Source organism: Colletotrichum fioriniae (assembly GCF_027942845.1).
Source record: "Colletotrichum fioriniae strain IMI 355084 chromosome Unknown scaffold_2, whole genome shotgun sequence".
Classification (NCBI taxonomy): Eukaryota; Fungi; Ascomycota; class Sordariomycetes; order Glomerellales; family Glomerellaceae; genus Colletotrichum; species Colletotrichum fioriniae.
The window spans coordinates 2,394,711-2,609,901 of NW_027076838.1; the positions used below are offsets into that span (position 1 = coordinate 2,394,711).

The 215,191-nt window shown below is 53.8% G+C and overlaps 52 protein-coding genes and 2 non-coding genes across 54 annotated transcripts in view; 29 read left to right on the forward strand and 25 right to left on the reverse strand.

Moving 5' to 3' along the window:
* The window catches only part of N0V96_002462 (uncharacterized protein), a gene marked incomplete at both ends in the record, with an annotated part of 2,492 nt that extends 835 nt beyond the window's left edge, over nucleotides 1-1,657 (forward strand). Inside the window, 4 exons of the mRNA XM_053187495.1 lie at nucleotides 1-110; nucleotides 163-357; nucleotides 410-610; nucleotides 717-1,657. The exon at nucleotides 1-110 is cut by the window's left edge and continues 146 nt beyond it. Coding sequence (XP_053054999.1) covers nucleotides 1-110; nucleotides 163-357; nucleotides 410-610; nucleotides 717-1,657 — 1,447 coding nt within the window. The remainder of the gene's footprint in view (nucleotides 111-162; nucleotides 358-409; nucleotides 611-716) is intronic.
* Nucleotides 1,658-2,724: 1,067 nt separating this feature from the next.
* On the forward strand, nucleotides 2,725-3,297 carry N0V96_002463 (uncharacterized protein; the record flags this gene model as incomplete). Its single annotated transcript, XM_053187494.1, has 1 exon — nucleotides 2,725-3,297. The coding sequence occupies one exon, from the start codon at nucleotides 2,725-2,727 to the stop codon at nucleotides 3,295-3,297; it is 573 nt and encodes a 190-aa protein (XP_053054998.1).
* Nucleotides 3,298-3,812: 515 nt separating this feature from the next.
* Nucleotides 3,813-8,093, reverse strand: N0V96_002464 (uncharacterized protein; the record flags this gene model as incomplete). The annotated part of the gene is made up of 6 exons (XM_053187493.2): nucleotides 3,813-3,839; nucleotides 3,907-6,123; nucleotides 6,179-6,905; nucleotides 6,961-7,055; nucleotides 7,113-7,771; nucleotides 7,826-8,093. The coding sequence occupies 6 exons, from the start codon at nucleotides 8,091-8,093 to the stop codon at nucleotides 3,813-3,815; spliced, it is 3,993 nt and encodes a 1,330-aa protein (XP_053054997.1).
* Nucleotides 8,094-10,798: 2,705 nt separating this feature from the next.
* HTS1 (Cytoplasmic and mitochondrial histidine tRNA synthetase) lies at nucleotides 10,799-12,986 on the forward strand (the record flags this gene model as incomplete). The annotated part of the gene is made up of 7 exons (XM_053187492.1): nucleotides 10,799-10,850; nucleotides 10,933-11,057; nucleotides 11,173-11,330; nucleotides 11,395-12,081; nucleotides 12,143-12,197; nucleotides 12,274-12,444; nucleotides 12,516-12,986. The coding sequence occupies 7 exons, from the start codon at nucleotides 10,799-10,801 to the stop codon at nucleotides 12,984-12,986; spliced, it is 1,719 nt and encodes a 572-aa protein (XP_053054996.1).
* Nucleotides 12,987-19,164: 6,178 nt separating this feature from the next.
* N0V96_002466 (uncharacterized protein) lies at nucleotides 19,165-20,287 on the forward strand (the record flags this gene model as incomplete). Its single annotated transcript, XM_053187491.2, has 2 exons — nucleotides 19,165-19,365; nucleotides 19,418-20,287. The coding sequence occupies 2 exons, from the start codon at nucleotides 19,165-19,167 to the stop codon at nucleotides 20,285-20,287; spliced, it is 1,071 nt and encodes a 356-aa protein (XP_053054995.2).
* A 1,581-nt stretch (nucleotides 20,288-21,868) lies between these two features.
* On the reverse strand, nucleotides 21,869-23,313 carry CMK2 (Calmodulin-dependent protein kinase cmk2; the record flags this gene model as incomplete). Its single annotated transcript, XM_065756531.1, has 5 exons — nucleotides 21,869-22,261; nucleotides 22,316-22,701; nucleotides 22,755-22,911; nucleotides 22,973-23,180; nucleotides 23,237-23,313. The coding sequence occupies 5 exons, from the start codon at nucleotides 23,311-23,313 to the stop codon at nucleotides 21,869-21,871; spliced, it is 1,221 nt and encodes a 406-aa protein (XP_065614900.1).
* Nucleotides 23,314-25,926: 2,613 nt separating this feature from the next.
* On the forward strand, nucleotides 25,927-26,587 carry N0V96_002468 (uncharacterized protein; the record flags this gene model as incomplete). Its single annotated transcript, XM_053187489.1, has 3 exons — nucleotides 25,927-25,974; nucleotides 26,105-26,255; nucleotides 26,319-26,587. The coding sequence occupies 3 exons, from the start codon at nucleotides 25,927-25,929 to the stop codon at nucleotides 26,585-26,587; spliced, it is 468 nt and encodes a 155-aa protein (XP_053054993.1).
* Nucleotides 26,588-27,406: 819 nt separating this feature from the next.
* Nucleotides 27,407-29,702, forward strand: N0V96_002469 (uncharacterized protein; the record flags this gene model as incomplete). The annotated part of the gene is made up of 4 exons (XM_053187488.1): nucleotides 27,407-27,484; nucleotides 27,545-27,740; nucleotides 27,932-29,518; nucleotides 29,581-29,702. The coding sequence occupies 4 exons, from the start codon at nucleotides 27,407-27,409 to the stop codon at nucleotides 29,700-29,702; spliced, it is 1,983 nt and encodes a 660-aa protein (XP_053054992.1).
* A 2,127-nt stretch (nucleotides 29,703-31,829) lies between these two features.
* N0V96_002470 (uncharacterized protein) lies at nucleotides 31,830-34,002 on the forward strand (the record flags this gene model as incomplete). The annotated part of the gene is made up of 2 exons (XM_065756532.1): nucleotides 31,830-33,113; nucleotides 33,172-34,002. The coding sequence occupies 2 exons, from the start codon at nucleotides 31,830-31,832 to the stop codon at nucleotides 34,000-34,002; spliced, it is 2,115 nt and encodes a 704-aa protein (XP_065614901.1).
* Nucleotides 34,003-34,581: 579 nt separating this feature from the next.
* Nucleotides 34,582-35,825, reverse strand: ATP3 (atp3 gamma subunit of the F1 sector of mitochondrial F1F0 ATP synthase; the record flags this gene model as incomplete). The annotated part of the gene is made up of 4 exons (XM_053187486.1): nucleotides 34,582-34,710; nucleotides 34,779-34,912; nucleotides 34,977-35,569; nucleotides 35,770-35,825. 4 exons carry the CDS (start codon nucleotides 35,823-35,825, stop codon nucleotides 34,582-34,584), a joined length of 912 nt encoding a protein of 303 aa, XP_053054990.1.
* A 975-nt stretch (nucleotides 35,826-36,800) lies between these two features.
* TOP1 (DNA topoisomerase 1) lies at nucleotides 36,801-39,567 on the forward strand (the record flags this gene model as incomplete). The annotated part of the gene is made up of 3 exons (XM_053187485.2): nucleotides 36,801-36,989; nucleotides 37,051-39,381; nucleotides 39,430-39,567. The coding sequence occupies 3 exons, from the start codon at nucleotides 36,801-36,803 to the stop codon at nucleotides 39,565-39,567; spliced, it is 2,658 nt and encodes an 885-aa protein (XP_053054989.2).
* An 837-nt stretch (nucleotides 39,568-40,404) lies between these two features.
* N0V96_002473 lies at nucleotides 40,405-40,486 on the reverse strand. The gene has a single exon. It is a non-coding gene; the product is annotated as a tRNA-Ser (tRNA).
* A 461-nt stretch (nucleotides 40,487-40,947) lies between these two features.
* On the reverse strand, nucleotides 40,948-42,127 carry CRH1_1 (transglycosylase; the record flags this gene model as incomplete). Its single annotated transcript, XM_065756533.1, has 2 exons — nucleotides 40,948-41,963; nucleotides 42,034-42,127. 2 exons carry the CDS (start codon nucleotides 42,125-42,127, stop codon nucleotides 40,948-40,950), a joined length of 1,110 nt encoding a protein of 369 aa, XP_065614902.1.
* Nucleotides 42,128-44,148: 2,021 nt separating this feature from the next.
* ARO8_1 (Aromatic/aminoadipate aminotransferase 1) lies at nucleotides 44,149-46,188 on the forward strand (the record flags this gene model as incomplete). The annotated part of the gene is made up of 4 exons (XM_053187483.2): nucleotides 44,149-44,502; nucleotides 44,565-44,598; nucleotides 44,660-45,831; nucleotides 45,928-46,188. The coding sequence occupies 4 exons, from the start codon at nucleotides 44,149-44,151 to the stop codon at nucleotides 46,186-46,188; spliced, it is 1,821 nt and encodes a 606-aa protein (XP_053054987.2).
* Nucleotides 46,189-47,214: 1,026 nt separating this feature from the next.
* On the reverse strand, nucleotides 47,215-48,983 carry N0V96_002476 (uncharacterized protein; the record flags this gene model as incomplete). Its single annotated transcript, XM_053187482.1, has 3 exons — nucleotides 47,215-48,139; nucleotides 48,200-48,710; nucleotides 48,812-48,983. The coding sequence occupies 3 exons, from the start codon at nucleotides 48,981-48,983 to the stop codon at nucleotides 47,215-47,217; spliced, it is 1,608 nt and encodes a 535-aa protein (XP_053054986.1).
* A 3,178-nt stretch (nucleotides 48,984-52,161) lies between these two features.
* Nucleotides 52,162-54,050, reverse strand: NAG1_1 (Glucosamine-6-phosphate isomerase (Glucosamine-6-phosphate deaminase) (GNPDA) (GlcN6P deaminase); the record flags this gene model as incomplete). The annotated part of the gene is made up of 2 exons (XM_065756534.1): nucleotides 52,162-52,590; nucleotides 52,644-54,050. The coding sequence occupies 2 exons, from the start codon at nucleotides 54,048-54,050 to the stop codon at nucleotides 52,162-52,164; spliced, it is 1,836 nt and encodes a 611-aa protein (XP_065614903.1).
* A 2,931-nt stretch (nucleotides 54,051-56,981) lies between these two features.
* N0V96_002478 (uncharacterized protein) lies at nucleotides 56,982-58,537 on the forward strand (the record flags this gene model as incomplete). Its single annotated transcript, XM_053187480.2, has 2 exons — nucleotides 56,982-57,358; nucleotides 57,412-58,537. 2 exons carry the CDS (start codon nucleotides 56,982-56,984, stop codon nucleotides 58,535-58,537), a joined length of 1,503 nt encoding a protein of 500 aa, XP_053054984.2.
* Nucleotides 58,538-59,416: 879 nt separating this feature from the next.
* On the forward strand, nucleotides 59,417-60,580 carry HEM14_1 (oxygen-dependent protoporphyrinogen oxidase; the record flags this gene model as incomplete). Its single annotated transcript, XM_065756535.1, has 2 exons — nucleotides 59,417-59,893; nucleotides 59,945-60,580. The coding sequence occupies 2 exons, from the start codon at nucleotides 59,417-59,419 to the stop codon at nucleotides 60,578-60,580; spliced, it is 1,113 nt and encodes a 370-aa protein (XP_065614904.1).
* A 111-nt stretch (nucleotides 60,581-60,691) lies between these two features.
* Nucleotides 60,692-61,414, forward strand: HEM14_2 (oxygen-dependent protoporphyrinogen oxidase; the record flags this gene model as incomplete). Its single annotated transcript, XM_065756536.1, has 2 exons — nucleotides 60,692-60,699; nucleotides 60,811-61,414. The coding sequence occupies 2 exons, from the start codon at nucleotides 60,692-60,694 to the stop codon at nucleotides 61,412-61,414; spliced, it is 612 nt and encodes a 203-aa protein (XP_065614905.1).
* A 902-nt stretch (nucleotides 61,415-62,316) lies between these two features.
* On the reverse strand, nucleotides 62,317-65,776 carry RGR1 (mediator complex subunit; the record flags this gene model as incomplete). The annotated part of the gene is made up of 3 exons (XM_053187478.1): nucleotides 62,317-63,769; nucleotides 63,822-65,011; nucleotides 65,063-65,776. The coding sequence occupies 3 exons, from the start codon at nucleotides 65,774-65,776 to the stop codon at nucleotides 62,317-62,319; spliced, it is 3,357 nt and encodes a 1,118-aa protein (XP_053054982.1).
* A 1,610-nt stretch (nucleotides 65,777-67,386) lies between these two features.
* Nucleotides 67,387-69,336, reverse strand: ZWF1 (Glucose-6-phosphate 1-dehydrogenase; the record flags this gene model as incomplete). The annotated part of the gene is made up of 6 exons (XM_053187477.1): nucleotides 67,387-67,505; nucleotides 67,561-68,500; nucleotides 68,568-68,912; nucleotides 68,981-69,001; nucleotides 69,055-69,127; nucleotides 69,311-69,336. 6 exons carry the CDS (start codon nucleotides 69,334-69,336, stop codon nucleotides 67,387-67,389), a joined length of 1,524 nt encoding a protein of 507 aa, XP_053054981.1.
* Nucleotides 69,337-73,317: 3,981 nt separating this feature from the next.
* On the forward strand, nucleotides 73,318-74,118 carry RPL33B (60S ribosomal protein L33B; the record flags this gene model as incomplete). Its single annotated transcript, XM_065756537.1, has 5 exons — nucleotides 73,318-73,342; nucleotides 73,509-73,518; nucleotides 73,710-73,778; nucleotides 73,849-73,949; nucleotides 74,021-74,118. The coding sequence occupies 5 exons, from the start codon at nucleotides 73,318-73,320 to the stop codon at nucleotides 74,116-74,118; spliced, it is 303 nt and encodes a 100-aa protein (XP_065614906.1).
* A 1,655-nt stretch (nucleotides 74,119-75,773) lies between these two features.
* On the reverse strand, nucleotides 75,774-80,785 carry N0V96_002484 (uncharacterized protein; the record flags this gene model as incomplete). Its single annotated transcript, XM_053187475.2, has 3 exons — nucleotides 75,774-79,909; nucleotides 79,963-80,617; nucleotides 80,693-80,785. The coding sequence occupies 3 exons, from the start codon at nucleotides 80,783-80,785 to the stop codon at nucleotides 75,774-75,776; spliced, it is 4,884 nt and encodes a 1,627-aa protein (XP_053054979.2).
* An 890-nt stretch (nucleotides 80,786-81,675) lies between these two features.
* Nucleotides 81,676-82,629, forward strand: PUP1 (proteasome core particle subunit beta 2; the record flags this gene model as incomplete). The annotated part of the gene is made up of 2 exons (XM_053187474.2): nucleotides 81,676-81,801; nucleotides 81,943-82,629. The coding sequence occupies 2 exons, from the start codon at nucleotides 81,676-81,678 to the stop codon at nucleotides 82,627-82,629; spliced, it is 813 nt and encodes a 270-aa protein (XP_053054978.1).
* Nucleotides 82,630-83,453: 824 nt separating this feature from the next.
* Nucleotides 83,454-85,762, reverse strand: N0V96_002486 (uncharacterized protein; the record flags this gene model as incomplete). The annotated part of the gene is made up of 3 exons (XM_053187473.2): nucleotides 83,454-83,550; nucleotides 83,613-83,751; nucleotides 83,806-85,762. The coding sequence occupies 3 exons, from the start codon at nucleotides 85,760-85,762 to the stop codon at nucleotides 83,454-83,456; spliced, it is 2,193 nt and encodes a 730-aa protein (XP_053054977.2).
* A 7,299-nt stretch (nucleotides 85,763-93,061) lies between these two features.
* N0V96_002487 (uncharacterized protein) lies at nucleotides 93,062-94,170 on the reverse strand (the record flags this gene model as incomplete). Its single annotated transcript, XM_065756538.1, has 4 exons — nucleotides 93,062-93,709; nucleotides 93,771-93,886; nucleotides 93,946-94,071; nucleotides 94,122-94,170. 4 exons carry the CDS (start codon nucleotides 94,168-94,170, stop codon nucleotides 93,062-93,064), a joined length of 939 nt encoding a protein of 312 aa, XP_065614907.1.
* A 785-nt stretch (nucleotides 94,171-94,955) lies between these two features.
* Nucleotides 94,956-96,447, forward strand: ERV46 (ER-derived vesicles protein erv46; the record flags this gene model as incomplete). The annotated part of the gene is made up of 4 exons (XM_053187471.1): nucleotides 94,956-95,148; nucleotides 95,216-95,396; nucleotides 95,455-96,217; nucleotides 96,274-96,447. 4 exons carry the CDS (start codon nucleotides 94,956-94,958, stop codon nucleotides 96,445-96,447), a joined length of 1,311 nt encoding a protein of 436 aa, XP_053054975.1.
* Nucleotides 96,448-98,863: 2,416 nt separating this feature from the next.
* On the reverse strand, nucleotides 98,864-100,586 carry N0V96_002489 (uncharacterized protein; the record flags this gene model as incomplete). Its single annotated transcript, XM_065756539.1, has 2 exons — nucleotides 98,864-98,910; nucleotides 99,044-100,586. The coding sequence occupies 2 exons, from the start codon at nucleotides 100,584-100,586 to the stop codon at nucleotides 98,864-98,866; spliced, it is 1,590 nt and encodes a 529-aa protein (XP_065614908.1).
* A 942-nt stretch (nucleotides 100,587-101,528) lies between these two features.
* On the reverse strand, nucleotides 101,529-102,401 carry N0V96_002490 (uncharacterized protein; the record flags this gene model as incomplete). The annotated part of the gene is made up of 2 exons (XM_053187469.1): nucleotides 101,529-101,789; nucleotides 101,844-102,401. 2 exons carry the CDS (start codon nucleotides 102,399-102,401, stop codon nucleotides 101,529-101,531), a joined length of 819 nt encoding a protein of 272 aa, XP_053054973.1.
* A 1,497-nt stretch (nucleotides 102,402-103,898) lies between these two features.
* ALG6 (Glucosyltransferase-like protein) lies at nucleotides 103,899-105,759 on the forward strand (the record flags this gene model as incomplete). Its single annotated transcript, XM_053187468.2, has 2 exons — nucleotides 103,899-104,154; nucleotides 104,219-105,759. The coding sequence occupies 2 exons, from the start codon at nucleotides 103,899-103,901 to the stop codon at nucleotides 105,757-105,759; spliced, it is 1,797 nt and encodes a 598-aa protein (XP_053054972.2).
* A 336-nt stretch (nucleotides 105,760-106,095) lies between these two features.
* DIP2 (beta transducin) lies at nucleotides 106,096-109,037 on the reverse strand (the record flags this gene model as incomplete). Its single annotated transcript, XM_053187467.2, has 2 exons — nucleotides 106,096-108,961; nucleotides 109,021-109,037. The coding sequence occupies 2 exons, from the start codon at nucleotides 109,035-109,037 to the stop codon at nucleotides 106,096-106,098; spliced, it is 2,883 nt and encodes a 960-aa protein (XP_053054971.2).
* A 195-nt stretch (nucleotides 109,038-109,232) lies between these two features.
* ARC35 (Arp complex subunit) lies at nucleotides 109,233-110,536 on the forward strand (the record flags this gene model as incomplete). The annotated part of the gene is made up of 5 exons (XM_053187466.2): nucleotides 109,233-109,423; nucleotides 109,481-109,722; nucleotides 109,776-110,198; nucleotides 110,254-110,403; nucleotides 110,454-110,536. The coding sequence occupies 5 exons, from the start codon at nucleotides 109,233-109,235 to the stop codon at nucleotides 110,534-110,536; spliced, it is 1,089 nt and encodes a 362-aa protein (XP_053054970.1).
* Nucleotides 110,537-115,579: 5,043 nt separating this feature from the next.
* Nucleotides 115,580-119,330, forward strand: N0V96_002494 (uncharacterized protein; the record flags this gene model as incomplete). The annotated part of the gene is made up of 2 exons (XM_065756540.1): nucleotides 115,580-119,045; nucleotides 119,098-119,330. 2 exons carry the CDS (start codon nucleotides 115,580-115,582, stop codon nucleotides 119,328-119,330), a joined length of 3,699 nt encoding a protein of 1,232 aa, XP_065614909.1.
* An 11,845-nt stretch (nucleotides 119,331-131,175) lies between these two features.
* N0V96_002495 (uncharacterized protein) lies at nucleotides 131,176-132,455 on the reverse strand (the record flags this gene model as incomplete). Its single annotated transcript, XM_053187464.2, has 2 exons — nucleotides 131,176-131,303; nucleotides 131,372-132,455. 2 exons carry the CDS (start codon nucleotides 132,453-132,455, stop codon nucleotides 131,176-131,178), a joined length of 1,212 nt encoding a protein of 403 aa, XP_053054968.2.
* A 16,878-nt stretch (nucleotides 132,456-149,333) lies between these two features.
* Nucleotides 149,334-152,984, reverse strand: prp10 (U2 snRNP component prp10; the record flags this gene model as incomplete). The annotated part of the gene is made up of 1 exon (XM_053187463.1): nucleotides 149,334-152,984. The coding sequence occupies one exon, from the start codon at nucleotides 152,982-152,984 to the stop codon at nucleotides 149,334-149,336; it is 3,651 nt and encodes a 1,216-aa protein (XP_053054967.1).
* A 504-nt stretch (nucleotides 152,985-153,488) lies between these two features.
* OGG1 (8-oxoguanine glycosylase ogg1) lies at nucleotides 153,489-154,811 on the reverse strand (the record flags this gene model as incomplete). The annotated part of the gene is made up of 3 exons (XM_065756541.1): nucleotides 153,489-154,247; nucleotides 154,300-154,636; nucleotides 154,693-154,811. 3 exons carry the CDS (start codon nucleotides 154,809-154,811, stop codon nucleotides 153,489-153,491), a joined length of 1,215 nt encoding a protein of 404 aa, XP_065614910.1.
* Nucleotides 154,812-155,243: 432 nt separating this feature from the next.
* Nucleotides 155,244-155,809, forward strand: LSM2 (U6 snRNA-associated Sm-like protein LSm2; the record flags this gene model as incomplete). Its single annotated transcript, XM_053187461.1, has 4 exons — nucleotides 155,244-155,257; nucleotides 155,367-155,514; nucleotides 155,613-155,715; nucleotides 155,778-155,809. The coding sequence occupies 4 exons, from the start codon at nucleotides 155,244-155,246 to the stop codon at nucleotides 155,807-155,809; spliced, it is 297 nt and encodes a 98-aa protein (XP_053054965.1).
* A 302-nt stretch (nucleotides 155,810-156,111) lies between these two features.
* pso2 (DNA cross-link repair protein PSO2/SNM1) lies at nucleotides 156,112-158,861 on the reverse strand (the record flags this gene model as incomplete). Its single annotated transcript, XM_053187460.2, has 2 exons — nucleotides 156,112-158,628; nucleotides 158,856-158,861. 2 exons carry the CDS (start codon nucleotides 158,859-158,861, stop codon nucleotides 156,112-156,114), a joined length of 2,523 nt encoding a protein of 840 aa, XP_053054964.2.
* Nucleotides 158,862-159,339: 478 nt separating this feature from the next.
* N0V96_002500 (uncharacterized protein) lies at nucleotides 159,340-159,897 on the reverse strand (the record flags this gene model as incomplete). The annotated part of the gene is made up of 1 exon (XM_065756542.1): nucleotides 159,340-159,897. One exon carries the CDS (start codon nucleotides 159,895-159,897, stop codon nucleotides 159,340-159,342), a length of 558 nt encoding a protein of 185 aa, XP_065614911.1.
* Nucleotides 159,898-160,891: 994 nt separating this feature from the next.
* On the reverse strand, nucleotides 160,892-163,011 carry N0V96_002501 (uncharacterized protein; the record flags this gene model as incomplete). The annotated part of the gene is made up of 2 exons (XM_053187458.1): nucleotides 160,892-162,524; nucleotides 162,581-163,011. 2 exons carry the CDS (start codon nucleotides 163,009-163,011, stop codon nucleotides 160,892-160,894), a joined length of 2,064 nt encoding a protein of 687 aa, XP_053054962.1.
* Nucleotides 163,012-165,193: 2,182 nt separating this feature from the next.
* On the forward strand, nucleotides 165,194-165,774 carry N0V96_002502 (uncharacterized protein; the record flags this gene model as incomplete). Its single annotated transcript, XM_053187457.1, has 2 exons — nucleotides 165,194-165,290; nucleotides 165,497-165,774. 2 exons carry the CDS (start codon nucleotides 165,194-165,196, stop codon nucleotides 165,772-165,774), a joined length of 375 nt encoding a protein of 124 aa, XP_053054961.1.
* Nucleotides 165,775-166,213: 439 nt separating this feature from the next.
* N0V96_002503 lies at nucleotides 166,214-166,320 on the reverse strand. The gene has a single exon. It is a non-coding gene; the product is annotated as a tRNA-Ser (tRNA).
* Nucleotides 166,321-169,303: 2,983 nt separating this feature from the next.
* On the forward strand, nucleotides 169,304-171,597 carry ATG22 (Autophagy protein 22; the record flags this gene model as incomplete). Its single annotated transcript, XM_065756543.1, has 4 exons — nucleotides 169,304-169,592; nucleotides 169,647-169,652; nucleotides 169,815-170,605; nucleotides 170,689-171,597. The coding sequence occupies 4 exons, from the start codon at nucleotides 169,304-169,306 to the stop codon at nucleotides 171,595-171,597; spliced, it is 1,995 nt and encodes a 664-aa protein (XP_065614912.1).
* Nucleotides 171,598-172,668: 1,071 nt separating this feature from the next.
* N0V96_002505 (uncharacterized protein) lies at nucleotides 172,669-174,211 on the forward strand (the record flags this gene model as incomplete). The annotated part of the gene is made up of 4 exons (XM_065756544.1): nucleotides 172,669-172,957; nucleotides 173,018-173,332; nucleotides 173,383-173,513; nucleotides 173,570-174,211. The coding sequence occupies 4 exons, from the start codon at nucleotides 172,669-172,671 to the stop codon at nucleotides 174,209-174,211; spliced, it is 1,377 nt and encodes a 458-aa protein (XP_065614913.1).
* Nucleotides 174,212-175,313: 1,102 nt separating this feature from the next.
* On the forward strand, nucleotides 175,314-176,332 carry CAP2 (F-actin-capping protein subunit beta; the record flags this gene model as incomplete). Its single annotated transcript, XM_053187454.2, has 3 exons — nucleotides 175,314-175,345; nucleotides 175,431-175,858; nucleotides 175,941-176,332. 3 exons carry the CDS (start codon nucleotides 175,314-175,316, stop codon nucleotides 176,330-176,332), a joined length of 852 nt encoding a protein of 283 aa, XP_053054958.1.
* A 6,251-nt stretch (nucleotides 176,333-182,583) lies between these two features.
* Nucleotides 182,584-184,090, forward strand: N0V96_002507 (uncharacterized protein; the record flags this gene model as incomplete). The annotated part of the gene is made up of 3 exons (XM_053187453.1): nucleotides 182,584-182,785; nucleotides 183,058-183,358; nucleotides 183,466-184,090. 3 exons carry the CDS (start codon nucleotides 182,584-182,586, stop codon nucleotides 184,088-184,090), a joined length of 1,128 nt encoding a protein of 375 aa, XP_053054957.1.
* A 2,998-nt stretch (nucleotides 184,091-187,088) lies between these two features.
* Nucleotides 187,089-187,757, forward strand: N0V96_002508 (uncharacterized protein; the record flags this gene model as incomplete). The annotated part of the gene is made up of 2 exons (XM_053187452.1): nucleotides 187,089-187,142; nucleotides 187,227-187,757. The coding sequence occupies 2 exons, from the start codon at nucleotides 187,089-187,091 to the stop codon at nucleotides 187,755-187,757; spliced, it is 585 nt and encodes a 194-aa protein (XP_053054956.1).
* Nucleotides 187,758-188,248: 491 nt separating this feature from the next.
* On the reverse strand, nucleotides 188,249-188,881 carry N0V96_002509 (uncharacterized protein; the record flags this gene model as incomplete). Its single annotated transcript, XM_065756545.1, has 2 exons — nucleotides 188,249-188,667; nucleotides 188,776-188,881. 2 exons carry the CDS (start codon nucleotides 188,879-188,881, stop codon nucleotides 188,249-188,251), a joined length of 525 nt encoding a protein of 174 aa, XP_065614914.1.
* Nucleotides 188,882-190,821: 1,940 nt separating this feature from the next.
* On the forward strand, nucleotides 190,822-192,279 carry PIC2 (Cu/Pi carrier; the record flags this gene model as incomplete). The annotated part of the gene is made up of 4 exons (XM_053187450.2): nucleotides 190,822-191,130; nucleotides 191,281-191,490; nucleotides 191,570-192,148; nucleotides 192,211-192,279. 4 exons carry the CDS (start codon nucleotides 190,822-190,824, stop codon nucleotides 192,277-192,279), a joined length of 1,167 nt encoding a protein of 388 aa, XP_053054954.2.
* Nucleotides 192,280-199,848: 7,569 nt separating this feature from the next.
* Nucleotides 199,849-202,350, forward strand: N0V96_002511 (uncharacterized protein; the record flags this gene model as incomplete). Its single annotated transcript, XM_053187449.1, has 4 exons — nucleotides 199,849-199,887; nucleotides 200,021-200,167; nucleotides 200,239-200,252; nucleotides 200,304-202,350. The coding sequence occupies 4 exons, from the start codon at nucleotides 199,849-199,851 to the stop codon at nucleotides 202,348-202,350; spliced, it is 2,247 nt and encodes a 748-aa protein (XP_053054953.1).
* A 674-nt stretch (nucleotides 202,351-203,024) lies between these two features.
* On the reverse strand, nucleotides 203,025-203,539 carry N0V96_002512 (uncharacterized protein; the record flags this gene model as incomplete). The annotated part of the gene is made up of 4 exons (XM_053187448.1): nucleotides 203,025-203,080; nucleotides 203,170-203,277; nucleotides 203,384-203,443; nucleotides 203,512-203,539. The coding sequence occupies 4 exons, from the start codon at nucleotides 203,537-203,539 to the stop codon at nucleotides 203,025-203,027; spliced, it is 252 nt and encodes an 83-aa protein (XP_053054952.1).
* Nucleotides 203,540-204,242: 703 nt separating this feature from the next.
* ECM39_1 (alpha-1,6- mannosyltransferase) lies at nucleotides 204,243-204,662 on the forward strand (the record flags this gene model as incomplete). Its single annotated transcript, XM_053187447.2, has 2 exons — nucleotides 204,243-204,255; nucleotides 204,328-204,662. 2 exons carry the CDS (start codon nucleotides 204,243-204,245, stop codon nucleotides 204,660-204,662), a joined length of 348 nt encoding a protein of 115 aa, XP_053054951.2.
* Nucleotides 204,663-204,757: 95 nt separating this feature from the next.
* Nucleotides 204,758-206,145, forward strand: ECM39_2 (alpha-1,6- mannosyltransferase; the record flags this gene model as incomplete). Its single annotated transcript, XM_065756546.1, has 3 exons — nucleotides 204,758-204,776; nucleotides 204,859-205,285; nucleotides 205,350-206,145. The coding sequence occupies 3 exons, from the start codon at nucleotides 204,758-204,760 to the stop codon at nucleotides 206,143-206,145; spliced, it is 1,242 nt and encodes a 413-aa protein (XP_065614915.1).
* Nucleotides 206,146-206,944: 799 nt separating this feature from the next.
* On the reverse strand, nucleotides 206,945-212,623 carry N0V96_002515 (uncharacterized protein; the record flags this gene model as incomplete). The annotated part of the gene is made up of 2 exons (XM_053187446.2): nucleotides 206,945-207,136; nucleotides 207,191-212,623. 2 exons carry the CDS (start codon nucleotides 212,621-212,623, stop codon nucleotides 206,945-206,947), a joined length of 5,625 nt encoding a protein of 1,874 aa, XP_053054950.2.
* Nucleotides 212,624-215,191: the final 2,568 nt, after the last annotated feature.

Consider the following 215,191-nt stretch of genomic DNA (forward strand, 5'->3'; position numbering starts at 1 on the left):
CTGGTTTGGTACGGACAGGCGTATTGTGATTTACCCGTGCAACAACAACCAGCTCCTCAACTTTGTGTGCATTCACCCAGATACTGAGTCTCAAGCAAATGCCAGCGACGGTATGTTTCTTTCACGCCCCATCGTACGGCAAGAAGACTGACGAAGCATTAGAATGGAACAAGAAGGGTTCCATCGAACAACTACTCAAGGTTTACAAAGACTTTGATCCTGCTGTGTTACAGCTGATGAAGAAGGTCAACCCCGATGAAGTCAATGTCTGGCAATTGTTGGATATGGAGGCCATGCCGACGTGGGTGAATGGCAAGCTCGCCCTTTTGGGAGACGCCGCGCATCCTTTCACACCTCGTAAGTCTTGTTCCAAAAACCTTCCTACCTAGAGATACTAACAGTGCCGTAGATCAGGGACAAGGCGCAGGTCAGGCCATGGAAGACGGAGCAGCGTTGGCAGTCGTTCTACCCAAGGGAACATCACCCGACGAAGTCCCTGAACGTTTACGTCTGTACGAAAAGATCCGCATGGAGCGCGCGCACAAGATCCAAGAGTTCTCTCGTCAAGCCGGCAAGGACAGAATACCAGGCCAACCACCTGCCATACAAAGTTCGTGAAAGCCCTCTTTTCTCTCTCTCTCTCTCTCTCTCTCTCTCTCTCTCACACACACACACACACACACCGCTGGCAAACCAACTGACACGACGAAAAACAGTGATGAACTACACAAATTACAACTTTGGCCACGACGAGCACGACCACGCGACAAAGATCTTCAACAAGTACCTCCGGTCCAAGAAGCAAGACATGTATTGGCGCATGCCCATCGGCTTCGGTCCCTTCCCGGGTCCCCGACAAGACTTTTTCGGCCGCCGACAGCCGTCCGAGCTCGAGCGCACCTTCAAGACAATGTCGGTCAAGTTCCTCACGTCGCGCACGCTACTCGAGACCATCCTCCCCACGGACTCGTTCCGCTTCAAGGAACCCGGTACCGTCTGCGCCGTCTCGCTCTCCGTCACCCAGCTCAACAACATGTCCTGGCTCGGCGGCGGCGGCTACAACCACCTGGGCCTGTACATCCACGGCATCGAGTACGTCAAGCGCGACGGCACCGCCATCAACGGCACCCATCTCTCTGTGCTCTTCGAGTCCCTGACGGACCCCATTGTCTCCGGCCGTGAGGAGCTCGGCATGCCCAAGCTGTTTTGCGACATTGACCTCGAGCACCATGCCACGGCGGCGCGCGTCCGCGCCTCGTGGCGGGGCGCCACCTTTGCCGACATTTCGTTAAAGAACCTGCGCCGCGACGAACCCGAGACGGAGCACGGCACCATCGGCGGCGAGGCGGACTACGGGATCCTGACGTACCGGTATATCCCCTCGGTCGGGCAGCCGGGCAAGGCCGACGCCGAGTACGCGTGCGTGGTGCCGCACGAGGAGGAGGCCAAGGACGTTCCGGCCACAGTGCACGCCGTGTCTAGGGCCTCTGCGGCGGACGTCTCGGTCAAGATGGACGGTCTTGACTGGGAGAAGCTGCCGACGCTGCATCACGTTGCCAAGTTCTTGGCTGAGATGCCCATCTATGAGGTTGTGAGCGCTAAAGTTGTTGAGGGGACGGGCGTGCCGAATGTTTCTGCGGCTCGGAGGATAGAGTAGGGGCGATAGTTTTAGAGTTCTAGGGGCGAGGGGAAGAAATTGTTAAATCATCAGATCCAAGGATTTTCATGATGGAGGCATTGTGTATAATTTTTCCCAATAGTGGCATCCAGGCTTTAGGCTTGGTAAATACCCAACATCGTACTCCGTTAACCAAAACTCGTGACAACCTGGAAGTTTGAAAGTACCCCAGGTGAAGACGAGACCATGGGCATCTGTTCTGCAATCTCACTTCCAAAAATCATACACTGTCTATCTTCCTCTCGACCTTCTGAAATTGAGTTATTCTACGTTGTCTTCCCTAAGCTCCCTCCCCATATATACCCGGCTCTTACAGCCGTCCGTGAGCCCGAACCCAAGATGCCAGATCAACGATGCATAGGAACCTTCCTTGAGATGGTGTCAACGATTGAACGATGGTAAATGAACATGCCAGAGATCATGGTGCAGAGAGCAAACCTTCTACCCCAGCTTTCTGTAGCCTTGTTTTGCCTCAGATGCATAGCGTACAAACTCCAACACGTGTAAAGAAAATACAGTTTCATAGCGTCCGCCGAAGCTGTCTATCCTCCCACCCCGTCCCCGCACAACCCACCTCCTCTGTACGCCCCGGCCCCACCTCCACTTTCCGCCTACGCGCCTCCGGCTGGGATGAGAGAAGCTGGCAAAGCTCAAAGCCCGTACGACGTCGGAATGCCGACACGGCAACTACTTTCAAACATGGTGTCGAGGAGGGGAGAGGGGGTGGGATGGCGGGGAAAGGGATGATTAAACGGGATGTTACAGAGTATACTTTGCAGCTTTCATTTGTAAGCTCAAATGGTTCTTTAATTCGAGGGGAGTAGAAGACCGCCCATCCTTCTTCTTGAAAGCTTGCTCGTCTCAACTTTCTTCATCACATAGCTCTCCCCTCAACGTCCGCATAGACTATTTATACTTTTCACGTCTCTATAGAGAGCAGAACGTACACCATACATAGACAACTAGACACCGCAAAAAACCCGCCATCTTCTCGTACCAAAACTATATTGAACAAGACAAACAGCAACACTCGCATACTCCCAACAATGGCATCCCAAACCACCACCCCAGCCGACCTCCGCCGCCCCCACCGCTTCATAACAGACCACGACCCCTCCACGGGCAAAGCAATCTTCAACACCACCATCGCCACCGAAATCCCGCAACAGACCGTCGGCGGCGGCGCCAAATTCTACCTCGGCTACACCACAGAACAGACCCCCGTCACCCTGACCCAAAACGCAGACGTGGCCGCCTACGCCGCGCGCCTGTCGAACCCGCCCGGCATCGTGATCCCCGGCGGCAGCGTCGTGCGCATCGTCGACATGGCCCCCGGGTCGCTGAGCCCCATGCACCGGACCGTCAGCCTCGATTACGGCGTCGTGCTGGAGGGCGAGATCGATCTGGTGCTGGATTCGGGCGAGACGAGGAGGATGCGGAGGGGGGATGTGAGTGTGCAGAGGGGCACGATGCACGCTTGGAAGAACGTGAGCGAGACGGAGTGGGGGCGGATGTTGTATGTGCTGCAGGAGGCGGAGCCGCTCGAGGTTGGCGGGGAGGTGTTGAAGGAGGATTATGGCGTTGGGATGGGGGATGTGAAGCCTTCATCTTCCAAGTGAGAGGGAGTCGAGGTTCAAGTAGGATATCGCATCGTTGGACAGCATGGAGAGCTTATGGGCTCTGAATAAGAAAAGAGTCTGGGACCAACTCCTCAAAGCGTAGTGAATTCCTGTAAAACCACACGAATCATCACAAGATTCGATATTTTTCTGTCTCATCTTTGATGGTCCCTGGGCATGTTCCATCGCGTACAGATGCCACTCCGTTAACGAGGAATATCCGAGTACACTTCTCCTTCAATGCTCCAGACAACACTGGACCACGTACAATATCCAAGATAATTGTCCATCAGGGAGATGACAGCAAGCCTGTACTTGAGCTGTCACATCAAGAGACAATGTATGTTGATTTCCATGTATTACGAATCTTGGAGTGTAGTTCTCTAGTAATGTACACCATGCTCTGCAGAGAAGAGAAAACTCCATCCTTCTAGCTTCCAAAGCTATTCTACCTATCATGCAATACTCATACTCCTCCATTCTGCACAACGAGAAGCCATACATCCGTCGACAATCTATCGGTCGAGTGCTTGGCTGTGACACTACGCAAAATAAGTAAGTAAAACTTTCTGTCCCTCTGTTGCTGGCTGGGGAGCGATGAAAACTTACCATGTGCCAATACACACCCTTCTTCTTCAACAGCTCATTATGGCTGCCCTTTTCCAACAACTTGCCCTCGCCCAGAACAAAAATGACGTCGGCATTCTGCACCGTCGCGAGACGATGTGCGACGACGACCATGGTACGCCCCTGTCCTGCCCTCTCAAAGGCGGCCTGGACCAGCTTCTCCGACTCGGAGTCGAGAGAGCTCGTCGCCTCGTCGAGGAGGAGAATGTTGGGGTTCCTGATGAGGGCGCGGGCAATCGCCACGCGCTGCTTCTGTCCGCCAGATAGGGAGACGCCCTTGCTGCCGATATCGGTATTGTACCCCTCGGGGAGAGACGCGATGAACTCGTGGATCGAGGCGTCGCGGCAGACCTGGTGCAGCTGCTCGTCCGTCACGGTGCCGTCTTCCACGCCTAGGAGAATGTTCTCCCGGAGGGTGCCCTGGAAGAGTGTGGCCTCCTGGGCGACGAGGGAGAGCTGCTTGCGGTACTCGTAGACGTTGATGTCGTTGATGTTTTTGCCGTTGCAGAGGATTGCGCCCTTTTGCACGTCGTAGAAGCGCTCCATGAGAGAGACGATGCTCGTCTTGCCGCAGCCGGAGGCGCCGACCAGCGCGGCGAACTGGCCCTTTTCGATGGTCAGGTTGAGGCCCTTGAAGACGGAGACGTCGCGGGTCGGGTACTTGAAGTGCACGTCGCGCAGCTCGATCTTGACGCCGCCCTCCGCGTCGGGGATCCTCTCGGTCGCGGGGATGAGGTCCTGGTTCCGGGACTCGCGCATGTTGATGATGCGGTTCGAGGCGCCCGTGACCTGGGCTGCGTTGGGACCGAAGCTGAGGCCTTGTCCGGCGGCTTCTGCGCCTTGGATCACGGCCATGAAGCAGACGAAGAAAGCCTGTGCTTGATACTCCCCGGACGCCAGGAGTCGACTACCATACCAAAAGATAAGAGCCTGGCAGGCCATGGACACGGAGTCTGAGAAACCAAAGACTGCGCTCGTCCACCGAGCCTTCTTGAACGCATGGCTGACGTGGCCCTTAAGCAGGTTTTCGTACCGTAAGCAAGTCATGTCCTCCAGTGTCAAGGCTGAGACGGTTCTGAATGCTCCGATGGACTCGGCGGCGAATTTGGAGCTCTCTGCAAAGACCGCGGCGTTCATCTTGTCGAATTCGATCTCGTACTTGAAGCGGAGGTATCCTGATATGAGACCAATGGGCATCGTGACGCAGAGAGCGACCAGCGCCAGTTTCCAACCAAAAGCAAACGCAATAGAGATGGCACCAATGACATTGAAGATTGCCGTGTATACCATGGCCATATTGAGGCCAAGTAGCTCCTCCAATTGCTTAGGATCTCCAGCCACACGAGCTGTGAGACTGCCGTGAGCGTTCTCCTCCTCGTCGTAGAATGAGGTCTTCTGGAAAAGGATGGCCTCGAAATACTGCTGCCTGTAGACTGCGCAGATGATGGCCGCCAGATGTGTTGCCACGAATCCCATGAAAAAGTACGACAGACCAATACCGATAGCAAGCACCGCCCACATGAGTGACCAGAAGTTGCTGTCGCTTCGGATCTTGTCAGGTGAGTTCAGGGGGTTGAACACCACAATGACTTTGGCAAAGAGGTATGCTTGCAACGGAGTACCAGCCGCAGCACACGCCGCGAAGACGACTGTGAGGATGCAGAGATACCAACGGCTCTGTTGCTCGTACAGCAACCGACCAAAACTCTGGAAAAGGTTGCGATTCACAGCCTCGGACTTTTGGCGTGTACCGCTTGCCTCGGACATTGCGGCGCTCTTCTCTCGGCCAAGATACTCGCCAAGGTCTTCCTCTTTCGGGTTTTCGTCATCGCTGGCCTCCGTTTGGTCTCCGAGGGATAGTTGTTGGGCATGAACCAGTCCGTAGTAAACACCCTCGTCGTCCTCTAAGAGGCTCTCGTGGGTGCCTTGTTCAACCACCTTGCCCTTCTTCAGAACAATGATTCGATCGGCCTTTTTGATGGTGGAAAGTCGATGGGCGATGGTGATTGTCGTACGGTTCTGGGAGACCTTGTCGAGAGCAGCTTGGACGATTCTCTCGCCGCGCACATCGATGGCGCTGGTGGCTTCATCTAGGATCACGATCTTTGGCTTTCTGACGATGCTTCGGGCAATGGCGATGCGCTGACGCTGTCCGCCGGAAAGCTTTGCGCCACTGTCGCCAACAAAAGTGTCATAACCCTAGAGGCTCACGATTAGTTTGTGTTTGCGGGAACAAGACTGGGTGAATGCTTACATCCGGTAGACGATCGATGAATTCGTCAGCGAATGATTCCTGGCAAGCTTCCTTGACAAGAGCTCTCTTCTTATCCTCGGATTCGTCTTCCCACTGTGAACCAATCAATCCGTAGGCAACATTCTTGAAGATGGTATCGTTGAAAAGGAAAGGCTCTTGTTGAACAAGACCAATCTGCGACCGCCACCATTTGAGGTCGATGTCGTCGAGAGCATGGCCGGAAGTAGAAACAGAGCCTTTGAGCTCTACGGAGGGTCCGGTTTCCTCGGGCTCTGGCTTTTCCTCATCGTCAGAGTCATCCGCTGCGTTCTTCTTGCTCTTCTTCTTCTTCTTCTTCTGCGCTTCCTTCATCTTATCCTTCTCAATCGTCTTGGCGATGATGTACTGGTCTTGTAGGGTATACCATCGTTCAATCAGGCCTACAATTGTGCTCTTGCCGGATCCTGAGGGGCCAACAATAGCCGTGACCTTGCCCGCCTCGATAGTCAGGTCCAGATCGTCAAGAACTTTGACGTGTGGCCGGCTGGGATATGCAAAGGTGACTCCTTTAAATTCGATGTTCTTGTTGGCGGATACTTCAGGCTCCTTCAGCTCCCCCGTCTTTGGACGAGGAGCATCAATGACGGTCAAGAACTCGCATGCCGCGACCATTGCCTTGCTGATGGCGAGCAAAGGAGTGCTGATACGCTCGAGTGACATGACAGTAAGCATGACTGACATGAGGACACTGTCTCGTAGGTTAGGTCGTGATTCAAGGGTTTATGTGGCTCGGCTTTTCTTACATGATGACTTCGCCGACATTGTCAACTCTTCCGTCAACCCAAGAGTGTGTGCCGTACCAGAATGCCAGTCCGAAAGTACCGAAGAGAGCGAAGAACTACAATAGGTTAGAACGAATTACCGCTCTAGACCACGGAAGAGGGTGTGGACTTACGATCATGCCGAACTGTAGAGCCATCAAAGGCGCCGTGGCCTGGCCCTTCTGACGAGCAACGTTGACCCAACGAGCATACCGAGCAGCGATGCGATCTTCCGCCCCACAGGCAGCGACCATACGAATGCTAGAAAACGCCTCACTAGCAACAGCAGAAGCTTTGCCTTCCGCCCGTGTCACTTGACTGTGGCCCTTGATGATGAAAGGCAACAAAACGCCCAAGACCAGGAGGATAAAGAGAATCACTGACGCCGTCACAAGAGTCAGGGACCAATTGTAAGTGAAAGCCACAATAATGGCAGTCCAAATTGTGCCGTTGAACTCGAGGAAGACGCCGAGCTTTTCCGAAATACCAATCTGGAGCGTATTTGCGGTCGATGTGATGGTGCCGGCAGCGGCTCCAGCTGGCATCGAATCGAGTACGTGGATGGTCTGGCCGAAAAGACGTTGGAGATAGTGCAAACGAATAGCAGAAGACAGCCGGATGCCAATCATCCTAAACGCAAACTTGTTGACATAGTTGAGGGCGAATCGAGCCAGGAAGAGAATGAAGAGGTAAAGGGCTTGTTTGTCGGCAATCTTCTTGAAATCGTCTGGAGATACTGAGCCGTCTCCAGAAGTGAATCCGTTGAATTGGTTAACGAGTTGGCCAAAGATGACTGCGCATGTAAGTCAGATGGTCAGTCGTTACGGACAAGCTTCTGTTTCCTTACTGTTCATCAATGGCAACGTGGTACCGGCGGCGATGGAGGCGATGCCAGCTGCAAAGTAGGCGAAAATATCCCATTTCGTTGCGTACGTGAACACGCGCAAGTAGTCCTTGAATGTAGGTTCCCTTTCGGGCTTGATCTTGGTTTCGGGAGTAGGCGCATCATCCTTGCTTGAAGTTGAATGCACCGTATCCTTTTTGTCGTCGAGGACGCCTGCTACCACTGGAGGCAGTGCGTCTGACGGCGCCGTACCCGTCTCGATATTATGCATGCTGAAGTGTTTGTCTCTTGGAAATCGGACTCAAGAAGACATACTTAGTCGGTCGTTGGAGGGATGAAATGATAAAAGAGGCCTGCATCCAATGATGGTTCGGCTAGGTAATGGGAATGGCAGATGGAAAGAACCCAATCAAAATGTTCTCTTGGGTCTCATGAACATGAAGAGGAAAGGGTAGGCGTCGAGCAGACCGGGTTGGTCCTAAACGTGTTTATACATCTGTATTCGAGAGAGAATACACGTAGCCAAAAGGGAGTGATGGAAGCCTCAAGAGGAGGCGACTAGACGTCGAACCCCAAAAAAGAAGCGGATTCCTAGTCTATTACATCTCGTCGTAAAAAATGGCCTTCTATCCAGGCGTGGACTTTTACGAGACGTGCAGCAGCGCCCTCGAAGCAACCTTGACCCGACTCCTAGTATTACGGCACGTAGCGGTACCAACCGGGGGACTCCAAGTTCAACGGACGGTAGGTGGGTCCAGACTGGACCCACTTCGGATGGATAATCATCCCGCTTAGGAATGGTGGGAGCTGGAGCACGAGCCATCGTCTGCCCTACCACCAACATCCTACGAGTCTAATTGAGGTACCTGTTTGTGAGGGTCTTGTTTGGGGGAAATGGAAGTGTCTAGGCAGCCTGGCTGTTTGCATTTTCTGACATGTCCAGGTGACGGAGCCAAGGCTTGCTCTCTTGCTGCAAATCAAAACGGGTGGACGCCACGAGAAAAGGGTCAGAAGACTTCGTGGGTACTATGACCATATTGGATATTGGATGAACTTAAGACGATGCCGGCTGGCATTCTGGCATTTGGGTCGCAAAAACAAACCTCCCGGCTCCCGCTTCTAATGGACCACCGGTGTACCGAATACGCGGATGTGTTCTTGCTGGGTACCCAAGGTATTAACCAACGAGGCCGTTCTGATTGCGAAGATCGGTACTTACATCAATAAGCGTATCCAAGTGTGTCTCGCGGTCAACCTGGCCCGCAGCCAATGAGAGTCCACGTCGTAAAGAGCCTAAAGTGGTTAGCGTAGGTACCTTCACCATGGTGCTGGGCGTTGTCCTCGTTTGTCAGTGTCGTCCCACTTTTTAGCGCCGGGCAACTGTTTTACGATATTTACGGGCCGTGCATCTTCACACATCACCATGCCATCGAAACTTGGCCATCCGCATTTCATTTTTTCTACTTCAGCGTGGCTGACAAGAGGGGCATTATCATGACCATTCTCTCAATCTCGTCAAATCATTCATTTGTGGTCGCTTCCAGTGGATTAACCAATTGAACAGGTGGCGCTTTGCGTACGCCACAACCTTCGTCATCCCAGACACTTACTACACATATTCTTCAACCTTCATACCATTGCGGAGTTTCTGCCTGCTGCTGCCTGCCAGAAACCAAACTCCGACTGTCTGGGCATCGGGTTTCCATCAAATTTCATTGGACTGCGCTGGTGCGACGCTCCGCTGAAGTCTTCTCTCACTTATAGGTGAGGGGGGTACAATCTGGCTGGTCCCTTATCATGTCAATGGTCACTGCGAAACGGGGCATCATCGGATTCGGACTCTATGTAGGAACCCGACAGCAGTTAAATTGTGCTTCCGCGGCACTTCTCCGCAAAACCGAAGCGACAAGAGAATACTGGCCCGGAAGACTATCTAGATTCCTGGTTCGACCACTTGGACAGAGCTAACTGCTTAAGATTCGCGATAGAGTTGAAACTTGCAATCTTGAGGCTTGTCGACTGTTACATCTGGCTTTACTCCGTACATCATCCAGGCATGTTATAGAAACTGATTCTCGTTACCGTTTGCCTGCCCTGATTGGGTTGCAGACCCATGGCCAAATCTCACTCGGTGACCAGCTGTCAAAAGTGCTGAAGTTGCAACTTGATTGTGATCATGGCCGTACTAAAAAACCAACAAGGCTCGCAACAAGGCTGTCAAGTTGGACCAGCACGGCCGTTGCGATGAGTAGCTGCCAAATACTTACGTTGTTAAGATATCCATTATCTTGATCTTTCTTACGGCGAACGGTGCGACTCTGGATTGCTGTATTGTAAATTGTGGAGCAGCGCAGAGTCAACTAAAGCCGGATCGTCAAAAATAACTCATTATATTGAGCTTGCGATTATTCAATTTACATTTGGGGGCCTATCACGCGACGCGTACCATAGAAAAGGTCGACTTGTTACTTTCGGTGACATAGCGGCACCAGTCCAGTCAGCCTCGCCGAGCAGGGATCTGCCACCTCCTTTGCGGTACGTCATTGGATGGCGCAAAGGGGGTGCATCCCCGTCGAGTCACAGCCTTGCAGCCATTTTTCGACCTCACAAACCCCGTCCCTCCCCCAAAACCCGTCGCAAGTGCATACGGCCCCTCCAAAACTTGCGATTGAGTCACCTACCCAACCAAGTTTACCCGGCGCCGCTTTTTTTGTCCCTTTTGAAGTCGGTACCCCCTCTGCGCAACAAGCGCCCGAGATCTCGGAAGCCAGGTGAATGCAGATCCAGGTGAAGATTTTCTCGAGGTCCGCCCGACCGGCCTACCGACTGACTTTTCTTTCTCCAAGCCCAATTACATCCCCTCTTTTGCCTAGAACCCGCATCAGGCCAAGCAGTAGCAGCCGCGCGTTTTCCACGTCCAAGTCGTCGTCGTCGTCTCGTAACCAAAGCGATAGTCACGAACAACAACTGCCCAACATGGCGCCAAAATCAAAGTTTGAGCTCAAGACCCCAAAGGGCACCAAGGATTGTCAGTCCATATTTACTCTTTCGACCCGAGACGGCATCGTACGACGGACGCGCCGCGGACTAACACAATGTTTGCTTCAAAGGGTTCGGCAAGGACATGCTCATCCGCGAGAAGATCTTCTCGCAGCTGAAGGGTGTCTTCCAGAAGCACGGCGGCATGGAACTTGATACCCCCGTTTTCGAGTTGAAGGAGATTCTGTCAGGCAAAGTACGACATATTTCCGTGTTTACCCCTCCCCCCACCTACGAGAACCCCGCGATCCACTTCGGGTCCTCAACTCAACTACAAGATGGAAGATGCTAACCAACACCCTCTTCTATAGTATGGCGAAGACTCGAAGCTCATCTACGATCTGGCCGATCAGGGTGGTGAGATTACCTCTCTGCGATACGATTTGACCGTTCCCTTTGCGAGATGGCTCGCCATGAACAAGGACATCCAGAGCGTCAAGCGCTACCACATCTCAAAGGTCTACCGCCGGTACGATTTACGACATCCCTCTTCCTACAATACACTCGGCGGCTAGCTGACATACTTCTCACAGTGACCAGCCTGCCATGAACAAGGGCCGCATGCGCGAGTTCTACCAGTGCGATTTCGACATCGCCGGTACCTACGATTCCATGATCCCCGACGCCGAAATCATCAAGATCGTCGTCGAGGTCTTTGAAGGCCTGGGCTGGAACGGAAACTACACCATCAAGCTCAACCACCGCAAGATCCTCGATGGAATCTTTGAGGTCTGCGGCGTTCCCGAGGACAAGATCCGGACGATATCCTCGGCCGTCGACAAGCTCGACAAGCTCCCCTGGGCCGATGTGCGCAAGGAGATGACCGAGGAGAAGGGCCTTGACGGCGAGGTGGCTGACAGAATTGGCGAGTGGGTTGTCCAGAAGGGTAAGCAGGACCTGCTCCGGAAACTGCAGCGCGACGACAAGCTCGCCGCCAATGCCTCGATGAAGGCCGGCATGGCCGACCTCGAGCTCCTCTTCACCTACCTAGAGGCCTTTGGCGCCCTCGACAGAGTGTCGTTCGACCTCTCCCTCGCGCGTGGCCTGGACTACTACACTGGCCTCATCTACGAGGTCGTGACGGAAGGTTCCGCGCCGGCTGTTACCCCTGACGCAGACGGCAAGACAGCGAAACCCAAGAAGAAGAGCAAGGGCAAGGACGACGATGACCGCTCCGACGACCCTAGCGTCGGTGTCGGCAGTGTCGCAGCCGGAGGACGGTAAGGAGAAAACTAGATTGTTCTAGATCACAGTTCTCAGACCGCTAACAAACGATGGCAGCTATGACAACCTCGTGGGCATGTTCTCTGGCAAGACGCAAATCCCGTGCGTTGGTGTAAGTGATCCATCCCCCCCGTCAGAGCGCAGGAGTCAAAACAAGAGATGTCGTGGGATATTGACAGGTAATCTAGGTCTCCTTTGGCATCGAGAGAATCTTTAGCATTACCAAGGCCCGGATGCAGGCCGAGAGCGAGGCGCCGCAAAGTACGGTCGACGTCTTTGTCATGTCCTTGGGATCCAAGGCCGGTCTGATTAAGGAGAGACTCGAGGTGTGCTCAAAGCTGTGGGACGCCGGCGTCAAGGTAAGACTCAACATACGATGACTTTCAGTTGAACACAAAGAAGACGCATCGCTGACACCCATTCTCTCTAGGCCGAGTTCCTCTACAAGGTCAAGCCCAAGCTGCCGCCGCAGTTCAAGGCAGCCGAATCCAACGCCACCCCCTTCGCCATCATCCTCGGCGACGACGAGGTCCAAAAGGGCGTCGTCCGCATCAAGGAGCTGGGCCTGCCCGAGGGTCACCCCCAAAAGGACGGCGAGCTCGTCGACATGGCGTCGCTGGTGCCCGAGGTGCAGAAGCGCCTGTCGCGGAAGCGCGAGCTCGACAACCTCGCCACGCGAGCCGAGGGCCTGCGCGTTGTTGGCGGCATGAAGGGCGAGGACATCAAGTCCACCACGTCCACAACGGAGAAGGAGACGGTTGTCGAGACGCCTGCTGCTGGTGCTGCTGCCGAGGCGCCTGTCGCTGCTGTCTCGGAAGGAGAGAAGCCCGCGGAGGAGGAGGCGGCGGCGGCGGCGGCGGAAGCTACGGATGTGAGCAAGCCTGCAGCACCGAGCGCATAGATTATGGTGAGGTGGTGTCAAGATTTTTAGAAGCAGAAGCACAAAAAAAGGCATTTGAAAATAGAAACGGCCGTCCCACTACCTAGTCGGCGATGATTTGTATCCATTACCTTGAGGTATCTACCTACCTATTCCAAGCCCGAATTGTGATCTTCTAGTCGATTTATGTCTACCTACCATGGCCGCGCGGTACACACGCGCAGCGCAGTCTTACAAGTCAAACTATCTAAACCATAAATTTTGTCCGCGGCGAGCGACTCGAATATCTCACGATCGCACCTATATCAGATAGCGCACAGAAGCAAACCAGATCGACAGGGTCAGAATTTAGAGACCCCCCTCCCCGACAAGTTTATCGTTACAGGTTGGCGTGGATCATTTCTAAAACCACCACGTGGGGGAAGGGAAGAGAAACAACGAGGTAGCGTAAATAGGTAGTCAGAGCAGCGACCTTCTTTCTAGCATGTTACTCCGTACTTCACAAAGGAACGCGAGAGCTCAAAACAGAACGCCCCTAGCGGGTTGCAACGGCGGGATTGTCAGGCACCCGGCCGCACGCAAGAGAAAAGCTTGGTTCCGTCGCACCATGGAGGATCTAGTGCTAAAGTCAATGCGCGCAGGGACTTGTACTTCGTAGGTGAACTTGGTCGGCTAGTCTTAGTCTACCCAGCTATTCGATGTTGTTTGATCAGCTCGAGAGCTCGAGGATTCAGATGGCCTGATCTAGGAGACCACATCTCTTCTTGTAGCTCCGTCGATCATCGATAGGTGGTAGACGACCCCGGATCTCTGTACTGCCCCATATTAGTGTATCCGTCGCGACGCGAGAAAGAGAGAAAGAGAGAAAGAGAGAAAGAGAGAGAGAGAGAGAGAGAAGACCCAGGATCGGCAGGGCATAGAGAGAAACCGCCTGCGACAGACTGAGGCTATTCGCAGATGCCCGCGCTCAAGTGAGGCGTAACCACACTCAAGCAGATGTCCCGTCTTCTGTCTCTTTCTATTTCCCTCTGTTCTTCAAGCCGACCCGCGCTGGTTCCTCTACCCCTCACCGCTGGCCCTGGAGCCTGGACTCTACGATAAGCAGTCGGGTGGGGGTTTCAAGGAACTCAAGGCGCACAACCCCGCCGACATCGTGATAGGGCGAGCAGGGCTCAAGTCAAAGTTGACAGGGCCTCTGACCAGAGCCTGTCCAGAGGTGGCAGGGTCAGAGAGGAGCCTGAAAAAAGCTTTGCGGAACGCCGACATTGGAAAAATTGAGCGCATTTGTTGCAGATGAAAGAATGGATCGAAAGCTGCACGAATCGGTCGATTGACGGTTGGGAACTGGCACTTGTGGTGTGGTTTCCGTCCGCTACTGCAGGAGGGACCGGGCCTAGGTGCAGCACAACGTTCGTCTGAAATTTTAAGGTATTTTGCTTCTTTGGAAGAAATTCGTGCCTGTCCGTTGTGCATGGCTGGTTCCATGTTCCGTTGGCATGGCCATCCCGCAGGTTGTCGTTCTTGTTATGGTATCAATCACAACAAACATGTGGCGGGCGTCACATTTGTCAGTATTACCCGACGAGACTTACTCACCTATGTTATGCTCACAACTTGTTGCATTGCATTCAGCTTCAAACGAACGACACCTACACAAAACCTGTCTTCGACAAGTCTTCAAACTTGGAAGGGCGAATTAGGCTACTGTTTGATCTTGCGGTGAGAACCAGAAGTGGGCAAGCACGGACGTCCATTGTGCAGCAGCACCACGGTTGCAACCGTGATAAGGGATTGGAGGTGCATGCCGTCTGGAATCCTTGGAGATCTGTGCGGATGTCCACAACGTGGTGGTGATGGGAAGAGGAATTGGGGGGGGACCTCATAGGCGAGCGGGGAGAGGAGATGGAAATGTTTCGTTTCAGTCCCAATTTTTGATGGTTCCGAGTCCGTGAGCCTTGAGCCAGCGCTGAGGCCTCGTCCTTGGGATCAAGTTTGCTGCTAGGCACACGACCGTCGTTCTCTGGCGTCTGGCTCACCCCTGAATTGGTAGCTACGAGGACGAGCACGACCTATCTGGATCGTATGCACCGCGTCGGATTGTCGAGGAGGGCGACGCGAGATTATAGGCGCCAAGACACCCGAGGATACTTTCTGTCGATTCTGTGTACAATTTACTCTCACGCGTAAAGGCTTGGACTTGATTGATGCGGCGAGTTGGACCCATTGTATTGCTTTTCCTCGTCCGCTTCGTCCACTTGCTTTGCGTTGGCACTGCGTGGTTGCTTTTCCCTCCAAGTCCCGGTGGCGGTGGAAGAAGTTTTCTGTCACTTCTGTCACTTCTATGCTTTTGGTTTCTGTGGTCTGCGCGGGCATCAATGCCATCATGAGAATGAGAAGTAGTGGCGATAGCCCGACAGCTTGACTATCCAATGGAATATTCTGCCCATTGAAAGACCCTCGATGGGTGAACTGGAGCGAGTGACCATGGCGCTGGCACATGTGCCCGACGTGGATATCCGTACGGAGCACCGCATATTGAGGTTACCACGTTATTGGGACCGACGGGCGGTGCTGCTGGCGGACCGCGGCAAGGGCCCAGAGGGCATATTGCGGTATATGTCGGCGGAGATTCATTCGCTTGCGTGTCATATTACATGCTTTTCTGCATTACTCGAGTGCCGGTCCCGAATAGGTGAGGGAGGCCCAAGTGCACAAGGAGTAGGAGAGGGAGATCGTAGGCTAGCCAGGTTCTTGGACCACAGTTCCCAAGGAACGGTTCGAAGGTCGAAGGCCCATGGCGGCATGGAGAGAGTTGCAGGGTTACACCTGCGCGTTATGAACGTGGAAGTGGGTGTGATGCTGTCACTTGTCATGAACCTGGACAAGAAGAGGAGTTCGTGAGAATAGGGCGGGCCAAAACATCGCGTTGCTTGTGGGCATGATGTTCAATGAGGTGCAATGAAAAGCCGTAGAGGCGAGAGGAGCTTACGAGGATGGCGACAGGGGAGGCAGGGGGAAAAGAAGCGTGGAAAATGACAGCAACCCAAGGAAGGGAACGATGATGGAGATCTGATGCAGGGGATGGTGCCTTCCGTGGAGCATCTTGGGAGCCTCTTGCCCTCTTTGAGACTTGCAACACTGGGTACGTCTTCGTACGGATAGGTTTGGAATGGAAAGACCCGCTGTTCGGTTGTCGGTTCGTGGCTTCCGGTGCAGGGCAGCAGGTCGCCCAGTCACCAGTCCACCACGCCCAGGCAAGGAAGGCAGGCACGACGGGAAGTCCCTGGCTGTGCAGGTACGTCTCGACTCCCACTTCCCAATGGAAGCACAAGTTCTCAGTTCCCAATTCCCAGATCCCAGGGTGAGGGCAATGAGCCTCCCCTCTCTTCATCTCGTCACCCCTCAAAGCCTCAAACCAACCCCAGCAAGACTCCGGCAGCAAGCACGGCGGAATCGATGGCCAACCGGGGAACTGGAAATCAACTACAATTGGAAGGTCTGGAATGTCCACGGCCAAATTAAACCGTTGGTTGATTGAGTTATCCCACGGTGGATTCTACTTTGATGCCCGTTAGTTTTCTGCTTTGCTTATACTGTTCTACTCCGTCCGCTACGAAAAGAGAAAGGCATTGCGAGCTTTCTCCCGACTCTCCTCGGGTTGCTTTCTTTTTCTCGTCCCTTTCGAGCAAGGGTTTCGTGTGTCTTCCAACCGTCTTGCATCATGCTCCACCAACAGCTGGTCAAGAAGCCGCGCTATGTGCAAGAATCTTCCCTCCAAACTCGCCGTTTGGACTTCCGGTTCGTTGCTACTCAAGTGTCGAACTCTCTTCCTTGCTGACGAGACACTGACGGCGTTTCTCCAATGTGTCGTGAGCTGTGACTCGGAGTCTAGAGTCTTAATCAGCATCACCTCCCTTCGCAAATGACATCTAATAGTCGACCGGCGTGCGAATCATCTCCGTCCATCCCGTGCAATCCACAACGGGACCGCGCATCGCCCGTCTCCCCCCCCATCGCAATTCCCAGACCTGACACTGACAGAAGCCCATCCCTGCTTCATCATCGCATCTAATTACTTATCGCGTGCAGAACACGCTACGGCGCTCTCGGGATGCAATTAATAGCTTCAGGTACGGGCACTTCTGGTTCACACGCACAAGTCCCACAAACTTCGATGGCTTCGACCGCCCCGTCTTCGTCTTGGAATCTTTCCCCTCGTAGGCTCATACGGATACTTAGCGTGTCCGGTCTACGGGCTAACGGACTAGGGCGCTGCTGCGAGGTGGGAACTATTCGCACCTTGCAGATTGCACAGGGCGAGTCTCTCACAACTCTACCCGAGCAACCCAAGCCATCTCAAGCCATCCCACGCACCAAGCAACGCCTCGCAGCTCATAGCGTATCCACTCGAGGGCCGAGAGAACCATTTATGATTTGCTGAAATCTTGCCCCAAGGTACACAGCTGCGCAGCACAACGCGTAGCCAGGTACGCAAACTACTATGGGCAGAGTTACATTTGTACGCAAGAGACTTGCATTATGGGTGGGTTCAACACCATGGGCAGCACCAACGACGAGCAGGGTTAGAGGCAAGGGTCGACAGGAAAATCCACGCCGGTGCCAGGGGAACACACCACAGCGAGATGGAGCTCGATATGCAGGTCCTCGAAGGAGACGAGAAAATCTCATTGCGCAGGCCACTCACGCCTGAAGCTTGTTCCCCCTTTCTCCCTAGTCCAACGTCGATGCGCAAACACCCTGCCCAGGCCCCAAACCAAACTCGAAAAGTGCTCGAGCTTTGCTCTGCCAGACTGTGTGTACGGTATCCGTACGGATCCCCAAATCAAGTGCTTGAGGGGTCCCGAAATCACCTCCCCTGGATGCAATCCATGGCTCCATGAGGTACTTGAACACGGCCCATCCCCCCCCAGGCCCAAAGGGTCTCTGCTTTTGGTTTCGAGAACCTTTCCTGTGATCGATCCCCAGCCTCTTCCGTCGTTTCTTCTTGTGTTTCTTGCATCGTCTCGGCTGCCCACCCACTCGCTCACTGCCTTGGTCTATACTCGATGCTATCAGCCTCAACTGACAGTTTTCTCAAGCCGTCTTTTCTACTGGAGCTTCCCCAGCTCTCCTTCAGTGGCCACTTCGTCATTAATTCAGATACGTACGCTGGTCTCACCTTGTGTACCTTGTCTCGGTCTTGACTGTTCAGCCGCCACCCTCACTACCTGGCAACCACATACAAATCCTTACCATTGGTCTTCAACTCGATTGGTGCTGCCCTGTTTCTGTCTCTTCGACCTTCCGTTCATCTCAACGCCGGCCTCATACAGTTTGCCTTCCCCTTTCCGACAGATCACGAGCAAAATCGACTCATTTGCTGTACTACGTATCCGTACTACGACCTTGATCTACAGCACCTCGACGACTGTTACCTGGGCACGTCATTGTTTCCCAGTTCGTCCTAATAACCTTGCAAACCCAAAGGTTCACCCGCAAGCAACATCCGCGCCGTGGGAACATCTAGACGTCTGAAAAGCCCAACATTCCTGCCACAGGTTCTGACACAAACCCTGGACGAAGATCATTCTGGGTGCTAAGGTCAACCGTCGACCTGCACGCGACTTGCACGAAAGTTCAGACGACTTGAGACTGTTCCCGAGTCCCGGTACAACGCCTGTTACGCATTTCGGGGTAACCCACTTACACCCGAATCGTTGCCTCGTGCTTTATCGAACACGCCTAGCCTCTTCAGCCCTCGTTTGTCGCTCTCGTCTTTTCTGAGCCAACTCTGCATCTGCCTCGATACGTCGACCTCAGCATAAGTCATAAGTGCCACCGACGAACACTATTGCTTGGTTCAACAACGCGCCGACTTGCCATTGGCCCTTGGACTTCTACCCACACTATCGACTTTACGAGTAGACTTTGGCCCTGATCTCATCCAGCCATTGGTCTCATATCGGATGAAAAGGTGGCGAGCTGAGTTAGCCTTCCTCCATCACTCAGCCAACCTAGTATCGCGAACTCTCTTCACACGCGCAAGCACTCTAAATCCATCACGATGGGCGGTTTAATACCACTCCTTCTTAAGCCCGCTGCCGCCGGCTCTCGGGGCAGCGTTATTTTTCCTATCAACAGAGCACCATCGCCCAGCCCCCCAACCACGACACCACAGCCTGCGGCAACATCACCAACCATGGCTACCAGTTCAGTCGGACCTCCTAAGGCGCGAGTGCACAAGCGGTCTGCATCCCAGCCGGCACCACTCCCCGTTCTGCCCTATACTTCTGCTGAATGGAGCAAGGCTGTGTCTGAGGTCAAGCGTCAGTATATCAACCGCAAGTACCGACCGTGCTCTTTGCGCTGTTGCGAGATCCTGGACAATATTAAGGAATCCGTAAGTTGTATTCATCTGAAGTGGGATGAGACTGTACTAATCGAGTCAACAGGCAAACGTGGAGCCGGCGTATCTCATCTATCTTCACTTTTACGCCGCCAGCTCCTTTGACATGCTCTCCCGGCCTTTGCAATGCGCCTCGCCGTATCGGACACGGCTTCTCCAACAAGCTCGTGAACACTATACACGAGCCTCGGAACTGAGCAAGGCGGCGGATGAGACCATGGCTCGCTCATCACGGCCATCCTCAGCGGCAACCTCAAGTATGCATTCGCCGTCGAGTTCTACTTCATCCCGCGCATCCTCGCGGACGTGGACCAACTCAACCGCTTTCTCGTCACCCACGCCATCTGTCTGCTCCGTCGAGGACGCCATGAACAAACTCTCCGCAACCCAGCCCCCACCAAAGAAGCGTGTCACCTTCTGCGACGTCCCCGAAGAGCCATTCATCCGCCCCGACTCTCCCACTCTCGGCTTCGACGACTTCCTCTGTGCCCCACCACAGCCCGAACCGCCACGCTATCTCCCGGTTCTCCAAGAAGAGCCCGAGCCTGCTGATGAGCCCGCGGAGGAGGCTGCGAAGCCAGCGACGCCCGAGCCCCTGAACGAGGACTGCGATGCCTTCGACTTCCTCCAAGAGCGCTCCATCCATCGCTACTGCGGCTTGCTCTCCAGCCTGCGGTCGCAGATCGCCGTCCACATTTCCAACGTCGAGGAGCAGCTCGCGGCACCCCGGCAGAGCGATACGGGACGCCACTCCCTCCCCGCCAGGGCAGCGACCCCGGAGCTCAGCGATGAGTTGCGTAATCTTGACATCAAGGCCCGCATTGAGCGTCTGCGCCAGAACAACTGGCAACGACGTCGCTTCGATATCGGCCGTTACGAGGCGCTTCGCGAGAGTGTCCTCGCCGAGTTGGAATGAACCGTCACTCTCAGATGACCGATCACTCGTTTCCTCGTATTTTGCACTTTTACCCTTCCCGTTTTCAGTCTACTACAATGATACCACCGGCCTCCGGTCCCTCTTCTTATACTGTACCATGATTTGAATCAATCTTGTCCATTTATTCCACGGCGAAACAAAAGCATCTAGGGGGAGGTCTCACCCCTCCGTTTGGCAGCATTGCAGGGCAGGACGGCGCACTTGACTGGTGGTCTCTCTCTTTCTAAATTTCTCTCTCGATATACCTTGTACAAGCACAACAACGACTCGTTACGAAACCAAAACAATACAATCAGTAGTAGTAGTAGTAGTAGTAGTAGTAGTAGTAGTACAGAGCACAGGGGGTAGAAGGGCCAGCGGACAGTCTACGATGGACTCACCCCCCTTCTCCTCGACTTCAAGTAGCAGCAATGCCAAATAGCAAAGTTACATCTTGACAAGCATTAAAGTACCTCATTGAACGTCTTCTCCATGTGCCGTGAATTATTGGAAACGCACTCTCTACCTACGTCTGGACTTGCGCCTCGACTGAGAGTTGATTGAGAGTTGATTGAGTAGCAAAGACAAACCCGGAGATCGGGAAGAGTCAGGCGTGATAAAGTAAAAGTAGGGGCAGATAAGAAAGGGCCAGGACAGACGAAACCCAGTACCGCGGTCGCCGTACTGCCTACCCTACCTACCTGCTTGTTTGCTTGCTAACAATGGCTCGACAATGGCTGTGTGCGGCTAAGTCGACATACTTATCACCTTATACTGGACGGCTAACATCATAAAAAAGAAAAAGATCAACTCGATAACAAAACTGTAAACCGCCCTCCAAAAAAGAGTTCATCCCCGGTGGGACTCCAACCCCCCTTGGCGCTCAAGCTGGGAATCAGAGTCGAGAACTTAAAGAAAGCCTGTCGTCGTGTTACCTCAGGCTGCAGGCGTAATTTGATTGTTGTTGACCTTGAACCACTTTCGCGTTACCCACGCCCAATTTTGATCTGACCAACCGACCTAGGAAGGCGCCCGCTGTGCTGGTGACGGGAACGGCATTGGAGGGAGGGTCTATAACGGATGAACAGCCTGTTGAGCTTCCTATATATTCAGGTGGTATACGTTGCTTCTACAAAATCCCAAGACCGAAGGCTAGCGGCTGCCAGCTGCAACATCACCGGCTTGGATTATCATGTTCGAGGTTAAAAAGGGCCATTTCACCAAGTAACCATGTACGTGTGACATGACTGCTTAATTCACCAAGGCCAAGTACTGATGCGCACGAAGAGATTCGATTCTGGAAGAAATGATGGGTGTTGCTCAAAGTCATATCTGTCCCTGGCTTTTCTGTCCTCCCCGCCCGCTCCGGGAAAGCAACAAACATATAGCGCTCATCTAGCCATGTATCTTCGGCCTGAAACGAAATGAGTCCGCAACGAAAGGCAGTAAGAACTTAAAAAACTTCAAAGCCGCTGCTGAGCCGTGATCAGTGGCCCGCTGTATCATCCAACCCGTGTGGTATCATCTTCCCGAGTCCTGGCTGATCCGCCCAGGTCACCATACAGAGACGTACGTCGCTTCTCATCCCTGAAAGCTGCGTCTTCTGTGTTCCTTCTCCGCATCCTCCTTCACCTTGAGCGTGTCCTGCTGCTGCTTCATCTCGCGGACCTTGGCAAGAACGACCTCGCGGAAGATGGCGCCCTTGATCGTCTTGGAAAGGCTGCGCTTCTCGCCAGTGGCAACCTCGTGTGCGCCAACGTGCTTGGACTGGTCTGCGGCGCTGATAGCGTCGGCTGGGAAGTCCGAATCCTCTGTGTCCTCCTCCTGTGCCTTGAGCGTCTCGATTCTGTTGGCAAGCTTGACCATCTCGATACCGCGGCGAAGACGGGCCTTGGCCATGTAGGCCTTGATCTCGGGCAGCAAGTTGTGGTCGGTGGCATTCTCTCCGCTGAGCCACGGGTGATGGAGAGCCTCCTGTTGCTGTTGTCAGTGCTGAGTTCTCGACATTGATCCGTGTCTGGTACATACCTCACTCGACCAGCGCTTGACGGGCTCTGGTTGCAGAAGATGCAAAATGAAGTCCTTTGCATCATCACTGACATCCTTCCAGTAACGCTCGTGGAAGACGACCTGAGCGTTACTGCATTCATCGATAAGATCCTGGAGGTTCTCTGAGCGGAAAGGAGAGTAACCGCAAAGCAGAGTGTATGTGATGACACCCATGGACCACATGTCTACCGGCTTGCCATGACCCTTCTTCAACATGACCTCAGGGGCTGCATAGCCGAAGGAACCGGCCATTGTTGTGAGGACTTCGTCTTTGCGGTCGAGCATCTTGGCGATACCGAAGTCGGCCAAGACAAGATCGGACTCCATATCTCTGGTAAGGTAAAGGAGGTTCTCGGGCTTCAAGTCTGGTCTAATAGTCAGAGAGATGTGGGCGCCCAGGTTATCATGGTAAACTTGCCTCTGTGTACGACGTTGTTCTGGTGCAAGTAGTTGACGGCTTCGAGGACCTGCTTGATGGTTTGCGAAGCATCCTTCTCTGTGAACTTGCCCTGCTCGCAAATACGATCGAACAGCTCTCCGCCCGTAGCTAGTTCAGTGACGATGTAGTACTTGTCCTGCAAGATAATTGTCAGCTTTGACAGTCCAGGCATGGCTTCGTAGCGGAAGGTTACTCACACGCGACTCAAACCAGTCAACGAACTTGACAATATGGGGGTGCTTGAGACGCTGGAGCATGTCCAGCTCGTCGTAAACCATTCTCTCGTTGCCCTTCACATTCTTCTTGAGGATAATCTTGACGGCACACTTGCCAGTAGGACCGTCAGCCTCACGGACGATACCGTAAGTTCCAGCTCCGAGGGTGCGACCGAAGCGGTATTTGGCCCTGTAGAGAGGACGTCAGGATATGGTATTTAGATATTGGTCTGGGATTATTCGTACTTCTTATCGTAGCTCTCGGGTTGGCCCTGGAGCCTGCTGAGCATATTGGAGACTATAGGCGAGCGTGTGGTCAGCATTGCTTATGGATTGGGAACAGTAAGGCTGGAGAATTGTTGCGCGAGGCAGCATGTTCGCAATCACGGTAGAGCAGTACAACGGCCAGGCAAGACCACAGACGAATAGTATGATCCAAGAACTTACAACTCATTTTTCAGGAGGGGTTGTCGGTCGCAGCGAGTGTTGTGTGGAATAACCGGACAGACACAGCCTTTGGTGATGATGGGATTGAGAGGAAGCGGGCGTCAGCGGTGGGAGTGCAGACGACGTTTATGAGAGGGAGCTTGAGGCTGGCGTAGGTCTGGAGTAGAAAAATCGAGCAGAAAGAAGGCTCGACCCTGGACAGGACAGAGAAGCAGCGGTTGCTGATGGAGACTTCCCAGGTAGACTGGACGGGATTCGGGAGGGGGGTCGAGTCGGGGTGCTGGTAGCTCTTGTTGCTTGGGTTGAGGGGAGGTGGGGTAAAACGGGAAGTAATAGCGCGAGAGGGTACTTTTTCAGGTGAGCTTCACAAGCAAGAAGCACTCTTGGGATCAAGCACCTCGTAAACGTAGGTAAGTAAGGTAAGGAGAATAGGTACCTCTTGTCCCCAGGTTCGGAGGTGAAAGGCTCTTAGATAAAGGTATTTAGGCTACGTCTATCTGCAGAGACTATCTGTAGAGAGCAGGTAAAGGCACCAAGTCAAGGCCACTACACAGCAGACCTCCTGGAGGCAACCAAACCTTCAGGCTGTACAGCTCCAGCATGTGCACAGAAAAACGAAAATGGCGGTTCTGGCATCACAGGGAACAAGATTCAGGGGTCATGGCAGGCCGGAGTGAGCCTTGTGGGCTGGTAAGAATTGAAAAGGATGCTCAGCCGCAGAGAAATGAGGGGCAGGCCGCAGAAGATGAGGGAGGGCACGGACATGGCCGTGGATGAGCGACGGCATCCACGAGCATTAACGATGACGGACAAGGGTCCTGGACGTCTTGGAGTGGACCGCCGTATCCTGAACGATCAAAACGACTGGAGCAGTGGAGGCGCACACCGGAGGATGAGGGAACCGGCAAAGTGTGGCTGAGGAGGCCGCTCTTCCACCCTGCATCTGCTGGCTGCCCTGTCACTCCTGTGTGCCTGTAACAGGCATCGAGGTGACTCTCACTTCCAGGCTCCAATTCATTGGGTTTGCTGGGTCGCAAGGCTTAACCTCCGATCCGATCTGCTTGCAACGGCATCTTCAGAGATAGATGATCCCATATCTTAGACCTTAAGTGGACGATGTATGCTGGATATGGTATCCGATTGGTCGACAACTGCAGTGCCGATGGCTTCCTCCTGTCAATATCCAGGCATCCTTGGATCACACTTGAAGGGTTGCTCAAAGAAGCCTGGTCTACAATTTACATGTATTCTTCTCGCCTGGTCCATGAAGTGTTTCCGCCAGCAGACGTCATTTATAACAAGTTGAGTGTTTGAGTCTGGCGTGGTTGAACGACGGCCCTCAAGGAGAAAAATGATTCAGGCATAAAGAAGTTTGTTGATTAGAAACGGTTGTAACCTTCCAGAAGCACATGAATATTTGGTAGACTCTGCCGACATACACTCAGAAATCGTGTGTGACATTAGGCATGACGGCGTCTAGAAGGAAGTACAAGTGCATCCATCATTGCAGTGCCTTACTGTCTTTATGGTACATATACCCATTCCTGAGGGCTAGAAAGATTGGTAGCGACGGAGTTCAGAGTATCTAAGGCAAGGTAAGGTAAGGTATCTTAGGTAGGTACGCGAGGCTGTTGATAACAAGACTACACAATGAATATGGAGCTGAGGTACCCAAGGTAATGTAGGCTGTCTATGGCCATTCTTGCTCTTCAAAGATGCAATACACTACTTTTTGGGTTGTCACTGGCATCAAATAAAGTGGGTCCACCGGGCCTACGACCGGGTTACAGCACGCGCATTCGCATCGGTCCAAAATGCATTGAACCGCCGCTAATCCTCCCCCGCGGCGTCATTTGGACCTTGAAAGTCTTAGGTAAGGTGTTAGAGCTTTCCAGGTCGCTCATTTTCCCTCTCTCCAATTTACCTTGGGTATGTACTCTAGTCTGGGTCCATATACAGGTATTTCCTACGGTAAATAACAAAGCACCTTAGTGCTATGTGCTACGTAAGGAGCCAAGTGCCACCGTCTACGCCTGTAACTCGTGGACCATCTCCAACACGCCCGCGTGTCTCAACATTGTTAAACCGACCAAACAACTGACGTTGCTGCACACTTGCCTCGTTCACTCTCATTGTTGGGCACGTCTTTGCTTTGCTGTCCTTGTTGATTTGCATCCGGCTGTCTTTTTATATCCCCAGATTCAGACCCTGGAATTTGGCTCCCGCATCGGCTGCTTCCCACATTCCTGGACACTTTTTGGCTGCTGTTCTCGGCAGGAACCACCAATTCGTGGGGTCCTCCTCTCTGGGCAGCCCCTCCAAGCGACCAACAAGCCCCTCAGCAAGCCGCAACCCGCCTGCCTTGCCTGGGCTGCTCCTCGAGCCGCCGACTGACAACTTCTCCTTCGCTCAACTTCTCCCTTTTCCTTCCGTCGAGCCACTTTCGCCTGGGCTTCATCCTCCTCTAGGCCACTTGACCGCCCTTCAAAATGGCTTCCAGCTTTGCTTCCAAGCGGCTGGCCAAAGAGTTGTCCAAGGTTCGTTACCTCACGTCCAGCTCGCTACCTCAACCCGTCCTGCGATCGAAACATGTGCATCTTGTCGCATTGCGCGCGCTCGCGCTCGCGCTCGCCTTATGAAACTTTCTGACCTTCCTAACTCTCACAGCTCAACTCTGGTCTGCCTCCCGGCATCGAGCTCATTTCGGCCGACAACTTCGAAGAATGGACCATGGACATCAAAGTCTTGGACGACAATCCACTGTATAAAGACCAGGTTTACAGGCTGAAATTCAAGTTCTCGCAACAATATCCCATAGGTATGCCTCTCTACACCTACCAGCTCCTCAGTACCTCCCCAAGTAACATAACCTGGTCCATAGAACCCCCAGAGGTCACCTTCGTCAAGACCACCGAGCGACCGATTCCCATGCACCCTCATATCTACTCCAATGGCATCATCTGTCTTGATCTGCTCGGCAGCCAAGGCTGGAGTCCTGTACAGAACGTCGAGAGCGTCTGCATGAGTATACAGAGCATGTTAACAGGCAACGAGAAGAACGAGCGGCCGGCGGGAGATGACGAGTTCGTTCGGAGCAATCGCTTGCGCCCTAGAGATATTGACTTCTACTATCACGATAACACCGTTTGAACAACATAAGACGTTTGCGCGGCAGGGTTGGGTATGGCGTTGTATCGGATTTCGGCATACAGAAGGGGAAGCCCAGGACAACCATAGTATTAAGGAGCTGGTGCTCGGCTGAGGGGGAGAAGATGAGGTGACCAACACAGTTGCTGGCCCTCGTCAGCTTTCGTGGAGCGAGATCTTGAAGAGATCGGCCGGGAAAATTGTGTCACGAGCGGGATCGCATCCCCGTAGAGAACGGTATTGACATCCATGTTGATGTTTGGTAGGATCAGCGGACCATACTTTTTTGGCCAAGTAAGGTATACATCCTAGGTGGCCTCTACTGCGCATCATGTTAGCAAGTAGACCATATTCCAGAGCTTTCATGCTGCAAGTCTGCAGAACAAATCGTCGCGACCAGCGATCGCGAAGCAGTGTTTCTCGCAACTGGAAACATTTCCAGGTTGAGACATTCATCGACCTGACGGAATGGACGTAGCGCTGAGAGCGGGCCGGACACAGTGACTGGCCCCCACTGATCCGGTATGGAATTCCCCGAGAGAGCACCTGCACTGTGAGGTGGCACCTAAGGTAAATCACCCTGGCGGCCTGACCCCGCTGACGCAAATGCTCTCTGTGCATGGAAGACGTCCCGTGTTGTAACCAATCTAATCTCTCAACCCGATAGCTCCAGACCTTAGGCCCTTTGCGACCACAGCTCTCCGTCACCGTTCCATCTACCTTACCTACCTTACCTTACCCCGACCACGTCACCTCGCCTAGCAGCGGTCAATCTGCGCTCCACGAAACAACAATCGGTGCCAGTTGCATGGAGAACTGAAAATGGCTCCTCGGCCTGGCTTCAATACGGACCAAATAAAGGACAAAGCGCGCAAGGACCTCCTTTACCTGCTCGAGGCTGTAAGTAAGGCATTTCGACCCGGCTGCCTGTCCTTCGCGAGCTAACCCCGGCGTATTCAGGTCCGCGGGAAGAAGAACCTCATTCTTGAGCGCAGCTTAGCGGGCCCGATCAGCACCATCGTCAAGGTTGCTACTCTACAGGAATACGGCGTAGACAAGTTCTTCTTCCTCGAGAACAAGAACGCCGACACCAGCCAGCGGAATGTCATCTTCATAGCCCGTGGCGAGTGTGCTCGCCATGCGTCAGCCATAGCAGGTCAGCAAGCACCCTTATCCGAATCTCACATGTTCCCTCAGGTCCCAGCGAATTTTCACGAAGCGTCTTAAGCTTAATCGCGCGACTATCATCCGTGGCCTGCCGAGAAAGATGCTGCTTGATGGCCAGGCTTCTTGCAACCGACCTACAACCTGCTGAGTGAGCTGCACTTCATGCTAACGACCTCTCAGAGCAGATCCGTCGCTTACAGCGAGAGAGCCAAACAGGCCATGAATTCCACATCTTCTGGGTGCCTCGAAGGACACTCGTCTCCGACAAGCTGCTCGAGGAGGCTGGCGTCTTGGGCGACGTGAATATCTCTGAGCTGCCATTACACTTCTTTCCTCTTGAGAAGGATCTTCTCTCCCTCGAGTTGGATGAATCTTTTCGCGACCTGTATCTCTCGAAAGACGTCACACCGTCCTTCCTGCTCGCCAAGGCTCTGATGGAGATCCAACAGAATCACGGGTTGTTCCCCCGAATCATCGGCAAAGGCGACAACGCAAAACGAGTTGCCGAGCTTCTGGCACGAATGCGACAAGAGATACTTGCAGGCGAAGATGCGAATGAGACGAATCGTGGTGGCCTGACGCCGAGCACACTCACCGAAAGTGTCATAATAATCGACCGCGAAGTGGACTTTGTCACTCCTCTGTTGACTCAACTGACCTACGAGGGACTCATTGACGAAGTATTCGGCATCCAGAACAACCAAGCTGAAGTGGATACGACAGTTGTTGGTGCCCCTTCTCAATCCTCGGCGACGAGCGCGCAAGCCAGGAAACGCAAAATCCAACTAGATTCCTCTGACAAACTATACGAACAACTTCGTGACACAAATTTCGCCATTGTCGGTAGTTTGTTGAACAAAGTCGCTCGCCGACTTCAGAATTTACAGAAGGATTACGAAGGACGAAATAGTCACAAATCCATCGCTGAGCTTAAGGATTTTGTCAGTAAGCTGCCTGGATATCAAGCGGAGCAGCAAAGTCTGCGCATACATACGGGCTTGGCAGAGGAGGTCATGAAGTACACACGGACAGACCAGTTCAAAGGTCTCTTGGAAGCTCAGCAGAATCTAGCTGCTGGTGCGGACCCATCCTCACAATTCGAAGCCATCGAGGAATTGATTGCCCGAGACACACCGTTACCGGAAGTTCTGAGGCTGCTTTGCATTTACTCGTGCATATCAGGCGGCATCAAACCGAAGGAATTCGACCAGTTCCGACGACTTATCCTCGAGGGCTACGGCTATCAGCACATCCTCACCCTGAATAACCTCGAGAAGCTTCAACTGTTCTTGTCGCGCTCTTCTCCGTTGGCAGAAATGATCCCGATGACTGGCTCTGGTGGCAACACAACAGGGACAAAGACGAACTATACGTATCTCCGCAAACTTCTGCGTCTCATCGTCGATGAAGTTCAGGAAGACGACCCAAACGATATCGCCTATGTATACAGCGGATATGCGCCACTGTCGATCCGTCTTGTGCAATGTGTGCTGCAAAAGCAGTATCTGCTCAAGGTCACCAGAGGCAATGGCGTAAGTGGTGCGACAGGAGCTTCCGCAGCACAGGGCTGGCACGGGTTCGACGAGGCCGTAAAGCACGTCCGCGGGCAGACATTCTACGAGCTGCAAAAGGGCGAGGAGAAGGCTGTCAAAGCTCGAGCGTTACTTTCGGGAGGCACTGAGAAGCAAACGGTATTTGTGGTGTTCGTCGGAGGCATAACATTCACCGAAATCGCTGCTTTGCGGTTCATTGCAAAGCAGGAAGAAGGTATTTTCCCATATTGAACCCATCGTGTAAAACATTGCCCAACTAACCAATGTCATTTGTAGCTCGGAGAAACATCGTCATCTGCACGACATCGATCATTAGCGGAGACCGAATGATGGATGCGGCAATTGAGAAGGATTCGTTTGCAAGAGATAACGTCAAGCCGGTGAGCCCAACTGCATGAGAAAGGGCGCAGGGTCTGCGGTGGAAGACTGGTAGAGCTGAGAGACAGGGACGCCGTCTTCGGCATTTGAAAGATACGACCAACATACAGATAATTAGCTTCTCGTGGAGAAGTGTTTTCCAACTAGAAGCAATCCTCCTTGCTCAACGTGAATAGCGGATGTTGCTAACCGGCAGTTTAACCCCTCGAGTCAGTGCCTTCCTGTGGTGTTGCCGGTTTTGGCTCGGGCCTGCAGTCAGCCCGTACAGATACAGCAATGTGTCGGGTCGGGTGGCTTGCGACTGACGGGAGCGAAGGCCCATCACGTGACCCACCTTTTTGTCTCGAACGCTGGAGCTCCTCATGTCCAATGCCGAACCTAGCGATTTCAACGGGTCATGTATCTGACGACTTCCCTTTATGACCGGGTTACTTTTGTTTTCTCAACATAGTTGTCTCAAACCATAGACTGAGTTGTTTGCGACTCTCCTAGTGCCTCTTCAGTGTACCGCGACTTGACCTGCATCGGGACGGCTCAATCAAGCACCGAAGACGGGACAGTGCCCTGCAGCCGGGGCAAGTGGCGTCTCCGCAGTCAAAAGGTAAGTACATTGCAACTGCCTCGTCTTATATCAACTCCTGAGAGCCTGAGAACTCCAATCAGCTGACCAGGCTTATACAGCGAGACTATCCAGGTCCACCTGAGATATCGTAACATGTTATCGACTCGGGACTAGACCCGCCATATAACACCCTGGTCGGGACTCAGGCTGAGCAGATTTCATCATCACCGACCATCCGCCTCCACCAACATATATATCCATCTTTCATCCTCGAGTCCAATCCGTGTCGACGACTGAAATATGAGATCTAGTCCGAGGTCTCGGGTCAAGCAGGAACCGGGGTTTGGGAAGGGATCATTAATGGATTTTCCGGATCGGGGCTCACACATATCAGACTTCACGCCTCCGAGGGCCAGTGCGATGCTGAGCCGGATATCGACCTCACATTTATCAGAATCGACAACGCCGACACCGTCAAGTCGAGTCTCATCAGAAGCAGTTTCAGAAATTGCACCGGAAATTGTCGTGTGGACAGAAGACATGGACATGGACCTGGATGACTCAAGCCAGGATGAGATGCAACATCCTTCCGGTCCAGCATCGGAACCTTAGTAGGTTATCACGATACCCTACGGCATTTTTCACGATGAAATCCTGCCTTTGTCAGATGAATATTGGAAGGCTCGAGATCGGGTTTAGCTGACCATCGATCAGTTCACCAATAGCCGAAGACGCGGCTGCTCCATTAGAGACCCTCCGCATCCAGTCACATGATACCCCTCACGAATCTTTCGAGTCGCCGATGACCAATTTATCTGATCACGATCAGTCTGAGCTTTCATCGGTGCCGTCGTCGGTGTCTAGTAAGGCAACGACCCCTGTCGAACTGGACGGGCATACGGAAGACTCTATACCATCAGCAGAGACCCCTCCGATACGCGAGGCATTGCGACAGACCTTCAACGTGAAGCCAAAGTCGTCCATACCCTCGAATCTATCAAGCTATGAATATGCAAGGCAATGCATAGAAGCAGCCGAGTCATCGAGACTAAACCCGTATGCCCTGCACCAGGAAGAATATCAGATGCTGCGACAGCACATCAGCCATGTTCAAGTTACCACGTACCTAAATATCAGAAACGGCATCCTCCGGCTCTGGTACAATAATCCACGTGTTGCAGTGACAAGGAATGAAGCGGTCGGTTGCGCTGGTGCTAGATGGGTTGACGTCGCAAGTATATGTTACGATTGGCTGTTACGACGCGGGTACATCAACTTTGGCTGTGTAGAATTTCCAGCGACGATCGATAAACCCGAAGAAGAAGACGTAGAGGCGGAAGTCCCGCTTAACAAGAAGAAGATTGTGATCGTCGGTGCTGGTATGTCCGGCTTGGGGTGCGCCAGACATTTGGACGGCTTAATACGACAGTACGAGGATCGGTTCCGGGCGCTTGGAGAACCGGTGCCTGAAATTGTGGTACTGGAGGGGCGTGGACGAGTGGGTGGAAGGGTTTACTCGAGGGAGTTCAAAACCAAACCGACGTTGCCATTACCCGACTTTGACGGGGAACGATTTACCGCCGAAATGGGCGGCATGATCATTACTGGCTTCGAACGCGGCAACCCGATGAACGTTCTCGTGCGTGCGCAATTGTGCCTCCCATACCGTGCCCTGAGATCGGAAACGACGATTTACGATTCCAATGGCAAGCCGGTGGACTTTGCAAGGGACCAGCTCGTAGAGAGGCTCTACAATGACTGCTTGGATCGTGTCAGCGAATACAAGTTCAAGTCACAGCCCGCCAAGCTAATCGAGGGCAACCGAGACTTGATTGACGAGGCGCGAGACGCTGTGAGTGACGGCCACCGGACAATTCACCAAGCTGAGGAAGCGGTGGCGGCTCTCCCACATGCGCCGCCCGTTTCACAACAAAATGTCCCCGAACGAGTAAACCTGGTGCCGGTCTCGTCAGATAAGCTCACTGGCCGCGTCCACACCCAGCCTGGCACACCAGGTGTCCTCAAGGCTACGGAGAAAGCCCAGACAATGGGATGGGCGTTGAAGACCGGTTTGGCAAACGACGCCAATATTGATCTGAACGAAGCTGTTTCTCTGCCAGCGGCAACGCTTGGTTCAGTGATGGACGAGGCCGTTCTACAATACCGTAATATTGTCGACCTGACTGCCCAAGATCATCGTCTCATCAACTGGCACGTTGCGAACCTGGAATACAGTAACGCTACAAATCTTCATAATCTTAGTCTAGGAGGCTGGGACATTGACGCTGGCAATGAGTGGGAAGGCAAGCACACCATGATTGTAGGTGGCTACCAAAGCGTTCCCAGAGGCCTCATGCACTGCCCCACTCCTCTCGACGTCCGCCCGAAATCCGCGGTCAAGAAGATCACGTACCAGCCACAGAATAACGGGCGTGCATCGATTGAGTGCGAGGACGGGACGTCCATCGACGCAGACTACGTCGTCTCGACAATACCTTTGGGAGTCTTGAAACACGGCAACATCGCGTTCGACCCGCCATTGCCTGAGTGGAAGACGGAAGCAGTCACCCGTATAGGATACGGAGTGCTCAACAAGCTTGTACTCGTTTATGATCAGCCCTTCTGGGATACTCAAAGACACATCTTTGGCGTTCTGCGAGACGCTCCGAACCGCCACAGCCTGAATCAAAGTGACTACGGCTCTTCACGAGGCCGCTTGTTCCAGTGGTTCAACGTCACGCAGACCACCGGTATGCCGTGCCTAGTGGCCCTGATGGCCGGCGACGCCGGTTTCGATACGGAGCACAGCAGTAACGAGGACCTCATCGCCGAGGCGACTGAGGTCCTACGCAGCGTCTTCGGCCTCGGCGTACCGTACCCCACCGAGTCGGTGGTCACCCGCTGGGCCTCGGACAGGTTCGCCAGAGGGAGCTACTTCCTCGGCCGGACCGGAGATGCACCCGGACGACTACGACGCCATGTCGCGCCCCATCGGCAACCTCTTCTTCGCCGGTGAGCACACAATCGGCACACACCCGGCCACCGTCCACGGAGCCTACCTTTCGGGACTCCGTGCCGCGTCAGAGGTTCTCGAGTCGATGCTCGGCCCGATAGAGGTCCCGACACCCCTCGTCCGACGGAAAGGAAACAATAACGTGTCCAACAAGCGCAAAGAGATGGAGGGACCCAAGGACCCGGAACAAGTCCGTCTGGAAGCCTACGAGCTCTCCGCCTGGGAACACACCAAATCCAAAATCGGCGAACGGCCCGTACGCCCGGCCAAGGTAGCCGCCAACGCCTACCTCCTCTATAGCCGTGCCTTCTTCGAGGTCGCGCGTCAGCGATGCGAGGAGGAGCGCGCCGTGGCGGCCAGCAGCGGCAATGGCAGCAAGAAGAAGACGGCGCCGAACGAGGTGCGCGTCATGACGTCCAAGATGTGGCGAGCCGCCTCCGTAGAAGAAAAGAAGCCGTTCGAGGACGAGGCCGCCGCGCAGAAGACGGCGTACGCCGAGGCCGTGAAACAGTACGAGGAGACGTCGGCGCGGTGGGATAAAGAGTACGTCGAGACCATGAGCGCGTATCACCGGGAGCACCCATACGTGCCTCTTCAGCAGAACGGAGGGAGCGGCAGTGGTAGTGGTGGTGGGAATAGTTATAGTGCTGCTACGGCGCGGCAGCGGGAGATTAATGCGCAAAAGTACCGCAGGACGAAGCATGTCAGCTACGCCGAAAGTGACGGCAGCGAGATGGAGTTTTGACGGATGGGTGGTTTCTACTTGACCAGGCGCGGTGGGACGAGGGGTGGGGTGTTTTGTCCTTCTTCACCACCCTGAGGTTTTCCATTGATGGGGTTTAGGCCGGTTGCTATTCTTTATACATGGGTTTGCATGGAGGGCAAGGAAGGGTGCATTCGGGGGGCTCGTCTGTGGTGGTGGGTGTCTTGATTGTTTTTGCTCGTTCACGGTGTCGAGGAGTTCTGCATACCCCTTCCATACATGTCATATTTGCTCTCGTTGGAACTTGAAAAGGGTTGTAGCAGACTGACCTTTTCAGTGTTCTGCACAGTAATTACTGTAGCTCCCGTACATAAGGCCCTCTCGAAAAAAGAGTATATGTAAAGCAATAAATGGCAACACGTTTATCAAACGGCATAGACTTTGCAGATCTCGGGTTTTAAAATAGATGAAAATAACCGATCCATGTTCTAGATCAGGATGTATTCGCGAGGATTTGGTACACTGAGGGCTAAACTAGCCGCCCTTGGTAGCTTGATACAAAGGGAAGAGAGGTAATAATCATCTCTATCTGATGCGCGCGCTTTTTGCCAAAAACCCGCTTTACATGTCCTCGGAGGCAGTGGCACCAGTGATAATCTCAACCAACTCTCCGGTAATGACGGCTTGACGGGTACGGTTGAAGAGAATCTGGTACTTCTGGATCATATCACCAGCGTTCTTGGAGGCGTTCTGTCATGGTGTGTCAGTATAAAGTATTAATCTGGGCAAGGGCTATGTCAAGGAGGATAGTGACGTACGTCCATGGCGTTTCTACGGGCAGAGATCTCGCAGGCGTGACCCTCAGCCAGAGCCCAGTAGATGGAGTTGGCAAGAGCGTACTCGCGGAGGTTGGGGATGAGCTCCTCATCGACCTCAAAGGCGGAGAAGTTGGCTTTGAATCCAATGTTAGTTCAATTCGTCCAGTATCAATCTCATTCGTGTCGGGGCAAGCTTACGGGACTGGGTGATGGCCTCCTCGGAAAATGCCTCAATAGTGACAGGCTCGTAGCTGGTGGCGTTAATGAACTTGTTGTGGAGGATCTTGATGGAGGAGTAGTCGCCAGCGAGCTGAACGATCTGGTCGGCGATGGCAGAGGCATCAGCAAAGGTGGGGACGTCCTTGCCGACGCCGGCGAAGGAGAGACGGATGTCCTTGGCGTTGGTGCGCTGAAGCTGGGCCTTGCACTTCTCGCCGAGGATGACGAGGTCGGCGGTGGCGTTCTTCTCGGCGAACTCGCGGCGGATGGTACGGGAGAGACCAGAGTGAATACCACCGCAGAGACCCTTGTCGGAGGAGCAGATGATGATGAGCTCTCTCTTGCCCTCGCCCTCGAGAGGCTTGGTCTCGGCGGAGTCGAAGACCTTGTTGGAGGTGGCGCCGTAGACGCGAGAGTCGGACATGGCCTTCTGGGCACGGTTGAGCTTGGTCGAGGCGACAATCTTCATCGTCTTGGTGATCTTCTCGATGTTGCGAATGGACTTGAGGCGGCCTTCGATTTCACGGAGGGTCGCGAAGTTGGCAGCGTTGGTGGGCGCGCTGGCCGTAACTCTGGAAACGCCGCACAATCAGCATGACAGCTCTTATCTCTTTTCCTTTCTCTCTCTTTTGTGTTCAATTGATATCGTTCCCAGTATGTCCCTCGAGTCCCGTCCTCTTTCATCGTTGATGGCCGACCGTCGGCACTTGTCTGACGTGTTGTCCCTTTCCTCCGATTTTCCGAGCTCAGGAAGGTGTGGATTCCGACTTACCGCGAGGGAGCCGCAGCTGCAGCTCGCAGAGCTGGTCTCGCCGCCCGGGAAAGCATTGTGAAGTTTGAGGTATTAAGAAGATCGAGCCTCTGCCGTTTGTGGGGAGCAATTGACCACGACCGCTTTCGAGATCAATTGAGGCTGTCGGACGGTGCTTCGGGATAGCGAGATTGGTAGGTTCGAGGTTATTTTCCTCCCCGGCTAGCAGTCTTCGCACCCGACTCCATCCACCTCGTTTTCCCGGCTAACTGAGTTTGACCGGCAGCCGGGTGGCTCAGGACGGTCACGTGCCTTGTGAAGCTGTGGCGCAGGCATTGGATTAGTTCGGGCCTTCCTGTGTCCTTGCAGCACCTGCCACCCGCTTACCTGTGCCTACCTACCCGGGCTTACCTAGACAGTTAGACTCCTAGGGGCAGCCCCATTAAGTTTCGCTCGTAGCTAGAAGGCCTTCGACGCCTTTCCCACCCCCGGCCTTCTTTTTTCGTTCCCTCGATCCCTCGAAAAAAAAAACCTCGTCTTCCCTTTCGATTCGCAGAGACGTGGGTGCCCTTCCCTACGTCTTTCAACTCATCAAGTGGCGGCCTTTCCAACCATCCGGCTCTTGCCTCTATACCTACGCGATTCTTCCGCGCGGATCGGCTTCTATAACAACTTTTTCTGCTCCACCAAGCCCCGGTTTTGGACTTTGCGATTCAGTTCTTACTTAACCGTCCGTAAACGTCGCGAACCGAGACCTTTTCCCACCATGAGTTCCTCAGACGACGACGCACCTCTTGCGAGGTCGAACGGACATAGTAAGTACGCTAATAAACATAAACTTTTGCGCTTTCGGACGCTTTACCCTTCGCGCCTGCCACTTTACGCCGGACGTGTCACTTTTTCCCTCCTCTCGCCCCAGCGAACCCACCTGACTCGTCGCGTACTTCCTGCATCCCGATTTTGCCTACGAAACCCAAGGAAAACTTAACAGCCTTCTGACCTGATCACCGACAGTTTCTGCATCGAGGATATCGAAAGCCGACGACATCGCCATGGACAGAACCGCCTCCAAGGCACGAGCGGCCCCGCCGGGTCTCTCTATCCGCAATGGACCCGTCGAGGATGACGATGCGATGGACGTCGATGGCCCATCGACGAACGGCAAGCGCAAGTCTCGTTCATCCTTACCCAAGGTCAATTACAAGGACGAAACCGAAGACAGCGATGACGATGCTCCTTTGGTAGGTTACACATGGCAGGCAGACAGACGGTGGCGGAGTCCGAGGCTGACAGCGACTCTAGGCCAAGCGACAAAAGACCAAGGTCAAGGCACCAGAAACGGATTCGGACGACGAACCTCTCACTTCGAAGAGGGGCAAGAACCTGCCTCCTTCCTACCGGGAGACAGCTTTGCCCGACGAATCCTCTGATGATGATCAGCCATTGGGCGCCAGGCTCGCGCAAAAGAAGGCGGACATTGAGAAGGCAGCCGCCAAGGAGGCTCGCAGCATTCGTGCCAGCGAGGCCAAGGCAAAGAAGGCAACCCCGAAGAAGGCGAAAAAGGAAGAGTCTTCCGACGACGATGTGCCTTTGGCCAGGTCGGGAGCAAAGAAGCGCCAATCGAACGGTGCCAGAAAGTCAAATGGAGTTAAATCCGAATCCGACTCCGATATGCCCATCGCAAGAAAGGCTGCAGCGAAGAAGGCCACCCCGGCCAAGGCTACGGCAGCAAAGGGCAAGGCTGCCGCAGCACCAGCCAAAAAGGGAGCAAAGGCCAAGGCGGAAAGCGAGGCTCCTGAAGATGAAGAGGAGGAAGAGTACGAATGGTGGAACGCCCCTAAGAAGGAGGACGACAGCGTCAAGTGGAAGACCTTGGAGCACAACGGCGTCATGTTCCCACCCGAGTACCAGGCCCTTCCCAAGAACGTCAGGCTGCTGTACGATGGCAAGCCGGTCAACCTACCAGTTGAGGCTGAAGAAGTTGCCGGTTTCTTCGGAGCGATGCTGAACTCCAAGCACAACGTCGACAATCCCGTCTTCCAGAAGAACTTTTTCGACGATTTCAAGGCTGTTCTCAAGGAGTCAGGCCATGCAACCGACAAGCAAGGCAATAAGGTCGACATTAAGGACTTTATGAAGATGGATTTCGAGCCCATCTTCAATTACTACGAGCAACAGAGCGCCATCAGAAAGAACCGGACAGCTGCAGAGAAGAAGGCAATCAAGGCTGAGAAGGATGAAACGGAAGCTCCCTTCATGTACTGCAAGTGGGATGGCCGCAAGGAAAAGGTTGGCAACTTCCGCGTTGAACCTCCGAGTCTGTTCCGCGGCCGTGGCGAGCACCCAAAGACTGGAAAGCTCAAGAAGCGAGTGTATCCTGAGCAGATTACCATCAATATTGGCAAGGATGCCAAGGTTCCGACACCGCCCAAGGGCCACAAGTGGAAGGCGGTTGTTCACGACAACAAGGCTACTTGGCTGGCCATGTGGCAGGAGAACATCAACGGTGCATACAAGTACGTGATGCTTGGCGCTGCCAGTGCAATCAAGGGTCAGAGCGACATGAAGAAGTTTGAAAAGGCAAGAGAACTCAAGAAGCACATCGACAAGATTCGAAGGGATTACACGAAGGATCTCAAGAGCGAGGTCATGGCGGACCGACAAAGAGCCACGGCCGTGTACCTGATTGACAAGTTTGCTCTCAGAGCTGGCAACGAGAAGGACTCTGAGAACGAAGCCGAGACCGTCGGTTGCTGCTCTCTCAAGTATGAGCACATCACCCTCCGCGAGCCCAATACCGTCATCTTCGACTTCCTCGGAAAGGACAGTATTCGATTCTACGATGAGGTCACTGTTGAAAAGCAGGTCTTTAAGAACCTGAAGCTCTTCAAGAAGTCGCCCAAGACTGACGGTGACGATATTTTCGACCGCCTGACCACTACGCAGCTGAACAACCATCTCAAGAACTACATGCCGGGCCTGACAGCGAAGGTGTTCCGTACCTACAACGCGTCCTTCACTATGTCCACTCTCCTGCAGAAGCTAGTCGATCACAAGAACCTGACGATTGCGGAGAAGGTGAAGCTGTACAACGACTGCAACCGTGAGGTGGCTATTCTTTGCAACCACAAGCGCACGGTCGGTGCTGCCCACGAGGCACAGATGGAGAAGCTCGGCGACCGCATCAAGGGCCTCCGATATCAGCAATGGCGCCTGAAGCAGATGATGCTTCAAATCGACAACAAGGTGAAGAAGAAGAAGGGTGCCGAATACTTTGCTCGCCCCGAAGAGTTGACCGACGAGTGGATCCTCGAGCACCAAAAGTTCTTGGTGGAAGAGCAGCGCACCAAGATTGAGAAGAAATTCCAGAAGGATAACGAGAAGCGCCTGGCCGATGGCGAGAAGCCGTTCCCCGATAAGGAGCGTAAGGAGCGCCTTAAGGCTGCGGACGAACTTGCCGCCAAGTTCAAGAAAGAGAACAAGTCCAAGAAGGTTGAGCCGGAAGGCCGAGGCCCTACAGTTGAGAAGCTCGTTGAGCAGGCCAAGAAGATTGATGACAGAGTCAAGACTTTGGAGCTTCAGGCTGCTGATCGTGATGGCAACAAGGAGGTTGCCTTGAGCACCTCTAAGATCGTAAGTTATTCGCCTGGCTGAAAGAGATCCAAAGCTAACATATTCCAGAACTACATTGATCCTCGCCTTACGGTTGTCTTTGCCAAGAAGTTTGACGTTCCTATTGAGAAGTTCTTCTCCAAGACGCTGCGCGAGAAGTTCAGCTGGGCCATCAAGTCCGTCGAGGATGATGACTGGGAGTTCTGATTACGTTCTTTCCAGAATTTCAGTTGCTTTGCTGAACCAACCCCATCGTACCCCGTCACTTTTACTGTATTTGTTTGTTTGTACCAAAAGCATTTCTATTTCAGCATTTTAACCCGGGCCTGGGACGCCCTGCCAGTTAGGGACCACTCTACGCGATGGCCCGGTTCGGTATCTGAAGCAAGTTACTCAGGACGACAAGGAAGAAAAGGTATATATCAGCTGCGGTTGAGGGCGCGAGGAAGTGCCAATGCATACAGCGAAGGGAGGGGGTGTTGCCTAAAGAGATAAAACGGAGCTTTTGTAGAGAATGGTGACCTGGGGGCCATCGTCCGCCGATTACGCTTTTTTGCTATAGAGCCACAAACAGGCCACAGCAGACTAGACTAGCTTAGTTAATTAAAATAACAGCGATTTCAGCAACTTTAGAGTGTCGCATAGATGTGATGTCAAGTTTCAACAAGCCGTTTCCCCAAGGTTGGGGTGCGGCAACAGGTAGCTTGCTTTATTGCTTACGGGGTCATGGAAGAGCTTCTGGGCTACGCCGAACCTAATCAATGGTCAAGATTACAAACCGGAACAAGTTTTTGGAGGTGATTTCGAAGTGATGAGGGAGTGAATTGGGAGTGGGTTGGTGGATTAACCTCTATGGGAATTGGAAAAGTGTAAGGCGGTATTTCCCAATCATTCAGTTATACGACATGCAAAGACAAAAATGGCTTCTATGCCACACCCAAGCCAGAAGGAACAATAAAATAAAACACAAAAATGAAAAATGAGTGCCGCCACTCGAGATCTATTAAAGACCACGAAGGCATAGTCCAAAATGCAAAAAAACATCGACGTTGGCCTGATTCGAACAGACGCTCCCGAAGGAACAAGATTTCTAGTCTTGCGCATTAGACCACTCTGCCACAACGCCAGATATCATGTCACGCATGCAGAAACGTTCTAGTAGCGTAGCCGCGTCGACCCGCTTCGGTTCCCCGTTGAAGCAGCCCGCTCCTCGAAGCGGACGAGAAATCATAATCCAAAGGGATCAATTGCAAAGATCAGTTCGATGATTGCTTTCCGGTTCACGCGCGTTGGAATGGTTCTTTACGCAGGGAAAAGCTGCGTCTATTCTATTTACAAAAGTAATGCGTCTTAAATGTTTCAAATCCACTTCGTGTGGTTTCCCGTCCCTTGATGCCTCCCAAAAACGCCGTCCGATGCATAGGCCCTTTTTTGAGGTGAGCCATCCCATTTTCTAAATGTCGTGCGTGTCCCCTCCAGAAAACCAGAAAACATCCCCCCGTCGCATATATTCCATTACATCATGTAAAAAAATCCAAAAAAAGAAACACCTCTCCAGGCGGAGGGGGGGGTATCGTTACATCTTCTTCACCGCCCCATCAAAGCGAACACACCAACAGCAAACGACACCACCAAGATCAAACACGAAGGCCGCACCGAGTTGCCCGCGCCGTCGGGGATAATCTTGCCCTCGGACGTCATGCGCCAGCCGTCCGGCACAGAACCGCCCGTAGGTCTCGCGCTCGCGACCCAGGGCCAACCCGTCTGCGTAGCGGAAGCCGACTCGTCGGCGCCGATACCGCCGCGGGGTACCGTGGGCGCTGGGCTACCCGTCTCGGCGGCCGCGCTGGCCGTGTAGGTGACCTGGCCCGCTTTCCCCAGGTTCCCGTTGACCTGGCCGTCGACGGCCTGGATGGAGCCCCAGTTACCCGTGGTGTCGGTGTACTTGTACTCTTTACCCGTCGAGTAGTCCGTAATCGAAACATCCTTGACGACCATGTGGAAGGGCCCCTTGGAGAAATCTGTCGGCCCGCGGGCCCAGTCAATCGTGCCGGCGGCGTTGGCCGGGTCGCCGCCGGACCAGGAGCCGAATTTAACCTGCATCGGAGACTGCGGGTACTGGTTCGTATCGGCCTCGGACTCCTTCAAGGTGCGGACGACGGTGCCGTCGACGGAGAAGACGATGCGCTCCGAGGTCCAGTCAATGGTGTACTTCATGAAATTCTCCTGGTTGTTCTTGTCGGTCTGGTGGAACTGGCCCCGGTTGTACGTCGTCACGTCGCCTTTACCAAAGTAGTTTGACTGCACCTCTGTCGGGTCGGCGCCGAGCCACTCCATGTCGATCTCGTCGAGAGTGTCGGACTGCAGGACGAGGGAGCTGACGATACCGGCGCCGGTGGCGGCCTTGAGGGTTATCTCGACGCGGCCGAACATGATGTAGAAGAGGGACATGAGCTGAGGCGCCTGGCCCGAGGCAGCGACGCTAAAGGTTACGCCGTCGGAGCCGTAGGTTGGGTTTCCCGAGGCGGCGAAGGAGTTTACGGCGCCTTGGGTGAAGTCGACGTGGATGGCCATGCCGAGGGCTGTGTCGGCGGGACATGTTGCTGAAGAGCGGGGAGAGGTCAGTATGTTGCTTGTTTGGGTGGCATCGTGTGACGGCAGTTTGAGACTTACTTTGTTGGAGGGGGTTACACGTCGAATACGTCTGCGCTGAAGCTGTTGTTGCCAACGCCGTCAGGCCGGCGAATAGTCTTCTTGAGAAGAACATTGTGTGATTTGGATATGTGAGGGTTTCCACCGCAGAGAGCCAGTCGATCGAGGGGGAGGTGTTACAGGGACTCGGGAGGTCGAGGGTGAAGTCGTCGGTGAAAGAGAGGAAGAGAGGTTAACTCAAGTCTCCTCCCACTTGAAGAGAATCTCCAAGTTGAACCGCCGAGGAATAAGAAGAAAAAAAAGGCCCGCTGCGACCTAAAGCCAAGGTCCGTTGGGAGCTGGCGACGTCACAGGGAAAAGATGCAGACAAGGATCCGTGTAAGTCCGTGGCACGTCGCACTTGGGCAACAGGAGGGGGTGGGTGGACAGGAGTAAGCGTGAGCCCGTGAGGTAGGGAGAGGAACTGGCAGCAGCAAGAACAAGGGAAATTGTACATCACACGGGCGGGCCGTGATAGAATGGCAGCGGCAGATTGGTGTTATATGATGTGAGCTGTCTGCATGTTCCCAATCATTTTCCATGTGCCCAGCCACTGGCAGCTGCAGTAGCGTCATCGGGCCGTGCAGGGCCTTTTTTCCCTCTTGTCCTCTTGGGTTCCAAGCAGTATTTTTTTCGGGCCTTGGGCCTTGGAAAATAGTCCAAGAGAATTCATCAACCCATGCGCCGCCAAACCTAGTACCCTACTACCTACCAAGAGGGTGTGGGGGGGGGTGGCCGATGGGTGGAAATGAAGGGACATCAACATCGAGATGTTTTCCCATGTTTTTCTTGCGCTGGACGAACAGCAATCAATGGCCGTTGTTCCGCGGTGCCGCTATGTGGTGTTCCCTGTTCGTTGTCCGTCCAACTCGGATTGGCTGCCCTGGAAAGAAAGTTGAGACGAGGGGAGGTTGGGATGAGTTCCAAAGTCCTGATTGGTTGGTAGGTAGCGTTGAAAATGGCGTGGCTGGTGAACGACGGGTGGCTGGGGCTCCGCCAGACCCTTGGCGCCAGGACTCAAGGCCCGCCGACTCGGTGCCAGAATCTTGTGAGGACCCCTCTCCCGCAGCAACATCCAAGGATTGGTAAAAAAGTCATGGTAGCTGAAATGGGGTTAAATCTCTGACGATGATATTCAGGTACGGAGTACGCAAGACGGGGGCTCGGGAACGCGGGACGCGAGGCCTCGCATGAGTGTGGGATACCTACGAACAGGCAGGGGGCCTTCTTCGGGCTTCGATGTCCACGGGCGCCGGCTCTCACATCCGGCTTCGTGACGATTGCGTATCCGTACGTCTGGCGGACAGGTGTCTCGGACGGGGGCGCAGGCAGCTAATGGTGACTGACACTTTTCAGCGACAGGCCCGTGACCCATGGAAGCCGTTGCGCGGTCTGGGATTTTCGTGCGCTGGCGTTGTTGTTGGACTCGACGGAAGGCCGGGCTTCTGTGCGCTTCGAAAAGAAGCACATGGTTCAATCTCGAATGCCGTTCATCCCGGACGGATACTCTATCCATTATGATTTTTGATCTCGTCTGACCCACTGCTATGTGTGAACTGACACCCGGTTCACGACGGTCCCGCAAACCGGCCGACGGTCAAGTACCCCGGACTGGGCCCCGTCACGGGTATCCACACGGAGCCGGATGATTTGGGTCCACCATTACGATCCGCAACCGGCGTCACGCAATCCCTCCTCAAATGGCCGGCGATTCCCTCCTTCCCCTCACCGCAACCTAGCACATTGGTAACTGGAGTCCCAAAATGATCTTCTAACAACACTAAAAAGGGAAAGCTCACAGCGTCCGCAGCGGCCAGAGAACCCCTAATTACCTAAAAATTACGGGCAAACAGTAGCACAATGCGGGGGAGTCATGGGTAGCTGCGGGTAGCTGCGGGCTGCCCCACCACCTGGTGCACCCGCGCCCGCGTGTAGAGTGTCAGATACGCCTTACGCCCTTTGTTATCTCGAAAGCTCCCTGGACTCGGGCTGAGGTAACCGACAACCTGCAACACAATTCACAACACCTCTTGAAATCTCACACTGAACACTTTCCTTCTTTAAACACCTCACAACTCAAATCGGGTCCCCGCAAGCATGTACTCGAGAGCTGCTCGCCGTGGCCTCAATGGCTCCGTCTGCCGGGCCTCCTCTGAGCCCTTATCAGCTTCTGCTGCCCCTCCTCGCACCCCATCTCGACTTACAGATCTCCGGCTCCGGGGCCGGGAACGCGCCCCGGTGACCTGGGAGCCCGTTGCCTCTCAACGCCCGTTTCACTCAAAATCGAGTGACAGATCCGTGGCAGACGCCGTCCCCGTGGAGAGGAAAGCAACCTTTGAGAAGAGGCAGCAGCCGTCGCCGTTCGATGGCGTCCGGGAACGCAGGGCCAAGGCCGGCAAGCTGATTGCGGGCGTGGCCGCCGCTTCAGACAGCGACATGTTCAAAGCTCCCGTATGCTGCCTTTCTCAGTACATTCAGATTTCAAGTGACGTTGTACTGACCTCTCATCACAGGCCATTGGGAAACCCACATCAAAGCGATGGGATCGTAAGCTTCACATATCCTTTCACTCCCTGAGCTTTTCATCTCACTGACACACCTTTTCAAGACCACCTCTCCAAAGAATCCCTCTCCCGCCACCCCTGCTCCCTCAAACAAGCCGCCCGCCACCTCAAGAAACCCGGCCTCATCTCCCTCGGCGGCGGCCTCCCCTCGAGCGCCTACTTCCCCTTCGCCTCCCTCTCCGTCCGCGTCCCCACAGCCCCGCACTTCTCCGAGGCCGACACCATCGGCGCCCACGGCCAAGACATCACCGTCGGCAAATACGACGTCCGCGACGACCCCGAAGGCCGCGCGGAATACGACCTCTCCATCGCCCTAAACTACACCCAGTCCACCGGCTCCGCCCAAATGATGCGCTTCGTCACAGAACACACCGAGCTCGTCTACAACCCGCCCTACGCAGATTGGCAGTGCTGCCAGACCGTCGGCAGCACCGCCGCCCTCGAGCAGACGCTGCGCATGTTTTGCGATAAAGACCGCAAAGACGCCGTCCTGACGGAGGAGTACAGCTTCTCCACCGCGCTCGAGACCATTGCCCCGCTCGGCGTCAAGGCCGTCGGCGTCCCCGTCGACGCGGAAGGTCTGTTGCCGGACGCCATGGACGAGATGCTCTCCGCGTGGGACCCGGAGGCGCGGGGCGGGCACAGGAAGCCGCATCTGCTGTACACCGTCCCCTCGGGCCAGAACCCTACGGGCGCGACGCAGTCCGCGGCTCGGCGGCGCGCCATCTACGCCGTGGCGCAGAAGCACGACCTCTACATTATCGAAGACGAGCCCTACTATTTCCTCCAGATGCAGCCGTACGCCGGGCCCGATGCCTCGGCCCCTGCCACCCCGCCCCCGTCCTCCGTCGACGAGTTCCTCGGCACGCTGATCCCCTCCCTGCTAAGCATGGACACGGACGGCCGCGTGCTCCGGATGGACTCCTTCAGTAAGGTCCTCGTGCCCGGTTCCCGACTGGGCTGGGTGACGGCCTCGGCGCAGGTGATTGAGCGCTTCATCCGCCACGCCGAGGTCGCGAACCAGGGGCCCTCGGGGTTCTCGCAGGTCGCCGTGTGGAAGCTGCTCGACGAGACGTGGGGCCACGAGGGGTACCTCCAGTGGCTGATGAACCTGCGCATGGAGTACACGCAGCGCCGCGACTGGCTGCTCGCCGCGTGCGAGAGGCATCTTCCCCGTGATATCGTGAGCTGGACGCCCCCTGCTGCTGGCATGTTTGTAAGTTCTTCACGCCTCTTTTTCTTTACATATATATCCCTCCGTGTGATAATACTTGCTCCGAGAGACTGACCACCTTCGTTTCCCGTTATACAGCTATGGCTGAAAATAGATCACGCCGCCCACCCAGATAGCAAGACCACCCGCCCCCTCATCGAAATCGAGGAAGAAATCTTCAACTCGTGCATCGAAAAGGGCGTCCTCTGCGCCCGCGGCTCCTGGTTCCGCACCGAGCAGGACACCCCGCTCAAGGACCTCTTCTTCCGCGCTACGTTCGCCTCGGCCAGCGAGCAGGATATGGATAAGGCGATTCAGAGGCTGGGGGCTGCCATCAAGGAGACTTTTCGCGTTGCGTGAAACAGAACCAACTATCGGTTGGGTCTCTTGGTCCTCTCGTTCATTTGGCATGATTTTCGTCTTTTTCTTTTGACTTTTTTTTATTTTTTGGAAGTTACGTTTTCTTGCATTCTTATGGAATTTGCATGGGGTCTGTGAGCTGGTTTAGCATCATTATCATCGTTCACATTGAAGCGGGCTCGGGGGTTATGAGTTGACGTGGTTTTCGTCATATGAGGGGCTTAGCATAGGTTCGCTTGAAGATTCAAGGAAAAAAAACCCAAATTCATGATCATTTCTCCCTCACCTCCTTCACATGACTATTACTACAGTGAGTGAATGAACAATTTTCAATCACGTTACAGCCTCAGTTGCAAAGAATGTCCCATTGTAGAACATACGGCTTCCTCGAATAAGGTATATATCTTTTTACATGAAATACGGATCCAAACCCAAGAGGTCCTGTCTAAATATAAAGACCTCCCTCGCAACCTATTCTATACCCAAATCTGTCTTGCTATAATTCAAATCAGGCTAGTTTCCCTTGTCAACACTGCACCCCGTGTGTGCCAAGCCAAGACAAAGGTCGCCCATGCACATCAGCAGCCACATCCGCGCTCGACTAGTCTGTCTGCCTCTCTCACTTCAGCCCTATCGAGTGGCCCTGCTTGTCAACGCGAGTACCCGCTGTTGCTTACTCTGCTTCTTATTTGGAAGTATTATAACATTTAGGCAGCGTTCTTCGGGTTTTCTTTAGCCTCCGTCCCTGGGAGAGACAAAGGTCGGGCGGGACGTGATGTGACTTGGCAACATGTACGCGGATTATCCGTTACACAAAAGAGGCTTGCTTATCCTAACCTCCCACATCAGGTCGTCTACAGTGCGCTTAGAGAACGGCCGACGCCGTCTTAAATACACGCCTCATACAAGAGTAATGCGTTGATTATTCGTCGTCATCATCAAAATCGTCCCAACTAATTCCATAATTCTTTTCAGCAGTTGTCGCGCCCAACGATGGAAATGTACAAAAAGGCTCTCCCATCACACTTAACCCTGCTTCGCCCGCCAAAAAGCAACCTTTACACCATCCCCAGGCTGCAGCACAATCTCCGCCTTGAGCGTCGGCTTCCCGCCGTCAACGGCATCCATATAACTCTCCACCCTCTCAAATCTCTGGAAAAGCCGACACAGCGTATAACTCATCTCCGTCAGCGCAAACTGCTGCCCGATGCAGATTCGGGGGCCACCATTAAACGGAATATAAGTCCACGGCTTGGGCTGCCAGTGATACCATCGCTCGGGCGAGAAGGCGTCCGGGTGCGCAAACGTTTCAGACACGGGCGGGTATAGGTCCTCGCGGCGCTGCATCAGGAGCGTCGAGTACCCGATCGGCGTGTCCTTGCACACGGCGAGCGGTAAGGTGCCGTCGGGCCCGCCGCCGACGGGGAGGGTCGTGTCCTTGAGGGCGAGGCGTACGTTGAAGGGGACGACAGGGTAAAGGCGGAGGACCTCGTTCATGACGTTTTGGAGGTATTTCATGTTCTTGAGGTCGGCGTAGGTGGGCTCCCGGTCGAGGCCGACCTGCTCGATGATCTCGGCGCGGAGCTTGCGGACGACCTCCGGGTGGCGGCCCAGCTCGTATAGAGTCCAGGAGAGGGATGCGGCGGTGGTATCGCGGCCTGCGAGGAGGACGGCGACGAGCTGGTCGCGGAGGACTTTGCGGTCGCGGGTGAAGCTGGCGAGCTCGTGGAGGAAGGTGTAGCCTTGGTCGGATTTCGTCTTGGAGGCGAGCTCCTCGGGGCTCAGGCGGAGGGCGCGCTCGATGAACTTATTGACGAAATCGTTCATAACGTTGAGGCCGGCGCGGAAGGAGAAGAGGGGTATGAAGGGTTTCAGCTTGGCGGCGCGGGCGAGGATGTTTTGGACGCGCTGGACTTCGTTGAAGGCTTCGGCGAACTCTTGCTTGACGGTTCTGTTGGGGGGTCCCGTATTAGTCTGAGGTGCTGTACAGGTTTTGTGGTGTAGAACTCACGATAGAGACTTTACGTCCTGGCCTAGGAGGAAGTCGGTGGCCACATCCAAGGTGTATCGGAAGAAGAGGTCCGACACGTCCATGACCTTGCCGTCAACAGCATCCATATTGACGACCTGATCCTCTCCATCCAACGCACCACCGTTGGCAATGGCCTTGAACAAGGTTTGGATATGCGACTCGAAGCAGTGCAAATCACTGACGCGGTCCTTGATGAACTGGGGCCGGATGAGCTGCCGGCTGGCGTGCCACTGGTCGCCGTCGGTGGTGAAGATGCTGTCGCCGAGGAACTCCTTCCACTCCTGGTGGAAGGGCTCGCCCTTGCCGTAGTCGGAGAACTGGGTGGCGAGGATGGCCTTGATGTTCTCCGGGTCGGCGGTGAAGACGATGCGCAGGCCCAGGATCCTCTTCTCGCCGGTCCAGCCCTTGACTTTGGAGAGCATGTCCTTCCAGAACTCGACGTTCTTGTGTGTCATTGTCCCGCGGACAGCCTTGAAGATGAAGTCGATGCCTGGATGTCGGGAAATGTGAGTTTACAGGAATATTCTTAAAGATTGTCCCTGAGAACCAAAGGGTGTGTAAGTCACATCGCGGACAGCATGAGAAACTCACCACCGGGGAAACGGGCATTGAGGGACTGGCCACGAGTGCCGGGCGCCAGACGGCGCAGCCGCATGGTCTCATCGAAGCGCTTGACAGCTACCCATAACCCCCAGGCTATTGCGCCAAAGACCAATATGACTTTGAGAGTAAGATACTGGAGGGCATGGTCTACTAGACCCATGGTAAGTGGATTCTTGTGGGCGTGTCGTGTAGCGAGAATCGGTGGTAAGAAGGATGAAGGTTCTAGTCTGGAACCTGAGAGATGCAGGATCGCCTACGGGTAGGAGAAATTCGAGTAATGTCTCTTGAGATTGGCGACAATGGGTCAGTTTCTCGGTAATGCTCGAATGGGAATAGACGTGCAGTGTTGTCGTCAGGTGCCTTAACGTAAGAAAGGTGGAGAGTATGTATCAGTAGAGGAGGGCGCAGTGACTATATTCAAGTAGCTTGTCAAGACCGGTGAAGCAAAACCCGATAGCTTATGTACGGAGGGACGGGATAAATCGAAAACCCGCTCTAATTGGAGACAAAAAGAAGACCAAGTCTGGGCAAAGAAGGCATGAACATCTGATGTAGGTAGGTCTGAAGTTGGGGGGGAAAGCTGAGACTAGAAGTCTTGAGTATGTATCGAATAAGCTAAAAAAGATGTATGAAAGCAGTGACAGAGTACAAAAGTACACCTCAAAAAGCCTTAGCTACTAGGTACGATGGGCTCATCCCCACTTGGTCTACCGTTTCTAGCTTGTTCCCTCCCAAATCCGTCTATCCTTACCATCTTTCTTTTCTTGAGCTTCAGTACGGGGTCCTCGGAAGTAGTGCGCAGTGCTAGTGGTCTGCTCGAGACTAGCCAGTGTTGGAGACAATGGGAAGGGGATTCGAAGGACGAGGGGACGAGGAATGTGAGGAGAGATCATAGACACAAAATGCCAAGGACCCCCGATGTGATCGTCCATCCTCCTTCCGTCGCATCCATGATCCATCGATGGCAGCCCGCGGACAGCCCAAGAGAATCAAACCAAAGACAAATGGTTGGTCTGTGTACATTGAGGTGGGCTTTCCCCGCCCCCCTCTATCTCCTCGGCAAAGGACCATCTCAAGTCCTCACATCCCTACAAAAGTACACCATGGACATCGATGTTCTCCGTGGACCGTCCACCGCGGCCGAAACACTTGCCCTTGTGTGCTAGCGGCGGCGCAAAAGCCACATGGCTACCGAACTGGCGCTGGCTTGAATTGGGTTAGTACAAATGCCCCGTGTCATGCTTCACGCTTCTTTTGCATTGGTCTTTTCTTTAAAATTCTCAAATCGTATCACAAGCTGAGCGTCCATTGAGAGTATTGTGTGGACAAACATACGTGGCCCAGCTATATAAAAGGTCCCCAAAGTTCGCCCTCAGTACGAGTCAGGCAAAAAGAAGCAACCTCTTGGCTGTCGTGCAACGGAAGCTCGCTGAACCGGTAACCAAACCCTTTTTGTGCGTGGAACCGTACCTGCCACGCGAAGACTGGACGAGCAAAAGAGAGGGACGACTACACGGGGCTCGATGATCCCTGGAGAAGGTTCGGAATTGTATTACCTACACGGTAAAGTACTTTCCTTCATCATGTTGTGCCATAAGCAAAGCCGAAAAGGCGGTCGACGATGGGAGTTTGGTTTCGAGAGCCGCGGGCATCCGCTCCGCTGCTGGGGGGTAAGGTGAAACCCCTGTTGGTTGTATGTGAAAGGCATGGACCTGCACATGTACGGCGCAGCAGTGTGGCAGCACAGCAACATAAGGTACCTAGAAAAAACACTGCATGTTCATCAAAAATTATCCCAAAGATCTTCCATTTGAGGGAAAGAGACGCAATGTCTGGCCAATCGTGAGATGCTGTGTACTTGAGAGTTGCGAGAAGGTTGCGGCATAGTTGCTGGGGACATGCCTACCTGATGCCGAGGTCATGAACCTCTTTCTTCGAGGAATTTTGGATCTTTTGTTAGAGGTGGTGGGCTGTGTACAGTGCGACGCGTCGAGTGCGATGCATCGATAGACTCATATAGTCTACTAATACAATGTTTCAAATCGGCTTTTCACGAATGATTATAGCAGTCTGCTACTAGAACCGAGAAAACAACAAAACGCGATAGCTGTTTATTTTGCTCACCCTAAGACTACTAAAAACTCAATGAATAACGGTGACACACGCTCTTACGTCTCTTAGTCCCAGTCATTCTGCATTGAAGACTATCTACTAACCTGCAAAGACTCGGACGGCACAGTGCAAGACCCACCGATCACGATCTGAATACCCAGAAAGGGAATTTCTGCTGTCCGCAACCTGCACACACTGGCTGCAGGTGCCACACGGCCGAGCTCCTCCTCCCCGCAACTTACAGCTTACGCCCCTGCAAAGTCTTCTACGTAGTAAGAGAAAGAAAAAAAGAGTCCAATTGGATCCTGCCAGGTTCATGCCTACTTTACCTTAGCGCGACTCCCAGCTCCTCGCACTGCCGAAGCGGAGGGGTGACGTCGGAGTGGTTATCGTCCTTGTGACTTTGGGAGCGAGCGGGACGGCGTGAAAGGCAAAGAACCCAATCTTGCATTTTAATCGCTGACCGAGAAAATCTTCTTCTTAGTGGGCGTATGCAAGTAATATGGTAGGAACATTTAGAGGTGAAATCATATCTCGTATAGAGGTATTCTACAAGGTACGGAGCGTCAAACCTCTAAAAACGACTACAATGCAGCCAGACACACAGAAACCATGTAAACTGCAATACCATGAGAAATACACCATAATCACGAGCAAATCAACACTTACCCCAGAATCCGCCCACCTTCTGGGAACATGTCACACCAAGTTCACCGAGGTTTGGGCACGTAGGTAGATCATCCCCCCATCCCCGATCCCTCCCCCGCTTCCCACAAACGAGCCGTTCATGCGGAGGGCGCAGCGGGAACTAAGCACACACATCTCAAAGAGCGACGGCGGCGGCGCCAAAAAAAAGTCCTGTCCTCCCCTTCCCCCGGTCCTGAAAAGGACATTCGGACGAACCTTCTGGTCCAACGGCACCGGGCGACGGACGCTGAATGTATCGACCCGATTCCCCGGGGCTTGATGATTTGTGTTGGATGATGTGAAGCGTTTTTGCCCATGATCTGCTTTTCTCATATCGACACCCGGAACAGGGAATCCATCATTCGTCACAAGAGCATTGATTAATGAGACAAACCACTGGCCCTAACAAATGTACAAGAAAAGGTATATTCAACTGTCCGGGGAAGAGGGACTCGCTACCTTCTTCCCAGAAAACCGCATCACGCGGAAACAGAGATGAAAGCCCGACAGAAGGGAGCTTGAGACTCCCAACCCAGCTCTTACACCATGGGATACCCACACTCACCCGCATCCCCCTGCGTGCAAAACGGCATCTGCACCGGCTCCGACCGCACCCCGCGCGCCACCATCCTCTCCCGGAATTCAGCCAGCCTCGGCGCCGCGTCGTACTGGCTCCGGTTCTGGCCCGAAGCGTCCCGCCGGCCCGACCACAACACCTCGCCCGCCGCGCTGGCCCGCGGCCACAGGATCCCGTCGATGCTGACGGGATCGATGGACTCGCTCCACGCCGCCACCTCACCGCCGAGGACGAGCTTGGCTTCCGTCTCGGTCAGGTTGGCCCGCGGGTCGTGCGAGTACATGAGGCGCCACCCCTTTGCCGGCGAGCACCAGTCGTTGAAGGGGAAAAAGGCCTCAAAGGCGGCTCCATTGTCAAAGTTCATCCAGTGGCCTCTGCCGCAGTCGGAATACTGGTGTACATTAGCAAAGTGGACCCCTCAATATAGACGTTAACAACACGTACCCAGTAGTTATAGTTGCTGTCAATGACCTTGTGGCCCTTGCTGGTCAGTTTCTTTACCGAATCGCCTCCCAACCAAGACTGGATCACGACGTCGTCGCCGAGCGTGATATTCCACTCGAGCGGCATCTCTTCCCAGACCAACGGGATGAGCCCATGCTTGCGGATTCTGGCGTGATTCTTGTCCATGAACTTTTGCAGAAGCGGTTGCAGGACCTCACTCGAGTTGGACCGGATACCCTCGTCAAGCATTGAGTCGTTCTTGTTCAGCTCATCGCCGCCAGTGTGGAAGTATGCCGTGTAAGGACCGACCCTCGGCAGGAGATCGTCAAAGAGCTTGTCCAGGAACTCGTCGACCCTGGTATCGTTCATCTTGAAGGCACCACATGGAGGCTCTACGCACCACCAAGTGTACGGCTTCTCGTTGTAAGCCACAATCAGCTCCGGGTAGGCAAAAGAAACGGATCCAATGTGTCCCGGCATGTCGATTTCAATCACCGGCTCAATTCCGCGGTGAACTGCGTATTCCTGGATTTTTGTCAAGTCCTCGGGCGAGTACGATAGTCCCTTGCGGTAAGCGCCTTTGGCGGCTAAATCAGGCATCGCAGGAATGTCAAGTGGCCACGACTGCGAGTCCGTGATGTGGATGTGGAGCCGGTTGAGCTTATTCCAAGACATGGCGTCAATGACCCTCAGGACATCCTGAACAGGGAAAAAGTTACGCGCTGTATCAATCATAATTCCGCGGTGGGAGTACTCTGGCGAATCCTCAATCGAAACAGGTGCAAGCGTGGTATACCAGGAGGTGCCGGATGTGTGCTGGTAAAAGAGCTGCACAAACGTCTCGAGGCCTCTCAAGACGCCGGTGGAGGACTTGGCCGTAAGCGTAGCTGAGCCATCCTCTGTGATGTTGAGCGCGTACGATTCATCGACGTCACCGGCGACAGGCTTGAACGTGCTGGGCTTATCCTCCCCAGTCTGTGTAATCTGCAGCGACTTGACTGCCTTCTTGTCCGCCGCGTACACATCTGGTTCAAAGTTACTGTTCTTCGGGTGGAACTTCCAGGGCACGAAGTTTTGCTGAAAGATGGCCGCCATGGCGCGCGACACACCGCCTTGCACAATGTCTTTGCTGTTAAACGTCGAGCCCGACGCCGGGTTGTAGCCATAAGTGTAGGGCAGCTGCACATTAAAGAAATTCTCAGTATTCTGTGTCTCATCATGAGAAGTGGAAGTGGAAGCAGAAGAAGGGCGCCAGCGTACAGATCCTCCATTATATGTGATTTCCAGTGTTTGGCTTATGAACAGAACGCTCTTGCCAGTGGAAAGCTTCTTCGGGGCCGGCCAGATACCGGCACTGACCTGGCCCACGGCGAGGGAGAGGGATACGAGTAAGAGAGATGGTAACATCTTGACAACTTGGAGAGTCCGAAATGAAAAGGATTAGGAAAAAGAAGAAGTGGTCCGTTCAAACCAACGGAAGGGTCGAGGCTGGTTATATGAACAAGCTAGGGTGATGTGCAGTGGTCTTTGTGGTGTGTTTGCACTGTTCCTGCGAACCACAATTCTCCCAGATAAGGCAGAGAGTAAGATATCCTCTCAGCCACCAGACGAACCAAAAGATTCGTCCCGTGCCACTCTCAGCTGCAGAAGAAAGACATACGAGAGCGTAGAAGCAGTTGCCCGTCGACTCTGCTGCCTTTTCTTCACGGATACCGCGCAGTCAAGTCTAGATGGTGGTTGGGAACCAACCGACCAATTGACAGTGTGGTGCACAGAGCAACGTTACGTTACGTCAAGCTTTGAGGTTGACTGAGCCAAGCTCACTGTCCGCTTGACGACCCACGCTACTGCTGACGACGGAGGGGCTGGCTGATGGTGGAGAGAGAGATCCTCAGGCCTGGTCGATCTCATGCGGTTGGGAAAAAGGAATGAACAAAACGAAAGCTTCTCAGAATTGGGTAGACCGACGAACTGGTCTTATAAGGTAAAGGTGCCCCGTACGTTGCATGCGACGTGCCAGGCTGGGTTGGGGCAATGGTACGATCCAATATGTTGATCCCCCCAGTATTCGGTTCCTGATAATCTAGGGAAAATAGTAGGCTATGATTCGTTTGTTGGTGGCGATGAACAAGGGGTATGCCTTCATGAGAGTCGAGGCGCAGGGCGGATGAGAAAAGGCAGCGGCTGTGCTTTGACGCCAATCCAACGCCGGGGATTAAAGGAGCTGAATGAGCCGAGAGGCGCGGAGAAGAACCGAAGAAACAAGATGATGGGTCTGCAGGAGACGATGGCGTTGGGATGGTCGAATTGTTGGTTTACGCTCTCATAATAAAACTAGTGTCCCTTGGGATAGTCAAGCGCAGTAAAGAGCGCGTGAAAAGCGACAAAGATGATAGATGAACCAAGCTCAATAGGGATAGAGGTGACAAATGCCCATGATGTCTCGAATTTGACAGGAACAAGAAAGATTGGCTGCTAGTATCATCTGGTCAAAGGCCAAAGTAGTGTCAACGCAGGGACTCTGGAAGGTAAGATCGGGCATTGGGATCATCAACACCGCCTGTCATGAGCATCGCTTGCAAGGATGACAGGAGGGGGAAGGAGGAGTTGGAGGAGGTCAAGGGGAGGAGCGGCAGAGGTCCCCCAAGGCCAAGGACCTAAGCCAGACCAGGGCAGCCAACCGTCATGGCGGCAGGGGGCGGGGAACGGCACCTACGACCAAACAACTTTAATTACCGACCAATCAAGCACACGAAAACCTCCGATCCAAGGGCGGCATTGTCTCCATCGACCAGGAAACAAGAAACGTAATTAGAGTATTCTCTTGTAAAGCCTTTCATTCGGTCTCGCTCAGTCGGCAACAGTAAGAGAAGCATTTCGATGGCTCTCGATGTTCGGCAGACCAAGCTTTGGATACGCGTGTTGCAGTCAATATTCAGCGAGAGAAGTCTGAAAAAAGTGAGAAACCATAGATGGCTGGTCACCAGACGCACATTGCAAGCCAAGACAGAAAGCCAAGAGTGGAGGGTACCGGTAGCTTGCCCACACCAACGGCGGATCTGCAATCATACCTACTTAACTTACCTTATGTAAGATTCTTATCTTTCACAGGATCCGACACAGGCCGGAATTACATACAAGGGCCTCATACTGCATTTCGGCCCTCGACAGTGAGAGATCTGGAAACATCTAGGAGCTTTCGACACTAAGAGTAAGATTCTGGTCGCCGCAGTCTCATCACAATTCTCGTAAGTAGGGAGAGAAACTAGAAAGCTCTTTCCTTCAACGTCACCCTATTTCAACTGTCATCAAAATAGCGTGGAGGCTTTGAGACAGGTCCTGATCTGCCAGTATTAATCAATACACATCTTTGGTAGTGACTGGTGTCATATCCTGCCTGAAGGTAATGGCGGTTTCAAGGCGCATAGTCTAACGTATCCGTAGATGCAAAAAGCTCAGCCCCTTTACTAGGTAGCCTACGAAAGATCCGAGGAGACTCTTACCAGCCTCAGGTGTAACGATGCAAGGATTTTTACTAGAAGAAGACGGGACTCGAACCCGGGACCTATGTGTGCGGAATAATTCATTCAGATGCGCCGGTGTCCCCCGCTACGACACAGGCCTTGGTGATAGAATCAAGCATTTCTATTCATTATAGAGGTATCGCGGGCGGGCGAAGCTGGAATAACCCAGAGAAGGAGAGGACATCATGGTGTATATTCAACCTGCCTGGAAGGGGTGGAACCACACGGCTCCGGTGGTTCCTGGGGAAATGAGGCTGGAGGGCCGGTGGCTGTGCGGCCGTTGCGCTGAATAATCAGAAGCATCGTGTGCCTGAATTAGTCAGGGCAAGCCACACTTGGAATTCGCCTGAACCTTCCGCAGTGAAGAATCTCCGGACGTTGGCTTTACACCACTTTTGCGCAGTGTATCACGTGACTACAGACCTGTTCTTCCAATCAAAGGCTTTGTTGTGGGCCCAGCTCTGAATTCTCCGTCATCTCAGGAACGTTCTTTGGCTCTCTTGCCTCACCTGCCTCGATTCACTTCCTCCACCATACACAACATTCTTTTGTTGCTCTATTGTGCATCACCAACATCCTCCTGCCGGAGTCATCGCCTGCTCTCCATATACCCCGGCGCAAGCGATTTCCACTACCGCGCGCATTTTTAACACGTCAACCAAAGTCTCCGGTGCCGTATTCGACGCCGACTTTTCTTTCCCGACAGCAACGCGTCTGGTCCTACAGCTCGACTTCAAAAAATCCAACGTACCACGACTCGTCGCATTCGCACTCGAAGCTTCACGCGATACTCGCCATATCGGCGCCAATCAACATGACGGTCCAGGTCGTCCTCAACACCCCGCTGGCGGATGCTTTGAGCGCCGCCATCCAGCCCAAATTGATCGAGGCCGGCTGGGCATCAGGCTCCGACGACGATGCCGCGCTTGTCGAATACATCATTCTCATGCTCGTCAATGGCCGCACGCAGGAGCAGATTGCCACCGAACTCTCGGCTGATCTCCTTGGTCTGGGTCCCGAAGATGCGGGCGCCCAGCAATTCGCCGCATGGCTCTTTCAGCAGGTTGAGCAGACCGACGCACAACTCAACGGCACGCAACCTTCTGGTAACGATGCCATGACTGGCATGTCTCAAGGAAACGGAGACTTTGATACCGACATGGGTGCAGGTGATGGCAATGAATTGAACGCGTTTGTCTCCCTAACCTATCCCCAGCAGCTCGTACCTTACTAACCCGCTGTAGCCCGACTGGCCCGCGATCCATGCGAAACGGTCCTAATCCCCGAGGCGGTCGCGACAAGCGGATGCTGGGTCACATGACCAAGGCTATGGACCGGTCCGGCGATTCGGTTCTTCACCGCGTCCGCGGGAACGACAGAATCAACTCCCACGCCCGAGGCCCCCCCACGGGCCCCAGAGGCGGAATGGGACGCGGCGGACGACCCATGAACAACCGCGGAGTGAACATCCAAGCTGGTCTCAACGCGATGGCAGGAATGAACGGTCAACATGGCGGTCCCCCGGGAATGAACCCCATGGCCCAAGCATGGGGTATGCCCCCGCCGCAAGGACAACCGTCACAAATGGACCTCATGGCCATGATGGAGCAGCAAGCGCAGATGATGTCACAACTCCAGCAGCAGCTCATGAACCAAAATGGTGGGCGAGGTGGACGCCGCGGCGGCAAGTCTTTGTTCGATCGCACCCAAAACTCTCGCGGCGGTTTCCGGCAACATCAATCCAGAGACAAGCAGGATTCGGCAATGACGGAAGGCGGAGAAGGAGACGATGTCGACATGTCACAATCAAAGCGCGAACCGCCCAACCCTGACGAGACTGTCTGCAAGTACAACCTCCGTTGCACCAACGGCGAGTGCAAGTTTGCGCATCAGTCACCCGCGGCACCGCCAGGCACCACTGTCGACATTAACGATGTATGCACTTTTGGTGCCGCATGCAAAAACCGCAAGTGTGTCGGACGGCACCCATCTCCAGCAGCCAGACTGGCGCATCAAAGCGAGCAAGACTGCAAATTCTTCCCCAACTGCACGAATCCGAGATGCCCCTTCAAGCATCCCGAGATGCCGCTGTGCCGCAACGGTGCTGGGTGCACGACTGCGGGTTGCAAATTTACACATGTTAAGGTCAAGTGTAGATTCAACCCTTGCAAAAACCCTCATTGCATGTATACCCATGAGGAAGGCCAGCAGGGCGTCTTCAAGGATAAGGTGTGGACCGCCGAGGGTGTCGACGACCACGTTAGCGAACGTCAGTTTATCGACACGAACGCACAAGCAGAAGTGATTCTTCCCGATTCAGAGAACGCTGTGAACCAAGAGCAGAGCAATGCGCAGGAGGTTATCAGCTAGGGGCTCATACGAACGTAAAACCTCAGGAACGCGGACTCCTAGCAGGGGGTTTCCGCAATGCAAGAAGCGTTGTCTCTAGCAATGAGGCTGATCGGACGGCGGGTGGTGGATTGGAGGAGAGCAGCTGACTCGGATTGGCGTCTCGCATCAGACCTGGTATACCCTTAGGAGGATCACTGTGAACAATTTCAGTTTTGGGATCGTTAGGAGGCTTCCAAGAAGAGGCCTCGATGGTGGAATGGGAGAAGCGACTTCTTGTATGATAATTGGACGATGATGTATGCCGAAAGCGACATGGCACTTTGGGCGTTTTGCGGGTGCAATTATTCTCTTATTCAAGTATAGACTGGGCTTTGGGCAAGCTGAAATAAAGCGAATCAGAGGACCTCATAAATTGCGGTCCCTGATAGTGTTAGAGGCAGAACATGCTGTCCTCTTTAGTAGCCATACTCCATGTTCTCTGGTCTTTGTTCCTTGATGTCTTGTGTGTCAATCACCCTCTGACTGTCCCGAGCCAACTACTTAGACTACAAATATTTAGGATAATAGTCTGTAGCCACAACATACAAAGGTTCCCAATTTCAAATAGCATCTAGTCTGCATCAATATTGACTGTGACTATCCTGGGAAAGCAATTGACCTTCAAGACGTAAAAGCTGCCCATATTGGCAATTGATGTTGGTTCGAGGTGGTGGGGCCGGAAGCTCCAAGGTCCCCTTAGCTCCAGGTACGGAATTGTTTGCTGCAAGACCCCAGTCCATGTCGTGACGCCACTTTGCAGCACCGACATCTCTACCAACGGTCAACCTCGGATTACCACTCTCTTCCTTTCTTTCTTTCTCCCTTTCACCTCTAATCTGAGTCATTGCAACTTAACAAATGGTGCTCAGGAGAGCTGACGATGCATTCATGACTCTACTGAGGTCCTACCACTCCCAGCGCTTCTGCAGCGCGGCCCTCGGCGTCTGCGGCAGAAGCGCCGCCGTCGCCGTCGTGCCGGCGCGACGATCCTTCTCGACAACCACCGTCGTCGCGAGACAAGAACGGCGACGAGCCCAGAACGAGGCGGAACCAATCTCTACAAAGAACATCCAGGTCCCGACTGACATCGCCGTCGTTGGTGGCGGCATCGCTGGCCTCACGACCGCGCACTACCTGGCAAAGCTGCTCCCCGAGACGTCCAACATCACCATTTACGAGGCAGGGGACCGGGTGGGTGGATGGATCAACACGCAGGAGCTCGAGGTCGAGGTCAATGGCAAGAGGAGTAATGTGCGCTTCGAGCGCGGGCCGAGGACGCTGCGCGGTATGGGCAAGGATACATGGAAGTTTGACGATCTCGTGCTCTTCGACATGGTTCGTTTTTTCTCGTTGCGAAGATCTATTGTGCACCGTATTTGCTGACAGAAGCCCCTTCCCTTCAATAAACAGATCAGAGACCTCAAAATGCAAGGCGAATACCTAGGCATCAAGTCACCGCCCCGGTACATCTACTACCCGGACCACCTCGTCGAGATGCACCCGCGCAACGTCTTCCGCGAAGCCGCCTTCAAGGGCATCATCCCGGGCTTTCTGAACCTCTTGTGGCGCCGCAAAAAGGCCCGCGAGGAGGCCAAGCCGGCCGACATGTCCGTCGCCGACTTCATCGCCACTTATACGGGACGCCCCGAACTGACGGACAACCTGGCGTCGGCCATGATCCACGGCATCTGGGGAGGCAACGCCGACAAGTTGAGCATGCGCAGCTTCATGCCCGGGCCTTGGCACCGCTTCTTCGACAAGCCGTACAGTGAGGACGACTGGGTGTCGTATCCGCGGAGCGAGGTTGGGATAATGGCTACGTTGGGCCAAGATGAGGAGCTTCGGCAGTACTTGAAGTCGGCGCAAAAGGACCAGCTCGTCTTCTTCGAGAAGGGCATGAGCAGTCTGCCGAATACCATTGCGGACCACCTGAGGGGAAGGAAGAACGTCACATTCAAGATGGGCGAACCCGTCACTGGCCTGGAGTACGATAATAAGGGCAGAAAGGTCATGGTGAGCTGAACATGTCTTCTTTTTCTTAAAATCCACCCTTTAAACCGACACCACAAACTAACATGCTACCCACCCCCCTCCTTTAGCTCTCATCACCAAACTCGACGTCCCCGACACCATATGACAAAGTCATCTCCACCACCACCAGCAAAGCACTCCACGCCGTGACGGGAGACGCCCTCCTCCTCGCAAACTCCCCCAACGTCTCCATCATGGCCGTGAACCTCTGGTACCCGCAGCCGAACCTCAACGCCGCCCACCCCGGCGTTGGCTACCTCGTCCCCGCGCAACAGACTCAACCTCGAAGGCCTCCTCGGCGTCTTCTTCGACTCGGACGTCGTGCCCCGCGCCCCCGACGAGCCCGAAGGCACTAAATTCTTCGTCCTCATGGGCGGCCACTACTTCGACGGCCTCCCCGACGACGCCCTCCCCACCGAAGCCGAAGGCATCGAAATGGCAAAGGCCGTCGTCGAGCGCCACCTCGGCATCCCCCAGTCCACCCCGGCCTTTGCCATGGCGAGCCTCGCGAAAGACTGCATCCCGCAGCACCACGTCGGCCACTACAAGCGCATGGCGCACGCGAGCTACGAGCTGCGCGACGCCTTCAAGGGCCAGCTCACCGTCGCGGGCGGCTCGTACACGGGCATCGGCGTCATGGGCGCCCTGCGCGCGGGTTACGACGTTGCTGTGCACATTGCCCAGTCTGCGCAGGAGCACGTCGGCGACACGGGCCTCGAGCAGTTTGATAGCAGCGCTGAAAAGTTTTCGTCGCCTCGGAGCGGCCTACGTGCCCTCGGGCGTGATATCGACGAGAAGATTGGGTGGAGGAATTATATCCGCTAAATAAGGAACAGAAGACGCGGGCTGGGGTTGTTTGCCCATGTGTTTGAAGGGATATCTCATTCTCTTGTATCATCATTCTGCGCTCTTGTACTATCTACAAATTTGGGATATTTTCATAGATGTAGAACAAAAAAAGGCCTCGTCGACTTTTGCTATTATATGGGCTTTTCAGGGATAGCGACAACAAATGTATGGCATGAGGACGTGCTGCTCACCATATCTTGAGATATTGTTTCGCATCACTATCATCATGCCAAGTTTCGAAATTTACGCTTCTTCTCAAACCTTTATATCCTCCGTGTTCCTCTCTTCGTGATACTCGTCAAGAAAGCATGGGAAGAAGATAACGACAAGGGGGATAACAGTTGATAGGTAAACATGACGGATAACAGATGCAATCAAGATGATAGTGACAGGAAAGAGGTTTACTTCTGTGTTGATCTGTGTTCCCTTTTGTCACAGCAACATTAGAGGCTGGTATTGACCCCCCAAATAATTTCCATATCACACAAGAGTCATGGCACGAAATACAGGGAAGGCACAATTGACTTTAATGATATTTTTGAGGTATCTTTGGGGGGGGGGGGGGACCATCTACCTGTCCCTTGGCCAAACCGGCCCAAACCTTTTTACAGGCACCGCTCCCATGCGCGCGTGCTTCACAACCACCATGGCTTTCACGTATCGTATACCCCGTCCCGTTGGTATCACGTCGTCACTAAATAATAATGATGAGTCGAAGAAGAATAAAAAAATAAAAAACAGTTACACCGTCGCATCCAAACCACGCCTCTTCTGGGCCAAGGTTATGCAACGCTGTTGAGCAGCAGCCTCTCTGCCCACGCCTACGCCGATGTCCCCTTCCCCTTCTGGATCTAGTTCCATGTCTCGCCTGCAGGCACTCAATCGAGGACCAAGGGCGCTTGCTTACTTCCTCCACCGGTCCTATTGCTCCCTTGGCTCACGCTCGTTGGCTGCGTCCCAAAAGACTGATTGGTTGATGTTGTTTGGCTGGTTTGCGTCGGTTGGCCTTCGGTTGATGGTGCGCTGCTAACGTCACCAGTCACAGCGTATGCTCGCACCAGGTCGTCAAGCTTCGTGAGCAACTCCATGGTGCTTGGGCCAGGCCGCGAGGCTGCGCTCGTCCTAAGACCCCTCCATCCATTGCCGTGAGATTCCCAAATTCCCTTTAGGATCTTGTTGAACTCCTCGTCAGGAGCCACCGCGCCCTGTGTTGCACGAGTAAAATTCCACCACATCTCGTTGCGCCGCATCCTGCTTCGTATTTCCAGTACTAAGACCCGGGGCTCGCCTGTCGGGCTGGGCAGGGTATAACGAAGAGCGATCCAGTCGATGGACCTGGTGAAGATCTCGACGCGACCTTGGTTGGTTGTTTCGAGGGGTTCCCACTTCGATTCGATGCTCTCGAGGGTTCTTAGAACTGGGAGCAGTATCGGCATGTAAAAGATCAAAACTCTGAGCCCGTCCTGAGTATTTACCAACGTCGTGAGTAGGTCAAGAACTCGCGCGTGCGGATTTCCCTTCTCCAGGGACATTCTAATCTGACTCTTAGCCAAGTCGAGGGATACCCTCCAGCGTTTTGGCTTCAGAGTCTGGTCGCTCTCGCCCGGCATTGTGATATCGCTATACGTGAAGACGACCTGCTGAAGGCTGACTCTTTCGCACTTAACAGAACCCCTTGCTTTGCTCATGGCCTCGAGGAAGCCTACAAGGCGATCAATGGACTTGACATGGGTTGTCAAAGTCTCTAGAATAGGTCGCCCAACCAAGTAGCGTATGCGGAATATGAACTCGCCCTTCTTGGGACTGAAGGAGACGTTGCGGTCAATACGGCCCTTAAGCAGTGCGAATTTAGTCTTGTCTTTGACCCGGACAATGGCGTCAACAATAGTGTTGAGTTCGGCGTTTTCGAGTATCTCCACAGCTGAGGGAGCATTGCCATCTTGGCCCTGGGCGGCTGTAGGCCGAGTTTGAAGTCCCTTGAACTTCACCTCGACCTGATCCTGCGCCCACGATGAGTCCTGTTTGCTCGATTGCCTCGAGGTGTCTTTGGAGCCATCCTGTGCCCCCGTTTCTGATGACCCCAAGATCTGGGACAGCTTGATAACCAGAGACGGCAGCCGTACTTGTTGCGGTAGCGCATAATTAGTAGACTCCTTCATCAGGTACTGGATCTTGCCCCTATGCAAATGCTCCAAGTCGGTAGCCTGTTGAACGATGCCAGTAACAAAGAGTGTCAGGTGAGACCAGAAGGCGTCATCCAGATCGGGTTGCCCTCGAGTGAGTTGCAGTTTGGTGTGGAACTTGATTGGACGTGTTGGCATGTTGCGGTCACTATAATCGTTAGTATCGCGGACCCAGCGCCTCTCAGGGGTATCAAACTTACATATCAAGCAGCCACCATTCGTCGCCACTCAGGCTCAAGGACACCATGACGAACCAATTTTGATCCAGGCTCTGGCGCTGCATGAAAATAGTTTGGAACGCCTCACGGGTCCGAATGATTTGCTTGATGTCTTCGCCACCAAGGGGACTCTTGCAAGTCTTCCAGCCCACACTTCGTCCCCTACGGCTGCACTCTTCAATGAAGTAGCCCCATCTGATATTCTCGAGGCAGGTAACTCCGTCCTCTGCAGGATCCTTGCCGCCGTAATTGAGGCGGCTTTCTCCCTGTAATGTATATTTTGCGTGAGGCTTGATCGCGGCGTATCCAGTGATGGGTTGTATGAGTAGCGTAACGTTGTCCCGAGGGCTCAGTTGCATGCTCAAGGATGATTCCATCGGTTCCGTTTGAGAGATTGTCAACGTCATCGAGGACTCCCTGTTGATGAATCGAGGATATGATAGAAGCTTGGTGTGGATGGATGACAGAATGTGCTCAACGTGTCTGGCCACGGCTGTCTTGAGCAGGTCTTCGGCACACAAGTTGTCCACGTCAAATGGCAATAACACATCTTTGACTTCCTTGTTGTCCCGATACCAGCGTGCAACTAATCGGCTGGAGTGTTTCGAATCAGTCTGCCCATTCGTCTTCTTAGCACTGTTCACTGCAATCATGATCCAGCTCTTTGGTCCATTGGCTCCGTATCGAGTGGTCCAGTATTGTAGGGCTAAGGCTCTGTTCAGAGGTTCCACCATCAACGTGCCGGTCCATGTGCTTCGACTCAGCTCGATGGCCTGTCTCCTGAGCTCGCTGATCTTGTGCGTGAGCACAAATTCGTGTAGGAATCGGTAGCATCCTTCGAGGCCTTCTTTTCCGAGGATTTCGTTGACGTGCGCTTCGAGAAACGACACCAGCGCGTCAGAGAGCTTGCTTGATGATGGCGAAAAGGCGAAGCGGAAGTCAATGAACCAGAATTGTTGGGTAAAGTCCTCGTCGGCGATTGTCAGATCCACTTCAAACTCGCCCTTCACCACGAAAGTGACTCTTCCAGACTGGATACTGTAATTCTTGAACTGATGTGGTATCTTGTCGTAGTCTTCCAGGTTCAGACGAAGAGAGAGCATCGTGTTAAGATCGTCGATCCATTTCAGTTGTTCTTCTGCTGTCAACGGCGGCGGTGGTATATATCCAGGCTACGACAGATTAGCTCCCATCTCCACCTCGTCAAGATCTGGATAACCTACCTCTGGAATCCATGACGCTTCACCAGTCGTTAGGACTTGCAGAGCCGTCTTCAAGTCAGGGTTGGGAAGTCGGGCGTTGTCCAGCGAACGCTTCAGGTCAATCAGTAAGTCCTGAGAGTAGTCATATAGCATGCGTTTCGAGTCAATGTGTGCCTTGATATCGATAAGCTTGCTGACAGCCTCCGCATTCTTACTCCAGTCCGTAATGACGAGGGCCTTGACCCATTTGGAATGTGCGTCTTGTGCAAACTTGATCATGAGCATCTTCTTTCTCTTATTTCCTTCTGACATATCGTCAGGTGCATCGCTGCCGTGGGGTGTATTTCCATTCACAGCAGGAGGTGCCCACTTGATGGAACCCATTTCAATGACAGTCTTCTGTAGCTCTTCGTGGGTGTGTTGCGCCAGTCGCGCGACAATCGTCGATAGGGGAATATACCCCTGGGTGATGTGCACAATCTCCTCGGGTAGGTCGTTCATCCTCGGCTTTTGCTGCAATGTCAGCCCGGTCGACATCTGCGATTGTTGCTTTCCTTGGGAGTCGTTTTGAGCGTTTCCACCGGAGAGGCCATTCGCCATGTTACCGGCCCCAGGGGTGTCGGCGGGCGCCTTGCCCTTGTTTGGCTGTCCTTCCATCGTTCCACCATTGGCGCCGTTGACCTTCAGGTTTCTGTCATGGTTTGGATGTGTGCCGTTCAAACCCCCATTCTCCATGTTGACGATTCCAGGCATCGGGGGAGGGCCCTTCCTGCCTCGTTGCCTGCGTCACGACCGGCCCCCCAAAATATGAGCTTGCTTCTTTCCTGGTCGATGAAATACGGAGTACCGATGCTGTGTGAAGCCGTGCCGGATGAGCAAGGGAGGATAATGAAATGCTGGTCCCGGTCCGAGGTGGCTGTCAGACGGGATTCAGTCATCGGCGCCAGATGCGCAAGCCAGCCGGACAGCGCAGTCGCATCAACTAAGAAACCGAAGTTCCAAAGAGGGACGCGATACGCGTAGGAGAAGTTCGGTCGTCGAGGTTTCCTAGTTGACAGGCGCAAGCGTGGTGTCGTAGAAACACGATGAGGTCGTGGTCAATCGGAGGAACCGATCTAGCGTCGATCGTCGATTGGGTGGGAGGACGCGGGATCGTTGTCGGAATTGTATTGTTGATTCTCGTAGAAAGTAATTCGCAACTTTACGTAGTCAATGCATACGGGGTCTCCGAAGGGTCGTGAAAGTCGGAGCGCGCAAAAATGTTCGGTTTGTTGACTGCTAGGTAATTGGGCAAGTGGTGATGCGATGGTGAGAGCGTGCAGCCAGGCATACAACCAGGGCGGGAACTAGATCGGTCACGGTGCAACCCGAGCCTTCAGCATTTTTCTCGGACAGCCACGCCTACGGGCAGGCGCCAGCAGTCAACTGTCCCTGCTGTTCATCCGGGTCGGGGTGTCATGTGATCTCCGCCAGTGGGACAGCCATGGGGTCCACCGTGCGACTCCAAGCCGCAAACCACCTGAACCGTATTTAGCAGATTAACCTTATCTTATCAACTACCGTACCTTTGTTTGGGGTAGGAGCTCCTTGAGATACTTCGGTACCTCACCTAGCTAGTCACTTAATCCTAGCATGCACCCTTCATATATCGTTTCCAGCTGTAAATTCACGATTGCCGCTTTGCATCTTTCAGGGCCGAACCCGTGTGCCATTTTTGACTTACAAACCTAGAGATCGAACAGTGCTGCAAGCTGCATTCCGGGCTGGTTCGTTCATCAAAGCTTGAATAAATGTGTTCAAAATTTCCCATAATGACGTTCCTATGAACACCTATGCTTTCAACAGTGACTGACTCGCAGTTATAGGTCCCTTACTAAGTGAGTACCTGCGTCACCCCGGCTCTGCCGAGGACAGTCGTGTCTTGGTGTACCTACGGATATGCCCCGTTGTTGGAAAGAGAGGTCGTCAAGCATGGCAAGTCTTGGGTATGTACAATTTTTATCATTAGAAACGTGAATCTCATTGATTTTCTATCCTCTCTGAACCGGCCAAGCAAAGCGAAGAAATATCCATCGTCCTACCAGTGTTCACCCGTGGGCTTTCCTCCTGGCTTCCCTTGTTTATGTCGTCTTCATTTGAAATCTATGCCCTCCCTTCGATGGTTATGATACGTTGCGCATGCTATAGGCGGCGCAGTGGGATATCGCGGGTGCATTGGCCGAAAGTGTGGTTTTGTGTAGTTGATGTAATGGGAGGTGGGGGGTTTGCTCAGCTGCTCGTAGATATCCTTTAGAATCAATTCTTCTATGTATGATAGCTACGCTAAGGCGCGCACTTCGTTTTACTCACAACTTGTTCGGGGCAGCCTGAGCAGAGGTCGTAGGCCACTGGTATCCAGCCGCATCACTGAACTTGTAGCCATAGGAAGAGGTGAAGTCGTCGAGGACAGCGGGGCCACGAGATCCTAAGAAATGGTTAGAAAAAGGTGGCTACAAAGAGTACACACTTCGGGAACTCACCATAGGGGTACTCCATGGGGATGATCTCCTTGTTGTCGTCCAGGTAGTGCAGCAGAGGGGTGAAGATTCTCCAGCTGGCGTCCAGCTCGTCGTCACGGACGAAGTTGGAGTGGTCGCCCTTCAGGCAGTCCAGAATCAATGACTCGTAAGCCTCGGGGATCTTGAGGTCAGAGAAGCGGCGGCGGTAGGTTAAGTCAAGCTCGGTGACGACAGTCTGCATGCTGAGACCGGGCAGCTTGGAGTTCATCTTGACGTAGACGCTCTCGTTGGGCTGAATGCGCATGACAAGCTCGTTGCGGGGAATGTCCTTAAAGATGCCCGAGGTAACGTCCTTGAACTGAATACGAATCTCAGTCTTCTGCTCGTTGAGGGCCTTGCCGGCCTTCATGATGAAAGGAACGCCATCCCAGCGCTCGTTCTTGATGTACGCGACGAGGGCGCAGAAAGTGGGACACCTCGAGTCCTTGGGAACAGTATCGTCTTCCTTGTACGATGGTTTGCTGCCGTCCAATGACTTGCCGTATTGTCCGATAATGACGTTCTTGGGCTCGATGGCGGGCATGGCACGGAGAACGCGCACCTTCTCGTCACGAATGTCCTCCGAGGCGAAGGAAATGGGGCGCTCCATAGCGAGCAGGGTGAGGACCTGGAGCAAGTGGTTCTGCTGAACATCGCGAATGATACCGAACTCGTCAAAGTAACCGCCGCGACCTTCGGTGCCAAAAGGCTCCTTGAAGGTAATCTGAACGTTGTCGATGTTCTGCCTGTTCCAGGTAGAGCCGAAGAAGGAGTTACCAAAGCGAAGGATAAGGATGTTCTTCACCATCTCCTTGCCGAGGTAGTGGTCAATGCGGTAAAGCTCATCTTCCTTCCAGTCGGGCTCAAGGGACTTTTGAAGCTCCCGGGAGCTGGCAAGATCCTTACCAAAGGGCTTCTCAATCTGCAAACGTCATCATGTCAGCAAATTGGTAAGCTATGGGTCAAGGTGTAATGTAGATGGCACATACGACAACGCGCGCGATTCCCTTGGTGGGGTAGCAGCATCTCTTGAGGTGCTGGGAGACAATGGTGAAGACACTGGGGGGGAGGGCCATATAGAAGAGACGGTGAGTCTCAGGCTTGCCCTGCTCGAGCTCCTCGAGGTGCCTGGTCAGGTTCTGGAATGACTCGTCCTTGTCGTACTGGCCAGAAACGTAGGTGCAGAGGTTGCAGAAGTCGTTGAGCTGCTGCTCAATCTCCTTTGTGGGTGTCTTCATGTAGGATCTGATGCGGCGGATGTAGTCATCGTGGTCCATCTTTGTCCGCGCATATCCGACAATCTTGATGTCCTTGGGGAGGAACTGGTTTCGGTACTATTTGCGCCGGGTTAGCTCGTCAGATCCGCGGAAGAGGCACATCAATGCGGCCGAGAAGTTCGTACCAGACCGAACAGAGCAGGGTACTATAGAAATGTCAGCAGATTTTCCGGTCATGGAGAGGCACTCATTCGCGTACAGTCTTCTTCTTTGCCAAATCTCCGGAAGCACCGAGAACAACGATGACGGTGTTCTCCTTGAGCTCCATAGAACTGTGTAAATAGCGCAATTGTCAGCCAACATTGCACACCGAGAAACTAGAACGAGGCCATTGCCATTCTAGCACAGCACAAATTGTCGGATTTCAGGTCGGACGGCGACGGTGAGTGAACCTCCGGAGTCGCAAAGTACAGCGGAAGGGAATGTTGGTGGGGTAAGAAGGCGGGGTGACATACGCTGCGGCGGAGGTGTGATCGGCCATGGTGTGTGTGATGTCGGTGATGAAGCTGGCTCGACTATGAATGTTTCTTTGGATGAGAGATGTAGAGAAGAAGGGGGAAAGAAAAGCCTCTACAGCAGGAAACCAAAGTTAGCAAGCAAAAGTGCAGAAGGGCGAGCTGGGAAGGTTTTGGAAAGAGATGCTGGGCGGAATCCGGGACGGATGGATTGGGGTATTTAGTAATGACGAAGCACAGATGTACCTCACCTCTGAGGTAGGGGTGTAGAGGGGTGAATGGGTACGCTAGAACGGACCCGACGCATGTGTGGATGGGGTGAATTGGGATAAGGTATGGGTACCTACGCGGTATCCGTACAGTGGTGGTAGGCCAGGCAGGGCATGAGGTGGCAGCGTGGTGCGGCGCGAAGGCGCTGGAGGAAAGGAGGGGGGGACTCTCGAGTCTCGAGTCTCAGGGGAGTGAGTACCGTACAAAGACCGGGCCAGACGAGACGGCAAAAAGCCAAAAAGATACTTAGCCTGAGATCAGGTCAACATACCGCGTTTAGTGCATCCCGACGGGGTTTGTCAAAGCAGCACGGGAGCCAGGGGGAGCTTACTCACAGTCGCAGCCCACGTCTTGGTGCCGCCTTAGCGTGCCATGTACTGTACTTGGATACTTGTTGAAGTTGTCGAGTCCCGCAACCGCACCGCGGCTCGCCCTTTTGCGCCTGAAAGCGAATCACTCTGGTGAAGGTGGGTAGGTTTCCCTTGATGGGCAAGTGGATAATTTGTAGGTCAAGACTCAAGTCGATTTCGGCGGCATTACTGAGCGGTACCTACACAGTAAGGTAAAGCCTATGGATACACAATGGAAGCACACAGGTGAGACAGAGGTTGGCACAGGTTGTCTTTGTGATTTCAGACAGCCCAGGCCTGGAAGCGCCCGCCCGCTCTCGCCGGACGGTCAAGGACGTAGACTTGGACTTGGACGGAGGAAGAAGCTCTGTGGAGAGAGAGAGAGACAGAGAGACAGCAAGGAGCTGAGAGCGCACGGAGACGGAGAGCGAGGATTAGTGAGCGAGCGGGCTCTCGTGGATTATTCTACAGGTTTTCGGTGCTTTTTTGCGAGACTCAAGGGCTCCTCCGGCCCCCCTCGTTCGATGTCACCGGGATTTCTGTCTGCTCCTCGCCGACTTTGGACGCGGGACTTGAACAGGGTTGATGTCAATGGAGGGGAAGAAAGGAGGGGCACCTCCTCGGTCTTGTCGACAAAATGTTGAGCGCTCCCGGAGATTCATACGTATTTATCGGTCTTAAGCTCCCCGGCCCATCAGCACTGATCACTGATGAGTGGTGACTGAGCAGCGACCATCCCAAGCATCCGTAGATCCCTCGACCCCTCGACCCTACGGAATACTGTATGTACGAATACGTGCCTAGTCATAGCTTCCTGGCATAGCTCCAGTGTGCACAGAGTCATTCACGCCCATGCCACCTTGATTTGGTCCGGCGCGCTGACGGCATCAAAGACGAGATGGTGGGCAATTGGGTTCCCAGTACAAAGCCAATCCCTCCCACTAACTTGTAAGTGGACTGGCGAGTGTCTCTCTGCCGCATCTGAACTCCAGAGTAAAGGACACCAAGGTTCTCCATAGGCAGTAGAGCAAACATCGTGTAGTACCTAGGTATGCAAGCGTCGCTATTCTATTCCGTCGGTTCGGGACACCATTCTTTGACTCTCAAAGACCCAGGGGTGAGTGAGAATAGCAGCAGGTACTGTACATGCCAGACCCCTGCCCGAAGAGAAGGGAAAAAAAGATTCTCGAGCAGATCGGGTACCTCGACTGAAGAGGAGCTAAGGTGCCTCCATATGCAAGCTGCAGCAGAAATGTTGGACCAACGCCTGTCAGAGCGCACCGGAGCTCCAGAAACACAAAACATCAGAGGAAAATGGGAAAACATTAAAAAAAAGATCCAGAGCCCTGCCGCTGCAACTCCAGCCCACCAGCACACACTTTGCTTCAATGCACCGCGCAGACGTGCGGGATTCGCGGCCCTTGGGTACCTGGTATACGTCAATCAACCACCCCAACTCAGTCACCAAGTCAACACAGCATCCACACATATGACCTCAGATAGCCAGGGCCCCAAAAAGGGTCCAACACCAGTAAGAATGCAAGACTGCCCAGCATTGATGATTGAACATTTGGATCTTGGCTTGGGCTCCATCTCCGGCCCCAACTGATGCGGCGGTACTCCCAGTCCCTCTCTTCCAAACGCCGGACACCACCGAGGCTCCCGATCGGACTTTGCTGCTTATGAGATCGGCCTGGGTAGTTGAGAAGCGAGGGCGGATTCTAGGAAGCTGTGGAAAGCGTGGGTCGCCAGCCTGTGTGAAACGGTGCTCCGTAAGGTAGCCAGACCTGTTAGACTCTGACCTGTATCGTCGCCGCGTCGGGCCCAGTTGCATTGGAGAGTCATACCTGTCGCTGGTGCAGGGCAGGCGGATATGCCTGTGGTGCATTTTCTTCCCTTCTTTTGCCTTCCCCTTCTCAGCTCTTCTCATCGCTCCCCTAGTTAGTTCTCTCTTAGTAAGTAGTCTTTTCTGAGGTATCCTGACTTATTTAGTGCTGAATAGGCCTTGGGTAGAAAGAGAGAGCTTGAGAGGACCGGCGGATGATTTTGTCACCCCCGTGGAAGGCTCCATGCCAGCTGCCACAACTCCATCCCGCTGTCGGTCCGGCCAATGCAACTGTGGCATGAAGCTCTGCTGCAGAGCTGCTGGGCAATCGGCAGAGTTTGGCGGCCAGAAATTGCCGCAAGCCCACCCTTTGAGGCGTTCCAATCGTTGAAGCTGGCGGCTCAACCTGTGCCGGACATTTATTACCACGGCCGCCGCCTGGACATTTGGAAGCATCTCCGGAATCGCTCTTGGGTTGGCCCCCCACGGTTCGGTCTTCGTCGGTTCTAATTCAAAAGGTCCGAAATTCCTGGTAGGTTGCGTGGTATTATCCGTAGTTCGATTGACGCTTCAATAGTGGAAGATACTGAGACATTTCCTGCATGGCCATCAGACTTTTGTCTCTCCCCTTTCCCCCCCCCTCCTCTTCTTCTTATTTGCACCAAAGAGACGCCGATCCAGTTCAGGAAATCCCGCGAGATTTTGGGACCTGGGTGGTGGTTTATACTTGGGACGTCGGACTGCCAGGAAAGGCCGCCCTGCAACTGTCTCACAACTCCGCGGATTCGGCCGTCCAAGCTCCAACGGATGGCCTGAAATATCCTGGAACTCCGGTCAAGCCGCACATCTGTTTCCGAGTTTGCCACTCTCTATCCGTATCGAAAGTTGTTATAGGTGACCGGTTACGGCCAACCTTCACTTTGGCAACTCCCCCCGGCAACTGCCAGCGGGATGTAACCAGTCCTTTGCTGAGGAGCTCCGGTGAGGCTCACACACAAATGGACGTTGCGGTGCATCATTGCATTTGTCATTGACGGATTTTCTCCTGCGACGACATAGTCTTATCCGCCGCGGCTGCAAGGCTTCGGGCGAATGAAGGTGCGAGGGAAGTCGGTGTGGGCTGAAAAGCGGCAAAGACGCGTCCAGGCCAGACTGGAGCCCGGGTCGGCAGCTGGGCGGGATTGACACCGAGTTGGCCGAGAAACACAAATCCATGGAATGGTAAATTTGGAAACGCCCGGACGGGACGTGGAAGGAAGGAAGGCCGACTGCGCCTCACCAGTGGATCGAAGCCACAATGGCTCACCTTATCTTATCTCAAAAATGGATTGAAGTGAAGTGCAGGTGGGGTGGAGTCTGCATCTCACCTTAGTCATCTCACGTGCCTCCGCAGCCCTAATTGTGCGCCGACGAAATTCGAAATTGGCTATCGGCCCCCGTAGCGAACATACCGAAATCGCCAACCCACGACGAGCGCCCGGAGTATTAGTCCATCGACAATCCTCTGCCTTCCTTTCTCGAGTCCCTTTGGTTGGAGCGTCGACATACTAACCACCGCCAAAATGCCTTCGGAAGCCGGTCACAGATGTGAGTAATTCCATGTCCAATCCTCCTGCTGCGAAAATTTGCCATGGTGAACAGAGCCGCGCATTGCCTTGAACCCTTTGAATAGGGTCAATCATCGCGCACTCTGAAGGTGCCACATTGTGATATTTCAATATGGTGGAACTTGGACTGACATGATTCTTTGCAGTATACGTCAAGTAAGTTACACCCAATCGAATTTCTACCCATCGGAACCGACGACGCAACTCGTGGATCAATACGACTTCGCCCAGCACCTAGACAAACGATGCCTCAGCGACCCGAACTTTGCGCGACGAAATGTACTTCAAACCGAATGAATCGAAACTAACAAGCATTTCAGGGGACGTCACCTCAGCTACCAGCGTAGCCGTCACGTCACCCACTCCAAGACGAGTCTGATCAAGATCGAGGGAGTTGACGACACCAACGCCGCCAAGTATGTCACCCAATCCGCGCCTCCCCCCTTTCACAACGCCCAATACGAACGGTGGCTAATATGAGAGCAGCTTCTACCTCGGCAAGAAGATCGCCTACGTCTACAAGGCCCAGAAGGAGATCCGCGGTTCCAAGATCCGCGTCATCTGGGGCAAGGTCACCCGCCCTCACGGTAAATACAGCCTCCTCCGATCGAACAGTTTCCCCTACGAAAACGAGCCCCCAACTAATACTAGGAAATAGGCAACTCTGGCGTCGTCCGCGCCAAGTTCTCCAACCCCCTCCCCACCCGCTCTTTCGGCGCATCCGTTCGCGTGATGCTCTACCCCTCGTCGATTTAAAAAACGGACTCATCATCGGACGGAGTTGGTATTTGAGGATGGATTCTGAATTGGTTGCATCGGTCCAGGCAAGGGCAAGAGCACAGTGCCTTGCTTGCTAAAAAAAAAAGGCATCAAATCAAACTCGTCAAACAACCACGCATGAAGGGCGAAACGCACCACCCGCCGAGAACCCTCTCCCCCCTTTTTACTTCATCGAGACATGGGAATATGAATTCTGCGTGATTCGACAAAAAAGAATGGAAGAGACGTTTGTGTACGGGTCGCGAAGAGTAGCCATTACTGTCGGGGGCTCGAGGACGGGGAAATGAAAAAAAAATCAACAACTTGATGTGCTGGCCGGCTACACAAACGCGATAACGACGAACGGTAGATCGGGCGGCATTAATGTCAGGTGTTTTCAAAAGACATGGCTCAGCGACGGTATTCAATGGTTTTTGCACAACTTCCATTCGGCTCCCTCTTCATAAGCTGCCCGCGGCTTGTCCCCAGTCCTAGTCCAAATGTCTTGCTGTGAAAGCAGTCCCAAAGCTTTCCGAGTCCCATTTCACCCATTTGTGCCGCGCTAGACGCATTGCCACAGGAATCGGTGACATGCTTTCAATACCTCTATGGAATGGTATTGACAAACCTAGCCTATCTTGCTCTATCTATGATGTGGACTGTGCGATTCGTGGAAATCCGGGGAAAGAAAGCCTGCCCTAATCTATTGCCATGTTCCCTGACTTCGATATCCCGCCCATTATCCAGGGTATCTGGTTCGTGTGAGACTTCCAAGAGGACAGCTAGTTTCTTGACCAAATTCACTATGTAGAGACCCTGATGCAAAGGGTCCAGGATATTCTCACTGGCGTCGACAACGTTTCTGTCCCAAAGGTCTTCAGGGTCACTTTTAAAGAAGTGACGTCAAGGGCATTCATTCATTGACACGAAGCGGATCCATGGGGACCGCTCCCACCCCCGTCCCGATATCCCGCAACCGGGATATCTTCCGTCCACCTTCGGCAGAAATGCCGCTTCGGTACCACGAACTGGGGCCCTCCGGCCGAGGGAGGTGATCTTCCGAAGATCTCTGTCGGGCCTGCACTTTGTGGCCGGTTTGGTTTCCAGCGTTCTCCGATTCTACTGCACAATGGGGACTTTCCTGTGAGTTGTAGATATTTAGATTAGAATGAGATTGGGTTGTAGGAAAACGCAAAAGGGGAAAAAAAGAACCTAAGTGGGTGCAGTAGGATGCGAAAGCTAAACATCATGAGAAATGTCGAAAGACTTGTGGACGTGGCTTATCCACTGTTCCTGGGTACGACACGACTTTCCAACGATGAGACGTTTCAAAAAGAACTCGATGTCGACCTTGGAAAGAAAAGAGGGAACAGAAGGCTCGTTCGGGGATCTGGCCCAAGGTGAAAATGGGCATGAACGGACGGGTCACATATGTAAAGGTTGATGCCTTCCAGCCCCAGCAAATCAACTCAAACAAGTCACAATCTTCATCACAGAACTCCAGTATGAATGTTTGATTTTTGTACATTATGCCATACACTATCTCCGCTTCACTATTCCATATGCCCCGTGTTGCATTCCGAAACTCCTAAACCCGTGGATCGGGGCCAATAAATACTCACTAGCCCCAGCCCCCTTTACCATCGAATCCATCATTCAATATCCTCCATCGCCCACGCGCTCACGCCCGCCCTCTCGACATTAGCCTTGAGCTTGTTCAGCACAGCCTGGCGCTTGGCCCGCTTCGCCATCAACTCCGACTTCTCCTCCCCGCTGAACCCGCTCAGCTTCTTGCGCGGAGGCGTGCCCGTGCCGCCACGGCCGCCGTACGAGGCCACGGAGGACACCATGGAGTTGCGCAGGGTGCCGGGCGACGCCATTATGGCTGATCGCTCGGGCGAGAAGAGGATGGATCGGCTGTTCCTCTGGGGCGTGACCATCGGGGAGCCCTCGCGGCTGTTGACCGACGAGAAGCGGAGCTTGCGCATCTGGTTCTCGAGGACGTCGATGTCGCCGGATCGCTTCTCCACCATGCTAGTCATCTTGCCAATGGTTCGCATGACGGCTTCGACGGTAGGCATGTTGGAGTTGCCCTTTCCAGATGCGCTGTTCGCGGCGGCGATTCTAGTCTTCAGGATCGTCAAGGCTTCCTCGGCTTCGGCAAGAAGCTTGGTGAAGTTTGTGTATCCGCGACGCAGCTCGTTCTGCTGACTTGCCTGCTCGGTGCTCAGAGGCAGAGAGCGGCTGATGTCGGCTTGATCGGGGTCCGTCTTAACCATGATAATCTTCTTAAGGTCATCTTGCTTTGATCGGAGGCGAGACATCTCGCGAGCGAGCTCATTGCACGCTTCAAGCTTTTCTTCAACGTCGTGAACACGACCATCCTCGAGGTCCTGAGCCAAAGATCTGTCAACGACTTCTCCGAGCTCATCAATCTCGCAAAGAACCCAGCTATCTGGGTTCTCGAGGTCTTGCTTGTGTCGGCCTCCGGCTTTGAATCCGATGTCGTGCCCCATGAGAAAGCTGGCAAGAGAGCGAGCATTCAGACCAAGGGTGTCGATCATCGAGTTGATGTCGCGATACACTGCCTCCACCTGGGCCGGGATGGTCTCCTTGGCTGACGGTACAACGTTTGAGTGGGCGATGAAGTCATCCAGCTTCAGTGTGGGTTCGATCTTAGAGGCAAGAATCTTCTGAATCTCATCGTCCTCCTCGTCCTCCAGTGCCCTGGTCTCCTCGGCCTGCCGCCTTTGGCGCGCAAGTCTTTGCTGAGCAATGAAGTGATCATCGTTGGATTTGTTCCCGACAATGGATGACCCCATTTGAGGAGGCTGCTTTTTCTGGGCCGCAAGAATCTGAGATGCCATGCCCGGGGCACTAACCGAACGAGCAGACTCCTGACGCATGATGCGGCCTGGCACAGCGCCACGGACTGGGCTGGGAGAGCGAGGGCTGGTTTGGGACGGTCGGGGAAACATGGGAGCATTGCGGCTGAGGTCGCCAAACAACGATGCCCGCGGTCTCTCTTCCTCTGTCCGTGGAACCGAGTAGGTGCTGCTGCTAACGCCACCAAACGAGCTTTGCGGGGTCATGCCCGCCGTAGGGGTCATCGCTGTCATGGATGGACTTTGATCCTTGGAGACAATGACGCCGCTGCCCTCAGACTCATCATCGTCATCCTCGTCTTCCAGATCGGTGTCATGCTCACTATCAGGTACAGTCGGAATGGAGGCGAAGACAGGCTCTTTGGGCTTAGCGAGGAAGTCTGGCGGCAACGGGGCATCGTTCACTGCAGGTGTGGTGTTCTGAGGGGTAGACGACCACGTTGCCGACGATAAAGATTGCTTGGGCATCTTAAGGAAGTCCGGAGCCGTAGCAGGTGCAGTCGACTTCGGCCGTTCAAGCTCCTCGGGCGAGGACTGATGGTCTGCTGGCAAAGGAAGCGCCGCCGAAGGCGTGGCGGACACTGCAGTCTTGCCAGGCTTGGGCGTGAGGAAGTCGGGTGGGAGAGGAGCCTCGTCGGCCGGGGTAGTGCTTCCCTGTGGCTTTGAAGGCTTGAGGAAATCCGGTGGTAGCGGAGCAGCGTTGGCTGCCTTCGTTGACGTTGCCTTTGGCGTAGTAAGGAAATCAGGAGGCAGAGGCGCATTGTCCACTTGAGGTGAAGCCTTACTTCCACCGTCTGAAGGAACATTTCCGGTGCCCGAAGAAGACGAGGAATCACCAAGAGGATATGAGTTTTTGCTTGTCGTATCAGGGGGCAGAGGAGTGCTGGACTCGGCCTTGACCTCGGGTGTCTTCTCTGCCGGCTTCGCAGAACCAAACAAACCTCCAGTTGCTGGTTGAGAAGGGAATCCAAACAAGCCGCTCTTGGGGGCTGATGTTGAAGTTGGTGGGAAACCAAACTTGGAAGGCGCTGGAGTTTCTTTAGGCGTTGTGGATTGGCCTAGGCTGAAGACCGATTTGGGCTTTGGTGTCTCTTCGTTCGGTTCCGTGGTCGTTTCCTTGGGAGGAGTCTTCGTCACGGCGCTTCCAAGTGCAGAGCCGAAATTGCTGCCAAATAGAGAGGAGCCGCCAGGGGTAGAAGGCTTCTCATCATCGTCCTTGGCAGAGGGATCTGCCTCGAAAGTGGTCCCCAGTTTGAAGGGCTGGCTGAAGGGATTGCTAGTCGCCGGGCCAGTCGAGCTCGGTGGAGGGAACGCTGTATCCTTAGAAGCCGTGCCCAATTGACCCCCAGAGCCGAATGGACTTGATGAAGGCTTACTGGAGAAAACACTCCCACCCTCGTTGGCCTTATTCCCAAGAGAACCAAAGCCACCAGAGCTAGCAAAGCTAGAGAACCCCCCAGACGCAGAAGCAGGTTTAGCTGCTGATCCGCCGCCGAACACACTCTTATTCTCGGATGTTCCGAAGCTGCTGGGCTGGCCGAACGCCGGTGACGCAGACGTGTTCACACCAGATGCTCCGCCTGAGGCCCATGGAGATGACTTCTGTCCAAGCGATGACGACTGACCAAAACCAACTGATGAAGGCTGGCCAAACGCCGGGCCTGCTGAAGCAGCTGGTGTCCCAAAGGCGTTGCCACTGCCGAACGCTGACTTGGGTGCAGCTGATGGAGTCGCGGAGGGGGTCCCAAATGCGCTTCCGCTACCAAATGCCGACTTGGGTGCATCTGATGGAGTAGCAGAGGGAGTCCCGAACGCGCTTCCGCTACCAAATGCCGACTTGGGTGCATCCGATGAAGCAGCGGAAGGGGCCCCAAAGGTACTACCACTGCCAAACGCTGACTTGTTTGCAGCTGGAGTTGTAGCGGAAGGGCTTCCGAAAGAGCCGCCAGTGCCGAACGCTGATTTTGTTGCCGAGGCCTGAGCAAAAGGAGAGCCTGATGTAGCTGAGCTGCCACCAAAGGGGCTACCGCTGCCAAACGTAGAACCAGAGGCTGCGGGAGCGGCGGAAGACGTCGTCGCAGCGCCCCATGGTGAAGCCTTAGAACCCAGGGCTGACGAGCCACCAAATGTAGGGATCTTGGATCCGCTAGAACCGAACGGTGAGGCCTTTTGGCCTGAGCCCAACGCGGATGCTGAACCAAAGGCCGGGGTGCTCGAAGGAGCGCCGAATGCTGATGTATTCGAAGCCGGGGCCGGTGCCGGTGCTGCTGCTGGTGTCGAGGTGGATGCGCCGGCAGGGGGCGCGGAAGTATCAAGCGCGGCCATACCAGGGTACGTCGTGCCCTGCCTGATGGAGTCCTCGTAAATAATCCACCATGAACTGAGGACACCCTCATTGTTCAGCACCCACAAACCCGGCACTGGGCCCGGAGAATCCTCAATCTCCTCATCGGCGGGCAAGGGCTTGTATACCTTGTCCTTGGCTGAGAGATCAAGGGCGACACCGATGGGGATGGTGTTCTCGTAGCTGTCATTCATGGGCAGAGAGGCACGTTTCGAGTCATCGGCCAATTCTGTTGTGGTAAAGACGCCGGCGGTGTCGACTGGATGATCAGAAGTCAGGGGTGATTTCGCCCGGCTGAGAAGGCCGATGTCTGGGGAGACGGTTGATGCTACGATGAGGAGATCTGAAAGGTTGGGAGGGAATTCCTTGAGCCTCAATATTGAGTGATGAGGCGGCTTTTCGGCGCCAAATGGGTCGACGGGGTCATTCAACTTCTGGAAAGTGAAATCTGATGGCAGCTTTCTGGTAATGAGATGGTATACTGAACTTGGCGGGGACTCCGAAGTTGATGTGTGGATGGCGAGAAACAGGTGATTTTCCAGCCAAGTCAGAGAAGATACTGTAGTCAGTTAGTTCGGCATAGTTGCGCGTTCCGCCAGCTCGAGGACCTACCGTGAGCATCCGACACGTTTGGTGGCCGCGGGATCTCGCCCTTGGCTTCACCCTCAGGAGTCATTTGGAAAATGGTCCCGTCCGCCAAGCCGGCCACCAGCTGCTTTCCCTTTGTACTCCAGCTTATACAGCTAACCTGTGCCTTCAGAACGTTACTGACTGACCTCTCCTTCAGGTTCGCCATGTGCAGGTTGCCGTTATTCGTCACAATGGCGCACAGTTCCGCCTTCTCGATCGTGGGGTTCGGGAAGAGCGCCCTCAGCGTCTCGCCGTTCGTCGCAAGCTCGAACGCAGCTTTCGTGGCACCCTGGAGCAGGCTTTCGATCTCGTATACCGCGAGGCCGCCTCCGCTCTCGGCGGAGAGGATCAGGTAGTTCTCGTCGGCGCTGAAGGCGAGCTGCGACACCCTCATAGGCATGGGCAGCTTGCCCTGCGGCTGGAAGGCGCGGACATCGGAATCGCCCTCCTTTTCGCTCTCGAAGCCCTTGCGCACCGAGTCGGTTGAGGTGATGGTGATACCGTCGGGTCCGGCGGCGGCGACGAGGCCTCGGCGGGAGGCAATGCTGATGAGCGAGGCGGTATCGGCGGGCGGCGGGGACCAGGCGGGTGTGAGTCGGAGCTTCGCGTCGCCTGCAATCGACTTGAAACCAAGCGCCTGAATAGATTTACATGGTGAGCCTCGAACTTTCAAAAGACAGCGGCATCGACGGTGTCGGTGACCAGATCTCACCTCGGTCTGGATCACCTCCAGCTCGGGGCCTTGAGTCAGTCCTCCTCCTCCTCCGGCCGTGGCACTTCCTTGGTTCGCGAAGCTGAAAGCCATGACTATTGCGACGTAACCGGCTTGTGGAGGGAGGACGTGTAAGTCAGGGTGGTCCTTCGCATTCGCTGGAGGGGTCGCGTTTGTTGATAAGAGTTTCCCCCTTGTGCTTCTTTTCTTTTTCGTCTTCTTGTTGCCCCTCCTCTATTTCCTGCTGTTGTTAAGGTGCCTCGCGCTGCAGTCAGCTGAGGTTGTTGTTGCTCGAGCCACGAGGTTTGGCTATGTTGCTGCTGTCGCAACTGGCAGCAATAGGATAAAGAGAAGGAAAAAAGCTCGATGAAGCCTGGATAATGACCTCAAATTTGGGAGAAAATAAGTATTATGTCGTCTCACACGTGGAAACGCGATGCAATTGGGTGCAAAGTAGAGAGAGAGGCGCCAGTCGAAATGCGTAAAAGAATCTTGCACCTTCTGCTGGTCTTTTGGCCTGGGACTCTTTTTTGAGGAATGGCTACCTAAAAATTCCCAGCTCTCTGCTTGGCCCGTCCCCCGTTCCCCGGCCGGTCGTCTGCCAATCCCTCCCAAAATCTGAGTCACGTGCGGTGAGCTTCGGTTTAGTGCAGACCTGTGGCTCTCTGTGTCCAATCATTGCTGTCTCTGGCAAGCTCCGTCGAATGTCAGGGTGCCTTGCAGGCGTGCAGGAGCTCCCAGGCCCCCCAAACAGCGGCAACGACCATCGAAGGCAGCTTTTAGCCTCGTCATCCAGCTCTACCCTACCGTTTACCGCGTCCACCTTCAACCTCACTCAATTCCCACCTGACCTCTCGACGACTTCTCCCCGAACCCAACTCCGACGGTCACGACTGACGATCACAAAGCTTTTGAACGAAATCGACTGTTTTTGAAGACACATAGGATAGCGGTTGGGGTTTTCAGACAAGGCAGCAGCAACGATGCCCGGCTTCGACTTCTCAAACTACAACCGCAATGCGGCCCTCCACGCCCGAGGTGTCCCTCTCCCTAAGGCGACGAGCACAGGTACCACCATTGTGGGATGCATATTTGACGGCGGTGTTGTGGTCAGTAACCCCATTCGATTCACACCTTTGAGCAACGATGGCAACCTGCAGGATTCGCCTGGTTCCCCCCCCTCCCTCTCTTCCTCCGATAGCATCCCTCTCCTTCTGCCACAGCAGCTGACAGAGCGATGTGCACTTTAGATTGCCGCCGATACAAGAGCAACCTCGGGCCCCATCGTCGCCGACAAGAACTGCGAAAAGCTGCACTACATCGCCCCTCAGATTTGGTGTGCAGGAGCCGGTACCGCCGCCGACACCGAGTTCACCACGGCGATCATATCCTCCAACCTCGAGCTCCACGCCCTCTCCACGGGCCGCAAGCCCCGCGTCGTCACCTGCATGACCATGCTCAAGCAGCACCTCTTCCAGTACCAGGGCCACATTGGCGCTTACCTCGTCGTCGCCGGCGTCGACCCCACGGGAACCCACCTCTTCACCGTCCACGCCCACGGTTCCACCGACAAGCTCCCCTACGTCACCATGGGCTCCGGCTCCCTGGCCGCCATGTCCGTCTTCGAGACCCAGTGGAAGCCGTCCCTGACCCAGGACGAGGCCGTCAAGCTCGCCAGCGAGGCCATCCAGGCCGGTATCTTTAACGATCTCGGCTCCGGAAGCAACGTCGACGTCGCCATCATCACAAAGGACAAGACCACCCTCAAGCGCGGCTTCGTCAAGCCCAACGAGCGTAGCGCCAAGCTCAAGAGCTACGCCTTCCAGAAGGGCACCACGGCCGTGCTCAACGAGAAGATTATCAAGAAGAACGAGATTGGCCGCTACGTGAGCGTAACGGAGGTGCCGGCCGGTGAAGCGATGGAGGTTGATACCTAGATGCATGATGTTTACGAGGCAATCGGTGGGGGCTCTTGGGACGTGCTAAATGAAGTGCTTCCATAGCAGGAAGATTCTGTACCAATACAATGATGGCAATAGACGAGACTGACGCAAACCGAATTCCCCCCAATTGCCAGATTTCCATCCCTACCTTGACGTGCAACAACGCTGATAATCTACCAAGAGTGGCTTCATTAGTCGCTGTGTGATGCTCACCTAAGGGTTGGGCAACATCTATGAGTCTTAACACAGTGCGGCTATTTGACCTGTTGTCGGCACTTTATATCGGTCCAAAGCGGTTGCTTCCCAGTTTGATTTTGATTCATTGGCTGCACTACCGCAGCTGGGCAGACAGACATATTTTGTATGACAAAAGGAATCCCTATGAAGGGAGCAAAGCCATTGCTTCCCTCCCGGAACAAAAAAAGACAAAAGTGGTATATACATAGGAATCAAGGGTATGTCCGATCAAAGTCTGGACACGCAGAAAGGATCCATCACTTTTTTGTCCCTTTGTCACAATCCCAGGGTCCCCCCGAGACCCAAATCCCTCGCACACGTTGTTAGAACAAAGTAGGGAGGGGCGTTCTTGTCCCCTCTCCCTTAGGTCACGCTTTTGAGACCTCGTTGAATACAGAAAATGGCACAATTCCTAGCCTCTGAGTTTTAAATGCCCAGTAAAAACAGCTGCACTCCGCAGAGCCAGTCTTCCGAAACTCCGAAGATGCGGGGTATGAAGGTGATGTGTTGATGCAAGTGGTCATGATCCATGAAATGCCGCTAGACGCTCCGCGCAAAAAGAACTTCAAAAAGACTCATCGCTAGCCAGTCTTAATGCCGAACATGGTGCGCGTCCTCGACTTGCTGCGGGCACTTTTGGCAGGCTTGTCTTCATCATTGTACTTTGACTTGTGAATCCTGTGATGGCGCTCGTCAGTACTGATATTCCGTTCCCTTGAAGGGTTATATGTAGAACATACCAGCTGTTGCCGACCATGTTCATCCCTTTAGACTCGGCTTGTCTATAAAAGCCAGCGGCCTTCTTAAGGTTCTTCTTGCAGCCAACTCCTTGAGCGTAGCAAAAGCCTGCTTCGGCTAGTGCATCTACATCGCCCCAAGCTATTCACACCATTAGCTTAATGGATCCGTCAAGAAGATGCAATCTCAACTTACATCCGGCAATCTCAAAGCATCTCAGGGCAAGAGCCTTGTCCTGCTCAATGCCCCATCCATTCATATGGCTCACACCCAGCTCATAGATGCTCAGTGCGAACTGTGCCTTACGAGTTCTTCGCTCCATGGCGTCCACGAACTTACCTTCCTTAACATGGTCCTCGTCATCAGCAATTTCAAGGCTGGCGCATTCAGCTGCTTTTCGCAGCCACTCAACACCCTCCCGCTGGTTGGGCCGCATACCCCAGCCGTGTCTGCATGCCAGCGCATACAGAAGCATACCCGTTGGGTTGCCTCCCTTTGCTGCATGGCGAAGATGGTACGTGGATTCCTTCACTGAGCCATTCTCATGGCATTCAATGCCCTTGGCTAGGTGCTCCTCCGGAGACATGTCTGAAGCCGTGGGGGCACCTGACGCCAATGAGCGAGTCGCCTTGACAGTGCTGTTGGAATCGCTGGTAGTAGTTGACATGGCAGTCTGGCCACGAGCAGCGGTATCGTGGGCCTGAGAAATAAGGGCACGACCCCGAGAATCCTCCTCTGAAGCCCTGCTCTCGGTCGATGGACGGCTGGGATTGGGAGATGGCTGCGGGGCCGGACCACCGCGATCGAGACTGCGCTTTCCTTGCTCGAATGAAGGTTTGCCCAAGCTGAGGTTATCGGGCTCTGCTGAGCTAGACGGCCGAGTTGGTGGAGATGGAGGTGCTCCGCGTTGGATAGCCTGCACGTTGCTGGGTGCAGTTACGGGTTGCTCCCACTGGAAGGAAGCTTGCGGGTGAGGATCGAGAGGAACAGATCGCTGAACAATCTTGCCTCGAGGAAGTGAGTACTTGGAATAAATATACGAAGGGGCGGCCTTGCCATCGTCGTGCACATGGTCGGGAAAGCCTTCGCTGTTCATGCTGACAGGAGTGTTGGCAGAGTCGTCGTTCGCAAACATGAATGACGGTTGGCTGTCAGATGAGGCCTGACGCGTTGGCGTCTCTAATCCAGGTGTGCCGGCTCGGCTCATGGGCCTCGAAAAGTTGAAGGAGGGTCGTGGCAATGGCATTGAGGCGTCAGAGCACACGGAAGGTGAGCGTTGAAAAGGGCCTGGGTTCAAGTTGGGTGACGCTGTTGACACCGCATAAGCGCTGCAACTCGAAAGTTTGCGCGGCGGCAACGATTGAACAGAGTTGCTCATGTCGTCGCTAGTATTTTCAAGGGGAGAAGACATGGAAGTCGCCGATCGTGCTGTGAAGCTCGGTCGCGGAGGAGCCAAGCCAGGTCCATCAAATGAGTGTCCTTTTGACTTGCCGGGCGATCCATTCAGTGAGTTTTCGCGGGACCGTGCTGGTGAGAGCAGAGGTAGTGAATGGTCTTTTCGTGGAGGAGACGCTTGCAAGTTAGAGTCGTTCGTGGGGTGTTCCATGGGCGCTGGGGACTGCTCTCTTCTTGCGCCAAAGTATGTCTCGTCCTGATGCTCCTCCATCGAATCCAGCACTCGTCCACGCATCATATCGGGCAACGGCGTTGGGAGAGGTTCGTTCTCGTCGGGAGTGGGTGGAATGCGACTCATTCGAGGGTGCACCGAAACAGGACGATCTTTCTCAGACGGGAAAGCGTCCTCGACCTCGGTTCTAAGTCCCAATCCTGGGTTTTGAAGCTCAGGAAGTGGCATCTCGTCGGATCCTGAATCATTCGACATGGAGCGGAAGTAGTCTGATCGGCCCTGTACGACCAAAGGACTTTCGGTTGTCAAAGGTGGTAGTCTGCTCATGCGCCTTCCTTCGCCGCTCGCGGCAGCTTGGAGCTGTCTCGCCAACAGGCGACTCTGAAGAGCGAAGGCATCGAGAGGTGACAATTCGGGGGGTGCCTCGCCTGCGACGTGGAGTCTGGGGGATCGCAAAGGTCTCGAAACGTTAGACATGCTCGAGGGCGCCCGAAGATCGATGAAGTTTGGGCGTTGCGGCGACATGGTCGGTCGATTTCGGATCGCGTATTGCTTTGAGTTCCCATGCAATGCGACGCAGCTGTTTTGCAGGTCTCGTGTGAGTTGGGGGAGTCGACAACAGATAGGATGAACGATCGAGCGAGCCTAAGAAGTGGTCGGTGGTTGGAATCCTGGCGGTGCAGGTCGTGTCTTAGCCGAAGGATCGGTTATGGCGTCAGTCTAGAATGGAGGATGCCACATAGAGGTCGAAAAACAGGTCGATGGTCGGCTGATGGTGTGGCTGCCGAGAATGCTACCAACCGCGCATATGAACAATGAGGTCAGGATTGGTTAGACGCCCGAAAACGGGAGAAAATCTTGATACAGGTTAAAGATTGGCGGAGGAAGAAGCAGAAATGAAATCTGAGGTCGAATATTTTGGAAACCGGTGTCGTTTTTGGGACCTTTCCTTTCAGTCTGTGTTGCAGATGGATAAACAGGTTCGAGGATCCGTAGAGTGTTCTTTCTTAGAATCCAAGCAGAGTACGCACTAGCGGGAGGCGGGCGTCCGTTTTAGGCACTGCGGTCTGGCGGATAACAAAGAAGGCGCAGCAGCCAAGAGGGAAGGTCGAAAGACGAAAAGAGTGTTGGAAGAAGAAGAAGAGGATGCGAGGGTATCAAGAGACAACCTGAGGTAACCTAAGGTTAAGTCAAACTGGCCGGCCGGTGCTTGGTGCTATGTGAGGTAGGTAGCAAGACGTCTCAGGCCGAGAGCAGCTGGAAACGGTTCTTGTCGACGCCTGTGCTGAGAACTCGTCCCGATCTGTCGCGAGGAACAGATGATGGAACACGGACACGAGGAGGGGAGAGGAAGCCTGAGAGGGAAGGGGGGAAAAAAGAGAAAAGGTCGAGAGGAAGCGAGACGAGAAGCGGGAAAGAAAGAATGGAAGCGATCTCTGTTTCCCCCCAGAATCGGATACGAGGGGGAGGTGATGAGCAGGTGCCAAAACGGCCGGGGGAGGCAGGCGAAAGAGGATGAACGGGAGACGAAAGAGGGAAAGAAGCAATGCACTTGAGTCGCCTTTGGCTGGAACTGGTTGTAGTGCAACAGTGCAACAGTGCAATGGTGCAGTTGGATTGAATTGGATTGGATTGAATTCCCAGAGGGGGGGCATTTGGGGCCCTTGGGGGGACAGGACTCAGAAGTGACTTTCCACTTGTCAACTGGGACAGGGTGTTATTGGACCAATCGTGGAGACGGAAGGAATAGACTGAGTTGAGTCTAGCACCTACCGCAACGCTAATACGGAGATATGAGTACCGTAAAAATGGGAAGCACCTTCCATTCGATACCTCACGCTCCCGCGCTCAAGACGGTAGGAACGTTCCTGAGTGAGAATCCTGTGGTGGTGCCTTCCAGTACCTAGGTTGGGAGCACGGGCATGGAGACCGGTAGAGGGCGGGGATACGTACCGCGGTACGTCCAAGGGATGAGTTAGCACCACATGTATCCGCAGCCACGACGGCGCCAGGGCCCCCCATGCGAGGCACGCCGCACGGAAGCAGGGGTAACAACAGGGGATGGCATCACAGGCGGACGCCCACGAAACACAGTAGGAACAACCGGTGAAAGCTGTACGCGCATAAGCAGCCAGAAAATGCATTTCTACGCAACTCAATCCTCAAGTATCTGATGACGCTTACCTAAGTATGTAAGGTACAGCAGCATCACGTATTGAAACCCCTTAGTGTCTGCAGTTGTAAATCATGGCTGTTCGTCTGCCGATGGCGTTGTCTGGGGTGCAGGTACACAACAGTTATTGGAAGGCATCGCATAGCAACACGATGCACTAACAGCAAGACCCAAATTTCCCCTTTTTTCTTGTCTTGTTGCTCGTCCCCGTCCAATCCCTGCTCGCTGCCCAGCAGTGCAAGGTGCAAGGTCTGTTCCTCCGCCCATGACGCCCCTCCTTCGACCTTTCAAGCCCTGTGGCGGCTGGCCCTGCGACCTCTTGCGACCCTGCGCTTCAACTGGAAACGGGGACGTCTCCAGTTCTTCTCTGTCGCTGTCACCTTGTTCATTAATGCCAATGCGTCGTCCGTAGCAAACCGTAGGTAGCGCGCCACACTCCGTTTTCCTTCTAGACTGTCGACGACCACGTTCACGCCGATTGAGTAGGTGGCTTGGACATGATGACCCGAGGTTCAGTGGCAATCAGCAGCCTGGGACTCTATACTGTATGTAAGTCTAGGTACGGAGTATGGCTGATATCCAATGCTCGGTCAGGTACGCGCCCGGCTTGGTCGTCAACATACATACGAGAGAGTCTAGGGCATAGTCAACTTCAGGTCAATGTGGGAGCCGCGCCTAGGTGCATAGCATGAGGGTATGCCTTGTCCGTGCCTCTCGTCTCTGCGCCTGTCTGTACCTTATTTCATGAGTTTATGTCCTTCGTTGCCATGATGTAGGTAAGATGCGGTGGGTGTACACTAGATCTTACCTTAGAGCACGTCAGGTGGCCTTGCTTTGACATGCATAACGGTAGAGGGCACAACCATCTTCGGTACGGAAGCTGCGCTTCCTTTTCGCACCTTGGTATGAGGTGATGATCTCGTGTCGCCGCTTGCCACACCAAATGGAGGGAGAAAGACCAAAGGAGGGCCTTTCCTTCTTCAACGTGGAAGGTACCTACCTCACCTAACAATCAATCGCAGTTTTTTCTTTGATGTGAGTTGGCAGGGTGGCAGGTAAGGTATTCGGTTCGTGCCTTACCTTCCCAATGGAAGTCTGTTGGCTAGAAGTTGGAATGGGATGCAACAGCTTTCAACATAGAAGTAACAGCCCTGCCACTGGCCATTCCCGCTTCCACTGCCGCTTCCTTCTCGTTCTTCCCGTGGCGGTTCAAAGTACATTTCCTGCAGCAATGGAAATCGCCCAGAATAGCCCAGCCATCAACCTACTTTAAGTACCAAAGGTATTCCCGGGCGAGATGGGAGGAACTTTAACAGATAGGCACGCAGGAAGCGCAACAGCCTCTTCCCTCAGTCTTCAGGCTTCAGCCTTCAGCCTTCAGGTGTCGCTCATCACTGCCCGTCTTAGCAAGAGCTGTTTGAGCGGCATCCTCGGCTCACCTTTCTTCTGGGCTGTCTTGAACCTGACGGAGCTCTTCCCATGCCCGGGCTTTACTAAGGTAAGCACCTAAGGCACTGAGCACTACCTATGTAAGCTAGAGGGGAGGAATAGTGCATACGAGGTATCCGCACGCTGCCCCGGACTGAGGTGCGTTTCTCGTCATTCCATTCCATTTCCTTATTAGCGGATGGCCAGGAGAGCTAACTTTAGCAACAGTGTCACGGCACTAACATGGGCGAAGACCTGGGCTAGAACACGCTGCGCCAGAAATCTGGACCGTTCATCGAGCGATCAACGCCTGGTGCTATACCACACAACTCTGTTCTTGTCTTCTCCAACCAAAGCTGTCGACTCTGTCTGACTTCTCTTCCCCGCCGTTTCTCGGCCTGCCTTACCAAGACGGCCGGGCACTGTTATGCACAAACAGCTATCCGTTTCGTTGCTATGCAAAATGTTGTTGTGAGACGACTGTTCGTGTCCACGATGGAAATTACTGGTAAAGGTCCACCGTCCAGTACCTACCCACCTAGGTACCCTGCCCAACCGTTTACACTAGCGGACGCCAGCTCCAAGTTTACGGAGCTGCTACGGAGCATCCTCCATCCACGAGAGATGGCGATGTGTCGTCTTGATCGTCGGTCCCGTCCACTCGCGAATTACTCGTCAACGGGATTACCCCCAATGGATCGCACCCTTGGGTCTTTGACGATTCGACCTGGATGCTTGAAGGCTTGAGCAGCAACTTCCCAGCAAGCAGCCCCATCAACAACAAAGGAACGGACGCCAAAATAAACCAATTGGCAATTCCCCCTCAAGAAACGGAGCCACATGCCACGGAGCGATGGTCCAGAACAACATCAACAATCAAAGTAGAAACCAATAGGTCGCACATGACGAATCGACGATGGCCTCACGGACGACAGCATCCCCTCTCATATCCGCTCCAAGCCTGTCAGCATCATTTATTTCCCTCCCAATCCTTTCTTGAATCCCACATGGCACATGTCCCGCCTGCCGCCTGCCCTCCTTTTTCCTCCACTCCGAGCGGGCTCTAATTATTTCGCTTCCCGCTCTCTGCAGCGTGATGCCCCTGGATTGGGAAATCATCCCCGCGTTTCATTGGCTCGTCCCATGACCCAACAGAGTACGAAGCATCGTCGGAAAACCTTCTTTTGAACTTTTGAATTGCTTTCCCGCCTACCTTGGTACTCGATATTGGTACCTTGGAGTAAGACATGTGCCATTTGGGGACCGCGCTCATTACGACCTTCTTCCAATGGATACATTCAACCTTATTAGTGCGACGTTGCAGCATGCAGTGCCGCTGCAATTGCCAATAGCCTTCCTATGGTCCATGGGGCATGGGGCATGGTCCGGGACCCTTCTTTTTGTTTCCCCGGCAAGAATCAAGAAGGAAGACTGCCCAAGACGGGACGGAGTATTACATCTCGAAAATTTCTCTGCCAACATATGACCTGCATGGACTGTCAATTCAAGGGCGGGAAATTTCCAAAAACTCAACCTTCTTTCGGCTGGGGAAATTACATGGCGGCTCACTCCCACGTCGATCCTGGAGGCCGCGTCAACAAACACCCAAAAGCACCCAAAGGCACCCGTGACGATGCACCAATTACCGAGCACACTTCAGTTGATGGCGACCTCCATCAAAGATGCGAAGAATACGCAGAGATGCGCGGTCCCTTCATTGCCAGCCGCGTTCTATACCTGAGTATCCGGATTCTCGGCTATCTGTATCCATGTTCCTCATTCACCAACATCATTGGCAACTTTCAGCAGCCGTCCGACTTACGGTACAATGCCGTGTATACCAACCTGTCAGGTCGTTTCAGCCTGCGGCCATCATCCCTCCTGTCGGTGCCTCTGCCGTTCGTTCATTCGTCGCACTTGGGGTGCCCTCAGATGAACCCATTTTAACGGTTCATATGGTCGCGACCAATGATGGGACGTAAAGACTCCCCCAACTTGCAGCTTCCGCCATGTGAATACGGAGTAATCATTATTCCTTTTCTGAAGGGTCTTTTTTCTCCTCCTCTTTCCACGCAATAGTGTGGTACGAATGCATAAGATATCTGGGACACAGCTCCTGCGGTGCATTCGCTGCGGACTCGGATATTCTGCCCATTGGCATTTTCTGACAAAAAGAACTCCCCTTCCCCCAGTTTTTTTTTTTTTTTCCTTCTTCTCCGTCCTCCTCCACCATCCCCTGCATGCAAAGTGCAAAAGATTCAGGAACGACGTTACCCTCGCGATGGGCTTCTAGCTTCTGTGAGACAAGTGGCTTGTTTCGCGCCCGACTCAGATGCACGAATGGGGCCACCCACAGAGCACCACATTTATTGGACACTCTTTTTCACCAATACGAGGGTTGACTGCTCGCGTGGCTCGTGTTTTCCGTACGCATCGATCACGGCCGCGATGCGGCGGGTGGTGTTGGAGTGGCGAACTAAAGCGATGGACGTCGTCAATCGTAAGGGAGGTCTAGAACTTCACTGCAATTCCCTCCGTCCAACGTCGTTCAAACTTCAGCACATCTCGTCCCATCTTTTTTGCTCTGCCGACTCCCACCATTCCGGCCAAGGTGACCAAGCCACATACATTTGGCAGGATGGGCCCCCAGTTACAGCTTCCGATCCATCCCACCAAATCGCAGCCCAAATCACATTAAACAAAGCAAGCCTCTTCCTTGGCGGCATGAAGTTCTCTCGTCTGGTCACGACTCACTGTGGCGCGCATAGTGGTAACTGCTACAGAAACATGATATCACCCCCCCCCCTCCCTGCATCTTGAGTGCAGCCATTTACGTGGCGACGGCGACGAATGAGGACCTGCGTAGTTGAAGATATTCGTTCTTAACTGTCTGGTGTAAAACTTCCTTGTTGCTCCCCGGCATATACCTCAGCCCAGAACGTGATGCATGAGGTAAGGTACCTAAAGTACTCTGTAGACAAAACTCAGTTTGCCATCTCGCCAACATCTGTCCGCCGCGGGGTGTGCTCCCCCCCCAAACATTCTATACCCGTACGGATATGCAGTCAGTTGTCCTATCAGTAGAAACCTGTTTTTGTAGGCCTCTTGAAACCCAGCTTCTCCAGTCGCCCTACAAGGCATCTTTCTTCTCGCCATTTAGAGTTGCTTGTCAGTATCAGATACATCACTTCCCCCCAAAAAAAACGTCGTCCCGGAATCCTTTTTTTTGTGGTATATCTCTCACCTCTTTGCAGAGGGTAATAAAGCAAAACACCGTTTAAGACGGATGGACGGCTGTGAACTGAGACCGTTTACGAAGTTTTTCTTCATTTGTTTTACAAGAGCTGAAGCTCGTGGCAAAAGATGTGCTATAATTGTCCTACCTTACCCTTAACGTCGCATTTTTTCCATGAGCCGCAGCAATTGTTGGCCAAGTGGTCGATCTTCGTCGTCAACTTTGCCTCCCACCAGCTTGCGTCAACGGCACAACGGAAGGGGAATAAAGTTTTTTCTTCTCAGCTGAATAAGATGCTCAGCTTGTTTTCGAGTGTAAAAGTGTGGTATATTTAGACTGAGCCGTTTTTGTTCCTCGTGATCTGCCTCGTCCGCACTTTAAGGGGGGAAAAACCTGATTGCTAGAAAACACAAAAGACCTATCGGCCCCGCCCGCCATTTGCTGCGATTCGGCCCCCCGTTTCCTGGGCCCTCCGAGTAGGGAGGCGCAGCTGCAAAAAAATACGCCATCCATCGTTCAACGCCACCTTCCGACCTCCCCACACGCCCGTGGTTTCTTAGACCCTACCGAGGCTCAGATGCCAGGCAATCGGTAGAAAATCGTTTTGTGATGATTTCGGTGAGTAAAGTAGAGTGGTTAAGGTGGTTGTTGGAGGGGCAATTATCTGGCAAAGGCCCCATGGAGCCCTTCATCTAGCCCCTCCAAGGGTAGCTTTCCTCTAAGAATAGCTTCGTATGAGCCTCTTTGCTCACGAGGCAACACCATCCGCGGGGTTCCGCTTCGTTACCATGAGCAAGGTCGGATGGTCGGAGTGAGTATGGAAGCTGTGGACGTGGGGGGAACCCCACATCTTCTCAATCTCAAGTCTTTACCATCGATCAGAGTGACGTGTCTGCCCCAAAATAGTATTCCTGAGTTGCTCCAGGCGACGTCAAGCTCGTAAGCTGAACACCACAGCTTACACGTGCACAGGGCAAGTATACCATGCTCATCGCCTTTGTCCACCAAAGCTTGCGCGGAGCGCCAGAATTTGTTGTCTCTCTGCCTCCGGGAGCATGTTGATCGTCTCCATCGGCAGTTCCATAACCTGCCGCATGAGAGCGTCGGGGTCTTGACCCAGAGGTGCAGCAACCGGCGGAGGTGCGCCGTAGGGAGCTTGCTGCGGGGGAGGCGCGTACGGCGTGCCGGCGACGGGCGGGGTGTTATTAGCTCCCATCACGGGAACCGGCGGGAAGCCGGGGGTGGGCTGGGGCGGGTAGCCGATCGGCGCGGCCTGCGCTGGGGGCGCAACGGGCGCGCCGCCGGGCTCTATGACGGAGTGGATCGCCTCGGGAGACACCAGACCCATGAGCAGGAGGGCCTGGAAGACGGCGTATGCCAGCTGTGGTGCCTGTTGGAGGAGTTCCGTCGCCCTGGCGGGGTCGGTAGAGGCCAGTGCCTTCATCTGTGTGAGGATATCGAGGAGTTGGGACGGGGGAAGTGTGTTGAGAGTCCGCGAAATGGCGTCGGTCGCTGTGACATTCGGGGGAAGCTCCTTGCCGGCTGGAAGAGGAGGCAGCGTACTCGACTGCATCGGCGGCGCGACAGGGTTGTATCCGTTCGAGGCGTGGGAGGGGTTGCCGCCATCTCGGCCCTGCTTCAATTGTCAGAGTCTTCAGAGTCGAACTTCAAAGGCCAATTTGTATCCCTATACTCACGTGTCCGTGGCTATCATTGTTGTCATCACTGCCGCCTTCATTAGAAAAGTCGACCCTAAGTTTCCTCCCCATAATCTCGTAGTCGTTTAGGTTGCGGACAGCCGATGCCGCTGAGTCTATGATGGGTGGTCAGTCATTTCTATATCTTAACGAAATTAGAATGCTCCTGAGATACCATTGTCTGGGTATTCTGCGAAACCGAAACCCTTGGGCCGTCCGGTTTCGCGGTCGTAGACTAGGCGGAAGTTGAGGACCTTGCCGGCGCTGCTGAAGATGTCGCTGATCTGCTCCTCGGAAAGGCCTAGAACAACTGGTTAGATACGAAGAGTATTTTGAGATGCCCATTCCTACCATAGGGAATGTTGCCCACGAAGACAACTCTGGAAGGCGGCTTCGACATCGCGGTATGAAGGTTCGATGGTCGGAATGCAAGACTCGCTCAGTGCACGCTCGCCAACGCGATCAAAGGGATGTTGGGTATCGCGTCCGTAGAAAATGTTCAGTTGGTCTTGTTCCAATTTCAATTCCTCGATTCAAGATGTCGTGGGTATCAATTCGATTTAGTCAAAAGGCGGCGCAATGGTGATGATTTCTTGGAGGTTGCCTTTTGGGTCAGAAAGCACTGCATTCCCCAGCCTTGACTGCCAGGCTGGGATTTTACAGTGGGGATGGGAACTGCGCAGCTTAAGCACGAGCCATCTGATTCTGGATTGCTTCTAGTGGTCTAACGGCATCCTCCATTGGCCAACGGCCGACAATTACCCAGGGACCCGGTCCCACCCGCCCCGTGCGAGACCCTGACAAGATGCACCTTTAGCGCAATTGAGAGCTGGACCGTGGACGGGCTGCGTGGCCAGAAAACGAGTGAAGGTGGCCTCTACTTGACTTTGGATTTGCGCAACTCCCAAGGCTTTGTGAGATCCAATCCTCTTACCTTGCTACCAACTCGACTTTCTCGCGTCGACCCTTCTCTTCTCATGGTTCAGGCGGGGTCTCTCACTTCCTGATATCACCTTTTACCTCTCTGTCACTCCTTTTAGCGTTTTTCTGCTTGGCGCATTGTTGCGAAAGTACGACTTTTGGCCTACTCCCGCGGATTCTTCCCATAACGCTTGCGAGGCTACCGCAAACTCGCAATAGAGATCGACAGCTCTAAGATAACACACACCTCCTCCCGAACTCACCATGCCGGCAAAATCGAGATTCACGAGGCTCGACGCCTTCACAAAGACAGTCGACGAAGCACGCATCCGCACAACGTCTGGTGGAATTGTCACTATCGTGTCGCTGATCGTGGTCTTCTGGCTGGCCTGGGGAGAATGGGTTGACTACCGGAGGATAGAGATCCACCCCGAGTTGATCGTGGACAAGGGACGAGGTATGAAGCCCTGGCAGTCTGTCCTATTCAGTACGGGTAGTAGGAGCTAATATGTGCCCGGTAACAGGCGAGCGCATGGAGATCCATCTCAACATGACGTTCCCTAAGATGCCCTGCGAACTCCTCACCCTGGACGTCATGGATGTTTCTGGCGAGCAACAGCACGGCGTTCAGCATGGTATCAACAAGGTTCGCCTTCGTCCCCAGAAGGAGGGTGGTGGCGTCATTGACGTCAAGGCCCTGGATCTGTAAGTTGTTACAAACGTCGCCTTCTGCCGGGGAGCTTTTTCTAACACCTTCCGCCAGTCACTCTCGCGACGAGGCTGCTGAGCATTTGGACCCCAACTACTGCGGCCCCTGTTATGGTGCCCCGTCACCGGCGAACGCGCAAAAAGCCGGATGCTGCAACACCTGCGAGGAAGTCAGAGAGGCGTACGCGCAGGCTTCGTGGGCTTTCGGTAAGGGCGAGAACGTCGAGCAGTGCACGCGCGAGCACTACGCCGAGCGACTGGAGGAGCAGCGCCAGGAGGGCTGCCGTATCGAGGGTAACCTGCGTGTCAACAAGGTCGTCGGAAACTTCCACCTTGCCCCTGGCCGTAGCTTCAGCAACGGAAACATGCACGTTCACGACCTCAAGAACTACTGGGACACCCCCTCCGATGCCCAGCACGACTTCACCCACACCGTTCACTCTCTGCGCTTCGGCCCCCAGCTGCCTGACACCGTCACCAAGAAGATGGGTAAGCGCGCCGCTGCATGGACGAACCACCACGGTAACCCTCTCGACAACACCCATCAGGAGACCAACGACCCCAACTACAACTTCATGTACTTTGTCAAGATCGTGCCTACCTCATACCTCGCTCTCAACTGGCAGAAGGGCTCCAACCCCGAGGAGGAGAACTCTGGCCTCGGTCTACTCGGCCAGGGAAGCGATGGCAGCGTCGAGACTCACCAGTACTCCGTCACGAGCCACAAGCGCAGCTTGGCTGGTGGCGATGACTCTGCCGAGGGACACCAGGAACGCCTCCACTCTCGTGGCGGTATCCCGGGAGTCTTCTTTTCCTACGTAAGTTACTCCATACCTGCGTCTTCGCCTTCCGTCACTCACATGAATGTGTCCAGGATATTTCTCCCATGAAGGTCATCAACCGCGAAGAGCGCGCCAAGACCTTCACTGGTTTCTTGACTGGCCTTTGTGCCATCATCGGCGGCACTCTTACCGTCGCCGCTGCTGTTGACCGTGGTGTCTTCGAGGGTGGACTGCGTCTCAAGAAGATGCGCTCCAAGGACATGTAGATTAAAGAGATGGGAGACCTGAGGTTGTAAGTAGTCAATATGTGGTGGAATTATCTCGTACGCTGTGCATCAAAAGTGGAGTTTGGGTGGCTTGGTAAAGAGGGCTTCATCGTTTCAATCAATACATAAAGGTCAAATGTGCCATTGTAGTTCATGTGTCCATCAGTCTCCATTCACGTGCCATGCCTATCTGTACATATATCCTGTACAAGGCAATGGAATCTTTCTGTTATGCAAATAATTCCCTAGCGAATTCTAAGCCATTTCGAGGTAACAATGTCAGCTTGCATTAAAGTCATTTCTTCAATACAATACATGATGTTGACTTTGGGCCTCTGCAGGAATTTACAGGAGAACAAGCATGCTCATGAAGGCTTGGGATTCATCATTCGTCCGTGGAGCATGGCCTCAACTGACGGAACGAGTCTTGTGCTGTGGGAATGTTGCAGTTTCTGTGGAAACTCACTTAGGGTGGAAATGCGCCCGCTCCCCCTTCCTGCTTACTCTAGGCCTACAACATGGGCTGTCAGGGATGCCGTTCATACTTTTCCAGTTCCCAAATCAATAGAGGTGAACGCCGAGACAGAGATATCACAGCTTGGAAGAAAAACCTAGTAGAAAAGGGATTTAAAGAGTATCGAACAGTAGAGAGAAGAAAGAAAAAGAAGAATACGCTTGTGGGATTCGAACCCACAAGCTACAGCCCGGTAAATCTGCTCTCAAGATTTGGTTATTACCTATCTTTGTCTTCTGGGTAACTTTCCCTTTCTTGCCGTTGAGGTTTTCTGAGGTGAATCAGACAGCCTACCCCACGCTCGTGTATTCCCGTGTATTGGGAAAAAGAAAGAAAAAGGCAAGAGAAGTTAAAAGAGTTCACCCGCCCGGTGGCGAACGGGGGCTACATCTCTGGTGCTCATGCTAGGACTCGAACCTGGAACCTAGTATAGGATAAGCCAGTTGATAAGGCTCGCCCGTAACCATCCCGCTAAACGGCAGTCTGACCTGACCTCACAAGCCTGTGAGGTGCCTGCTGCCGCCGGTGACGAAATTGGACTTGGCGGGACCTACATGGGCTTCCCCGGTGTAGTATTCGTTCCCGTGTATTCATGGCTCCAATGGGGGTCAACGGGAAGTTGAATGGCCCGGACGCCAGGAGACACCCACGTGAAATACCGAAAGTGTTTGCTACAGCTCTACTGCCGCCCTTTAAGTCGAGAGGAGAATACCCTTTGAGCATGACGGTTTATCCACTGTGCATTGTTCCTATCTAGATATGAAAACGGGAAGCAGACCCTGGTGTTTTGAACGTGGACTAGCTAGAAAGCCTGCCGCCCATCATTTTGATCTCGTCCCTTAGTCATGCTATTATACGTCTCAAGAATACTGTATACTTTCTATCAAACTTACTAGGTACGGAACGTACAATCTTCCACTTTAGAAGTACTAGGTGTAAACTATTGCTGCTTTTGTCATCGCCGACATGATGATATTTTCTGAACTTCTTCATTCTCCGTATCATACTCTCATCGTGTGCTCCAGAATATCAAGGAAACAGATCATACTCACAGTGGAAGCTGTAAAGGTGATCGTAACTGAAAAGGGGGCGGACGAGGCTGTATTCTCGTAGCGCTAGTCACTCTGTAGGTTAGATAATGACATGCCATCTTTTTGGCATGTCTTCACCCAGATACTGGCTCCACGGCTACTCAATCAATAGTCATCCTGGGATAATAATTCTTTATCGAATCATCATCATGATTAAGAAGTGGTGACCCAATAGTGTACTTTGGAGTGGAATGTCATATTTCGTGACATACGCAAGCGGGTGACAGAAGTAGTATGCGAGTCTACACACAAGTGACCGCTGTTGCGCAAGTTCGTGCTTCGGGCCTCACTATACCATGTATGGCTCACGCAGCTCATATCTCGCCATTCCTCAAATCCGTCCCACGTTCTTTGTCATTTGAAGCTCATTCGGCTTCGTTGCAGCATGAAAGTAATCTTAACACACTAGCTCGCAATTGGAGACACAAAACGAGACGTCGGATTGCCATATTATGGATACTTTAAGGACACGAGTGAGCCGAAATAGTTGCATCGTCATGAATCATTCTTTTGATACCCGAGCCGCGTACTGGTTTATACCACGCAAGAAGCTTCGATAAAATAGCCTCATTCTCTCATAAACCACTTGTGTCCAAACACCCCAACTCCACAATTGGATCCAGTGGCTCTAAACTGAGTGACAAGCAAGTCAAGGAAGTAGAGAAGACGATGGCAATATCCTACACTGGTTTAAGAAGAAGAAAAAAGAAAAAAAAAAAAAGTAAAGGGCTACGAAGGTGACATCGCAGCACCTTTTGTGACGAGAAACTCATCCAAGGCCGTAGCTTGTGCCGGCGTATATCCGTTTCCATTACTTGAAGCAGGTACGGGCGTTTCCGTCACCAAGCAGACCGTGTTCTGTAAAGCGCGATTAGCCACTTGTATTCTTTGATGGTAATGGATCAAATCTCGGCGGGAAAACAGCAGATCATGCGCCAACTTACCATTCCTAGAACTGCGGCATCCAGTCGATCAAACATCCTCCACAAACGATCGTTATTCTTCGTAAAGACGTAGCCAGCCAAGCCGACAGGGGTGTCGTTCGCCCTCATCACAACCTCGTCTTCCGTGTCGAACACGTACAGGCCTAGCACCGGGGCGAACACTTCCTCACGACACATCAGCATCGAGTCCGTCATACTACCCAATACAGTCGGCGCCATGAAGTACCCATCACCAGGCTCTCTCCTCCCCGTGCCGAGAAGCTTGACGGCCCCCTTTTCCGTTGCGTCCTTGCACAGCGCCTCCACCTTGTAAAGCCCGCGAATCGTGGTCAACGGGCCCAGCGTCGTGTCCTTCGCCATCCCGTGCCCAACCTTGAGCTTCGACGCCTCCGCCACTAGCAGCGTGGAAAACACATCATAGACCCGGCGCTGCACGTAACACCGGTTCGGCGCGACGCAAGCCTGCCCCGCGTGCCTCCACTTCAGCGCCGCCAGATCCTTGGCCACCTGCCCGAGGTCCGCGTCGTCGAACACGACGGCCGGACAGTTGCCGCCCAGATCGAGGGACAGACGCTTCAGGTTCCGCGTGCACGAGGCGGCGACCCGCTTTCCGATGCGCGCGCTGCCCGTGAAGCTCACCGCCTTGACGAGCGGGTGCATGCACAGCGCTTCGGACACCACGGGCGTGTTCCCCAGGCTCGTCGTCAGGACATTGAGGGCGCCGGCGGGGAAGCCCGCGCGGTCGGCGAGGCAAGCGAGGGCGAGGGCCGTGAGCGGGGATTCGGAGGACGGTTTGACGATGACGGTGCAACCGGCCGCCAAGGCTGCCGCGGCTTTGCGGAGGGTGAGGGCGAGGGGAAAGCTCCATGGCACCAGGGCGAGAACGACGCCGATGGGCTGCTTGAGGAGGGCGCCGCGCTTTCTCGGGAACACGCCGGTCGCGGGTGTCGAAGCCGGGACGGCGCCGTCATCGTCGGATGTGGGGGAGGAGACGCGGGATGCGGCCGGCGACGGTAATTGTGGAGTTGTTGTCGGTGGTGGAGGCGGCGGCGGCGGCGGCGGCTCCAATCGGTCGGCTTCGCCGGCGAACCAGCGGACGAGACCGGCGCCGTAGTCTACTTCGGCGAGGGCCTCGGTCAACGGCTTCCCTGTTTCGTGGACGAGAATTGTGGCCAGGTCGAGTCGGCTAGCGAGGATAAGATGATGCCATGAGGTCAGGAGGCGAGCGCGCTCATAGGCCGGGGTATGCTTCGAGAAGCCCTGGAAGGCGACGTAGGCGGATTTGACAGCGGGATTGACGTCGTCCCTGGTGCTATCCGGACATGTCGCCCATACGCGACCGGTGCCCGGGTCAAGGACCGCGAAGCGCTTGTTACTGAGGGAGGCGACCCATTCGCCGTGGATGTGGCAGTCGCGGCGGAGCAGGTCCACGTCCGTCAGTCTGAACGGGAGCGGGAACGATGGCGAGATGGGTGTGAGGCTGTGGATGACGAGGCTGTTCTTGTGGCTCTTGGCTGTTGATGTGCCGGAGGATGAGGTGCTGGCTGTCGTGATGGTGCTCGCGACGGGGGATGTTACCGCGCTGATCATTGTTGGCGAGAATGAGACCCTTCGTCGATGGGAGGAGTAGTCTTCCCGACCAGGCTGGGCAACGGAATGCCTCCGCATCGGACGCCCTATGAGGTGAGGAATGAGTGGATTTGGCAACACATACACATACAAACACGATATGGTGTCGAGAAACCGGTTTGACTTGGGACCCAAGGAAAGGGGACGCAAACACCTACTGGACTGCTGGTAATATTAGCAAAGCTGACGAGGCGCCCGTCCAGGTCCTGGGTGATTCGGAACACGGCGGAGAATTTCTCCCCTCTCCTCACGGCGTGGCATCGGTGCCCGACTGTTGCATAGAGGTAGACTTTGGGGGAAGGGATCCGAGGTCGAATGAGATCTGCGAGGCCGGGAACATTCATGTTTTAAACTCTGCCCCTAGGCGTCATCTGAAGCTTCATGTCGGTGTTGTTGCAAAGTCTCCCATAATAACCTACCCCTGGCTTCGAGTAAGCGGCCCAAGCTCCGTGCTTGCGGCTTTCCTTTCCCCCCCTTCCCCTTCTTCTTTCCATGTCCGAGACCGAGACAAGCGGGCCGCCCCGGATTTGCAGCTTTCAATCCATCTAGGGCAAGTGGCAAGTCACAGAACGGATTTGGTTATGTTGGCTCGGACTTATTATGAAGAGAAGGACGGCGTTCATCTGAGCTCGGGTAGGACGCGGTTGACAAGTAATGCGGTTCTGAAGAACTTGAGGGGAAAACCGTTCAGGAAAAAAATGACAAGATTCGGATGATAGGAGAAGAGCTGAGCGCTCACGAACTGAGTACTAGCGGGAGTTAACAATCCGGGGTTGACGGAAATGAGCCACATGAGCCAGAGAAGCGTAGTATTTAGTGAAAACTTTGAAGAGTGTGTCTCCCACCGGCAGTGCTCTTTTCTAACACTTTCTCAAACAAGAGAACAGATGTTTGCTACGACGTCTAGTAATAGGACGTGCTTGCGCTCCTGTAATCCGGTCTCGATTCAGGATATCCTCCAGGTGGCCCAGAGACACCTTTGCCTTCGTCATCGGAGCTCAGGGCGTCTCCGTAATCGTCACTTCTCTCAGGCGGCGCGCGCATGGCTTCCAAGATGCTGCGATCCAACACTGGCGGATGATACGGCTTGAGGGTGTGTATCTCACGGCCAGATGGCATCTGAGCCAGCAAGGGACCAATCGGAGGCACGATCTGGACGTTCATCTATGCATAAATTGTGAGCCTCACAGTCTTGACCTTGGACGTAACGTGGCTTACCGTGTCATTGAGCTTGTGCCACTTCCCTTCAAGCAGCTCGATCACCCTCGTCTCCTCGCCCTTTCCGCCGTCCGCACCCCACGTTGTCTCCTTTTCGACCTTGCGATCCTCGCGTTTCTCGCTCCATTCCTTTTTGAACCGGCTGAAGCCACTACCTTTGGCTGAATGTTTAGACTCAACGCCTAATTCTTGGAGCCCGGCCTGTAGCCACGCGATGGCTGTGCCAACTTGGCCACTAATCTCCGAGTCTATGCCAAAGAAACGGCAAGCCTTTGCGCGACACGTTCTTCGCAGATCCTCGAGATAGCGAAGCAGTCCCTCGTTGATCTTGCTGGAACCCCGCCCCGCAGCTTGGCAAAGAGACGAGGCTTGGGCGGCGTGCTCCGCAGCAGCAAGACAGAGTCGTGCAAACAAGTGGGCACGAACTTTTGGAATCTCGGGGGCTTTAAACATCCATTCGCGGTCGTTCTTGTTGCGGTCTTGTGCGACAATGGCTGGGTAAGGATCGTCCTTGAGAACCGCCAATAGTGTCGCCTCGGCGAGAGCCAAGGACGACATGGCTCGAAGAGTCGAGGGTGATACATCGCTGCAGGGTGGCGGAATCTGAGTTCTTTCAGCCCGGGAAGCTATATAATCGTATATTGATGCGGCGTCCAGGAGGTATTTGGTCGCTGTTTGAATGGAAGCTGTGCGCTGCTGATTATCCAACGTGGCCTGTGTTGTGGTGTACAACGGGTGAAGGGCTGCTCGAGCAACCAGGGTGTATGAATTTGCTAGAGATGAAAGAGTGAAGGCGATTTCATGATCTATAGACTGCACCTTCACCCTCGATCGCTCCCTGCCGGGCACTGCGTTTTCTGAAAGCGTTGGTCGCCATTCGATGGAAGGCGGCGCCTTTGTGTTGAGGTTGATCCAGTCGCCTGACTGAGATGTCGGGTTTAGTCCACCATCAATGGCGAGAATATAAGGGATGTAGCCATTGAGAGCTCCAATGACTGTCGAAACGTGGGATGATTGCGATGATGGGGGTAATCTCTTATGTTTCTTGAGAGCATCTCTCACAACCCCGCGATATGTGCTGGAACTGAGGGGCAATGAGGGGTGAGTGTCGCTGTTAAAACTTGATGAGAATGAGAAGGCCGAAGTTGTCGGAAGAACAAAAGGGAAAGGCATATTCAGAAAGAGCTGATTACCAGCCGAAGACAAGATGGCGTAGAATGAGAAATGTGTATGAGAGTCAAGGATCGTCCACTCACTAACATGGAAAGCTGCCAAAGAGACAAGTACCTCGCTGTGACGTTAGATGTCCCGGATTACCTAAAGTAGCCGATTGAGGCTAACCCATCTTAATTTGTCGACCCCAGACTCGGTCACGTGTTTGAGACTAGCATTCCCCGGTTGCGATGTAAGGTAGATGACCGAAAGCTGAGCTGCTACAGGCTAAGGTATTGCTGAAGCTCGGATTCGAAATGGCAAATCCTGAAGCCATGTAACTTTACGTTCGACATAGGAAGCCATCAGTTCCTGACTTTGAGATTCAAGCCCTTAATCGTACAGGGTCAGGGTTGTATCTCATCAGATCACACAAGTAAAGTACCTAGGCAGATGGCCACTGATATGGATGTCATACCTAACGATGCAGACTATGCTGGGAACAAATTCCAATTGGGGTTTGAGAGAAATGGCATGGCAAACAAGGAAACCCACATTATCGCCTTGTTAATCACAAAAGCCCTAAGCTGTCCCTGCTTCTTTGAAGAATTCATGGAATGTTTGGAACAAGGGAACGGCTAGCGGCAGGAAGGTACCTGGCGATCCCAACCTGCCTTTAGCGGCCGGGATGTGGGGACCTTAGGTACAGGTTGATTGATGCACCAGCTGTCGGGTTTGTAAACGCGACGTGGACCCTTGAATTTCAGCATCACCTCAGTGAACCTCCCACTGCCACCACGACCTTGACAAAGCCGATTCGCCGCCTTCAGGCAATTATTCACCCCCTTCTGGCACCTCATGCCGCACATCGTGTCCCGACTGGATACCGACTGAGCTGCTATCATGATCAGTCCATCTCCCCACAAACCGCGGCGCAGAGGCGGCAAGAAGACCAATGGTGGAAATGGCCCCGGCAGCAGTACAGCTACCGTGGAAAGCCACCTCACCAAAAAGGAGGCTCTGGTCAAGGCCCCGATCTTCCCTCTGGCTTCGTTTCTGTGGCCAGCTCGAGGCTCCGTATCGCAATGGGAGGTTCTTCCCCTGATCCTCATGGTGGTTGGCCTGTTTAGATGGGCAGCTGGCCTTTGGGGATACTCTGGTAAATGCGCTCTGGAACACCGTTGAGAAGTGACAGCTCTTGCTAACCATACCACTCGTCTTAGGTTTCCAAAGACCACCCATGTTCGGAGACTACGAGGCGCAAAGACACTGGATGGAGATCACAACACAAATTCCCGTCTCGCAGTGGTACTTCCACGACCTGCAGTGGTGGGGTCTCGACTACCCGCCCCTGACGGCATACCATAGTTGGCTCTGCGGCAAGGTTGGGGCCTTCATTGACCCTACTTGGTTCGAGTTGTACACCTCGCGAGGATCCGACGACCCGACTCTGAAGATATTCATGCGCGCCACGGTCATTATCTCCGAGTACCTCATATACGTTCCCGCTGCCGTCATCTTCGTGCGACGCTTCTCCAGACTCAGCAATGTGCCGACATGGACAGCTTGGATGGCGCTCGTCGCAATTTTGATGCAGCCCGCTACGATTCTTATCGACCACGTTCACTTTCAGTACAACACTGTCATGCTTGGACTCGTCCTGGCGAGCATGTCGAGTATGCTTGCTGGCCGCTATCTCTGGTCTGCAGTCTTCTTCGTCGCCGCCCTTGGCTTCAAGCAGATGGCCCTCTACTACGCCTTCTCCGTCTTCGCGTTCCTCCTAGGCAGCTGCGTTTTCCCTCTGAAACCGGGCCGCTTCATCGGCATTGCCCTGGTGACCGTCGCGGCTTTTGCCCTCTTGCTTCTGCCCCTCGTGCTGGGCACCCTCTACGACGCTCATCGAGGCATCGACGCGCGGCCTGACTATGAGGGACCACCGCCTGCCTTGCCCCTATTCCCGTGGCTGACCGACGTCCTCGATACCAACGCCATCTACTACCCGGTCGTCGAGCAATTGGTGCAGATGGTTCATCGCATCTTCCCCTTTGCGCGCGGTCTCTTCGAAGACAAGGTCGCCAACTTCTGGTGTGCCGCCAACGTCGTCATCAAGCTTCGCAACTACCCTCCAGAGCTTCTCCAGCGAGGCGCACTTGTGGCCACACTGGCCTCAATCATTCCGCCCAACCTGATTTTGTTCTTCCGTCCGCGCAAGTCACTTCTTCCACTGGCCTTCGCAACTACGGGATGGGGTTTCTTTCTCTTCAGCTACCAAGTACACGAGAAGAGTGCGCTACTCCCCCTCATGCCCATGACCATGCTTCTAGCCGGTAAGCACGGGCTGTCGCGAGACATAAGGGCTTGGGTCGGATTTGCCAACGTCTTGGGAGTTTGGACGATGTTCCCCCTCCTTAAGCGGGTGGACCTCAGCGTCCCGTACGCCGTCCTGACATTGCTGTGGGCATACCTTCTTGGTCTCCCGCCAACGTCTCTGAGTGCCTACTTCCAGGAGGATCACGGCAAACTGCGCCAGTGGGCAACATTCCTTCTCCACGGCGCCTTCTACGTTGCTATGATTGCGTGGCATGTGGCCGAGAGAGTTGTGGTGCCGCCCATTGACAAGCCCGATCTCTGGGTCGTCGCAAACGTCGGTGTCGGTGCGGTGGGATTCAGCATTTGCTACCTCTGGTGTCTGTTGCAATTGATTGTGCAGAGTGACATTCTGCCGACGAGAGGAGGCGCGAAGAACAAGGCAAAGAGCCAGTAGATAGAATGGTCGACTAGCAATAGTCTTGTACATGACAGATGGACGACTCTCTGGAGGAAGAGAGCTCATGTAATAACAGCGCGGATTTCAAAGAAAACAAACGAGCATCGGAAAAGCAAGGTTTTTGTTTTGATAAATTGTGGTGGATAGTATATAAAAACACTTTTGAAGGCCGAAAAAGATGCTATTCTACCACCTGGCGATGCACCTCAATATCTAGGAAGAACAGAAGGAAAATAGGGAATCTCATGATTATCGACTATCGCCTAGTCCTGACCGACTTTATATCTTTCCCAGAGGCAACGGTTATGATGATGTCCTTCTGGTGTTTGCGAATCACGAAACCTGCACAAACGCCCTCTTCTTGACAGCTCGGCTCTCATCGCCATCATCCCAATTCTCGTCGACGTAGTCCTTGACGCTCCTCTCCTGGATTTGCATACCGACGACCTTGAGGGCGGCAATGTTGAAGCCCATCTCGTCCTTTTGGCGCTTCAGCGCGGCGCGCAAATTGGCGCGGATGCCGTCGAGCATGCCACGCATGGTGCGGCTGGCGACGATCTGGCGGTGGTGCGTCTTGAGCATGAAGAAGAGGATGCGGCAGGTCAGCGGGATGTTCATGGAGCGCTGGGCAAAGACGTTGAGAAAGGTGAAGAGCATGGGCACGGAGGCGAAGGGGAGCACGAGGAGGGCGTCGTGGAGGGCCGAGGCCTTGATTCGGCCCAGCACGCTCATGACGTAGGCCTCGGCCGTGATGTTGCCGAGGGCGACGAAGATGGGGTTGCGCTGGGGCGCCGGCGCGGACGGGTTCGTCTTCTTGGCGTCCTCCCACTCCTGGAGGAGGTTGAGGTCGGCGATGGCGATCTCGAGGGCCTCGGCGATGCGTTCTCCGGCCATGAGGGTCTCGACGGTCTGCTTGGAGGCGGCGCCGACTTCGCCTTCCTGGTCCTCGGCGTCCGGGTCGCGCTCGAGCGAGGTGGTGAGGGTCTTTTCGTACAGCTCCTCGATTTCCCTTTCGCGCTCTTCCTCGAGGAAGATTTGCTCGTCCGTCTCGTCCCAGACGCGGATGGACTTGTCGTGGCCTGCCGTGACGAGAAAGTTGCCCGTGTGGCCGACGGCCATGGCCCAGACCTCGCCGTGGTGGCCGTCGAGGCGCTGGATCTGCTCAAACTTGTCGCCGTCCCAGTACTTGATGACGCGGTCCTTTGAGCTGCTGAAGAAGTGGTGGCCGTTGCCGTCCGAGTTGTGGGGGACGAAGGCGACCTGCAGGATGGAGTCCTGGTGGCCGAAGAGGGCCTTGTGGCAGTCGCCAAAGTCGAGGCCCCATATCCTGATATTCTTGTCGGCGGAGCTGGTGACGATAAGCTTGCTGTCATACGAGATATCCATGCTCAGCACCGGGAGCTTGTGGCCGTAGAGGTTGAGGTACAGCTTCAGGCTGTCGGTGAAGAAGACCTTGACGGTGTTGTCGAGGAGGGAGACGGCGATGTACTTGGCATCGGGAGAGTATCTCACGCAGAGGATGTCGTCGGATACCTTGAGTGTTTTTGACTGGACGAGCTTCAGTTTAGGTGTCGTACGCGTGGTGCCCAGAACCGGCTCTTGGACAATCTTAAAGTCCCAAAACTTGGCTGACTTGTCGGCACTACCCGATGCCACCGATTTGCCGTCGGGGTGAACTTGTAATGACCAAATGGCACCCTCGTGCGCAGAGACGCTATCCAAAAGACTCGCAGACGCGACATCGAAAAGCTCAAGCTCTCCCGTCTTCGTTCCGACGACGACCACCTTGTCTCCAGGCAGGAACGCGCAGCAAAGAGCATACCCGCACTCAAAGGTGCGGATGCAGGCCTGCGTCTTGATATTCCAAACCTTCAGACTTCCGTTGGCAGCCGTCGCCAACATCTTGTCGTCGGAGCTTAGCGACACAGCGCGGATGTCTGTCCTGTGTCCGGGGAGTTCCACGGCCAGCGACCGCGTGTAGTCGGGCACATCCTCCTTCTTTGACTTGGAGCCCTCTTTCGTGGGTATGCTGTAGTACTCGAGTTGGTTGTTTGTCGTCCCCGCCAGCAAGTGTATTTCCTTGCTCCCGCCGTTGACCGCCCAGTCGACCGACCGCACCTTGCCGCCCGTCCGGACAATCACGTACTGAACGAAAAAGTCGCTAGCCTCCGCGGCGGAGATGTCCTCTGCCTGATCCTCACCCTCGGCCGTAGCATCGGCCTGCTCTTTCCCTTCCTTGCTGGCCTTCTCACGTCTTCTTCTCCTCTTTCGGGCCAGGGACTTCTTGACCTCTGCCTCGGATCTTATGCGCCACACCTCCACGGCTTTTTCTACGCCGTGTACTGCGAAGTAGTCTCGGCGGGGGTGAAAAATCACCTCGATAGCCTTGTCCTTGTGTTGGCGGAATAACGTTCCTCTGTCGTGCAAGAATTTCGTATTTTGCGGAGCGTCGACCTGACCCTTCAAAGCAGCGAGTCCTGTCGTGTCCAGGAACCAGACCTTCAACTCTCCATCGTTTCCGGCCGTGATGCAACCGCTGTAGTCGGGGGAAAGTCCCAATGCCCAGCATTCGCCGTTCGTCTGTGCGATGTGTGTCTCGATGCAATGCCTCGAGGACAAGTCCCAGAGCTTGATCAGGGAGTCTTTGCCGGTCGTAAGAAGGTAGCCCTCCGCTGACGGGTCGCTGTCCAGCATTGCCGTGTTCTCTTCATCTTCGACCTGTCCCTCCGGCTCGACAAACTGCAGTCCTGTGATCTGATCCTTATGTCCTCTCAGCTTGAACTGGCCGACCTCAGCCACGAGATCCCAGATAATGACATCGGTGTCGCGGGAGCCACTGGCCAATCGCACGCCCGACTTGTCGAACGCCAGTGTCGTAATAGCCGACTTGTGTCCGTTGAAGTTGACAATCACCGTGGCGATCTTGCTATCCCATAACCGAATGCTTCCATCTTCGTATCCGACTGCGAAAATATCTGTGTCGACCTTGCTCTGCACGATCGCAGTAACAGGTACCGTGTTTCGTTCGTCTCGCCACCTGCTGAGGAGCTCGCCCTTCTTTATATCCCAGCAAAGGACATCCTCGTTCGCGGCTACAATTGCCTGGCCGGCGCCGTTGCCAGCTCTGCCTTGCGGAGCCCAGGCGAGGTTTGCTGTGTTGGATGCGACAACGCCGAAAGACTTGCTATGCTCGTACTTCCTGCAGGAAAACAAATGTTAGACACACTCTAAAAGTCCGCAGCATCGTCAACACCTTACAAGTATGATTTGACCATTTTTGCAGATTTCTTGGCGCCCCAAAAGCCCTTTGTCAATGGCTCCTTAGAATGCGACGAGTAAACCAATCGTCAAAATCTCGAACCTCCCACCTTCCAATCTTTCAAAAAGTTTCCCTCATCTTATCGATAAGACCAGAAATTAAGTGGGGAGGACCGGGACTGCCGAAGTATATCCGCAATCCATGGTCCCGCATGAGCATCACAGCCACAGAAGCTCCGACAGCGACCTCCACGTCAGGCGGGCCCCACCACGAGGCATCATCAGCATCCAACGACGCAACAACATCACAGGAGACGTACGGACAATTGGTCGCAGACAAGATGCTTCTCCTCGACTATCAGAATGTCCTGATTCAATCGGTTCTCACCGAGAGATTCTCTGGGTACGTTGATTGGAGAATGGTAGCCCATGTTGGCTAGCTTGCTAACTTCCAAGGCAGTGCCCCTCCTGCGCACATCGACCAGACCGTCTCCGATTTCGACGGCGTCATCTACCACATCTCGACTCCCGAGACGAAGACCAAGATTCAGCTTTCGATTCAAATAAGGTGCTACAAGGACCTGGTCAAGTACGGCGCAGAGCAGGTGCTGCAGAGAGAATATGGCCAGTATGTGGTGCCGCCGGAACCTGGGTACGACTTCTCGGTATTGATCGATCTGGAGAACCTCCCGGAGGAGAAGGGTCAGTTATACTGCAGTGATACCGGGTGATACTTGGGCTGATGGACCATGCAGAAGAGAAAGATGCGCTGATCATGAAGATGGCGCTGCTGAAGCGCAACGCCATGGCTGCACCTTTCGAGGCAGCTTACGAGGAGCACTACAAGCTGAAGGAGGAGGCATCCAAGTACACATCCGAGGAAGCCCCGCAGGGTGTCCGCGAGGGCGGCGAGGTTATGGCTATCCACTACCGCGAGGAGGAGGCTATCTACGTCAAGGCCAGTCACGACCGTGTCACGGTTATCTTCAGCACCATCTTCCGCGAGGAAACCGATCGTGTCTTTGGCAAGATCTTTATCCAAGAATTCGTCGACGCCCGTCGGCGAGCTATCCAGAACGCTCCCCAGGTGCTTTTCAGGAATGACCCCCCGTTGGAGCTCCAGGGAGTCCCGGGTGTCAGAGATACCGGAACCGGCGAGATCGGATACGTTACTTTTGGTAAGTGTTTCTCTTTCCATAGCTTGATTGGTTTGCCATTGACGTCGTTTGATAGTTCTTTTCCCTCGCCACCTTACACCACAGAGAATGCCGGACTGCATCTCCCACATCCAGACTTTCCGCGACTACTTCCACTATCACATCAAGGCATCGAAGGCGTACATTCACTCAAGAATGCGCAAGAGAACTGCCGATTTCCTCCAAGGTATGATGCAGTTTGATCTTGGGGTGGATCTCTCAACTAATGCCATGCAGTTCTTCGCCGCGCAAGACCCGATAGCGAAGAGAAGGAACGGAAGACGGCGAGCGGCCGCACTTTCAAGGTCCAGGGAGCGTAGCTCTAGTAAGCATATGTGCTCGCCGTCTCCTGGTATTGGCAACACAGGAATCGTTGCAAGGCATGCGCTGGGAAGTGCGCTTGAAGATATGTCCAGAGCGGAGACGTATCAAAGCCGTTTAAGCAAATGCGATACCACGAGTTTCCGCCCACAACTGATAGCGATGACAAGCCGAGGGGTTTTCTGTTAGTAGAAGAAGGAAAAAAAGACTTTCATGACCATTAGCCCTGCAAACTACACCTTATCCTCGGAATCCTCCTGATGAAAACCGGAAGCAGCTTGGCAGTAATGAAATCGGGAGCACTCCTGAGCCGGTGAGCCAATCAGAGGTCCCGAGGCGTGGACGGGCCTTGTCGAGGTAGGGTGATGAGACGGAGATGGAGAAACCTTTTGCAGATGACGCGGAAACTGCAGCCGGATGGGGGTAGGAGGGGAACCGGGAGGGAGATGGTAACGGCGTTTTGACGGCGGTGCATCCATGGAACATTAATGGCGGCGGTTGCTTGATGTGCCGGATCGACGTCTCCACCCCAACGCTAACACCGGCGTGCGATGAGAAGGGTTCCCACCTCAAGTCTTCCAAGTACCTAATAGGTACGGAGTAGTTTGCATACGAATGGAGACCAGGGCTGATCCGTGTACGAAGTATGTTGTACATGAATGCATTGTTGACGGCCAAACCGGGATTGTTCATGTGAACACTCATGAATCAAGCCGGCCATGCCCTAATATGCATGGGAGTTTGTTCGAGGTTTTACTGTTGGCCGTCCGATGTGTGAATGCTGCCACGGCGAGAGAGTCGAAATGTTCGAACTAGGTATGCGTAGCTTATCCGTATACTCCGTAGAGAACCTGATGTTTGGATGAACGAAGGGGGGATGTAACATGTGGTACCCCTTTCTGTATCCATAGGTATATGGTGTGGCTCTCTGCATAACAAGAGTCTATCTATCGCTCTTAGGGGACCATCGATCGTTCCTCTCAAGCACGTAATCCAGGTTGCATAAAGCTGTTTCCTCGTGGAAGGAAGGAATTGGGTTGTTTCGTTTGTGTGGCGAGGTTTTTTATTTTATTTTTATTTCTTTGAATTGTGTAATTCACAAGGTAGTGGGCTTTCGATACCACGCATAATAGTGAAATAAAGTGGTTTTTGAAGGAGGGGGGACCCGATAAGTGGGTGGGCGGGCAGACGCGCCGGGACAGAGAGCGTTCAACTCTCCTTTTTCTGCCTTGGTTTTCGCGATTCGCGTTCGTTGGAACTTATCCTCCACTTTGAGCACTGCCCGCTGCGTTCCTTTTGCTAGGTCGGTTTCCCACGTTTCCCTGCTTTGCGCCGTCCAGAATCGGGCCATGGCAATTGTTTCCCTTGCAGGAATGGACGTGGTCAAATTTTCAAGATTCGGGAAGTCGAAGTGCTCAATGAACGAAAGAACGATGAGCCAATCGATGCATCGTGAACATTGTGTATGCGCTTTATGCAGCAGAGGTTGCGATGACAGTTCAAACCATTAGAGAGTGGACGCCGCAGGCCGGGATATCCCCCCACCGAGGAATGGGCTGTGAGACCAGCTGGGTTTGAAGATGGGGCGCCGCGAGCCCCTCGTCCGTCCAGTCGTCACGGTCACCTCGGACGACACTGCAAACTGGAAGCAACGAGGGAGGGGAGGGCTTGATGATCCATGCCGCGACGCCGGACCCCCCCTTCGTTATTCTTTATCCGTACGCTACAAAGTTATGAGCGTGCAGTCTTTCTCTTCCGCGACTCCGGGCGATAATTTATTCGGTGTGAGTTTGTACGGATGCTCTGCCTCCCCCGAGTCCCCCCCAAGAAGGAAGGACCCGACTCCTTAAAACTCCCACAAGGGTATCCCATGCATATCGTGGACGGCCAAGTGCGAGAACCTGAGAGGATACCCGACTGACTGGATGACAAGCCCCCGGGACTGCCATCGCATCGCATGGCATCTTTTTTAGCTGAGGTGTGCACGGGGACAATAATGCAAGGAACGGCCGGCGCGGATGGAGGATTGAAAACTTGAGACGGATGTGATAGGACGATTGGGGGCTTGGGGGATTTTGTCTGTGGGAGAAAGACCCCACGACGCGCGAGCTGAAGTGGACAGATGAAAGGGCGAGTGGTCTGCACTTGCCTGGTACCTGACGCTAGAATAAGTGAAGTATCCGTACGATGTATCTATATATTATCTGTACCTGCTTGGCAGTGCCTGCAAATGCGAATGTAACTTGAGATGGGCCAGTCAGAGAGCACTTTGTCGCATCCAAAGCATCTTGAGCAACCTGGAACTTTCCTTTGGCAGTGGAACCTCCTGGTCTCTCCCTGATCCCTGCACTATGAGTGGCCGGCGCCTCTTCGACCTTCAAGCTTCCTCACCCCCACCTGCCGTCCGTCATCTGCCCAGGCACTTCAAGATGTGGCCCGTCTGGTCTTTGGTAGACTGGCACCACAGGCGCTCTGCTGTATCGGGCGTAGTGGCAGCTGGGAACTGCTGCAGGAAGAACGTGCGCTGCTCGGGCCTGGACCGCGGGCGGTCGTCAGAACAGCCAGACACGCCAGACTTCAAAGGTCAAACCGTCAATCATGCCCCAGATTCGGAATAGGGAGGCTGGAAAGGAGGGAGAGCCCTCTGAATCTCTCCCTCTCAACGTCTTGGGGGTCCCGAACCTGTGGATGAGATATCTTGACGGATTCGATCGAGATGTGTTTGGTCTTTTTCTGGATAGCCACGGTCCCTTTCTAAACGGGTGACTTTTCCAGCGATATGTTTGCAAAGGGAGGATAAAAGTCTACCTATACCTTAACCTGACTCACCTGGCATATCCCCGTAGTCTAAATTCAGAAGGCTTGCTACTTTTTTTGGTGGTCTGCCGCCGATACCACGACACACTGGACGACGCCGATGACCCCCCCAGGGCATTCTTGACATCAACCCCTGCCTACTAAGAGCGCTTGGAGGAGCAAAGTGGTACGGATAATGTGAAAGTGGCTCCTCCCAACTCCCAACTGTGACCTGCAGCCTGCAGGACTGTGACTGAGGCACTTTCTTCCCCGTTGGTTGCGCTGCTCCTCTTCCTCTGCCTCTCTTTTCGACGTTTGTTCCTCACGAAATCCCTCTTCCCCAATCGTCCCGAGATTCCCTTTGCGGAACATCTCTGTCGCTCATTTACCAGTCTTCCTTCTTCTATTCCACGGGCATTTTCGAGGTCTTTACCGTGAATTCAACATAATATCCCTACCGAGACGCCTTACCCGGACCGTTTTGCCATCTACCCGGCCTTCCTGCGCTCGGCTGGCCGCTCACGACAAACAAGGACCACGAGGGCAGAAAAAGAAAAGACAAGACAGCCTAACGCGTAGGCATAGCGGCTTGCAGTTACAGTGACTATACGACAGTAAATTCTCGCCTGGAGCAGTACAAAGTACGAATACACAGTAGACGATAGAAGGACGCCAAAGAAGAGTTCAAATCGAATAGTAGTACCGTTTGGTCGAGGGAACGGGAGAGAAATCGACAACTGAAGATCTCCAAAAACCCGAGATTGGGGACAGCGCTGGTCGTCCCTCTCAGAAGCATTCATTGGCCGATGTTGAACTAGAGCCATTTCTCCTCGAGACGTTTAGCTCCCGTGGCGTCACCGGCTTTTCCAACGATCGCCCTTTCTTCTCCTGATAGCTTGCCTTACCTACCTTACAGAGTCAGGTAGTAGGTATTCATACGCTACCTACGGATACTTCGTACCTGACCGACCTGGCACAGACATCTCGCGTCACAGCAAGAGGCGACACCACAGCGAGACATTTCGGCGGTCCTCTGCGATTTGCAAATACACAAGACAAGCACCTCATCAATTCACGTCGACAACGTAGGACACTCATTTCTCGAAGCCTTCGCGCGCGACTCTTTTTCAATTTCACCGCTTGGAATCCACACCGATCAGATTTCCGCCGGTTTCCCATCTCTATCTCTCTCGCTCTTCCCCGCTGCAACTTGCACATCCACGCTCATTTCATACATACAGTCAACCTTTTTGGGGCACCTCACAATCATTCATTCTTTCCCCTTTCTTATTCAACATCCGGGTAAAGTTTTCTTCTTCGCCCAGACGCCAGCCGACGACCGACACAAAACGGTTCACTTGGTCTCTCATCAATCGTCTGCTTCATTTCACGTTTGGCGGCCTTGCTGTCGTCAAGCTTGCCCCAAGCCAGTCTAAACCGACTGCCAATCCATCCGAGCACTACATCTCAATCAACAGCCGTGGAGCCGTGGCCGCGACTGCGTATCCGTACCTTACGGCGAGTGGAGGCACCGCTCCACCCACAAAAAAGTGTCAGTGCTTTTGATAGGAGGTAAGTGCAACCTAAAGTCACCACCAATTTCCCTGGCGCAGGTACGGGCAGGTACAAGTCTGCAAAGTGGGGCTCGCATCTTCCATTCCAGGCCCCATCTCGTCTGGCGACTCAGCCTCTCTCTCCTTCCCTCTGGGCTCTGGCTCTGGCTCTGCGTCTGTGTCTGTCCGCCTCTCCACCAACAAACAACAAAACACTGCGGTCGACAAAGAGCAGGGGGAAGAATAGGAAGCGCAGCTCTCACCACCTCGTCGTCGTTGCCATCAAATGGCCGCAACTCAGTTCTAACCTTTTTCCTTGTCCGACGATAGAACTGGGCGACAAAACTACTCTCTATTTTCTTTTCCTTCTCTACATCCGATACCAGACGCTCGTTTTTACTCCCCCGATTATTCGCTAAATCCTCACCTTCCGATTCGACTCGACCTGATTCGACTCCTTCTCTCCGTTTAATTTCGCACCACCGATTTTCGACGCGCCCCCGAACGAGACCGATCAAACGAAGCAGCAGACATCATTCTTTCCATGGCCAGCATCCAAAATTAGATTCCTGCAAATGCGACGCGATATCCAGTCCGGTTCTCAAGCATCAAAAATCTTCAATTCAACAGCTTCGATACCCAGCATTCACAGCACCAACTCACCACCTTCTTTCCGATTGAACAGCAATAGCAATGCGTTTAGCTCTCGGTAAGCGCCATTCGGCGCGCCGGAGTAAGTGGGCAAATCTTCTTGCAGTGGCAGCCCTCGCACCTTCCTCGGTGGCAGCAATCCAGTTCACTCCAGTTTCCGATGCGAACCTCGACCTTTCCCAGCTTGGCAGAATTGGCGTGGCGGGCGACTTCAACGGCATCTCCCTCTACCAGTTTGAGGAGCAGAATGAGAAGCCTTACAGCACAAACGGAAGCGAGTCTTTGCTTTCTCAGCTGCCCAATGGGGCCTTTGCGTCGCTCATCTCGACTGATGCCTCAATTCACGACATGTGCACATTCACCCTCGACAATGGAACGATGCAGGGAGTGGTAATTGGCGGTAATTTCACGAGCTTGGATGGCACTCAGTCTCAAGGCATTGCCTTGTTCAACCCCAACACCTCCCAGATCACACCTCTGGCTGGTCTGTCAGGTCAGGTGAACGCTCTTCTCTGCGACCAAGCTGCCAACACCGTTTACGTTGGAGGTAACTTCAGAGGCGCCAACTCGACAAACGCAATCGCCTGGTACGGCACCGATGGATGGACTAACCTTCCTTTCGCTGGTTTCAATGGCCCTGTTTCGTCCATCACCAAGGCTTCCAACGGCCACATCGTCTTTGGCGGCAGCTTCACTGGACTTGGCAACACTAGCACTCCAAGTACCCCGGATGGACAGGTAATCAATCTCTCAAGCGCCAACATTACTTCGGCCTCGAGCACCTCTACCTCTGGCTTCAGCGACCCTCGCAACATCATCTGCAAGACGGACGGAGCCGATGGTTCTGGCAACACTTGGCTGCTCCGCGACAACTCTGCTGGCTTCTGGCAGGCAAGTTTCGGCTTCGGTTTCCAGCCCACCAAGATGCGGCTCTGGAACACCCATCAGGACGGTCGAGGAACCAAGACATTCCGTTTCACTGCTCTCCCTCTCGGCGGTATCTTGAACATGACCTACGTGGACCCCGCAACTGGCCAGAACGCTACATGCACTAGCGAGTGCCCTCTCAGTAACAACTCGACCCTCAAGTTCCAGGACTTCCACTTTGTCAACCTGGTCGGAATGAACTCATTCAGAATCGATATTTCTGACTACTACGGATCTGGCGGTGGTCTGAACGGCATCCAACTTTTCGAGGACGATATCAACTCTTACGCCATCAACGACTTCAACTCCCCGGCCTGCGCAGACAGTGACACAAAGTCATCTGCCACCACCACCGGACCGTGGTCGACGTCTCCTTCCTTGCAGAGCAGCTCTCAGTACCTGACTGCCAAGCTATCCGGAACCATCAGCGCAAGCTCCGCCACGGTCACCTTCCTCCCGGATCTCAAGGAGTCTGGCAACTATTCCGTCAACCTGTACACGCCCGGCTGCCTGCAAGACGGTACCTGCTCGACCCGAGCACAGGTCAACGTTACCGGCATCATGTCGTCCACTGGTAGCAACAAGTTTACTACGTCCCTCTACCAGACTAACAACTTTGACAAGTATGACCAGATCTACTTTGGCTACATCGAGGCGAGCTCAGCAGACGGCTTCCGACCCAGCGTCACTCTGACTCCTTTGGCTGGGCAGAGCATTGATGAAATGACCATTGTTGCTCAACGAGTCGGATTCACCCTTATCAACTCGACGGGCGGCCTGAATGGCTTGTTCGACTTCGACCCTTCTTCTGCCACAGTCAACACAGATTTCAAGAGCTCCAAGATCAACCAGCTCGGATCTTCATTCTCCTCGGGATCTGCGGTCACTAGCTTGACGACTGCTGGCGACTTGGTCATCGTTGGAGGCAATTTCACGTCATCTACTGCCCGTAATGTCATTGGTATCAACACGGCAAGCGAGGCTACTATGGCTCTCGACGGCGGTCTCAACGGCGAAGTGAAGGCAATGGAACTCAACGGCACCCAGCTTTACGTCGGTGGTGTCTTCTCCAACACCCTCGACAACGCCGTCACAGGTCTCAACAATGTCGGTGTTTACGACACCTCCGCCAACACGTGGACTGCACTTGGTGCGGGCGTAAACGGTGAAGTTTCCCACGTTGTCCCAATGCTCGTCAACATTACAAGCGAGAGTGAGGCAGAGTCGGCCGTTACATTCACCGGCGACTTCAGCGAGATCAATGCGTTCGGCGACAACTCAGCTATTCAGGCATCTGGCTTCGCCGTCTGGGTGCCCTCTCAGAAGAATTGGCTGCAGAACCTCAACGGCCCCGTCCCGGCCTTGAACGGAATTCTGACTACTGGCATTCTAGATCTTCCCGGAGGAGGATCTCTCTACGCGGGGTCGATGACCTCGGCAACTATTAGCGCCAACGGTGCCGTCACCCTCGCTGAGAAGTTTGGCCAATTCCCGGTCAAGTTCAAGTCATCTTCGACGGCCTCTAGCACCGTCAGCAAGCGCGATTCTCTGGCCAGTGGCAACATTACGGGCGTGGTCACTGGTGCATTCTACACTGGCAACAATCGCAATATTACTATTCTGGGTGGCCACTTCACGGCTGTGGGCACCAACGGCAGCTCCGCCAACAACCTGGTGCTGATTGACGGATCAAACTCGAACTCGATCACCGGCCTCGGCTCTCAGATCGAGGACAACTCAACCTTCATTGCCCTTGCGGTAACTGGCGACCTTCTCTTTGCCGGAGGCAGTGTTCGTGGTACCGTCAACAACAATGCTGTGCGAGGTATCATCTCCCTGAACCTCCAAACTGCTACCTTCAACAGCACGCAACCTCCCGGCATCAGCGGCGGGAACGCGACTGTCACCTCCATCGAGGTCCGTCCCGATTCTGGCGATGTCTATGTTGCTGGTTCTTTCGAATCAGCCGGAGCACTTGGCTGCCCAGGTGTCTGCTACTACGACACATCTCTGGCAGGTTGGAACCGTCCCGGTGTCAACCTCGAAGGCACCGGTCACTGCCTCATCTGGACCAGCAAGTCCCAGCTTGTCGCCGGTGGCAACTTCACCTTGAACGGTACCTCTCCTACCATGCTTGCCATGTATAGCCCTGATCGCCAAGCATGGTCTGCCTACCCCGGAGAGGACTCTCTGCCTGGTCCTGTCGAGGTTTTGACGGCTGGATCGAGTGATCGCAAGCAACTCTGGGTTTCCGGAACAGCGAACAACGGCTCCATCTACCTGATGAAGTACGACGGCTCCAAGTGGCAATCTGCTGGAACTACTCTACTTCCCGGCACCATTGTCAACAGCATCCAGGTCTTTTCTCTGACTTCATCCCACGACAATACCGACATCCTTGATTCCAACCAAGCCTTGATGATTACTGGTTCCCTCAACGTTCCCGGCTACGGCTCAGCGTCGGCTGCCATTTTCAACGGAACGACATTCCAACCTTACGCGCTCACCGTCAACAGCGGCAACACCGCCGGCTCGATTTCGAGAATCTTCACCGAGAACCAGGACTTCTTCTCCGACAATGGTAAGTTTTGCAGACCCGATACCTTTAACAATGCGTACTGATATCAAAGCAGATGGCCGCATGGCTCTTGGATTCATTGTCCTAATTGGACTCGGTATCTCGCTCGCCCTCATCTTCCTCATCGTCATCGTCGGTATGGCCCTCGATCGCCTGCGCAAGAAGCGTGAGGGATACTCGCCAGCACCGACATCGATGTATGATCGCGGCGGTGGTATGAGAAAGATTCCTCCCCACGAGCTACTCGAGTCACTCGGCAAGGGCCGTCCTGGCGCTCCGCACGTGTAGCACTTGTGAGGAACGTTTGGGTTTTCGGTCTTTTGTTAGGGTTTTGCTTTCCGGCGTTTGGACAGGCATGGCGTGGAAAAGGGATACCATCGCGACTCGACATCTTTCACCAACGGAGGCATAGAATCAGCTGTTGAGTCCAAGAGGGACGAAGGCGGCACATATTCGACACCACGCAAAACACAAGCAAGTCTTCGATAGCAGTCTACCTGGCTACGACCAATCGATATGGCGCGCCGTGCGATCTGACGGTAGCCTCGTGGACCGCCTCGACTTCTCTGCATTCGATTCTTCACGACCTCATGACCTTTGTTTAATGTCTACATGTTTAGTTATACCACTATGCGCGTCAAGCCGCTTTCTCTTCTCGAACACAATCAGCAAGGTTCCTCCTCAGGAACTTGTACACTACAACTGGACATAGCTCCTTTTTGTTATCAAGCTGGTCGCGCGCATACACCCAAACAACAAAACAACACCAATCACTATCAATCAGGTTTCATTTTTCTTCTTCACTTTGTCGTCTCAAAATGAGACATTTCGGAGTTTCCCAAGGTCGGATAGGAGGGATCAAGGCTTCTTCTGAACTTGGAGGTACGAGAGAGGCGGAGGAAAGGAATTCTCTTTTTTTCAGTATCGGCCAACAAGTCTTGGCTGAGGCTGTTTCTACCCAGCTTTGAAGACATTAGCAGTAGCTTCATGGCGGTTGAGTGCCACAGGTAGCTTAATATCCAGAATCGAACAAGGTTTACAGTAACATTCCTCCTTTGCCGTTAATCGTGATCGATGCAGTCAAGTGTGCCCCAGCATTTGATTTCCATACTCGTGAAGATGATGAGGATACGGAGAGGAATGTCATTCAAGTATACTCTGTGTATCGGCCTCCTCTCCATCCCTCCCCTGGTATTGTCTCACAACACTTGTCTCAGCCACGTAGAAAAAAAGCCTTCCTCCCCCAAAGCTCCTCTCAGCCAGAAAATGTCTCGCCCTACGTGCCTGTACGACGTTGAAGTCATTTGCCAGCACCGTCATCGTCATGTCGCTTGTTAGCTTAGCTGCTTGCGTACATGTCTCTCTCTCTCTCTTTTTTTCTTGAGAATCCTTCGATCACCCGATCTCTCTTGCTTCGACGCCCCCTCCCTTGCCCTCCTCTTCCACTGCCGGTAGGTCTTCGAAACTGTGTAACGCTGGCAAAGACTGGTTCATCTTGATACAGCGCCCTACACGCCGCCACCCCCCACCCCCTTTCACCTCGGCCTCGTTTACCTAGGTACTGAATGCTGGGAGCTCTGAAGTCTGGATCAGTCAGTGAGTGTGAGTTGAGTGAGTGTCGGCCGGAATGCGTAGATCGTTTCGACGAGGGGGAAAAGGATGGGTTTCGTGTATGCGGACCTTTTGCGATTTAACGAAGAGATGTTTTCTACCTAGCTCGAGATGTTCCAGAACCTGGGAGCAGTGAGCTTATGAGCTGGACCGCTTCGAGAGATTGAGCCTGAGTCTTGAGCTCGGTTACTCGTGACGAGCGTCCCCTTTCACACATCACACACACATTCCGAGCAAGGAAGGGGAGAGGAAGAGGAAAAGACGTTGCGCTTGCCCCAGAACAGCGAACGAGCGAGCGAGCTCACGATATCTCACTCAGTCGCCCGGAAACAGCATGGGCGGCCTACAAGCATGAAGCAACTACACGATTACACTATACTGGCGCGGGGACGAGGGCTTGAGATCGTAGATGGCGGCGATTGGGGGGGAAGTAAACGTCTCAAGCTTCGTCCGCTCGCGGTGTAAGTCTGCCTTCTTCCCGACCCGCCGTGATGCTCTCAAGAACTACTGATGTGGGCATCCACACCGGGCGTTGAAATCTCTCCCGTGCTCCCCTCCCGAGAAGCCTCAAGGGCGTACGTTTCGTGCGCGGGTGAGACACTTGTCTTGTAAGTGCGGATGATCGCCCAGCTAAGGGGCGTAGATTGGATTTCCATCTACACAAGGGTTTTTTTTCCTCTTCTTGCGGGCTACGAGACGGGGTTTTCCGTGGCAAGTGGACTACATCGCAAACCTATGGACCTCTCTACCTTGTATGTGATTTGACAAGGACTTGAGTGAGACTGAAGAGATGAGCTTCATGTTGATAGCTTTCGGCCGGAAGCAACCCACCACCGCCGCCCCGACCCCGACGAGACATGTAGATTCTTACGTCGGAAGGGGACATTTGAGAGCATGACCATGTTTCCTTGAAAAGTACATACAATACTTAGATTCTGACTTTCAGGTCACAGGTAGCCAAGATAGGGCTGTTAGGTATGTGGTCTGGCAGCCATGCACTCGCACCAAGGCCCAACCTTTCTGTTCTGTCATGCCCTGCTCGCTCGCTATACGCGCGAAAACTCCCGAATGCGGGCATTTCCTTGGCCCTGGCGACAAACAGCTCAGAGAACATGGCGACATGGCTCTCACAATCCTCAATATCGGGTTCTTGCCGCGCTTGCTTCCTTGCTTTTGTTGCATCAGAACCCTTCGCGCAGAAAGACGATGCAAAATCTGGCTGCAAGCTTCCCGATCGGGAACACCTCCCGTCGTCGAAGCTATATTGCCTTCATCTCGGAGAGGATCCTTGGGGCCCCTCCCGTTGCCCCCCGGCAGGATCCAGAGTGGTGAGAGCCAATTGCTTCAAGTTGAGGCATTACATTTCTCTCGACATTTCCTTGTCTTGGATCTTGATTCTGAACTGACGATGGTGATGATGCTCCTTTGGATGGGCCATGTCGGGTGGCAAAAAAAAATAAGCCGACTAGAAAAACAAGGCCGACGGATGTCAGAAAATCTCGCAAGGGGGGTCTTGTTAACCACGGGTACGATCGATTGTAGGCACGAATGTGATGTAGCGCGAGACAGGATGGGGACCGGGTGACGGAGACCGCACAGCAGCAAGGCAAGGTAAGGTAGGGCGAACCTTGATGGTCTGTTCCCATCCGTTTGCGCAAGTCCGGTTACGGGGCCGTTGGCTGATTTAAGCGGTGAAGAGGCCGGCGCCGCGGGGACTTTGCAGGGACCGGGGGCGGATAGGAGGCTGTCCTAGACTCCTGTTCGACGGTGAAAGTGAAAGACCTCGGCGATTGGCCATGTCTGTCTGGTTGGAGGAAGGGTGACTGCGTTAAGGGAGAATATGCCCGGTAGTTTCGTGGTGGCAATTCAGGGTACTGCGATTGAAGGCTTGGATAGCTGCTTCCATTGGCCACGGTGACTGGTTTGTGAGTCGTTGGTGGTACGCCGTACGTACGGTGTAGAATTCTGAGCATGAGCATGGGGGTCTTTGCAGCCTCTTTTCCTTTGTTCCCAATTTCCATATGGACGTACTGCGGCGGAGAGGCAAACCGGCAAGCAAATGGTCCATGGGGTGCCGGTGTACAGTGTTGTGTCGCTAGCAAAAGCCATTGGTCGTTCCAGAGGAGTGAGGCTGGCTCTATGGGCAAGGATGCCATCTCAGGTGCTGGGATTCAGTGTTATCTGATGCTCATGAGTGGTGGAGGGCGGATGGCTCCCGCGCCGGGTCATGGCACAGGACCATTGAAAGAACTAAGGTGAGCCCAGCGCTGTCAGGCCGGCGGGAGGCGGGAGGCGGCAGGCGACAGAGGGCTGCAGATTGAGCTCAAGTCCCTATCCGTAAGGCAACGTTTATGTGCTGAACTCTCCGCACTGGCACAGGGTGTGTTTGACTCGGGTCGGAGGAGTCGCAACCGCAGTCGAACCTTGGACAGGCTTGGACAGGCTTGGATTGAATTGGATTGGGCAATGGAGCGGAGGAGACCCTGTTGCTGAGGATCGAGCATCTTTCGTCTGGTCTATCCGTCCTCTAAGCCTGTCTAAGACTTGGAAGGGCATTGGCGCTGCGGTGGCTAGGGTGTGGCCGCATCGTCCCGCCGTTGTTTTTCTTTCTTAGGGGTCCGTCAAAGTAAACAAAAGGAGGCACAGCGTATTGGGGGGGTACGAATAGACGCTGCAGGAGGCGCGATGGCAGTGCAACACGGTTGGTCTTGGTTCCGTAAGCTGCTCGACGCCTCAGGACGATGGTATTTCCTGGCGCCTGAACATGGACATCTACGAAAATGCCATGGTGTAAGGTAGCGAGCGTATGAGGGTGTGCGGTGCGCGTCACCGTTCGAGCTCGAGACAGGCAAGACGCTATATCCGTCCGGACACTGGATAGTTCTGTTTGTTAATGGAGGGCAGTTGGTACCGCAGCCTGCAGGGTGTCAAGTCTCCTGCGCAGCTAGCGGTCAGTGGGTGGTCAGGAACACGGTTTCTTCTGGAAAGGTATGCCGCGGTGTCGTCTGGTAGGTACTGCGTAGTGGGCAATGTTTGCCAGGAACATGCCTCGACCCCTATTTCCTACCTGATGGTTCCGTCCCAAGAGACAAGGGGACTGCGACTACGATTCACGGGCAGCGAAAGGACGAGACACGGACATCCCTGTGGCCACTGCTGTCAAGGGACGAAGGATGCCGGATGGTTCATGGACCATGAGGGTTGGCATCAATTGAGCTGCGGGCCTGCGGCAGATCTTGTGTTTCGAGATGGGTGGAGGTGCCAAAGAGAACTTTCAAAAAGGGTGGAGGAGGTTGCGAAAAATAGAAACCAGGGAAATAAGGGTCGGTTGGCTTCTTCTCTCGTTCTTTGATGAGATGAAATGCGTCGACAGGGAACATGAAACTTCGGTTGAGGGAACATGCACTATGCCTGCGCCGTACGGAATGAATAAGGTATGGCTATCCGTACTCAGTACCCCGTAGCTGCTGTCGGCGATGGTGCACAGTATTTTCTCAGTGGAGTCAATTAGAGATTTTGGGGCCGGTAGCAGGGTCCTTCGGAGTTGCGTGGAACTGAATTGACGATTTTCTGCTCTCTTCATTTTCCTGTAACGAATTTTCAGTGACATATCCATCAGGTCAGAGATGAAGGAAGCACTGCCTTGGGATCTGAGGCAGGCATCTTTCGTCTTTGTTGCGATACCTTCCTACCTTGCATGCATTAGCCAGAATTCGTCGTTGCATTTCTTTTCCTTTTGGCAACCGTGAACGTAGGGGTGTGTACACAGCAGAGTAGAGTACATACTCCTTCTTGAATCTTGGACATCTACTGGAGCAACCCCCCCACCCCCACCCCTCTATGGGCGAATGTTAGACCAGTCAGATGAGCCGGACCCCATGGCGGCCGTGGTACAATGACGTTTGTGGATGCCGGCTCAGAGTGGGAATACCACAGAGTCATTATCCCCGCTTTAGTCCCGCTCTCGAAGCCACCGACGTCACCGAGACCGGGTTGTTAATTCTAACGACGAACCACGGCATCCACCCATCCTCCATACCCACCCTTTTCGCTTTCCCGTGCAGAGTGCAGAGTGCAGACGTGCCCTTTCCTTCCGGATGCCCTTTAGCATAGCACATGCCTTATTAGCCTAGGTACCTTGGGTGGAAGGAGTGCAGCTTTAGCAGGTGCGACACTGCAAGATACCTGCCTGCAGTACCGGCCGGGCGTGCCTGCCGATTGGGGGTTAATGAACCCATCACGTTGTTTACTTGTGATGTCTTTTTTTTTTAAATAAAAAAAAATCTGCCCATATCCGCTACTGCTCCTGCGTGTGAAATTGGCGGTGTGTTGGAGGTTGGAAGTGACGATGACTTGCATCGGAGACGGAGCAGCTGGTGATGTCTTCATGCAGCTGCCCAACAGAGAGCTCCATGTCGCTCGTGTTACTGAGGACAGTATGTCACTCTTCGCTTCGGCCTTGCTGGGCCAAGGATGTATGGTACTTGCAACTTGTAACCCTACGAGGATACAGGAAGGACCTGATGAGAAGGGGGAGGCGAGCAAGGACGAGGGATGAGTGACAGCATGAGCATGAGACTCCCAAGTCGTCCCCAACCCACCAGCTTCAACCGTCTTCTCCTCTCCAAAGTCCCTCCAATTCTTCTTTACGCACCCCTTTCATGGTTGTGAGGCAACCTCAACTTACACCTAGCTTTGTGGCAAACAGAGCGCAACCATGGGTATACAATCGAATCAACAGACACTGGACGCCTCGTTCACTGGCCGAGACAGCAATGACATCGCATATGATTCGTAAACATGCATTGTCCCTAGCGAACCAACCGTGGACCAAAACTCATCCAAAGCGTGCGCCAATACCATCACCAACAACAAGAACACTACCACCACCCACGCCTCACTCTTACCCGTCGAATGAAAAATCCGGGGTGGGCGTTCAGACCCTAGGGTTTCTAGGAACAGCAGAAAGACCCTGAAGATCCCATCTCGAGAGGCGTCTGCCTTGCCCCAATCCAATGCTGGGTCTGCGTGCAGCTAGCCGCACTAGCGCGTCTGCTCGTTGGCTGCTTTCGATTCGAGGATCCTCCAACCGAGGGGGTATCTGTACTGTACGGCCACACCTTTCACAAAAACACTACTGGATTGCGAAGCCTGCGAATTGAATCCAACCTATCCCTCCGTGACATTCCCCGGCCGCCAAATGGCCCGCCGCCAGCGCCGCCGCGGTACGATGCCGTACCACTACCACACAGGCTGCGGGCTGCGGGCACGGGCACGCACATTGACTACCTATCTGAATCCGTCCTGCTCCAAGTCGACCAAACAACGAACACACTCCCGCCCACCCACACATCCAAGCACCCTTGACGGCACATTTACAGGCACTAGCTTTGTTATCTGCTACCCACCCACTGCATCCAATTCAATAACCGACTCCAATCACCACTCACAACCTAAATCATCGCACACGACACGATAGGAGGACCAAGGCCTGTGCCGCGGCCACCATGACGTTTATGTCAATAGGCTCCCCCCCCCCCCCCTTTTGAAGCAGCCGTGTGTCTCGTGCGTTGATATCTCGATGACGGAGTCTTACACAACACAGTAGTCCTTGAGACTTGGGGAGCACGAACTCTCGAGGGCCTTCACCTTCCATGGTCGGCTGCGGCCACTTTGGTGCCTCGCCAGCTTTTTGCCGTTGCGCTGCCGTCGTTGGCGCGCCCGCTACATTTCGAGTACCGCATGCTACCTCGCTAGTTGGGCGGAACCTCCGCATGCCATCACAAATCTCGGATGGTGGACAAAGGCGCTCTCAAGATGGATGCCAAGCAATATCGTCTCTCGCTTGCTCAGCATCGCCTCGCATCTGGCACTCAGGGCTTCCATTATTTCACGCAACCCTTCCATGGGCTAGCAACGGACTACATCACGATTCGAGCACAAGATCATTCTGATGGTGTAATGGCAGAATCCTTGCAGAACCGCAACTGGACATTCCCGTTCCCGTGATCTGGGGTAGGAAAGCCGGTCACGGCAGGCTTAGAGACTTGTCACGCGCGTATCCGCTGAAGGATGGACATGAGTGTGTGTCGGTGTCGGTACCTGGCGGATCGTCGGTCGTCCGGCAAAGCTTGGAAATGTTCGCCTTGTCGCCTCATTTGCTAGTCGTCCTCCAGGCTCCGTGGAATGTCCAGCGAAACCTAGCACCATGGAATTCAGGGATGGCATGGGAACATCAAGCTCCAGAGAAGTCATGTTTTGGAGATTGTTTGGTTCCATCGAATCGGGTGCCTCGCGAGCAGAAACCCCAGCCAGGTGCTGGGCCATTGTGCCCTTTTCCTGCTGCTTTTGGTCCGGCTCGGTACGGGTACGGTAGTACGGAACATTTGGCGCTCCGGTCCTACTGGATGTAACCTCACCATGCTCCTTGAGGATCAAACAAAGACGTCGTGTGCAGTGGGGTTGCTATCTTATCTTGTACGGACAGAGAGCCCGGCTCTAGCAACTCCAGAGGAGCCCTCTCAGAAACTACTCAGGCCGACCGTCTCGATAAGTTGGGCCGGACCAAGTCACCAAATGCCGTCCGAATGGCTCCGCTGCGTATACCTAAGGACGAAGGCGCTATCGAAGTATTCATGATCAAAATGGACCTCTCTTCAAGTGTACATGCGTCGTTCTTTGGACGGATACATGACCGACATTATGGCCCAAACCGCCAGGCATCAGATTTTAAAACGTCCCCAGCATAGTCCACAGTTCAAACTTCAGCACCGCCGGGATCCGTCTCTTCCAAGATCGCCCCGCCCAAGGCAATGTCATCCAATCACTCCTGTTCAGCCCACCACGAAGCTTGATCGAGCTTAACTTCAGGATATCTCTCGAGCAGAAAATGATCAGAGCTCGCCTTGGAGCCGAATCCCAGCAAACAGAAGCTCGCTGCTCGACGCGTGCCCATGTGCGGAGTCTGACATGTTGCTGAAACACGCGCATCCACTTTTCCCTTCATCTCTGGTTGCGCCCAAGTTGGCTCTTCGTGTCGCCCCGCGGGATGATGGGAGAGCTGGGGCTTGCGGCTGGGATGAGGCAATTCGATGCTGAGAACGACAAGTTACAACAACAACCGCGACGACAACGGTGTGGGCACATACTTTTGGTTCACTTTCTCCACCTCTCACATCTGCCATCAGGCTTTTGTATGATAGCTTGTCTTTCCAAGCACACACTGCGTACATAGGCAGGCATCTGGTTCACTTTGAGGCTTGCCTCATCTTGCATGGCCTTTGCCTTGGCCTGCCCACCACTTGCAGCACAAAGGTCCGCAGTCTCCATTTGTTACGGTTCCTACATCGTCATCCCCAGCCCATCCATCTCCAACTTATCCAGTTCAGCGGAGCTCTACTTCCTTGCTCCCTTCTCCCAAGAACCCCATTCCCCCGTCTTCGCAGTCCTTAGTGGAATGCCACACATTATCAATGACAGAGTTTCCCTCACCATTCCCAGTCTCCATCAATCTCCATCCCATAACGAATGATAAGGTGCTCTCCTCTTTTGCATCTCACATACTCGGGATGCTCCGCACTGAGACCTCCCAAACCTGTCAGTCCTCCAGTGCATGCGCGATCTCCCAACTCGTATCCTCTCTCATATTGGTCTTCCCGTCTCTTGTCCCCCATTCCCCCCTCTTGGTCGGCTCGTACTATACATTAGCTCCAACGGACGGGCATACAACACGACTTAGTGTCTGCGGCAGAATTGCAGATTGACCATTCTAGTGGCCTTTTTGGGATCCGTCTCTTCTTGCTACAACTTACACCACGTCGTACATGGCACTAAATTAGTCATCTCCGTTTTGGCCCATACGCCATCCGTCACTTCACAGCAAAGTTGGCTTAGTGCCGTCTTGGTGAGATCCCCTTGAGGACTCCGTGAACTACGTAAGCAAGTATCCATCCTTGATAGCGCTCCCCCTCTATCTACGTAACCCAAGGTTGCTTCGTCCCCGTCTTCGTTAGCCTCTTTCCGTAGCCTCCCCGAGTCTCCGCCCCGAAACGCCTCCATCATGGCGAGTCAACCCCCCTCCCTTTTAGCCGCCCTTCCGTGTCGCCGCGTTCGACTCAGTTGCCGCAACGGCGCCTTGTTCCAAAAACAAAGTCGCCGCTAACATGCCCGGACCAGGTGACCTTGACCAAGGCCAGTAACGACAACAACAACGTCGCGCCTTGAGCCTCCACTTCCATCAGGACTTTTTGTCGGTTTTTGCCTCCCCCTCGGCAGCGTCCAATCCACTCAGTCGTGAGCCACGTTCAAGATGGATGATCTTATCTGACCATGGGCGCAATCCCATCCAAATACCTAGCTAGCACATACCAAGCATGTCCACATATGTGTGTGTGTGAGTGCGCCCCGCGTACCGGACGCAACTGCGCGCCGATCGCTGACCACGCGGCAGCTTCTCCCATGTTTTCACATGAACACTCGCACAACCCCCTCCCCTTTCTTGGAGATCGACGCAGCCTCTTTCCCCTTTTCCCAAAGAGCCCCCCTCCTTCTATCAAAAACATGGCGCTTTCCTGGGTGCCTGGCAGTGCCCTGGGTTTTGTCAGAAAGGCAGTGAGCCCGACGCTCACATAGGCTTATCCCTACCATTGGGTTGTGACACACGCATATGCGGTGCCGGCCGGCAGTATACACACACTTTCAGCTTCCGCACTCGGCGGAAGCGATTGGGTTTGCGATGAGACAAAGGCGCGCGCGCCGTGGTTGAACCACTAGACCACGGAATACCTACCAATCCTTCAAATTTCAGGGCCATGACATTGGGATATCATTGCCCGAATAGACCGCATCGCATGGCAGGTGGCGAGTCGGTGAGAGCCGAACCGTCCCACGGTCCAAGCCCCCCAAAATCACACATCCCATTCATCTCAAGCTTCGGCTTCATCCCCATTGCGGGGAGAGATGCATATGTGATGAGATGGCAGGCATGGTGCTTTTGGGGCCCGGCCGGGGCATATTGGGGCACGGGGGCAAGGCTGCTTGGGGATGCAGATTGTCGTTTTCCCCATCTTGATGCAAAAGGCAGAGGGAGGAGAGGAACCGTTCCCCCCCCCGTGCCCTCGGTGCCGCGCCATCTATTTGATGCTTGACCACCTGCAACTAATCGATCGAACGTTCTACAAGCCCAGGGAGCTTCATTGCATCAGAGGTGGTCTGATCTTGCGTTGCAGATCTATCAAGTTTTCGAGCCTTCACCTTCGGATGCGCGGGGAGCACGTATATGGAATGGGCGCAGATAGATGGTTGATGTGAATCTTCTCGTTTGAAATTCGTACTCGTACTACTATTATATTATACTGTTCGCAATGTACTAGTGTGCGTTAAACCCCATATCCAGTGATACTACCAGCCAATCCAATAGCTGGTTTCTGAAATCACAACCCATTCCTTTGCCCACCGCCGCCTTCGCCGCTCAAGTCACGGGGGACATGTTGCAGCAGTCTCAAAAGATCCAAAGGAAAAAAAGTCCCAGACGATGCAAACTAGAAAATGCAGTGGCATTTCTTAGTATGATGGGTATAATCATCGTGTGTGGAAGCTAGTAGTACAAGTCGCCCTCCCGCTTTGGGAACAGGGTCGAGTTTTGGCGAGGTGTGCCGCCAAGGCACCAACCTCTGGGTTCGTCATCTAAGAAAAAGAAAAAAAAATACCCTTTTGGCAGCAAATCCCACTGGGCTGAAAGACATGATGAGCGCGCAACAAAATAACGGATGATGAAAAACAAAACGCAGGAAAACAAAAGTGCAGCCCAGTATCCGTTCAACGCCAAGGGTGAGGGTATCGCCAGGTCCTCCATGACCTCTTGGAGATCTTCTTCCTCTTTCAAACACTTGAAAACCGAAAATGCACAAGAATGTGGCTGGTCCAGCCACCAACCTGGCCCATATCCTGGGGGTTGTGTGGTGTGGGGTTGAGCGATCGACAGTGAAGTGAATCCGCGCCCTTGTCCCCCTTTCTCCTCCTGCAATCCCCCCTTCCTGTGCGTACCTCAAAACCATGAGGCGCCGTTGACTCGGCCACATCATTCCGGAGCCCGCGGGATCGAACGGTCGCAGGCAAAAAAAATTGGTAAAGATCTCCAACATATCATGAGACACCCTTTATGACGATGATCCGAAAGTGACAACCCGCCCGCCAATTCCTGTGCCGCCGCCCGACTTTTGTCTCTTTCGCTCGCAGATAGATGGATATTATAACGATTGTAAGAATGGTATCGTGTGAAAACCGATAAAAAAAATGAAGACCGTCTATAAGAAATTTTGAAAAATCACAACCCTTTGTTGAGCCACTCGCAAATGTGGAGGGTGTTTTGGTGTCGAGAGTGGGTATAGACTGTTGGTCATGACTCGAACCGGGAAAACTCGTGAGCTCGTACTAATCCTACTCGCCGCCGAGGATTATTTCGAGGACAACAATGTTGCCGTTACAGCTTGTTGTACATGTGGATATGGCGAGGTGAGTCCGATTAATCGGAATGGTGGTCTTCAGAACCAGCCTCAGAGCGAGTGTCGCCCTTGTGGACCTTCTTGTGCCTCCGCAGATTTGAGACTACGGAGAAGTGACGACCGCAACCTTCGACTTCGCAGGCAAAGGCTATAATGATGTTAGTGTGTGAAATCCGGAAATATGCCTTGGCTTGTAGATTAATGAGTGTAACTTACGCTTCTCGCCCGTGTGGCTGTACATGTGCGTCTGAAGAGAGGAAGGGCGAGTGAATCGCTTGTCGCAAACCTTGCACTTGTGCTTCTTCTGCGTGCTGGACGACACCTTGGAGCTGAACTGGCCCATCATGGATTGGGGCGCAGGCGGGATCTGGGGTGCCATGAGTCCATGGGGCCTGGGCAGAGTCCGGGAGGTGACAGACTCGATGTCTGAGCCAGCAGTAGAGTAGTCGCTGACAGAGTCGGCGCCGTAGTAGTTGCCGAACCCAGAAGCGGAGGACACGGAAGAGCTGGTAGAGTGCGTGGAAGGGAAGCCGTAGGAATCACCTGAAGCCCTATCGCTGCGAGCGCCATAGATGTTGCGTGGGGTCTCCTGGCTCATGGCGAGCATGCCGTGGCTTGCGTCGAGGGCATCGGCGAAGCTCCTGCGCTCATCGTGGTGGTGAAGTCCTCTGTTGTCAAAGTCAATCATTGAGTTGCGATGGGGCCGGGCCAGAACATTGGGGTTTGTAACGTCGACCAGGGAAGTTGAGGGTACTGACGAGTGAGAGAATCTCCGAGAGTGTTCGGGTTCCGGAGCAAGGGCGAAGGTAGAGCGCATGGGAGCAGGTGCGTAGCCCATGGTCTCGTAGGGGGTGGGAGAAGCCGTGTAAGTGGCGTTGACGGGGGAAGCGGCGGTCGCGTAGGGAGCATCACCGTAGGCAGGGGCCGAGGTGGCAGCCATGCGGTTGATACTGAGGATATCTTGGGGAAGAGTGAGTAAGTCCGACCTAGGCAGAGGGTCTGCCATGGGGAGACTACCTGCTGAAGCTGCCGTCACTGGGATCTGTCCGTAGGAACCCAAAGATGAGGCATTGCTGCTGGTGCTGGTCCTAGCAGTGTGTGACCTGTCCAAACCCAGACCCGAGTTGAGAGAGTGACCGTGGTGAGGGGCATACAAGCCCTGAGGAGCTTGAGGTGCTGAGGTGTTTGCCCACGGGTTTGAGAACTGGGGGGAGGAGGAGGATGAATGTGCGTAGGAAGACATGTGGTCGAATGTGTTTAAGGGTCCGAATCGTTGCTGAGAATCTAATGTCATAGTCATGATGGTATGGTTGGTGGTGGTGGTGGTGGTAATGAGAGGTTGTGGTGTAGGTAGTGGTGAGATGGGATGACGAGGTTGAGCGTCAACAAAGGTAGATGTCCGGTGGAATAGCGTTTGCTGATCGGATGCAAGTGCAACGGCTTTGAGAAAAGCCAAGTCGTGTTACGGATCAGATAGAACTGGATGATCCCGTGGGAGTTGGATGAGTTGAGGTTGGGGGATCAGCGAGGTTTAAGTGTGTGCCTGTGGACTACTGACACACGAGTATTTGAACCAGTTGAGAGCTGAGACCAATCGTTTGGGCCGACCAGGCAAGAGTCGTATGAAGCTTGTTGCACAGTGGTCAGCGGGACATGGGAGTTGTGTGGAGACCCGTTCTCTGCAGACAGCTGTGACGACTCCGACTCAGAGTGATCGACAGCGCCAATATCCCGTGGGAAAGAGGCCGAGGCGGACAGGGTTGGGGGCGATTAGGTAGGGTAGCAGGATGGTTCAGATTAGGACCGGGGGGCAGGCTGAGGAGGAGGAGCCTTGAGGGAGGGAACGACCAGGTTGTGAGGTACAGTAGTGAGGTACTGCGTAGCGTAAGGTAGTGTACGAAGTAGGTGTAGACCAGCGAGAGCGGAGCGCATGCGCGGTAGTGCGTAGCGTGGGTTTAGAGGTGTGTAGAGTGAGTGAGGATGTGGGATGGTGGATGAGAATGGGAGAGGAGAGAGAGAGAGAAAGAGATGGTGGCCCAATTTTTGACAAGTTGACCAGGTGGAAGAAGAGGAGACCTGGAGTACGTCCCTGGGACGAAGTCGAAATGGGAGAAAGATCTGCGGTGTCGAGGACGGTTTGGTGAAAAGTCTCGAGGTCAATTGAGGAGCCTGGACAGGGACCCCAGGTGTAGTTCAGTAGTGCGGTGTAAAGTGCGGACGGCTCTGAAGTCAGCCGGGAGAAGACGACCGATAATTGGAGGTGCGTTGGTGTTTTTTTTTTTTTCCTTTCCCCTTCCCTTTTTCCTCAAGTTCGCAAATAGTGGGTCTGTCCCGTGTTGTGTGTGTGTGTGTGTGTGTGTGTGTGTGTGTGTGTGTGTGTGTGTATGTATGTGTGTGTACGTAGTGTACGTAGTGCGATGCTTTTTTTGGTGCGAAAGGTACCAATATTCTTCCCTCCTTCTGGTTATGTGTGAGAGAGAGTGAGATACGGGGGCAGTGTGAAGACAAGTAGTTGCTTCTTGTTATTTTTTTTATTTTTTTGCTGCCTCTCAATGCGCTCTCTATCTCTTTCTGTTCAGTTGTGACGAACCGAAAGCACAGGGCAAGCAGGAAAGAAGGCGGAGCGCGTGTCTGTAATGCGTGGTTTGGTTTGAGGTTGGATGATGGAGCTGATGATCTCTCTGATGATGAGCGTTCAAAAAAATAAAATTGGGTCAAGGTGTAGAATTCGCAAAGAGGGAGGCGAGGGAACAACGCTTTTACATCCTATGGTGCTTCCGGGTCAGGCAGGAGAGACAGCAGATGAAGCTATGATGTCGCTTTACTTGGTGTTAAAGTGCCTTGTGTGGAGCGATGAGGTGAAGGGGTGGGGTGGGAAGACCGGTGGAGAGGGGGTTTTTTTTTGCAGCAACAAGAAGAGGAAGAGGACGTGTGGTGGGGTCACTTTAGTAAAGAAAGAGAGATGGGGGTTCGACCGGGGGGTAAGGGGGCGGGGCAAGGAAGGAGGGAAGGAAGACAACGGAAGGGAAGGAGGGTGTGGGTAAGTGAGAAGGAGTGGGAGGAGTGAGGGGGGAAAGACAGGCAGGGACCATGGGAAGTGGATACCCGGCTGTCCTAAGCCAGGCAAGAGAAAGTGTGCACGCACACACACACCTCTCTCTCTCTCTCCCCTCTCAGAGTCTTTATCCAGTGAGTGAGGAGACTGAGAGGGCACCTATACTTCGTACATCAGAGAAAGCGGTATCCGCACGCACTGCAGATGCGGAAACCTGTGGGTGAAGAGCCGGGCTCAGGCTTGTACCGTCCAAGTCAGGCGTGCGCCACGCAGGTACCAAGTCTGACGGGTAGAACTACCAATGTAAAGCGCGGCTGTCGACGCCTCGACCACGTCCCGTCCCAAGTACCCGAGTACGTCGTCTATACTTTGGGCAAGGCTAGCACGCTCGAGCATATGCTGCCCTTTCGCCTACCTACCAAAGTACTGTACGGAGACTTAGTAGGTCTACCTACCTTACTGCATAGTATGGCAAGGTGAGATTATTCGTGCACCAGCATGGAGAGAAAAGCCCCCCCCAGTCCACAAGGTGCCGGTATCTGTCTCTCCCGCTCGCCATCGCCTCTAGCGCCATGCCACGGGCAAGAGCTCTGTCTCCCCCAATCTCTTCCAATCCGAGCAGCTCAACACTAGCCTCTGCACAGGCTAGTCGACTTAAGGTCAGGACTCAGCGTAACGTAGGATAGAGTACGGCGTCACGGCGTCTAGGGCATGCGGATACGCATTGCGCCTCCCTCGGGGTAAGAAGAAACAGAAGAAGCCAAAAAAGCGCCACTGATGATGGGTAGGCAAGGGCACGGAGACTATGGGAGGGGCGGCCATGGCATGGAATGCCATGGCATGGGACGGGATGGGGGTTCGAGTTGGTGGGCAGACTCTCCTTTCTCGCGCATCTACGAAAGGCAGACCAGAAGTGCAGATTTGTAGAGTCCCCATGCTGGCTACGGATACTAGCATCGGGTCTGGTCAGGGTAGAGAAAGGGTGTGGTGTGCGCTTTGATATCTGTTCTTCTCCTGCGACCATGACGGATACGTATGGATAGGATAGTCAGGGCGAAGGGGTAGGGAAAGAAGACTTATTCCCAAGTTAATCGTAGGTGGATTCTGACGGCTGGCTTGCCTGACGTCCAAGCCATGAGTTAATCAATCGCCAATGCCTGTAGAATAGAGATGAGATATGCAGGGTCTTTCTCTGCCAAAGCAAAGGAAGGGGAACCAAATACATCAAACTCGATTCTCCGACCCTAGGTAGGTGCCATCTACGCCATACCGGATACGTAGTCAGCCAGCATCATGTCCAGATTCAGACCTGCCATGGCTTGACTCGGAACGGCGCTTGCTCGCCAGTGTCGCCACAAAGTCCCCTTGGGCTGAGATGGATATCGCGATATCTGAGAGGGGAATGGCTCCAGGGCCGGGGTAGGGGACCATGTATTCCGGTCCAACGACTTTTTGATACCATCCTCCTCCTTGCGAAGCTAAATGCCTGATGACAGCACTCGCCGTCCCGCTGGCTGAAAGGAGCCAAAGAATGATGGATGTGGTGGTGGTGGTGTGCGAGCGTGCCTGCGTGCCCTGTGATGGCATCGCGTTCTGCGGTCTCTGCACTCGGGAAAGTGTGAAAGTGTCAAGACGGGCATGAAAGTAAAAAGAGTGGAGGGCAGACCAAGAGAAAGGCTCTGAATGGTGATATTTTGCCCATACTCCATCGACGAGACCAACCACAGCGTATCACGGGCGTCGAGATGCCGGCTTTGGCTCCTCTCAAGTGGCTCCCGCCAAATTGCTGGGAAAGAGTCTCCGGTCTCTCCAAAGCCATTGGAAAAGTACGGATACCAGTATTCCGTATGGATACCCAGGTTGCAATGAACCTAATGCTGTGAGCGCATTCTTCTCGTCGTCGTTGGATCGGTCCTTCATGTCTTCCTCTCTCTCTCTTGTCTCTTTCCCACTCCAACGCACGCAAATTCGCATCTGGCATTCATACGGATACTGCGTTCAACGCTCGTTCGCTTGGGGGCGTCCCACCCACTGGCATTCAAACAATATCAATGGCATCCTTGCGAAGAGTAGAGACCAGGGCGGGTTCGAGAGGTAGCGTGGGCGTTTGAAAGGGCAAAATGTAGGGGTGAGCCTTGGAGAAAAGCGCAAAGAATCAGACAAAGTGGGCCCGAGGGCTGTACCGGATACCTTCTTCTTGTTCTTCCTGCTGCCCGTCCGTCTCCTCCCACCCTTCCTTTGCCTGCGATGAAATAAGCAACCATACGCCAATGTCGATGAGAGCGCCAAGAAATACCTCTCTCAGACGGATCCTGAACAACTTGAGAGAGAGAAAGAGCAGGGGCACTCTCTGACGACGGGGGGAGGGAAGGACTAAGGCGGGGGGCGTGAAAAAGAGGGAAGGGTGGTGCGGCGTGCGTTTAACTCTCCAAATGGATCCCAGGGCGTCTCTCGATGGCTACCACTGACGTAAGGCACGTCAATGTATTGATGCGTTTCGAGCAAGGGTGTGCAAGATTGAAACAACCTCCACAGTGCCCACCCGGACACTGCTGTCATCAACTGGCAGGGGACAAGGCAAAGAGAAGGGGGCACGGGGGGCTCTTTTGGGGGGATTGTGCCCTTGGTTCGTTCGTCAGTGAGGAAGTCGATGTATCCGTAGTGTATGTACGGAGTATTGAAGTGGAGGGAAGTGAATGAGGAGGGGAAAGAGGAGCCGCCAATTCGATTCGTCCGCAACACGCCGCAAGAAAGAAACCCCCCCATGCTTTCGACACAGACTGCAAAGTACCTACACTACGTATCCCGAGATAAAGTTGCCAGCAGAAAGAAGCGTCAAATGTTGGGCTTGACACGTACCTGCAAGACTCGGAAGAAAGTCACACGGCCAGGAAGTGGGAAGCATACTGCACTTGCACTGCACGCCAGGATCTGTCCTGTGCTGCCCCATCCCATATGTACAATCCATTTGCTTTCCACGCCCGTTATTACATACATACTGCGTAGAGTACGGAGTACTTCATATCTGGGAGGGAGGGGAGGGGGAGATGACAAGGGACCCGCCACAAGATGAGAGCGGGCGGTCTTGAATGAGAGGGTTACTGCTGGAACCACATCGCAACCGTGGGCTTGGGCAGCAAGAATGCACGGTCAAAGACAGAAGGGTTCGACATTGTCGTCATATCATGGCACATCTGTTACGATGACGGCCCATGCCTGTAACCCATCATCACTCAACGCAACCAAGACATGTATATTGCAGAGCAAAACAGAAAGTGCTCTGGACCGTGTGGGCTGGCGGTAGCGACCAGCCTTACTGTTCCTGTGGGAGTGTCAATTCCGGCAGTAAGTGACAAACAGCCACTGAGCCTCATAGTGCAGGTGTGGTGTGGTAGTCACGTACTTTTGTCCAGATATACGTACTAAGACCGCATTCAATGTCATCGAGTCAACCAACCCGGTGCTGCCAACCACGAAACAAACAAACAGTGTACAGCTCCGACATGCTGCCGCTCCACCGAGCCGCCGTAGCCACTGTTAGACTCAAGTGTTCCTTCGAATGCGTCTCTTATATGATCTGCTTCGGAAGAACCGATCTCTGGTTGATGAATTGCATGTTGCTTTCCAATGGCTTCCATGCAAACATGAGCCTGAGTGTGATGACGAACATTGCCCGCTCTCTGATACGAATTGAACCCCTTCCATGATGGATGCACGGAAATCGCGTCAATAATGACATTTCCCGTGGCTGCATCTAGGACACACAGAATAGCCATACTGTTACATGTATGACGCGGGTGCCAGCTTACACGTCTGGGATGAGGCAGTGAACCTCCCAAGGTGGTTTGCGGTTCACGTGGCATTGGGTATCCGTATCTGCCTGTGTCGAGTATGACGGAGGTTGACAGAGGTAAGCCGCATGGGGGGTGGTAATGTCGCCTGCGAGGCCAGTGGGTTTCGACTGACGTAGCGTGCCTCTTTCCATCCTTTCCATGATCAGGATTCTTTCCTTCTCGTGTTTGGGTTACGGCATGCTGGACGACAAGGACGAGAAACCATAATCTGGGCGGCATTGGTTGGTCGGCCATCCAGCCGGCCAGGCACTGCTTGTCAGCATCCAAACGACCCAGCCATTACATCAACGATCCGGGGTACCCTCGATCATCGCTGCCCCTCATCCATCCTACAATGGCGCAAGTGGAGATGTTGCCTTTTCTCCAGTCGTTTCCCAGCGCACCACATGTCATCGTCTGCCTTGCGCAGATTCAGATATTGCCCGTGGAAGAATAACCCAAAAGATCTCTTTTCTTCACGTGTTGAGCAGGAAAAGTGTCCGTCTCGCCGAGTCTGCAGGGTATTGTCCTCCACACGAAGCTGCCATCAAGCCCCCCCGTTGCTCTGCACACCAAGAATCTTTCATCTCTCAGGAAAATTCCATACCCAACTTGGACAGCATCCACCATGGGCTATTGAGAAGATGGAGATGCTTGGCAATATTTGAAGGTCTGGAAGGCTCTCTTGATAAATATCACTTAGAAATGATGGGTCGCAAATGCCTTCCGGGCAAATAGTATGCTCAACTTGTCGACGCATACTCCGTACACTCCCCTTGACTTTCGGTTTGTTGGTGTCTCTCACAACAAGCATGGGATACCAAGATCGATACACACTCTGGAGTGTAAACACTCAAGGCCTGGCAGCAATGTCTCGCGGCTTCCCGGATCTTCGATGCCTGAGGTCCGAGTGAGGGTAGGCATTGCCCAGGAATATGTCTTCTATCCCCAATGCGATGCATAGCAGGGGCTGGCAGGATTAGTGTATGTATCCACAGAGAGAAAGGGCAAAAAGGGAAAGCGAAAAGGGAAAAAGAGGAACTCGGTACTTGATTGCGCCAGAGACAAGATCCACACAAGCTGCAAGGATACACAAGGGAGATGATCCACCGTTCCTTTTCAGGGAGATGACGGGTGATGGGAGTGGCGCCGCACTAGCAGCTTTTCCGCTGCAGCCAGACAACGACGGCCGTCGACGACCGCTGCCACACACCAACACTTTGACGCCCTCGAATTCAACCGCTCTGTTCTCACGATTCGCTCTTTGCCCATGGCCGGTGTCGCGACGCTAGCCAGGACTTGAGAGTGCGGAACGTTCCTGCAACCCCGGTTGTTTCTCCGCTCCCCTAGCAGAGACCGGGGCAAACGGGATATTGAAGAGCGGTCACGAAGTGCCCATTGCCCGCAACAGACTAACCTCTGACACAATCCCCTAGTGTCATCTAATCGTGCTTAGTGCGCAAGCTGGACCCTGATGAGCATTTTGCCTCCTTGATTGCAACGGTTCAAGGTAGCCAATCACCGTTGGTCTCTGTTTCAAAGACAAGCCGAACTAAGATTTCTGTGTCAACGGCAACGCCAAATTTCAAGAACAAGCCAGACTTCACCCACTTCAACTAACCTCCACGTTTTGAAGAGGCTTAGAAGCTAAGGGGTAGCTGCGCTGGCATGATGGAAGGTGCTTGGATGACTTCTTCGCGGCAATGAAAAGCGGCCCGATATCAGTTCAGAGGCGCATGTCCATGTACTAGTGAAATCACCGTGGAACTGCCCAAACTTTCGTGTTAGTTTCCATCTCGTGGCAAGGTCCAAAGGCACAAAGAAGTGGCAAATAACATCTGCCGTGATGGCCCAATAGAGATGGCTTCATTTGGCCCCCATCCTAAAACAGATTCCCCTGGAGCCGATAACAAGAATCCATCTTCTTAATGACGGATAATTCTTTTTGAATTCTTCTGGATCACGACCCGGGTCCCTATGGCCTACTGCGTAGGAGATGGCAGGTGGGGTCCTCAGCTCATAGGCCATCTGTCGGCTGAAGACCCTGGCAGCCTGGGCAGAGCCAGGCCTGAAGTGTAAAGTTCTCTTCGGCAATAAAATCCCCGGACGTTAGTCTCCAGTGTGTAGAGTTCCGCAGATGATCGGCCAGGAACAACCCTGCCTAATGGAACGCCGGTTTAGGAGACTGGCCCAATAAACCTTTCAGCAACAGCCGACAGACAAGGAATTGTTGGATGAGGATGAGCCGTCTTTGGAGGACTCAACAGCCTTTGCTGGGTCAACTCTGCAGGTCCTTTCCCGAAGAAGATGATCAGATGGTGGTGTTTTCGGAATGAGCGAAATGGGATATGCGGAACATGGAGAGTTGCGACAAGGTTCTCGAGATTGCCCTCAGCGTTCATCTCAAATCAAAGCCTCACTATGCCCTATTCGAAAGGATGGCAATTGGCGGTAACCTCGAAAGAGACAGTTGAAACACGCTAGACATGGGAGGTCCATGCCCAAAGAGTTGATAGCAGCAATGTTAAGGTCGCCGATGAGCCCGGGGATCCAGGTGAGTGAACAGACTTCGAAGTCTGAGAACGTGCCAACCAGCCAACGTAGCGGAGACTGACAAGCACCTCAGCGCTGATCCAGCAGTTTTTGAAATGGCTTCGTCGATGGAGTGGGATCTCGACATGATGATTTCTTGTCGTTGAGAGTGGGACATGCTGGTTGAGACAAGTTTCCATGACAGGCAACCCGACGAGATCCGGCTCCATCAGCTCAAGGGGAGCGAACGCGTCCTCTCCACATGCAGAACCCGATGGTAGGTGGCGATAGCAAACGGCTATCCATCCGTACACGAGGAGGCCGCACTCGTCCCTTGACCGAGCAATGAGTCTATTGGAAAACGGCGCGGCGGCTCGGTGAGCCACGGGATGATTAAGCCTGGCCCCCAAAGCTTCTGGCAGTCAACGGCATTGAATAGGGCCGAACGCACAGGAGAATTCCTGGAGCCGACAATGAGGTGCAGTCGAGCGTGGAGTGCCACCTGATCCAGATACCCGAGATGATGACGGCGCCGATCACCGCCCAGAGTCCGGCGGCGGACCGGCACCTGACTGATCTTCTCTCCCAAAACAATGACAGGGTCGCATTGAAGGAAACATTCTCTGTCGGCTGGAATCTGTAGGCAATCTGTCATATTACCGTCCAAGCGGATGAGCGGGCTGCGGGCGGCCGGGCTTGTGCGGAATCAGAGTGGATGTTTGCAACCTGCCAAAGTCGGTGATGGTCAATAGTGAGGACCCGACCCACAGCGCCTCGGGTGCAACGTTGGTGGTGGATTAAAGTTCGAGAGGGAAAAAATGCAATGTCGAGGACGGGGTTGAATAGGGTTGCCTAGTGTAAGGCCAGGTGGGATTCGAGGATAATGGATGGCAGTGCAGGCACATAGCGGCAGCTGAGTACGAGAAACTCATCAAAAGCACCCTTGGCGATAGTTGTTATGAAAGGAGTGCGTCTAAAGGGGTGAGCGTTGGCTGCAGTATGAGTGTGCACTGCGAGCGAGAGCGGAGGGGGCGGGAGGGCAAAGCGATCAAGCAGCCCACCCCTTGCTGATTGAACTGACCAGGGAATGTCTCAGAATCGACATGGATTCCCCAAAGGCGGGTCTTCTTGTCTCTCCAAAGCAATCAAGCAATGCAGAGAGACTCCAGACAGCTCCCTTGGCATTGAACTGTATGGAGACGCTACACCGGAATCGAACGTAGCGCACTGTAACATCCTGGCTCTTCTGCAGCCCACAGCGGGGAATGTCGATCATGACCGTTTTCTATTGTCCTGCAGACGGCCCAGCCGTGCCAGCCTCACTTTGTCAAGGTTCCTGTGCCTGGGGTGCCTGAAGCGCAGAGTACCATCGTGTTGATTCTTGTCTCTGGGCTCCTGGAGCTGATCGAGAAGGCTTAATTAGAGCGAGGAAGAGCCGTGAGGCGCGCCAGTGGTGAGAAATGGTAATAGAAACATGACAGGATACGCGCTGGCCGTTGGCCGCTTGGTTGTTTTCTCTAGTCCTCCAAGACTCGATTGTCTTGGGACCGGGACGGCAGCGAAGCCCTGGCTGAAGACTTTAGCGGCTAGGCGTGACCTGCGTGCTGCTACACTGCAGAAATACCTGTGGGGGAAAGAGGGAGGCCTTGCATATCCATACGGATACTGCTGTTGACTATTGAGAACTGTGGTGCTGTTGGTTACTTGATGTTGCTGCTCGCTGCTTGAGGCCATGCAATCCGACAACCCTGTGGACAGGCATTGATTTGGATTTCTGTGTGGGGCCATCAGAGCGTCGTCGCCAGATAGATGGTCAGCAGTGGGTTGGCACATGGTTTCTCGAAGTCGAAATTTCCTGTCCTCGCATTTTGCGGGTGTGCGGTTGCATTGGCAATAATGGAGCAGCCATTTTGACGATGCGAAGCGGTATCTGTCTGAGAGCGAGCGTGCTCAGGATGCGCAGGATGCGAGATGGAGACGCAGAACTACTGCTGCTACTCTCTCGCGCTGAATGCCATGTAGGTTTTTTTGTTTTTTTTTTCAGGGGGAGTCTTGGGAGCCGGCTCGAAATAGCTATGCAAGGCCGGGGAGAGATGGAGCAATTGAGCCCGTCCCATCCTGTCATGTCTCTCTCGTGTTCGGCGGTGTGTTATCCGTGATCCGTTCCTGTGAAAAGGGGGAAAGGCAAAACCAAGAGGCATTCAGACGTGTTGTTAGTCAACGTCGGAAGCTCGGTGGTATGTCGTGTGAGCTTTCTGAAGATAGTGGAGCGAATGACGGGTGACGCGCGTATCCTGTTGCAGACGACATGTGGCTGGCAGCCAGACGCCCTGAGCAACGCCTACCGAGACGGGACGAACGTCTCCCTAGCAGCATCGGAATGTTCGTGTTGATCCCGTAGGTCCAGTTTAATGCCATGGAGGTGACATGGCCGCAAGAGCAGAGGGTAAGGCCAAAGCCCAAATGCCATGGCAGAGGCCAAAGAGGCAGGGCAGTGAGCCAGGTGGCTGCATCTTCTAATGGCGGAATTGCTGGAGCCGGCAAGCCTTGTGCCAACACGCGAGTAACGGTGCGAATTGGTCAGGACGAGAACAGAATAGCACGAAGCTACTAGACGGCGGCGTCATGCTGAGGTCAAGGCGATGTGGATTGACTAGTACCGAGAAAGGGGATAGTTGGAAGGGAAATGTCCACTCTGGTCAAAGCCGCGAATGGGGGACCTTGGAGAGGAACAGGAAAGTGAAGTCAGCGCTGGACAGCATCGGCGATGAAGTACATGGTGAGCGTGCGAATGCCATCATGGCTCAGAGTTACTATGGACGGAACTCGAAAGGCAAGGTAATGTCGACATGACATATCCGTGTAAACTTGGTCCGATGTGGTCGACTCGCGCTGAAGGGTGAGGGGATGGGTTGACCTGGTAGGAAACGTTGGCGTCGAAAAAGTAATTGTGTTTTTCGCTTTCTCAGTAGTGAGGTTGGATGACATGAGGTCAGTGTTGTCGAGATCGGACGGATGTTGTCAAGATGGTTCTTGATCAATTACCTAAGGTAAGGTAGGGCGGGAGGGGAAGGCGCGGCTTCTAGGCGGCTGCCCTGAGCAGCGCCGAATTCATTCCAGTGATTCCATCGTTGATTGCTTCCTTCCTTACGGTAAAAAAAAATCAGGGTAGCAGTAATATTCATCAGGTATTCTTACTTAGGCAAAGCATTCAATACGACTTTTTTTTTCTTTGGTAACAGACATCTGACACCTTTTAGCGTTGCACATCTGATGTCGAGGCTGGTACAGAGTAGTCGGTACTCGGTAGGGCTGGCTGTGCTTGCCGCATCTTCACGCCCCCAAACATGGGGGAAACCGAACGTGGAAGGGGCATCGTGGGATATGTTTCGAAACACTCAATGACGTAGACACCCCTTGCGAGCCTGCTTTCGCCTACCTACCTCTTATTCCGAAACGGCAATAGGTCACCTTGCGATCTTTCCCCTTTTCCCGATTAATTATCTATCCGTAACGTGCTACCTTAAGGTACCTACCCTCTCAACCTTCCCACGATTCCACCTTCCGTCTGATGTGTGCACAAGCACACAGGCACGCACGCGCGCAGGTATGCATACCTACTCAGGTCAGCTTCATGTAAAGTACATAAGGTAGGTAAAGTACGGATACCTACCCCCTCTCTCTTACCTTGAGTACAATGGAAAGCAGGATACAGACCGAGTAGGAACGCCCCAGCTTGTGTACCCCGAGTTTATTAGCTTTTCTTTCCCCAGAATTGTTTCGGCCCAGCAATTCAGATCATCCCCGTAACAACCTTTCGTCTGTCATTCGAGAAAGTCAACCGAAACGCACTCCCGCCTTCACATTTGCATTTGCAGATGCATCCGCCTGCGCAGCCAGCCCCGTGTCCTGCGTTATCGCGCACAGCTGTTGCGGTTTGCCACCCTCGTTCTCCGGGTCGGTCCTTGAGGATGAGGCTCTCCAGACGCATTTTTGATTCGGACATGGCCTTCCCGATACAACGACGCGCAACTCCCGCGCCAACGGCTCTCCCTCCATGCCTTCCTTGTCCGCACACATCCTCCCTTACAGATGCTTCAGATCCGTAATCGAACAAGAACTCACAATATCCTGCCATCCCTCTCGTCCTTTCCGTACGGATACCTCCATAGCCCTCGGGAGCTGCTCAAGTCATTCTCAAAACCACTCAACAGTCATGGCCTGCCAAGCTTGAATTACTCGCTCAGTCAAGGAGACGGCACAGTTGCTCCGTCATCTTCCCTGCAACCTGCAAGCTTGCGAGAACTTACTTCGTCGTTCCGAACGCCCCCGGCGCCAAACCGTTTGCTAGTGGAATGCGTTGACCAAAGTATTCCAACGCCCCAACCTGCACCTTGCGCTGCCCTGCGCCTCTGGCGCAAACTTTGTTCCCAGAAGCGCCTGCTGAGCATTTGCATATGCACTAGTCAGCAATCCCGCGGTAAATCCGCCTGCCATCAACGAACTTGGATGATCGCGCAGCACGCTGGTCGCTTGTCTGCCAGTGCAGCAGTGCCTGCTTCTTGCGACTGGCTAAACAAAATGGGGTGGAGCGTCTGGGGAAGCTTTCGGGTCGTCGGCTTGACCTCGTGCGGGCGATGTTGATTCCTCGTGGGAGAAAGGACGACAGCACGATGACAACGATGTTCTATGACGATCATGGAGATCCCGCACATGGGACGACACGAGGACGATGCCGATATAATCTAGGGACGAAACGCGACTTATCGATCTCTTTCTCTGTCGTCAGAACATTGTCGAAACCATTCTGTTGCTTGTGAGCATGCCCATTCTCGGATATTGAAAACCGCTCCCCCTCCCTTCTATCAAAAATTTATAACGGCGCGTGGGCACTACAACCTCATTGTTTGCGTCTGTGACGACTCTTTTCTGTTCAGATGAGACATGGCGCAGTGGTCTGGTTGAATGCGTACAGCATACCTTAAACACGCCTTGCCTTCCATCCCCTTCGTCTAGTGGTTCGATGGAGCGGCATGTAAATGAGGCAAGATTGTCTAGGGAATCCGAGTCTCATCGGCTTTCCGCTATGGCTGTCTCGAACATGTCTATCCATAGAGAGGCCCGCTATGCCCGCCTCAAGATTCGCCAATTCCTCCTACAAAGAGTCCCTGTCCTGCCAGTGAATTTGGCCGAGCTCACCGAGACAGTGCTTACTGTTTTGGTCTTGGTCGTTGTCCACGTTATTTAGAGATGAAGACGGCGCCGCGGGACTTGATAATATACACGGGGGTGAAATGTCGATCGTTGCTTGAGAGGAACATCAATATAGGGGACTGGAGTGATTGGTTCAAGCACTGTGGTAGGGCGATTATTACACTAGGAACGCCTCAAGTCAGCCCAAACTATCGCCGCCTAGCCTCAACTCTGTTTACCCAGTCGACGCAGGCGCGCAGATCCCCCGCAGTGTCCCTCTGCGCGAGAGGCAACGCTGACGCCGTCGCGACCGTTTCCTTTGCCAGCGAGGCTTGAGAACACACGTAGACGTGGTCTGGAGAAAAAGGAAGCAAAGATGGGGCGCCTTTTGGTGGTGAGCCGAGTGTGAGACGGCGCGGATGTCCGCAAACTGCTGGACGAAAACAACGGAATGTCTCAGGAGCCAGGAAAGCCGCTCGCTTGTACGGATTACCTTGCGTTGTGGGCACTTTCGGGGGTTGGCATAGCCGAGCAAAAGCAAGCCCACGGCAGAGACCAAGACCGTATTTCACTTTCCGATATCGCCTGTTGCGGTCGCAGCGCCACCAAGCCTGGCGACTTTACACAGCGAGCCGTTTGCGATGAAGTTGGCGAACTCAGGAATTGAGGCTCTTTGCACTTGAAACGAGATCTTGATCCCGTTTCCCTCCATATTTTACACTACAACATTCGACAATCTACCCGCATTGGCTCACCTGAATCTCGCATTCTTCGACAGGAGGGGTTTTCATTCCCCACGGGAACTGTACCATTCACGAAGGGGAAGGGGGGAGGGAAAACAAGAACAACAAACTAATAAGGGCAGCGTGGTACCGACAGCAACATCAGGAGCGCAACCCGCAGCCTGCCAGCCCACCGCCAGCCGAGCGTGCCAACCGACCAACCAAACCAGCCCTGCCCCTGAGTGAGTTGCATTCCGTCAACATCTCAAACAACACAAAAGAGGGGGAGAAGGGGATGGCGATATGCTGCCCCCTGACCCACAAGATAGGTACGGTGGTACTGCTGATCGCGGCATCAACGACAATACCTAATGACAGACGGCGACGGCCAACGACGACACCAACGACACGTGAGTCTTGAGTGACGATACGGACTTGCACCTTTTTTTTTCTTCCCCTTGGGCGGAAGCTTGAATAAGTGGTTCATTTTGTCGACCGAACAAGGTATCCCGCCTGGCTGTGCCTGCGGCACGGAGCCAAGCTCTCCCCCGTACGGAGATGGGAAAGGATCATGTCTGTAAAACTTTTTCCTCTTCCCTTCGACCAATACGTGGAATGCTTATTTTTAACCATCCGCCGACGCGATAAGGAACACGTGAGCTGTGCCTGAGGGTAGCAAGGCCATCCATCTAATTCATTCGCTGGGCGGAAGCGGAAAGACAGGTGAATCGGCGTTTTCGAATCCTTCTCAACCTTTTGAAAACTTGTATCAGGGCCATCCTTGGACAATATGTATACTAGGACACGGTTCTTTTTTTCACGTTCTTCTCCTTGGATCAAGCTGGACACCGGGGAATCGGGGATGATGGGGTTCAGATTTCAGAGTTCAGACCTTTTCAATGGGACTGGAGAGTTCCCCAGTTTAAGAGAGTTGTTGTGATAATACATTTGTGCTATATGCAACGCGTTTGAGGAAGCAAGGCGGTCGAGGGCCCGAGGCTGACTTGGTTTTTTGAATCGCGCGCCGGACCCGCAAAAGTTCACGATGCCTTCCCATCTCAAACTCCCGTGGGCTCACGGAGGTCTTATCCCAGAAGACGTATTCCGAAGACAAATTCACTCCTTTCTGTTTTCTCGTGTGCCTCTTCCCCCCGTCCATCGATATCTCTCCCACTCCCGTGGCCGCGGGACGACAAGGGCGGGGAGTCGGATTTCCCGATATCCCACTTTGTGCAAGGCTCGGATTTGAACATGACTAGAACACGGAGGATTGTATCAAGACATGACTTGTACACAATCAAGAGCACGCCCCCTTTCGCCCCACCAGCTCTCCGCTATACACCAGACGACCCGGAACACTGCATTTGGAGATTGTTGATTTTTGAGTGTAAATGTGGTTCCTCTTCTTCTATGTGTGCTCCGGATACTATACATTCTGTAACTAGGCGGGACGAGGCCGAATCGTGTGTCAAGCTTTCAAGCTTCCCCCCTTCCCCCCTCTGGGGCGGCAGGCCCCAAGCTTCTTCTTCCTCTCGTCGTCCCGCAGTACCGGCGAGCTGTGGATTGGGTGAGTTGAGTGGATGTGGACATTGGATGTTGGTCCTTGCTTTGCATTGCGCCCGTTTCCCAATATCTGAATATAGGATAGTAAGTAGTCACGTACGGATGGATACCTTGGCTGTTGGCACTTGCTCACTAAGTCCCTCTAATTCCTCTTTGACTCCCGCTGCCGGCGTGCCGAGACTGGGATGGGTTTGACAACATTCATTTCGAGGGAAGGGTAAAGGATGAGAATAGGGCACGGGAAGGTATACATTATCAACACGCCACGTCTTGTCAAGAAGGCACAGTGAACACGGGCACGCAGAGCATATAGTTTAGCATACCATACGTATACCATCTCATAGGGGTACCTTACGGATGGGCATAGTAACCATGCGTTCATCCTCCGCGAATTAACTCTACATCAGTCTGCCCCCCCTTTGCTCCAGCCGGCCGGGGGTTGGTGTTCAACTAATTAGCTAAGATACAGTCGCCGAGAAACTCTGTAGTTGAAGAAACTGATTTGCCGCTTACTGTAACCCTATTCTCTTCCCGTACCTTACAGAAGCCGTAAAGTTCTCTCGCAGAGTGGGAACATGAATCCCCGTCGCCTTCAGACCGGTAACCCGTGAGACGTGGAAAGCTTCACGGAGACAGCCGTTCGAGCGAGATGCAGCCCACCCCATTTTCACCCCGCCGTCCGGAAGCCCCGAGTCATATTATAGCGAATGGACGAGCACGTTTCTCCAGTTCAGGGTCACCCGGGGGGAAGGGGGGGGCCTTCAGCGGGCACAGCGAGATGAGAAAGCGTGCAGAGGAAAAGGGAGTGGCTTTGGGAAGTCACAAATGTTCCCAACAACAAGAACAAAATGGAGCTTTCATCGTGGAATTTTAATTCTGCCCATTAAGATCAAATAACGCCGCTGATTTGTTTTTTGGCTGCTCTGAATGCTCCACCACATGAAGAAAAAAACAATAAGAAAAGTCTACACGATGCGAGTATTATGACTCAAGTACAATGGCTGCCTACCCTGCGTCCGTCGAACACGCGCTACAAGTCTCTTGCTCTTCTTCTGCTTCTTCCTCCTTCCCCTAAGCCCGGATCAGAGCCTCACCCCCGCGGCCCGTCCGCTCGCTCGCTCTCGGAACACGCTCCCCTAGAGCCTGTGCGGGCCCGGACAAAAAAAAAAAAGAATACATCCCTTCTTGGATATCGTAGAAGAGAAAAAAACCCTGAAAACCCGTTGAACCTTATTCCCCGCTTGCCTCTGATATCCCACCCTTCCCGTGTTCTTCCTAACTTAGAGCATGATTGCAAGCTCCGATCTGTCAACCTTTTCCTCGTCCAGGTTGGGATAGTACGGTACCATGGCATCGGCACCCTGAACGTACGCGTCGTTGTACAGCCGCCAGTAAGGCTGCCGTACCTTGCGTGCAGGGTGGAACAGGCCTGCCCATACATAGTTGAGAACGACGCCGGGGCCAACCGCCATGCGGATGGCCTCGATGGCCTCGATGATACGGTCGATGACGTGTGGGCTCGTTTCGAAGAGGTTGGGATATAGGAGGTTGAGGAGATGAACCATTGCGTCCTCGCATCCCAGGCCGACAACGCCAAGCGCGATATGCTTGACGACAGATGCGGCCGTCTGTCGATGGACTTGGTCGCGGTCGATGAGAGCGTCCTCGAGCAAGGGAGTAACAGCATAGACGTAGTCCTTGGCCATCTCACCAATGTACTCAAACAGGAAAGAGAGGGATTTGAGCACACCGTTTTGTACGTTGAGCTCGGGAACGCGGTACTCGTTCATAAGGGCGGGAAGAACCGTGAAGGGGGCGCAAGTCTCGGCGACGATACCAATGGCAACAGCCGTATTGACACGGGACTGACGCTCCTGCACGCGAAGGTTGTTCAGCAGCGTGGCGAGCACGTCCTGGGGACCGATGGCCTTGGCGATGAAACCGAACGTGTTGTTGGCGGCACGACGAATGCCCTTCTTGTGTGCCTTCAGCATATCGAGGAGCTCGAAGCAGATACGCATCCACTCGCGAGCATTCACACTCTCGGGGCCACGATCGGCAATACGACCGACCAGGTCAATGGTGTTTTCTTGGACCTTCTCGTGTCGGTTGCGTAGAATAGGGGTAAGTCTTGGCAACAAGTCCTTGATAGGAGGTTGCATCTGTGTAATACCGACAACCGTGACGATCGATCTCAAAGCTCCCAGGATGGAGCCAAGGACCTCGGGGTACTCCTCACCCAGGTATTCGTAAAGGACGATACCCAGCTTGCCCATCAAGGCGTCCTCTCCGCATTGCTTCATAACCATGGCGATGCGTGAGATGAGGTCGGCTGCTTGCTGTCGTACCGTTGCTGACTTATTGTTCAGCCGCCAGAGGATTGTACTGACGATCTGTGGCAAGTATGGCTTGCAGCGCGATCCAAGGGCGTTGACAACAGAGCCGAAACCATTGAGCATGACAATGTCTTCCACGCTCTGTTCCTGGAACGAGTGTAGAATACCATCGATCAAGCGCTCCTCAAGACGCTCGCCGATGTCTGCTGCGCCCAAACTGGCGACAATCTTCTCCACTGTCTCGACAGTCATTTTCCTGTAGGCCTCGCTCTCGTCCTTGAGGTTCACTACAATTCGCTCCAGGATTTCGCTGACGCCGACCTTCTGGCCAATATCGACGGTTGTCTCGACAACCTGTCTGTAGTTGCGCTTGTCCAAAGCCATTCTCCTCACCCAGAAGCTCTTGAAGAACTCGTCCAGGACATGCTCCTTGAGGTAGCCTGCGGTAACACCATCAGTACCAGCGCACTGAGACACAACCTTCAGGACAACCTTCTTCATCTCCTCATCTGGGGAGGAAAACTCGCGTAGGAGAATCTCCATAATCTGACTGGTATAGTAGTTGGCATATTCCTCGTCCATGAGCGGAATGATGAAACCGACGGCCTTGAGGAAACCAGCCAAGCCCTTGCCTCTTTGCTTGCGAGCTCCAGTCCACAGCGGGTTGAGGATATCGTCGAAGCTCTCAATACCGTAGGGGTTTGAAGCTTCGGCAAGCGCGGCAATAGCCAAACTGGTGACTGTCCTGACCTTGGTTTGCTCATCATTTAGGTTGGGGCCGATGCAGTCGACCAAGCCCTTGAGGTGAGGAAGGACGGCGCAACCCATTAGGATAGGAATTTGCTGCACAATTTTGACACCGGTATGACGGGCCTGCCATGACTTCTTGCTGCGACACACTGCCCGAAGGAAAGGCAGCAAAGCCGGAATACCGAGGGCAGACGCTACAACGGCGAACGCTCTTGCAGTGGTGTTCCGCACATACTCGTCAACATGGTCGATGTCTGGTCTCATCGTGCTGATCATGGTGGCCAGACCAGCCGCTTTACTGAGGTTGGAAATGATCTCACGACCTTCGACTCTGGCGTAGTAGTCTTGGTCGATGAGCAGCGGCTCGATAACGACCAAGATCTTGTGGACATATGGCCGCACCAAGTCATCGAGCTTGTAGAGAATACGGTCGATGACCTTGACGAGCAAATGACGCTCCTGGTCTTCCAAAGTCTTCTCCATGAGCAGGGGAAGAATCTGGTCGAAGAGCGGACCGGCTCCAAACTGCCTGGCATTGTCGGTGAGCTGTCTCAGAGCAGTTTTACGCATTGGTGGAGTACCATTCTTGACTTTCAAGAGCAGCCTCATGATCTTCCTCTCCTTCATCTCGTCCACGCTCAAGCTGTTCTCGTCAGAGCCATCGGTCAGCTTACCGAAGTACGCCATATCCTCGGCTTTGAAAAACTGCAGGTCACCAATGCCTGGGATTTCTGCCGGCACAGGCTTTCCGCTCAACCTAACGGCGTCAGGGTCCTGCATCATGAACCCAGTCTGCGGTGCTGGCGTAGCCATGAGCTTATGAGCAGGCGCGCGAATGGGAGCGTATCCTGGCGGTGGCTCGAGGATTTTGTACCCCTGTTCCTCGCCCGGGAGAAGCGCGTCCAACTCTTCATCACTGATGGGCGCGTTACGTCCTGAGATATCCGTACCGAAAGTCGTAGGCAAGGCTGCGCTTCCCGCCTGCGACGGGTGCATTGGCGTGGCGAGACCCTGGTTACCCATTGGAGTGGCCGAAGGGGCCTGATCCCACCTCGACCGTTTCTTTGGTGCATCTGCGGGCTCCAGAGAGGGGGCCTGGTCCCAACGCGAGCGCTTCGATTTGGCGGGCTCAGAGGGCTGAGCAGCTTCCTCGTCAGCTGTCGTGGTCGCGACATCCCACCTCTTCTTACGCTTCCTCCCAGAAGAGACAGCATCGGTAGAGCCAGCTTCCGCGTTTTCCTTATCGTCATCCCTCAGAGTCGCTGGGGCGACGTTGCCATCCTCCTCGGGACCCCTCGCAGCCTTGGCCTGGATTTCCCTTGCAACGCGTTCCTCCTCTCTTTCAAGCTCTCTCCGCTGCATGATCTCGCGGTAGCTATCGCCGTTTTTGTTGTCTCCGTTGGCGAAGGCATCGGTTCGGGAAGGGGAGAGACCGCGGTCGAATCGGCGCTTCTGGTAGTCTGTCTCGCGATCGGTAATCCTGTTGCTCTTCTCGCCCCGGCCAGCCAAGGGGTCATCCTCTTCGACACCATCGCCGCGTGCAAACTCGTCAATCATCTCACGCGATGCCGTGTACTGGCCGACGAGACGGCGCGTGTTGTCGGTGCCTTCCATCTCGTCGTCATCGTCATCGCCAGCCGGGATGGACGTGTTGTATCCGGCAAACTTGTCGACGCCATTTCGATCGTACAGATCGGTGTCGAAGCTATCGGTGAGTTTCTGCTTGGTGCCGGCGTCGGCACGTTGATTGTTCGGGTCGAAAGTGGTCGAACCCTTCTTCGCAGCGGCGGCAGCGTTGCGCTCCGCCTGGAGCTTCCGGACAGTCTCGAAGTCTGCGTCGGACATTTTGAATTATGGGCAAGGTTGCTTCATGTCACTTGAAGATGCAAGTGGGCGATCGACGATGGCGGCGCGCATCAGTAATGGTTGTTGTGTTGCTGATGAGGCTGAAGGGGGTAGCAAATGGCCGGGTCGCAGGAGAGTTTGCAATCTGCGCAGGCAAAAGCTTTGCTGTCGGCGACGCCACCAGAATTTGGGCGCCCGAATTTTAGCCGAGAACGCCAAGGCTGGGAGCTTCTGCACCTCAACCTCGGAGCATCCGCGACAGATAAACAACAGAGAAAACGACATCAATCTTATTTTTCTACGGCTTTCACCTGCATACTATCAGGTCGAAACTATCTTGGAGTTCTAGCTTGTTCCGCCTACATGTCGCAGTAAATCAGTGCTGCAAAGCTTTGTCTATGCGCATTGCGACATGGTCGGGGATGAGAAGCTAGGTCAGTAAATAACTTGGTAGAATATCGCTCATGTCGTGCATGACGAGGTTGTATTACTAAGGTAGATATATCAGCTCGTCTTTCGAGCCTGCGATCGTGTTTTCCTTCGCTTCGGCGATGAATCTAGCAGGGCCGTGTCGGGCGCCTCATGTTTAACCTCAACCTTGACCTTCGTCTTCACAACCTTACGTTTCTGACCCAAAATGGGCGCTTCTTGGTCAACGGTTACCTCCTTCTTCACCGTCACCGTCTGGTCTTCTTCCTTCTTCACTGTCCGCTCAGAAAAGGTCTTGAGGTCCGCCGTGAAGAGCACAGAGTGCGCCCACCCCGCATACTTGCCCCAGAGCTCCCTAAAATGATCTCCCACGGCATCGTACATCGCCTTGTTGAACGTCTTGGTCTTTGTCTTGCCGAACTTGTAGTCTCGCTGAGCAATCTGCCAGACGTGCGTGTCCACCGGCACGGCCTCACCCCAGCCCAGGCCCATCAGGCAGACGCAATCGGCCACCTTGGGGCCTACGCCCGATAACTGGAGCAGCTGTTCATGCGCCTCTTTGTATGTACACTGGGGCAGCTTAGAACCCTCAGCCGTTTTGATGTAGCATGGGTTCTCTGGGTTGGTAAGGCTCTCGAACCATCCCTTTGGCCTGTCATTGACCACAATCGAAGCCGTCTGCGCGATGTACTTTGCGCGATAGCCAAAACCGAGCTCCCTCAGATGCGCCTCTACTGAGCTTCCCGTCAAAGCCTCGGGTGTTGGGAAGTCGTGAAATGTTTCGTCCCCAATCTTACCAATGAGCGGGCCATAGTGTAGACACAGCTTGTGAACCTGGCCAAGTGTAAGTACTGGGTAACTTGTCCCACTCTGCAGCAGTTCTTACCATTTGCGATATCCTGGCGATATTGTTGTTGCTACTGCATATGAAGCAAATCAAAGCCTCCCATGCGTCTTGGCTCAACATGCGAACGCCTCCAAACTCTGGGGCCCTCTTGCGAAAGTTGGGGTCCGCTTTCGACCATTCCTCGTACAGGGACTTGAGGTCCAACTTGAGGCTCAGATAGTGCCGTAGTAACTCCTCTGTGTCATCCTCACTAGCTTCGCTGTCAAAAGTTGGAGGGGTGAGCGGATAAGTTGGTTTCGTAGGCCAAGTGACCTTGTAATGCAAGTGAGTTGAGTCCTGCTTTAATGACACGATTCGACCATATAACGTGCAGCACCTGGTTGAACTCTCAGCAAAAGTGAACTAGTACACGAGGAGCTCAATATAACTGACCACATATCATTGACTTTGCGCCATCGGAAAGATTGGCCGCACCGAAGAGTCGTATCAATGCATAGCTCAGCCAGACTGAGCGGTAGTTTCCTCCATTCAGTCACCTTAGCCAAAGACATAATTTGTTGTATTCAACGACGGAACTTTTCGAAGCAGCACTTAAGCAAATTCGAGTGTCTCTAGAAAACACCAAGTCTTGCACCAAAGAGAGAACAAAAAGCCAGACTAATCGATGTGAAGGTGTGCGAGGAACATGAAGTTGAGTAAAAGTCGCCGCTGATGCTAATCACTTTGTGAGGTCTTCCCCTGAACGGACTGGCCGATTCAGTGGCCATTTGCCACCAGAGAGCTGGCTCTAGCGGAAGCCGTCAGCCACAAGCGCTGAGCCACATCACAGTGTAGTCCATGATGGAGCCTAATACTGAGACAGCCGTGCACACTGTCTTCAAACACAGTACGCAAGCCCCCCACACCTCTTCGCACTCAATCAAGAGCATCACGACCTTACTGAGCGGCTCATCACAACCCAGCATCCAGACAAACCGCCCACCATGCTCTTCTTCAGGTAAGTCTCAAAACTCACTCGGGGACCGCGATATTTCACGAGCTTTCAAGTCTAGAGTGTGCGCCCCGCGCACGGTGGGTCATGCAAACACTGACATTACGCCCACTAGTTTCTTCAAGACGCTCATCGACCATGAGGTCACCGTCGAGCTCAAGAACGACATCCAGATCCGCGGCATCCTCAAGAGCGTCGACCAGTACCTCAACATCAAGTTGGAAGAAATTTCCGTCGTCGAAGAGCTCAAGTACCCGCATCTGGTCCGTCTGCCGCCTGCACCCCCTTGCACCCAGGCTCTCACGAACCCTTGTTCGGCCGGAGAGCCAGCCTGGAGAATGTCGCTAACGCAACTATGCAGAGCTCTGTCAAGAACGTCTTCATCCGTGGCTCCGTTGTTCGTTATGTTCACTTGCCCGCTGGCTCAGTAGATGTTCCCCTCCTGGAGGACGCGACGCGCAGAGGTGAGTCTTGCGTTTTCATCACGTTCATCGCAGGTATGGGGACAGCGCTAACGCCACCACAGAGGCTGCTGCCCAGGCCGCAAAAGCGAAATAGACTATTAGTTGAAGGGTCGTAGGGGTTCAGAATGATGCGTGTTGATCATGGCGATATGGCCGGGGCACTGAAAAAGCCGGTCCTCGCATTTGGTGGAATGAAGACCAAAACCTCACAGCTAGGTACACGTGCTCAACGATATTCTTGCCGTCTGGCAAGACCTGAATTGGCAATGTGGAGTTTAAACAGAGGGGATATGATATCCAGACAGAGATCTACGAAACAAATCAAATGGTCAACGGGAGTTGCGCCCGACCGCAAGGTATTCATTATTCATTATGCTATTCTGATGAAGCAAGCAATCACCACCAGACGCCTCCTCCACGGCTGTCTCTGCCGTTCCACAGTGCAACTTCTTTACCCTCGCCCTCTTCGCCCTCGAGAGGAAGGACGAGTCCGCCCTTTCTCCTCTCAGACAGCCATTTATCGATCCAGCCCTTCATCCTTTTCCTCGATACTTCGCTGCCGACATTGACCGTGGGTACTACCTTGTCGATGCGCAGGGACATGACGAACATGGTCAGCTCCCGGAAGCTGCTATGCTCACTGTATGGCACTCCAAAGCACATGGCCTCTTTCGTGCTGCCACGTTGCGCGACGAAATCCTTTGCCCCGAACCGAGGCCGCCAGGCCTTGCCTTGAAGAATCTGTGTCATCGGAATCGTGCCAGGTTGAGTGCTGGCTGTCACCGCCTTGCTGGCACCTTGTGGACGGTAATTCCAGCCGGAAGGACGAAACCCTACGATACGGCTGAAATGCGGCTTGTACCCATTGAGGTATTCTTGTAGCGTCTCGGCGCGGATTTCCATCAGCATTTGCATGTGAACCTGAGCCTCATGCGGATTATCCGTCATAAGTGCCGTCAGCTCTGGGTCTCCCAGTTTGGACACAATGCGGATCTTCGACTTGGATGCAAATATCTTGCTTCCAAGAGCTTGTGCAATAGCCTTGCAAATCCTCTCCTTACCAATTGAGTAAGTACCGCAGATGACAAGGAGGCGTTCCTTTGGTGCATTCTTCTTCTTCGCCTTTGCAGTAGCATCGTCCGCATTCGTCTTCGTGAAGAACTTACTGACTGTCTCCGTGCCAGCCTCTCTATTGATCTTGTCCCATGTGTTGTCTTCTGACGTCTGGTCTGGAGCAAGTGACTTACACATGTCTGCGCATGCCTTTATTACGTCATTCTGAGGCGGGAATGAATAGCGAGGGTTGAGGTAGGTCGTGTCCAAGTAACAGACATCAATCTTTTGCTGCTTGAGATTGCCTGATATCGAATCTTGTATGTCGGGCTTGAGTAGAGGATGAGCAACCTGAGCCGGACAGGCTCTGAAGTCACCGCAATGCAAAATTCTTTGCTTTCTCGCATTTGGCCCCTTTCCCATTGTTTTCTCGAACAGGAATAGAGAGCTGCCGGGGCAGTGGTTGGCAGGGATCATAGTCACCGTCACACCCTCGGTGCCCGGTACCTCCTCTGTCTGATTGAACTCGAGAGCAATAACCCACTTAGGGGCGACTCGCAATTGCATCTTGACCAGGTCTCCGGTGACTTTGCTGCAGTATATTGGGCCGTGCGTCCAGGTGGAAGTCAAGCCGATGTAGTGATCGCTATGAAAATGGCTCAAGAAATAGGCATTGCATCCCTTGACCGCACCATACCTGAAAGCATCTACGCAGATGTAGAAACCAGGCATGATCTTGTAAAAGGGACAGGTCCGTTGATATGCAGGCTTCCCGCGTGATGAATGCTCTGCAGCAGCGGCACCGGCCCAGGCAGCGTCTTCAGCATGGCCGGACATCAATTTGGTGAAGGCAGAAGTCGACTTGCTCTGGACTTCGCTCAGCTTGAATGGGTTGGCTTGGCCCTCTCGTGGTACTGCTGCGCGCGCAAGTCGTTTATTTACTTCAGGTGGTTCGAGAATCGGCGGTCTGGCGACTTCATCTTTGACTTTCTTGACCTCTTTGGGTTGGGGTAGTGGAATCGGGTTGCCATCGAGGCAGGCGTTTACATGCCGTGTTGCTTCGTCAGGTGTGATACCGGCAAGTGTGCCGTCGCAAATGGGACAGTTGGCCACCATGGCATCGCTAGGCCGGGGAGGATCGGCTAATTCGTCGCAAGAATAGTCGCCCGTATCTGCAGCCTCGGCTTCTGCTTCCAAACGGGCTTGTTCCTCCATGAACTGCATCATGCGGTATTCTTCGCCGCCAAAGTCTTCTTCGTTGGGGAAATCGTCTAGGTCACCAAAGTCGTCAACATTTGCAAATTCGGCGTCGATCGAGTCCTCAACCTTCAATGGCGGTGGCGGGCAGCTGTGTTCCGTCGCTGACGGTTTTGCCTCCTCTTCTTCCTCCTTTAGCTGAACCAACGGCGTAGCAGCATTATCTTGCTTCGTTGCCGAAGACATCGCGTCGTCCTCCGGCTTGACCGGTGGAACGATGGGAGGTCGACTGCGAATAGCACCGATGAGACTTGATTTCCGAGCTGCCGGGGCTTCTTCTTCCTCTTCACTATCAGATTCGTCGAGAAAAGGGCCTTTCCGCTTAGCGGCCACCTTCTTAGGAGGCCTCTCTGTGGGTGATGAAGGTGGTGGTTCGGATACCACAGGGCTGTTAGAATCTCTTGCGGCTGATTGTTCCCCTTCGATATTCTCGGGCTCCTGGCTTAGCCGCCGCTTTTTGTTTGGCGCCTCAACCTCATTAAACCTCCCCTCCTCATCCCAGGGTTCGGCGTCGTATATCTCCGGCACCTCATCATCTTCCTTTTGGGGAACAACGAGCTTTTCGTGGCCATCGATAAACAACGTCTGCTCGGGCTTTTCGGCCTTTTGAAAAAAACTTAGAATGCTAGCATTGGGTTTTCCTGCAGGCTTTTTCGAAGGAGGCAACCTGGTCAACGGTTTTTTGGGAGTCGTCGTAGGCCTCTTTCGCGCTGCCGATGATGGAGGGCCCATTTTGCCACAAGTGCCCAGTGTAGTGGGTGCTCTTCTCAAGAAATCCGAACTGTGGAGGGTTGTGTTGTCGCAAGTTCTGTCGAGCCCGCCATCCACACTTGCATTATGCTGCACGAGTTGGGGAGGCGTAGTCTGGAGGCGAAGTCTGTACAAGGGGTGAAGTGGTCAAGAAGTAATGACGTTGGGGCTAAGACTGAGTAAAACACGAAAATCGCGGGGTCTTTTGGGGTGCGTCGCGAAGTCACGTGTTTCTCCCGAAAGATTAAAGTGCTTAGCTCCATGGGACAGACACGTCGCTCACTCAGGAATGTGTGAGGAAGAAACCATCCTGGAGCACGATGTAATTATAATAAAGAATGTCTCACAGTCTTGGTCAAGAATAAGGTGTTTCGTTTCTTATCTACAAGCCAAGCGTGGTCATGTCTGCAACTCGGGCAATAACGTTCAATCTAATCGAGTCCTGTCCCGTCCTGCCTCCCGGTCTGCCCATGTACCTATACTCAAAGCCACGCATCCCCATCCCAGTTCGAGCTTCGTACAAGCATAAGAAAGCCCTATCCACAGTTTGATGTGAAGGTCCCATCAGTGCTCTGTAGAATAGACTATGGTTTCCACATCTCTGGGACGTCGGTCGACAGCCCGACGGCTACTACGTATGAGCTCCCAGAGGAAGCGCACCTTGATGTACGCCTGTCGGATGGTATACATCGTGAGTGAGGCGATGGTAGCCGCCAACGCCACACCGGTGCCCTGTCCATCCGCGCCCCCTTTAAGCCAATGCTGGCGCCAAAGCCGGAACAGGTTGGTCTCGATGGCAAGTAGGCTGAATTGCACACAGAGGTAGGAGAAAGAGCCGAATCTTGCGACGTTGCGTGGTAGTTGATACCGGTGGCAGAAGCTGGTCCATCTCTTCTTGCGGATGATGTAGGGAACCTCGGTCGCATAGATGATAATGTAGCGGACGAAGAGTACCATGAAGTAGCGAAGCGTCAAGGTCGTTGTGCCTCCCACGATGGCGGAACGAAGAGCCAAGACCACGGTGAGGGCGGTGATAAGGTCACGACCGACAGTCATATACACCAGGATCGTCGCTAAGAGATACGCGTCATCGATCTCCTGTTGCTGGTTGAAATCGTCCATGGTGAAAACTTTGGTGCGTATGGCAGTGTCGATAGTGGAATGCGCTCTCAAAATAACAAGCGGCTGTGTTTCATTTTTGATGGAAAGGGAGCGGAGTGTGTCTGTCATGCTGCGCGTTTAGTTCTGACGTTTCGGAAACACTGAGGATGTGGAACAATCTTATAAAGACTCACTGATGAAGTTGTTGATAGGGTGTTGGGGTTGATTATCTACTTCAGCTATAATCATAGAGAAAGAGCATGTGCGAGGAAGAAAAGGCAGCCCAAAAAGAAACAAGCTGAAAAGAGAGCATTGGTGTTGAGCCTAGGTATGGTAGGTATCTATCGAGTACCGCCTTTCACACCTTCCTAGGCTCTGGGGCCCGTATGGTCAGTGGTGAGGATGGCCAGCTCCTAAAGAGCGAATCATCACGAGCTGAAGGTTAAGGGTACTCTTTGTGATGATGAACTCCCCGGGAAGTCTCTTGACCAGACTTGTGTATTTCAGCTTGAGCCCAATCCACTCAAATGCATAGCTAAATGACCCCTTTGTGATGGCTGAGTATTTGCATCTTCAAGTGGGGTTCAAAATAGTCTCTCATTGTTAGATGAGAAATCATTTCATTGATTGGTGTTGTGAAATGAAGCCTCATTGTCCCATGCAGAATACCTTGGAAACATTCGTTTCTTGCTCTTTAGCAGTCTATTCGACGAAAGTCATAGCTTGTTTGGGTATCTACTCTCACCTCTCTCCATCTTTCAATTCAAACGAGATTACTATCCATTACCATATCAACGAGTACTGTTGATCCCTTGGTAGAGTGTAAGGCGTATTAAGGATAATAAGTCAAACTAAGGGCTTTTCTCATCCAGATTACGACAAATATCTAGCAGTCTGACAACATATTAATGTAAAAGAAAATACCAGGCTCATCCACTCACATATCATTCCGACGTTCAGTATAACTAATAATCCAGGGGCTACTTCGAACAAGACTCGTGATCATCTCAACACACTATTCGCCCCTATAACTTTCAATGAACTCGGCCACTTCAACGGCCCCATGCGCCCTCGCCACTTCAGCTGCCGTTCCCTTGACCTTGAAAGGTACCCTCATCTTCGTCGGCATGACCTGCTTATCTATACCCAGCTCTAGGAGCAACTTGACACATTCCATTTTGCCTGTCCTCGCCGCATAGTGCAGCGCAGTGTAATCTCCCTCGGCCTTGTGATGCAAATTCTGGCCACATCCGAGAAAGAAGCTCGCGCATACGACACTTCCGCCGCTCAATGACCAAATAAACGCATTTGTGCCTTGAGGCGTCATGTACGACCACTGAGCTCCATGCCTAAGAAGAAGTCTGACCATTGGCAGTGAGCCGGTCTGCGCAGCTGCCATGATCGGAGTCGCTTTGCTGCTGCCCTTTGCCTCTACTTTAGCCCTATTATCTAGCATAAGACGGACTATCGGAAAGTCCTTGGCCCAGACTGCCGCATGGAGAGGTGTATCGTTGCTAGATGACTTGGCATCCAGATCGGCCTTACGTTTGATCAGCAGCTTGACCAGCTCAAGCCAATGCTTCGTCGCCGCAAGATGAAGAAGAGTTATGCCATTGCTCTTTGCATTAGGATCTGCGCCAGCTTCGAGAAGCTTGTTCGCGGTACTTAGATCCGGATTGCATGCGGCGTGCCATAGGGCAGTCGGCGCCGCACCGTCTTTCGAAGTCTCTCTCGCGTTCACGTTGGCTCCATATCTAATCAGGACGTCTACGGCGTCTGAGTGTTTGTTCTTGACCGCAATGAGGAGCGGCGTTTCACCCTGAGAGTCTCCTGTCAGCGGTAGTTCGAGAGTCTTGGCTGTCTTGGCCAAGATCTCGAGCTCCTTTGCGTGCCCACTCGACGCAAGCCCGTGAATCGGAGTTCTGCCGGTTTTCCAAGCCCCAAGTGTTGGATCTGCTCCTCGCTCGACGAGTAAACGGATAATTTTCAGATCGACGGCATGGACCTTTTGCTTATCCTTCTCTGGGGGATAGCATGCCTTATAAAGGGGAGTCTGACCCCATTTGTCTCGAGCGTTTGCGTCTGCCCCCTTATCGAGCAAATACTGCACAACAAGATATGCAGAACTCCTCACGGCTGTGTGAAGCGGCGTAGTTCCGTTGGCATTCTTGATCTTCCAACTCGCCCCGCTCGACAACAGCGCCAATGAAGTGGGAATCTGTCCTCGATTGAGCGCTTGGTGCAAGGCTGTATCCTGAAACGCATTCTGGACATTGACGTCTGCTCCGGAAGCAATAAGCCGGTCCAGGACGAGCAGAAATCCCTCGCGAGCAGCAAGATGTACGGCTCGGTCACCGCGGTCTCCTAGGGCTATGTTGACAGAGGCGCCTTGGGCCAAAATGGGCTCAAGGTCCTCAAGCCGCCCTCCTCGGACGGCGGCAAAGAGGTCGTCAGCAAATCGCTTGCCTGTTGTGCTGATCTGAGTATCTGATCTACTCCTCTTCAGCTCCAATGGTGGCTGTAGACCCAATTGAGGTGGGTTTTGCATTTTCAGAATCTCGGGCAATATCTCTCTAAGTATCCCCTCGAGATTGTCGATTCCCTTTTGTACATTGTTGACGCCCTTTTCAACTTGATTACCAGTACGCCTGTAATTTGTTAGATTATTGATCTTACTTGATCGGCATCTGGCTCAACTACGTACCCGTTCAGTGCCTGCATAATGATGCCAAGGTTGGCTTTCTGGGCTTGGACACTTTGCGCAGCTTCTGTAAAGATCTCCTCCTTCCATATGAACTTGGTCTTATCCCACTTTCCCATGCGCGAGGTGCTTTTGCTCTGCACCTTGCTGACTTCTTCGTCCAAGTACCTGAGTGTCTTCTTTATGTTGTCCATGCACGTATCAAACAACTTTCGCATAACATGCTCAATACTATTCTTGGCCGGCTTGTCGAGAGCGTCAGTCTGTGAGACTTGGTTTTGCAAAGTGAGACACAAAGTCTTCGTCCAGTTGCACTCGGCAATGATCTCGTGTACAGCCTTGGGTGCATTCTTGTACTTTTCCACAAGAGTTTGAATCTGGCGGGCAATGCCGAAAAGCTCAACGACACCAGATATGACGGTGACGGGATCCATCTCGCACGAAATGCAGGTCTTTGAAGCAAGATAGAAGTACCCCTCTCTCGAGCGCAAGCATGGGGCGAAGGCAAGCTTCATATAACAGCGGAGAAATGGCATCGTGGTGCATCGCCTTAGCTAGCCATCCTGCCTGCGGCCAATCGTAACTGTAGCTAGGGCTGACATGCATCAATGCTACCCACCAGCTGATATTTCACAAGGCTGGCTCTCATTTCGGTGTCACTGCTGTAGTGTTTTTCTTCGAGAAGAGGGGGCGGGTAAGCTGCTGTATAGATTTGATGTAAGACGATAAGACGTTTTATAAGCTCATTAATTGAAGTCATGGTGGTCAGAAAACATGCGCTGTGGACTGCTCGAGTGTCTAGAAAGCTGACTTTGGCCCGCTGTTCTATTACGGACAAGCAGCTTGAATCCATGGCACCTTTCAATTCATTATTTGCCCCAAGATCACGAAATGACCATGATCAAAGGCCATCACCGGCGAACTCTGAGTGGAGGTCATAAACTTTACTAACTTTGTGATGTGTCGGCTATGATGCCGCCGCCACCGCATCCTCCAGCAACGCCAGCAGCGGGTATGGTACAACAAACCCCCTTTTTCATTGCTGACAGCTTCGTTATTACGACTTTTCGGGACCTCTAGAAACATATTCGATGGTGAATATTGTGAGAGAACCAGTCAGAGTGAACAGTAATAGGGACAGCTATAACAGTGAGAGGGGTAGTGAAGATGCTGGTACTCGAAACTCGAGTTTTTAGACCTTGTTTCGAAAAGAACTACTATAGCTGTGATTTATAAAATTTCTGTTTATTCTGGTCAAGTACTATCCCTTTCCTCATGGCGCCTCAGCAGGCAGTCAGTTGAACGAATGGCTTGAGCGCTTGGTAGGGTTAAGTCGACTCGACTCCAGCTGATAGATATCCCGAGCGCGCATTGTGCAGTTTAAGCCGGCTCCAGTGCCAGTCATGTGAACATGTCGTTCCAATGAACTATCTAAGCTTACATATCACTCACCCGACTCGGTGTTTGAATGAAGATGGGCTAAGGGGTGAGTAAAAATGTTTCGTAAATAATATTGTCGCCCTCTTGACTGATCAAGTTGCGCGACTAGCTGTACCGGTGACACTGCAAATAACCAGGTGAGGGGCAATGACGACATCCACTGAACATCAGTAGACAGGGACCGGGGTTATGGTGAGAAGAAGGTTTGGCTCTCAGTAACAAACCATTCAGGGCTGCAGACTGCTCTTCCAGGAACGTGAAGCAACCGATGGTTAGATGGCACCGAAGATGAGTGCAATATCAGCACACCGGAAAGTCCATGAGTGACAGCGATGCATGTTAAACCCAGTTTCATAGTTGGTCGCGCAAAATGACCCCGAAGAAGCAGGAATGGGTGCCGATGACGGCGCTCATAGGGGGCTAGCGCTGGGCTGATGCCGATGCGTAATGTTCCCAGAGCTCTCACGAAATCCAGGTACGTAAACCAAATGTTTTTATCAGAGCAGAGGCTGCTGTCATTCGCCTATGGTCTCGTTGAGCCGCTGGTTGGCTTGTCCCAGTATGCCATGTGTGTAGAAGTACCGTTGTGCCGTGGAGGCAGGGTGGTCAGCTCTCAAGCATGTGCAAGTGCTTCTCGAAGAGAGACGAAGGAAACCTTGGCTCACCAGGAGTATCACCTACCTGGAATCCCCACGCCCAGTGGCCCCCAAGACACTAATCCGTAGACATCCCGCATTCAGTTGCAGGCTTGATGAGCTGCCTCCCAGGTTGGTGGATGGGTTGGCTTCTGTCAGAGAGATAACCTTAGCTTTGGGGGGCGGGGGAGGTATCCCTACTAGGTGCTCACTCACACTCACTGATAAGTAGATGTACTTCACTTATCTTCCCTTACCATATGATGTGATGTACGGTAGAGAGCTGCCAGGAACAGGTGCCTTATCTATATATAATATCGCTGACGTACCTGGTCTCGATTTGTTATTCTCGTCCCATCTTGCGGAGTTACTCAAATAAAGTTGCGCACCCACGTTGTTTTCCTCCGAAGGACATTCCCACTCAACTCATCCCACTACGAACTCACTCACCAAAGCTCACGAACCACACACCCTGCATCATACATTAAACTCGAACACGATGACTGCCGAAGTATCTCACGGAAGAGGTGGCGCCGGAAACATGGCCGTTGACGACACCCAGTACGTCGACGGCGAGGTCGTGAGGGCCGGTCCCGAGGGGTCTCAGGGAACGGGCGCATTCAGCGCAGGCCGAGGAGGTGAGTCTTGACACGGGACGAGTGCGCCCAGCGCATCGCCTTATCACCTAGCCTGCCAAGCGGCATCGGCGCATTCGCCCACTTGGCCGATGCTCCGCCCCCAACCATGCTCACTCTCCACCCCACGATGTCCTCAGATATCGCAACCGCTTCACAGTCAAACGCTTCGTGCTCTGTAGGCTAACTGGTTGCGCCCTGTCCTTCAGGTGCCGGTAACATTGGCGACGCCAAGAAGGAGCCCGCTCCGCGCTCCGACAAGGACCTCGTCCCCGAGGAGGCCTACCGCCCCTCCATGGAGGGCCAGGACTACCACGTCGGCCGAGGCGGCGCGGGCAACGCCGTCGAGACGGAGAAGTCGGCCGCCCACAAGGAGATTGACCATGAGAAGAAGGCCGCTGCGCAGGCTCGTGCCGACGGCCACTCGGGCGTCAGCGTCGCCGACAAGCTCAAGGCCAAAATCCTCGCACCCTTCCACAAGAAGTAAGAAGGAAAAAATTGGCCTGTCGGAAAAGCGTGTCGAGGTGGGAATGTGAGGGGGACGGTAATTTTGGGTGCTGATGTGTTGCGACGGATGCTGGTTGGACCTGGGCTGGAAGTTTTTTGACATACCCTTCACGATATTCCCCATTTCGTAAGATCTATTTCGTGTCGAGACTTTGTCTCGACTTTTTGAATGATATCCTGCCACTGGCACTATTGTAAAACCCTTACCAAACTGCTTTCATCGTGTTATCCCGTCTCATGCGTCCCAATGTATCGATCGAGTTTTTGGTGGGCGCGGATACAACGCTGGCGCAACCAACACCTTCCTCACAGAAAGTATGAGTCTGAATAAGTGAGTGCATTGGGGAAAGCCTAAACTATGAGTCAAGACTCATAAAAAGACACAACTCGTCCGTGGGTGGTAAAAAATCAAAAGTAAACGACGAAGACAAGATTCGAACTTGCGCGGCCGAAGCCATTTGATAGAAGGCTCTGAAAAGACAGAGTTAATTCGAGTCAAACCCATTAACCACTCTGGCACTTCGCCATTGTTTATTGATGAAAGGTGTGTCGGGAATGCGGTATATATCGCTTTGATGGTGAGGGTTGGTGAGAAATCTCATGTGCGTCCTGTGAAGATGCAGATGAGTGAGTGTCGGAGATGCTCGGTGTGGTGGGGAGTGGTCAGTGCACACGCGCTAGGCCCAGCTGGTGGGTGGTGTGGTTGAGCTCGGCAGAAACTCGGCAGGGTATGCCGGGTCTGTGCTCAATCACTCGACCACTTCAATACCTAGGTAAGGTATCCGTAGTCAGAATCAATTCGTCTTTCCAAACACCTTTCCGGGCCATACATCATCTTTCAACTTCACGTCTTCGCAGGAGCCTTGCTTCATCAAAGTATCGAAGGAGTCGCACCCCGAGCTCCAGGTGCCCGTTTCATCCGGTCACAGGACAGATGCCTGCTGCAGACAGTGGATTCTATGGGTCTTCCACGCCGAGGCCCGTCTTTGCGGAACCTTAAACTGAAGCGGTGAACTTTCGCGGAATGCAGCGTCCAGACAGCAATTCGCATACGTTTTCGAAATATGACAAGAATTCTCATTACGCACATTTGCCGCTGCCATTGAAACCAACTGGACTCTTGTTGCCAAACACTGTCGAGTAACAGCATCGATCATGGCGATGCTAGCGCATCGCCACGTCCGCGCTGTGCAGTTTTCTTTAAAGTTAACTCGATTTACATGCCGGTGATCATCGCTCAGGGTCCAACGGGTCTTTCAAATGTGGTGGGCAGACACGCTCACTGGCGCGAAGAGGAACCGCAGATCGCTCGGGCACTTGCAGAATGCCCGCCCCCGCAAGCCCCAGTCCGGCTTGGATCGCCGTGAAGCCTCGCCGCAGTGCTGCGACGAGAATTGGGTTGCAACACACACAGCAGCTGCGTTTTTCAATGCGAGAAACGAGAGCTAGAGGAGTGTGGTCGAGTACGAAGTTTCAATGAACGGAGCCTTGCAACCTGTGCAACATGAACATCCGAGGAACGCCGCATGCGAGTTGAAATTGACCTGGGGTCGTTTTTACTCAACTGGAAAACCAACCACTCCCAAGACGGCACGGCTCTAGCCAAGGAAACGCAAACCCCTGGACACTTGGTGGGCCTAACCCGGTGGGCTACAGCTGACAGATCTGTACCGATATTTCAGCTTTCAAAGGTCTCGACTCTATCAAGTCTGCGATACTCGGAGTTTTGAAAGAGTCCGGTGGGGTTGATACGCTGATTCGTGTCTACCAGGGAGGGCTTGCATCCCTACGAGGTCGAACAAGAGAAACTCCATGGGAGCCGGGGAGGCCGTTGAAGAATTAACCAATGCAGTGGGATTCAGCCTCTTGCGGTGTAGGCAACGTAAAGTGCCAATGGCCATGGTGGTTGGAGATGGAGAATTTGTGGTGTACGATCAATGCCCAATCCCAAAGGAGGATGCAGCCCATATCCATCGACGCATGCCGACCATGGAATATCGGACGAATGAAGAACCTGGTTCGTCTCACAACGCATGTCGTTCAACGCGCATCCTCTCACGATAAATGGAGTCCGTTGCCTCATAGCGCGATATGCTTCAAGCGTGGCAGCGGCGCTAGGAAGGAACACCGTCCCATCGGCGATGATCTAGTTGGATGCATCCATGTTTGTCGTCGCAGCGCTTGCGAGATTGGGCAACGGTTTTCGTCGCGACTGGGGTATTTGGAGAAGATTCTGCGACTCCCTTACACACATTACAGATGCACAGGGAGGAGAGCGGTTGGGCGGAGGAGGGTTGAGAGGGGAGATGCGATGTGATGAACGGCGGACGGCGGGCCTTTGGTGGCCTTGGCTCAGCTTAGAACGGCTCCGGCAAAGGAGCCGCGGCGCAGAAGACAGGCAAAAGGGCAGAGAGCGACCAAGTAGGCATGGAGCTAGAGGCCGGGAGAGTCCATGGATTGACACTGTCACCCTGGATGTCCATGTCCTTGCCTCTCTGCTCTGGCCCGGCCTGCTTTCGACGACTTTTGCGACGCCATATAACCAACCACGCCGGCCCACAACCGGATCTTGCAAACCTGACGACACATCAACCTGCCTCGCCTCATTTTTCCCGTCCTGTTCTTCTTCTACTCTATTCTCCAGTTCTGTCCCGATCTTCTGTCCTGGTTTTGACTGATAAAATTCGTCGCGGCCCCATGTTGCTGCCCCAGCGGACCAAAGACCGACCTCGCAACTCGCAAACACGGCGTATTCGGACTGACGCATAGCAGTCACCGTTGAACAACTGACATAGTCGCATCTCACAATAGTCGCCTCTTTTCTCGGGCTCATGACGGCCGGCATCCTGTATTCGGAATCGGCAGGCTCTCACAAGCGAAGACTCCATTGACGAGCCCTCGGGAAAACAGATTGGGTTACCACAGCCAACAGTAACAGGACAGTGGAAAATCACCGAGTGGTCCGACTCAGCTGCAGCATCAGCGGGGTCCGAATACAAGCCCGTCATCAACTCGCCTCTCACTTTTGGCGAGGTGCCTAGCACTTGCGACGAGTACGACGCTTCAGTGCTAGGTGCCTTGCCCGAACCAGCACCCGCATCTGCACCCGCAATCCGCATTGGCATTGGAATTCCGCATTATCTGACTGCATTACCTATCCTACCTGCCCGGTTGGTTAGTCAACTTCCCTTGGTAAAGGTACTTTGTGTTCCTTACCCCATCCAAAGTGAGGTGCTCAACAGAGGTTGGCAGGTTCCCGCGGATTGCTCTGCAGCAGTGCAGCCTAAATTCAAGGCAGCTGTAAGTTGTAAGAGACGGAAGAAACGGGAAAGAGACATTTCTCCAGTTCTGGGCCATCTGGACCTTTGTTCTGGTTGCGTGCTGTGACCGGAGTGCATCCGTCCGGTGAGACAAGGTGACAGGCCCGCACAGGCACAGAAGTCAGCTGTCCGACCTTGCCCATCCAGTAAAGCTGCGCCCACACCTGCGGCCTACCCGTGTCAGCCGCCATGGTTCCAAGACAAGAGCAACACGCTCGACCACCACCTGCACCACGCTTATGGTCGCGTCTTTCGACTCTGTCAAAACGCTCTTTTCGCTCCTTCACCTCCGACTTTGAGGCCGATGACGAACGTTCCGATACAGACTCCGACTTCGACAGAATGAGTGGCAGCAGTAGTGACGGCTTCCTTCACGGCCCAGGTCGTTACAAAGGCGAAGATACTCGACCCACGAGCCAGAAAGAGCTGTCTGGTTGGTATGCCTACGCCTTTGCTGCCGAAACCTATGTTATCTGTGGTAAGCCTCCAGTCTATGGATCTGGATGTCTGTGCATGCGCTGACTGAACATAGCTATCGGTAAGTCGACATAGTCTGCCACTCTTATATTCGAGCAGTGACATTCGTCGCGAGACAGTGATCAAGCTGTGGAGCCTGCCTGGATAGCTCGAGATGCTGGCGCCATAGCATTGCCGTGCACCCCGCCCCGAACTCGTTGCGCTGACACCATATGATGCCCAGGTTCCTTCATCCCGATCCTCCTCGAGACCCTTGCCCGCGAAAATGGCGTCCTACTGTCTGATCGAACCACCCCGTGTGGTACGAGCGATTCGAAAAACAAAACTGATGGACAATGCGTCGTGTATCCTCTGGGTATCGAGATCAACACGGCGAGTTTCGCCATGTATACGTTCTCCATCAGCGTCCTGCTGCAGGTCCTCCTCGTTGTGAGCGTCAGCAGTGCCGCAGATCACGGCAACTCGAGAAAGAAGCTTTTGCTCACATTCGCCTGGGTTGGAAGCTTCTCCGTCATGGCCTACATTTTTGTCAACAAGACCACCTATCTCCTGGGTGCTCTGCTGGCTATTGTCTCGAACACATGTTTTGGCGCCTCATTCGTGCTCCTCAACTCATTCCTGCCGCTATTGGTTCGGCATCATCCGGAAGTCATTGCCTCCGAGACTGTTCACACTCCCGACCTGGGACACTCGGATCTGGAATCGCGACCTCTCAATGCTTCTTCCGTTGACGAAGACTCCGCCGCTGCTGAGGTTGAAGACCAACATTCGCCTTTACTCGGTGGGCATGGAAACGGGAACGGAAACGGAGGTTACCCTCTGGTTCGGAAAGCTACTCACGAGGAGCTCACTTCGGTCGAGCTCCAGCTGTCCACTCAGATTTCCGCCAAGGGAATTGGCATTGGCTACATTGCCGGCCTATTCGTGCAGTGTGTCGCTATCGCCATAGTGATTGCATTGAAAAACACTACCTGGTCGCAAAGGGTCGCATTGTCTTTTTGCGGTCTTTGGTGGGTATGTAACGAGCTCTCTCTCTCTCTCTCTCTCTCATCCCCGTTGCCTGGGCGCATTATCCACCGTTACTGACCATCTTACAGGCAGTCTTCACGATCCCTGCTGCCATGTGGCTCCGCCCTAGGCCAGGTCCACCAATGCCCATCACGTCTGGCAAAGGAATTCGAGCTTGGCCAACCTATGTGGCTATGGCCTGGAAATCGTTATTCAACACTGTCCGGCTTGCTCGCCGCCTAAGAGACATCGTTCTGTTCTTATGCGCATGGTTCTTGGTCAGTGATGCGATTGCAACGACATCTTCCACGGCCATATTATTTGCCAAAACACAACTCCACATGAAGCCTTGGGCTTTGGGCATGATCAATGTGATCTCCACTATAGCTGGTGTTATCGGTGCCTTCAGCTGGGCCTTCATTTCACGCAAGTTCCATTTGAAGCCACATCAGACAATCCTTGTCTGTATCGGTCTCTTCGAGCTCATTCCGATTTACGGACTTCTCGGATATTTGCCGATTGTGCAGAGATGGGGCGTTATCGGACTGCAGCAACCGTGGGAAATGTATCCCCTAGCTGCTGTGTACGGATTGGTGTTGGGAGGCTTGAGTTCATATTGCAGATCGCTGTACGGCGAACTGATCCCCGAGGGAAGCGAAGCTGCCTTTTACGCTCTATACGCTGCGTCTGACAAAGGTTCGAGTGTTTTTGGGCCTGCAATTGTCGGAGCCATCATTGATCAATCTGGTGATATCCGGCCGGCATTTTGGTTTTTGGCGGCACTGGTTGGGCTTCCGGCGCCTCTCATCTGGAGTGTGAACGTGGAGCGTGGCAAGCGGGAGGGTCAGAAACTTGCGGAGACTATTGAGGGATTCAAGAGCCTACAGGGCGAAACCGGCAGCGAGACAGAAGACAGCGACGACCGCCCGATTCTCAGCGCTTACGATGACGAGGAGGAAGAAGTCGAACACGAGCATAACCGGACCAGGGGTAACTGAGCCCCTATCACCGAACATATCTGCATAGCAACGGCGTAGGTAAATCAAGTTAGCGATATTGCATGTTTTACACAAAAGCGCCAAGTAAAGAACAGTCGACTTTGTCGTTGTTTCTGTTGTCGTATCTACCGCCTCCAACATCCTCGCCGCCTCCGTCGTATCCCCTATCTTCTTTGTTGCTCTTTGATCCCCCCACTCGTCTATTCATTTTCGCGTCAGCATACTCGGGAAAAGTGATTGACTGTTGATTTGAATGACGACGAAACTGCTATCCTTTTGGACCACCCATCAAGCTCAAGTATACTAGAATAACGGCATATCGCATGAGACACGAAGACTATAGTGTAAAAGGTCATGGTAAAGCGACGAGACTGGTATATAGCCAATCAGGTAACGGAGAAATAAGTGTCGGCGTTTGTTGTGGGATCCTCGGAGGCAGACCAGGATTTTGGTAGGCGCGGATGGTTCTAGCTCCTGTTGTCTGCTGTGCTTACGTGACACGCCCGGCCCATTTGCGGCACGCCGCACGCCTCCTGCCCGCATCGTGGTTGCTGGTCCGTCCTCTGGGTCGCTGAGGTGGGTGGCAGTGGACGCTCGTCGGAGGTATGCCGCGCTCACGTGACTCAGTAGAATAATCATCCTGCGCCACCTTTTTTTCGCTGGGTACCAAGAACGCGCTCCGCTCCTCGTCCCGGAATTGCCAGATCCTCAACCCGCGATTTTCCCAATTTTGCGCATCGTGGCCATCATTGGTCGTCGATATCCGGCCTGGACCATCTTCAGGCTTGCCAGAGTATTTGCACTCTTGTCAAAGTCAACAAAGAGCGCCCATCTAGGACCGCGCGCTTGCCACACAGCTTCATACCACCCCCGGTCCTTTGGGCGACCCATTCGTCTTCCAGTCACCCCGTGCTCCTTCCCTTCGGTCGCGACATCCCAGCGAGCTTTTCGCACCAACGTCATTCGTCTCGGATACCATCAATCGAGATCGCATCACTCCGATCACTCTCATACCCGCGATAACATCAACGCGCTCGCGTTTGCGACTCCGAACCTCCAACTACATCAATCATGTCGACTTCGCGCAAGCGCCCTCGCGCCGAGGTCGAGGAGAACAAGGCCGAGTGCCCCTTCAGCATCACCTACGCCGAACCCGACATCAAGGCACAGAAGAAATCCAAGAAGAGGAGGAAACCGGAGCAAGAGGAGGAGGATGGGAAGAAGAGCTCTAAGCAGCTCTCTCCCTTCTCCCCTTCCGGCGACTTCAACGGCAAGAGCGCTAATGATGTTCTGGACTTGGAATACCACGTGCATCCACAGAAGAAGTGGTTGGAGATGACACGATACAATAGCTTCGTCCGTAAGTTGCTCAACAACAGTCCACCTGCGATGGTCTCGCACTAACAGTGACGGGCGCTAGTAAACGGGACGAAGTATTTCAGTGAGGGGTTTATCTATGTCGCAAACGACCAAACAGTCCAGCGCCAAAAGGCCGCAGCGGAAGGCTCGACAGATGCCAACGAGCCCGAGAAGGTCCTGAAGCGGTCCAAGTCCGAGGACGACTGGGTAGCGCGCATTCTGGAGATCCGCGCTAGTGATGAACACCACGTCTATGCGCGCATATACTGGATGTACTGGCCGGAGGAGCTGCCGGAGGGCACGATGGAAGGAAAGAGATACACGGGAGGTCGTCAGCCGTATCACGGCCATAACGAGCTGATTGCTTCTAACCATAGTAGGTTACATGCTTCACTAAACAGTGATCTCAATACTGACGAGAAGCAGTGGACATTATCAACGTCGTCAGTGTGACATTGCCCGCCACCGTCAAGCAATGGATTGAAGAGAACGACGATGAGATCCAGGAGGCCCTCTATTGGCGCCAGGCCTTCGACTGTCGCACCCAGCAGCTCTCGGTATGCATAAACCCCTCGCAGCCCAGCCAGGCAATTGTCGCTAACCCGCCATGCAGTCAGTTGAACGCACCTGCAAATGCCGACAGCCCGCCAACCCGGACAAGACCCTCGTCGGGTGCTCCAACAAGGAATGCGGAAAGTGGCTACACGAGCACTGTCTTCGAGAAGAAACCCTGATGCGAACATATGAGCGACTTGGCAAGGACAAGCCCCACTTCACCGCGAAACCCCCGACAGACGGAACAGCGTCGGTCGCTGAAAGCGAAAAGGTCAAAGAAGAAAACCCGCTCGATGACGGTGTAAACGAACCCCTCAGCCCTACCGAGAGCGGCGCCGATGTGAAGCAAACAATCGATGCCAAGCCGAGCGATGCGCTGGAAGAGACCAATGGGCAGTCAGTAACCGAGGGAACGCCTGCCGTTGTCGATGAGCGCGTTTCGCAACCACCCACTACTCCTGCGACACCAACCATACCCGAGGTATCGGCAGCGGCGTCGTCGCGCAAGGCCAGATCTATCAAGAAGAAGCCGTCCTCTTTCGACGCAAAGCCGTGGGAAGGCTTGTTTGAGGCGAGGATCTTGATGGATATGACCCCTTCGACGATCGAAATTAGGGACCTTCGTGAGAACGTCACCGAAGGCGAGAAGGTGTGGACTGAGCCGCTGCTCTGCGTTGTTTGCGGAGTGGGAATCAGCTAAATAATCGGCCTTTGCATGGCTGCCAAATTACCGATCGATCTCTTGAAGTAGGGGTCATTTCACAACCCGCCAACGCGATGATGGGGTGTCGAGCTTCACTTCTCGATGTACTTATTCCAGCAGGCACTTTGTTCAACACACCGATTTGCGGTGACTTAGGAAGTGCTGCTGTTTTGCTTATGACGATTTCCAGTATGACTGGGGTTCGTAAACCGAACCTGGAGACGAGTATTGGGAGAGGAATAGATGCCAAGAGGCATGTTGCAGGGGATGAGAGAGGACAGGTCTGGGCAGACGGGCAGAGACCTGGACAGCTGAAGGCGAGTCTCGAGGAAGAAGACTGATTATTCGGGTGTGGCTGGGGTGCAGTTTTATTTTTCGCGCGAGGCGTTGGCGAATGGAGGGAATTCATCTCGCAACTGAGTGAGGTTGGCATAAGGAATTGGTCTTGGTGTATTCTCAAGAGACAGACAGAAGAACGCCAACAAAAGGGGACGAAAAAGGCGAACAAGGCCAGCAGAGCGGCCAATTTGGAGACCAGAGTCTTGCGAGCAGTTTCCTAGAGCTTACATGGTTTGTGGTCAAATGTTTACCTTATCCTCTTTTACTCTACATCAGCCATTGTCATGATTGATGAGACTTGCTTGATTGACCAGAGACGTCTGTCTTATGTGATGGTGCACTGTGACTATTGCTGTCCAACACCGAAAGCTCCAGGAGCTTTCGATACAGTGGAGAGCTGTGCTGACTCGAGTGGTAGCAATAGCTCCAAGAACTGACTCCCTTTGTCCAGCTACCTTACCTTAGGTAAATGATGGTAAGGTAAAAGGTGAGGTACCTCAAATTATGACGTGCCATTTGTAGCTCCATGCCTATTCAACAATGAGGTGGTAGGTGCAGGCCAGAACTCCCTGGCTGTGGGGTCCTGGGGAAGTACACCCAGGGGCTAAGGACCGTCTACCCCGCCAGACCTTCCGCTAACACCCCAACCTCAAAGACCATCCAAATCCAATCGACACCGCCACCCCTTCATCAACAACGACCCCGAACAAGCTCAAAGACAACCTCTTCCAGCGATAGACACACATACAAAGAGCCCATCATGGCCTCCGTCGACCCCTTCGACTCGGCTCTGTAAGATCGCAGCAGCCCTGATCCCCTAAACGTCATGCATCAAAGCAAATCATCTCTAACCTCTGCCGCGTGTCTCGCCGTCTAGCGACCTCCTCCGCCGCCTGAACCCGAAACACACGACCGACCACCTGAATGCAATCATTTCCCTCGCACCGGATCTGACGGAGGACCTTCTCTCGTCCGTCGACCAGCCCCTGACCGTCAAGCGCTGCAAGCAGACGGGCCGCGACTACCTCCTCTGCGACTACAACCGCGACGGCGACAGCTACCGCTCCCCATGGAGCAACCAGTTCGACCCGCCTCTGGACGAAGGCGGCGTCGGCGGCGTCGGCGCTGGTGGTAGCGAGGGCGCCGGTGAGGGCGCGATCCCCAGCGAGAGGGTCCGCAAGATGGAGGTCAAGGCCAATGAGGCGTTTGACGTGTACCGAGATCTGTACTACGAGGGTGGTGTGAGCAGCGTATACTTTTGGAACCTGGACGATGGATTCGCCGGCGTGGTTCTCTTGAAGAAATGTAAGGCTATCCCATTGAGTTACCTGCCTGTGATCAGAAAAAAGGACCCTTTTTAGCTGACAGGCCACTCCCCCCATCACAGCCGCGACCCCCGGCGGAAGCGCAGAGGGCGTATGGGACTCGATCCACGTCTTCGAGGCCATTGAGCGCGGCCGCACGACGCAGTACAAGCTCACCTCGACCGTCATCCTCTCGCTCTCTACCTCAACCAACGCCCTGGGCGACATGGATCTCAGCGGCAACATGACGCGGCAGGTTGAGCAGGAGCTTGCGGTCGATGGCGACGAGAGCCACATTGCCAACGTGGGACGTCTCGTCGAAGACATGGAGCTCAAGATGCGTAACCTGCTGCAAGAGGTTTATTTTGGCAAGGCCAAGGACGTCGTCGGCGACCTGCGGAGCGTGGGCAGCCTTAGCGAGGCTGGTAGGGACCGCGCGGCGCAGAGGGAGATTATCGGAAGCATGCAGAAGTGATGAGCCCGGTCCGGTCTTCCTTGAGCTCATCAAAGGCTGTATCCTAGGGAATTGGAGCTTGCCATACCCCGTTCATAATATTGCGGGCATCGTGGTTGATGATAGATGAGAGTAGCACGGGCGTGGCGCCGGATATCGAGACCGGGTTGTACGGCTTGGCTTTTTCCAAGCCGGGCTTTTCAATATCCCCCAAATTCGAATTTCAATGTTGTGCGCCGATGGTGTCGGGATGGGATGGAGAAAAAGGAACGATCGCTCGCGTGCCTACATCTCATGTCTCGAGACCGTGGATTGCTGGGTGATATGCATTTTTCTTGCTCCGGCAGCAGGGCTGTGGCCCATCACACACTCCCGTTCCCCCCCCTTCCTGAGCGAGAATGAGACAGGCGATAGGAAAAAAGAGATGGTGTGGCTGAAATGCAAAATTTCGTGTAACTCTTATTCTTTGGTGATCTTACTGCAGCGTTCCCTCGCCTGATACTACGGTCTTGACTTGAGGTTTTTTGGGAGAGAAGTTGTCTCCGATGTTCGGCATGATTTGCTTCCTCTTTTTTGATGTTCAACAGGGCCCCGATGGATCTCTGTATCACTGTGGCGCTTGAAGGGGCCATCACTCCGGCTTCAAACCCCTTCCATCCCTTTGTGTCTCTTTTTTGGTATACGCGAGTTATACAAATCCCTGTTTCAGGATATGGGATTCTTCTGTAAAGAGACATGCACTGTAGACTCTGGATAAGATGTCCAGGTAGGTTACGCAGCCCCGACAGGTACTTTACAGGTCCCATGATCGATGCATGACACAACGCATTCGACGTGTGTACGTCTCGTTTTCTTGCGTGAATATCTGATCTCTGTTGACAGCAGCGCGCTGGAGTACCAAATGGGGACCACGTCTGAACTATATACGAGGGAAGGCATCTTTCCAATACACAACGTGGGGGGTGGGGGTGCGAGGAGACCAATCTGGTTGATGTTGTATTGGAGGGCCGTATACAAGAGCTACAGATCTAAAAGAAGGACGTTATCATGGCGTCTTCATGCAAAGATCTCAGTTAACAGGCGACGGATTCCTTCTGGCCCGTAGCAGCAAGAAAGAGGGGAACCGGCTTCATGGGTGGGACTTGGCTGGCATTAACTCAAGCCACAGCTCAGCACCGAGTAGATATAGTTGCTCTCAATAACCCCGGGAGGCCTGCTTGTGAACTTGAGATCGATGGATGGGAAAAAGAAGGCCAATGAACTTGACAAGAAGTGAGAATGTAGCAAATAAGGAAGGCTGACACGGCTAGTCACCCGTGTAGACTTCCGGCTAAGCTGCTCTAGTTATGGCAGTTTCCGATCCTCTGCTATACTCTCACTTTTCACCAACCCCCCCGCGAGGATCAAGAAACGACATCCGGGCAAGTGACTGTAAGTGAAGCGGTCATACATGACACTGGTAAGGCTCACCTACGTACAGTAAGCCTAATTGAGGCCAAGTACTTCACGCAACAGGTTCCCTTGGCTGTGTCCGCAAAGTAATATGCCGGGAATCGATTCGACGATTGTCGAGTAAAGTAACGTGGACCAAAATCGTGAGAAACACCACTAAACAGCCTAGAACGCGATTTCATTACACGCAAAGGCCAGTCGGAGACCTGCCGACGTAAAAGCAGTTCCAACCTTGCGGCATTCGTAAGTGTACCAGGAACGTGGTTGCATAATGCTGCCCATGCCGCAAAGTATGCGTCAAATTAGGACCGATAGTAGGGGTCCTACAGAGGTTCGGATCAAATTGAGCCAGAGCTGACAAAGACTTTGCTGCCCATTCTGAATCTGACTCTGGTCCTCGTTCTCGTTCTCAGAACTGGGACACGCAATCGAACAAGTAGATCCGATCAGTCGAAACCCCCGTAACCTACCTCATGAGCCTAGCCGAAAGGTAAGCTCCAAGCGGACCCGGTGACCCTGGCATCGTCGGATTCATCCTGCATGTCCGCCTTGGTCTGCTTGTAGATGCGAGATACGCGGACCTTGACACTCGGCGGACACCGGGCTCTCTATCTCCTTGTGATAGGCTTTGGGGGCGCAGTTAGGATTTGTTTGATGAAGAAGGGCATAAGTGTCGCAGTGGGCGAATGATACCCAACGTTGCCTGTCGAAGCTTAGGCGGTTAACGCGCCGACGCGGGAGCTGTCCATTCAAGGCGGGGTGTGGTTTGCTCAGGAAGAAACCTGATAGAGTTGGCGGTTGCTGCACGGTTTGGTGCTGTGGAGCTTGCTTGGCTTGGTGCTTGATGACGGACTTGCAAGATCAATAGTTGGCTCTGGCTCTGTCTCTGGCGCTGAGGGCGGCTGGTTTCCTAGCTCCAACGTCGCTGGCGTTGGCGTTGGCGCTGGCGTTTACGCTGGTGTTCGTGCCTTGGTGGCGCGTAACCAAAATGCCACAGTCGATTATTTTGGGAAACACATGAGAGTGAGTACGATGCAAGCCGATGTCTCTCGTGCCCTCGTTGATCTTCAGGGGCCTAGCTGATGTGAAAAGCGACAAGATAAGGGTTGGTAATTTGGATAACTGGATTAGCACTCACTCTCGCCCAAAAAAAGAAAGTATGCGTGCTCCGTTGCAGAACAGATCCCACAAGATTTCTAGAACATGCAGCAGATCTCCTCTAGGAATCCCCGCATGCAGGATGCAGGGAGATGCGAAACGCGAAAAGCCAAATGGCCGAAAGCTGAGCCCGAGCCCGAACCCGCCCGTGGAGCGCGCCGATGCGTCTGCGGTTCACTGGCTAATAGCCCCTTTTAAAGTTGAAATACGGCGGCATGGTCCAGGCGAGAAGCACCCATCTACAAAGACCATCATGGAAGGCCCCTGAGCGGGAACGGGGCGGGATCCATGGGATGGACACTTCGCGCCGCTGGCGCTAGCCGGAAGTTTGGGACGCAAGGTAGCTAACAGGAACAGGAGAGCCAATAAGAAGTTTGTTTTCCCTTTGCATCTCGCATTGTTCATTTCGTAATTTGTTTCCAACGAGATGGGCGTGTTACTCAAAATCGAGGCTGATGGTGAGACAAGATCTGTTGTATCACTGTCTTGACTTGAGGGGATGGACTGTGGATAGCCGTGGTTCCTGGCCCGGGCCGGACAATAAAAAGAAAAGACGGAGATGCCGGCCGGCAAGCAGGGCAAGCCGCAAGTGTTGAAGTGAGTGCGTGGGTGGAAGACCGGGAATAGCGGGAGGGAAATCGATGAGTTGCCATCGGGCATGGATTGTTCCCTGCTTTTTGGCGAAGATCTCGGTGGCACGGGGGAAGGGTGGAAACGATATCAGGTATGTGTTGGGAGAAACCTGAGTCGGAACGCAAGAGAATCCGAGGCTGTCAAGAGACATTATTGGACAACAGAAGGCAATTAGGGCGCGGAATTGCAGTGCGAGGGCACTGTGGGCGTGTACCTTGCATGGCCTTTTGGGAAAAAATGGCACCGATGTCTCTCTCTGGCGAGTATATATTCTGTCTCTGGAGCATTGCGCGCATGTCTCTGCCGTGTATTTGGGATTCGACGGAGCCAATAGATGCAAGAAAGTGACGACAATGACGACGACCAGGGGACAAAGGTGACGGGGATGGACCTGGTTGAAGGCTCTGAGCAGAAGATAGACACAAGTCTCTCGCCCAAATTCCGATTTCCGGCAGAACGAGTGTTCATTGATGAATGTGGCTGGCCTCCCCCCTCCCTTCTTGCGATGATAATGGATAGAGGATGCTTGTCGTCGCCCAAAAGATGGTGGATGCCACGGGCATGGAGTGGACCGGGGGATATCTTGCTGCTGCAACGATGTGGGGTTTCTGAGGAAGCACGGGGCACTGTAAATTTCGCGACAAGGAGGCAAGCGGCAGACCGTCTTGGTGTCCAGCGTATGGCTCCCGAATCCCCATGGCCTTATTGTGTGTGTGAGTGTGTGACCAAGTGAGAGCCGGGGGATGGCGAAGAAGCAACCTGGCGAAGACGGTCGATATGGGATGAAGACGAGCATGCGATACCGGAGCTGTAGTCATAAGATCTAGTTAGTGGTCGGTGGTATTTCGCCCCTTGGAACGCTGGCTTACCTAGTGAGAGTGATATCGCGGCCCTTTTCAGATAGTAGAGGCAGGTTATCCGTACCAAAGTTATTCATTCGGTAGAAAACCTAGCACGGCACTTGGGGATTAGGTAGCAAGTGCTTGTATCGGTAAGATAGAGCGCAGTAGCCGCCGCCCGAACATGTTCCTCTGGATCGGGGATTGGCCTCTTGGTGGATTACGCCGCAGCCAGGGTTCAGGGTGTTGGAAAAAGATACTCTCTGGACTTTGGAGAAGGCAGAGGATCGCTAGCGTGTCAACGGAGTGACTCAGACGGAGCTGGCACGGCAGGCAGGACAATATGGGACATGTCAGCGAGCTACGGAAATTGAAACTTGAGATGATGGCGGGAAGACACCGATGGGAGCTGCTGCAAGCTAAGGTAAAGGCACGTAGGTACCTTAAGCAAGGTGTGGCGGTGGTGAGGTCAGCAGGCAGGGGCTCGGGGAACCGTGAGGAAAGAGCGGACGGGAGCACTTCGTACAGAACGTAAGGTACGGATACCTTAGCGAGTTATTCGTTCCTGCTTGGAGAGTAAGGTAGGTACACAGCCCGCCCCATTAAGTTAAGAATGGACTGAAAGTTGGACTGGACCTGCCTGGACCTGAAGCTGGCGGAGAGCAAGTGACAGGAGTTGTCAACGGGTTACCTACTCAAGTACCTTAAGAGAGGCAACAGTAGGTAGCCCAAGCCAAAGCGCCTGGCAGGGTTCAGTTCTGTAAGTGCGAAGTTTGAAGCTGCATAAAACCTCCACCAGCAATCCATCAGCAGGGAGGCACCAGCTTGATGAACGAGAGCCCTCTTGATTATTGACCTTGTGCTTGGAGAGCGTCAACAAGTATGAGACTGTGATCACAGTGTTCTGGTAACTTGTGTGCGTGTGTGTCCTGTCCCTAGGGATATTGTCATTTCCAGAATCTCCTCTTTCCTCCCACTTTCTTCGAGTCTTCATAGTCGGCCCCCCAGTGCCCCCCCTCGTCCCTTGACCCGCTCTCCATTCGTTCCACGGCCCGCTCCAATATCCATCTAGCCCCCGTTTTGAATAACAGCATCATTGTATTGGAGGATACTCTGTACTGGAGCTCGTTTTTGCTCTGTTTCGTCTCTTTTTTTATGCTGCTGCATTTCCGCTAAAATTTTGACTATTCCCTCCTTATTATTCTGTTACTTGCACGGAAGGGAACACAAAAAAAGGGGGGGGATAGGACCATGTGTCGTCTCAAGTTTTTTTTTTCTCTTCGATTTTGTCTTTTTTCCACGACGTGCGCAACACCGCTGCCACCTTCCATTGACTTATGTGCTTTCCGATATCATTAAACGTAACCAACCAACTCGAATCTTTTACACTAGAACAACACACACCTACCTTACCTTACCTTACCTTGCTTTAGACGCACAAACATACCATACTGCGTACAAAAACACACATATACATGTACAGACGCACCCACGCATACCTGTCCATACGCACACCACCATCAAGCCTACAACCTCCTTTTTGTCATTATTACTCTTGCCCCCCCCCTCGTCCGCTTCTCTCCTTCCTGATCTTCCTCTTCTCCCTCTCCTTCTTCCTCTTCACGCCCCTCCGACTGGTCTCCCCACCTCTACCACCTAGCCTTAACAACATTGGCTGCCCTGATATCCGTAATTTGTACCTAATCAAGGCCTTCCGTCTGCCGTCTTCGTTCGGTCCCCTTCCCAAGTTCTTCCCACCAACTGTACCGGTTGGACCGTCGCCCCCCTCGACCCCCCCTGCCGAGCTTCGCCCGCATCCATCCCGCTGCACCGTGGTTTACACTAAACTCGCGCAATCCCGGTGCTGCAACTCTCAGTCCCAGGGGGCCAGGGCAAATCACCCCTAACTCGACGGGAACCTGGACACCAGACGTCAACCCCGCCGTCCGTTACCCTCGCTGTCCTTGTCGTCCTTGCCCGTCAGAGGTACCTTTCCTCCCGCCTTGCCGCTGAGCGCCCAGTGCACCACCACCACAACAACCACGACCTCGAACCCCTCTGCCCCCAAACTTGTCAACCTGCGCTGCTCATAATATCCTTTTCTTTCCGACGACACAACACCGCACACAAACGCACAACCACTCGACGACCGCCTCTGCCACCGAATCCCCCCTCCCCCTTCCCTTCACCATGGCCGAGAAACCCTCAGTCCTGATCATCGGGGGGCTGGGCTACATCGGTCGCTTCCTGGCCCGCTACATCCACGACAATGACCTCGCATCAGAGGTCCGCGTTGTCGACAAGGCCTTGCCCCAACTCGCATGGCTTGCTCCCGAATTCCAGGACGCCTGCGCCGGCAGCAAATTCATGCAGGCCGATGCAAGCAGAGACCGTAAGTCGCCCGACCTGAACGACGACATGACCTGCTTTCCCCTATTCCTATTCCTATTCCAATTCCTATTCCTATTCCTATTCCTTTCCCATTCACCACCTATCACCACTTGCTTGTCCTTGGCTCTTCTTCCTCCTCTCTGAGGCCCATCCCCTCTCCCCCTCTGTCTTTGGGGTCTCCAAAGCTGCCAACCGACCCAATTCCCAGACAAACAACCAACTGTCCTGTCGTCCTTGGCTAACGTTTCTTGCCTTTTCTTTGCCCTCTTGCAGAAGCCCTAGCAAAGATATTCGACCGCGCCGACGGCAAACAGTGGGACTACGTCTTCAATTGCGGCGGCGAAACGAGGTATTCGCAAGAGGATGAGGTTTACAAGTTGCGCTCCCTCGGCCTGTCGCTTGCCGTTGGTAAGGAGGCCGCCAAGCGCAAGGTCAAGGCCTTCATCGAGCTCAGCACCGGCATGGTCTACAAGTCAGACTCATCCCCGAGCAAAGAGGGCGACAAGCTGAAGCCTTGGAGCAAGATTGCCGTCTACAAGCTGCAAGCCGAGGAGGAGTTGGCAAAAATTGAGGGGTACGTATCCAAGGCGTCGCTACCCAGCGTTCACAGAGCTCTCTCTATCCTACGGGGCGCACCGTCGTGTATCGTTCCAAACTGACTCAACGACACTGCTTCTCTAGACTGAATCTCATCATTGTGCGTTTGGCACACGTCTACGGCCCGTACGCGTCGCAATGGGTCGCAACGGCACTTTGCATGGCCCGTGTCTACCAATACCTGGAGAGCGAAATGAAGTGGCTGTGGGACAAGGGCCTCCGACAGAACACGGTACACATTACAGATGCCGTACGAGCACTTTGGGATATCACGGCGTGGTACAGCAAAGGCAAAGACAAGTGGGATGTCAAGACCATGGGCAAGGTGCCCACCTTCAACGTTGTCGACAAGGGCATCACCACACAAGGCACCATGTCCGAGATTATTGGCGACATCTTCAAGATCGAAACGGGATTCCAGGGACAACTCATCAGCACGTTTGCGCGCCTAAACATGGACAGCGTCGTCGACGACGTCAACGACGAGCTCATGGGACCCTGGGCCGAACTGCTCGAGAAGGCGGGCATTGCGCGACCGGGGCCTCTTACGCCCTTCATGGAGAAGGAGCTGTTGAAGGATACGGATCTGAGCATGGACGGTAACCGCTTAGAACAGGTTGTCGGCTTCCAGTACGAAAAGCCCAAATTGACCAAGGAATTAGTCGAGGAGGTGATTGAGAGCTACAAGACGATGAACTGGTGGCCATGACGACCATGGACGGACAGGAACGAACTAGAAGCATAAAAAGGGGTGCGGATGACGACTTTCGGCCTGGGTTTGTTCGAATCGAAGAACCGAAGAACGGGGAAGGATACCAGCGCAGGCGCAGGCGCGGGTTGCGGAGCCGAGAAGGGGGACGCGAGAGACAGAGAGAGAGAGAGAGAGCGCGCCATGATATCAGTCGAATCGTTTGTTTGGAAACTCCACTGCGTGCGAGCAGCATTCAGGAGCCGGTGGCGGGGAGTGCCGGGGCATTTGTATAACCAAGATATCCTTTTCCTTTTATTACTCTTCGTAGCTCCGGCCATGTATATTGGCACCATTTTTGAAGGCAGTAATCCACGACGAAATTAGGCAAAAATAAATAAAATGGAGCGCGCATATTCTTGAAGCATGTTGGAAGCATTGGAGCTGTACCTGAGCTGTCACAAACAGGGGGTTGCCTGCTGGCATCGTCTTGAAACAGCAAAGAGCTCTCACGTGTGGTTTTTCGCGGGCGGGAACGTCGCGGACGGCCACCTCTTGGCCCCGTAGAAGCTGGGATTCTCCTGCCTGCGTGACTGAGTCCTTTGGAGCTTGGCCCCGCCGCAACGAGGTATCTCCCTCTTTGGTGCGGCGCTACTTGCCATCTCGAAGGGTGAAGACTCGAAGCTTCGTTCATCGGCCGGACCCCTTTCGGAAGCAGGAGCCATCCCAGTCAGGCACCGGAAATCCTCGAGACGATTCGTCGAATAGACGAGTCTTACTCGGATATCTCATTGCGCTTCGCTTCGCTCGCTTGTGTGACGGATGCTACGACACATCGTTTCCCGATGGTCGGTTCGGGGTCTGGTTCAGGAACCAGGAGCGAGGAACCAAGAGCCAGAGACAAGTTCGGTCGACGTCGGCATTGGTCGGCTGGCAGTACGGTGCGAGCTGTCAAATGTCTGCAGTTTCCCAAGCTGATGCAGAGAGCCGCTGACGGGATGCTGTCGTGCGATGAGGCACCCGAGACGGGTAGCAGTGGTACCCGCTAATCGACAACCGAGTCCACTGCTGAGCGTTCTGAGATGCTGAAATTGGCACGACAGCTTGAGCCAGACTTGTGGAAGGTTTTATGGAGATGAACCCCATCGACGGAGAGAGGGAGCCTGAGCTGGAAAAAGAATGCAGCTCGCTTGGTTGGCCCCGTTCCAGTCCACCACCACGGGCAAAAGTCAGCGTCCGTCCCGCACATGCTTGGAGTTGAAAAGGCCGAGTATGACCAAAAGTCTGCCGAAGCCGTGGGGTGGCATCTCCCGCCTGATGACCCGAGACGGGATGGAGAGTTGGGGGGGACCGAGTTCGTGATTGGCGCCGTGTCATTGGCGGAGTCGAGGGAGAGAAGCTGTCGGTGTATGCAACATTGCTATTCGGATACAAGCGCCAAGCAGTGTCGAAGCTCTCAGACGAATTGTGCGTCTGTGAGCTGTTGTCTGTCCCTGCGTCTGTCTGCTTTACCCGTCATGCATATGCCTACCTTGGATTGCTTTAGGTAATGACCCTTGCCCGCCCTACATCATGAAGACCGTGCAAAAGCCCAATGGGTCTTTTTATCTTTTCTTCTGTGTCTTCTTTAGCGCTGCCTCGAGCCTCGGAAGCTGTGACTCCTGTTCACCCCTGGGGTTGTCCTTTTTTGGCTGCCTGATTGGGAAGTGACACTCATGGTGCACATGGGACCAGGGCGAGCATCGTCGAGGTTGGTGTTTTGGTAGCTTTGGAGAACGGTTGTTCGGATTGCTACGTTCCCCGTACTATCTCCAGATGGACGCAACGCGGACCGGGCTAGGCGGCCAGATTGGGATCGCGAGTGTCGGTCTGGTTGCTATCATTGGCCGTTTGTTTCGCGCAGGTCCAGGTGGTATGCTGGCATGCCCAGATTCGGGGAGTTAAGAGGAGGATTAAACTGCTGACAGGAGTGTAGTGTTCTGGGGGTGGGAGGTTGCAGTCTGCAGAGAAGGGTGTATGTGGTCATGATGCTCACACGCGTTCCCTTTTCGAGGTAGATTGGCAGGGTCTGGGGTAAAGCGTAAGGGTGTGGAGGTTGCCTCACGAGCCTCGGCCCCGACATCTAAGCTGTCGCACAACGTTCGTGTGATAATAGAGAGCTGTTCTTATTCGGGGCTGGCTGAGCGATTGCGAAGGTGAGAGTGAGAGAGAGCGAGAGCTTCTTCTCTTCATGTGAAAGCCGTGGCAGTGGCAGTGTCAGTGTGGGGAGGGATACTTCCCCGCCCCGCTTGTCCAAGGTAAGGTAAGGTACCTTAAGGTAAGGAAGGTAAGTACCCATGCAGCGGACAGAGAAATTGGCCGGTCTTCTTAGCAATGAGCCTGGAAAAAAGCGGCCAATTCTTCTGACCCCCGCGTTGTACTTTACAGAGTAGGTACCTTCCAACTCCAACCTCTATGGTATTGGGAAGGTAGGTACAAAGTCCTGCGGAAGGCACCCTGCTTGACTGGACCCGGTGAGCTTGTTCCTGACTTGACCTGACTGGAAAGAGCTGATACCGGGCCAGGCGGCGTATAAGAAGGCGCCGACGGATTGGACGCCTTTATCCAGAGTCAATTTCTACGTCACCTTTGTTCTTCAGCCCAGCTTGTTCATTCCCATCTTTTTATTTATTCTACCGCCAATTTGCGAACAAAAGAAGAAGGTGGCCTACCTGAAACAGAGTTTGCGCCTGCTTTAAGTAACGACTTTGGCTTGACGGTATTTCACCTTTGCGAACCGGGCTACCTACATTTACGCATCTCACCTCTGCGCACCCGTTGACATTTTGTCCCCGTTGCAACCCCTCCGACCACCACCGACCCAAGGTACTTTACCACCGCCACCACCACCACACCTTTACCTCCCATTCTACTCGTTGAAGCTCACCAAAGCTTCAGGACATAAAAATACCGAACAGTTCTTCGGCTTATCTTCGTCGCAAAACATACCAAACGCATTCACACAACACATCACATCACAATGGCCGCTCCTGCCACAAAGACGATCGCCGACCTCAACGGCAAGTGGGTCATGGTACGTTCACCCATGTTCTAGATACTTTAGCACCATCAAGGAGCAGAGATGCGCGCAAGGAAAGAAAACTGACAACGCCAATAGAACAAGACCCTCTCCGATTCCCCGGAGCCTGCTCTCGCCCTTCAGGGCATCGGCTGGATGACCCGCAAGGCTGTCGGCCTTGCCACTGTCACACTCGACGTCAAGCAGTACACCGCTCCTCCCTCCCCTCCCGGCTCCGGCACTGAGCCCGTCACCCACTTCGATATTGACCAGTTCGCCACGGCCGGCCTCAAGGGCACCACAGAGAAGCGCTGTGTCGACAATGAATGGCGTGAGCATTCCGACTGGATGTTCGGCAGCGTCCGTGGCCAGAGCCGCTGGATGACCCTCGCCGAGATTGAGGATGAATTCCTCAAGAAGGGCTGGCTCGAGGGCGACGCCGAGGCCACCGGTCCCGATGGCAAGGCCCACCTCTACAGTCACGTCGAGAGCATCGACAATGGCTGGACTGCCTCTCAGATCTGGGGCTTCCAGACCGTCGAGGGCGAGAGACGCTACACGCGTAACGTTCTCGTTCAGAAGGGTGGCAAGAGAGTCGAGATTCGCCTTGTCTACGACTACCTTCCTTAAATCTTACGCACGTGGCGTTTTCTGGGAATTCCTTGCACTAAGGTTGGATGATTGGACCGATTCTACTACACACGAAGCATGGCTACTACACGCACTTGCAGGACGTATAATGCCGTTCCGCTCTTAGGCTATGATATATAGCACAACGAAGAGTAGATTTTGAGAGCATGAATATCAACTGAACCCGTCTGAAAAACTCCTGTTCCGTGGATACTCGTTTGTGAAGAAAAAAAAAAAAATGCGTGATGACAAGGAAGAGCAATGTTGAATCGTCTGCCTATGTACCAGTCATTGTCCCAATGCTTCCCTCCGGTTCAACATGCGAACCGCCAACGCCTGAGTTGATGCAGCCAACCGTCTCATCTACCATGTTTCTTCGTGCCATAGATTCATTACGACCGTTGGATGATGGCCGCCATCCCAATTCTCTCCGAATACTACTGCTCGGCCCAAAGCTCTCATTCTCAGATCCGTCCTCGACAAGCGCACACTCACGCCGGTCTTCTCTTGACAAACTCCTCGAGATCCTGCACCGTCGCGACGCCGAGCACGAACCGCCGCTTCTCGTCCGTGATGACGGCAAAGTGGCTCCTTTTCGCCTCGACGCCGTCGCCGGCGAAGAAGGCCTCGAGCTCCTCGAGGGGCGTCTGCATGGTGATGACGCGGTAGGTGCGGCCCTTGCGCTGGAAGCGGACCATGGCCTTGGAAAGGGGGTCCTCGGGCTTGACCTTGCCGGCATCGAGGAGGGCCTGGAGGTGGGGGATGGCGAGGTAGCCGACGAGGGCGCGGTGGGCGTCGACAACGGTTAGGTGGGTGTAGTCGCGCTCAAAGGCGGAGATGAGGGCGTGGGAGATGGGGTCGGTGGGCGTTAGGAGAGGGCGGCCGGGGGGTCGATGTCTTCTACTGTGGCCTGGATGATGAGAACGTAAAGGGTTAGTTACTCGTTGGGAAGGTTTCAGGGTCTTTTGGTATGGGAGACAAGAGGGAAAAGCGAGGGTTGGTTCGAGGGGATATTCACGTACACCGCGGTAACGGGAGGACCATTTTGAGACGAAGGGACTGGACGTTTCGCTGGTTTGCGACGTAGGCGCCGCCGCGGCGGGAGTGGAAGCCAGAGCCGCCATGATTGAGAATTGGAAAGAACTTTCCGGGCCTCGAGTGAGTACTTATTCGCGATAAAAGTCGACCGTCGAGGCAGAGTGGGTAGGTATCGTCAATCGTGGTTGGTGCTGGTCGCTCGGGCAGTTGAGTTGGAAAATGATATCAATTATCGCGGGGTTCTACAGAGGGAGGAGGGGCGGTGTCGACATCGACAGGGCTGAAAGATTTGGCGGTAAGGTACGGGGAAAACGCCACAGTTGAAAGTCGGGCGGTGTCTCGGATTTGCTCCCAGACGCGCGCGCCGGGGGCGGCTGCCATTTTGCGAATTTGCATGTCGCCGAGAGTGGTGGGGGGTGAGAGCCAATTGCTCATACGGTCCACCCGCACCTTGTATCCATCCGTAAATTGTTAAGGTTTCGCTGAGGCTGCCTGCCGGTGTTCCTTCACCGACCTTGTGGGTTCCACAGCGGGGTGTTGCTGCTGAAGAGTCACCAAAAGCCACGGGAGCTATCGGGTTGAGTATCACGGATCAGTCCGTTGATAGAATATTTCGTGAAGCCGAAACAAGGAAGACCAGATTAGACCTACTATTTTGAGAATGAGATCCATAGAAATCCGGTCATCTGCTCGCTGAAATTTTCTTGTCTCGCGCATTGAGAATGAAAAAAGTCATTCTAAAATCCCTCGACGGAACTTCTTACGATCGTGGTCAGCCTGGATGCTTTAGTGTAGTTTCAAAGCAATTTCCTATTTAGGCCATCGGCTCTTTTGCAGTCGGCTTGCCACGTATCTCCATCGCGTTCTCTCTGACGATTTACACAGACTATCTGGAGCAAGTTCGGGAATAAAAGAGCAATTAAAGGATCTGAATTGTAGTTAAATAGAAAAATCAATTAGAGAGTGATGCATAGACAAGAGTATTGGAAAATGAGGCCGGGAGACGAAACAACAAAATCACGGCGAAGCTCCGCAAAATCCGGGGATAAGCGCGGGCCTCTTCGCGATAACACGGGAGCTTTCCCTCTCGTCGTATTCTGTCGCATGCCGGTGCCCCACTCAAGCTACTCCTGCTCTACCTCTACCTTAGTACACAGTACAGCGCCTCTCACAGCTCTACATCGAAGTCTAGACCTCCCCTTCTGAGGTGTGATGTCACCCATACCCTCCGAACACCTTCCGCCGCAGCTATCGGTCACTGGCGCGTAAGCTCTACCCAAGTCAAGACGACATTGCACAGTAAACTGTTGGTGAGGTCGGGGTACCCGCGACATTGACGTGACCGAACCATCCGAACCGACCCTTTCCTTCTCTTACCCTCCTGGGCCTCGTTCTAGAGGCAATCACTACCTACCTCCTCGTTGGACCCCCCGTTCCTTCTTGAGCTATCCTGTCCGTCCACTCATGAGCGCTGGCGCCCCCTTTCCCCCAATTATATTCGCATGATAATAAACCTGCTTCTGACCACTCTTCTCATCTTGACTTCCTCTTCTTCCTGTGTATGTGTGTTTGCGACGACTTCACTCGCAATCTTCTTCTCTCCGTCTGCTTCCGTATTCTCGAGAAGTAGCCAGCTCTCGACTCTCAAGGTGCTCTCGCTCATACGCCGGAAACGGTCATTTGTGTCGTGCGACTGACGTTGCACCTACTCTCCTCTCCTACTGTTCTTTGAGCTAGAAACCCCTCTCGGCTCGCTCTATTGGTAAGTAAAGATCTTCAACTTCTTTTGTCTAGTCTCTTCAACATCGTGTCATATACGCTCATTGCCGGTGTCGCCCGTCTCCTTCGAGCTCGAGCTTCCATTGCGAAACTCAATTGCGCGCCCATCCCGCCTCTCGAGCTTATCGCAGGGGTATGATCATCTTTCACCTTACCTTCCGACTAATTTCATCAGCCAGATATCCTTGTAGAAGAAATCCCACATCATCCAACCCTCCCGGTCCAGACGAATTGCGTCCCGACCACGATGTCGTTCCTCTACCCTAGACAAGATACCCTCAAGGGATGTTTTGCATCCCCGCTCGGCAGCCGTCCTAACAAGGCAGCGGACACCACGGCCATGGCGAAACCTACGCGCTACCAGGCCCGCCCCGAGTTCTACGGCGCATTCTCCACCGTTGACGACGTCAAGGGCAAGGCGAAGCAGCTCAGCGCCGAGGCCACGGCCGAGTTTGAGAAGGCCAGCGCCAAGGCCCAGTCTGCGGCTGGCGGCAAGATTGAGCTGTACTCTGGAAAGTACTATGCTGCTTGCACCGTCGGTGGCCTCATGGCCTGCGTGAGTTCCCCTTGTCTTCCTTGGCCTTGACTCATCGTTGTTGTCCATGATGGGTGACTTCGTCTCCGCTCCGGGGTCCCCACAACGGCGCCGGGCCCCGGCGCCCCAACGGGAACTTGTGAGAACCGCTCGACTAACACTAAAAGCTAGGGCTTGACGCATACCGCCGTCACTCCTCTGGATCTTGTCAAAGTGAGAAGACAAATCGACTCGAAGCTGTACCGCGGAAACTTCCAGGCTTGGGGAATGATCTTCCGAAAGGAGGGTCTCCGCGGCATCATGACCGGCTGGGGACCGACTTTCTGGGGCTACTCCGCGCAGGGAGCTTGCAAGTACGGATTCTACGAATACTTCAAAAAGGTAAGAAAACCCCCATCATTTCGAATCTCTCATCTCAGCCCGGTGAAAGAAGCTTCGTGACTGACACGCAACTCTCAAGACCTACGCCGACCTCGCGGGCCCCGACAACGCCAAAAAGTACCAGACGATCCTCTTCCTCTCCGCCTCGGCCTCCGCCGAGTTCCTCGCCGATATCGCCCTCTGCCCCTTCGAGGCCGTAAAGGTCCGCATGCAGGGCGGAATCCCGTCCCCCTACAAGGGCACCCTCGACGGCATCAGCAAGGTCACGGCTAAGGAAGGGTGGGGAGGCCTCTACAAGGGCCTGTACCCGCTCTGGGGCCGACAGGTTCCCTACACCATGATGAAGTTTGCCTCCTTCGAGACCATTGTCGAGATGATGTACGCCCGCCTCCCCGGGCAAAAGTCCGACTACAGCAAGGCTGCCCAGACGGGCGTGTCGTTTGTCAGCGGTTACCTGGCAGGTATCCTCTGCGCTATCGTCTCCCACCCGGCCGACGTCATGGTCAGCAAGCTCAATGCAAATCGCGCGCAGGGCGAGGCATTTGGCGCGGCCATGGGCAGGATCTACAAGGACATTGGATTCTCTGGCCTCTGGAACGGTCTGCCTGTCCGTATCGTCATGATTGGTACCCTGACCGGTCTCCAGTGGATGATCTACGTGAGTGGCCGTCAAAATATTGTTGAGAGAAGTTGAGAACAGTGACTGACATGCGTGAATAGGACTACTTCAAGATCTTTATGGGCTTCCCCACCACCGGAGGAGCGGCTCCCCCCGCCGAGAAGAAGTAAGTGGGCAGATATCCCGATGGCTGGGTGAAGGAAGAGCTGGACCAGTGCAACTTGGGCTATCCAGCTACTATAGTATGTACATTGAGAACCCTCTAGGTGTTCTCTTAGCTTTCACACTATTGTAACAATGAAAGAAACTTTTTATCAATATGCGAAAGCTCGTTTAGCCTTGACTCTCATCCGCTGCCACGGATCAGAGTCTCAATGCTTATTCATAAGACCTCGAACCATGTAATGCCCATGTTCGCGGTAGGAGGATACGTCCTCCGACCAAGCCATGGATGTAGCATCCCAGTAAGAGGCCCGCCATCAGTCACTCTTCTCTCGCGTAGAATTCGTTACCAGAAGAACCGCGCTGGATTGGATCGCGATGCCACATTGCAGTCTGTCTCGTTCAAGTATGACTGTTGCATCGACACCCTTCAAAAGCATCTCTGTGTTTGCTTTTGCTACGAACCCAGGAATCTGTAGGAGGCACTTTGTATATGAAGACAGGTACAGTTGCCCACATATCCCATGTTCGTGGAGACTGCAATCAATTTTGTGTGTGTTTTCCCTCCCCCATCAGAGTCATCTGCCAGAGATCAATATGAAACTCGGAGGAGTTGTCTATCGAGCGGCACGTCTTGCCTTTGCGTTCTCCCCATCTCCGGGTTTTTCGTTTCATATAGTTCTTTCCCCTAGTCATCACTGGCGTGTCCCATCACTGATACGTCCGTTTCTGAGCTTGACTGGGGGGCAAACTTTGCTTGGGGATCCGGATTTTTTGACCGGTAGGTATATAACTTACTAGAACCAACGCGGTAATGAATCTGCGAATAATAATCAGTTGCTCTCGGTGTATTTGGATCCTCAGAGATCTATGACGAGGACAGGGGGACGATGGGGGGAGGGAGAACCGAGGGGTTTCCGGGGAAAACACCACGTCAGAATGAAAAAAAAGGATCTTGAAGCAAGACGGAATGCGTGCACATTATCGATTTGAACGACGTTCTTGAATACAAATTAGATCCAGGATTGAATATTGAATGCTGTGAGTATTTCCTAGCCCAGTCTTCCGTCTAAAAGCTAATGCCAACTATTAATGACCGGCTTTGTTCACCTGTTTGGACAACGACAGAGTGAATGCCGTCTTGCTAGCACATCCGCCTTTCCAACAATGAAAAGAAAAGGCCTCAACGTGGCCTTGGTTCTTGATCTTAAGGTTTGAGCTTCACGTTAGGGTTTGTCTCGAATTGTCATACGAAGGATAGCATCGTGTCAAAAGGTGCCCAACCCACACGATGTATAATGGGATAGGCAAATCAATCAACTAAGAGCGCCAGGTCACAATGTTGACCGACTTGTCAGAGGAGTCGTACATGACACTAGAAAACATTAGCTCCAACAGAAAGACGTGGTTTAAACGTTGACGAGAAAAAGGCCAGGCCCGGACGCCGGCGACGCCGGGGCGGGATACCACTCCACCTGCAGAGCGACTTAGCCGTCCGAACTTAGGCGCGGGGGACGCTCCGGCAGTCGTGCGCCGGCACCGGTAAAGGTCTCTCCGCAGTTGGACGGATAAGACTTCTGAGGCCTAACCCCCTGTACCCGGCCTCTGAAGAATCGAGGCTGCTCAAGTCTTGCTAAGGAACATTTGGAGCGTTGAATTGAAGAGTATAGAGCAATAACTCGTCATCTCACAGTGCTTGGGCGGCAGTGGGGAAAATGGCACCGAGGGATGCAGGGCATGACGTCCATGTCTTCCAGAAGTTCGTGGGAATCGGGCCGGTACGGGAGCGTGTGGAGGACGCTGACCTACCAGAAACCGTCAGTGTGCTGCACATCGTGGATGATGGAGCGCGGGTGGTTCTAGTGGTGGTGTCCGCAGATCGGTTCACTGCGACACCCTACCTAATGGTAGTGCCTGTTGGCCAAAGATGTCCGATGGATTAAGCCAAGTAAGCCAAGGCACGCCACGAGCGAGGCACAACGAAGATAGCTCAAGACACAATAGCTAAGTGGCGCGGGCGTTGAACGTCTGTCTTTTCCATCGGCCGCACTAGCCTCTCGTAAACAATGCAATGTCTCCCAAAGTTGTTTTCCGTTCGGGGGCTTTTCTTCGGAAAGTGACGAGGGGCTCTTGGGGCCCGCCCATGGATGATACATGTTATTGCTGCGGAGTTGTTGAGGAGGTGAGGATTTGGGAGTGAGCGTTCAGGATGGGCCATGATGGAATGGTTTCGATCGGACATGGATGCGACGAAGGTGCAGCAAAGAAGCGAATGGGTGTGATGCTGATTGGCAAGGTCGATTGGGCACTCTGTCGGTGTCGAGCGGATATCCCCCGCATAGATGCTGGCCAGGTACAATAGCGTTTCCCCATGCCTGGTGGGAGGGACATGCTGGAGTAAGGGGAGGCGAACAGCAGCAGATCGACAGAGCTTTGCTCCACTGCTGTGTTTGTGAAAAGACTCGGCGTGTGTCGGAGGGGAAAGACGGGAGACATGTCTTAAGATGGACCGAATAAGCACGGGAGGTGAGTTGACGAATGAGCTCGGGTCCAGCAGCGTGGATGAAGGTAACAACGGCGTCGTCCCCCGTCCAGCTAGACACGGAATCGGACCAGTAGCATCGAGCCGTCGTTCCTCTCACACCAACCGCGATGCAACAATGTTTTTCGGGGTGGCTGCACCGCACCAAGGGATCCAACACGGCGGAGAGGCCAGTGTAGGGGTTTAGAGGTAGTCGTATGTGGCCCTGGCCTGACATGACGGATCTACCAGCTGTTCATTGGTGCTCGCTCTCGCCCATTGTAGTGAATCTGCCATCTTCAGGTAAGGCGGGTTACGTTGCGTTGGTGTGCTTTTCACAACTCGCAACCTGTAAGAGAGAGGTGTCATGTCTGGGTTACCTACCGAGACGCTCCTGTGTGAGTCGCATGCTGCTGCGGCAAGGCTTCGAAGCATGGAACGAGAAGCCGAAAAAAAAAAAAACCTACAGGGACTCTGGCAGTTCATCAGGCCAAGGTTGTTGGCCGTGTCAAGAGGAGGTTGCAGAAAGCCTGTCCTGGACGATGTCCGTCTCATCGATCGTCGAGAAGACGGCAGTCTGCAACACCAACGACTCAGGAAGAACGCCTCTTTTTCCGGGGTGCGGGGACAAATTCAGACTTGAAGTCGGCAGCTAAGGCGCTGTAGTTTGTAGACTATAGATGTGTAAGCCGTCGGGTGCTTTTTCCCACCAAATAGAAGGTCTTGGAGAGCGCCCTCATCCCCGATTGAGCAACCGGCGTTTGAGGGGCAACAAAGCTTCGGTTGGTCTAGGGCGGCTAGGTTTGATGGGTAGAAAGCAAGAGACTGACTAACAGTGATTGAATTAGCAATGCGCTGCCCGGTTACCCTTGAGACTGAATGTTTGGGTGTTTGGACGGATAGTTCAGCAGAGTTCCAGATACTCTTCGTGACCATACGACCTCGGAGACATGCCGGGAAGGGATAGTCGGCCTGAGAAGCCATGTTCGTACCCGAAGCGCCTGTGTTCGGGGCTGTCTGTTTTGGACATTATTGGCAGCTAGGCCGAGCGACTTGCGGCCCCCACGTAGCGACTATACCTCGGGTGCTGCTGTGCCGCAAGACGCCAAAGGGGCTCGGATACAAGCAAGCGAATGAATTGCTGAGGACGTGTAGGCGATGGTGACGGGCGGTCGTCTGTTGTTCAGAATCAGGGGTCGTGATCTATTGACAACTTGACGTGCAAAGTCTAAGCAAAAGGACATGTTGAGCGTAAATCCTCACCAGCGGCGGTCGTTGGATCGAAAACGGGAGCCATTGAGCTGCAGCAGTAGGCCTCCAGGCTGAAGGACGTCAATATCGGGACCCAATCAAAGGCGCGTTGGACGTGAGGGTGCCATCAACAACCTTGAAACCTAGGGCACCAGTCGGGCGAGACAGATGAAGGAAGCAGGATGTCGACTGTGTACTGCGTAGGTGAGGTCAGGCCGATAGCGAGCGCCACGAATAGACAACGCTGGAAAGGCAGAACGGTCGGGACCAGGAACGAGGGACCAATGGGCAGCCCAGGGTAGCGTTCCAGTGGACCGTCGTGTCGGGGCATGGCAGGCGTGGTAGACATGTAACGATGAGGGCGACGAGGTTCCTCTGGTAGTTCTTCCCGGGCGGGTGAGGATGCGGGCTTTTGTCTCACAGTTCAGATAATCAGACCGCCGGTGGCGTCGTTCTCACAGTGAGTTGAAGAGTGGTGGGTGAGGTAAGCGGAGAAGTAGTGTATTCCGGGCTCATGTAGGTATCGTATTTCCATCAGAAGGGCGCGTGGAGTTCCAGGGATCTGACTTGGACCGTCTCGCTGCATAGGCGGATGTTTTGATTTCCATTTCCTTCCCACTATCTATTCCGCCGTGATGGCTGGAAGCCGCCGAAAGCTGGATAGCGGATGGGCACTGGATGCATTCTGTACAGTGGAGAGTACGGATAGGTACACTACGCCAGAGAGAACCCGACAAGCAGGATGCTGGGTGCTGGGCGAACCGTGACCGAATCGACAGGGACCTTGCCGCACATAGCCCTGGCCGTCTTGGTGTCTGGTCACCAGTGGGTCAAAGTGCGGAGAGCGAGGGTGCTCACATGGCAGGCTGTTAAGTGCTCCGTGCCTTGATGTTGGTCAGCAAGGCGGTTGGGCGACACGGGTGAGTTGGTGGAAACTGGAGGGCAAGGGTGGAAAGGACCACTTGAATGGTACTTTTAACGCTATCGGTAACGGCCTCTCTCGAGAGTGCTAGCAAGCCGTGGGCTGTCAATGAAGGGTTCGAAAAAGAGGTCGTATCTATCTGCACAGTACTTGAGCAGAAACACCAATAACAGTCGTTATGCCTTGTACTAGGTAGGAAGTCCGCAGTGGGAGGAGGCTCAGGCTTGCGGATGGCTCCCGCCTGGGCAAAAAGGCTCTTGCAGCAAAGAATGCCTCGCCCTATGGTGGAACATGCTATGGAAGGGTTGTTCTGCATGCTGTTGTGTGAGAGAGGCTGAGCTTGTCTTGTGCCCAGGCTGGCTTGGCTGCGGTGTATTCGTCTTGCGTACGAAGTATATGCCATGCCAAAGTTACTCGGAGAGGGAGAGAGGAAGCCTGACCAATCCGTAGTTAGATGCTGCGTCGCTGGCGTCCTGCAGAACATTTGCTCTATCCCACCATGCCTAGGTCGGGTCATGCTAGGAGGAGAGACGCGGCTGGCGAACAGTAGGTCGCATGTCCCAGTCCGGGGGAGCACTCTGCGAGGATTGTCGAGTTACTAGAGAGACGAGGCGGATGTGGAAGTCACCTGGGGCCTGGGAAAGGGTTAGACCAGGAAACATGTCGTCTGACACACAAAGTGCAGTCAGTTTCACGAAGGTGACGGAATGCAGATGTTGATGAGGACTGAAGAGTGGAGGTACGTACAGTGTTCGTAGGGTAAGGTTCCTAAGGTAGGTGCCTACCTTAAGGTACCTCAGAATGCTGGAGCCGACAGGACGGGCAGGAGACAACGACAAACAGTCATCGGTCGCAATCGGGTAAAGTGTTAGTGCCGCCAGTCACATTGCAGTCGCGGTTGCAGGCAGTTTCCCCCCTTCCACCTGCTATTCGCCTCGTCGTTTGGAAGCGCCGCCAGGAACACCCAGCCCTTCATCCTCGCCTCTTCGCACTCAACCCTCAACCTCGATTCATTGACAATGGTGGGTGCGCTCTCCCTCTCTCTCTCTCCCCCTCACCTGGGCTTGACGACGGCGAGAGACCGAGCACGGCAGGTGTGAGAGCAGAGCACCTCAGAGAGGGGAAGACGAAGAGAGATAGCGTCATGTCGGCCGTTATCTCCGTCCGTCGTCCGTCGTGGGCTCAGTTTTGTCAGGTCTACCTTACCGTCTGTCAACCTGCCAATCCGTAAGTCCACCTACCTAAGGAATATGCGATCCACTCGCAGTCTACCACCTACCAAGTGCTAACAGTACGTACCTTGGGCAATGTGCGACTGCGGCGCGGTCCTGCCTTTTCCCTGTCTTCCTACCTTGAAGCCTTCGTACCTTCGTGCCTTGGTCGGATCACGGGTCTCCAGCCTCTTCCAATTGCTGCCCGCCATCAGTAAGGTACGTATGTAGGTAGGTAGTTGTGGTAAGGTATTCATACCTACCTCAGTGTATCCGTAAGGTAAGGTCAGGAAAGTACTTGCAAGCTGTCGTTGTGCGTGCCTGTCACCTTTTCTTCTGAAGGCATCCTTTTATCCGTCCTCGTCACTTTTCTCCTCATTCCTCCACTTCTCCCCCAATCGCTTATCCAAAAGTGACAAAGTACTCCGTAAGGTACCTACCTACCTTACCGTCTATTGACCACCAGCAGGAGGAAGATCAAAAAAGAAGAAGAAAAAAAAAATACTTACTCCTCCGTCTGGAAAGCAAAAAGACGCCAAACTTGCTCCAGCCTCTCCATGCCACCCCCTGGTCAGAAACCCCATGTCTGGCCTGTCTAGCCCTGCACTCGAGAACGAACTAGCCCCCTTTCTGTGCACTGCAACCCTTCGATTCCTTCCACCGACCTCCACCTTCCCTCCACTGACACCGTCAGGTTGTGGGTTGTCCAGGTGGGGCCCCCTCGTCCTCGGTGTCCTCCCCACCACTCGCAGTCAGCCATTAACAAAAGTCACCCTCTTTTCCGTACTTGCGTACCACCACTTGCAGTAGTCGCTCCCGGCGCCGTGTGTCCATGGTCTCCTCCGTACCTTAGCTCGCAATGAAGTTCGCAGACTCCCGTCACTCAGGTCTACTGCGTAATATGCACTAAGTATCCATAAGGTACGGCTCTGGTCTGTCGCCTGTCCTGCTGGCTGAGAGTGAGAGGTGCGGCGTGCCCTGTCACCCATCGTACCTTAGGTCTGCCCGTCTGTCTGTCGCTGTCCCGTCCCTGTCGCGTCTGCCACTACGTACCCAATCCAGGCTCTCCAACCCACAACCTCGCCTCCGTCCTCCTTGTTACTTGCGCCCATCAACCCCAGGACCCCAAGTCTAACGTCCAAATCCCGCCCAGGGCTCCTCCGTCTTTTACCTACCTTGCTCTCACCCACGCAGCTGCGAGGTAACGCAGACTACGCCTCTTACCAATCCTCCCTTCCTCTTCTTCATCCTCTTCCCACATTGTCCCTCATCATCATCACGCTACTCCTCCTCTTTCTACTGCCAACACGGCTGGGTTGAGAGTTTGTGTCCTGGCAAATGCTGCTTCCACCACTGTTGCCCGCATCCCATCTTCCCTGACACCTCTCGTTCCTCTCTATTCCCACCCTGCTACCACAGACCACCCGTATCTTCGGCCGAATCACCGAGGGAAACGACCCCTACTCCTCTGCGCCACAATCGCGCGCATCTCTCGAATCCCCTCGGATACACGATAATACCTCTCCCGCAACTTTTCCGCAGTGTATCCTTCATCACGACGTCAATTGTCCATCGCATGGTACATTTCGCCATATCTGCGCGGCCGCCGTGAGCTTGTCTCGCCCAGACATCACCCTTCACGCCAAATCCACGACCCCAACAAGTCGCCAATATGGCTGGCTTCTTCAACAAACTGAAGAGCGCGGGCAATGTGCGTTCCCTCCTCTCGTCATTCCTTTGACTATGCCCTGCTTATCGCGTGTCCTGAAATCCTCTATTCTCTCCGCTGCTGCTGCTGCTGCTGCTCGCGCGTTCTTCTGACTGACAGACCTCGTCCCTCACAGACCACCTCGAGTCCAACAAGCAAAGATGTGCTGAGCAAAAAGGTCAAGGAGGAGCCAGCGCCGGAGCTCACACCTTTGGAAAAGATGCTGCAGAACGCTGGTCCATTGAGGGAAGACGGAACTGACAAGTTCTTCGGTCTGGAGAATGTAAGTTTTGGAAGCCACACCCAGCCTAGCGACCGCCTTCCCGAGACAATGAATGCTGACTGAACTCGTAGTTTGGTAACACTTGGTAAGCGATGGTATCATCACTACATTGTCTCTCATCTGCTGACGTGTCTAGTTATTGCAACTCGATTGTTCAAGCATTGTTCTACTCAGAATCCTTCCGAGACCACGTCGTCAAGTACCCCACACTATCACCTACCGATACCCCGAACGGAACTCGACCAAAGGTGAATGTGACGATCCGACCGCCAGTCGCGAAAGAGCCTCCGAATACGCCCGGAGCGAAACAGAAAGGCCTGAGTGCATCGGAGTCAATGAAGCGCAGGCAGGCCATCACAGCTGGAATGCCACCTCCAGGAGCGCCAGGTATACGACCTGAAGACAAGCCTGATTCGCCAGAGTACAAGAAGAAACATGCCATGATTAAGGGCCCGATTCTCGAGCTAGCACAAGAGAACCCCTCCGCCTACGGCATGGAAGAATGCACCTTCACCGGTCTCAAAGACATCTTCCAGGCACTTATCGAGAGCAATACTAGGACAGGCGTGTTGAGCCCTCAGCGATTCCTGGAAATCTTCAAACGAGACAACGAGATGTTTCGAAACTCGATGCACCAGGATGCTCACGAGTTCTATGGTCTCGTTTTGAACGATGTCATCTCCAACGTGGAAGCAAATGCCAAACGAATTCAAGAGCGACAGGCCGAGAATAAAGACGGACTGATCCAGTCAGTGGAGAACGCTCTTGGCGCGACTAGTCTGATAAACCGACCAGTGAATGGTGTGGGATCTCCCGGAACCGGCTGGGTTCATGACATCTTTGAGGGTGTATTGACCTCCGAAACCAAATGCCTGACCTGCGAAACGGCCTCGCAAAGAGATGAGACGTTCCTGGATCTGTCCATCGACCTCGAGGAGCATTCGTCAGTTACGTCTTGCTTGCGCAAATTTTCCGCTGAGGAGATGTTGTGTGAGCGCAACAAATTCCACTGCGACCATTGTGGTGGGCTTCAAGAGGCCGAGAAGCGCATGAAGATCAAGCGTTTACCAAAGGTTCTCGCGTTGCACCTGAAACGATTCAAGTATACCGAGGATTACAGTCGACTGCAGAAGCTCTTCCATCGGGTCGTCTATCCGTACCATCTGCGCATGTTTAACACGACCGACGATGCAGAAGATCCTGATCGACTCTATGAACTATACGCTGTCGTTGTTCATATCGGTGGAAACGCCTATCACGGCCACTACGTATCAGTGATCAAGACGAAAGATCGGGGTTGGGTTCTGTTTGATGACGAAATGGTGGAGCCGGTCGACAAACATTTTGTGCGGAACTTCTTTGGGGACAAGCCTGGCATGGCATGTGCATATGTCCTCTTCTATCAAGAAACCACCTTCGAGAAGGTACAAGCTGAGATGGAGGCTGAGGGTCTGGAGGAGGTCAAAATCGCCAGTGAGGCCGCTAATGTTGCTCATGAAAATGGCCAACCAAACGGTACGACACCGCTCTCGAAACAGTTTACGCAACCAGTCAGTCCTATTGAGGAACGAGAGCCGCTGCCCAGTCTGGCACATGCACAGACGGCCCCAGGCAAGGTGGATGCTCCGCCACCCGAGAAGCTTCCTCCTCCTGTGACAGATACACCGGCCACTCCTGCTGTCCCCCCAATCCCATCCAACCTCGCCAGATCAAACACGGGCGCCAAGGCAGACAAGTCTAAGGAAGACAAGAAGCGGGAGAAGAAGGAGCAGGAAGCAGCGGACAAGGCCAGAAAACAAGCTGAGAAAGAGCAGGAGAAGCTCAAAGACAAGGAACACCGAGAGAGTATGGCCAGGGCAAGAACGGCTCATGCACGAGAAGCCGAAGATATGCGCAGAGCAATCAAGGCCAGCATGCAATCAGCAGAAGGAGACACCAAGAAGAAGGAGTCGTCAAGCTCAGGCAGTTTCCTTAACCGATCCAGCCGTGCTAGCAAATCGATGAGCAGGAAGAGTTTTGGATTCCTCAGCAAAGACAAGGACAAGGCTGAATCGCACCAGTCATCTGAGAATGGGCACGCCAGCCCAGAAGGCATGCCGAGTCAGCCCGAGAAGCCCAAAGAGTTGAGGGAGCGATTCAGTTTCAACCTCGGCCGGAAGAAGAGCGGCAATCTGCTGTCATGAGGTGGCGCATGAGGTTCTAACGATTCACCTGAAGATTTTGATATTTGACAGTACATACAGTAAAAAAACAGGAGCCAAGATCAGGACTCTGCACGATGTACAACCCACGCGGCTAGCGTCAGGCGCGCATCTAGTCCGTCGGCTGTATGGACGTTTAGGAGATTGGGGAAGTGGCGTCATGCGCAGATACCCAGGCATGGAGTGGTTTGCTTGGATAATACTTTTTTCCACTTAATGATGCAAAAGAGGAATACGTTGTGATGAAGGCATCTTGAGCGTTAGTTACTTTCCCCTGGCACCTACCTCATCGGGCTGTATGATAGCGCAAGGTGTGATCAACCAAAGACAGTACAGAGCATGTGAGAGCAGAAAGGCTCTCTCGAGTTCTAATACTCGGGTTGAAACAATGAAAGCCTCCTCACTACCTGATTGTGATATTACATTCGCCGGTCTTTGCAATGTTACCCGGGACATTTTCATACACGGTACACACGTGCGTGCCATTGGCAGCCAAAACCCCAACCGCTCTCCATCCTTTAACGCCGGTTCGTTACCATGATGCGATGTTGTGAAAGTGGAAAAGTCCAAGCCATATACGATGCATTAAAGAGCAGCAGCCCCCTTCATTTTTTGTGTCTTTCTATATCTTATTTCTTACAACCCCGACCGGCACCTTATCCGAGGATGAGTTCGTACAGGATGATGATAGTGTTGATTCCGATCAAGGGTACTGTAGCAGAGTGTCAGCATGGCGTTGTTTGTGGATTTGCGCATGTAGAGAGAGAGAGAGGGAGGAAGGGAGGGGATGTAGACACGTACTTCTCATCAGTGTCCGTACGCTGGCGATCAAGTTGATAATCTTTGCCTTTACGCTTGCGTCGTTGCTTGAGCCAAAGGTCGGGTCGTAGGAGGAGGGGGATAGGTTGACTAGAAGGACGTCGCGGTTAGCTATTGTAAATGTCTCTTTTTTTTCCTCCGGAGGGGGAAGGGCGCAGAACGGCAATGTTGCTGGGTGAGATTAGGCGGAACATACTGCGCGCGAGGAAGCGGTCTTCGGAGAGGACTGCGATGGCGTTGATGAGGAGGACGGCGACTGGGAGGAGAAGAAGGAATGTCAGTTTAGGTCGGGAAAGCTTCGAGGGGCAAATGATTTGGACATACTGTAGAGGAAGTTTCCTAGGATATACATCTTGGCGGTTTTGATGTTGGCTTGGGGAAGCCCTGGACGCGCCAAAGTGCGGTTTTGGTGTTGTTGTGTCCTTTCCGTGGGTAGAGCTTGTAGGAAAGGGGGGCCGTAGCTCTTGTCGTTCGAATTGAAGCCAGGTGGTGATGGTGTTGCGCTGCGCTGTCCAGAGCTTACCTTGGGAGGGATGGGATGCGCCGTCAGAGGTGGGGAGGCGTATTTGATCCGTTCCGAAGGAGAATCCCTGCAATAGATAGGTACCCCGTAAGGTAAGGTAGCCTGTCACTCTGTCCACACTGCAGGAGCGGCGTGGCTGAACCCCCAAGTTCTAACAGACAGCTTGCATTGAGTGGTGCTGGTGGTGCTGGGCCGTGCACGGACGCTCAGAGCTTCACCCTTTCAATGGCATTTGGATCTGCACGAGACGCCAGCTTACACTTGCTTCAAAGTGAAAAGGAGTGGAAATCGTGAGAAGCAAGAGAATTGAGGGTCAAATGAGGCAAAGGGAAAAGCACAGGGCAAATTGTTTCAAAAACCCACTTCTCATTCTTCACTCCCATCTTTTTCTTGCTTCTTATTCACCTTGGGCCTTTTCTGTTCTCTGTGAATATTCCAGCAATGAGATAGTCAGTCACCACCGACAACCTCCTTCACCTACCTTCTGCAACGACATCTCATAGCTTCTGCCCTCCTAGCCGGCTCCGTTACAATGAAGCTCCTAGGTAATTCAAACAAGAAACCCACAAATTCCTCATCACAGCTCAGAAAAAAGAGAACTAACCAGTTACCCTCAGATAACGCTCTCCTGGGCCTCATCCCAACCCTCATCACCCTCCACCTCATCCTGGCCCCGGACACAAAAGTAGAGGAATCCTTCAACATCCAAGCCACCCACGACGTCCTCGTCTACGGCACGCCCACCCACGACGTTGCCGCCCGTCTTAGGGCCACCTACGACCACTTCGAATTCCCCGGCGCGGTGCCCCGCACATTTGTCGGCCCCGTGCTGCTCGCCGGCCTCGGCGGGCCCCTCGTCAACCTCATCGGCTTCGCGCACGCCCAGCTTGTCGTCCGCGGGCTGCTGGGCCTCGCCAACGCCGCCGCCCTCGTCGTGTTTGCCAGAGCCTGAGAAAGGGACTGGGCGAGGGCGTCATGAGGTGGTGGGTTCTGTTGCTCGTCGGCCAGTTTCACGTCATTTTTTATGCGTCGAGGACGTTGCCCAACATGTTTGCCTTTGCTTTGAGTGAGTTTTCTGTCTCTTCTAACCCCCCTTTTTTCTTAACCCCCTTTCGAAACTCGAGATTCCTAACGAAACACCCTCACAGCAACCCTCGCGTCCGCAAACCTCCTCCCAAACCAATCCCCGCAATCCCACCTCCCGCGCCTTCGTGTAGCCCTCTCCCTCCTCGTCTTCGCCGCCGCAATCTTCCGCTCCGAAGTCGCCCTCCTCCTCGCCACGACGGGCCTCCACCTCCTTCTCACCCGCCAGCTCACGATCCCCCAGCTCGTCCGCCCCTTTCTCATTGCCTTCGTCGTCGCCCTCGCCGTCTCCGTACCCCTGGACTCGTACTTTTGGCAAAAGCCCCTCTGGCCCGAGCTCTGGGGCTTCTACTACAACGCCGTCCTCGGCTCCTCGTCCAACTGGGGCGTCTCCCCCTGGCACTACTACTTCTCCTCCGCCCTCCCGCGGCTCCTCGTTAACCCTCTTACCTTCACCCTCCTGATCCCGCTCGCCCTCGCGCAGCCCGGCACGTCCCGCTCCGCCGTGGGACTCGTCATCCCGCCTCTCCTCTTCGTGGCCATCTACTCTCTCCAGCCGCACAAGGAAGCCCGCTTCATCTTCTACGCCGTCCCGCCCCCTGACAGCCGCCGCTGCCCAAGGCGCAAACTTCATCTTCACCCGCCGCGCCAAATCCGCCCTCTACGCGCTCGGCTCCCTCCTCCTCGCCCTCAGCGTCCTCGCCGCCCTCGCCGCCTCGACGGGCATGCTCCTCCTCTCCTCCCTAAACTATCCCGGCGGCGACGCCCTCCGCCAGCTGCACGCCCTCGTCGCCGCGTCCCCCGCCAGCTCCTCCGTGACGACCGTCCACACCGACGTGCTGAGCTGCATGACGGGCGTTACCCTCTTCACCCAGAACCGCGTCGGCCTGCCCAAGAACCCGCACTCCCGCGCCCTCGAGACCGCTCTCCAACAAGACTCCTCCTATTCATCATCAACACCAGGCACGGATCCGATCCTCGCATTCGATAAAACAGAGGACAAATCCATCCTCTCCGACTCGGGCTTCTGGTCCCGCTTCGACTACGTTCTCGCCGAGGACACGGCCTCCGTGAAGGGTGGCCAGTGGGAGACGATGGGCGTCGTGCAAGGGTACGCCGGCATCGAGGTTCTGAGACCGGGTTCAGGTTCCGCTACCTCGTCCGGGGAAGGGGACGAAGAGGCTGGGGAAAGCAAGATCCTAGGTAGAGGCCTCGTTGTCAAACGCTTACGGGATTTCGTACGGAGCGTGACGGGCGGCTGGTGGGTTGGGCCGCGGATGGAGCCGCGGATACGCATCATGAAGCGGGCCAAGGATATTGGTGGCGCCAGTGCCCGCATCGTGTCTTCATAAACGGTATGGTGTCTTTATAGATAGATGGTGTGTAAGAATACAAAAAGAACGCATCAATACCCAGATGGTCCGAGATTCCTTATTTGAAGAAAGGCACAAGTCTCTAGTTGATGGAAGACAATACTAGGTATTCAATCGTTTCATACGCCGTGCGGTATGCTCCGGCTTTGTGGCAATAAGACAAGAGCAGACACTATCCTACCACAAAAGGCCAACCAGTGCAAGCAAGGCCTCGTTTCCTCTCTCTCTCTCTCTTCAACACCAACAACAACCCTGAACACTGCCAATGCCAATGCCAATGCCAATGCCACTGTCACCAACCAACCCTTCCGCCATCCCAAAATGACTAAGACTTTTCATGTTTTCAATCCATGCCAGCACACAGTCCGGCCCCGTCCTTGCCGTGGTCCCAATCCACCCACCCTGCCCTGGTCCCATCCACCGCCTTTTCCTCCATCCAACACGCTTTCCACGACCAGCCGGTCGGAGCAGCTCACTAGCCCAAGCCCTGGGTAACCCAACTTTCTGAAACAATGACATACGGAAAGCAGTTTGGTCGAAACTGCGGCTCGCTAAAATTGTCTGGGTGTCGTAATCGCATGATACAGTAATGGAATATGTATATAAGAGGCGCCTTCCCCCCTCCCCCTGAAAGAAACGGGTATCCAGGTATTGTTGTTGTTGTTCTCGTTGTTATTGTTGTTGCTTTAGTGGTAGACGGGATGCTGTCTTGCATCGTAGGTATACTATATGAGGTCGCAGCAAGGGAATCATGAAATGAACGCTCGCCACGCTTCTCTCACTCCGTTTCGCTCCCGTCATCTTCAGTGTCGTTCAACTCGCCATACAACGCCTTATACCGTGCCAGCTCGGCCATCTGCTTGGCAACCTGGTCAAGAATATCGCTCATGGGACCTCGCATATCCTCGAGTTGTTGCAGTGGAGCGCTGCCGAAGGCAATATGGCGAAGCGACAAACTCGTCACGCAGGTCTGGCAATTGGTTAGCAAAGGCCCTTCACAAACAAGCACCGTGTCAGGACTTACCTCTATTCTGCTCACTTGATGCTCCATGAAGTTGAGCAGGAATCGTTCCGTGACCTCACCTCCTCGGTGTTTCATTCTCTCCAACAACTCTGTTTCGGGTGGCTGTAAGCCCTGGCCAGATACATTTTCTAGTGAGCTGCACAACATCTCCAGCCGTAGGCTGACACGCCACAAAGCCCAGATTGATTCCGTGTCGAAGGCCAACTCACTGCCTGCTTGGAGAATGGCGGGTTTGTCGACTTCGGTCCGCTGTTCGTGTTGTTGATGATGGTCAATACGGCCTGCAAGTGCATGCGGGTACAAGGAGTATACGACTTCCGGGTTCTCAAGGCCTTTGAGCTTCTTTTCGCCCATTTCCTTCACCTCAAAGCCTTGAGAGCTGAGAGATCGCAGGTCTTTTCGAATTGCCGAACCCATCTGGTCGTCATCAAAGGTATCTTCGGATCCAGTCGAGCCGTTTCTGTCTGTGTCCTGATAGTTCTCCAGACAGCGCTGGATTTCTGAAATGAAATCAGATGACACGGTGATTTGTCCACCATCAGCAACGGACGAGATACGAGATGCTTTGTTGACCATTGGACCAAAGTAGTCCATACGTCTCGTAACAGGGTCCATCTCACTGACTGCTTCACCGAAGTGAATGCCCATGCGTACGGAGAGACCCTTGAAGATCAGAGCATTGTCCTTGTCGTAAAGTGCCTGGCAGGAAACGGAGTTGATCACTTCGGAAGGCCAATTGACATCCAGCAACGACATCTGAACGGCAAAACACCAGAGAAGCGCCGATGTGGCTGTCGGGAAAGAGACCATAAACGCATCTCCTTCAGTCTTCACTTCGTAGCCACCAATCCTTCGTAGCTGCCGACGCATGACCTCGTTGTGCAGCTTGATTGCAGATCTCATGGCAGCGGGGTACATCTCCCATAGAGTAGTCGAATTCTTGATATCAGTGAAGGCGATGGAGACGTTGCCTGTCGGGGCTGGAATCTCAGCCTCAAGACGTTGTAGACTTGAGTCGAGAACGTCGGCCTTATTTCTCTTGCCTCTTCGCATGGGCTGCTGGAGATCTTCCGGTACGCCCGAGGGATACAGAGACATACTCTGACCACGATGAAGCCTTGACCGTTCAACCCGCCTCTTAAGGTCGGCGACGCTCATCATCATGACCATGATCTTGTTGGTGGCGCCATAGGCGATGGCCAAATCACGAAGCTTTTGCGATGCTCTCATCAAGTCACCACGTTCCTGCCTGGCAAAGTCAACCACCAGAGCGGGATCCAGATACTCCCAAAACTCTCTGGTGGCAATCAAGATAATGTCATCCTGCTCACGGATCGTGAAGTTGCTAACGTAGGGAGCGGCTTGAACCGCTGGCATCAAGTCTACGTAGCCAAAGGCTCTGGAAACCTCGAGCAGGTCGTTCAATCTGCCATTCCGCGAGACCCAGCCTCCAGCCTCACGAATGCGTTGGCGCTCGCTTGGTTCTGCCGGATCGTGCTTTCGCGTGAGGATCCTGTGAGAGCCGTCGGTCTGGATCAGCATAGCTTGCGCGTCGCCCACGTTGGCGACGTAGAGCTCAGTGTTCTGAAGATAGACCACGGTGGCAACACCACCAGAGTTGAGATCCTCCTTGCTCAACACAACTGGCGTTGCAGAGCCTCTATGCGTCTTTTGCGAGCGCTCTTCAGTGTGTTGGATGGCGATGGTGACGAGGTCCTTGTTGAGAGACAAGAAAGCTCGCCTCAGAGCATCCGCTGGCGTCTCATTGAGACGCGTCTTGAGGCCCTTCAACTCCATACCAAAGATGTGACCAAAGTTTTCATGCAAATACTTGGCAATCTTGGAACCCCCACTGGAGAGAGCCTGCCCGTCGAACAAACCAAGCAAAGTCTCAGTCTCCGTGGAGTTGTATCGAGGAACCACGAGATCGATGGTGGACAAGTGCTCATTCTTGCCCAGCGTGTCGGCCATGCCGTATGGGAGATGACCGGCAAGAGAACCTGATGTTCGCACACGGCGATCCTCACTTTGATCGGGAATCGTAGGCTGTGTGAGTGTGACATCCATGAGACCCAAGACCCTCAGATTCGAGAGCCTGTTAAAGTCGGCGAGAGATTCTCGGTTCGTCACAGTCGGACCAACAGTGGTCTGTTTGATCTCCAAACGCTTGTTGCCCGAAAGATTGAGGTATCTAAGGTTGGGGTTGAGGTTCCAGTTCCAATCGTAAGGAACGTTAGAGATGTTGTATTTCAAGGAGTTGCTGCCGCAGTCCAAGACCGCAAGCTTCTTAGCCCTGGATATGTCGGCCGGCAGGTTGGTGAACTTGTTCCCGTTGATATGCAACACCTGCAGCAGACTGGCGTCTTCAAGATCATCAGCCGGTAATGTCGTCAGCTCGTTTCCAGAGAGGTAAAGCTCCACCATCTGCGGCCAGCTCTTGATTGATCTTTGTGGCATGTCGTTGATGTAATTCCAAGACAAGTTGAGGACGCGCAACTCGTTGAGCATTGTGATCTGGTCAAACACTTCGTCGTCAAGCTTGTTCTCAGCCAAGTACAGATTGCGCAGAGATCCTGCAAAAGTCGTATAGAGTCTTGACGACAGACTGGAGTCTTTCCTTGCGGTCGCAGATGGTGGGAGCGGTGGCACAGTGCCGGCCGATGTGGACCTAGACACCACCGACGTCTTGCGGCCACCCTTACCGTAGACTGACACCACAGAGCTCTTCCTGTCACCACCGCCTGGTACAGGCGATGGCCCAACGCTCAACAGCGTTGATGATGAGTTCTGGCTCGGTCTCCTGGATGCATCCGGTGATTCTTCCAAGGGAGATTGGGCAATGCGCTCCATCGGGTTGGCCTTGTTCACAGCAGCTGGCGTCTGTGATTCTTCGCCTGATGGCCGTGGTTGTCTGGAGCCTGGCTTGGGGAAGTTTTCCAAAATATTGGAAGATGCGTTGAGAGTCTCGAGCTTATTAGCCCACCACAGCTCCATCGGCAACTTTCTGATGTTATTCCTCCGCACGTCCAACACTCGCAGCTCTGTGAGACATCCTATTGATGGCGGAAGTTCCGCTACGTTGTTGTTGGCAATGCTGAAGTGTTCCAGCTTGCTGAGATTGCCGATGAGGGGCGGCAGGGAAACGAAGTAGTTCTTGTCCAGCACAAGACGCTCAAGGTTCAACATCATGTTAAACGTCTCGTCGATACTCGCAAGTTGACAATGAGATAGATTTAGCATCTTCAACGTCAGGACCGGCTCGTTGATCTCGAACTTGGTGATTGGGTTAGAGTTCAATTTTAAGCTCCGTATCCTGTCGAAGCTGCCGATAAACTGTGAGATGCTGTTGTGGTCTGCAGAGAGAATCTCTAGCTTGGGAAGCAATGAAATGATATCGATGCTCGTAATAGCGTTGTACTTGATGTCCAACTCTCGAAGGCCCTGCAGCTCGCTGAAAGTGTCGGGTAGCGCACTTGATAGCCTGTTGTTGGTTATGACAAACTTTTCCAAGTTTCTTAGTCTCCCAATCTCGTTAGGTAGACTGCTTATCGAGTTGAAGCTCAAGTCCAACTCAACGAGAGTCTCTACCTGGCAAAGGAACAGTGGGAACTTGTCCAAAAAGTTGGATGAGATATTGAGGTTCCGCAGAGCCCTGTAGGCACCGAAATACGGCGGGAGTGCCTTGAGACGGTTATTGGCTATGTTGAGCTTGAGTATGCCTTGCAGACCGTTCAGTTCAGCGTGGTCCAGCTGTTCCAATCGGTTGTTCGACACATCGAGGTATGTCAGCTTTGCCGCCTTGCCCAAACTGGGGGGTAATCTTCGTGCTTCGTTGTTGTTGAACTTGATATCTCTCAAATTTTGACATGACTGGATAAAGTCGCGAGGGAGATCCAGTGAGAGGTTACGCGAGAGGTTTAGCGATATGATCTCAGAGGCTTTGGAGTAGAGCGAAATCGGGATGGTAATAAGGTTGCGGCCAGCAAGGTCGACATGGTTGAACTTCTGTATGCGTCCAAGTCCAAGATCATTCGTGACGGAGTGGAAATCGCTCTCTCTTGAGGAGAGGAACATAAAACGGCACAGATAGCTGTTGTCCTCCCGACCGACGTCTTCGATCCGGTCCCGCTCCTCGTAACCAATTTGTTGCAGGAGTCGCTTCTGCATCAAGAGCGGACGCTCGGGAGCTGCGAGCACCCGGACCAAGTCATGCTTCTTAAGAATGATGTGGTAATTCTCCAGCCCGTCCGTAGCGTAAGTCTTCTTGATAAGCTGTGATATAACATCGGTAACGCTCGCATCGAGAGCCATGGACAAAGTCGCAAATGTCCCGTCGGATCTGAAGATTCGGATGCAGTAAGGTGTCATCTTCTCGTCGGGCCGAGGTGGACTGCCAATATCGTCAATGTCTGGCGCCTGGTAGGTGGTGTCCTCGGTATTACGACGCACAGCCCAGCTGTCCGGCGCGTTCCAAGAACCATTGGGTCCGAGGACAGCATCGGGCTTCGCGGGCACTGGAGGTGGTTGTTCGACTTTTTCGGCATCGCCAATGCTGGAGAAGACGCCGCTGTCCATGGGTGTCAAGGGTTGGGGCTTCGTAAGGATACCGTCCATGTCGCTCAGGTTGGTGTCCAAGTGAATTCCTCCAAGCGATCCGAGATTATTGTTCGCTCCAGGCTGCCTGTCCGTCGGTCCAATCAGCTCATCCGGCTCCATAGTCCGTTGTTGCCGGCCTTTGCTCTTGGAAAACGGGAATCTGTTATTGAACGTCTGGTTTCGTTGGTTGTACGCTGCTAGTCGAGGATCCTGGTCTGAACCAGGCTCGGTACCTGAGAAGGCGAGCGGGAAGGTTGAAGGCGACAGCTCGGGTCTAGCGAATTCGGGACGAGAAGGCTTGGTAGCCAGTGACCGAGTCGAACCGGGCAGATCGCGTAGTCTAGACGCTCCGTCATCTTTGTCCTTGTTCCGCCGTAGACGATGCAATAAGTTTCTCTTGGAATGATGCTGCGGCTGCTGCTGTTGCTGCTGCTGGCCGCTGGGCGACGTGGAGCCATCGACAGTGCCATGTCTCGAACTGAAGTAGCCGCCGCTCGGCGTCGGGCTTTGGGCGCGGGATCGATTGGAGCCGTACATGACTGTCGCTGCTGAGCCGCCGCGCTCTCGAGGGTTCTGTTGAACTTGCAAGCTGGCCTGCGAATCTTCCCTGCTTACAGTCGGTCGCAGGGCCCTGCCATCATCAATGCTCCTGTTGTGTCGATGGTGGTGGCCAGGGAGATGCACGATTGAATGGCCGGAGCGGCTGGATGAGGAGGTCTTTGGTGGATTTTGCGGGTTGTTGGGATTTTCGTTGTTCATGTAACGTTCGCGGTCGGGGCCGCTCAAAATGTCTCTGACTGGGGCTTCGCCGAACCTGGCAATATCCTTGAAGCACATTTAGCAGTCTTGACTCGACACAGAGACGCGGGTGGAAGAAGGGGTAATAAGAGATAAGATAAGGCGATGGGTTGATGCGGCGCAATTCCCGTATGCGAGATAGCGGCGCCAAGGGTGCGGATGTGCGGAATGCGGATGGGGATTGAAAAGAGGAGGGATGTTCACCACGAAATCAATCGTGGAGAGTGGGATCAACAACAATGCACAAAATAGCGTCTACTCACATCAGCCTCCTGGTAGAGGAATGGCACGACTTCAGGAGCCGGTACTGGGGTTCTTGGTCTTGACGAGGAAGGCGAAGCTTCTCTATCCCGTGCATGGTCTGTCGCGTTAGAGTAGTTGCGATCTCTCGTAGGGCGGCTGTGGCTGTAGGAACGCGAGCGGTCCCTGCCAGAACTCGAATGCAAGCTGCTCTCGGAACCGTCTCGTCCAGGAAACTCCTCCCCAAAGAAACCCTGTAGTTTTTGTAATCCACCTCTTCGGATGCTCGTCTTGGAGCCCTGACTGCTCAGGGTCGTTATGCTAGCCAGAGAAGGCCTTCGTTCGTCTCCGAAATAGGCTACATCTGGCGAATCTTGACTGCCAGAGGATTGAGGCGCGAGGCGATTTGTGGGGGCACGGAAGCCAGGCGAGAGCTGTGAGGCGACGGAGAGGTTATCGCTCGAGTCGTTGTAAAATGTAGTATTGAGCTGGCTCTGAGGCGTGGATGCGGTGGCACCGCCGTTGGATGGCGACATCCAGGGAGCTATCTGTGAATTTGACGAGGGAGTGGCGGTGGGAGGGTTATGTTGGATGGAGGGCAGACGGCCGCCAGAAGTCTCTAGGACGGCCAGGTCTCTTCGGTAGTTGGCGAGGTCGCTCAGACGGTGATCGCGATAGGACGAGGCATTGGACTTTGTTGTCCCTGGTGACAAAGCTCCGCGCGGCGCAGAGGCAAAAGTGGAAGACGTAGACGGGTCGGCTGGGCTCAAATCACTGATGAAAGACCTAGACGGGGGGGGCGGAAAGCAATGACCAGTCAGTTATGGGTGCATTCGTCAATCAAAGAAGGCAACACGGAGGAAAAATGGAGGAGTAAGTTGTTAGTCTGGTGGGAGAATGAGTTTGTCTTGGGTGCTTGGCTTGAGAAGCTGTAACTGGGCTGGACTGGAGGGATCGAAAACAGCAGATAGCTCCACCATTGAAGCGACGACGACAAAGCTTGCCTGGGGCCGGGGCGGAGGAGGAGGAGGAGGAGTAGGCGAGGGTACGGGGAGGGGTGAGGTAAGGCAGGCTGCAGGACAGGGCAGAGGCAGGGAACGTACGAGGTACGATGAAAGTGCGGATGAGGCTTGTTGGTTCAGGGTCGCCGGGCTGCTGGCTGTTGCTGGAACTTGGCTTGGAGGGGAACGTTGGGAACAGTGCCAGCCAAGGTACAACAAAATGGGTAGGTATCCGTAGTGTGCGAGAGGAGGGGTGGAGGGGGAAGGGGGACAATACAAGACAAATGTTGCAATGCAATGCGCACACCAAGGCAATACGGGCAAAGTAGCAGACTGGAAGCAGCCCAGTAGCAGCATCTAGCAGGGCAGAAAAAAAACAAAAGCAAGACAAGCACAAGCAAAAGCACGACCACAAGCTGGCGACACCTCAGCTAGGTAAGGTAGGTACGGATAGGTAGTACGAATAGTTGAGAACTTCAGAGAGTCCTTGGAACTAGGTATTCCGTTCCATGGACACTATTCGTACACCAGCTGTGTCTCGACTGGGGCTGGGCTGGGACTGGGTTTCGGGACGCCGCCGCGGCACGCAGGGGGAAAAAAAGCTGCGGGACGACAACCTGAACCAACGAGTGGCACCGTCCCTGGGCAGCAGAGACAGAGACAGAGACTGAGAGAGAGTGAGAGAGAGAGAGACAAAGAGGAGACCAGGGAAGAGAGTGAGCGCCAGGACCACCTCACGACTCAAACAACCCACTTGCAGCTTGCGGCTTGCCCACGCAGTAACTGGGTGGTGCGAGGTGAAGGTACTGAGTGAGTGTGTGGAATCAAGGTATGAACCCCGGCGTCGGAGTTGAGAGCTGAGTAGTCTCACTCTTACTCTCACTCTCACTCTCACTCTCACTTCTCACTCCCGCTCCCACTCTGCTTTCCTCTGTGAGTCTCTTTTGGGGGGATGGTATGTCCATAGGATAAAAGAAGTGGGATGGGAATTGTGTTTTGTGTGTGTGCGTGGGTGCTTGATAATTGATTGATCGACTAGGGGTTATGGGGAACGGACCGGGACAGGCACACAGGGCCAAACATGAGGAAGAACATGACACTCACTTGTCTGCGAGGGATCCATTGCTATTGCCAATGCCTATGCTGGTGCCAGTACCGGTGCCAGTGCCATTGCCCTCCGTCTTGAGGCGCATGGACGACTTGCGCGATGCTGGGACGGGGTTGCTGGAGGGTCTCACAGTGGCCGATGATCGGGTGCTGTCGGTACTGGTGCTCGTGAGAGAGCTGAAGCGGGAGCCGGCCTCATTCCTCGTCATTGTCGCCAGGCCGTCGCGAGAGGGCGCGGAGCCATGTCATTCCCGAGAAA